The 279,027-nt window shown below is 33.0% G+C and overlaps 112 protein-coding genes, 1 non-coding gene and 2 pseudogenes across 113 annotated transcripts in view, besides 5 other annotated features; 53 read left to right on the top strand and 62 right to left on the bottom strand. All coding sequences in view use genetic code 12, as the record gives it.

Annotated features, from left to right (window-relative positions):
- CD36_09920 (1,4-alpha-d-glucan glucohydrolase, putative) overlaps positions 1-482 on the top strand; it is a gene marked incomplete at both ends in the record, with an annotated part of 2,847 nt that extends 2,365 nt beyond the window's left edge. Inside the window, one exon of the mRNA XM_002417590.1 lies at positions 1-482. This exon is cut by the window's left edge and continues 2,365 nt beyond it. Within this exon, the coding sequence (XP_002417635.1) occupies positions 1-482 (482 nt within the window).
- A 379-nt stretch (positions 483-861) lies between these two features.
- On the top strand, positions 862-2,430 carry CD36_09910 (conserved hypothetical protein; the record flags this gene model as incomplete). Its single annotated transcript, XM_002417589.1, has 1 exon — positions 862-2,430. The coding sequence occupies one exon, from the start codon at positions 862-864 to the stop codon at positions 2,428-2,430; it is 1,569 nt and encodes a 522-aa protein (XP_002417634.1).
- Positions 2,431-2,521: 91 nt separating this feature from the next.
- On the bottom strand, positions 2,522-3,121 carry CD36_09900 (conserved hypothetical protein; the record flags this gene model as incomplete). The annotated part of the gene is made up of 1 exon (XM_002417588.1): positions 2,522-3,121. The coding sequence occupies one exon, from the start codon at positions 3,119-3,121 to the stop codon at positions 2,522-2,524; it is 600 nt and encodes a 199-aa protein (XP_002417633.1).
- Positions 3,122-4,035: 914 nt separating this feature from the next.
- CD36_09890 (DOPA-dioxygenase, putative) lies at positions 4,036-4,560 on the bottom strand (the record flags this gene model as incomplete). Its single annotated transcript, XM_002417587.1, has 1 exon — positions 4,036-4,560. The coding sequence occupies one exon, from the start codon at positions 4,558-4,560 to the stop codon at positions 4,036-4,038; it is 525 nt and encodes a 174-aa protein (XP_002417632.1).
- Positions 4,561-5,140: 580 nt separating this feature from the next.
- On the bottom strand, positions 5,141-7,012 carry CD36_09880 (leukotriene A(4) hydrolase, putative; the record flags this gene model as incomplete). The annotated part of the gene is made up of 1 exon (XM_002417586.1): positions 5,141-7,012. The coding sequence occupies one exon, from the start codon at positions 7,010-7,012 to the stop codon at positions 5,141-5,143; it is 1,872 nt and encodes a 623-aa protein (XP_002417631.1).
- Positions 7,013-7,316: 304 nt separating this feature from the next.
- Positions 7,317-8,819, bottom strand: CD36_09870 (conserved hypothetical protein; the record flags this gene model as incomplete). The annotated part of the gene is made up of 1 exon (XM_002417585.1): positions 7,317-8,819. One exon carries the CDS (start codon positions 8,817-8,819, stop codon positions 7,317-7,319), a length of 1,503 nt encoding a protein of 500 aa, XP_002417630.1.
- A 483-nt stretch (positions 8,820-9,302) lies between these two features.
- Positions 9,303-10,313, bottom strand: CD36_09860 (mitochondrial 37S ribosomal protein MRPS5; the record flags this gene model as incomplete). The annotated part of the gene is made up of 1 exon (XM_002417584.1): positions 9,303-10,313. The coding sequence occupies one exon, from the start codon at positions 10,311-10,313 to the stop codon at positions 9,303-9,305; it is 1,011 nt and encodes a 336-aa protein (XP_002417629.1).
- Positions 10,314-10,692: 379 nt separating this feature from the next.
- On the bottom strand, positions 10,693-11,925 carry CD36_09850 (conserved hypothetical protein; the record flags this gene model as incomplete). The annotated part of the gene is made up of 1 exon (XM_002417583.1): positions 10,693-11,925. The coding sequence occupies one exon, from the start codon at positions 11,923-11,925 to the stop codon at positions 10,693-10,695; it is 1,233 nt and encodes a 410-aa protein (XP_002417628.1).
- A 322-nt stretch (positions 11,926-12,247) lies between these two features.
- On the bottom strand, positions 12,248-13,369 carry CD36_09840 (threonine aldolase, GLY family memebr, putative; the record flags this gene model as incomplete). Its single annotated transcript, XM_002417582.1, has 1 exon — positions 12,248-13,369. One exon carries the CDS (start codon positions 13,367-13,369, stop codon positions 12,248-12,250), a length of 1,122 nt encoding a protein of 373 aa, XP_002417627.1.
- A 1,478-nt stretch (positions 13,370-14,847) lies between these two features.
- Positions 14,848-17,304, bottom strand: CD36_09830 (conserved hypothetical protein; the record flags this gene model as incomplete). Its single annotated transcript, XM_002417581.1, has 1 exon — positions 14,848-17,304. The coding sequence occupies one exon, from the start codon at positions 17,302-17,304 to the stop codon at positions 14,848-14,850; it is 2,457 nt and encodes an 818-aa protein (XP_002417626.1).
- Positions 17,305-17,912: 608 nt separating this feature from the next.
- Positions 17,913-19,421, bottom strand: CD36_09820 (repressible alkaline phosphatase precursor, putative; the record flags this gene model as incomplete). The annotated part of the gene is made up of 1 exon (XM_002417580.1): positions 17,913-19,421. The coding sequence occupies one exon, from the start codon at positions 19,419-19,421 to the stop codon at positions 17,913-17,915; it is 1,509 nt and encodes a 502-aa protein (XP_002417625.1).
- A 1,858-nt stretch (positions 19,422-21,279) lies between these two features.
- On the top strand, positions 21,280-23,217 carry CD36_09810 (conserved hypothetical protein; the record flags this gene model as incomplete). Its single annotated transcript, XM_002417579.1, has 1 exon — positions 21,280-23,217. One exon carries the CDS (start codon positions 21,280-21,282, stop codon positions 23,215-23,217), a length of 1,938 nt encoding a protein of 645 aa, XP_002417624.1.
- Positions 23,218-23,338: 121 nt separating this feature from the next.
- Positions 23,339-24,331, bottom strand: CD36_09800 (conserved hypothetical protein; the record flags this gene model as incomplete). The annotated part of the gene is made up of 1 exon (XM_002417578.1): positions 23,339-24,331. The coding sequence occupies one exon, from the start codon at positions 24,329-24,331 to the stop codon at positions 23,339-23,341; it is 993 nt and encodes a 330-aa protein (XP_002417623.1).
- A 2,131-nt stretch (positions 24,332-26,462) lies between these two features.
- Positions 26,463-27,224, top strand: CD36_09790 (conserved hypothetical protein; the record flags this gene model as incomplete). The annotated part of the gene is made up of 1 exon (XM_002417577.1): positions 26,463-27,224. One exon carries the CDS (start codon positions 26,463-26,465, stop codon positions 27,222-27,224), a length of 762 nt encoding a protein of 253 aa, XP_002417622.1.
- Positions 27,225-27,777: 553 nt separating this feature from the next.
- Positions 27,778-28,456, top strand: CD36_09780 (60S ribosomal protein L42; the record flags this gene model as incomplete). The annotated part of the gene is made up of 2 exons (XM_002417576.1): positions 27,778-27,780; positions 28,139-28,456. 2 exons carry the CDS (start codon positions 27,778-27,780, stop codon positions 28,454-28,456), a joined length of 321 nt encoding a protein of 106 aa, XP_002417621.1.
- An 888-nt stretch (positions 28,457-29,344) lies between these two features.
- CD36_09770 (cell wall biosynthesis protein kinase, putative) lies at positions 29,345-31,543 on the top strand (the record flags this gene model as incomplete). Its single annotated transcript, XM_002417575.1, has 1 exon — positions 29,345-31,543. One exon carries the CDS (start codon positions 29,345-29,347, stop codon positions 31,541-31,543), a length of 2,199 nt encoding a protein of 732 aa, XP_002417620.1.
- A 233-nt stretch (positions 31,544-31,776) lies between these two features.
- Positions 31,777-31,819: a mobile genetic element (truncated).
- Positions 31,820-32,582: 763 nt separating this feature from the next.
- On the bottom strand, positions 32,583-32,799 carry CD36_09765 (annotated as a pseudogene).
- Positions 32,583-32,799: a sequence feature.
- Positions 32,800-33,593: 794 nt separating this feature from the next.
- On the top strand, positions 33,594-35,396 carry CD36_09760 (conserved hypothetical protein; the record flags this gene model as incomplete). The annotated part of the gene is made up of 1 exon (XM_002417574.1): positions 33,594-35,396. One exon carries the CDS (start codon positions 33,594-33,596, stop codon positions 35,394-35,396), a length of 1,803 nt encoding a protein of 600 aa, XP_002417619.1.
- A 3,148-nt stretch (positions 35,397-38,544) lies between these two features.
- CD36_09750 (conserved hypothetical protein) lies at positions 38,545-40,707 on the top strand (the record flags this gene model as incomplete). The annotated part of the gene is made up of 1 exon (XM_002417573.1): positions 38,545-40,707. The coding sequence occupies one exon, from the start codon at positions 38,545-38,547 to the stop codon at positions 40,705-40,707; it is 2,163 nt and encodes a 720-aa protein (XP_002417618.1).
- Positions 40,708-40,791: 84 nt separating this feature from the next.
- On the bottom strand, positions 40,792-42,348 carry CD36_09740 (conserved hypothetical protein; the record flags this gene model as incomplete). Its single annotated transcript, XM_002417572.1, has 1 exon — positions 40,792-42,348. The coding sequence occupies one exon, from the start codon at positions 42,346-42,348 to the stop codon at positions 40,792-40,794; it is 1,557 nt and encodes a 518-aa protein (XP_002417617.1).
- A 690-nt stretch (positions 42,349-43,038) lies between these two features.
- CD36_09730 (actin-related protein, putative) lies at positions 43,039-44,352 on the top strand (the record flags this gene model as incomplete). The annotated part of the gene is made up of 1 exon (XM_002417571.1): positions 43,039-44,352. The coding sequence occupies one exon, from the start codon at positions 43,039-43,041 to the stop codon at positions 44,350-44,352; it is 1,314 nt and encodes a 437-aa protein (XP_002417616.1).
- An 18-nt stretch (positions 44,353-44,370) lies between these two features.
- CD36_09720 (N-acetylglucosaminyl-phosphatidylinositol de-N-acetylase, putative) lies at positions 44,371-45,402 on the bottom strand (the record flags this gene model as incomplete). The annotated part of the gene is made up of 1 exon (XM_002417570.1): positions 44,371-45,402. The coding sequence occupies one exon, from the start codon at positions 45,400-45,402 to the stop codon at positions 44,371-44,373; it is 1,032 nt and encodes a 343-aa protein (XP_002417615.1).
- A 1,088-nt stretch (positions 45,403-46,490) lies between these two features.
- CD36_09710 (conserved hypothetical protein) lies at positions 46,491-47,501 on the bottom strand (the record flags this gene model as incomplete). The annotated part of the gene is made up of 1 exon (XM_002417569.1): positions 46,491-47,501. The coding sequence occupies one exon, from the start codon at positions 47,499-47,501 to the stop codon at positions 46,491-46,493; it is 1,011 nt and encodes a 336-aa protein (XP_002417614.1).
- Positions 47,502-48,498: 997 nt separating this feature from the next.
- Positions 48,499-51,033, bottom strand: CD36_09700 (MNN family member protein, putative; the record flags this gene model as incomplete). Its single annotated transcript, XM_002417568.1, has 1 exon — positions 48,499-51,033. One exon carries the CDS (start codon positions 51,031-51,033, stop codon positions 48,499-48,501), a length of 2,535 nt encoding a protein of 844 aa, XP_002417613.1.
- A 1,620-nt stretch (positions 51,034-52,653) lies between these two features.
- CD36_09690 (1,4-alpha-d-glucan glucohydrolase, putative) lies at positions 52,654-55,494 on the bottom strand (the record flags this gene model as incomplete). Its single annotated transcript, XM_002417567.1, has 1 exon — positions 52,654-55,494. One exon carries the CDS (start codon positions 55,492-55,494, stop codon positions 52,654-52,656), a length of 2,841 nt encoding a protein of 946 aa, XP_002417612.1.
- A 2,223-nt stretch (positions 55,495-57,717) lies between these two features.
- CD36_09680 (conserved hypothetical protein) lies at positions 57,718-58,407 on the top strand (the record flags this gene model as incomplete). Its single annotated transcript, XM_002417566.1, has 1 exon — positions 57,718-58,407. The coding sequence occupies one exon, from the start codon at positions 57,718-57,720 to the stop codon at positions 58,405-58,407; it is 690 nt and encodes a 229-aa protein (XP_002417611.1).
- A 295-nt stretch (positions 58,408-58,702) lies between these two features.
- On the top strand, positions 58,703-59,665 carry CD36_09670 (conserved hypothetical protein; the record flags this gene model as incomplete). Its single annotated transcript, XM_002417565.1, has 1 exon — positions 58,703-59,665. The coding sequence occupies one exon, from the start codon at positions 58,703-58,705 to the stop codon at positions 59,663-59,665; it is 963 nt and encodes a 320-aa protein (XP_002417610.1).
- Positions 59,666-60,017: 352 nt separating this feature from the next.
- Positions 60,018-60,725, top strand: CD36_09660 (conserved hypothetical protein; the record flags this gene model as incomplete). The annotated part of the gene is made up of 1 exon (XM_002417564.1): positions 60,018-60,725. The coding sequence occupies one exon, from the start codon at positions 60,018-60,020 to the stop codon at positions 60,723-60,725; it is 708 nt and encodes a 235-aa protein (XP_002417609.1).
- A 494-nt stretch (positions 60,726-61,219) lies between these two features.
- Positions 61,220-62,056, top strand: CD36_09650 (conserved hypothetical protein; the record flags this gene model as incomplete). The annotated part of the gene is made up of 1 exon (XM_002417563.1): positions 61,220-62,056. One exon carries the CDS (start codon positions 61,220-61,222, stop codon positions 62,054-62,056), a length of 837 nt encoding a protein of 278 aa, XP_002417608.1.
- Positions 62,057-62,353: 297 nt separating this feature from the next.
- CD36_09640 (conserved hypothetical protein) lies at positions 62,354-63,088 on the top strand (the record flags this gene model as incomplete). Its single annotated transcript, XM_002417562.1, has 1 exon — positions 62,354-63,088. One exon carries the CDS (start codon positions 62,354-62,356, stop codon positions 63,086-63,088), a length of 735 nt encoding a protein of 244 aa, XP_002417607.1.
- A 379-nt stretch (positions 63,089-63,467) lies between these two features.
- On the top strand, positions 63,468-67,775 carry CD36_09630 (conserved hypothetical protein; the record flags this gene model as incomplete). The annotated part of the gene is made up of 1 exon (XM_002417561.1): positions 63,468-67,775. The coding sequence occupies one exon, from the start codon at positions 63,468-63,470 to the stop codon at positions 67,773-67,775; it is 4,308 nt and encodes a 1,435-aa protein (XP_002417606.1).
- Positions 67,776-70,499: 2,724 nt separating this feature from the next.
- On the top strand, positions 70,500-71,729 carry CD36_09610 (cAMP-dependent protei kinase catalytic subunit, putative; the record flags this gene model as incomplete). The annotated part of the gene is made up of 1 exon (XM_002417560.1): positions 70,500-71,729. One exon carries the CDS (start codon positions 70,500-70,502, stop codon positions 71,727-71,729), a length of 1,230 nt encoding a protein of 409 aa, XP_002417605.1.
- A 3,384-nt stretch (positions 71,730-75,113) lies between these two features.
- On the top strand, positions 75,114-78,062 carry CD36_09600 (STE20-like serine/threonine protein kinase, putative; the record flags this gene model as incomplete). The annotated part of the gene is made up of 1 exon (XM_002417559.1): positions 75,114-78,062. One exon carries the CDS (start codon positions 75,114-75,116, stop codon positions 78,060-78,062), a length of 2,949 nt encoding a protein of 982 aa, XP_002417604.1.
- A 1,167-nt stretch (positions 78,063-79,229) lies between these two features.
- On the top strand, positions 79,230-80,987 carry CD36_09590 (ion transporter, putative; the record flags this gene model as incomplete). The annotated part of the gene is made up of 1 exon (XM_002417558.1): positions 79,230-80,987. One exon carries the CDS (start codon positions 79,230-79,232, stop codon positions 80,985-80,987), a length of 1,758 nt encoding a protein of 585 aa, XP_002417603.1.
- Positions 80,988-81,196: 209 nt separating this feature from the next.
- On the bottom strand, positions 81,197-81,979 carry CD36_09580 (RNA-binding protein, putative; the record flags this gene model as incomplete). Its single annotated transcript, XM_002417557.1, has 1 exon — positions 81,197-81,979. One exon carries the CDS (start codon positions 81,977-81,979, stop codon positions 81,197-81,199), a length of 783 nt encoding a protein of 260 aa, XP_002417602.1.
- A 2,840-nt stretch (positions 81,980-84,819) lies between these two features.
- CD36_09570 (conserved hypothetical protein) lies at positions 84,820-87,141 on the top strand (the record flags this gene model as incomplete). Its single annotated transcript, XM_002417556.1, has 1 exon — positions 84,820-87,141. One exon carries the CDS (start codon positions 84,820-84,822, stop codon positions 87,139-87,141), a length of 2,322 nt encoding a protein of 773 aa, XP_002417601.1.
- A 363-nt stretch (positions 87,142-87,504) lies between these two features.
- CD36_09560 (conserved hypothetical protein) lies at positions 87,505-88,281 on the bottom strand (the record flags this gene model as incomplete). The annotated part of the gene is made up of 1 exon (XM_002417555.1): positions 87,505-88,281. The coding sequence occupies one exon, from the start codon at positions 88,279-88,281 to the stop codon at positions 87,505-87,507; it is 777 nt and encodes a 258-aa protein (XP_002417600.1).
- A 1,908-nt stretch (positions 88,282-90,189) lies between these two features.
- CD36_09550 (mitochondrial import receptor, putative) lies at positions 90,190-91,113 on the bottom strand (the record flags this gene model as incomplete). The annotated part of the gene is made up of 1 exon (XM_002417554.1): positions 90,190-91,113. The coding sequence occupies one exon, from the start codon at positions 91,111-91,113 to the stop codon at positions 90,190-90,192; it is 924 nt and encodes a 307-aa protein (XP_002417599.1).
- Positions 91,114-95,540: 4,427 nt separating this feature from the next.
- On the bottom strand, positions 95,541-98,381 carry CD36_09540 (conserved hypothetical protein; the record flags this gene model as incomplete). The annotated part of the gene is made up of 1 exon (XM_002417553.1): positions 95,541-98,381. One exon carries the CDS (start codon positions 98,379-98,381, stop codon positions 95,541-95,543), a length of 2,841 nt encoding a protein of 946 aa, XP_002417598.1.
- Positions 98,382-111,526: 13,145 nt separating this feature from the next.
- On the top strand, positions 111,527-113,827 carry CD36_09530 (conserved hypothetical protein; the record flags this gene model as incomplete). Its single annotated transcript, XM_002417552.1, has 1 exon — positions 111,527-113,827. The coding sequence occupies one exon, from the start codon at positions 111,527-111,529 to the stop codon at positions 113,825-113,827; it is 2,301 nt and encodes a 766-aa protein (XP_002417597.1).
- A 732-nt stretch (positions 113,828-114,559) lies between these two features.
- On the top strand, positions 114,560-115,429 carry CD36_09520 (CaTFA2; ScTFA2; the record flags this gene model as incomplete). The annotated part of the gene is made up of 1 exon (XM_002417551.1): positions 114,560-115,429. The coding sequence occupies one exon, from the start codon at positions 114,560-114,562 to the stop codon at positions 115,427-115,429; it is 870 nt and encodes a 289-aa protein (XP_002417596.1).
- A 132-nt stretch (positions 115,430-115,561) lies between these two features.
- On the bottom strand, positions 115,562-117,790 carry CD36_09510 (YFW family protein, putative; the record flags this gene model as incomplete). Its single annotated transcript, XM_002417550.1, has 1 exon — positions 115,562-117,790. The coding sequence occupies one exon, from the start codon at positions 117,788-117,790 to the stop codon at positions 115,562-115,564; it is 2,229 nt and encodes a 742-aa protein (XP_002417595.1).
- Positions 117,791-118,916: 1,126 nt separating this feature from the next.
- Positions 118,917-119,408, top strand: CD36_09500 (nuclear transport factor 2, putative; the record flags this gene model as incomplete). Its single annotated transcript, XM_002417549.1, has 2 exons — positions 118,917-118,923; positions 119,041-119,408. The coding sequence occupies 2 exons, from the start codon at positions 118,917-118,919 to the stop codon at positions 119,406-119,408; spliced, it is 375 nt and encodes a 124-aa protein (XP_002417594.1).
- Positions 119,409-119,744: 336 nt separating this feature from the next.
- Positions 119,745-122,288, top strand: CD36_09490 (conserved hypothetical protein; the record flags this gene model as incomplete). The annotated part of the gene is made up of 1 exon (XM_002417548.1): positions 119,745-122,288. One exon carries the CDS (start codon positions 119,745-119,747, stop codon positions 122,286-122,288), a length of 2,544 nt encoding a protein of 847 aa, XP_002417593.1.
- A 416-nt stretch (positions 122,289-122,704) lies between these two features.
- CD36_09480 (conserved hypothetical protein) lies at positions 122,705-123,175 on the bottom strand (the record flags this gene model as incomplete). The annotated part of the gene is made up of 1 exon (XM_002417547.1): positions 122,705-123,175. The coding sequence occupies one exon, from the start codon at positions 123,173-123,175 to the stop codon at positions 122,705-122,707; it is 471 nt and encodes a 156-aa protein (XP_002417592.1).
- A 1,302-nt stretch (positions 123,176-124,477) lies between these two features.
- Positions 124,478-126,322, top strand: CD36_09470 (MNN family member mannan synthesis protein, putative; the record flags this gene model as incomplete). Its single annotated transcript, XM_002417546.1, has 1 exon — positions 124,478-126,322. One exon carries the CDS (start codon positions 124,478-124,480, stop codon positions 126,320-126,322), a length of 1,845 nt encoding a protein of 614 aa, XP_002417591.1.
- A 1,616-nt stretch (positions 126,323-127,938) lies between these two features.
- Positions 127,939-128,466, top strand: CD36_09460 (conserved hypothetical protein; the record flags this gene model as incomplete). The annotated part of the gene is made up of 1 exon (XM_002417545.1): positions 127,939-128,466. One exon carries the CDS (start codon positions 127,939-127,941, stop codon positions 128,464-128,466), a length of 528 nt encoding a protein of 175 aa, XP_002417590.1.
- A 478-nt stretch (positions 128,467-128,944) lies between these two features.
- Positions 128,945-129,808, bottom strand: CD36_09450 (conserved hypothetical protein; the record flags this gene model as incomplete). Its single annotated transcript, XM_002417544.1, has 1 exon — positions 128,945-129,808. The coding sequence occupies one exon, from the start codon at positions 129,806-129,808 to the stop codon at positions 128,945-128,947; it is 864 nt and encodes a 287-aa protein (XP_002417589.1).
- A 766-nt stretch (positions 129,809-130,574) lies between these two features.
- CD36_09440 (endoplasmic oxidoreductase protein 1, putative) lies at positions 130,575-132,302 on the bottom strand (the record flags this gene model as incomplete). Its single annotated transcript, XM_002417543.1, has 1 exon — positions 130,575-132,302. The coding sequence occupies one exon, from the start codon at positions 132,300-132,302 to the stop codon at positions 130,575-130,577; it is 1,728 nt and encodes a 575-aa protein (XP_002417588.1).
- Positions 132,303-133,563: 1,261 nt separating this feature from the next.
- CD36_09430 (ATP-dependent, RNA helicase, putative) lies at positions 133,564-135,180 on the bottom strand (the record flags this gene model as incomplete). Its single annotated transcript, XM_002417542.1, has 1 exon — positions 133,564-135,180. The coding sequence occupies one exon, from the start codon at positions 135,178-135,180 to the stop codon at positions 133,564-133,566; it is 1,617 nt and encodes a 538-aa protein (XP_002417587.1).
- Positions 135,181-135,448: 268 nt separating this feature from the next.
- On the bottom strand, positions 135,449-137,020 carry CD36_09420 (negative regulator of iron uptake genes, putative; the record flags this gene model as incomplete). The annotated part of the gene is made up of 1 exon (XM_002417541.1): positions 135,449-137,020. One exon carries the CDS (start codon positions 137,018-137,020, stop codon positions 135,449-135,451), a length of 1,572 nt encoding a protein of 523 aa, XP_002417586.1.
- A 2,820-nt stretch (positions 137,021-139,840) lies between these two features.
- Positions 139,841-143,377, top strand: CD36_09410 (protein kinase, putative; the record flags this gene model as incomplete). The annotated part of the gene is made up of 1 exon (XM_002417540.1): positions 139,841-143,377. The coding sequence occupies one exon, from the start codon at positions 139,841-139,843 to the stop codon at positions 143,375-143,377; it is 3,537 nt and encodes a 1,178-aa protein (XP_002417585.1).
- Positions 143,378-147,289: 3,912 nt separating this feature from the next.
- CD36_09400 (dual-specificity protein phosphatase required (cell integrity and pheromone response pathways), putative) lies at positions 147,290-149,062 on the top strand (the record flags this gene model as incomplete). The annotated part of the gene is made up of 1 exon (XM_002417539.1): positions 147,290-149,062. The coding sequence occupies one exon, from the start codon at positions 147,290-147,292 to the stop codon at positions 149,060-149,062; it is 1,773 nt and encodes a 590-aa protein (XP_002417584.1).
- Positions 149,063-149,536: 474 nt separating this feature from the next.
- CD36_09390 (endoplasmic reticulum and Golgi lipid phosphoinositide phosphatase, putative) lies at positions 149,537-151,399 on the bottom strand (the record flags this gene model as incomplete). The annotated part of the gene is made up of 1 exon (XM_002417538.1): positions 149,537-151,399. One exon carries the CDS (start codon positions 151,397-151,399, stop codon positions 149,537-149,539), a length of 1,863 nt encoding a protein of 620 aa, XP_002417583.1.
- A 1,136-nt stretch (positions 151,400-152,535) lies between these two features.
- On the top strand, positions 152,536-153,450 carry CD36_09380 ((monoglyceride) lipase, putative; the record flags this gene model as incomplete). Its single annotated transcript, XM_002417537.1, has 1 exon — positions 152,536-153,450. One exon carries the CDS (start codon positions 152,536-152,538, stop codon positions 153,448-153,450), a length of 915 nt encoding a protein of 304 aa, XP_002417582.1.
- A 1,113-nt stretch (positions 153,451-154,563) lies between these two features.
- Positions 154,564-157,026, top strand: CD36_09370 (pyruvate decarboxylate genes regulator, putative; the record flags this gene model as incomplete). The annotated part of the gene is made up of 1 exon (XM_002417536.1): positions 154,564-157,026. The coding sequence occupies one exon, from the start codon at positions 154,564-154,566 to the stop codon at positions 157,024-157,026; it is 2,463 nt and encodes an 820-aa protein (XP_002417581.1).
- A 150-nt stretch (positions 157,027-157,176) lies between these two features.
- On the bottom strand, positions 157,177-157,608 carry CD36_09360 (cytochrome c assembly mitochondrial chaperone, putative; the record flags this gene model as incomplete). The annotated part of the gene is made up of 2 exons (XM_002417535.1): positions 157,177-157,440; positions 157,549-157,608. The coding sequence occupies 2 exons, from the start codon at positions 157,606-157,608 to the stop codon at positions 157,177-157,179; spliced, it is 324 nt and encodes a 107-aa protein (XP_002417580.1).
- A 255-nt stretch (positions 157,609-157,863) lies between these two features.
- CD36_09350 (conserved hypothetical protein) lies at positions 157,864-158,739 on the top strand (the record flags this gene model as incomplete). The annotated part of the gene is made up of 1 exon (XM_002417534.1): positions 157,864-158,739. The coding sequence occupies one exon, from the start codon at positions 157,864-157,866 to the stop codon at positions 158,737-158,739; it is 876 nt and encodes a 291-aa protein (XP_002417579.1).
- A 117-nt stretch (positions 158,740-158,856) lies between these two features.
- Positions 158,857-159,663, bottom strand: CD36_09340 (conserved hypothetical protein; the record flags this gene model as incomplete). The annotated part of the gene is made up of 1 exon (XM_002417533.1): positions 158,857-159,663. The coding sequence occupies one exon, from the start codon at positions 159,661-159,663 to the stop codon at positions 158,857-158,859; it is 807 nt and encodes a 268-aa protein (XP_002417578.1).
- A 327-nt stretch (positions 159,664-159,990) lies between these two features.
- Positions 159,991-162,882, bottom strand: CD36_09330 (vacuolar protein sorting protein, putative; the record flags this gene model as incomplete). The annotated part of the gene is made up of 1 exon (XM_002417532.1): positions 159,991-162,882. The coding sequence occupies one exon, from the start codon at positions 162,880-162,882 to the stop codon at positions 159,991-159,993; it is 2,892 nt and encodes a 963-aa protein (XP_002417577.1).
- Positions 162,883-164,150: 1,268 nt separating this feature from the next.
- Positions 164,151-164,969, top strand: CD36_09320 (conserved hypothetical protein; the record flags this gene model as incomplete). Its single annotated transcript, XM_002417531.1, has 1 exon — positions 164,151-164,969. The coding sequence occupies one exon, from the start codon at positions 164,151-164,153 to the stop codon at positions 164,967-164,969; it is 819 nt and encodes a 272-aa protein (XP_002417576.1).
- Positions 164,970-165,129: 160 nt separating this feature from the next.
- CD36_09310 (secretory lipase 3 precursor, putative) lies at positions 165,130-166,539 on the bottom strand (the record flags this gene model as incomplete). Its single annotated transcript, XM_002417530.1, has 1 exon — positions 165,130-166,539. The coding sequence occupies one exon, from the start codon at positions 166,537-166,539 to the stop codon at positions 165,130-165,132; it is 1,410 nt and encodes a 469-aa protein (XP_002417575.1).
- A 758-nt stretch (positions 166,540-167,297) lies between these two features.
- Positions 167,298-167,411: a mobile genetic element (truncated).
- Positions 167,412-168,334: 923 nt separating this feature from the next.
- On the top strand, positions 168,335-168,432 carry tRNA-Ser (CGA). The gene has a single exon. It is a non-coding gene; the product is annotated as a tRNA-Ser (tRNA).
- A 303-nt stretch (positions 168,433-168,735) lies between these two features.
- Positions 168,736-169,188, top strand: CD36_09300 (bud site/cell polarity selection protein, putative; the record flags this gene model as incomplete). Its single annotated transcript, XM_002417529.1, has 1 exon — positions 168,736-169,188. The coding sequence occupies one exon, from the start codon at positions 168,736-168,738 to the stop codon at positions 169,186-169,188; it is 453 nt and encodes a 150-aa protein (XP_002417574.1).
- A 349-nt stretch (positions 169,189-169,537) lies between these two features.
- Positions 169,538-171,253, bottom strand: CD36_09290 (forkhead transcription factor, putative; the record flags this gene model as incomplete). Its single annotated transcript, XM_002417528.1, has 1 exon — positions 169,538-171,253. The coding sequence occupies one exon, from the start codon at positions 171,251-171,253 to the stop codon at positions 169,538-169,540; it is 1,716 nt and encodes a 571-aa protein (XP_002417573.1).
- Positions 171,254-172,778: 1,525 nt separating this feature from the next.
- Positions 172,779-173,963, top strand: CD36_09280 (transcription factor a large subunit, putative; the record flags this gene model as incomplete). Its single annotated transcript, XM_002417527.1, has 1 exon — positions 172,779-173,963. One exon carries the CDS (start codon positions 172,779-172,781, stop codon positions 173,961-173,963), a length of 1,185 nt encoding a protein of 394 aa, XP_002417572.1.
- An 845-nt stretch (positions 173,964-174,808) lies between these two features.
- On the top strand, positions 174,809-176,656 carry CD36_09270 (conserved hypothetical protein; the record flags this gene model as incomplete). Its single annotated transcript, XM_002417526.1, has 1 exon — positions 174,809-176,656. The coding sequence occupies one exon, from the start codon at positions 174,809-174,811 to the stop codon at positions 176,654-176,656; it is 1,848 nt and encodes a 615-aa protein (XP_002417571.1).
- An 844-nt stretch (positions 176,657-177,500) lies between these two features.
- CD36_09260 (karyopherin-interacting protein, putative) lies at positions 177,501-178,502 on the top strand (the record flags this gene model as incomplete). The annotated part of the gene is made up of 1 exon (XM_002417525.1): positions 177,501-178,502. The coding sequence occupies one exon, from the start codon at positions 177,501-177,503 to the stop codon at positions 178,500-178,502; it is 1,002 nt and encodes a 333-aa protein (XP_002417570.1).
- Positions 178,503-178,594: 92 nt separating this feature from the next.
- Positions 178,595-182,794, bottom strand: CD36_09250 (mediator of protection against dsRNA viruses, putative; the record flags this gene model as incomplete). Its single annotated transcript, XM_002417524.1, has 1 exon — positions 178,595-182,794. The coding sequence occupies one exon, from the start codon at positions 182,792-182,794 to the stop codon at positions 178,595-178,597; it is 4,200 nt and encodes a 1,399-aa protein (XP_002417569.1).
- Positions 182,795-183,104: 310 nt separating this feature from the next.
- Positions 183,105-184,346, bottom strand: CD36_09240 (conserved hypothetical protein; the record flags this gene model as incomplete). The annotated part of the gene is made up of 1 exon (XM_002417523.1): positions 183,105-184,346. The coding sequence occupies one exon, from the start codon at positions 184,344-184,346 to the stop codon at positions 183,105-183,107; it is 1,242 nt and encodes a 413-aa protein (XP_002417568.1).
- Positions 184,347-184,997: 651 nt separating this feature from the next.
- CD36_09230 (conserved hypothetical protein) lies at positions 184,998-185,519 on the top strand (the record flags this gene model as incomplete). The annotated part of the gene is made up of 1 exon (XM_002417522.1): positions 184,998-185,519. One exon carries the CDS (start codon positions 184,998-185,000, stop codon positions 185,517-185,519), a length of 522 nt encoding a protein of 173 aa, XP_002417567.1.
- Positions 185,520-185,941: 422 nt separating this feature from the next.
- On the top strand, positions 185,942-187,084 carry CD36_09220 (mRNA processing and export modulator, putative; the record flags this gene model as incomplete). Its single annotated transcript, XM_002417521.1, has 1 exon — positions 185,942-187,084. One exon carries the CDS (start codon positions 185,942-185,944, stop codon positions 187,082-187,084), a length of 1,143 nt encoding a protein of 380 aa, XP_002417566.1.
- A 570-nt stretch (positions 187,085-187,654) lies between these two features.
- Positions 187,655-189,850, top strand: CD36_09210 (iron homeostasis modulator, putative; the record flags this gene model as incomplete). The annotated part of the gene is made up of 1 exon (XM_002417520.1): positions 187,655-189,850. One exon carries the CDS (start codon positions 187,655-187,657, stop codon positions 189,848-189,850), a length of 2,196 nt encoding a protein of 731 aa, XP_002417565.1.
- Positions 189,851-189,940: 90 nt separating this feature from the next.
- On the bottom strand, positions 189,941-190,282 carry CD36_09200 (conserved hypothetical protein; the record flags this gene model as incomplete). Its single annotated transcript, XM_002417519.1, has 1 exon — positions 189,941-190,282. The coding sequence occupies one exon, from the start codon at positions 190,280-190,282 to the stop codon at positions 189,941-189,943; it is 342 nt and encodes a 113-aa protein (XP_002417564.1).
- A 531-nt stretch (positions 190,283-190,813) lies between these two features.
- Positions 190,814-191,893, top strand: CD36_09190 (chaperone involved in assembly of cytochrome c oxidase, putative; the record flags this gene model as incomplete). The annotated part of the gene is made up of 1 exon (XM_002417518.1): positions 190,814-191,893. The coding sequence occupies one exon, from the start codon at positions 190,814-190,816 to the stop codon at positions 191,891-191,893; it is 1,080 nt and encodes a 359-aa protein (XP_002417563.1).
- Positions 191,894-191,977: 84 nt separating this feature from the next.
- Positions 191,978-192,883, bottom strand: CD36_09180 (multifunctional protein, putative; the record flags this gene model as incomplete). Its single annotated transcript, XM_002417517.1, has 1 exon — positions 191,978-192,883. The coding sequence occupies one exon, from the start codon at positions 192,881-192,883 to the stop codon at positions 191,978-191,980; it is 906 nt and encodes a 301-aa protein (XP_002417562.1).
- Positions 192,884-193,334: 451 nt separating this feature from the next.
- CD36_09170 (conserved hypothetical protein) lies at positions 193,335-194,168 on the bottom strand (the record flags this gene model as incomplete). The annotated part of the gene is made up of 1 exon (XM_002417516.1): positions 193,335-194,168. The coding sequence occupies one exon, from the start codon at positions 194,166-194,168 to the stop codon at positions 193,335-193,337; it is 834 nt and encodes a 277-aa protein (XP_002417561.1).
- A 201-nt stretch (positions 194,169-194,369) lies between these two features.
- Positions 194,370-195,704, bottom strand: CD36_09160 (dhodase, putative; the record flags this gene model as incomplete). The annotated part of the gene is made up of 1 exon (XM_002417515.1): positions 194,370-195,704. The coding sequence occupies one exon, from the start codon at positions 195,702-195,704 to the stop codon at positions 194,370-194,372; it is 1,335 nt and encodes a 444-aa protein (XP_002417560.1).
- Positions 195,705-196,172: 468 nt separating this feature from the next.
- On the top strand, positions 196,173-197,756 carry CD36_09150 (U3 small nucleolar RNA-associated protein, putative; the record flags this gene model as incomplete). Its single annotated transcript, XM_002417514.1, has 1 exon — positions 196,173-197,756. One exon carries the CDS (start codon positions 196,173-196,175, stop codon positions 197,754-197,756), a length of 1,584 nt encoding a protein of 527 aa, XP_002417559.1.
- A 12-nt stretch (positions 197,757-197,768) lies between these two features.
- On the bottom strand, positions 197,769-198,548 carry CD36_09140 (conserved hypothetical protein; the record flags this gene model as incomplete). The annotated part of the gene is made up of 1 exon (XM_002417513.1): positions 197,769-198,548. One exon carries the CDS (start codon positions 198,546-198,548, stop codon positions 197,769-197,771), a length of 780 nt encoding a protein of 259 aa, XP_002417558.1.
- Positions 198,549-198,701: 153 nt separating this feature from the next.
- CD36_09130 (malate synthase, putative) lies at positions 198,702-200,357 on the bottom strand (the record flags this gene model as incomplete). Its single annotated transcript, XM_002417512.1, has 1 exon — positions 198,702-200,357. The coding sequence occupies one exon, from the start codon at positions 200,355-200,357 to the stop codon at positions 198,702-198,704; it is 1,656 nt and encodes a 551-aa protein (XP_002417557.1).
- A 1,002-nt stretch (positions 200,358-201,359) lies between these two features.
- CD36_09120 (cyclopropane-fatty-acyl-phospholipid synthase, putative) lies at positions 201,360-202,901 on the bottom strand (the record flags this gene model as incomplete). Its single annotated transcript, XM_002417511.1, has 1 exon — positions 201,360-202,901. One exon carries the CDS (start codon positions 202,899-202,901, stop codon positions 201,360-201,362), a length of 1,542 nt encoding a protein of 513 aa, XP_002417556.1.
- Positions 202,902-203,652: 751 nt separating this feature from the next.
- CD36_09110 (conserved hypothetical protein) lies at positions 203,653-203,985 on the top strand (the record flags this gene model as incomplete). Its single annotated transcript, XM_002417510.1, has 1 exon — positions 203,653-203,985. The coding sequence occupies one exon, from the start codon at positions 203,653-203,655 to the stop codon at positions 203,983-203,985; it is 333 nt and encodes a 110-aa protein (XP_002417555.1).
- Positions 203,986-204,019: 34 nt separating this feature from the next.
- CD36_09100 (polyubiquitin binding protein, putative) lies at positions 204,020-206,317 on the bottom strand (the record flags this gene model as incomplete). Its single annotated transcript, XM_002417509.1, has 1 exon — positions 204,020-206,317. One exon carries the CDS (start codon positions 206,315-206,317, stop codon positions 204,020-204,022), a length of 2,298 nt encoding a protein of 765 aa, XP_002417554.1.
- A 426-nt stretch (positions 206,318-206,743) lies between these two features.
- Positions 206,744-208,350, bottom strand: CD36_09090 (conserved hypothetical protein; the record flags this gene model as incomplete). Its single annotated transcript, XM_002417508.1, has 2 exons — positions 206,744-208,233; positions 208,308-208,350. The coding sequence occupies 2 exons, from the start codon at positions 208,348-208,350 to the stop codon at positions 206,744-206,746; spliced, it is 1,533 nt and encodes a 510-aa protein (XP_002417553.1).
- A 743-nt stretch (positions 208,351-209,093) lies between these two features.
- Positions 209,094-210,380, bottom strand: CD36_09080 (IMP-aspartate ligase, putative; the record flags this gene model as incomplete). Its single annotated transcript, XM_002417507.1, has 1 exon — positions 209,094-210,380. One exon carries the CDS (start codon positions 210,378-210,380, stop codon positions 209,094-209,096), a length of 1,287 nt encoding a protein of 428 aa, XP_002417552.1.
- A 540-nt stretch (positions 210,381-210,920) lies between these two features.
- Positions 210,921-212,232, bottom strand: CD36_09070 (NAD+-specific isocitric dehydrogenase, putative; the record flags this gene model as incomplete). The annotated part of the gene is made up of 2 exons (XM_002417506.1): positions 210,921-211,988; positions 212,206-212,232. 2 exons carry the CDS (start codon positions 212,230-212,232, stop codon positions 210,921-210,923), a joined length of 1,095 nt encoding a protein of 364 aa, XP_002417551.1.
- A 1,085-nt stretch (positions 212,233-213,317) lies between these two features.
- On the top strand, positions 213,318-213,782 carry CD36_09060 (conserved hypothetical protein; the record flags this gene model as incomplete). Its single annotated transcript, XM_002417505.1, has 1 exon — positions 213,318-213,782. The coding sequence occupies one exon, from the start codon at positions 213,318-213,320 to the stop codon at positions 213,780-213,782; it is 465 nt and encodes a 154-aa protein (XP_002417550.1).
- Positions 213,783-213,854: 72 nt separating this feature from the next.
- CD36_09050 (conserved hypothetical protein) lies at positions 213,855-214,673 on the bottom strand (the record flags this gene model as incomplete). Its single annotated transcript, XM_002417504.1, has 1 exon — positions 213,855-214,673. The coding sequence occupies one exon, from the start codon at positions 214,671-214,673 to the stop codon at positions 213,855-213,857; it is 819 nt and encodes a 272-aa protein (XP_002417549.1).
- A 2,281-nt stretch (positions 214,674-216,954) lies between these two features.
- On the top strand, positions 216,955-218,346 carry CD36_09040 (secretory lipase 6 precursor, putative; the record flags this gene model as incomplete). Its single annotated transcript, XM_002417503.1, has 1 exon — positions 216,955-218,346. One exon carries the CDS (start codon positions 216,955-216,957, stop codon positions 218,344-218,346), a length of 1,392 nt encoding a protein of 463 aa, XP_002417548.1.
- Positions 218,347-219,546: 1,200 nt separating this feature from the next.
- On the top strand, positions 219,547-220,944 carry CD36_09030 (secretory lipase 10 precursor, putative; the record flags this gene model as incomplete). The annotated part of the gene is made up of 1 exon (XM_002417502.1): positions 219,547-220,944. The coding sequence occupies one exon, from the start codon at positions 219,547-219,549 to the stop codon at positions 220,942-220,944; it is 1,398 nt and encodes a 465-aa protein (XP_002417547.1).
- Positions 220,945-222,445: 1,501 nt separating this feature from the next.
- Positions 222,446-223,852, top strand: CD36_09020 (secretory lipase 1 precursor, putative; the record flags this gene model as incomplete). Its single annotated transcript, XM_002417501.1, has 1 exon — positions 222,446-223,852. One exon carries the CDS (start codon positions 222,446-222,448, stop codon positions 223,850-223,852), a length of 1,407 nt encoding a protein of 468 aa, XP_002417546.1.
- Positions 223,853-224,045: 193 nt separating this feature from the next.
- CD36_09010 (conserved hypothetical protein) lies at positions 224,046-225,668 on the bottom strand (the record flags this gene model as incomplete). The annotated part of the gene is made up of 1 exon (XM_002417500.1): positions 224,046-225,668. One exon carries the CDS (start codon positions 225,666-225,668, stop codon positions 224,046-224,048), a length of 1,623 nt encoding a protein of 540 aa, XP_002417545.1.
- Positions 225,669-228,221: 2,553 nt separating this feature from the next.
- On the bottom strand, positions 228,222-229,784 carry CD36_09000 (conserved hypothetical protein; the record flags this gene model as incomplete). The annotated part of the gene is made up of 1 exon (XM_002417499.1): positions 228,222-229,784. The coding sequence occupies one exon, from the start codon at positions 229,782-229,784 to the stop codon at positions 228,222-228,224; it is 1,563 nt and encodes a 520-aa protein (XP_002417544.1).
- Positions 229,785-232,570: 2,786 nt separating this feature from the next.
- Positions 232,571-232,862: a mobile genetic element.
- A 2,309-nt stretch (positions 232,863-235,171) lies between these two features.
- Positions 235,172-236,092, bottom strand: CD36_08990 (CAAX farnesyltransferase alpha subunit, putative; the record flags this gene model as incomplete). The annotated part of the gene is made up of 1 exon (XM_002417498.1): positions 235,172-236,092. The coding sequence occupies one exon, from the start codon at positions 236,090-236,092 to the stop codon at positions 235,172-235,174; it is 921 nt and encodes a 306-aa protein (XP_002417543.1).
- Positions 236,093-236,724: 632 nt separating this feature from the next.
- On the top strand, positions 236,725-238,074 carry CD36_08980 (conserved hypothetical protein; the record flags this gene model as incomplete). The annotated part of the gene is made up of 1 exon (XM_002417497.1): positions 236,725-238,074. One exon carries the CDS (start codon positions 236,725-236,727, stop codon positions 238,072-238,074), a length of 1,350 nt encoding a protein of 449 aa, XP_002417542.1.
- Positions 238,075-238,129: 55 nt separating this feature from the next.
- Positions 238,130-239,533, bottom strand: CD36_08970 (microtubule-associated protein, putative; the record flags this gene model as incomplete). The annotated part of the gene is made up of 1 exon (XM_002417496.1): positions 238,130-239,533. The coding sequence occupies one exon, from the start codon at positions 239,531-239,533 to the stop codon at positions 238,130-238,132; it is 1,404 nt and encodes a 467-aa protein (XP_002417541.1).
- A 192-nt stretch (positions 239,534-239,725) lies between these two features.
- CD36_08960 (conserved hypothetical protein) lies at positions 239,726-240,061 on the bottom strand (the record flags this gene model as incomplete). Its single annotated transcript, XM_002417495.1, has 1 exon — positions 239,726-240,061. The coding sequence occupies one exon, from the start codon at positions 240,059-240,061 to the stop codon at positions 239,726-239,728; it is 336 nt and encodes a 111-aa protein (XP_002417540.1).
- Positions 240,062-240,683: 622 nt separating this feature from the next.
- CD36_08950 (GMP synthetase, putative) lies at positions 240,684-242,276 on the top strand (the record flags this gene model as incomplete). The annotated part of the gene is made up of 1 exon (XM_002417494.1): positions 240,684-242,276. The coding sequence occupies one exon, from the start codon at positions 240,684-240,686 to the stop codon at positions 242,274-242,276; it is 1,593 nt and encodes a 530-aa protein (XP_002417539.1).
- A 51-nt stretch (positions 242,277-242,327) lies between these two features.
- Positions 242,328-242,735, bottom strand: CD36_08940 (conserved hypothetical protein; the record flags this gene model as incomplete). The annotated part of the gene is made up of 1 exon (XM_002417493.1): positions 242,328-242,735. The coding sequence occupies one exon, from the start codon at positions 242,733-242,735 to the stop codon at positions 242,328-242,330; it is 408 nt and encodes a 135-aa protein (XP_002417538.1).
- Positions 242,736-242,928: 193 nt separating this feature from the next.
- On the top strand, positions 242,929-243,915 carry CD36_08930 (conserved hypothetical protein; the record flags this gene model as incomplete). The annotated part of the gene is made up of 1 exon (XM_002417492.1): positions 242,929-243,915. The coding sequence occupies one exon, from the start codon at positions 242,929-242,931 to the stop codon at positions 243,913-243,915; it is 987 nt and encodes a 328-aa protein (XP_002417537.1).
- Positions 243,916-244,043: 128 nt separating this feature from the next.
- CD36_08920 (mevalonate kinase, putative) lies at positions 244,044-245,339 on the bottom strand (the record flags this gene model as incomplete). Its single annotated transcript, XM_002417491.1, has 1 exon — positions 244,044-245,339. The coding sequence occupies one exon, from the start codon at positions 245,337-245,339 to the stop codon at positions 244,044-244,046; it is 1,296 nt and encodes a 431-aa protein (XP_002417536.1).
- Positions 245,340-245,670: 331 nt separating this feature from the next.
- Positions 245,671-250,599, top strand: CD36_08910 (nuclear pore protein, putative; the record flags this gene model as incomplete). Its single annotated transcript, XM_002417490.1, has 1 exon — positions 245,671-250,599. The coding sequence occupies one exon, from the start codon at positions 245,671-245,673 to the stop codon at positions 250,597-250,599; it is 4,929 nt and encodes a 1,642-aa protein (XP_002417535.1).
- Positions 250,600-250,854: 255 nt separating this feature from the next.
- On the bottom strand, positions 250,855-251,829 carry CD36_08900 (inorganic pyrophosphatase, mitochondrial precursor, putative; the record flags this gene model as incomplete). Its single annotated transcript, XM_002417489.1, has 1 exon — positions 250,855-251,829. One exon carries the CDS (start codon positions 251,827-251,829, stop codon positions 250,855-250,857), a length of 975 nt encoding a protein of 324 aa, XP_002417534.1.
- Positions 251,830-252,502: 673 nt separating this feature from the next.
- Positions 252,503-255,103, bottom strand: CD36_08890 (conserved hypothetical protein; the record flags this gene model as incomplete). Its single annotated transcript, XM_002417488.1, has 1 exon — positions 252,503-255,103. One exon carries the CDS (start codon positions 255,101-255,103, stop codon positions 252,503-252,505), a length of 2,601 nt encoding a protein of 866 aa, XP_002417533.1.
- Positions 255,104-255,988: 885 nt separating this feature from the next.
- Positions 255,989-257,389, bottom strand: CD36_08880 (secretory lipase 2 precursor, putative; the record flags this gene model as incomplete). The annotated part of the gene is made up of 1 exon (XM_002417487.1): positions 255,989-257,389. One exon carries the CDS (start codon positions 257,387-257,389, stop codon positions 255,989-255,991), a length of 1,401 nt encoding a protein of 466 aa, XP_002417532.1.
- Positions 257,390-257,527: 138 nt separating this feature from the next.
- CD36_08875 lies at positions 257,528-257,859 on the bottom strand (annotated as a pseudogene).
- Positions 257,528-257,859: a sequence feature (rearranged pseudogene).
- Positions 257,860-259,442: 1,583 nt separating this feature from the next.
- CD36_08870 (iron transporter, putative) lies at positions 259,443-260,717 on the top strand (the record flags this gene model as incomplete). The annotated part of the gene is made up of 1 exon (XM_002417486.1): positions 259,443-260,717. The coding sequence occupies one exon, from the start codon at positions 259,443-259,445 to the stop codon at positions 260,715-260,717; it is 1,275 nt and encodes a 424-aa protein (XP_002417531.1).
- Positions 260,718-260,934: 217 nt separating this feature from the next.
- On the bottom strand, positions 260,935-262,347 carry CD36_08860 (isopentenyl-diphosphate: tRNA isopentenyltransferase, putative; the record flags this gene model as incomplete). The annotated part of the gene is made up of 1 exon (XM_002417485.1): positions 260,935-262,347. The coding sequence occupies one exon, from the start codon at positions 262,345-262,347 to the stop codon at positions 260,935-260,937; it is 1,413 nt and encodes a 470-aa protein (XP_002417530.1).
- A 183-nt stretch (positions 262,348-262,530) lies between these two features.
- CD36_08850 (pH-response regulator protein, putative) lies at positions 262,531-264,882 on the bottom strand (the record flags this gene model as incomplete). Its single annotated transcript, XM_002417484.1, has 1 exon — positions 262,531-264,882. The coding sequence occupies one exon, from the start codon at positions 264,880-264,882 to the stop codon at positions 262,531-262,533; it is 2,352 nt and encodes a 783-aa protein (XP_002417529.1).
- Positions 264,883-265,094: 212 nt separating this feature from the next.
- CD36_08840 (polo-like inase, putative) lies at positions 265,095-266,936 on the bottom strand (the record flags this gene model as incomplete). The annotated part of the gene is made up of 1 exon (XM_002417483.1): positions 265,095-266,936. The coding sequence occupies one exon, from the start codon at positions 266,934-266,936 to the stop codon at positions 265,095-265,097; it is 1,842 nt and encodes a 613-aa protein (XP_002417528.1).
- A 1,201-nt stretch (positions 266,937-268,137) lies between these two features.
- On the top strand, positions 268,138-271,014 carry CD36_08830 (conserved hypothetical protein; the record flags this gene model as incomplete). The annotated part of the gene is made up of 1 exon (XM_002417482.1): positions 268,138-271,014. The coding sequence occupies one exon, from the start codon at positions 268,138-268,140 to the stop codon at positions 271,012-271,014; it is 2,877 nt and encodes a 958-aa protein (XP_002417527.1).
- A 338-nt stretch (positions 271,015-271,352) lies between these two features.
- Positions 271,353-271,880, bottom strand: CD36_08820 (conserved hypothetical protein; the record flags this gene model as incomplete). The annotated part of the gene is made up of 1 exon (XM_002417481.1): positions 271,353-271,880. The coding sequence occupies one exon, from the start codon at positions 271,878-271,880 to the stop codon at positions 271,353-271,355; it is 528 nt and encodes a 175-aa protein (XP_002417526.1).
- Positions 271,881-273,140: 1,260 nt separating this feature from the next.
- On the top strand, positions 273,141-276,635 carry CD36_08810 (conserved hypothetical protein; the record flags this gene model as incomplete). Its single annotated transcript, XM_002417480.1, has 1 exon — positions 273,141-276,635. The coding sequence occupies one exon, from the start codon at positions 273,141-273,143 to the stop codon at positions 276,633-276,635; it is 3,495 nt and encodes a 1,164-aa protein (XP_002417525.1).
- Positions 276,636-277,041: 406 nt separating this feature from the next.
- Positions 277,042-277,620, bottom strand: CD36_08800 (conserved hypothetical protein; the record flags this gene model as incomplete). Its single annotated transcript, XM_002417479.1, has 1 exon — positions 277,042-277,620. One exon carries the CDS (start codon positions 277,618-277,620, stop codon positions 277,042-277,044), a length of 579 nt encoding a protein of 192 aa, XP_002417524.1.
- Between the last annotated feature and the right edge of the window lie 1,407 nt (positions 277,621-279,027).

The following is a 279,027-nucleotide window of genomic DNA, read 5'->3' as shown; positions in this document are numbered from 1 at the left end:
ATTTCTACACTCACAAGAAACAAGAGTTTACTGTTGGTAAGAATGAAACTTTGAATGCTCCTTTGGGTCACATTCCATTACACATCAAAGGTGGAAACATCATTCCAACTCAAGAACCAGGTTACACCACCACTGAATCAAGAAAGAATCCATTTGGATTATTGGTTGCCTTGGATGCTGATGGTGCAGCTTCTGGTAAATTGTATCTCGATGACGGTGAATCCGTAGATGTTGAAGAAGCATTGTACGTTGACTTTGTTGCATCCAAGAACAAATTGGTTGCTTCTGTTTTTGGTGAATATGAAGCTTCCCAACCTTTAGCCAATGTTACAATTTTGGGTGTTGATGCTGAACCTAAGAAGGTTTCGTTTAACAACGAAACTATAACCCACAAGTACGAAAATGGTGCTGTACACCTTACTGATTTGGAAAAATTCACCAAAAACGGTGCCTTTGCCAATGAATTTACCATCCAATGGTAAGCAAAATGCACCTAAAAAGTTCTCCCGTTATTTTATAGTTCTAGTATCCATATCATTGTATTTTCTGTACTTTGAGATTTCTATTTTTCAATGTTTTCATAAAATATAAAATTCGATTTATTTTAAATATTCATTTTACGTTAAATTTAAAGTGTTCAATTGTAAAAAATACAGAGAACCCTTGAAACAAGTTGATCTATCTATTGTTCTTAAAAATCCAAGTGGAGCTTCTTCTTTGTTTACATTTTGATCCTTTCCGTCTCATTTTTCATTGCTAACTAATTTTTCTCTTCGATAATTCTCATATTTGTCGATAATATCACCGAGGAAATCCCACATACAAAGTTCACCACTTTCACTCGATCATATAGTTGACAAAATGACACAAGTATCCCCTTCAAACAAAAAGGTCAATGATTTTCTTTCTAGTTTATCTCAACTATCTCAAGAGAGATTACGAGAAGATCAACAACGACAAAGAAACTTGCAAAGAAATATTGATGAATTACAACTGAGACTGGCCAGTACATCACCTAGCAAATCTTCAATATCAAATACAAATACTACATTGACGACATCATATTACGGCTATTCTGTTCCTGATTTAAAGTTCAACAGAAGTAGGTCCACTGTGGAGAACGTCAAAGAGAAAACAAAACAGAACGATAATGTTTATGAAGAGGAAGACGAAGAAGAAGCACCAAAATTACCACAACGACCTCTTAACGATGCAACAAGCACAAAGAGCCCACCACCTTTACCAAAAAGAAAATACAAAGAAGAAACGGAAGAAAAACCACCTGCATTACCAGCTAGAAAACCAGATCTTGAGAAGATTAATTTGTTGAAACCAGTTGCAAGAAAGTCGTCCTTTCCAATGCCACCAAAACCTGCTCGACCCAATTCAAGTGTTGATTTCAAGTTTTCCAATGAGTCATCAGGTAAACATCGATCATTTAAAGATATCGAAGAATTAATAAAATCCGGGAACACTGTAAAGAAAACGGCCCCAAGACCGCCTGAAAAATTGACAACAGATAAACCCACAGTTACTTCACCAAAGACACCAGTAAAGCCAACTAAAGCAGATTGGCTCACATCATTGTCAACGGCGAAAACGACTACATCAACCCCACAAGCGGTTTCACCTGATTCAAAAAGACCAGTACCGTCTGTTATTTCACATAAAAACTGGATAGATAGTGCAGTTAGTAAAACTGACACCAAACCTCCAGTGGAAAAACCTAGTAAACCATTGTTTTTGAAAAAAACCACCAAACCAGAAATACCCAAGAAACCAACTTTGTCAAAGGAAAACTTGTTTGAAACCAAAGAGGAAGCTGAATTTAAATTGAAATTTAAAGAATTCAAATCAGCATCATCATCGTCATCACCGGAAAAAGTCGAGAAAAAGATTACTGGTGTTCCACAAACCAAGGTTATAGTAGAATTTGAGGCCAAATTGGCACAACTTAGATCTCAATCCCCCACCAGGAAACCAATTGAAAGAACTAAGGATGAAGAAGAATATCTTTCCAAATTTGAAAAAGTTAAAGCTGGTCCCATTCCATCACTAAGGCCCAAAAGTATGGCTTTTAATAATCCACCACCAGAGTTTCAAAAACGATTTGAAAAAATTGTAACTAAAGCTCCACCCAAACCAATCAAACCATCCAAAGTTTCATTGAGTACGTATCAGGAAAAAGATACGAAAGAATTGATGTCCCAATTAAAGAGACTTGGTTCACCGAAAAAAGAGGATCAGGATCAAGCGAAACCGAAAATGGAGCAAAAGGTAGAGGATACGAAAGATACTGTCAACAATAGTAGTGGTGACAATGAACAATCTAAACGAAGAACAAGGGGACCAAAAAGAAGATTGCCAAAGTTAAAGGAAATTGGTGATATAAAACCTACAAGGGTAATCAGTGGAGAATTGTTTATATAGGGATTTGAACTGCTTTGTCAATTTTTTTTTTTTTTGAAAATATTCATTTAATGGAACAAACACATGTTACTACACAAATTATATTTAGGTACTAGTTACTAATTTCCTTTTTAAATTTATCTAACCTCTTTTGATGATCTTGGATAAATTTAATGACTTTTCTTCTATTATCTCTCAAGATTTCATTAGAACTAACATCGATGGCATCCAATTTCATCAATTCTTTCAATAACATTTCGTCGAAATAATTGAATTTATACTCAACGTCTTCAGATGACAATTCTTTATAGGTTTCTATAAATTTATCAATTTCAGGAACATATGTCAGTTCAACATAATCCAAAATCTCTTGGATTTGTCTGTTTGCCTTTTGGGCTTTAGTTAACTTCTTTCTTGGTTTCTTTTTTGGGGTTTCTTCAGCACGACCCCCACCAATCAATTTCCCAAACAAGTATAATGTGGTAAAAGCTACCAAAGTCAATGACACTGTAATTGGAGATACTTTCAAGTTTTTAAAGTCATTAACAACATCTTCACCTTTAATTGACTTCACATATTCAATCTGCGGTTTGAAATCATCATATGAAGTGGGGATTTTTTCCTTGAGATAATCAAGATAGTCTTGTAATTCCTCCACACTGTTTGGTATTTTAGATTTGAATTCATTCAAATGTTCAGTAACCTTTTCCATTTTTAAAATTATATATTAGTTTGCCCGTTTATCCCCTGTTAAAAGTTATATCAATTACGAAGATTGGTTATATGCAATTGATATGGAGTCAATAATTATGCAATTGGTGTTTGGTATGTCGTTCAAAATTTTTTTTTTTTTTCTTTTTTTTTTTTTTGTTTTTTTGCTTCTGCTGTTGTTATTATTCTGTTGCTCTTTGTGAAATTCAACTCGCATTCTTAGCTTCCTCTTCTGGGTTGTTGTAATTGCTTGTGCTTGCTATCAATTTCATTTAATACTTTAAGTTAATGTTACTAATTTTTAAAATTTGATTGTGAAATTTCTATTGTGGAGTTTCAATTTGTTGTTAGAAACTTTATCAGTTAATTAAACAAAGAAACAAGTAAACGAGGGTTCACAGGTGTATTAATTGTTAACAGAATCAGAGGATACTACTGCAGACAGTATACAGTTAATGTTAAAAAAATCACGTGGACAATAATATTGACAGTCTACCACACTAATCTAATCAAAATTTGTACATCTTTTTCAGGTCTGTCACACTAACAGAGGATTAGCATTAACTGTATGCGAGTTTTGTGAGGAACAGACTTATCATTCTCTCGAGATCTAGATCACTGCGGTTCATCAGTACATAATAATCTAGCTAGCACAAGACATAAGTAGTGATTATTTTTCATAGAGAGATCGATCTGATTCTGACATACTTTAGTAGCAACTACAAACTTATTTTATAGTCATAATTGTAAATTATATAAACAAGAAAATTTCCAGTCGTTTTTGTTCTAACACAATCGCAATGTTATTCATCATATGACTTATTTTAATGCATCCGTAGTATAACAATTCACCTTATCCAATTATCACACTAAAAATGAGCATTAGTACTAGTCACAGCACTTACAATAGCATCCTTAAAAGGTTGTCTTGTGGCTATCAAAGTTTTCAGGTGAAATCCTTTTCCCTCGAGGAACACCAAATTCAGGTATCTTGCCGTCTGGTTCACCAAAAACGTCAAGCAACAATGGGAGTTTCTCACCTAACCATAAAGCACTCGATGTGTGATCTTTCACATCATCACCTGTTTGAGGATGGATTAAAACCGACAAGTTTCCGTGATTCAATTGAAACCAACTTAAAACTTTGATGAATACTTCGGGTCTCAAAACGTCAGCTTCCCAAAATTGAGTAGCATGTGGTCCAATAACTTTTGTATCAGGTAATCTTTTCACAATTATGGAGCCATTGGCAGAGTCTTCTGGGAAATCGTTTAGCAATTTGTTCAACAATGCCCTGGCTTCTTTGTCTGATTTATCGTTGTGTGCATAATAGTAAACATGGAAATCATAATATTTCACTGGGTATGTAAACTGTAAGCCATATGTAGATGTAGTTGCAATTGAAGGGTCTTCTTTTGGTAAATGTGTGACGTATTCCATTTTAGCAAGCACTTTTAAAGTTCAAAAAAAGTAGAAAGGAGGATATTGATTTACTGCAGAAATTGATTACATGATTGAAAATTTGTAGATATTTTTATTAAATTGCCACAGTTCTTTGTCATTTGAGTGGTACATTTTCACCAAATATGTGAAATCTAAATCTTACAAGAAAATTTTGGGAAAACGCACGGCACCATTGTTCTATTCACCAACAGTTTTTATCTTCACTTTGATTATGTTGCTAATAAAGAGAAAACATACCTTATGATATGTGCTCATTATTATTCCAAGACCTCCAATTTGAGTTATACATTTAATAAACTCTTTCCGTAGTGGTGTTTTTGAACCTACTTATATCTCTTGTTTCTAAAACCAATTTAAACTACACTCAAAGCAAGATTCTGTTTCTTTAAAATTCCATGAAGAATCACTTCTAAGCAGCGAGTCATTTACAGAATGTTGATCTGATTATAGGATGACTGTGTCATAAAAACATAACATATTTTCTTGTTGAAAACTAAATTCCTATAAACCATGCAAAACCAGAAAACTATAAAGCTCTAACTTCTTAAAATTGTAATTAACTTAAATCTTTTTTAACCATGGTTCTACAAATTGGATGGTAGACATGTTCGTATTTCTTAAAGACCTCTAAAGCAAACTCATGACTGATACCTTTCTTCAACAACAAATACCCAGGTCTAACATATTTCATACGACCAATTGTACCCAACCAGCTTGCAAACGATTGTACCAATGTATCTTGAGACGAATATTTACCGTAAGTAATCAACAATTCGTTCCAACGAGAAATAATTTCCCCATTTCTGCTTGCACCATATTTGGGGTATATTTCCGGGAACAATCTAATAGTTTCAGGTTTAACGTCAAGAGTCTTGAATTTCTCAGTTAACGTTTCCAAAAACAACATATCTTGTTCACCTTCAAAATCGCCAGTTTCGTCACCAGGAAGTTCACCTCCATTCTTGACGTAAGTTACCCATTTATCTACCAAAGCATACACTTGATTAGCTAAAGTAACATCAAATTCTGGTTTTTCTGGAAGTCCGGGAACAAATAACCAAGTTTCCCAATCTATGTTGTCCAAAATTTCAGCTTTACCCTTTGGCTCATAAAATTCGTACAATGTATCGACAAATTGAGCAGTATTCAAAGATTGGTATTTGAATTTGTTAAAGTAATATTTAATAAATGGGTCAAATTCTTTTATACCTCCCAATTTAGTTTCTAAATGATACAAGAAGAAAAACCCTTTTTCATAAGGAATTCTGGAAAATGAATCATCTGGGTCACCATTCTTCAAATCTAATACCAATTTGGTATATCTCTTATCAAATGTTTCACAAGTATCAGTTAATTCATTCCATCCATTAATCATATTGAAATGTCTCACTTGTTCACCATATTTCTCTGCATCTTCTCTGCCTTCTTCCTTGGCTTCAGCTGCTGCAATTGCACCAATAATTCTTCTCTCTAAATATACGGTCCAGCCTTCATTAAGCCAGAAATGTTCCCAGGAACTATTGGTAACTAAATTACCGGACCATGAATGTGCCAACTCATGGGCCATGACTTTGGTTTGGGTACGATCTCCACTGATCAATGTTGGTGTCAATTGCGTCATATTGGGGATTTCCATACCTCCGTATGGGAAACTAGAAGGCAACACCAATGAATCGAATCGAGACCATTCATATTCGAAAACTATTTTTTCAGCAATTTGAATGAAATTTTCCATATCTTTTTCAAATTCCCATTGACATTTTTTCAAACTTGGCTCTTCGCTATATACATCTGATCTTGGACCAATTGGCGCCTTAAGCAAGTTACCAGAAGTGATCGATACCAAATAAGAAGGAATTGGGATTGGCTGATCAAAATAATATGTATTGGGCTTGTCAGTTGGTTGAGCTCTCCCAGACATGGTTACAACAGCTGGTGAATGACCTATAAATTTGTAAGGGGACTTAACCGCTGGTGTATCAAAGCATGGGAATAAGCTTCTTGCATGAATGGCTTCACATTGAGAAAAAACATATGGACCAGTATCACCTTGTATGAATTGAATAGCAGTGCATTTATCTGTTGTGGCGAAAGATATTTCCACTTGAATCTCATTTTCGTTGGAGGCAATAGGAATACTCAATGGTGCCCCGTAAATTGGTGTAACCGGCTTCAATTCAAATGACACTTCTTGCCCATTGACTTTTGCATGTTTTATGTTTAATGCAGATGTATCCAATATAACCTCACTCGCATTATCCAAGTTTTTCAAATCATAAACTACAGTCCCTTCCAATGTTTTGGATTCAAATGAAACAGTCAAAGTCAAATCAGTGTGAATAACTTTGAACTTGGAATAATTCGAATTGGTACATGGATCCAATTCGTGGAAACGCTTCTTGATGCTTTCGACAACTGCTCTCGTCATATTAAATTTTTGATATTGATAGAAGAATAGAAAAGAATCAATGAATAATAAAAGTAAAAATCAATGGAGATGGCACAGGTCTCTAGGCTTTTTTTTTTGTGAGTACCGTTGTATGAATTGTCCAACGGCGTTCGTGATACCCAAAACGACATTGAGTGGTTTCTTCTTTGATTTTTTTTTTTTTTTCGTGCCATGAGCGGCAATGGCAGCAGGTTAGATTGCCGCAAATAAAATAAAAATAACAATTGTGTAAGTACATAATATATTAGTAACACGAAACAACCTACTTAAAGCAAGAAGAACACTAAGATTGTTGTTGTTGCTGTTCTACATCAGTTGGTGGATTTTTCTTTTCTCTTTTCTTACTTGCTTCTGCAACCAATTCTTCAAAAACCCGGGCTTCTTCAGCCTCAGCTTCTGTCCGAGTCATAGAAACAAAAACATCACCTATTAGCCTTAATGCTTTGGCGCGAGCAACTCTAGTTTCAAGAGACACATCTTGATCCTCCAATATGTTATCACAAACAGCACGAACAGTACCTTGTATTTCAAATTTTGATCCATTCCATGCTGCTGCCAACACTTTACCCATAAGATATTTTTCCATTTCAGCCAATTCTTCAGTAGTATGCTTCACAGGCTCTTTCGTTTCAGATTTACTGGAGCTTCCTTCGTCTTTGATCTGTGCTTCACTAGTTGAATTACTTTCAGGTTCGGCAGTAGATGTGCCCTGGGACTTTTGTTGTTCTTGTTCCTTTTTCACCTCCTCCAACTCTTTCTCCAATTTCGAAACTTCTTCATTGGCTTTTTTCTTAGCTTCTTCCTCTTCTGCTTCCTTCTTAGCGTGATATTCATTGTCCTGTTGCATTTGTGTATACTCTTCCATTGTTCTTTGTGCATCCAATGCCGCGGAAACTGTCTTAAACGTGTCTTTCACAACACCGCCTTTTTCTTTCATTGACCACCAAAATCCACCCCACCCAAAAAATGTTTGGTTCTTCAAAAATATCTTTGACTTGGTTTTATAAATATGCCCAATAGTATGCAAAATTTCCAACCCAAAGCTTTCCATTTTCAAAGATTCAGCTTCGTATTTGATTTTAGTTTGAAAAGATTCAATAACATCGTCTTTCATATCAGTTTCAGTGAATAACGACAATTTATTAATCAATTTTTTACTCAATTCATTTCTAGTTTCAATTTTTTTCACTCGACACTCTTCTTCAAATTTTTCCAATTCCTCTTTACGTTTCTTCTCTTCGAGTTCCTTTTCAGTCAACTCGTTTCCTGGTGTATTTTCACCATTTGCTAGTAAGCGAGGTTCAGTAGAGGATTTATGGCCACTCTCTGTAGGGTTATATTTCTGTTTTTTAGTGTCATTGGATTCATTTGACTCCTCAGTCTCGGTTCCAGTTGCCTTGGTATCCTTTTTCTTATCTGCATCATCAGAATATCCAGATAATTCGGCTGATTTTGATAATTCCAGCAACAAACTCAACTCTCCAATCCAATCTTTGAATGCTTCACCACCAAAAATCATAGAAAAAAACTCAGCGGGATCTTCAAATCCTTCTTGAGGAATCGATTCTTGTTTACCATATTTATCGTATTTCGCTCTTAATGATTCATCACTCAATACTTGATACGCTTCACCTACTTCTTGGAATCTAGCGGCAGCATCAGGATCGTTGGGATTCTTATCTGGATGTAACTTAATGGCAGCTTTACGATATGCCTTCTTGATTTCTAATGATGTGGCACTGGTTTCAATGTTCAAAAGATCGTAATATGTAGTGTCGACTACCATGTTGCTTGTTGGTGATATAGTTTATGAAATGAAATAGATTGTCTGCCAATAAAAAGAAAACTCAAAAAAAAAAGAAAAACAAAATCTCCCAATCTAATAATTTATGAAATTAAAATACCAAAAAAGTAAATAAATAAATAGATATAATACGTTTAAAAAAAAATAAAGAAAGCACCAATTCTCGAACCGTGTAATGATTTCAAACTATATGTACACCTCTTAGATAATCAGATACTTCAATGTTTGTAGTCGTGGTTGTTAATTAAAAAGTAGTGAACCAAATACAAATAGTTTGTTTGATGACTTGCGATTTTCTTTTTGAAACATTCATTTTCGTCTTTTTAAAGTTTGTGGCAAAAACAAAATAAAATAAAAATACAAGGTGCACCAGAAGAAAGCACTACCAGGACCTAACAACATAATACTAAAGAGATATATACATTTAAATATTAAACATCTATTTACAACTTCAATGCAATCAAACTATTGAGAGTAATATACTTTTCTCAATTCGACAATCTTTTTACCTCTATTAGCAGCCAATTCTTCGAGCGATCGTTGTTGTGTCAATGCCTTGAAGAAACCATACGCTACAGTCAATGGGTTTCTCGACTTGTAAATTTTACCTTTCAAATCTTTGATACCAGCTGCTTGACAGATTTCAAAAACATTCTTGTTACATCTTAATCCAAAACCAATTGGTGCTGGGGAAAACTTCAATTTGGTTGCATGATATTTGTATTCAAAACTTCCAAGAATGGTTCGATCTTCATAACGGTAAACAGGAGTCAAATTCTTTACAGCGTTCCAATGGGCTTTGGTGGCAGCGGTACGAATACCATCTCTTGATTTCCCTATACCTAAACCAACCATACCATTCTTGTCACCTGCCACGGATAAAACAAAGAAATTTGCAATATTACCTTTTGCTGTTTTTAACGAAACTCTCTTCATAATCAATGGACGCACATATAATCTTCTGATGTATCTTTCATCCAACCCAGTTAAATCTGATAATTCTTGGGCAATTTGCTGTGGAGTTTTTATACCGGTAGGTTCATCTTTTTGAGTAGCAACTGGCGCATCAGAAAATCTTATCTTCAAAGCACTTCTATCAGGAGAACTTACTTGAGGAATTTCAGGATATGGAGCTCTTCCCAACCCTTGGTTAGGGTATATTATAGGTTGTTCCCATTCGGGATCATTAAGTGAATAATCAAATTCTTCATCTGTTGGTCCCACTTTAGACTTAGCGTCAGCTCCTTTCAATTGTAAATTCAAATATTGTTCAGGTGTAATGAGCGATTCGGCTGCTTGAATACTTTGTAATATCTCTGGGTTATAGTATTTACTTAAAAATTCAGTGTGTTTATCAATTTTCTTGTTTGATGATTGATTAGAACTCTTACTTCCAGTTTCTGATGCAAATACTGTTCTTGATGTGGTTAAGCATCTTCTCAATACAGATATTGGTTGTAATGTCCGTTTCAACATTATGTAGTTACTACTATATGATGCAGTTGACTTGACTCTTCTATTACTATGTTTTTTTTTTCTTACAGTATTAAAAATTTTTTCTCTCTCAATTAATTCTGTCTGATCAACAAAATATATTGGCCACAAAAAAAGAGGAACCACCTGCATATAGCCCACATATTATCACCAAACACATCAAAGGTCTTGTATTCTTCTATTCAACAAATAACTAAAAACATAAACACAGATTATGTAAAAACAAACCAGTTAGATAAATAAATAAATAAATAAGTAAATGAATGAATGAATAAATGACTTCGCTTGGAAAACGAAAAAAAAAAAAAAAAAAAATTTCACGCTCTCAAACTAATGTTCTCGTACAATAACATTTCACAACTCAAGGTGTCACACCTTTGTCAACAGTTTTCTCACTTTGTTCCTTCTCTTTTAGTTCTGAATTCAAATCTTCGTCCAACGTACCAACATCATCAACACTTCCATTCACTGGTCTCTGAATTGGTGAATTTTTTATTTTTTCATTTTCTTGTTGCAAATTGATGACTTCCTTCTTCAATTTATCAACTTCCTTCTCAAGACGTTTACCAAACACATCAATATAATAGGTAGCACCATTATATGAAGCCCATAAGAATATAAACACAACGAATGCTCCACAGGCGTGTTTATATTTAAACCAAATGGGGCATGGGGTCATGGTGAGTAATTGATAGAAAAATTGAATCAACGTGAATGCCAATGTTTGCATCCACAAGTAAGGCAACCCATTGACAAACTTCCCCAATGGTGTGCTTTTGTTTTTATTCTTCAAATACAGGAACGACGTGACTTTCCCCTTTTCAATTTGATCCTTCTTTCTAATCGATATGAAATAATGATATGAAACCTGCCAAATCGTGTAATATACCGAGGTGGTAATTATACTAGCAACAAAGTTCCAGTTATCGATGGCGGCAATCCCAGGGTAACGTAGCTTGATATATTCCTCGGGTAATTCATGCACCATCACAAACATCGTGACCGGTGGCATCACATGGATAAACGAAGATGTAGTCTTTTCGATCGAATGTAAAACTAATGAGTTTCTCCATGTGATCACTGCCCACGATAATGTACCCAACGACAAAGAAAACACAGAAACAAACAAGGTAGGCGATTCTGGGAATACCCAAATGAACAACATAAGTAACAAGTTGACATAATAACACAAATCAGCTAAATAATATTGGAACGACAGTTTAAAATAAGTGTAAAACCGAATTGGCATCAAAACCACAAACAAGGCAGTATGGAAGTAAGGAAAATAAATAGGATACTTCCCAATGATAAACCCAGCACAGAAAATCAAAAAGACAGAAGTGGCATAGAACGCCTTTTCAGTTGCTGAACTTTCTAATTGTTTGTGAACTCTTTTGTCAAAATTCTGGAGCCTTTGATTGATTATCTCCTGTAATTTGTCCAACTCCAAGTTTTTGGAATGAAGTTTTTGCTTTGTTTTCGTTTTCATTTCATTGAGGTTCAAACCAAAATCAAAATCATTGGCAAACATCAATTTTGACATGTCAAGATATGGCACTGAACCTGTTGAGTTACTTCTTGATAATGAAGACATGGTGTGTGAGTTCTTCTTTGAGGTTTTTTTTTGGTAGGTATATGTACTGGTGTTTGGTTGGCCGGAGAAAGAAAAAGTGAAACCAAAATAAACGATTGCTACTTAATCGATGATGATAATAGTGATTATATTTGCCAAAACAAAAACACACACAAAAAAGACGTCACCCAAAATTTAAAGTTAATTTGCCCAAAAAAAAAAAAAAATAAAAAGCATAAATTTGACACGTGCAATTGTAACCAAGCAACAAGAAACAGTTTTACACTACTACGACAACAACAATATTAATGTCACAAGAATAGACTCATTACAGTTTATTTATTTATTTTTTAATGGCATCAAAACTATACATCTTCTTATTATTCCTACCATCATCTTTATGAGGGTGTTTTTGATGGTACTCAAAGCACTCTAAAATGCATTGCTTCACATTATCCACACTTTCTTGACTCAATTGGAAATGGCATGCTATTCTTTGTCCCATAAGCTTAACGTTATACTTTGTTTTTCCCAACTCGACTAATCTATTTGGATCCATTCTATTAGCTTTCAAATCGAGGAATACAAGACTTGTATCTACTGGCGATTCTAATTTGATTCCGTGTTCATGACAAAAATCACCAATCTGTTTAGCATAATTGTGCGATAATTCAAGTTTTGAAAGATTATAATCAATAGCATGTATAGCCATAGCAGACATTAGACCGCCCTGCCTTATCCCCCCACCACTTTGCTTTTTAAAATGATTAGCTTTACGAATGAACTTTTCATCTCCAACCAACACAGAACCAATTGGTGCTCCCAATGACTTGGATAAACACAATGATACACTATCAAAGTATGAACAGTATTCCTTGATACTAATTCCAGTTGCCACACTAGCATTCCATAATCTGGCTCCGTCTAAATGTAATCTGATATCATTTTCACGACAAAATTCACTAATTTTACGGATTTCTTCTATTGGAATTATAATCCCATGTAATGTATTTTCCAATGAGATTACCTTAGTTGGAGCAGCATGAATATCTCCATCGTCATAAGTTACATTTTCCAAAACATCTTCAAAGGTCAAGTAGTTCCCATTTGCTGGTCTAACTGGATGTACCATAGCTTGACTCAATGTAGCCAACCCACCCGCTTCGTGTAAAAACACATGGGCACGATAGTCACATAATATACTGTATGGAGGCTGAACAAGGTTAGCTCTTAATCCAATTTGATTCGACATAGTTCCACTAACACAAAATAAAGCTGCTGGCTTCCCAGTTATCTCACACATTTTACTTTCCAAACGTAATGTGGACTCATCCTCTTGGTACACAGCGTCACCGAATGTGGCATTCATAAATCCATCTTCAACCATGGCTCTGGTTGGAACAGTAAACGTATCACTTCTGAATTCATTAAAAGTGGTAAAGGTTTCTTCTTCGTCAGCTGTCATATTGGTATATTATGCTAATTGATATGTGTCCTATAGATGCAAAAAAAAAAGGGGGGAGGGAGTATTAAAATTTTAAGAACGATAATAAATCAAAGTAGCAAATCGAAAGGTTTTAACAAATAATACTAAACCTAAATTAATATAAAATGAAAATACAGTAGAAAGAAAAGGGATAAAACAAAATGCTGAAAATAAATTATGAAGCAAAAGATCCTACTTATATAAATATAATAAAAGCCATAGGTGTTACTTGTCGTTTTGAAAAAGATGAGTAATTCTAATTTTGCTTTCTTTTTTTTTCTTTTTCACCTGATGAAATCAAAAACAGAAAACATGCATTAGTAAAACTTATTGTTTGTTACTCTTTCCTTTCTTTCGCTTCTCCTCCCTTTCTCCCCTCCTTGTCCTGCCTCTGTCTATCGCCTGTAAATTCTACCGTTGGGCTACAATTGCCGAGAATTTTTTTTATACTGCATTGTAGTTTTTCCGCGATGTTTTTTTTATTTTTTGTCCACTCAAAGAAAGAAAGAAAAAGAAATTTTTTTTTTGCCTCAAGGTTTGCTTAGTGTATGCAGAAAATCCTTACATCTCTAAATCGCCACAAATTGTCCCAAAAGGAAATTTGCATCTAGAATGCCGCATAAACCTCGTTCACTGCCTGGAAATTTACGCTTCCTAAATCTAGGTTTATTCCGTCAAACTATGAAATTGTCAAGCAAATGGACCTATGTACGATATTGGGTGTAAGAGATCAAACTGTTTGCCAACATCCACCCACCTCGACCACTTTATTAATTGTTATATCGATGTCATTTCAATTAATACACATATACACACCTAGCAAGCCTCTTTTCTCTGTGGTTAGAAAATCAAAAACCCCAAAGCTTGAGAAAACTCGGCTATGAACGGTAATAAAATGTGGTATAAAAAAAAGAGAATTATAGGATCAAAATACAAACCATTGGTCTTTGTTTATTCAAAAATTAGTTACTCCCCATTCAAGAGTATCATTTTCTTGTTTATTTTACGGCCCCCTCATATGGCAAGCTCCAAATGAAACCAATAATGAATGTTGCAATGATAAATAAAAAGAAATTTCTATCATTACAAAATTTGAATGAAAAACCCTAAACGAGAGAAAAGCACCCGCATAAAAAAAAGAAAAGATTGTCTAATAACGTGATGCAATTATTATTACACTATACACTGTTGTTGTTGCTTCCACAAATCTCATAAACCACCAAACCACCAAATCAATTATCACCTATATACTCTTAGAATAATAAAATAAAGGCATCTGTACTGGCTACTTTGCTTATCACACATCTGTAATATAAGATTGTTCTTGCTTTGTGTGTGTGTTTGCTCTCTCTACCTCTTTTCATTTTTTTTTTTAAAAAAAAAGTTCAATTTACTGTGGGATCTGTATGTTTGTAACTTCTTAGTATGTAATATATGCTTTCAAGATGTCAACCCCGCTATTTGAAAAAATTCTCTTGTCCTCCAATAACCGACTCATTTTCATCATTGTTACCCCTGAAAGAAGTCAAATTTGGTTGTGGTTGTTGTGACTGCGGCTGCTGCTGCTGGTGCTCGTTCACTTGCGTATTGGACAGATTGACTCCGTAAAAGTTATCGGTGGGGGCGTGTATACTAATGTTGTTACCAAATGGTGAAAAATCACCATTGCTCTGAGTAGATACTCCACCAAAATCAAAACCACGAATCGAATTACTACCTCCTCCATTAATACTTGCGGTGTCATTTCTCCAAATCTGTGAATTACTGGAAACAGCTCTTGTATGTGTCGTACCGTTTGTTGGATTCAACAATGAGCTTTGACTCTTATCATCTAACCAAATGTTTGTAGATTGTGACGGAGAAATCAAAAATCCAGATTGTTGTGTTGCGTTTAATAAATCGTTGGCACTTAAATTGTTGCCATTATTTGTAGTGCTGTTCCAAACTCCTTCAGGTAAGTTACTGTTACTTTGAGTTAAAGAAGGTGAACTGTATCTGTACAATAACGAATTATAATCACCATAATTCAAAGCAGCATCGTTGTGCAATGGAAGTGGCGAATTGATTCCTCTAGTGTAAATATTGTCGTCATACGGAAATCCATTAAGATGACTAGATGTAAGGTTGTTTGTCGATATAGACGTATCTATCGGCATCATTGTATTGCCACTATTCAAATCTAAATTATGGGCGGCATTAATCTGATCCAAACTGATATACGGTTGCTCTTGCTGACCAAAAGAATTGTTTGATAAATAATCGCTGTTGGACAATACTTGAGCAGCAATTGGTGGTGGCAGAGGTTGTTGTTGTAAGAGCACTTGCTGTTGAGAATGTAGGGGTCCCAATTCACCATCTGGTTCCTCTTTTGAATACACATTGCCATAGTAATTATAGAAATTGTTATTTTGTTTCAAATGATCTTCAGTCGGTGATAAGTTTCTTTTCCCATTGAACTTTGGTTTTGGTAGAGCATTGCTAAAACCTCCAAATTCTATTGATGCCTGATATTCTGTCATTTTCACTGGTTGATAATTTTGATCTAAGTTCATTCTTGCAACCTCTAAAGCTTGATGTATGGCAACGAATTTCTTGATTTCTGCTCTAAATGCTTCCTTCCAATTCTGTTCAAATTCTTGGTATTGATTGATTTCATGCATAATCTCATCTTGCCATGATGGTACAATTTGAATTATCTTTACAATGGCATCAAATGCACTTTTGGATAAAGACCCATCTCTGTTAAAAACTGATGTAGCACTGTTATTTGCTGTTGTTGTTGTCGCTGTCGTAGAAGAGTTGGAGCCAGACGTGTTATTGGACGCTGTTGATGAAGGTGGTAATTGGGACACACTATTGATATCTGATGGTGTACTGGAATTCCCTGATTGGTTGAATGCATCTATAAGTGGTTTTAACTGGTTTAAGATAGAAATTAATTCTTTTCTCTCTAATGCAATAAGTTTTATATTTTCTTCAGTTTTTTCCATACCCGATTTGGTATGATTAATTTTCTGTTTTATAGAATCAATTTCTTCTTTAATCTTTGTCTTTTCTTGATCTTCCGTATTTAATGCATGTGTATTTTTTTCACGTAATTTTTTGATTTTATTTTCATTTTCTTCAAATTTTGTATTAAATAATGAAAGGGTGTTTTTCAATGCATTTAATTGGGTTGTTAATTTTGATTTTTGAAATGAAAGATTATCTTTCTTCCTTTCCAATGATTTTAAATCGTGTTCTTTTTTCAACTTGTTATCTGATTCTTCTTCAAATTCTTGTTTGTAATGACTTAAATCTCGCTGCAAAGTCTCTTGTTCTTGTGAAATACTCGATTGAAATTGTTTATATTCAGTATTGGTCTTGGCCAATTCATTTTGAAATTTGACAATATAATCATTCAACAAATTTGAATCTTTGATATTCCTAATTTGGTCTATGGTTATGGTTTCTAATGATTGATCTGAGTTCCCTGTAGGTTCTATTTCTTTGACCTCGGTTTCCAAATGATCGACATTGACAATCCCATCAAGTCCTTTCTCACTGGAGGTGTGAACAAACACTGGCTTGGATTGTGATTTGAAATTGGTTATTGAATTCACTGCAATAATTTCAATCTGATATAGTTGATGCGGTGTCAAATTATTCAATTTACAAGATGTAGAAGTCAATGTTGCTGCTTCTTGTTCATTCACGACAATCACATAATACAAATTTTCATCGAATTTGATTTCAATATCCCAATGAATCACAATAGATCTTTCACAAATGGAATCGATACATAATATTGGGGTATGAGGAATCTCGATATTCAAATCCTCAATCAATTTTTCCGCTGGTGTTTGTAGAACCAGAAGAAATCTGTATAAAAGCCATAAAACTGCAGGTACTACAGTTATTAACACCTCTATCATAGGGATTATATAGGTTGTACCTTAGTGGAATGAATGACTGGTTTCCAGTTTGCACTTGTTGAAGTATCCAAAGTAACAAATTTTTTTGGTGCAATACTAAAAGAAAATTTTTTAAAAGGCCTAGTAGTGTCCGGGTGCACCAAAAGAAAAATAGAACTTGAATTTTAATGCAGAAACCAACAAGAAGAAGAAAAAGAAGCGCAAAAAACACAAATAACCAATACCAGTACCCAACACATACAATATTTTTGACACATTGTAATATTGATCGCGTGAATACAATTTATCTAAACACAAAACAAGCTGAAATTTACTACTAGTTCTACAACGCAAACAAAGGTCATTTACAAACTACTTTAAAAGTAAATAATTGGGATATCTGATTGATAAAGACAAAATAAAAAAAAAAAAAAATAACTAAAATTTTGTAAAACAATAAAATGGATATATAAAAAGAATCAAAAAGGGCAACGGAAGCAAACAGAATATAATTTGTATGTGAATGCTTTTTTAAAATTGTATTTGCTTTCAATGGCAATCAGTGCAGGAGGGAGTCCCACAGTGGGAAGTTATGTGATTGCTCCAATAAAACAATACATTGACTTTATCTAATATTTGGTTCTGACATTAGCAACCAATTCGGTCACTTTATCTAAATCAATGTCTTCAATTGACTTGATAAAGACACTGAAATCAGTGTTTTCGTGGAAACCAGCCAACCCTTCTCTAACATTGGTAACTTTTTGTTGAAGATAATCAGCATTTGAAAAAGCGTATAAATCAACGTCAACTGAAGTGTGGTCTTGAGATCCCCAGTAAGCTTTGGCTCTTGAGGAAGTCAAGTTGGCAATAGCAACACCAAGAGTGGTGGCGGTGGTGGTAGAGTTCTTTTGAGCAATATTAACGAGTCTGGTAACTTCTTCGTCAGTGTAGTTGGTCAATCCCAAACCTTGTTCAATGACAGTTCCTTTGACAAAATCAGCTAATTTGTCTTGTTCTTTATAAGTCAAGATTTGTTTAGCTAAATATTCACCAGAATGGGTAGCGTTAAAAACAACCTTAAAATCATTTGGTGTTTTTTCGTTAAGAACAAGACCACCAGTTTCGTGATCAGCAGTGGCGATAACAACGGTATCGACGTCGGCATTTTTAGTATAATTGTGAACCAAATTGATAACTTGATCGTATTCAAGTGCTTCTTGAGCATGGGCTTGAACACAGTTTTCGTGACCTGAATGATCAATTCTGGAACTTTCAACCATCAAAAAGAACCCCTTATCGTTATCCTTGGTGTGTTCGGTTAAAGCATTTAAGGCAACTTGAGTTTGTTCAACTAAGTTAGGATATTCAGAATCTTTACGGTCAATTCTGTATGGGTAGTTGTCTTTGGCAAATAAACCCAATAATGGTAAAGAAACGTTCTTACCCTTGTCTAAACTGTCAAAGCCAGCTCTGTCACCAACATAGGTCCAAGTACCATTCTTTTGAACTTCTTCAATCAAACTTCTGTTGTCTCTTCTCTTACCACCTTGATCGAGACCAATAAACCAATCTCTACCACCACCAATAATCAAATCAGCAACTGGGCCCATTGGGTGAGTTTGACCTACCATTTGTTCAACAATAAGATCTTGGTCGGATCTTGACTCAGCATGACTGACCCAAACACATGGAGTAGCATCACCAACTGAAGTGGTAACAACAAGACCAACAGTATAACCCAATAATTTAAGAGCTTCACCAATGGCACCCACTGGTTTTTTATTGACATCAACTGAGATTTGACCATTGATGGTTTTATGACCAGTAGCCAATGCGGTACCAGCAGCAGCAGAATCGGTAATAAAAGACGAATTGGATGATGTTCTTTGGGTACCAATTAAGAATGAGTCCATAAATAAAAGATCTCTTGGGGACAAGTTATTCTTAACCTGTTTATAGTGACGAGCCAAAGTAACACCACTTGGACCAAACCCATCACCTACTAAGAAGATAATGTTTTTCTTTTTAGGTTTGGAGTTGTCAACAGGAACAGCATCAACAGTGGTGAACAAGTATAAGTACACAGCCAAAGCCAATGTGGTAAGGTTTAATAATTTTGGAAAGATAAAAGCCATTTTTGAAATAGGATAAAGTTTGATGAATTGATGAGGATTGGAAAAAGAGAGTTTGCAGAAAAGAAACTACGCAGTTGATGACTTTTAGTCACTATTTATACAATTACTTGTCCAAATACAATGAAAATTATGAATGAATATATTGGTTGCGAAATTGTTCATCTCTCGAACCACATGGGTAGTTAGAAAGGGGGAAAAAAACAGTCTCCCCAAATAATGCTGCACCAATTATTACCACCAAGTGGTTATTTTCGTTGTGCTTTTTTTTTTGGACAAGAAATTTTTCAGATAAATGCCGTCTTGTTGTCATTTGGTATTACTTAATTAGATTTTAATTTGATTAAATTAAGTTGTAACTTTAATTCTCGAAAGAATTAGGAAATCGGTACCGGTTATGTTTTCTATTGATAAAACCAAGTATAACAAAATATAGTCAGATACTTAGTAATGCTGAAACAGGGATGAACATCGAGTAAATGCACTGAAGCTGTATTTCAATTTTGTTTTTGGTAATATTCTTTGGGGATTTCAATTGAAATTTGATTGGATTCTAATAAATGTTTGTCATCTTGATGAAGTAATCCTAATTTACAAGACAGTTAATTTCAGTTAATATTCGGATTTGCTTTTTTCTATTTTTTTTTCTTGTTTTCTTGGTAAAAAAAAGGGCAATGAAGAGGAGCCATATATCTGGTAGTATAATTGAGGGACACATGGGCCATGTTACTAGAAAAATAAAGGATACTTAATTACAAATTATAAATGTCTTGGCGTCGAGATTGGTGGTGATTCCAAACAGTTTGAGGTTTGAGAAGGATGTTGGAACAAGAAAATACAATTCAATACTGACTAAGCTCATAGTTTCTTTTCGATTTCTAAATTTGATACATAATTGGTTTAGTCAAGGATAAGTTACTAACGGAAAACTTTTCCCATTTTATCTCTTCAATGATCGACGTACAGCCTATCCTGCAAATTATTGGTTTTCGCTGTTTGACATTCATTCAATAAACTGATATGGACTACAAAGCCAGCTAAATTGAAAGAGCATCACTTATTCGAGAGAGGAGCAGATTTGCAATACGACAATTATAAATGAGTGTTGATGAGCATCAAGCGTTCAGCGGATAACAATATCAAACAATTGAACCATTCCTTTGATCAATATATGTTCAACAAATGAATGATACACTGAGTCTAGTGCTTCTTTTTTAGGAAAATGGGGAATGGGAGAGGCGGAACAAATAACTAATGGAATAAAACCAAATCGTCCTTGTTAGATGTATGAACCCCCGTTAAAAGATGTTGTTTCAGTGATTAAGCCGGCCACATGATATAACTTATTTTATACTCGATGCCATATTGTAATCCGTGAAAGCATAAAAGCAATGCTTAATGAGATTTTTCAATCGGTCTAAATTGCCTAGTTCAGGTGTTAAATGCAAAACAGTGGCTCACACACTGTAAATTTCATACACTAAATAATTACATGTCACGTGAATGTTTTCTTTAGTAGTTGGAATTAATGAAAGACAGAACTGGTTTATAATCGTGATAATAGGCCGTACCAGCTTTGAACCCCATCCTCCATCACAATCCTAATTTGAAAGCAGCACCAATGTAAAGAGCTAAAATAATAAATCAGAAATAGTACAATTTTGGACAATTATAATCTAGGGGGAAATTAATTCAACTCTATAAAAAAAAGAAGGCTTTTTTTTTTTTTTTTCTGGCTGTTGTTGTCGCACCACACTTATTGCTTTTGATAACGTTTCACACAATACATCAAACTTTTCTAATCTTGTATTTTTTTTTTATCGTCATCATACAAACATAACTGCTGCCAACAAAACCTAACATGTCTTTACTTGCGAGAGTGTTGCAGATATCTTCTGAAAAACATCTGTCCAAAAAGTCATCAGCAGCACTGACACCAATAACTCCGGTGAGTTCCAGAGCCTCTCAAACCTCCAAAAGCTCATCCTCTCCACCACCACAGTCGGTGCAACAATCATCTCATTCTGCATACACATTATCCATCAACATTGAATCTCCACCGATAGTTTTATATGGAACTCCTGGTGAATGTACTGGGTCGATAATATCAGGAATATTGAAACTCACCAATGAAGATACTATTGAGTTGGAAAATGTCACATTGTCACTCGTTCAAACTATGAAATATACAAAACCATTCATTTTACCAAACTCTGCGTCAGTATCCAGTTGTAAAAAGTGTAATACTCGTGTTATTGATTTGGCAAGGTGGGATATATTGACAGCAGCAACGAGTTTCCCTCCCGGTGAACATGCATATCCCTTTTCTCATTTATTACCTGGATCATTACCACCAACGTCAAAGTTAGGGTCCTTGCATTCACAATCATTTATAAAGTATGAGCTTGTGGCAGTTGCTACGGATATTAATGGTAAAGTGAAGAAGTTAGTGATACCGGTGAACATTGCTCGGCTGATTATTAGAGGCCCAGATAGAAATTCTGTGAGGATTTTCCCACCTACAGAAGTGACAACAAATGCTGTGTTACCTAACGTGATCTATCCGAAGGCAGCATTTCCCATAGAACTCAAGATTGATAACATAGTAAGCAATTCACAACAAAGGCGTTGGCGGATGAGAAAGTTGAGTTGGAGAATTGAAGAGAATACGAAAGTGAGAGCATACACTTGTGACAAACATATCCCAAAACTACAAGTTGTTGAAAAAGCATATAGTAAATCTTCAAAGTCAAATATGCCGGCAACTACTGGTACCAAAACCTCCAGCATGCACCATAGCACGGTGTTAACCAATATCTCATTGATGACCAGTCCATCGAATTTGGAGTCACAGCCACAAGATTTACATGATGGTATCCCCGAGAGTGAACCACTAAACGATGCCGAGCATGACATCGAAGAGACTATTAGAAGCGGGCCTTCGCGTGCACATGAGAATTTTATCGAAGATTTTATTAATCCAAATCAAAGAAATAACACTACCCATGAGCCTGATTTATCAGCTCAACCTTCGATCCAAACCCCACAACCTAAAGACACAGAGAAACATTTGTATTTAGAAGAAACAAGAACAGTTAGTTATGGAGATATCAAATCAGGTTGGAAATCTGACTTTTCAGGTCGAGGAAAAATTGAGTTAGTGGCCAATATCAATACAACCAATTGCTCCACGGGGATGATCAATCATATAAATACATTAAGTACTGAAGACGCACCCATTGTTATGGATACTAAAAAAGGGGCAAATTTTGCTTGCGACATTGATGACCCAACTTTAGGTGTATTTGTGAACCATACAATGATTGTCGAAGTAGTAATTGCCGAAGAATTGGTCCACAACTTGGAGAGGAAAAGAGCGGGTTCAGGAACATCCAAGGATTTAGCTCCAGTACAATCCAGAGCAAGTGTTGTATCTAATGATGGCGGTAAATCTTCATCTGGTGGTCCTGTCCAAATGGGGGTGCCTACTGGGTCTGCAAGAGTATTGCGTATGCAGTTCAAATTACCAGTTACTGAAAGATCAGGATTAGGTATTGCCTGGGATGATGAAGTACCCCCAACTTATGAAGACGTGAGCACTTTAAGTCCTCCTACATACAATGATCATACATCGTCGCCATCTACGATAACACCCGTTGTGTCAGCTAGTGAGAGACCAACTCCAAATATTCTTTATGGTAGAGGGGAAACTCCTGTAATGGGGAATTTTGGACTGGATCTATCACAAGTAAACAGCATTGATGCTATGGTTGACAACATTCAAGAATTTTCGTTATAATGCATAATATACATTTATATACTACAATAATTTGAGGACATAATCCATATAGCTATGAACTTAGAAAATGTTAGGCATATATTCTGTGACTAGTTTTTGGTATATCGTCGAACTTTGATTCTCATGTATCGCTTCCGCTAACTTGTGAATTAGTTTCAACATTCCCAGAATGACCAGGACTGTATCGAGTGCATTCGAGGAATGCATCATACATACTAGTTAATTCCAGGATATCATTAACAGATTCTGGTCTCAAATCATAAACCAATTGTCTGAAAGAGTTTGATTTCAAGACATCAATAGATAATTTGTTATCTGTAAGAAATTTAAGCATGTTCATACGAAATCTTGATGCGTTGAATGGCTGATTGGTGTCAAGATTTTTATTCGTGTTTGCTTTGTTATTGATATTACCATTGTTCGCCAATTTTAATGACAGTTCAGCAAATTGAGAAGAGTGATTTTGATTATTGTCATCGTCTTTTTTCACGCCAACATTTGGAGCCTGTGATGAAGACTCGCTTGAGCTAGAATTAGTCAACCCACCTGCATCAATCGGTACTGGGCGAGCAAGATTTATTGAGTTCATATTCAATTTATGAGTTTTCAAATGCTCCAGTAGTTTCTTGGGTGATCCTTTATCTGATGGGAATCTTATAATTATCTTATCACAATAGGTACATTTGGCAATGTTGGGATTTTGTGGATCTTGATCGAACCATCTCCATACCCAAGACCTTTTCTTCGCACCAAGTTTTTTCTTTCGTAGTTTCAGTTTAAATTCAAGTATGGTGTTTTCTGATAATGAAGACAGTGACGATGATTCTAAAAATGAATACTGCTGTAGGTTTGGGTTGAGATTTTGTTGTCTCAATATTGTATTACTTTGCCCTTGGTCCGAAAGTAATGGCTTGGGGGTGCCCTGTTTAAGTTGTTGTAATTGTGCTGCAGTAGCGACTGTATCTAGTTCATTTTGAAGATTATGATGTCGCTGTTGCTGCTCATGTTCTTGTGAATGTAGTGGTGACCTTGATCCAGGTTGTAGATGTCTCCTTGATAATGCTGTACCAGAATTGTGCTCGGGATTTGGTTCCAGTATAGATGAGTTTTTCATATTGCACTTACTAGTTGCCAATTGATCAGAAATCCGAGGGTTAGAAGAATTCATAAAGATGGTTCGATCGTTTATCTTTTAGATTAACAAATCCAGCAGTACCATACAGATAAAGAAAAAGTTCTTTCGTTTTTCCGGAGTAACCGGAAATGCTTTTTTTTTCGGTGTTGATGATTTTACTGAAGAAATGGATTTAAGATGATGAGGGTTTGAAAGACAAATGTGGCGCCTTACAAAACAGCGTGAAACAGAATTCACAATTCTGGAATATCAATAACGTCCAGCCAAAAGTGCTGGGTATAGGCAAACTCTTGAATAAGAGGTAAATGTGATTGAAGTTTTGTAGAGGCTATGTTTATTCGTTTCGAAATCACGATTGCTCAGAATTTTTTACATTATCAAAGTGTGTTTTGTTATCGACTTCCATGCATCTTTGCTTTATCAATTTGGTGATTATGTAGAGTTTTATGTTCGATAACCATAATATGCTCTGCAATTCAGTTAGTATACATTACGAACAAGCTACATTCCGAATCACGATTTCCGGCGAGCAAGAAAAAGAAACCGCACCAAAAAAAAAAGAAAGTTAGACATTATCTTTACAGTTTCCGATCAGAATGTTCAAGATTTAGTAGTATTACCTCACATCAGATCAGAATAGCTGATACTTTTCGGTGTTGCAACGGTAGAACAACTAATCATTTGTAAATCATAATTTACGTTACACTGTTACTGAACTTTATTCAATGATTCATCTCTTTGTTAGTAAGCTCATTTGATTCTGTTAACTATCGATAAGTATAATTGACTCCAAATTTCGGTAAAATTTACCCCCAAAAAAAAATCAACAGGCGCACATTCCAGAAGTATATACAACCAGAACGTTCACTTTTCAAACCAAATCGATATATTACAAACATTACTCGATAGTTTCGTCAAAATCTATTTATAGCAACCGCCTTTTCTGTTCGAGAATATACGTTTACCAATGCACAATAAATATACATAACTAGGATTTGCTGACGTCAAGTCAACACCACAAACTTGCTCTCTAAGAACTGAATTTCAGAGTTGGGATCTTGTCTCCGCCATGTTTTTCTTACAAAGTAAACAATATCCTCATAGAAAGCCACTAAAATTGGGCTGGTTATTGATAGCAAACTAATTTAGAGGTGACTAATTTACTTTAGTTTTCTACATCCATGTCTATTTGTGGTTTTTGAATATTTGTAGTATTTCATGTGTTGTAGACGACTGTTTGCAAATCTTGCGATTGGCATTGCTATAGCTCCAATTAGCCTCGATAATGTCCATCGATCAAAAGACGACAATCATTTATATGATGTGCAGATATATGTAATGTGTAAAGCTCCCCGACACTTTTTCCTTTCATTCATTCATTCATTCATTGTTAGTTTGCATAAAATTTCTCCGAAGACATTGGGAATTATTCAACCGCCATCAGTTGTAGCTTATTTTTTTTTTCTTCTCAAATAAGGTTTCGCAACCAGCAATTGCGTTCATATTATTTATCTGTTTCTTTTTGTGTCAAACTTTCAAACACAAAAACGAGAAAACAAACAAAATAAAATATAACGTATTATCTTAACATTAAGAAAAATAATAATGGTAGAAGAAGTATTATTTCATTTCTAGAGTCATCAACAAAATGCAACATTATATCAACTTGGCTCGTTTTAGTTTTTTTTTTTTTTTTTTTTTTTCCAACAATAAGATTAAAATGAAAATGGAATATCGACCAGCAAAAGCATAATGCAATCGTGAGATTGTTGAAGAACCGAATACTCGTTGTTCAACATCATGTCCGTTGCAAAAACGGTACAGAAAAGTATATATATATCTACCTACAAGACATGTACCAGAACCAATTCTTTGCTTTCTCAATTTCTTCTTAAATATAGACCAAGTCAGTTCATTTATTATAGCCTTTCATTCATTCCTTTTACCTTTTTGCAGTTTTCTTTTACCACGTTCCTTGACACCCAAAGCTTAGTTTAGCTATTTATAATACCCACAATTCTTTCATTTCAATTTATTCAGATTCATTTGATATTATTCTCACTTTAGCCGTTCATTATTTAACTCAAGTCGTTCCTTTAACAATATCAACATGAAGATTTCTAACTTAATACCTACTTATTTGTTACCATTTTCCTTATTTTGTCAAGTCTTAGGTGCTCCCACCAATGGTAAACGTGGTGACGTTGTTGTTGTCAAAGTGAAGACAACTGTGCAACAAACCCAAACTGATATTCATACCATCAGTGAAGCAACGGGTACAACAACAAACTATTTAATTAATACCAGTACCGAAACATTTACCAGATATACTGCTACGGTCACTTCCACTGTCTATGGAGTCCCTCACACATATACCACAGTTGCTAATACACCTGTTTCTGCCGCTGATGTTGTCCCTAATAGCGAAAATGAAGTTAAGTCATCCCCTACAGAAAATCCTGTGGAACAGGAAACAACAACTTCTTCTTCTTCTGTTGCTGCTACTACTACTACTCCTGTTGCCAAGATCCCAGTTTCATCCCAACAAACCTCTACCCCAACCCCAGTTCCAGCTGAAACCACTTCGACTTCTAGTGCATCGTCGTCATCATCATCTTCAAAACAAACTACAACTTTGGCCGAAGCTTCAGAAACTGCTATTAACGATACTACTGAAACTAGTGGCCCTACAATTACTGGTTCGGTCAGTTCACAAACAACCGATTCATGGATAATTGAAAACATATCTACTGTCACTTCTGATGGTACTTGCTACGTCAATTATGATTACTACTATGCTACTGAAACTGATGATGCTGAAGAAACAACCACTTTAACTTCAACCATCACTACAACTGTCACTCTTAATTGATATGAAGTGATGATTGAAAACAGACAACACACCTTTTAGTTTCAATTACGTTTATGCCAGAATTCATTTTATTGTTCTTTCGTTTCTATGTATAGTAATTATTTAATTTGATGTATATTATTCATGTAATAGTGATGTATTTTCTTTTTGGACCTTCTTTGTGTCTTTGCATTTTGCAGCTGGTTGATTCATACAAATTTGGAAGGAGCTACCAATGCAAAAATGAGAACAAAAACAGGAGACTTTTGTACATAGCAAATTTCTTGGCTTAGGGCTTTAGCCCTAATACCTGTATATAATTAATTGAAGATTGTGGAATGAGAAACAGCAGAAAAAATAACTGGTCAGTGTGAACAACAATAATGAGAGGGGAAAAAAAAAATTCTCAATTATGTGAGAGAAAATCCATGTGTGGGCGTGTACATACACAATTGTAATTCTCACGCACTAACAAAATCAATCTTCATTGTGAGAAAAGAGATTTTTCTTTGAAAAAAAAAATTTACATACATATCTTAGTTCACTAGTAACTTTCGAAGATAGCATAGACAAGATGGGTATGTTTCAGCATAGCAACATTCAACAATAAGATATAAGATATTACTTCAATGAGAAGAGATTAATGGTATTATTGAGAGAGTGTGACGCCATATGTTTGACAAGAATGATTTTTCAAGGGATAAGATGAAAAGTGGAATTTGTCCAAACATAATAAAACTTTTGGAGGGACAGAGATTATACGTTTAAAGCTTTCCAACATCATGATGGCAATAAAGAATACAAATCATCATTTTTGAAGATAGAAGTTAATTGGGGGGAGATATTGAAGTATCAAATTGTTGAAAGTAATAGCCAACATTTGGCATAGTCTTTTTCCAGGATCATAAATACTAACAACCCTTTTTTTTGTTATAGTTAACGTTCCAAAAACTAGAAAGACCTACTGTAAAGGTAAAGAATGTCGTAAACACACCCAACACAAAGTTACCCAATACAAAGCTGGTAAAGCTTCTTTGTTTGCTCAAGGTAAAAGAAGATATGACAGAAAACAATCCGGTTATGGTGGTCAAACCAAACAAATTTTTCACAAGAAAGCCAAGACTACCAAGAAAGTTGTTTTGAGATTGGAATGTGTTGTCTGTAAAACCAAGGCTCAATTACCATTGAAAAGATGTAAACATTTCGAATTGGGTGGTGACAAAAAACAAAAAGGTCAAGCTTTACAATTTTAATAGTGTTATTTTTAATGAATTGATATCTTTTACAGTGAAAATACATATTTTATATTAATATTGAAGACTTGCCAGGCAGACACTCAAAAGAAAGCCACCAAGTACTTTTCATTTCAGGAAGTATCAGGAATGTAATTATTTTTGTAGTATAATTCAATGAAATCACCAATAAAGAAAACGGCAAAATACCTACTTCAACTGTAGAGAATGGGGCTGGAAGTTGTTGAAGGAATGTCTTATTATAGAGGCCTACTTTCTACATATGCCTAATGGTTAATGTAGTTTGAAAAGAGTGTAAAGACGTAACGGTAATAAAACTTATGAAACCAATCAACTGTTAAAAAAGACACTCTATCGGCAAAAAAAAAAAGGAACCCCATTTAACACTAGTAAATCTGGCAATGTCTCAAAACGGACAAAAGAAAAAAAAAATTCAACAAAAATACACGTAATTTAAAGCGAACGAAAATAAAAAGTACAACCTTTCAACACTCAAATCAACACGACAAAATCCTAAATCCAAAAAAAAAAAAAAAATCGGTTAATTTATTGAAACCTCTGTTATAAATCACTGCATTTCATTTCATTCATTCATTCATTCTGTTTATTTATTTATTTATTTGTTTTTCTTTTTCTTCCAAGATATTATATATTGTTCATACCCGTTTGTCATTCATTATTATTTCATTTCAATTCATAGGTTTGGACTTCTGTATAAATTAGAAAGGAAAGAAATTAATCTCTGACATCTGAATACAGAAAGTTATATTATTAGTTTTGAAGATAATAAAAACTTGAGAATAATAAATACCAACAGCTTTTAACAACTGGTTTTATCGATATAACTTATAAAGTCAAGAGGTTCCAAAAGAAAGTTTTAGATTACTTATGAATTTCGATCAACTTACAGACGAGCAGAAGCAGCAGCTTTATTTGCAACATTTGCAACAACAACAGCAGTTACAACAACAGCAACAGTTACAACAACAGCAGCAACAAGGATATCACCTACAGCAGCAGCAACAAGCAGCATATCAACAACAAAACCAAGCACAATCGCAACAAGGATTGCAGCATGATGATAGTTACATGGATGAAGATACATCGGATTTTATTAATCAGCCACCAGTTCAATTAGACCATGGATCACCTATTAGACAGCAACCGCAAATGTCGGCATTTATGCCATCGCCACGATTTGCTCAACTGGAAAATTTTGATAATCATCTCAATGTTGGCAGCAATGACACTGAACGATTTACATCGATGGATTCTATGAATTTTCAACCACCAGCATCGACTTTTACTCAGTTGGGAAATGGTAGTAGTACTAATCTTTCTGAAATAAGTAGTGGACAGAACTCGTTGTTGTCGAACCATTCTGTGAATAACTTACCAACCGCATTGACTAGTGATACACCACCTCCAGTTCAACAACAACCACAATTTCAATCACAGCAGCATCAACCACCACCACCACCACAACAACAACAACAACAACAACAACAAATATTCCAACAAGCTCAAGCTCAACAGCCAGAACAACAGCAGAGTCGGGCAGTTGCAAACCAACTGGTGTCGACTGAGACAGCAAATTCAGAAATGCCTGGATCAAATAACAAATATGTTTATTTTGAAAGAAAGCCAAATTTGTTATCAAAGACTACTCAAGATAAAGCAGCTTCAATTAAATTAACTTTAGAGAATTATTACACTCTGTCAGTGAGTCATGCCATCGAAAGAAACCAAAGACGATTAGAGTTAGAAAATAAAATTGCCAATGAAGATATTGGATCCTCGGAGGAACGTAAAAATCGTCAATTACAAAATCTAGGGAAGAAAGAGTCACAATTTTTACGTTTGAAAAGAACAAAACTAGCTTTGGAAGATTTTCATACTGTCAAAGTCATTGGTAAAGGTGCTTTTGGTGAAGTTAGATTAGTGCAAAAGAAAGACACTGGGAAAATATATGCTATGAAAACATTATTAAAATCAGAAATGTTTAACAAGGATCAATTGGCGCATGTTAAGGCAGAAAGAGATGTTTTGGCAGGAAGCGATTCCCCTTGGATTGTTGCATTATACTATTCTTTTCAAGATTCGCAATATTTGTATTTGATTATGGAATTTTTACCAGGTGGTGATTTAATGACCATGTTAATACGTTGGGAAGTGTTTACTGAAGATATCACCAGATTCTATATAGCTGAGTGCGTTTTAGCCATTGAGGCCATTCATAAATTAGGATTCATTCATCGTGATATCAAGCCAGATAACATCTTGATCGATAATCGTGGACATGTCAAATTGAGTGATTTTGGATTATCTACTGGATTCCATAAAACTCATGATTCAAATTACTATAATAAATTGTTAGAGAAGGAACCTTCAAATACTCATTTGCAACCTAACCAATTGACAAGTGGAAGAAACTCAGTGATGGTGGATGCTATTCATTTGACAATGTCCAATAGACAAACCATGCAAACATGGAGAAAATCGCGTAGATTGATGGCATATTCTACTGTGGGTACTCCTGATTATATTGCCCCCGAAATTTTCATTCACCAAGGTTATGGACAAGAATGTGATTGGTGGTCGTTGGGAGCCATTATGTTCGAATGTTTGATTGGTTGGCCACCATTTTGTTCAGAAAATCCTCATGATACTTATAGAAAAATCTTGAATTGGCAAGAGCATTTCCAGATCCCTGAAGATGTTCATTTATCACCAGAAGCTGAGGATTTAATCAAAAGGTTTTTAACATCTGCCGAGAATAGAATCGGTAGATATGGTGGTGCTGAAGAAATCAAACAACATCCATTTTTCAGAGGTGTCGATTGGGATAGTATAAGGGGTGTACAAGCACCATTTGTACCTCGATTGAGTTCGATGACTGATACCAGACATTTCCCCACTGACGATTTGGCCAGTGTTCCGGATAATCCAGCTATGAGTAAAGCCATGGAACAGCGTGAATTGGATGCTAAGAATGGAGGTGGTAGAAAGAATCCAAAGGAAGATTTACCATTTATTGGATACACTTATTCCAGATTTGATTATTTGACAAGAAAGAATGCGTTATAGGGAGTGGTGTGAAAGAAGGTGGGAGTTAAAGCTGTTACTAGTGTCAAACCTTTATTATTAAAAAAAAAAAAAAATTGTTAAATATAGAGAGTATTGGGACAAACAACTATACATAGTTATTATTTTACATATATATATACAAATTAGAGACTAAAGCAGACAATAGAGAAGAATTTATTAACAAAACATGTAGATCTTATCATTTATGTATGTGGTCATGTATTAACCAAGTCTGTGTTGTTAGGGCAACGCTAATGGCTTGTATTTGCTCTAGTTGTTTGCGATAACAGTACGGCCGGATGTTGTGAGGGATATTGTTTGTGTATTAGTCTGATAGTTGGCAATTAGTCACTGTAATGTAAGAATCGGAATTGCCACAAAATAATGGCCACATAAACTAAAATAGGGCTGGAGTTGTTAGGTAATTGTTATATCTCGGTTCTTCCATGTGAAAGATATAAGATGTATTCAGATATTCCGGATATGGAAGACAATTAAGTGGAGGGTGAATCAAAGAACCACCTAGACTATTGATTATCAAATTGCTTGCGGCTCACAGAAATAGTTTACAATTCCATTAGCAACAAGTTGATCCAAATAAGATAGCAAAATGGTAATTGGTTGTCAATAATTGATTCAGTAAAGACGAAGGTCGGATATTTAAACCGGAATCAAGAAACGCAAATCGAAATAGCCAGCGTAACTACTTCTTTCCGAGACTACCGATGAGTGTTTTTTTTAGTTACGCTACTGTAATCATTTTACCAAGTTTGTCTTTTGTGGAGTAAAAAAAAGATCATCTAAAACGGTATTAAAATGTAACGAGCTTGTCTATTTATACAACTACCACATCAACTACCGACTAGTTAAAAGTAATGTATAGAATTGGAAATACAAGGTCAATTGTGACCTTTAAAATCTATTTAACTTTGATTTCACAACCCAATTATTCAATTTATTTACAACTGCAAAGAAATAACAATAGGATTTTCAACCGATTAGAAAATTTATGGTTCCCACACAATGCCATTACTAATCATAGGATAAAGGTTGCGTTATTACTAATATTGCTTATTCTATTTGCTGTATAAAAACTCCCACTCTCATTATTGAGAAACCTGTGCCGATCAAGTGGTTTACTGAGCGCAACTCAAATCGTAGTGGTTGTCTTCATCACCTTTAGTAAACATTTCATTTCCCCCCTGTTCCACTACATCCGAATCAATTGAATTGCCTAAAAAGGTTAAACCTGAACAATAATTGATTTCAACTTTTCATTTAGTTGGCTATTTTTCTATGCTTGGTTTGAAGGGAATGCCCAGTTGATGATGTATGTATTTTAGTCTTATAGTTTCTGCAATTGACAACAGCTACTTATCCGGAATAGATTACCGAAACCTTTGACTGAATATGACTAACTAAGTACTAATACACAATTTATTCGCTCAGGGGGGTAAAAGGGATCCCTCAATCTAGTCTTACTTCTCCTTAAGCAAAACTTTTAAATAAAAATCATTCGACTTTTTCTATTAATGGATATGAGTCAGTTGTCATTGTTAATGTATGTGTGCAAGTGTTGCCATCGGAAGTAAGAGAGTTTTTTCTATGTGGCCGGTTGTTATTTTTTTTTCCGTTTTCAAATATGCGCAATCTAAATGTTATCTTATTTTATTTTTTTCTTAGTATATTTAGGTGTGAGCATCACGGAAATAATTCTGTTCTTAGTCATCCCGCGAATTATTATTTCATTAGTATGATTTTTTTTTTTTTGACACAATAGGTTAATTGTTATACAAATGTATATATATTCCAATCATTCTGGCAACACCTGATTTTTTTTTTTTTTTGCCTTCATTTATTTCTCTCAATTTGGTTCTTCTTGATTCACTTGAACATTAATCAATCATCTATATCAATTGGTGAAAGATTTAGCCACCCTTCTATCCATCTATACACCTAACAAATTGATTGACATAGAAAACCCTGTACTTTATTAAACCGGTATACCCGAAATATACATATATACACTTAACCAAGTAACGTATCAACCATGAAACCAATTGCCTTACTACTAGTACTATTTGCAGGATTATCCGTAGCTGATATGAATATGGATTCTCATATGATGCAAGGTAATCACCACGATGATGATGACGATTTTGATTCACTGGAAAAATTGTCGACTACTGGTGTAGATAGTATCAATTCGACCGAATCATTAGTGCCAATTCCTCACGTAATGAAACATATGCATGGAGTTCCTATTTTGCAGACCAAATTGTTACCCCAAGAAAGATTGTTTTGGGAAAATTACAACACTACGACATATTTTACTGTTGAAAGCGCCCATCGTCCTGCTTTATATTTACACATTGTTGTTGGATTGTTTTCCGTGTTTGTATTTTATCCAATAAGTTTGATATTCAACAATTTAAATATGGCTAAAAGCTATATGACAATGTTGTTAATACATTCAAGTTGTATTGTTTTTTCGTTGTTGAACTATTCAATTTTTATCAATTCTATCCCTGATCTATATCCAGGCAATGCCTATAATAGTATGATAATTATTTTATTTGTTACAACGATTTTGCAATTGATTTTCGCCTTTATCAAAAACATTGAACCAGGAGAATCAGATGGTAATAAATATTTTCAATTGAATCATGAACATATGAGAGCTTCTTCTGATGAAGAATCATTACAATCAATGATGAGTCCTCAATCGGGTGACGATGTGATTCCCTCAGAAAAGCCACCATCATCTTCCAAGATGTCAAAGTTTTTTGATAAAGTTATGAAATTTAGAACTTGGGTTTCTCAAACAAAATTCCACAAGCTTTCCAAAATTGGGTTCAACTTACTCAATTGGGGTCACTTTTTCTATTTTATGATTTTGGTTCCTACTGGTGTTGCAACATTCTGTTGTTATGGTCAAGGTAATACTGTTTTCAACTTGTTGGCACATTTCATTAAAGGTGGAGTATTCTTTGCGTACGGATTATTGACATTATCAAGATATTGTGGCGGGTTCACCAATAAAGGTTGGGCATGGAATCATAAGTTCATTGATAGAACTAAAAAGCAAAGCTTTTGGTTTTCATTGCAAAATAAGGGATTATGGACAATGGAAATGATTGAAAGCTCCTTGATTTTATTTTATGGCTCAACGAATATTTTTTTGGAACATTTAGCCAATGCTGGAGGCGAATGGTCACCAAAAGATTTGCAGCATGTTTCAATTGCATTTATTTTCATTGGATGTGGATTATGTGGTGTTATCACCGAATTGAAATTGCAAGATTGGCGTTATGAACAAGCAGTGGCTGACATGGAGAAATACCAATACCAAAATGAAGAACAAAACCAACTGGCAACACAAACTGATGTCAACAATACCATTATTAAAGCCAGTCCTGGTTTTAGTCCTAACCCCTTCCCAATTGTGACTATATACTGGACGGGTATATTGATGTCAAAGCATCAACAAGCATCTGCGTTATCTACTGAAGTTCATGTTCAATGGGGTAATATGTTTGTTTTAGGGTGTGCATTCAGATTTATTACCTATTTGATGTTAATGTTGAATGCGAAAGTACCAAAAGATTTGCTGAGACCAAGTAGACCATTTACAGAATTAGTTGTCAGCTTTAGTTTGTTATGTGGTGGGTTGATTTTTATGGAACTGACTGACCCCGTGATTTTGTCATTTGAATATTATGGGTTGACAAGTATGTTTACTTTGAATCTCAGTTTAGGGTTTACTACTTTATTAATGGGATGGCAAATGTTATTATTTGCTTTCAAGGATTGGTTAAAGAATAAATATATTAAGCAGCAAGATATGGTATGAAGCAAGGATTTTATTTTTTTTGGTTCGTGTTTCTTTAGATATGAAGAGGAGGAGGTGGTAACTAGTTTACTGTTGTTGATATGATTATGATTTAGTGTTTTTGTTGTCTTGGTTTTTACAGATATCACTCCTTTCTATCTCGATTTTAATTTTTAATTTTTAATTTTTAATTTTTCTTTCTAATTCTATATATAGTTAGAGATCTGTAGAGGAGTGTAAATAATGAAAGATAAGTGATATTACTTATATATAGTATTTTGCAGCTTGTCAAGAGTATTGCATGTGGTTCGGGGACTTGGAGGAAGCATAATCTAATTGATGTTCAACTAAGATTTTGATGAAATTCTTGTACATAAGTCTTATTATAAACTCAAATGACAGTTTGAATGGTCTAAATTGTTGTTTGAATTTTTTTTTTTGTTATTTTAGCTTAAAGTACTAGCCAAAAAAAAAAGGAGAGACTTAACATACATTCATATTCAATCTGAATATAATCTAGAGCCATATGATGTTGTTCATTTTCTCTGAATTGCAAACACATTGACTGGGAAATATTTTCAAATGCATTTCACTACAATATAAAGCTTCAAAAAATTTCAGTTTGTTTTTGCAGCTATTATAGAAATAATTGGCATCGGAAAAACCAACAAAAGATGCGGAAATACATTTCGGAAAAACTGTACCAATTCTTTAACCACTATGAAATAAAACTTTCTAAACGAAATACCACCAGAAGTTTGACCCGCTTCAAGAAAAGGAAGCAAATGAAGAGGTGGAAAATGGTGAATAATACAGAAACCCTAACTTTATTGTGTACTTCTCGTCTCTTTAAGAACGACGACGATAGAAGAAATCATTGCCTGCAATTTATTTGATTGGTGGAGATGCACTGAAAACTTTTCAAAAATTCTCTTGTTAGATTTACTGTCATTTTCCTTATAACCACAATAATCTAATTCTTTTTTAGTTATTTTTGTGCGTTTATTTTAGAATTTCATTTGGGTGAATTAGTGGACCCGGAGATTAAGTATTGACATCAATAGAAAATATGAGAGATACCTACAACAATCAACAATAACAACCTGTTCTGTTTATTATTTGCGTTTGCAGAGTTTTATTTCTACGATATTTTTTCGAGTAATAATTAGAAACTTAACAATAACAGCTATCTTAGTCGAAGCCCTCTTGGATTGTGGTTTTAAACTTCTTCCTTTCGAAGACAAGGTTTCATGTATGGTCGGTTATATAAAAAGCTTTCGATTTATTAAACAATATCCTAAAATTGCTCTCGATAGTTAAGGAGGAAAAACCTGTTTATTATTTTTTTAGTCTAAAAAACTTTGCATGGGAAAGAATCCTTACTTTTAAGCCATTTAACTCTCCCCCTTTCGCAAAGTATTCCAGGTTCTATGTGTTATTCATCACTTGGATACATCGTACACAGTTCATTTTTTTTTTAAACTTCTTTATTTTGTAAATCTTTTCAACTTCTATTTATATATATATATATGGATGTTATTCTTTTACTACTATTGGTAATTATTCTTTGAATTGTATTAAGACTGCTTCTAATGTTGATCATTCCGTCAATAGCTGTATCATGCATTACAGATTTACTCTACATTAGGTTTGGTATGAGATAAGCAAACAAAAAAAAACCAGTATCCCTTCTTCCATCCCTGAAATAGCAACGTTCATTTTTTCTTAAGAATTATTTGTTTCTATCAATGCTAGTGAAGTAGAATGTCTCTATTCTATAGTGGTTACACTACGTGTTTGGTTTTGAGCAATAATAATAAATTGCTTATTTCATATTTAAACAGAATTATTTGAAAATTTCATTTCCTGTTCGTGTATCATTTACAAATCAATAGAGATTAACTTCGATAAAGTATTTTGTGTATGTTTGTTTATGACTTTTCAAGGAGGTTTCACAGTGATCCAGTTGGTTATACTGCCATTTTTTTTTTTTTTAATTTCTTTTTCACTTGATTCCTATACAAAAGCCAAAACATGTCTCATCGGTTGTACAATTTTGCCATCACTTTGTTACTCGGTTGACTGATACCATTAAAGCCAACATTGAGTGTGTGATCACTTTACATAAATATTCAGCCCTTGCTCTATTTCTACATTTATATATATTAAGTTGAATATCTTCTCAAAACAACTTTCTTCTTGTAAAGTTTGCAAATAAAAGTCGATTTCTTAAATCACTCTACTTTCCACCAGTGAAGATATAGACACACAAGATCTACCATATATAACAAGGTGTTAACTTGTATTTCTCATATTCGTGTTCGATTGTCCCACGTTTTAATTAGCGTCGACTTGTTCATAAAAATCCCCCGTTTAATCAAGCGATAACACGTTCCTTGCAAGTAGACATTCGTTCACAGTTCATTCAATTTCTACACTTACATAATTGCCACAAAGAGAACCCATAAACACATTTTACTCCTCAGAACATTCAACATCGACTAACCACACATTCTTGTATTAATAATCGAGAAGATCATCACCAATTAATTGGAAAGAGACGAAGAACAATATTTTCTGCACATTTAGGGATTTTCGCAACTAGGCAATTACGTCAGCACAACCACCACACCACGAGGACAAATATAGGGAAAGAAGGTACGAGGAAAGAACAATCAACTCTATCGAACAATACCCAAACTTTAAAACAAACATACCCTTGATAAGAATTACAGATCCTTTAATCTACAACCAAAGAGTATCAATAGACCAATCCAGTTGCACACTTGAGTATTAGCTTTTCGTTTGTTTTGTTTTCATCCCTTGCGCATACAAAATTTTTCTAAATTAAGAACATTTCACACTTTCACACCAAGAAATTTCTTATTTAAATTATTAATTAATTTAGTTACACAAAAGCAATCAAAAATTTTCTTTCTTTTTTTCCTTTTAATTTATTTATTGTTTACCTTTTAGTCATTGTGTACACCTCCTCAACACTCATCCGATCTCACAGATTTACTGCCACCACAGATTTACACCAAAGTTTATACCTCGCTCGCCCACCGTGTCCGCGCCCCTCTTCCCTTCTCCGCCTACTGTGGTAGTACTAGCAACAATTCTAATTATAAAACACAATTTCAGGTTCATTTAAATATATAAGCCAAAGATGATGCTGAATTTTTTTAATCATCCCAAAAAGATTTTACAATTAAAGATTCGAGAAAACTCAACTGATTTATTATCAACATCTACTTCTTTTTCATCACAGACGACACAAGTATCAACAACTTCACCTTCTTCGTCAACGGTTCAACAACAAACTTCATCTTTAATGAGCCAAACGACAACCTCACAATTTACTTCAAGCCCGAATTCCGCACAAACTTTTTCATCCGCACCAGAAAATTCAGATATGTCGAATAATTTATCCCCTACAAGCAATACTATCCCAAATAGCTCCCAACAGACATCACGATCACTGCAGTTACCACAATCAACACAATCAACACAATCAACACAATCAACACAATCAACACAATCAACACAATCAACACAATCACAACAATCACAACAATCACAGCAGTCTCAGCAGTCACAACAGTCCCAGCAGTCCCAGCAGTCTCAGCGTTCATCAAGTCAAACACAACTGTCTTCAATGTCTGATAATAATACCTCATTCGTAAGTCCAAGCGATACAAGCTTGCTGACCTCTACAACAATCCCTTCTACATCTTCCTCAGTAACATCTTCTTCAGCTACGTTCACTTCATCAAGTTCGACGCTCCTGACTCCAAGCAGCAGTGACACAACAACAAGCAGTAGCTCTAGTACAAATTTTTCTAGTACCAGTACCAGCTCGAGTTCATCGACAGATGCATCCAGTTCCACTACAGAAACTTCATCGTCTTTACTGTCTTCGAGTTTAACTGCAACTTCATCACTGCTGAGCTCATTTCCCTCGTCATCAACTACATCCAGTACAAGCTTTAGTTCCAGCACTAGTTCCAGCTCCAGTTCCAGCTCCAGTTCCAGCTCCAGTTCCAGCTCCATCTCTAGTTCCAGTTCCAGTTCTGGAACCACTACTAGTCTGAGCACCAGTTCCAGTTCCAGTTCCAGTTCGAGCTCAATTTCTTCTTCTAGCTCTAACTCCAGTTCCAGTTCAAGTTCTGCTTCTAGTTCTAGGTCCACCAATTCAAGTTCTTCGTCATCTTCATTCTTTTCTCCAACTAGTGAATCATCAAGTGAAACCACAAATTCTAGCTCGTCTACAGAATCCAGCTCGACCCCCAGTTCCACAACACCTTCAAGCACATCCAGAGCAAGTTCAAGCACCACCTCTAAATCGTCTTCTATCACAACTCCTCCAACCACCAGTAGTCAACATTCAATGACTTCATTTACTTCGTCCTACACTTCTATTATCAAAAACCCCGACACAACTATCACAACCGTTATAGCCGTACCGACATCGGCTGAAGTATCGACCAATTCAGGTCAAAGTACAGCTGAACGAAATTCCAAATTAATTGGAGGTTTGGTAGGTTCAATTGGTGGATCTATTGTTCTCGGTATTTTGGTGGTGTTTTTCTTGTACTTGAAAAAACGTAGACGTAACAATTTGACCAACCAACAACCTGATTTCAATAAAGTCATAGCTGGTCGCGATGGTGGTGATTTAGATGATGATGACGATGAAAGTCCTTTGGAAGAAGAAGAAAATAAACACATTTATCATGATAATGCTGGTGATAATATGGTACAAAACTCTAAGATGGGATGGTTTAAATCGATATTCAAGTCTGGGTCTGGTACAGCTAATGCATCAAATTCGAAATTATTAGGCACTGTTGGTGGCGGTGCTGCAGGTGCAGCCGGTGCTGGTGCTGGTGCTGGTGCTGGTATTTTCAGAAGATTAGATCGAAACGACAATGATTTAGAAAGACAAGCAGGTGGTTATGGAAGCACTGGACGTAATGATGACGATATGGATGATTTCTACTACAGAGGAGTATCAAGTGCGAATAATCTTGACCCGATATTTAGAAGTAATAATAATACATCAAGTGCAGCTAGAAATTCAACAATTGCTAGTGGGTCTGCTGGTGTTACTTCTGGTACTAATTCAGCTAAGCATACTAGAATGAATTCATATGGTCATCCATTAGCAAATCCTGATGAAGTTGTAAGAGAGGATGATGAAAGTAGCATTGATTTTGATTCTTTTGAAAGTCCTCCACATTTTCAACACAGACCAGGAAATATATTTAGTGATGGACGACAGAATTCAACTAATTCATTATCGAGATTCCATGAAGATGATATATTTTAGTTATTTATTTATATACGTAATACAAATTAATTTAATAAGTATTGTTTTAAAAAGAAAACAGAAGCGTGAACAAACATTGTATCGCTATACTTCAAGGTTGGTCAATTTCTGTTGTCGAGAGTAAGAATAATATACCACCAACAAGGCAACATTGAACAATCCTAATATAAAGAACGGTCCCAATATCCAATGATCACTTAAGTAACCACCTAAAGAACTGATAATCATTATGCCAATGCCACCACAGAAACTGTAAAGTCCACTTAATGAACCCATGATACTATGGGCATTGGAAATACCACTCAATACACTCATACTACTAATGATCAAACCAATTTGTGACAATCCAATAATACTAATCATTACGAAACAAGTGAAAGTTTTAGGATTATAAGCATTTGAAGAGTATGAATGAATCAAGCTCAACCCAAAATTCCCAATCATACCAAAAATAGCAGCCAATGCCAATGTGCTTGATTTCCCAATTCTTCTGGCATCGACCAAATACCCCCATACAGGTGCAGATATTAATGCCACGGTTTGAGCTACTCCTGACAAAATTGCTGCAAATACATAACCTTCATGACAGGTCAATTTACCAGCCCATTCTTCGTTATTCGATTTACATTGTCCAATGTTATAATACCATTCATAAACCATCAATGGAATAAACATAGCAGTGGCTACCGTAGTTGATCTAGCAACAAATGATCCAGCATATGCTAATTGTGCTTGCTTGTTGTGTTTAGAAAACTCATATCCATGGATCAATAATTGAAAATATGATTCATTTTTTGTAGAGATGTTGCTGTGGTCATCATCATCATCAGTGGTATCTTCGGTGCTGTCTATGTTGTCATTCACATTATATAAGCATGATAATAATATTCCAAAAGTGAATAATGCAAACGCCATTACTACCAAATAAGCGGTTTTCATGCCCAACTTGATTGGCAATGTAACAAAAACAGAAACTGAGAATATAGCACCTAACCCAGTACAAACACCCATTAAGCCAGCAAATTTTCCATTCTTCTTTGAAGCATTTGGACTAACAAGTTGTTGTTCATCGTCTTGATTAAGTTGGGTATATCGAGGATTGAGTTGTTTATTTGATCTCCAAAATGGTAAACAAGTGATTAGTTTATGAAATTCAAAATCAGATATTGTTAATTCATTAAGTATAACAGTGACCATGCTCATACATCCAGTGACCCCAATGGCAAATATACTTCGAAATAGAAACATATCGGGAACAAGATTTTTACACCACATGGCATATCCAAATAATGACACGGCAATAATAATAAAACTAAAACTTTGAATTAATTTCGATCCATTATATTGCTTTGAATTCAAATTATCATTCAATGCTCCTAATAATGGCGCCACTATCATGGCAGTTAATTCATCAATAAATCCTAATCCTCCAATTATATGTCCGATTTTCCCATCTTGTGACTTTTCGTTAGTCGTGGTGGTGGTGGTGGTGGGATCAATACCGATGATTTCTTTGATATAGAATGGTTGAGTAGAAGAAAGGAAAACTATTATTGCAATACATGCAAATCCAGCATAGTTAAAGGCAAGGTAATTAATTGCAGAATAGTTTTTGTATTTGCAATTACTAGGTGATGTCATTTTATAGCCAAAACAAAAGGAAGCAAATACCGTGATAGCAAGACGGAGTTAAACAAACACTGATGGGAAATATTTTGGTCTTCATATGTATGTTTTTCTTTTACATATGGAGAATGTATTTGTGGAAATCTGACACAGATATTAATCAAGAGTTAAGACACAGAAGTGAAGATCTAAACAAAGAGAGAAAAGAAAAAAAAATAGCTCCAAATAGGAATAGGTTGCGATCTCGGAATTAAAAGTGATTGTACCAGATCTGTCTGATTCCATCAAGTATGGCTCATTTAACTTAGCGAGTTAAGTGAAATTGAATAGCTTTTATTACAAGGCAGATACATCTTATATATGGAAGATAATCTTGAAGTTAATTTGAGTGAAATTCATCAACATGGAAAACCAAAACAGTTCTTAAATACAAGTTCAATAGATTGGAAACCTAGACTTGTTAGAACTATCTAAAATACATCTAACCATGCATTGACAACTTAATTCATATCAAAAGATATAATTCAATTTGTTGGATTGATTATGAGATTAAATATGGTTGTCAAAAATTAAAAGCCAACTCAAATGCGACCATTCTGGATGTGTCTTGGTAAGATCAAAAAAAAAAGAAAAAACGCACACACACAACAAATCATATTTCCAACTTGGTGTGGTTCCCTACATCAATCTTCTTACCTTTCTTTCATGTCAGAACAACTTCAAAAACTAGTAATAGATAATGGATCCTATACTATCAAAGCTGGATTTAATACTGGTGATGATGATAATGATACATCTACACCAATCAAAGTCGCCAATGCAATAACGAAAACTAAGGATGGGATAATCCATGTTGGTAATCAATATCAATCACATACGAATAATTTTTCAGGAATTCAATTTAAACGACCATTTGAGCAAAATAATTTAACTTCTTGGGAAACTGAAAAACCAATATGGGATTATGCTTTAGATAATTTATTATTACAACCTGATCAAAATTCAACACCACTGCAGAAACATACAAAGGGGAAAATTATTGATCCTAATGATATTCATTTAGTTTTAACAGAACAACCATACCAATTGCCACAATTATCCACTAATACTGATCAAATAATATTTGAAGAGTATGGATTTAATAAATATTATCGATGTATTGCCCCCAGTTTAGTTCCATTTACAGTTGATACCAACCATATTAATGATGATTTTGTATTGGTGGTTGATTCCGGGTTCAATTCAACTTGGATTGTGCCGATGATTTATCAACAAATTCATTGGCCAGCAGTGAAGAAATTACCTATTGGGGGCAACTTATTGAATGGGTTATTACGAGAGATTATTCTGTTTCGTCATTATGATATATCACAAGATCCAATATTGATTAATACTATTAAAGAATCGACTTGTTTTATATCACCTGTAAATTATCAACAAGATTTACAACGTAAACAAGATTTAATGTGTGAATTTGTTTTACCCGATTTCAAATTAACAACTACAGGGTTTGTCAAGACTAAAAGTTCATTATCACTGCAAAAATTACCTAATGATACCCAAATTTTAAAACTTTATGATGAAAGATTCACAGTTCCAGAAACTTATTTCCATCCAGAAATCATATTTGATAATAATCGAACTACAGCATCAAGTACCATACTTAATAATTCTCCATTCAAAAATCTTACTGATTTAATAGTGGAAAGTATTATGGCGTGTCCTCAAATCACTCAACCTTTATTACTGGCAAATATTTGTTTATCAGGGGGTTCAACCAATATACCTAATTTTAAAACTCGATTAATTGGTGAATTAAGAAAAGAATTACCGTCAAATTGGAAAGTAAATATATTTGATAAACAATACGATATAAATCGTGATGAACTAAGTTGGTATGGAGGAATCAATTTATCTAAGGAACTGGAGTTATTACAAGAAATCAGTATTTCTAAAAAAGACTACTTTGAACATGGTGGTAATTGGTGTCAACAACAATTTGGATTTAAAAATGTATAACCTGTATGTATATATATATTATTGTTCTATGAGGTGATTATATGTAAGATATCTACTTAATAATAACCAAGCGTATCTAAACCAAACCATTTGACTGAAATGTCCATAAGCCATGGCAGCATAACTTAAACTAAGCATGTTTAAATCAGAATAAAATCTAATATCATTAAGATTTTGTAATTGTAAATTGTTAGTATCAAGTTTTGATTTAATTTGATTACTGAAAAAACTAACATTAATATTAATATTTATAAATTTTTTAATCAATAATGAAATATAATTGAATAAAATTTCAATATTACCAAGTAATGTAAAACTATATTTCTCGAAAAAATTCAAACTTTTAAGAACATAAAATTTAGTTGAAATTGAACTATCAATGTCATTTTGATTAGTAATAGTTTTTATTCTGGTTTTATTCTTGTTTTCCAGTTTCCGTAAATCTTGAATATATTTTTTAGTACCATGAAATAATGAAATATGATTAGGATGATTTGAAACTCCTTGATCATCAAATGTAATCAATACTGATTGTTTTTGATTGTTGTTGTTGTTGATTGGAGGAGATAAATTTTCATGTAAACTTTGAACGATGTCATTTAATTGCCAAGTTTCATTCATTCCATCTTGATAATCAAATATCGAAACTTGATCAATTCCTAAAATTCGACTAGATTGAATCAATTCCGATTGACGAATTTCATCCATTGATTTAATATAATTCCCTTTAGAAAAACAAATTAAATTGATTTGATTATTATATTTTGCCTTCTTTAGTTCAATTATTGATGGAGCGAAAAACATCACTTCATCATCAGGATGAGCTATAATATATGTTATATTTGAATTAGTTATAGTATTAATAGAATTGGAATTTTTAGGAGTAGTTACTATTGAAGTATATGGATAATGATGGTGGAAGTTTTGAGTTTTGATGGATACATTAGTTAACTTAGTTAATGTTTGTGGAAGAATAGTGGTTTGGAAAATCCAAATTATAAATGATATAATATATAATTTCAAAAGAATCAACGGTAGTTTAAAAATCATTCTGATTGTATAGATTTAAAAGAAAGAATAAAAAGCAAAGAGGATATTTTTTTTTTTGGTTTATTTGTTGTTGAAAATTGTGTTTATACTACCACCACTTCACGTAGTAAGATTTCGTCCAAAGGAGGGGAAGGAACTGGAAGAAACGTTACAGGCGGGGACATGAAACAAGGGTTTGTGGCTACAAAGATTCACAGCGCGAAGTCGACGGAAACAACACGAGGCCAACAAAAAAATAATATATGTCAACGAAATCGTTGAGTGCTGTTTGTTGAGAGAGCTGATTCAATTTTGTGGTTTCCCCCAATTTCAACAAACTCTACACTGTTAAGGGCTGACATAAACTATACTTGAAAATATACTATTACTATAACTTATACAATAATGAAGAATATACCATTGTTTGTACAGTATACTCTAAATCCTATAATTTGTAAGTTCATCGTTAGTTGTAATAATTCCTCGTATATTTAAACTCTCAGAAGAACCATGTACGATTAAACACTACAAAACAATCTTGCTCTCAACCAATAATCAAAACAAAATATCATGCTCCAGAAAGTTCATCCACTCGGTGCCATTGGCCATGTTATCACAAAGGAATGAGTCTTGTATGGCTGGCGATATAGGCCTTGGGAAATAAGAAGTTCCTCCAAGAAGCAATCAATTAATTAAGACAATGATGAGTTAAGATTGGTTCGGTTAATCAGTTGTAGAGTTAGATAACCAAGGAAGAATCACGGTCATCTATCACATATCGCTACTATTCATTATTTTTAATCTGTATTTTATAGTCAATAAGCAGAAGAAATAATTGCCAGAACGATAATAACAATTAAACAATAAAACCAAAAACAATAAAACCTAAAAAACAATAAAACCTAAAAAACAATAAAAAGAACCATATGATAAAAAGAAGTAAAAAGAAGAAGATATGGGAAAAAGAAGAATTAAATATGTGCTGTGTATAAGTTTTATATCTACCAAATGAGGATGATTTGATGATTTGTACACGACGGAGACAAAACTTACATTTTGTAATTGAGAGAAGTGAAAAGTAAACAAACAATAAACACCACCTAACTAACTCAAGTATTCTTTTTCTTTCTAATAAAAGTATAACCAGTATTCCATACTAAATCAATTTTAGTGTTTTCTAAATCCCAGCCAGTAATTTCAATCAACTCTTTCACAAATTCATTAGTTAATAAACCATCATTACCTGTAGCTTCTATATAATTATGGAACCCGCTATAAGTTGAAATATAATCAATATAATCTTGAACTGAGATTCCAATTTTCTTCAAATCCAAATCCACCTCTTCATTAGCTATAGAAGTACCACCATTATTTTCAATTGACGGTTTAAACGTATTGATAACAATATCGGTGTACAAGTCACGTGGGATCTTTTCATTGACTTGTTGACAAAAATGTTTTAAAATATTACGACCTGGTTGTTCCCAATATTTTCCCATATAATTATCATCATCATAGACGTATTTGTTATATATGCTATAACTTAACTTGAGTATCTCTTCTTTAGTGATATCGTCCCTTGATGGTCCCAGAAATCCAACGATTTTAGGATCATTATAAAAGAAATATGCTAAAACTCCAGTATCATTTTTCAATAATTGATGACAATTTTGGAAAAATAAATCATAATCTTGAAACCAATGAATGCATTGAGCAGCAGTAATCAAATCAATTGAATTAAGTTCAATGGAATCAACACTATTATTGTGTTGTTGTTTAACAAATTCCTCAACTGATCCAGTAATAAATTTAATTCTCAGTGTCAATAAAGAGTTATTAATACCTAATGTTTGTAAATTCTTATCAATTAATGAATTGGCAGTTTCAATCATTTTCAGGGATAAATCAACACCAAGAACATTAGTTGAGATATTTAATAATGGATAAGTTGCAACACCAGTTCCACATCCCAAATCAATGGTTTTATCAATTGGTAAATTGATTGGAGGTTCCGCTTTGGTCACATAGTCAGCCAATATTTTATAAAATGATGGTGGATAATGAGGACGGAATGAATTATAGTTTAAAGATTTGAAATTGGTTTTCGAAAATGTTGTCATAATGGTAGGTTGGTTTGTTTAATGTTGTTGTAGGTTGGAATGAAAAAAAGTAAAAAAGTGAAAATAAAAACAACTCCATCAATATGCGTTATAACATGGGCTATTTATATTCTTCAAATATATATCCAGGTCTGTTGAATCCCCCATTCAGTAGAATAAAGTTCATATTCTCATTCCTCCGTCAACTAAACCAAATTAGGAATTAATCAACGGGGTTTCAAATTGGTTTGAAGTGATCCAAGGAGGAGGAGTTGGAGGTTTAAGTTAATAAGAATATGGATTGTGTGGGTGAGGAGCTATTATAACGGAGTTAATTCTTTCACAAGGTGGAGAGAAACGAGAGTTTGGTAATTTTTTCGGCTCCATAAATCGCAGAACAACTAAAAACCCTGAAATACCTTTCCAATTAGTGCAGTAATTACTTTATATAATTGTTGTGATATAGATTAAAGTCAATTACTATATCCAATAATATTACAAAGAGTAGCATATCATTCTATTAAAAAGAAGCATAATAATCAATTAATAGGTTGAGATAATACTATGAATGTAATAAATATATTATTCGCTTTCCGTTTGTATGTGTCCCTTTTTTTTTTTTTGGTTTTTCTTTCTTCTTTCTTCTTTTGCTATGAGCTTATTAAGGTCCGATTGGCCCTTTCAATTCGTCCATTAGTTTTGGGATGGTATGGTGTATGAAGCGTATTTTTGGTGCCTAAATATTATTTGCATTCAATAGGTGAATGTTTCCGTTGTTGTAGTTTTATCAAACTATAGCAATTCAATTGAGGAAGCATTTATCTATTTGTGCTAACCATTTATTAACCAACAATAGGAATATCAATTTCTTTCTTATTTTTGTAATTAGAAATTGATAATTATTTTATAGAATAGATTTACAAGTTAATATATGAGTTTTAGTATATCAACAATTATCAAGTGTTTCTATTAAAATCTATTTATCACAAATGTTGTACTATAATGCAACAAAGAATTATTATTCCATTCCTACCCATACATCACCGTAATAATTAAACAAGTCTTGAGCTTGTTCATCAAAATTAATGATTTTACCTTCAACACGATTATATTTACCTGACTTAGTATTGCCACCAATTTTATCATAAGCACACCACATATAACCAGTACAATATCTTGGATCTCCAAACCAACCTTTAGCTGGCTCATCTTCATTATTGGCAGCCCAAATATCCAAATCCATTGGTGGGATAATGGCATTCTCAATTCTTAAAGGTGAATAATAAAAAGTTTTAAATGCTTCTAAATTATTAATATGTTTCAATCGAGATTTATGTTTAAATTCTTCAGCAAATTTAACTTTATCATTTTGTCCACAATAGAAAAACCCAGAATTCAACCAAACTAATGAATTATCATCATGACTAATATGACCAGGATGAGGTGAACATAATTCTTTAGATTCATGAAGAGTTTTATCTGGTTTAGTACGTTCTAAATCGGGAGTAATTATCCCTACGGCAGCAGCATAATTTTCATCAAAATAATAATTTTCTTGTCCATTAATGGCCATTGCTAACCAAAAAATCTCTTTATCACCATGTATTCTTCCATTTATGGGTTCAAAGAAATTCATTTGAACCATCATTAAAAATGACGAATAATGGATTTCTCGATTAAGAACTACTAATCCTGATTCCATATAATGAAATAATCCTTTGAAAAATGATCGATTTAAAGTATAAGATGTCATTATTGGGATATTGAACATTACTGAATCAATCACTGAAGGTCCTAATTTTTCGAAAAAAATAGAATCTGATTTAGGACGAGTTTCAAAAGTTGTACGATCCTTATAAAAAAAAGTCCCTGTTTGTAAATATTGAGGTAATTTGAAAAAATAACTTGGTGATTGAGTTAAAACTGTATCAGCATCAAGTAATATGAATTCATCAAATGAATTAAATAAAGTGGCTAAGAATTTATTGGCAAATCCTTTGAATTTTAATTTATAATCAGCATGAATGACATTATAAGTGTTAATGAACCAAACTTCTTGTTTAGGTAATCCACCTTGATCATTATCAAGATAATCATCAGGGAAATATTTGGCCACTCGAGTAAAAGATTTAGGTACGTGAGACATTACTTCTCTAGCAGCAGTGACAATTTTTTCTTTAGTTTGTTTCGATAAATTATCATAATAAACAATTTGTATAGGATATTTATTATTTAAAGCTCGTAATAAATGAATCAATCTAACCGTAGCATCAACATGAGAATCACTGATTGATAAAACAAGTCCTCGACCATTACATTTTTGTTTCAATCGATTCAAGAAAAATGATGATAAATAGTCATCATCATTAAGATTATTTGTTTTTGTAGTCTTTTGACTTCCATCTTTGATATAATTAGTCATTTTGGGAGGTTGATATTGTATTTTCCCTGTCCATCGTTCATAAACTGGATATTCAAATGATAGCCAAGGATAAATTCGATGTTCCAAAATTGATGGACTCAAATTATCATTATCAAAATTAACCATTTGTTCTTGTTGAGTTGGTTTAAATTTAGGTAAGATTGAATTTTTCTTCAGAGCTCTCCTAATCCCGTCAACTAATTTAAATTGATCTTTAATGAAATCTTGTTTATTAGTATTAGTGGCAGATGCATCTTCAGTAAGATAACATTTATTGAATATTCTTAGTATTGATATTGAATCAATAATACTTTGTTCATATGTCATGGTTCGATTCCAAAATTGTTCATATTGACTTTTAACAAAATCTTGAAATTCAAGTGAGTTTTCAAATTCTTTATCATCAACAAATTTCTTATTAGGTTCAATCAATTTTTTCAATTCTTTAAATTTATTTTTAAATTCATTCAAATGCCATTTTTTATAATCATTAAATTTAAATTCATTTTTATTTTCTAATTTTATTTTCGTATCTTTAACATTTAAAATCCAATTATTATCTTTGATAAATAAATTTTGGAAAAATAATTGACATCGTTGATTGAAATTTAAATTACCGAAAATTGTATCGATTTCAGGATGATTCTCAAATATTTGATTATAAATGTCAGCATGGCTATCAATATTTCGAACACCTTTTGTATTAGATTGTTGCTGTTGGAGATGTTTTTGTAATATTTTAATGGTGATATCATCTTTAAAAGGATTTTTAGTAGATAATGATGGTTTTATTTTGGAGTCCTTACTGCCCTTTTCATTACTCTCACCTTTAGTTTTGGATGTAGAAGACCCACCATCTGTTGATTGTGAATCAGGTACATTTTCCTGCTGTTGTTGTGGAGCTAAATAATTTTCTGTATCTAGTTCATTATAAATAGAGTAATCTGATGACAAGGACAGATCGTCATCTTCATCAATCAAAGTATTACCATCAATGTGTCGGTTTAGTGTTGATGGGATTAGATGATAATTATTTAGTAACCAAATATTAACTATCATTAGCCATATTATTATCACTGAATAAGCAATAACCCTTTGACGGGATCGCTTACTAGTTAGTTTTTCAATCATAAAGATATAGAAATGTGTGTGTGTGGAGGCTGTATAGTAAATCTATGATATTGAGGGATGTACGTATAATAGTCAGCAGGATGTAAATAACAGAAAGAAAGAAAGAAGAAAGGAAGAGAAACAAATAAGAAACTAAAATTTTATATACCTAAGAGAGGCTTAATTTATGTTGATGAGTTAGATATGTCATCAGCCATCTTTAGAAGTATTACGTATTGGCTAATCAATGTAAACATCCAACAGCAACAACCACAACCCAGGAACAATGAAAAAAAAAGAACCCACAAAAACAACAAAAGAACAAAAGAAAAAATACTCCTTACAAAGCCCTGTTACTTGAAAGATAAAAATAGCACATAACCAATAATATCAACCAGCAAATCAAAACAACGCATATGAAAAATGAAAGCATTGGTAATAATAAGTAGTGGTGGTACTATGTATATATTTTGCACTAAAAATTTTATATGCTAATCGAATCTGTATGGTCTAAATGAAGATTAATGATTTTATTTTTCCGGAATTTCCCAAATCAAAAACAAACAAAATAGTAACTACTGCAATTGGTTGACTTTCAATGATGTAACAAGAATTCATTCTCATTCATAAAAGTTGTATTATTGGTATTTGAAATTACATACCAATTGTAGATATCTTAGAATTTTGTCATAAATCTATCCACTTTGTTTTCCTTGGTTGAATGCTATGCTTTTCGTATGCGACAACACTATTGAGCAATAAAGACTATATTTTTTTGTTATCTTTATCTGACAATTCTTGGTATTGAACTTGACTGTATTATAATTACACAAAATCTTCATGCATTGCAACTACTACTAGAGTTATTAATTAATTGTTGGGGATTAAAACTAGTAAAGCAGTGACTTACTGGTTCTTTTCAATGTTTTGATCATTTCATAATTGTCAATATTAGAATACGTAGCTCGATTCGAAAAGCTAACGAAAGTACACCTTTTTGCAATCAACATGTCTGTCTGTATGCTGTTTTGTGTTGCGGTTGGAGACGTCTCGGACCAGTTGTGTGCAGTGAATCACTTGTGAAAGGGTTTTTCATTCATCAGGTGATAGAATAGATTTAACAAGAAAATAAAAAGACAACATATGCATTTTGATTGCTCTTAAGCTTTCTTCAACTGAAGTTTTCCATAACATTGGGTGTAGTCGTCAGCTTCCGCTTGTTATCAATTTCACCCAATTCAAATAGTTAAAGCCAACTAGAAGATAAATGAAACAAAAATAGAAAATAGAAAATAGAAAAAAAGAAATTTGATATTGAGTCTTACACGAACTAACTTTGATTTTGTGTTGATTCTGGTGCAAGCGGCGATTTATTCATGTTTCTTTTTGTTCAATAATCCTTCTCCCACGTTCATCTATTCCTAGTCTGTATTATTCCATTAGTACTTTTACAATTTCTTGAAAGAACCGTATCTGCGAATACAAATCTAATCTCTTTGAAACTACATTTTCAACTCAAAACTTTGATTTAATGCCAACTACACTTGTAAAACAATTTTATTTTCATATATTTTGAAAACACCGAAAAATCGAGAACATAGATAACACTAGAAAACTATAAAATCACACCCGAGGCTTCTTTTACCATTCAATAGTAAACTCTTCCGAGAATGCACCATCCTTTGTAAACTCTTGCAAATCTGAAACGTAGACAGCACCATTTTCATACTTGTGGGTAACGGTTTCACCATTGAACAATACTTCATTTGGTTCACAAGCAACACCCAAAATTGTAACATTGGCTAAAGGTTGAGAAGCTTCATATTCACCAAAAACAGAAGCAACCAATTTGTTCTTGGATGCAACAAAGTCAACGTACAATGCTTCTTCAACATCTACGGATTCACCGTCATCGAGATACAATTTACCAGAAGCTGCACCATCAGCATCCAAGGCAACCAATAATCCAAATGGATTCTTTCTTGATTCAGTGGTGGTGTAACCTGGTTCTTGAGTTGGAATGATGTTTCCACCTTTGATGTGTAATGGAATGTGACCCAAAGGAGCATTCAAAGTTTCATTCTTACCAACAGTAAACTCTTGTTTCTTGTGAGTGTAGAAATCGTAGTACACAGCATTTTCACCTGGGAAAACACCTTTAGTATGGTTGACACCTGGTTCCAATACTGGTGTAACCAACAATGCATCACCAACGAAAAATTGAGTATCAACACCTGCCAATTCTTTGTTGTAAGGGAATTGCCAGTTGAAAGCACGCATAATTGGAATACCAGTAACATGTGATTCGTGCAACAAAGTGTAATAGTATGGCAACAAAGAGTACCTGACGTTAATGGATGTCTTGGTTGCATTCATAACACCTTCCCAGACATAAGGTTCTTGTGGAATAGCACCCAAAACATTGTGGTTTCTGTAGAATGGGAAGAATGAGGCTAATTGCATCCATCTAGAACATAATTCCATATCGGTATTACCATTGAAACCACATGTATCAACACCAAAGAATGGGATGCCAGAAAGTCCCATTGACAAAGCTTGAGGAATGGAAAAGTACATCATGTAGTAATCAGCATAGTTGTCACCTCCCCAGTGGCCCATATATTGACCAGATCCAGCAAATGATGAACGTCCAATCATAAATGGTCTCTTGTCAGGATTGATTTCCAATAATGCCTCATAAATGGCTCTTTCTTGAATGAGACCATAAATATTGTGAATATCGTATTCAACTGTTCCATCGGCATGGGTGGCATTAGATGAAATTGCATGGGTAGCTAAATCGTGATCACCTTGATCGTTGTTAATTGCATATGGTGGATAGTTGATATTACCTTTACCTGGCGCTAAAGTGTTTTTGCCATCAATTGATGTTGAAGCTGAAGATGTTGTTGTTGTGGTGGTTGCAGTGGCTGCTGCTGCTTCAGAAATAGATTTCCATTCAGATGCGTTAGATTTATCAAAACCTAATGGATAATCAGAACCAGAATACCCAACTTCGAAAGGTGGATGAACAGGGTTGTCGTAGTATCTATCAGTACCACAGGAACCAACACAGAATGAACTGACTTCATTCATATCTGTCCAAATACCATCAAAAGGAATTCTTTCATACCAATCTTTGAACAATTTGTTCCAATATTCTTGAGTGTTATTATTCAAAAAGTCTGGGAATACAGTGTATCCTGGCCAAACAGCACCAATGTATAATGATCCATCAGGATTTTTCAAAAAGATATCGGATTCATTACCCAAGTGGAATGGCTCATAGTCATTATCAGTTGCATTATTTGGGTTAGGAACATAAATTGCAGCATCAAATATAGGAACATAATGTTGGTTCTTTTCATGAAGATCATCCAAGAATTTTCTGAATTTATCAGTTGGAAATCTATGTGGATCGTTGGTGAAATCTTTGTATCCATCCATATAATCTATATCTGACCAAATGGTTTCCAAAGGAATATCAAATTTTTTGAAATTTTCAACAACAGTTTCAAGTGATTCAACAGTGTCATAACCCCATCTACATTGATGGTAACCTAATGCCCAGTATGGTTGCATGGCTGGTAACCCAATTTCAGAGACATATTGTTGGATAACATCCTTTGGATCTGGACCACTAAAGAAATAAAGATCAATAACACCTGAAAGAGCACGCCAAGTAAGAGAAGTCTCACCAACAACAACTTCTTGAATAGCTGAAGTTCTCCAATAAACACCATGGGTTGTGTTTGTGTTATATCTTTGATCGTAGTATACTGGATGAACACCGTAAATGTTACCATCAATTGGGTCAGCAATATCATTAGCAAATAATGTCTTGACAACACCTGGTTCATTCAAAGATCCATGAATGGATTCACCTAACCCAGTAATCGAATGACCTTTAGGCAAAGTGGTATTGAATTGAATGAATTGATTAGAAAAAACCAATGGATTACCTTTAGTGGAGAACAAAACTTCACGAGTCGAGCTTCTCAAAACTTCAAATCCAAAATCTTCTTCATCATATTCAAAAACCAAATCGGAACTCTCAAAATTAAAAGTGTTAGCATCACCTTCAAGTTTTGGTTTAACAACAAGTTCTTCTGGTAAAACAAAAACATCAGTTAAATCAGTAGGTTCAATATGAACGTTCAATCTCTTATCACTTTGGTATTCAACGGACAAGTTCAAATATTCAAAATCATAACCATAAATGTTGGTAGCTTCTTTAAGTTTCAAAATACCAGTCAATCCTCTACCAGTTAAAGTAACATTCACCAACGAATAACCTTTAGCAGCAGCATTAGCATCAACAGCTGAATCATTGTGAACGTTTGGAAGTTGTTTGACACCGATACTAAGCTCAAGGGGAACAGTTTTTTGAGCATCTTCGGCACTGCTACTACTTGTTGGAGCAGCACTGACAATTGAAGAGAGACCCAAAGTTGCAAGAATGAGTTTTGATAACAATTTCATATTTTTTTTGGTTTTGGTTTGTCTGGACTTAGAAGCTTTGAAAGTAAAAACAATTTTGCAATTACTTTTGGGGGGCTTTTATAATGTTTGCTTTTGCCAGAAATATTTACAACTCTTCGTATATGGAAGTAACATGTTAGGTTCGGAATCAAGTTCCTTTCGGGATTGGATACACTAGCCCAGTGCTTTCCGGACTGAATATAAATAAACTAATCAGGTGCTACGTACATACTAAATGCTTGCAACATAAATTTAACAATTGAGAGTACTAAGAGAAGAAAAAAGGGGGTATTTTTGCATTTTGTGTAATATCCGGAGAAATCTCCATACCGTTAACGATCATGCTCAAATAATAAACCAAATCAGTAGTACCATCACTGTTAGTTTTCAAGTCAACTAAACTTAAGAGAGCTCAAACCAGTATTTGGTATTTGATTATGATAAACAATTCCACTGATGGTGGGGTTGGTTAAAACTTATTAGGGGGCTTTTCAGTCAGTCCAACTTTTGCGGCATAACTCAGGTTAGAGAAATACGGCATTTTGGGAGGGAATATATCGACATGTACCTGTATAATGTTTGTAAAAAGTGGTAAGATTTGGGCGTAACAGAGATATTTTCTACCGAACTCGATGAAGCAATTATACAGGTATGTTTTGTATTTTAGGGGTAATTATAATTCTATAGTTCTACCACCATATTGTTAATTTCACTTTTGTACCAGGCTCTCCAAAAATTGCTTTCTTAAAAATAAAGGTATCGGATGCTAGTGAACCGACTGAAATGTAACCTATGGATCTCACTTTTGACTTTATTGATTGACTTGACAATTAATAAAATCAAGTTGTGAGTGTTGTCATGGAAAGAGAACCTGTCAAAAACACGGGGAAAGCAAATTTCAAGCCTAATAATATTATAATTGAATAAACCGATCAAACTGTTTCTTTTTGAATAAGTAATTGTACTTTCCCATGGGGCTAGGAGTTTGAATTCTCCCCGGGAATTAACCAGTTTTTCCGTGAAATTTCAACACCACAAAAAACAGAATTTTCTGGCCACTATCCATCAGGTGGTTATAGCTGGAATAGGAGAGAATAATTCAAGTTGTTGAAGCAAATCTGATACAAATTGACAAATCGTACGAGTTTCATTGGGAAAAAACTAAAATTTACAAGAGAACTACGGAAGTAAGGAAATTTAAAGCTCCTACTAGCCAAAAAAAGAATAGAAATACAAGTGCAAACGATGCCTGTTATGGATTGACGAAGATTCTTCACACTAAAAATAATGAAGTATACATTGACTCTAACTGCATTATGAGATTTTCGTGTACCTCTCTAACGTTAGGTTCCAGACCATGTGATGAGGCAATGTACCTAGCTGTCTCATTACTCTTTTTTTCATATTTTGTCATTACACATCGCTTATGAATGGGAGTTGTTGTCGACTATTAAATTGGAAAAGCTCAGCGAGTAGGAAAACCGCGTTGTTTAAGCATCGATGTCTGATGTATTGAAATGAGCAATGTCAGCGAAGGATTTTTTGAGTGTTGATTATGTGGATTTATTGTCAAGGTGGCAACAATGGTTGTATCTGAAGATCTAATGCAATTACACTCTGCCTTATTGTTTTAATTTAGCGAAAATTGTATAGCTCAAAGGTCTAAAGTTACAATGGCTCTATTTGAAAAGTCAAATCATGTTCTGATAATCTCTAACTTTGGTCAATGTTACGCCACCCAATTTTTTTTTTTCATTCAATTTTACATCGAACGTTATTCAAAAATGTACTTAGATTTGTTTCTCAAATTGTGTAACATTGTGTCTGTAAGTTAGTAGTAGACATAGTATCAATGGAGCTGCTATATAATGAACCACTCTCAATCTCCTTTTTCTAGATTTGATGTTACCACACTTTGTCCTCAATTGACTATTTGTCAGCAATCTAATAATTACTGTGCGGAAATTTGCCCCTTGTTGTTGCACGGGTGGCGGATAACAAAAGAATATTCTAGGGGATGGAAATGGAATGCTAAAGCATACTTTTTTTTTTTTTCCCTCCCCACTGAATAACTTGGTTATTACCCGTTCATCTCTTTAGCACACGATACTATTTATTTCAAATCTATATAAACTAGAAAGAAGTAGCTATTCAATTTCCACATTCAAATATAAATCTATTGTTTATTATCATTTACAAACTGAACAACTAGTCAAATTCGTTATGAGTACTTTTATTTTAGGAGCAACTGGGTTAGTTGGGTCACAAATTGTCAAGGCTGCAGAATCATCCCCAGCAATCAAATCAATCACCACATTAACAAGAAGAACCCCTGACTTTGCTAATTCTTCCCCAAAGTTGAAAATTTTGGAAGACACTGATTCTTCAAAGTGGTCAGAAATAATCAAATCTCAACCTGTCACCAGTGATGTATATCTTTCTGCATTTGGTACCACCCGTGCTAAAGCAGGATCCGCAGAGAATTTCAAGAAAATTGACTATGGTATTAACTACCTGTCAGCTAAAGCTGCTAAAGAGAACGGATCCAAAGTATGTGTTTTAGTCAGCTCTATGGGTGCCAGTGCTTCATCACCATTTCTTTATATGAAAACAAAAGGTGAATTAGAGGACGATATAATTAAATTAGGGTTTGACCACACCGTGATTTTGCGACCAGGAGCATTACTTGGAGAACGTAAAGAATCTCATGGTCTTGGGAACTCTATTGCTCAGACCATCGGTAATTGGACCAAGGGGACATGGTTCCAAGGATTATTGAAGCCAATTGACGCCAGCGATCTTGGTAAAGTTGCTGTTGATTTTGCTCAAAAAGGTATTAAGGGGGAATTAAAAGATAAAGTTATCATTGTTAGTGGTGATGATTTGATTAAATTGGCCAACAGTTTGAATTGAGTGTATAGGAGTGTTAATGTATGTTTTTTGTTATTGTGATTCACTGATCATATAGATTAGTTTCCGAACAGGAAGTTTTCCGAAACGGAGTTTCGATTGCACTTACGAGCTCTCTTTCATATCTGTTTTTTTTTTTTTTTTTTTTTTTTTCCCTCTTACTCAAGTTATCGTTTATCACTGTAGGTATAAATTAACGAACAAACCAACAACCCACCACAGTTTTTATTTTACTTTCTTTTTTTTTTTTTTCATACTATAGAAAGAAGAGAACCCCATAGAAAGCCATTCAACAACGATGTCATCTTCGATTGAGGAAGTCAAAGCAACAATCAAGTCAGTTAAACTAGAAGACAGTCAAGCTGAAAAGCTTTTGACTTTGATTGATTCTCTCCCTAAGATTTTAGCAGGTTTAGACAACCCTGAATATGACGAGATTTTTGGGTATCGAATTAATACGAAGGATAAGCCATATGTAAATGAATCTATACGTAATGAAATATTATTGAAGTTTTTAGCGGCCGATGATTATAATTTGGAATTACTGGAAAAACGACTTATTGATTCGTTGAATTGGAGAAATGAATTTCAACCTTTGAGTGCTGCATTCGAAGAAACTTTTGACAAAGAGTTGAATGAGCTAGGTGTTGTAACAGATTTTCCAAAATCAAATTTAAAAGTCACCACATGGAATTTGTATGGTAATTTAAAGAACCCAAAAAAGATTTTCGAAAAATTCGGGGCTAACAACAAAGTATCAAAGTTACCAGGAAGTCAATTTTTAAGATGGAGAGTAGGACTAATGGAAAAGTCTTTACAATTAATTGACTTTACATCGACAAAGGATAACCGAATTGCTCAAGTTCATGATTATAACAATGTATCGTTGTTTAGAATTGATCCCGGTATGAAGAAAGCAACCAAGGAAATTATCACCATCTTTGGAGCAAATTACCCTGAACTATTATCAACCAAGTTTTTTATTAATGTGCCCTTGATTATGGGTTGGGTATTTGCTTTTTTCAAAACAATTAGAGTCATAACTGAAGCAACATTGAAAAAGTTTCAAGTGTTGAACCATGGAGACTTGCTGGAATCATTTAACCCAGATGAATTGCCTAAAGTTTATGGTGGCAAAGTTGAAAAGAGTTTGTTTGATATTGATGTGTCAAATGGTATAAAATTGAGTGAATATGGGGAAGTGATATTAAAGAAAGTTGGTGATGAAGAAATTAATCATATTAATGATGACGTAGAGTGAGTGTTTCTGTTTAGTCGTCGAGTTATAATAATTTAGAGAATACATAATTTTTGTATTGCAAATAGATTTTACACAGATTTACTTGCCTTATTTAGTAGAAAGAGTAAACTTTATCATTAGGCTCGGTGATAAACCACGCTTAAAACAATTAAATATCAGTAAACGGTGATAAAGTCCACTTGATAACTTTTTACACATGGTAGCAATTTTTTTTTTCCAAGATGCATCTCTTCTCATGTCTCACAATCAAGCGAAGAGTAAGAAAAAAAAAAATGGGAAAAAAAAAAAAAATACCATACAACGAGCTTTGGCCTGTTGTTCCATACCCATTGCATTGACCCTTATAAACACTATGGCACCTTCATATAAATCCAGTGAATATATTGATGATTCAGATTCCGAATTATCTATCGAAGAAAGAGAATATGAACCTCCAAAGAATTTTCAAAAACTTACTCCTGAATCAAAAGAGTTTTCATCAAATTTAAAAGGAAAAGAAGTTTGGTTGATAAAAACCCCTAAAGGTTTCCCATTGACAGAGTTGAAGAAATTGCCAATATCATTTAGTGGCAAAAATACAGAAACTTTCAAAGTCAGCAACTTATCATACCAAGTCACTGAAGATCTTGGGGCATCTGTCGCCGACACCAATAACAAACATACCATATTTTCGCTGAAGAAAAGAAGTTTTAGACCTCTAGGAAACAAGATCTCACGATTCTATAGTATCCATGAAGTTGTTGATATTCCTGAAATCCAACTTGACAAAGTAGTGGTACCTAGACAAAATGTTCCACAAATAAAGAAACTAAGAATGAGACATTTCCCTACTGGTTATGGGGCGGACGATTATCAATTCGATAAAGAAGAAGATGAGGAGGAAACATCAGAAAATGATGATGTTGAAGCAGGCAAAGTTTTGAAGAAGGCAAAGGTAGAAGAGAAGGAGGTCAAACACAAGAAAGACAAAAAGGAAAAGAAAGACAAGAAAGAAAAGAAAGAAAAGAAGGATAAAAAGGATAAGAAGGATAAAAAGAAGTCTAAGAAGGAAAAAGAATAGCTTTTCTGTACTGTTCCATAAAATATATAAACTAGCATTCTATTGTAATCTACTTCAAGCAGGTTTATATTTCAAAGTTGACTATATACGTAAAGTCCATTGAGAGCATGCAAATACACCTCAATATCCAATCACTGGATTAGTAGATTTGCTATATCTTGTAAGTCGAAATGCGTACTTTGCAGAGTTCCACCCATTTTCCAAAAATCTTTAAAGAATTTACTCTCCTACGTGAGCTTTCAATAAATGATTGAGGTTACTTATAGAAGCCGGAAAAGTCTTAAACTTACTTTCTTCACAGGCATGATATAGTACTAACCGCTTGTTTCCAATACTTGGAATACCCTATTTAATCGTAGAAGCAAAAATCAGTACAGCATAATTCTCGCCATAAATACACGACCCCAAAGCATCACATAACATTTCTTGCGGAAAAAAGTAGAAATCTGATCTTTTGGTGATGCATAGCTTCAAACAAGTGACATAATACCAATATGGGAGCTTCGGCATCTAAACAAGGGGGCAGGAAACTAGCCAAGTCAGTTTCAGAAAGGACAGCAAAAACCATCAATAGAACGTCTAATGTGAATCAATTACCACCACAAGATTTGCGAGATAAATTTGAACAACAACAACAACAACAAAAACATAAAGATAATCTGGTTTCTCAAGGCGACGAAAAGGTTCATCAAGATCAAATAAGTCAGCACTCGTTCCGATCAGACTCAACTACCAAATTTGATCCCAAATTTTTGCGGAAAAAGTTAAATAACGATACGACGTCAGCCTTTGAAGGTAAAGATGGTGGAGACCCACATGAGCAAGGAACATCTACATATGATAAGAGCTTTATAGACTCCGTGTCTAAATTAGGAACTCAAATCAAAACCATCGAATTCGATCCTTTCAAGGATAAGAATGCATTGCCCTTAAGACAGTTGCGTTCCCGAAAGAAATTGTACGATCTAGGAGAGCAAGAATTAAAGGATTTAATGGAACCAGCGAACCTGGGAAATAATGTTGAAAAGACTATGGTTCATCCTCAGACGTTGAGTGCTATATTGCGAGATTTAGAGGACCCACGTGTGGATAACAAGGAAATTCCTAAAGATTATCAATTGGAACCGGATTTCTTGAAAAAATTAGGTACTAGTATAAAACTTCCGAAAACGACAGTGGTAATAGAAGATGTTGTGAAAAAGGATGAAGTTGGTCATAAAAAAGTGGTTCCCCGGAAACGTCACGAAGAAGCTGAAATAATTGACGACGATCATGGAATGGAAAAGGATCAATACAACAAATTAAAGAAAAGATTGAGTTTGGATGATTAATTTATATTATTGTTTGCACTTGTATATAGAATTGATATGTGATTAAGGTATATTTATAATGCATTTATTTATTTATTTATTTATTTATTCGGCAGCATATTTATGATGCGATTGGTTCTTGGTTCCCTTCGTCCCCACAAATTAGATTTTGTAGGCGATTAATGCGAATTTCGACTTTTGGTTTCCCTATTTTTCTGTGTTGCTCCACAGTATCTTATCCAACCTTTGACAACTTTAGAGTCAAAACATAGATTTCTCTACTCACTTTTTCATTCAATTGCAAACCATTATTTGACTATGTCAATTACGAAATCATTATCATCCAAGGAAGTTATTTCAATTTTATCCAAGTTCACTCCGTGTGATGTTTCTGATTCATTAAATAAACACGGAATTGCTAATGGAGGATTCATTCCAAACTTAACTAACCAATCACCGGTATTAAACACAGCATCTTCTGTCGGGAAAGCCTACACAGTATTGTATGCTCCTAAATCTGACCCTAGACCCGCAGTAAAACAAGCTTACATAGATCAGGTCCCAGAAGATTCAATTGTTGTAATTGGCTTGCCATTGGAATTACAAACAGTGAACGCTCCTTATGTCAAGGTCAATAATGCCTTGTATGGAGGGTTAATGTCAACCAGAGCACAATACCGTAAAGCAAATGGATCGGTCATTTTGGGCAGAATTAGAGATTTAGATGAACACAATGACTTGGGATACCCTGTTTGGTCATATGGTGTTGGGACCAGTGCTCCTGGTCCATTGGTCAAAGTAGTTGGCATAAATGTTCCATTGGAAGTGAAAGTTGCAAGTTTGGACAAAGATAGTGAGGTTTTAACTATAAATGCTGGTGATTATATTATTGCTGACAAGAATGGGGTAGTTAAATTAGAAGATAATGAGCAATTGCATAGTGTATTAGATTATATCCCCAAGAGAGTTGATGCTGATACCAAGGTCAGTCAAGATATCAAAGATGGGAAACCTGCAGCCGAGTCTCAAAAGTTGTGGCGAAGCAAAATATAAGACAATCAATAGATATATAGTTTTAGTTTATAGTTCTTATTTTTCCCATAGTACAATAAAGATAAGAGCTGTTATTCTTATTTGTCGTTATGGACGCACTCTAGATGTAATTGCTACTTACAAATAGCATATTTCATGATTGTGAGTAATACAGTGATTGCTATTATTGTTAGTAGTGTTCTCACTTTTTTGTTGTCCTTAGCGTCGCCAACTACTCTCGATCCAACTTTGAAACCCAAACTTTTCCTTGCCCAAACAATTTTGTTCCCTTATTCCTTCACCTTCTTTAGCTTCCCGTTTGTTAAAACCATTTCCATATACCCACCTTTCGAAAAAACAAATAATCCATCTCAATATTATTAAGACAACTTCCTCAACTATGCCCCTTAATCTCCTTTTGCACGAAGACAATCATCAGAAACGATCAATGATAGTTTTGGATAGCGCCTACGACGAACTACGTTTCAGTATCATTGGCAACAAAGACTTGAAATACAAATTAGTCGGTAATGTCCAGTTTATAAAACAGCTCACCACAGATTTTGAACATCTTATCAATCAACTTACTGAAGCAGCCAATCTTTCATTAGAGGACACTAGTTATTTACTCGAGAATTTAGAGAAACTTTCTGTAATCACCAACATTTTATGTTTATTTAGTATTGAAGTCGACAACAAAAAAGACCAAAACATCACTGAATGCCTTTTGTCAATGCAATCAGTATTGAATCCCATGATTGGGTTATTGAATTATTTCATCCAGTCTTTTGTTCCTGTTTTATATAAACACAAGGAAGACCCATTATATTTGAATATTCAAAGAAAATTTGAAAGTGTCATAGGCTATACTTTGGAAATCTTAATGGGATTAGCAAATATCAAAGATCACAATTTAGATGCAAAGATGTTATGGAGATTTATAATTTCATTATTGATAGTGACTGATGATAAGCATGAACAGTTATGTTTTATTAGCTCGACATTATTGATTAAGCTGTTGAAATTAGTACCGTTATTATTAGGATCAACATGTAGAGTCACCAATGACTCGCTTATTACATTGTTAACGGCATTATTGAATCGTTTGTCGAGAAAATGTGATACAATTATCAACACCCATATAACCGTCCTATTCCCGTCTTCAAGTAATCAAATATTGCACCAAATGGCATTTGAGGATTCCTGTTTACCTAATATCGATTTAAATAGAACCATTCTTGAGAAAACAGTTAACTCACAACTATTACTAGAGCTTATAACCTGCACGGCTCAAATTTTCAGTTTTATGAAAACCAATGACTATGATATTTTAATGGCACTCCCCAGTGATTCTGTTTATTCTATGAAAGAGGACAAATCTAGTAAAAAGAAAAGGAAGGCTTCATTTTCTAAAACCTCCACGGATTTTTCACTGAATATATCTTCATTACCGGTTGTAGAGTTATCTGTCAATGTGTATTTAGCTTTATTACTTTTAGTAAAGTATGACAACTGGGCATTGAATCTAGCATCATTAAACTTGATTGCATCCTATTTGAAGAATTTGAAACCTTTGGAAGATGGTGAAAAAGCTTTAATTTTCAGAAGTTATAAGAAATTGTTCCCTCGAATTATTTCAATGTTAGAATTGAAAAATGATTACACAGGATGTATGAACAAAAAATCGAAAAATCCAACCTCATCTGCTTCTGCCTTGACATCGATAGCCTCCTTTTCCAACAAAATCAAATCATTAAATCAGACAGAATTCAGATTGCACGATTACAAGATACCAATGTTCTTGCTCTCACCAGCTCGAATATTATCAGACTTGTGCCTTCAATATCCTCGATTAAATGATGATATCCATGACACTAATATAGATTATAAATTGGTTGAAAAACTACAAATTTGTTATCAATCCAGCAAATTACTTAAAATATTAAAGTCTTTGAAATCGAGTAGTAACAATGGGAAAACCTTGGTAGACTTTACCGTAATGTTGACTATCGATAAAGATGAAACTGAGGTGTCTGACTTGTTGTTGCTTTTGAGTGTTTATACTTCGAATCGAGAGGAATATCGGAGTAGAGTAGTAAGTGTCCCACAAGAATACAGTGTTAACGTCACGGAAATTATATTTGAAATTGTCGACAATTATTATTTTTTACTCAATCAGTTGCATTTAGCATATCGTTTATTAAATCCAAAGAAAAGAAGAAACCTAAATGGAATTACAAGGGCAACTAAAGGGATTTCTGATATCGATTTGCCATGGTTTGGTAGAAATTTAGGAATTATAAGCACGTTGCACGATGATTCTATCTTTACAAACTGTTTTTACTTTATCCGTTCTGTTTCTCGATCAGTGGCTACATTAAGAACTTTTTTTGTTGAATGCAATTCTTTTAAAAGTTTTTCAGCTAGTGATGAAGTAACTGATAATGAACAAGCAAGTGGTGGTCAGGTTAGTTTACGAAGTGGTAATGGTGGTGATAATCTGGCTAACAATGCTGGTTCTTCAACAATAAGGACAACAGTAAGTGCACCTAGAGTTGTATCTGGAACTAACAGTAACTCCAATTCCAATGCGGCAGTTACTTCATCGTCTGCAGGATCCAATTCAGTCACCAATGGACCACCCGGAGGGTTTATTTTTGACATTTTGCAAATCATTCACGAGTATGAGGTTTTGATGAAGATTTTTGAGTTTTTTTATGGTGTGAATAATACCAGTGACAACTATGATCGCAACGAAATGAATATTGGAAAATGCAAAAAAATAGTTATGACCAACAAGTCTATCTGTATTGGATCTCTTGCTAATTTCATATTAGATTTCAGTTCGTTTAGATATAAAATTATTGGTAATGAAAGTTTCCTATCAAGCTTGTTAACTATTTATCAAAATTCATCTACCGATAATATTGATGAATCTATTCCTATTACTAGTTCCAAGGGACAATCAATTTTAGAAGAAATATATCAAAAGAACGATATTCAATTGAAGATTTTACAAGTTATTAAGAATTTTATGTACAATGAAGCTACCGAAAACAAAAAAGAAGTTTTGGATTGTTTTTCGTTGAATTTTATTTTGCAAAAGGCAAGTTATGGATTAGGCAGTAATGAAACTAACAGTCATCACAAGTCTCGATTGATAGATAATGCACATGTAAGACAAATAAAATTACAACAAAAAATAACTGCCTTTGAAATTTTAAGGAACTTTATTGCTGGATCGCCTCATTTCAACTCATTATTAATTGATGCCTATGAAAAGGATTTTGTTCAATTTGAACATGCAAATGGTAATACAGGGATTCCCAATACATGGTTTCAATTCTTGATTCAAAATGTGAGTAACGTCAATATATTCTTACCTGATTTCAATTATAAACATAATAATAATAACAAAAGTGGTCCTTTCAGAGATACAGAAGCTCAACTCAAACTTTTTTATGAAAATGATGAAGTTTTAAGCAAACTAATCCAAGATGAAAAGTATGTGAGATTGATTCGAGCAATTAATCATACTGAAGATCATAAATATAGTGTCATTGATAAAAGCAAACGTAACTGGTTCCCCAATGATGGCTTGTTGGAGATTTGGCTTAGATTATTGTCGTTCAAAATACCCGAGTCTGTTCTTGATGAATTGGAAAATGACAGTGATAGAGTTAATTTATTTAATAATTTGTACAGTATCCAATCATCGATCATTTGGATAATTGTAAATTTGACATGGAAATATTCACGATTTGGGTACAATATTCATGATTATAGTAAATATGATGTTTATCAAAATGTTGATGGCTCAAGGTTCCCAACAAGTACTAATCATAGAATTTACATTGATGAAGATGAAGACCAAGGTGAGGATGTTATAATGGATGATCCTAGTGAAATACAAGAGCAACAACAACAACAACAACAAGACAAATCATCATCAGTATCGGCAAGAACTCCCAGTAGCAGAGGGACTGAAAAGAGAAAATTAGAAGGTCTATCTAACACTCATGAATCATCTGTTTATGAGAGAGCGAAACATTTAGATGAAATGGGATTCACTCAGGTTATCAAGCAATTAATTAAATATTATACTGATCAAGCAAATGATAACTTATTCAATAAGAGCTCTCCAGATGAATCAAGAATGGATAATGTGTCAGTGTTATCCACAGTTCTTTTTGGCAAGGGACACGATATATTAGAGAAATTGGATACTGCCTTGAGACAAATAACTGTATTATTAAATACAAACACTAACAGTAATAAAAGAGGCAGAGATAATAGTGTTGGTGGTACATATGGTCGTTCCAATGATGGCAATGATAGTTCTGGGTATAAGAATCTGTATAATAGAGAATTAAGATTACAAGTTGATGGTGACAACGTTACTATCACAAAGAAGTATCCAGATGACGTTTTAGAAGGAACTGCAAATCGAATATCTGAACAACAGAGACAACAAGAAAGAGAAAGACGAGATAATGTCAGATATCAGATATCTCAAAGACGAGAAGCCATTGATTCAGAAGACAATGATGATGATGAAGAAATGGAAGTAGATCAAGGTCAACAAGCCACAGGTGGTGATGATGATGGGGATTTTGAATATTCAGTTCAAGCAGATTATCAAGATCGAGGTGATGATTCCGAGAGTGAAGCTAGTGATGAAATACCAGATGAATATTGGATAATGTAAAACGATTACATAAAAAAGTTCATTTAGCTCGAAAAGAATTTGACATGGTATTTTAATAATAGGTATCAGGATATTGAAATCAAACAAGCGATTGAATTAATTATTTCTATTATTGATGTGATATATATTAGTTCAGAATATGTTTAATTTTTTCTTTTTTTTGATGTTTTAAGTTTTTGTGTAGGTGGAATGTATCTTGACGTTTTTCATAACAATAGGGATGTAGATTATCAATGGTTCAGGAGTTTTTTTTTTGTATTATTGACATTTTCATTTTAAGGTCAAGTTGAAACATTAGATTCAAATACTAGTCGATCTTACAATTTCAACAAATTTCAAAGAATTTTCTCCTGAAGCATTTCTTATTTTTTTTTGGAGAAGAAAACTCTCATTAATACTACATATCTATACGATAACCATTGTTGTTGTTGTTGTTGTTGTTGTTGTTGTTGTTGTTGTTGTTGTTGTTTTTAGGAATGAAATTTCAATATATTGTTTAAGCCATATTTCCGGGAAGCTCATCGGTAGAAATTGTCTTTGTTCTGTGAAAAAAAAAATCTTTTGAGGCGATATCGTGCCTTAAATAATATCAATAACATCTCGAAATGAATTAGAGTTTGTACATGTTGGAGACCAAAAAAACAACTATGCAAGTGAATATTTCAAAAATGCCATCAAAGATGAAAGTACAATAGTTTTCCTACATCAAGTGCTATTCAATAATTCTAATAACTAATATTGACAATTTTTTTTTCCAACGGTCTTTTCAATAAGATGAAAACATATTTCAACTTTAAAAAAAAAATAAAAGAAAGATAAAATAATGCAAGACCAGACGATAATAGAGGCACATAAATTGCATAAATTATTCAAGCTAATTCTTGCCCAATAATTTGTTCAAATCACAAAATCTTGACAAAAATGAATCTTGTTCAACATAATATTTTGTTTTTATTTTTTAAGTATTTTTGCGGATGGATTACAATATAGTGGAAAATGAAAGAAAATGTTTAGGATAGAAGTTCAAACCTGCCATCATCTCCATCATCACGATGCAGATGATTAGATTTTATACATTTACAAATAATAGTTGAAGTTACACTTAAACAAACAAATAACAAACGTTTGATATCAAGATACTTAGTTTTCTCGTAACTGTATGCTTCCTAGATACGTTGAGGAAATTAATATCACACTCATTTTTACTAGATTAGGAGTAAAAGACGAATGATGATTGAAGCGATTTATTGTTATCATTCCATTTACCTTTTGGTAGTGATATTTGCTACTATAATTAAAACTCTCATGTTTAAATGTAAATAATAAAGAAGTTGAATTTTTTAGTAGTGGTGGCGGAGTTAATATTTGTTTCATTTCTTTTGCGCCAAGAGATATATGGGTAAGAAAAAATTGCGTTTTTGCTAACTGATCTAAAATGACTACCTACTTCTAGGCTAGTTTGGTGGCAAATACAGCTCAAGCAAAGCGTCTCCTTGTAGTAAGAAATACTACAAAATTACTCAGTAGTGTACTACTAATGACCTGTTCAGAACTAAAGACTTTGAATGCCTCGGCTGGAACTACTCCGGTTCATAATAATGTTTCCTTAAAAATTCTAGAAGTATTTGCCACCTCAATTAGTAGTTCCTATCTAGCTAGTTCTAGTCATTCGAGCAACTTTGGTAACTTTGAAAGATCCGAGGTGGTGATGAATGATGATGATAAGTGGTTGGGAATGAGGACAAAAAAGAAACGACTTACACAATACATACGCCGCTATTTAACTCATGCAGATTTATTGATGTCAGTGTGTTGGCGATTGTGTTGAGTTTGTGCGATTCATTTTTGATTCACAATCAAATAATTGTTTAGGAAACAGAATTAAAACAGGAAAATTCTATTCTCAACCATGTAATTCTAATATCCAGCAGCTGTTGTTGCTAATATCAGTTGATCATTATGAGATACATAGATTATATTCCTCCCCCCAGCTTCTTTTTACTTGTTAACTTGACGAAGCGAGTTTTTGGTCTTGGGGTGGAAGCAAGCATGTACACTTCAGTTTGTTTTTCTTACTGTCACGCAAAGTTGTAACTAATTAATAGACCGTTCCCTTAATAACGACTAAAGAAAAAGAACTATTTCAAGTATAGTACTCATTCAATAATAAAACACTAAGCGGCACCAGTCGTGTTTAAGCAATAATTTCTTTTTTTATTTTGTCACATTTTTTTTATTTTATCCGTTTTTTGACAGACTAAAAAAAAAATAAATAAATATAACAGAATTCTTTTTTTTTGAACATCAGGGAACGACTAATAATTAATTTATAAATTGTGAGAGTCAAGAGACAAAAGCCCAGAAGCCCAAAAAGCCCAAAAGTCAGAAGCCAAAACGCAGAAGAAGAAGAACAAGACCAAGAACAAGAAGAAAGAAAAAAAAAATTCTACCAGGAGTGAACAAAAGACCAAGAAACAGTTATATTAAAAGAAATTAAAATATAAAACAGAAGCAGAAACAGAAACAGAAACAGAAACAGAAGCAGAAGCAGAAGAATCTTTTTATTTATATATTCTAATTATTATTATTTGAAATCAAAATATCCAATCGTTATTCCAAATTTGCTTTTCTTTCCTTTCTTTTTATATACTTTTCTATTTTGAAAAAGTGATATTATAAGAACAGTTTATCAGGCACACACACATACACACACAGACACACAGGATGACATCTATGGAACCAGCAGATACCAGTATTAGGTCGTTAAACGATATCAATTTACAAGAACTTGCCAACAAACAACATCAACGAAATATATATGCTCAAGGGTCACCTACACTAGAAGATTCCCTAACATCAAATGGCAATGATATTAATAACCCAAACAACAATATAAACAAATCCACCACCAACACCAATAATAATAGTAGTTCAAGTCTTTCATTGACTAAAAAGACATCGAGACATATTAACAAAGACACTACAACCAAAGGCAAATATACATTAAATGATTTTCAAATATTACGAACTTTGGGAACAGGTTCCTTTGGTAGAGTTCATTTAACTCGATCGATTCATAATGGTAGATTTTATGCTATGAAAGTATTAAAGAAACAAAGAGTAGTACAAATGAAACAAATAGAACATACTAATGATGAAAGAAGAATGTTAAAATTAGCTCAACATCCATTTATAATTCGAATGTGGGGGACATTTCAAGATTGTCATAACTTATTTATGATTATGGATTATATAGAAGGAGGAGAACTATTTTCATTATTAAGAAAATCACAACGATTTCCTACTCCAGTAGCTAAATTTTATGCTGCAGAAGTATTTTTAGCTATTGAATATTTACACAGTTTAGACATCATTTATCGAGATTTAAAACCAGAAAATATATTATTAGATAAAAATGGTCATATCAAATTAACTGATTTTGGTTTTGCTAAAGAAGTTCAAGATGTAACTTATACTTTATGTGGAACTCCTGATTATATAGCTCCAGAAGTGGTGGCAACAAAACCTTATAATAAATCAGTTGATTGGTGGTCATTTGGAATATTAATATTTGAAATGTTAACTGGTTATACTCCCTTCTATGATCCAACTCCAATGAAAACTTATGAAAACATTTTAAATGGTTCAATTACTTATCCAGATTATTTGCCTCCAGATATATTGGATCTTCTACAAAAATTAATTGTTAAAGATTTGACTCAAAGATTAGGTAATTTACAAGGTGGATCCGATGATGTGAAAAATCATCCCTGGTTTAAAGAAGTCATTTGGGAAAGATTATTGTCACGTGATATAGAAACTCCATATGAACCTCCTATAACCTCTGGAGTTGGAGATACTTCACAATTTGATCGATATCCTGAAGATAAAGATTTGGATTATGGTATAAGTGGAGTTGAAGACCCATATCGTGATCAATTCCTGGACTTTTAAAAGAAAAGAAAAAACAGAAAAAAAAAAAAAAAAATTGTATTTATGGCATCCAATGTTAATTATGATAACTAGTTTTTTATAGATGTATAACTATATTGAGAAAAGAACATAAAGATTTAACTAGTGACTCTGAAAAGCAAGGATTAACTTGTTATGGATTAGGAGAAGCATTTGCAAATATTCGTGACAGTTATACGATAGTAGTGTCTTCTTCCAAAACCACAATAATCAAGAATCCACTTAGCTAGCTACCTGTTTATTTATACTGTATTTCAAGTATTGTTATTGTTGCCTTCTGTTAGTAATTGGCAAAGTTGAATAATGGCATTATCTTACTTGTTCTTCTTTTGTTAATTTCTCCCTTTTTGATACTTGTATGGATCTCATTTGTTATTTTCAAATACTGCAAAAGATGAATGTAATGCCTGTCATAATTATCTTTAAGTATTTTAAGTCGTTTACACTCATTTAAGTGGTTTTCATATTCTTTTCGTAAACGTTCCCGTTTTTATACCATGTTGATATATTGAGTCACCAAGTCATTTATCTTCCAAGTTAGTATTATCTTCTTCATCAATACTTTGAGGGTTGATACATTCAGTCTCGAATCCCTTAGTTTGTTTACTTTTCATTTTCCTAAAATATGTAATATTGTTCTTATGACTAGGTACCTGTTGTCATTATTTCAAACTAGTGATAACATTAACATCTAAATAAGCTGTGTTTTTTTGAGCAATGTTTATTTTTCAAATGTTACTTGTGATTTTATCACCATTATTGGAATCATCATGATTATTTAACAGATTGGTATTTCATAATTCAGATTGTAATGCTGGCCAATCAACAACATTTTCAATAAGTTCCCATGCCTTCTTTCCCTAGCTGTTTTAGTTGGTTTTATGGGATCAAAAGGATGAATATGTACTAAATCTGATTTAATTTCAAAATGGCCATTTGGTAGTTAAGTCATTATGATTTTATGTTAACAATTTGGTTTTTATGGTAGTTTTCTTATATAATCCCATTCCAATATAATTTGTTTGTGGGATTAGTTGTTTAAATACTAGCATGTAGGGAATCTTTTGTTTTATCAAACTTCAATACTAAAGATGTATGTGTAGTATCACTATCAGGTATTTTCTTCTAACTACAAATGGTTGTGTTTCTACACCATATATATAATATATCTTTATAAATAACATATCATGTTAATGATAAACTAAAGATATTCACGGGGCAAACATTTTCCGTTTTTTCTTAATGAGGAAAAATTCATCCACAATTATTTTAAATGTTTTTTGGTGGTTTACATACAACTATAAACTAGTTTCAATCTAAAACTAAATCTTATAGGATGTTTGGATAGACGAAATGAAAGAAAAAAAAAAAAAGGAAAAAGAGCTTAGTTTATGAAGAAAGTGGTAGAACCATAAAATAGACGATCTGAAATACTATATGAAAATAGAAGAAATGTAAATATTAAAGTGAAAAAATAATCCTATCCATCCAATCAAAAAATGCAACCACAATAAACAAAAGAACAAACAATGGTATAACCAAAAAAAACTAGATGCGCTCTTGTATGGTATTGTGTTCTTGTTTTCGTGCTAAATGGCGTGGTCAAGTTTTGTGTCAGGACCCCTTTGTTTGTTCGTAAGGTTTAACTTATCAACGCCTTCTTGTTTTAATTGTCATTATAGACATAATTTTTTATTATTTGATTTGATTTGATTTGATTCGTATTGTATTAAGCTGGAGGGGGTCTTCGTCTAGACAAAACTGTAAGTTACACAACAATAACTATTATTGGATCAAACATCATTGAGTTTGACTTGCTTGTATGTACCTCATATGAAAATGATCGGATAACGTGGGAAAATTGGATTCAACTTACAATTACATACCACACTAGATTTGATCGTCTAGGACAACAAAACCCAACGTGATTAACTCATGAAGCTCAATCTTCTTGATCTTATTCTATTCCAAGTTCTGGCCAGTTATTACCCATGTGGGTCGAGATGCACATTCTCAAACAATTTCAGACATATTCAGGCAACATTACACCTCTATTTCTTGTTCTATCTGCAACTAGAGCACACAAATTGTTAACATTCTCGATATTACATAAACCCATCACAAATAGACTTGATTTTTCTTTGTATATAAATTGCCGAGAACAATTGCAAAACCCAAAAAAAAAAAAAATCAAAAAATCAAAAATGATCTATCACATCTGAGATAGTAAATAAACTGCAACATAATCCTCTCTTCCATCAATTATCAAAAGCTATCTCGATTTTACTTTAACAAAAAGGAACGGAACATTAGTGGGTTTTGATAAATTCTGTATTCTGGTTGATTTCTCTAAATGGACAAATTAGACGACTTATATGCAGGACCTCTAAATAAAAAACGCGTGTAGAGTAGATCAAAAAATTTCTAGAACAACTTTAGTCTCTTATTTTATTGATGTCAAATTGTTGGACCATAACCAATAAATAGATGGATAAGGATTGGGTTTTGATTAGTTGATGTTAATGTTGATAGATTAATATTTGTAAGTGGATGTTCTTAGTAGAATGAAATTTAGTGAAGAGTATGAACTATCAAGAATTTTATAACGCTATTTTTGTTTTTCTTTTTCTTTTCCTCCTTTATCCCTTAAACTTCATTTTGACAACACGAACTAAAAGAAACAAAATTACAAAATTACAAAAAATTAATTTTTTTTTTTAAACAAAGATTTAAACAAATTACTTCCTTCTCCCTTTTTTCTTCTTCCTTTGACAATCAACAAAAAAAACTTTTAATACAAACCACATTCTTTACTTTGCTTTGCTTTGCTTTTCTTTTCCTTCGTTTGAAGTTATCATTTTATTCAATTTTTTATTGTCCCTTTTTGTTTCAATAACATTTTCTAGTTCAAGTCTTAATTTCGTTTGGTTTGTATTTTTTTTTTTTGGTTTTCCTGCGCTATTTGTTTGTATTATTAGGAAAAAGGAAACAAAGAACAGAAAGAAAAAAAAAAAAAAAAATTCCCAAAAAGATTTCCAAATCTTCCAAGAAACCGATTACAACACGTCAACAGTTTCCTTTTATATTCAAATCAAATAATTCATTTTCACTTTCTTTTTCTGAAGAATTTTATTTTCATATTAATAGTTTACTACTGTCAGGGATAGTCTAGTAAAGTATTTTACATTCCAATTTTTTTTGCTTGAAAAGGAAGGAAAAAAAGAAAAATAGGGGAAGAAGTTTTTCTATTCATTTAATTTGTTTTGATTCTTCATATTGTATATTTGTCTTTTGAGTTATACTGTGAACCATTTAGGTTTCTTGTTATTTAATTATTAATCTTGCTATATTATTGAATCCCTAGGAATGACAAGTATTTATACATCAGATTTGAAAAACCATAGACGTGCGCCACCTCCACCAAATGGATCGACTGGTTCTGGATCAAGTTCTGGTTCTGGTGCAGGCTCTGGTCCTGGTCCTGGTTCTGGCGGTTTGGCTAATATTATTACAAGTTCCAATAGTCTTGGTGTAACTGCAAATCAAACCAAACCTATTCAATTGAATATAAATTCTAGTAAACGTCAATCTGGTTGGGTCCATGTTAAAGACGATGGTATTTTCACATCATTCAGATGGAACAAACGGTTTATGGTTATCAACGACAAAACTTTGAATTTTTATAAACAAGAACCATATTCTAGTGATGCTAATTCTAGTACTAATACCCCTGATTTATCATTCCCACTATATTTAATTAGTAATATTAATTTGAAACCAAATTCTGGTTACACTAAAACTTCCCAATCATTTGAAATTGTTCCTAAAAATAATAATAAATCAATTTTGATATCTGTTAAAACTAATAATGATTATTTGGATTGGCTAGATGCATTCACCACAAAATGTCCTTTGGTACAAATTGGTGAAAATAATAGTGGTGTAGCCACTTCTCATCCTCATTTACAAATTCAACATTTGACCAATAGTTCTTTAAATGGTAATTCATCTTCATCACCAACATCTGGGTTGTCTCCATCGTCGGTGCTAACTGGAGGTAATTCTGGGGTTTCTGGTCCTATTAATTTTACTCATAAAGTACACGTGGGATTTGATCCTGCCAGTGGTAATTTCACTGGATTGCCGGATACTTGGAAAAGTTTATTACAACATTCCAAAATCACTAATGAGGATTGGAAGAAGGACCCTGTTGCTGTCATTGAAGTTTTAGAATTTTATTCTGATATAAATGGAGGTAATTCTGCTGCTGGAACACCAATTGGGTCACCAATGATTAATTCAAAAACTAATAACGATCCTAACAATTATCTGTCAAATAAAAACAATGTTCAAGAAGCAAATTTACAAGAATGGGTAAAACCTCCTGCGAAATCTACAGTTTCACAATTCAAACCTAGTCGAGCTGCACCAAAACCCCCGACTCCATATCATTTAACACAATTAAATGGTTCATCCAATCTACCTGCATCAACGTCTACTTCATACCTTGGTTCTGGGAATAATAATAGTAACAACAATAACAATAAAAGTGTTTCACCTTTGAATAATTTGATGAATAAATCAGAACTTGTTCCTGCTAGAAGAGCACCACCACCTCCAACAAGTGCCACTTCTTCAGATCCATATTCTAATAAAACCCATCAAGATAGATCTGGATATGAACAACAACGTCTGCATCGTAATGACCCATCACAACAACAGCAACAACAGCAACAGCAACAACAGCAACAACAAAAGCAGCATCATTATCAACAGAAATCCCAACAACAACAAAAGCAACCATTATCTCTGCATCAAGGTGGACCATCACATATTCCGAAACAAGTACCTCCCACATTACCATCAGCCGGACCACCCACTCTGGCTTCTTCTTCTTCATCTTCAGGAAAATCCATGCCTTCTAAAATTCATCCTGATCTTAAGATTCAACAAGGCACAAATAATTATATTAAGAGTAGCGGTGCTAATACTAGCCAAGTTGATGCTGAAGCTAAGCAATTTATCAAACCATTTAATTTACAACTGAAAAAGAGTCAGCAACAATTGGCATCAAAACAACCTTCACCACCTTCATCTCAACAGCAACAACAACAGCAACAACAAAAACCAATGGGAATGCATGGATTAATGGGCACTTCACATTCAGTTACTAAACCATTGAATCCAGTTAATGATGCAATCAAACCATTAAATTTGAAATCATCCAAATCTAAAGAAGCATTGAATGAAGCTCTGCTGGTGCTGAAAACGCCATCACCAACAGATAAATCAAATAAACCAACAGCTCCTACCACGGGTCCAGCAGTGACCAAGACGGCTAAACAACTTAAGAAAGAACGTGAAAGATTGAATGATTTACAAATCATTGCTAAATTGAAAACAGTGGTTAATAATCAAGATCCTAAACCTTTATTTAGAATTGTTGAAAAAGCTGGTCAAGGAGCTAGTGGTAATGTTTATTTAGCGGAAATGATAAAAGATAATAATCGTAAGATTGCCATAAAACAAATGGATCTTGATGCTCAACCACGTAAGGAATTAATTATTAATGAAATTTTGGTTATGAAAGATAGTCAACATAAAAATATTGTTAATTTTTTGGATTCATATTTAATTGGTGATAATGAATTATGGGTAATTATGGAATATATGCAAGGTGGATCATTAACAGAAATCATTGAAAATAATGATTTTAAATTGAATGAAAAACAAATTGCCACCATTTGTTTTGAAACCTTAAAGGGGTTACAACATTTACATAAGAAACATATTATTCATCGTGATATTAAATCCGATAATGTTTTATTAGATGCTTATGGTAATGTCAAGATTACTGATTTTGGATTTTGTGCCAAATTAACTGATCAAAGAAATAAACGTGCCACTATGGTGGGGACGCCATATTGGATGGCCCCTGAAGTGGTTAAACAAAAAGAATATGATGAAAAAGTTGATGTTTGGTCATTAGGTATTATGACTATTGAAATGATTGAAGGAGAACCACCATATTTAAATGAAGAACCATTAAAAGCATTATATCTTATAGCTACTAATGGTACACCAAAATTGAAAAAACCAGAATTATTATCTAATTCAATTAAGAAATTTTTATCAATTTGTCTTTGTGTTGATGTTAGATATCGAGCTAGTACTGATGAATTATTAGAACATTCATTTATTCAACATAAATCAGGGAAAATTGAAGAATTGGCTCCATTATTAGAATGGAAAAAGCAACAACAACAAAAACATCAACATCATAAACCAGAGACACTGGATACAGGATTTGCATAGAGATTACATGAAAAAAAAAAAAAAGAAGTAATATTTCAATTCCATTGTTTAAAGTAAGTCTATATGGGTGTGTTGTGTTGTGCATGGTTAGTTTTTCTTTTTTTTTTTTTTTTTTTTCTTTTTATTAGTTTAGAGACAATATTCTAGAAGTATTTAACTGTTGATTAATAATAAATAATAATAAATAATATCAATAATAATATTAATGTAATTTAAAAGTTGGCTAAATAATACTTCAATGAAAAGAAAAGGGTTTCCGAAGGGGGAAGGTTGGGTCGTGTGAAATGAAAAATGGGGGGGCCAAAACAGAAATTTTCCCTGTAATCTTCATTAAGTTAATTCGTATTAATGAATGAGGCGTGTGGTGTGTGGAATAGAAATGGGTGAGGCTAAAAATTCAATTGAGAAGAGAAGAGAAGAGATGACATGAGGACGGAACAATACCATACACAGATAGATCATTAGCCAATCAATTTCTTTTAAAAATAAAGATTAGATGTTTGTTTGTTTCTCTGTGTTCTAAAATTGCTTATCTTTTTTTTAAATTGCTTTTTGACAATTAATTAATTTTATTTCATTTGGTAGTGCTATATTTAGGTGTTCGGCACAAGTATTATTATAATATGTCAAAAGATCAATGAGAGTGAAGTGAGTGAAAAAAAAAAAAAAAATTTTTTTCAAATTCCTTCTCCCAAATAAACTTTCTAAACTTCTTCTTTTCTTCCCTTTCTTTCTTATTTTAATCAATTCTATATTGACTACAATAATAATAACTTAAAGATTAACAGGGGTGGGTTCCAGAAACTAACTTAAGATTATTACAATAAGGGCTACTAATCAATTTTTGCATACACTATTTACTTACTATTTATTTGGCATCTTCATATAATAGATATTTACCCTTTATAGTCACACGATGATGGCTTGCTGACATAACTTAATAATAGCTTTATTTTTCATACTAAGATTTTTCATTTACAATTATAATCATAAATCTAGTGGAATATATATATATATATATAATCAGTACTTGTTTGTTTGTTTGTTTTTGTTTGCCCTTTTTTACCCATCCCAACTAGAATACCAACAGTTAATTCATTTTTTTTAAAAAAATAAACCCCCCAAAATCAAAAAACATCATTTTTACTAGGTTTCTATTTTTTCGAAATGACTTTTGATACTACTGCTCCTCAAGAATATTATGATGAAAATTTTATTCCTGGTACTACCAATATTTTAACTGGTAAAGCCACTACTGATGAATCATCTTCAATAACTACCAATAAATCATTAAAACGTGACCCGAAAACTGGGTTAGTATTAATGCCTCAACCAACATCATCACCTAATGATCCATTAAATTGGTCACCAATACGTAAATTTGCTCAATTGATATTATTATCATTTATAACGGCATTAACTGCGGCAACTTCAAATGATGCTGGTGCTACTCAAGATTCATTGAATGAAATATATGGGATTTCCTATGATTCTATGAATACTGGTGCTGGAGTATTATTTATATTTATTGGATGGTCATGTATGTTTTTCGCTCCAGCATCTTCATTATATGGTCGAAGAATAACTTATATTATTTGTTTATTAGCCGGGACTTTAGGTTGTATATGGTTTGCTCTTTCTAAAAGAACTGCTGATACTATTTGGTCACAAGCATTTGTGGGGATGAGTGAAGCTTGTGCTGAAGCTCAAGTACAACAATCATTAACCGATCTATATTTTTCTCATCAATTAGGTACCGTATTGACAATTTATATTTCTGCTACTTCCATTGGTACATTTTTGGGTCCATTGATTGCTCAATATATTGCTCAAGCACAAACTTTCCGATGGGTTGGTTGGTGGGGTGCCATTATATGTGGTGCCACTTTAATAGTAATCATTTTCGGTTGTGAAGAAACAGTATTTGATCGTCAATTATATACTAAAATATTAGAATCAGAAAATTTCACCCAAATTTCTGATCCATCATCATCAGATAAAAACCTAGATAATACTACTCCTCAGGAAAAGAAAAATTCAATGGAACAAGAATTATCTCATGAAATTATCACCAATAACAATAATGACCATCAAGATAATGTTGCTGTTGTCGTCCCTATTGATCCAGAAACTTTAATTGAAAAGAAAAAATCTTATTGGCAAAGAATTGCTATTATTACTCCAGCACCTTATTTACAAGGATTAGGTTTAAAACAATATTTAGAAAGATTTATTATTTATTTCAAAATTTTTACATTACCAGCAGTTTGGTTTTCAGGATTATTATGGGGGTTACAAGATACTTATATGACATTTTTTTTAACTACTCAAGATACTTATTTTTATAATCCTCCATGGAATAAATCTACTGCTGGAGTAGCAATTATGAATGTAGCTACATTAATTGGTGCCGTAATTGGATGTATTGTATCAGGATTATTTTCTGATTATCATGTCATATGGTTAGCTAAACGGAATAATGGAGTTATGGAAGCTGAATATAGACTATATTTATTGGTGATTACATTAATCATTTCACCAGTGGGATTAATTATGTTTGGTGTTGGAGCTGCCAGAGAATGGCCTTGGCAAGTCATTTATGTTGGATTAGGTTTTATTGGTTTTGGGTGGGGTTCAATTGGTGATACTTCAATGTCTTATTTAATGGATGCTTATCCTGATATTGTCATTCAAGGTATGGTTGGTGTAAGTATTATTAATAATACTTTGGCTTGTGTTTTCACGTTTGCTTGTTCTTATTGGTTAGATGGATCAGGAACACAAAATACTTATATTGCCTTATCAATTATTGATTTTGCTACAATTGCCTTGGTTTTCCCATTCTTATATTATGGTAAAACATTTAGAAAGAAAACCAGAAGACTTTATGTTTCAATGGTTGAATTGACTCAAGGAATGGGATAAATCAAAGAAATAAATATAATGATACATTTATTATTAGTGTTACTACTAATACTATATTTGTTTTTTTTTTTTTTTACAAGTATAATTTAGACATATTTTTAGAGTCTGTTTGTTTGTATAATTATTTAGCATTTTATAATATATTAATTCAATTGCATTAACAAAAATAACTAAATTCATTTATACAAATCAATGAATAGTTATGTCTTTTAATCAAGAGTCATTTCATCATTTGTGGATGTAACAACTTGTTCAGTGGTATGTTCCAGTGATGGTTCTGTTGTTGTTGTTGTTTCATGCATATAATTTTCCAATTCTTTATCTAAATCTTCTGCTGTCTTTTTAGCGGGTCTAGCAGACCTACCACCAATTTTTCTTTCTCTTGGAGGACGTCTACCTGAACTAATTCCTCTAGGATGAGAATAAGAACTATTAGACAACGACGATCCAATTTTTATTCTATTATTCAAATTTCGAGTATCAATTCTATCTAATAAACTGGTGGTATTTTCAACAACAAGTAATTTACCCATAGCTTTTTTCCCATCAAATTTTTCAATTGCTTCCAGATTACTTCTTTCACAATCATTTTGGAAACAAATATATGCAATAGTATCATTATCATCATCAAATTTAACAAAATCAACTGGTGATATACTTGAAAATAAATTTGATAAATCTTCACCATTTAATTCAGGATGAATGTTTTTAATCCGTAATGTTGGGCGACCATTAGCTAATATTAATACTTGTTTTGGTACTGATGATGATGATGAAAAAGAGCTAGGTCTAGGAATATATGAATCAGTGTCTCTTCTATTTGAAGGATTTGATCGATAAGGATGATGACGATTACCTCTACTGGATGCACCACCACGACGGAAATTTGGATTTCCTCTTCTACGACTAGGAATAAATTTCCTTTGATGTTGGTGTTGTTGTTTTTCACCAATTATATCGTCTAATGACTGTTCTAAAATATTCGATGACATGATAAGTAGTATAGATTGTTGATGAGTGAATTATATTTTGGATATACTTGTTGTTGATAAATTTTTGTCATCAGAACTTTTTTTTTTTTTCCTTTTCTTAAGAGTATTTTTTTCTTCTTGTCTAGCAAAGTCGTGGTAGTGGTAGTAGTTGCTGCCAAATGTTGTTTTCTTTACATCAATCTTTGCAATTGAGCACCATACTTATATTTAATTCAATATATCATCTTCCTAACGATATATATATGGGAACTATACTGAATATGATGTTACTACTTCGGTCTGAAGGGGGGGGGGGGGGGGTACAAAGTAATTACTATTTTTGGTTTCCACAATTATTTGTTGAGCATTATTACACGACCATCTTATTCCATAAACTGTAGAAATCTTGTTGAGATGTAATTTGGTTGCAAGAACCAACAACTATAATTTTCCATTCAATTCAAATATTACTTCAGAATAACTATTATACATCTAGTTGATCAAAAAGAATAATCCCAGATTCCAAATATTTTACATAATCAGAATAAATTTTCATAAAATATCATTTCACACATTGAGTCAATGGTATAAATCTATCTCCATAGATATTAAAATCAAAACACAAATCCTAAAGGATTTGAATTTTATGTGAATTGACTTTAAAGGGGTTACTGTAATTCACATTACATTGAAAGCAGCTACCTGGGATTACTTAATAATTTCGTAAACTTGTTGCTACCAGTTGCATATACTAGAAATCATAATGATAATTTAAATCTCAAATCTATGGGGGAATAATTGTTTTTTAAACTGCAAATATCGATATGTGGGCTAAACTGCTAGTGACTAATGAGAGCTCATAATGGGAAAGTGCACAATTTAGCATTCGTAAATATTTACTACGAAGTAGACGCAAAATGTTACCAAAAAAACTAAAAAAAGAGTCATGAATAGATATTTAAAAACTTTCGAATCATGACTTGGCCCATTTAATAATCAACTATTATTATAAGTCATTAATTTACATTTTTATTTTTCTTGTCTTGTTATATTATAGTGGTTGTTTTTATTTTTTCTTGTTTCGCTTATTTGATTGGATTTCTTGACTTTAGGTTGCTACCCAAACCAGTTTTATTAATGAAAGGACTTGGAAAACAAGAAAAACATATCAACTAGTAATGTAAGTGTGTATATGTGAGGGGAGGGAAATTAAGATAACCACCAAAATTGAAAACTTTTAGCTCAGCCTTGTTGTATATTGTTATCTTTTGATAAGAGGAAAAGGTCTACCAACAGAGTCCAATCCAACTGGTGTAAAGATAGATTAGTAAATTTTGTTTCTGATATGGGAAATAAAAACCCTGTTTCAATTACAAGGCTTCAACATTGGGTGTTACGCTGTTACGTCTATTATTACATTTCCTTTCTTTTTCATTTGTTGTTATTTGGTGTATTCGTAATTAGTTGTATCTAAGGAACCGGGGATAGATTGTGGGGGGAGAGGGGAGGGGGGAAGGAAACATCGAGAAACAAGAAAAAAACCAGAATCTAATTTAAGAGAGCGAGCATTTCCTACGCGAAACCAATGCACCAGTTGTGCATGTTCGTGGCGTGGTTATCAATCATCTTTTATTACATCATAGGCCTAATACTTTCAATTTGAAACTACTTTCATTTAATCATAGTTTTTAGTTGTTCATTTAGTTTCACTTGATGCAATCTTAAAGAGTATAACCATGTGTCAAGAAAGCAAAGCTTTTGTTTCGTGTCATAAATCGAAATCATTTTGCCGATTCTGCACCAACTCTCTTGATTACTCGGTGACAAGAGCACACCTCAAGATACGCTACTTTGCAGTTATCGGAAACAACCTCTTCCACCACCACTTTGGGATAGTAGTAGTGAAGGAGAGGTATAGCTACACAATACATCAGTTCATTTCTGTTATCGTAGATGTTTTGACTATTTTTGGGGCGGGTCATCATCATATATCTTAAAAAAAAAATTTAGACTCAATACTAAAAATAAACATATGCTTTATTTTTGCACCTTATTGTAGGCTTGGGGAATTTTTGTATGCGATATTTTTCTTGGTTTGGTGTTTTTCGTTATCAATATCCTATCCTATGGGGTTCTCATGTAAACAATCAAACTTGCTTAAACTTGAGGGGGAAAAGTGGAATGATATATATATAAGAGCCATATTGTCGATTTAGAAATCTCTATACCTAAAAAGTTACGTAGTTGTCACTTCTGCCAACAATATTTTAATCATCAATTTGACAACGACTGATTCTTTCTTTCTTTCTTTCAAAATTTAAAATTGAATAAGGAGAAAAAGAAACAAACCAATACCCACACAACCTTACACATACGACGAGTCATTCAAATTAGTTTTTTTTTTTATTCCCTCATTGGCCCGCCCCTCCTTTGACGCACCACGACCACCACGACCACCACTGTTAACTATCGCCACGGAAAGAAAGAGAAAAAAAAAAAAAAGAAAAGATCAACAGGATAATACACATAAATTAAAATAAATTAAACTTCTAAAAAAGTAAAAACAAAACATATTCAAAAGGAAAGTTAACAACTCAAAGTATTGTTTTCAATCATTCGACTAATTTTATTTCAAAAAAAGTTCCTTCTGTTTACTTTGTTTGGAAGAGTTTATACACCCCAACACATATATATCTTTCTTTCTTTTTTTGTTTTTTTGTCTCTTATCGAACTAAAATTTTCCCAATCCAAAAAGTTTCAACCTATATCCTGGTGGATGTCCATAATATTTTGATTAACTAATATCCCTTATTTCTTCCTCCTTGAATAATACTAGCAAACCAATACTATTCAAATACACTATGACATTTGGGTTTGATAAATTCATAAGCAAGGTTAGCACTCATAGACGTCAATCTGAACCATCAATCTTGGAAATTGCTGCCACTAATTCTCAAAATAAATCGAGAAGGCTAAGTATGGATAATGGTCATTGTTATGTTCGAGAATCAACTAATCATCATCATTTAAATAATGTTGTTGATAATTTACGACAGCGTGCTGGGTCATTTTCATTTATTTCCCACCAACATCATCAAAATAATTACGATAATTATACTGTTGATCCCCTCACATCTAATGGGGCAAGAGTATCCCGATCCCGTTCACGTTCTAAATCAGTTGGACATGGAGAAGCAATATCACCAGCTTATTTTTCCAAAAATAAAACTAAAGATTTAGTGAAACAAGAAACAGCACATATCATTCTGAAGAAATTACTCAACATGTTACAAGATTTGGATTTACAAAACCCTATTGCGTTGAAGACAATATCACAAGGATCAGAAACGAAATTTTGTAAAGTTTATGTGTCCAACACTAATAATTGTATTTATTTACCAGCAGCAAGCTCAACAAGTTTTACTTATGAAGACGATGAAAATGGGGGTGTAATAATCGCCGAGGATAGGAATGACGACCAAATACCAATGTCTACTAATACCATACTGCCAGTTGACAGTACAAATCATTCACAAACTGATTTCCTGGATTCTCCACCACCACCAGATTTATTTTCTAAAATGAAATCATTCCATTCACCAAATTACTTGACTTCAAAGATAGATTCAGAATGTCCAATTCCCCATACATTTGCTGTGATTATTGAATTAACTAAAGATTCCTTGATTATCAAAGATCTTCATTTCCAATTTCAATCTTTAACCACTATATTATGGCCAACAGGGGATACATATAATCGTACTCATGCCAAAGAGAAATTTCCTATTGGAAACATGGAATGGCGCACTTCTTTGAGTGATGCTGATTATTATATTAATAGTTCTAATTCTAATGATGTTAAACTGAAAAATTTAGGACCAGAAGACCTTATTAATCGGACTAGAGAATATAAATTAATTAATATTGATGAACCCAAAAGTTCATCAAATAGTTTACTGGATGATGATTTGGATATAAATAATATTACATCACCTTTATCAACTTCACCAACATCAAGTTCAACATCAACAAATTCAACATCTAATTCTTCTACCCCTGATTCATATAAAGCTGGTCTTTATGTATTTTTGTTACCCATTTTATTACCAGAACATATACCTGCTTCAATTGTTTCTATTAATGGTACATTAGCCCATACATTACTGGTTGAATTCAATAAATATACTGATAAGTTCAATCGGAAATCAAAAGTGTCAGCATCTTATAATTTACCTATGGTTCGTACTCCACCAAATATTGGTAATTCAATTGCTGATAAACCAATATATGTCAATAGGGTTTGGAATGATGCCGTACATTATATTATAACTTTCCCAAGAAAATATGTCACTTTAGGTTGTGAACATATGATAAATGTGAAATTACTGCCAATGGTGAAAGATGTGGTTATTAAACGTATTAAATTTAATGTATTGGAGAGAATAACTTATGTTTCGAGGAACTTATCACGAGAATATGATTATGATAGTGAAGATCCATTTTGTATTCATCCTGCTTGTAAAGAGAATAAAGTTCGTGAAAGAGTTGTATCATTGTATGAATTGAAAACGAAAAGCAAACAATCTTCTGGTGGATATCTTGAGGCATATAAACAAGAAGTTATAAAATGTCCAGAAAACAATCTTTTATTTTCTTGTTATGAAATTGAGAATGATAATAATTGTAACCACCACCCCAAAAATGTCAAACAAAAGAATAATAAAGATCAACCAATGATTGCTACACCTTTAGAGATTAATGCTTCTTTACCATTTTTAACTACCATGTCTGATAGTTTAATCATGACATCAGCCATAGAAGAAGAAGGTTCAGATCTGCCTCATACATCAAGAAGGGGATCAACCATCAGTATGAATGATAATAATAGTACCAACAACAACAACAACAACAACAACAACAACAACAACAACCCTTTATCTCCACGTTTAGGAGCCGTGGAAACTAGTGGTGCTAGTTTAAATGAAATTGGTGATCATACATTATTCCCTGATTCTAATTTTCGACATATTGAAATAAAACATCGATTACAAGTTACTTTCCGAATTTCTAAACCTGATATTGATAATAAAATGCATCATTATGAAGTGGTTATTGATACACCCATTGTTTTACTTAGTTCAAAATGTCAAGAAGATTCTCCTCCTCCTTATAGTTCTGTATAATATTTATATTGTATTTTTAGTTAAAAAAAAAAAAAAAAACAGCAACAACTAAAAAATTCAACAAACATTGTAATAGATATTTGCCTAGTGATGTAAATATTGAATATATATATTAGAAGATTAGAAAAAAAAAAAAAAAAAAAAAAAAAAAAAACCAGAAATAAGAAAAATACATATATATATATATATAACGGATATAGAATATTAATAAAAAAAAAAGGGAGGGCAGGGACAGGGGCAGGGGTAAAAAAACTAAACCTAATAATAGTGAAGAAATTAAAGAAACAAGTTAATAAATGGTGGCCATAAACCAAATAAACCATACTTTTTCTTAGAATTTATTGTACATTTCAAAAAAAAAAATTATTCTAAATTTTTTGTAATTTGTCTTTTGAAAAATCCATTAGAATTGAATTTTTCCGAATATGAATAAGTTACAATCAATTCTGTTAATAATTTAATATCATAACCTTGAATATTTTTTGGACAAACAGTTTTACCTTTTGGATTAGCATAAATTTCAAATGCAATTGCTCCATTACTATTATTATTATTATTATTATTGCCATTACTACTGGTAGAATTATTTCCATTCCCATTACCATTGGTAGTTGTAGAATTAGTGATTGATGTAGTTATTGGACATGCTAAAAAATTGGTTGAATTTTCAAATGATAAATAACCATCTTCAATAGCAAATCCATTACTTTCAACAATTATTGATTCATTATTTTTATGAGTTGTTTCAGCAATAGCAGCAGCACCAGCAGCAGCAGCAGCAGCACTTAATAAATTACTAGATCTATCAATATATGCATTGATTGACCAAATTGTAGAGTTTCTAGTATTAGTACTGGTGGTGAGGTTATTAAATGAAGCAATATTTAAAGTATAATTATTTTTACCATCAATTCTACCAAATAATGGAGATCCTCGATTCCCAATAGTAATTGATGATTTATTAAATGTAACAATATCAGCTTGAGTTAAATTCCCTTTATGAACAGCAAGTAAAGTGAAAACTGGTGATGTTGGAGTTAATAATAATGATTTTTTCGATAATATTGGATACGCTTCAATTTGAAGATATTGATTGAAAATTAATAAAATTGATAATAAAAATGTTGCAAAAAAATTCATAACGTGTGTAGTTGTAAAAAAAAAAAAAAAAATCGGATTTTGTACTTCACTTTTTTTTTTTTTTAAAAAAAAGAAAAAGAAAAACAAGAAGAGAATTTCAATTACGCAAATATAAGATAACTTGAAATATATATATATATATATATATATATGTATGTATAGGGGATGACTAGGGGAATTAATAGTAATGACCTTAATGGGAGGGAGGAAGGGGGGTGTAAATATACAATAGCAATTCATATATTGTTAGACAATAACTTGGTTTTGGTTGGGTACATATATCAATTAATTAATACTGTTCCGTTTTTGCCGCCATTCTTTATGTCTCTATTTTTCGGGTAGTCAGGGCAATTGGTTTCCGGAGGAAAGAACCCACCCCCCTCCCCCTGCCAAAGAGAAGTTGAACATATAAAAACTAGAACCGTTATTTGATATATATATATATATATATATTTGTTTATAATTGCTTTCATAACAAAAATCGAGACGAAAGTAAAATTATGTGAATTGAAGTAAGAAAAGGGTGATTTTTTTTTTTTTGTCTTTCGTCTGTTGGTTTTTTGTGTTTGTTAATAAATCATAGTATGGCATACCATAGCATGGCATAGCCCATAAGCATACAATAACCGAAGAGAGAGAAAAAAAAAAAAAAAAAAAAAAAAGGGAATATCGTCTTAAACAGGAAATCCAATTGCCATTAATATTCTTTAAAAGTCAATTAAGGATGTATTATAGGTTATTGTTAAGCCTATAACGTGGGTATCAATACTATAAAGAGGTAAAAACTGGGATAACCTGGCGGGATATAAGCCATATATAAAGCCGATAATTTGCCTACATAACCAAGGCGATAGTAACTAGTATATAAAAACCATGCTTTATCTCTAAATATGTCAATTCCAGTGATTGCTTTGTGATTTTTGGTTTATTCCCAATTGATCTCTATTAGACGATAAACATATTATGATCCGTTTTTTTTTTTTTTGTCCATACATCATCGTTCAAATGGCCAAATAAACAAACCAGGAAATCCATTTGAAAAGATCCTTATGTGACGAAAGAAAAGGTTTTGGGGAAACCTTTACTTGTTGGTAATCTACAGTTGTTAATATTAAATGAAAACTCAAACAGTAGTTGTAGAATATTTTTTAAAAAAACCTTGGCAGATTCCATTGCACGTGCTCCAAACATTTGGTTAGAAATTACACCAGAATTTCATATACCAACAATAGAAAGTATTAATTTAGAGTATCTATTGGAAAAATCATTTGGAGGATTAACCAATTTATACAAAGAAGTTTTGTAGTTACAACTTTCAACTTTCATAATGGTTGCAGGACTAAAAAATAAAAGAACAGATAAGATGTGCAAAACAATCCATTTTCAATTTTTTTTTACATCAACTTTTTGTATAATTAACTTTATTAAACAAGGTTAAATAAACTAGAATGAATAAAACAAAGGACTATACAAACATCAATAAGAATGAAATAGAATGAATAAAAATAAATAATTGATCTAAATGTTCTTCTTTTGCAATTGATTAACAGCCACAACTACATATATACATAATTCAAAATTATTTGGAAGGGTGGAATCGTTCTTCTTCTTCTTTCTTTCTAATAATGTCTCTCTATCAAATCAAATAATAATAAGAATAATAAAAACAATAAAAAATAAAATAAAATAAATAATAATAGTAAAAATAAATAATTATTCACAGTAAGATTGTAACAAAAATATCTTCCAATTGACAAAACATACAAAATCTTTATACTTTTCTTCACTTTCCTCATATTTCTAAACGTTTTTCCATTATATTCTTCTTCTTCTTCCTCCTCCTACTCCCCCTCTCCCTAAATCCCGCTTATTCATTCATGGTAAACTAAATCCTTATCACAAACCTGCTTACAAAGCAACGGCTGGTGGACAGTCCAAAGCTTTCTTCAATGAACCGTAGATGGTGAATTGTAAGGAAGTCAAAGTACCAACCATAACCAATCTTGTTGGTAAACCGGCGAATGAACCAGTGACACCCAATTGTTTAGCTAATTGGACCAACAAACCAACAGTGGATTGACCTGGAGCTTTCTTGGTTTTGTTGACTTTAGACAATAAAGTATCAGCAGGTTGAGAAACAATGGCAGCAGCACAACCAGCAATGATACCGGCACCCAAGTTAACAGCAGTATGAGCAGCATTGGATAAATCGACTTTTGGAGTTGGAATAGCATTATAAATGGCTTCATTAGCTCTTTCGAAAACCAAGAATTTAGCAATATTATATGGAATTTGTTTGAATAAGATTGGAGTGAATCCATTATAGAATGAACCAACACCTTCTTCTTTCAAAATTCTTGAGAATCCACCAATTAATCCATTGGCAAAAGTTGGTTGAGAAACCAATCTAATTCTAGTAGCTTCCAATGGACATAAAGCAATATCAGCAAAAAATTCAGCTAAAGCAGATGAACCAATATAAATTGAATCTTTATATTGTTTAGCAGTGTCATAACCCAAATATTCAATAAAAGTTTTCTTGAATAATTCGTAACCACCAAATTTGAAAGCACCTTGTAAAGAATAACCCAAAACAGTTGGACCCAACCCAGTTAAAAGAGCACCAGCACCTTCAGTTTGAACAACTTGTTTAAAAGAACCCAACATACCTTTGTTATAAACGGTTGGTTCTAATTGGATTCTAGTTTTGACGACATCAATTGGAGTCATGGCACCATGAGTAGCACCACAACCAATAGCACCAGCTAAAGCAAATGAAGCGTAATCTTTGACAGTATATTGAGGGAGTTTATATTCACTTGGAGTGGACATTATTGAATAGTTATTAATGATCTATTAAATCTTGATGAATTTGAAAAAAAAAAAAAAAAAAAGAAGAGGAGGGATTTTTTTGATGGAAATTTTTTTTTTGCTTTTCTTTTCTTTTTTTTGTATTGTATTGTTCTTTGTTTTCTTAGAGAGAGAGAGTGTGTGTGTGTTTTTGTTGAAAATGATGAAATGAAAACCAATCAAATAATATTAAATAGATTGAGTGAGAGAGTATGAAACAGTGACAACGTTGATCCAAAAAAATAAAAAATATATATATAGATCACACACGCACGCACGCACGCGCACACACACATCTTCTTCTTCTTCTTCTTTTTCATTTACAACCAATTATTTTTGGGTCATACACGCACACATGCACACACACAGACTTTGCATTGGAATTTCCATAACCATCTTTATTTTTTTTTTTTTTTTAAAAAAAAAAAGACTGTGGCAAATCTAGTTGATGATAATCAATAAAGGTGTGACCCTTTTGAAAAATATTGTTGATTAAGATGGTACCTACATCACAAAAGAAACATTTAGATCCGACCGGAATATTCAGGAAAAAACTAAACATTAAAGAATTTTTTTTTTCTGTGATTCTGATTGGTCAAATTATTTATATTGACAACCGATTATGTGTAACAAAAAATGATCAATCTATTAATCACAAACGTACGCAAAACTTTTTATAAGCTGTGTTGCAAAGAAACATTTTTCTCTCTCCTTTTTTTTTTTAGACAGTTTTTGCAATCATTGAAAAAATGGGGTTCTCTTAATTTACTGGTCATTTGTGATTTTCAATGACTAGAAAAACCCCCCCTATTTGGTTGTATGTTTAGTAAGCTATTAATAAGAGACAAGTTGTATTTTTGACAAAAATTTATGGTACTTCATGATACAGGGAATTTAGGTGGACAAAAACTGTAGCATGTCATTTAATTAGAGTAGTCTCTTTGAAATAAATCTGTAGTTAAGCTAGAATTAATAATTTCCTAGCATATATATATATATATATATATATATATATCAAAGCTTTTTGGACATATGAGAAATAAACCTCAAATGTTGATCAACTATAAATTTCTAATATTTAGAAGTAGCATATTACAAAAACTTTCTTCAGAAGTAAGTAATAACCTGAAATTCATCCAGTTTAGAAATTTTTTGGTTCAGAGAAAGCTCAGTTGATAACTTCTTGATTAAATCCTATTCACATTAATATGCCAGGTTCAATATGTTTCTAGTTTACTTTATTAACTGAGGTTCCAATACTCGTTCATTCTTCAATTTAAACCATCAATTGAGAATTAACCTGTCTCAAATAATAATAAACGTTTTGTATTGAATCAGTACTAATTATCTAGTTCTTGCTTTTCCTTTTTTTTTTTTTTTTTTAATTAGCCATTGTTGCAAAAAAATATGTTTTGGTTGTTGGTTGTTTGGGTTTTTTTTTTTTTTTGTTTTTTGGTAATAGACCAATAACAATAATGTATAGAAGTATCAAAGTTTTTAATTAAAAACTTAATTTTTAAACTTAATTGTTGATCTTAATAGTTTTATTAAAACCAATTGTATCCCCAACACACAGTTTAATTATCATAAAAAGAAAAAGAAAAAAAAAATTGAATTCGGTTAAACAAACCAAAAGAATGAAAACTGTATTTTTACCCAAAAAAAGGGATGACAGAAAAAATAGCCGAATCATGCTAATAATAATAATAATAATAATAAAGTTAACTTTGTTTGATTTGTATGTTAAAAAATAAATCAAAAAACCTTTGCCTTTTTGTAAGTAGTAGTAGTACTAGTATTGTTAAATAAAATAATGAAGATTAATTTTAAGGGGGTAATGGAAATATTTTGAATTGTGTGTGTGTCCAGAAAAAATGATTAAATTGGAACTTTGAACACCCTCTAGTTATTAATTTAATTATAATATTATTAGATTCAAAATTTATAGATATGTATTTGAAGTGATATTGTTTTGTCTTCCTATATATTGTCAATACTATAGTCAAACAAGATTTCAATCAAAATCAGGATTTATTGAATTTGGGAATGGAGTAATTTGTTTGTAATCTTGTAATTCACAACAAGACATTTCCCATTCTTAATAATAATACACTTAATAGATTTTTACAAACAATATCTGTGAATCTATAATCTAGTGAAAACAATAATGAAATAAATCCTTTGTCATTTTTTTTATTCAAAGAAATTCATGAACATTTATCCTCCCCCTCTCACCACTTATCTATTTCAAGTCAATTTCAAAAATATATTAAACAAACTCTTAGCAGTATTGTTAGAATAAACTAGTAAATCTTTTCCAAAACAGAATATATACCTTTATATTAATAGTGTTGTAAGAAATATAATATATCGTAAGGAATATAAGAATGAAGAGAATTGATCTCACCATATAAAAGTGGCAAAACAACAACTACAACAACAACAACAACAACAACAACAACAACAACAACAACAACAACAACAACAACAACCAAATTTCATTTACCACCAGAAGTTGACTTTGAGGCATTTTTTTTTTGTTTTTTTTTATTATTATTTAGGAAATTAAATCAATGATGAATAATTGAAAAGGGGGGGGCGGGGGGAATAGCCCATACTACCATAATGGAACTATTTGAGGAGGCGATAGTGTGTATAATCTTTGAACTTTCAATCCGTAAATATATCCAAATTCAATCAACACCAACACCTAAACCCCAATTTTTTTGGCGGTACTGCATATTGTCAAAGCTGCAAAATTACTTAAACTGCAATATACCGCCTTAATGCTGCAACTTTTTTTTTGGTTCTTTTGCTACTACTACTACTACTAGTACTACTACTACTACTACTACTACTACTACTACTACTACTACTACTACTACTACTACTTCTTGCCCCTAAAGGAATAAATAAATAAATCTTATTATTATTATTATTATTATTATTATTATTCCCAAGGATTTTATCTTCTTTCTTCTTTCTTCTTTCTTCATTGCATTAAAATTGGTTTATTTTTTTTGTCACACACACACACACACAAACTCTATCTATTTATTTTTTCATTATTGGTCAAAAATTAATGTTAAAAGTAATGAAAAAATTATTATACATAACCTATTAACTATAACTTATAACTTATAAAACTCTAAATTTTGATTCTTCTTATTATTATTATCATTATTATTATTATTAGTGGTAGCGATAGTTTTTTAAAAAATATTGTATAAAAAAAAACGAGAGATCTTCAATTAAATAAAATTTCTTTTTTTTTTTTCATTTTTTTTTTTTAAAAAATATTTACTTCAAATTTTTGTTTGTAAGTTTGTTTGTTAGTTTGTTAGTTTGTTTCTTAGTTTGTTAGTTTCTTAGTTTGTTAGTTTATAAGTTTGTTTGTAAGTTTGTTAGTTTGTTTGTTCGATACTTAAAATTCTGAATTTGGAATTAAAGTTTTCATGGATTTAAATAAATAAATTTATTTTATTATTATTATTTTTTTTTTTTTTGGCTTTACGTATAATAAAAGTATGTTAATCATGAAATAGGGTTATGAATTGATATGGATATGGATATGGATATGGATATGGATTTGATATTATCTTTATGATTTTTGTGTACTTTTTTCTTTTTTTTTTTTTCGAATATTTTTAAATCAAACCTTTTGTTCAAAAAGAAAAAAAATATATATATATATAAATATATATATACAAAACATCCACCATTTCTCTATTTCCTTTTTTTTGTTGTTTTGACTTCATATATATCAAAGTTGATTTTTGCAATGACAAATGGTTAATACATAATCATTATCATTATTATTCATTTATATATCTCTCTCTCTCTCTCTTATTCAATATCACCCCCCACAAAGAATACTCTTTCTCCAGCACCTTTTTTTTTTTTTTTTTTTTTTTTTAACTTCACCTGATTGCAAATGAATTTACAAATAATAATAATAATAATAATATTACGTACCAAAAAAAAAAAAGCACAGTAAATATATTAATCATGTAAAACCTATATTAGTATATTAGTATATTAGTATATTAGTATATATATATATATATATCAAAACATACACACATACAATAAGACTGTAAATACTATAAGAGTGATAATTCAGAAATCCACAATATATATATCTATTTATATAAACACAAAAATATTGAAAATAAGATATCATAATAATAATAATAATAATTAGAACTTTAATCAAATCAAATCAAATCACAACACACATTACCTTTGTACACTTGGACATATGTAAGAATCAAACAAATCAATCAAACAAGCAAGCAAACAAGCGGCGGCGGCGGCGGAGAGGGGTGGCTTTACAATCAAAATCTCTAAAAAAAAAAAAAAAACACCCAACCCAAACCCAAACCCAACCCCACTAAGCATTTTTTTTTTTAATTAGTACTAGTATAATATGAACCTGAAGAATTACCACCTACTGATTCTTCTTGTGCTGTTGTTGTTGTTATTGCTGTTGATGCTGTTGTTGCTGATGTTGTTGCTGATGCTGTTGTTGTTGTTGCTGTTGTTGTTCCAGTAGATATTAAAGTTCTATCACCACTAGTATTATTATTATTATTAGAAGAAGAAGAACTTGTGATACCTGAAGAACTAGTAATTATATTATTATTATTATTACTTGATCTACCACCATTATTATTGTTGCCACTAAGAATTGAATTATCACCAGAATTAGAATTATTAGATCCTTGTCCATATGTTTGATGATGAAGATAAGGATGATTATGAATAATATGTGATGTTGTCACTCCACTAACTACTTGTTGTTGTTGTTGTTGAGTAATAGAACCAACATGAGAAGGAATATGTTGTTGTTGTTGCTGTTGATAGTAACCAGGAATATTAGCAGCACCAGCACCAGCAGTAGTAGTAGTATTACTATTAGTTAAAGGCATTGGTTCATATTCATTATTTCCAATTCCAATTCCACCACCACCACCATGATTACCACCACTAGTACTATTATTATTTGAACTTGTAATATAATTTGAATTTAATCCCATATTTGTAGCACTATTAAACCAAGGATTATTCATTAATGAATTTGTAGTTATATTATTACTAGATCCACTAAAACTAGAATTTCCAGTAGTTGTACTATTTGTTGTTGTTGTTGTATTAGTACTAATTATCAGTGGTCGAGTAGTTGAAATAGAACTATTTGAACTATAACTATAATTATTGTTATTGTTATTATTACCACCACCACTAGTACTATTACTATTACTATTACTAATAACACTTGATTTACGTTTAGATCCTACTCCTGTTGTACGAGAAAAACTATTATTATTATTATTGTTGTTGTTGTTGTTGTTGGTAGTAGAAGTGTTAGTGTTAGTGTTAATGGTTGAGTGATATTGATGATGATTAATTGAATTTGTATTATATTGATCAATTGAATTATTTGTAGTCATATGATATTGAGGATAAATTTGTTGGGGATAATGAGGTTGAGTAAAACTTGTATAATGACCAGAATAAACATCTTGAGGAATATTATGCGCCACAGTACCACCACCACCAATAGTATTATTATTATTATTGGAATTATTATTGGAGTTGGAGTTGGAGTTGGAGTTGGAATTGGAGTTGGAATTGGAATTAGAATTGGTACCACTTATGGTACTTGGAGCCACCCCATATTGAACATATTGACCATATTGATTTTGTTGTTGCAAAGGTGTAGTGATGTTTGTATTTGTAGTTGTTTGTGAATAATTATTATATGCTGGTGTTGCCATACCAGTACCAGTACCAGTACCAGTACCAGTAGTAGTAGTATCAGTTGTATATCCTTGACCACCATATGACAAAGTATGCAGATGACCAAGGGCATTTATATATTGATTCTCATTTCCACTAGATGAATTAATATTATTGTTATGTGAATCATCTTCACGTTTCACATTTGTAGATGTTGTTCCAATTGAATTTGTTGTAATCAATGAATCTGATTGAGAAGGTGGTAACAGATACAGTAATTGAGAAACTTGGGAATTGGAATATTTATTGTATGAACGTGACATATTTTTCGAATAACTATTACCATAACTTCCATTGGATATTGATGAATTATTATTGACAATACTGGTTGTACTTCCTATTACCGATGGAGAATGATGAAGAAGTGGTTGATGTTGATGTTGATGTTGAAGTTGCTGATGTTGTTGTTGTTGAAGTTGTTGTTGATGTTGTTGTTGTTGTTGTTGTTGATGTTGTTGTGGAACATAAGTAACATTTGTATATTGATTATGAATATCGATTCCATAACTTTCTTCATCTTCAATTGGACCTTTACCTCCTAATGAATTTTCTTGAACCAGGGTCCATAATGTTGGAGAAATTTGAACATGTTTTAAATCAGATTCTGAAGGACGTTGTAATTTCCCTGAATCAACATCTTCTTTATTATAATAACTTACAAGATGAATTGTTTGAGTTTCATTTTTACCTTCCATATTTAATTCTTTGGTTGTAGTTGTCACAGTGATGGTTTTTTTCACTAATCCATTTTGCAGTATAGCAGTTGATACCATAGGTCCATTACCTAGACTGGTTTTATAATCACATAAAAATGAACTTGATGCAGGGATAACATTGTGAGAAAGCATTGAATTATTGTTATGATTTGAAGAAGTAATCATTCCTGTTGTTGTTGTTGCTGCTGTTGTTGCTGATGTTGTAGTTGATAATGATTTATTATCTAGTATATTATGAGTGATACTACCAGTACCAGACCCAAGTAACATTGAACTTAATCGAGCATTTCTATTGAGATGATTTGTATTGTCGTTATGAAGGTGGTTATTATATCCTCCTCCACCACCACCACCAACACCAACACCACCGCCATAATCTGAATCATTAACACTATTATCGTATTCATCATTAGGACCAAACTTACGTTTCTTTTTCTTTTTCTTATCTTTATCAATCAAATTTTTTTTATCCAATTCACCATAAACTAAAAATCGTCCTTGAATTCTTGAAGGTGACCATGAAATTCCATCAGTCCATCTTTTTATTCCTGACATTTGTTCAATAAATACAAATACATTTCCTGATACTATAAGCAGATTTCGTTCACGTTCATGAGGTCTTCGAGAAACTGGTTCTAATTGTTTATCAATAACTTGTTGAATCACAGCTAATGCATCTCTTGTGTTATGGATATATCCATTATATGTGGGGACTAAACTGGAATTAGACATTATTTTAGTATTACTATTTTGTTTTTTTAAAAAATTCAAAATTAATATTAAAATTTTCAAACCCCCTTAAAAAGAAAAAAAAAAACAAAAAAACCCACAATTGGAAAACACAGATATTGAAACTTGGATCCTTTCTTTTTTTTGTCCCTTTTCCTTTTCCTTTGTTTTTCCTTTGTTTTTTGATAATTAAGTAACTTATTTGATTAGTCACTTAAGAGATTGGTAGGATTGGTAGGGAAGGAGAGTGGTTCCACGTTTTTTTGCGGGCGTAGTAAAACAGGTTTTTTTTTTTTTTTATTCTTTTGAGGAATGGTTGTTATTGATTGAATTAATTGAGTTAATAAGTTGTTTTAATACCTTGTAATGCAAATATTGTGAAGATTTATATTCTTTAAATAATTTATTGAATGAATAAATGAATGAATGAATTCTTCTTCTTGTTCAAAACAAAAAAAAAAAAAAGAATATAATATAATATAATAAATAATTATCACCAAAATAAATGTCAATAAACAAAGGAACGGCAAGGGTTTCAAAAAACAAAGAAAAAAATTTTTTGGTGAAAAAAAAAAATTAAAAAAAATAAAAAAATAAAAATTGAACAAATGGGAATTTGAATTAATTATAATATTAATAATAATATTAATATTAATAATAATTGGTTTCTTTTTTTATTTGGTTTTCTTTCTCTTCTTCTTCTTCTTCCTTTATTGTTATTGTTATTATATATATATATTCCAATTGTGAAATATTTTTGATTTAGATGGTTTAATTAAAAAGAAAGAAAAATCTGTAAGGTCTAAGATGCTTTGTTCCTTTATATGTATGTATGTATGTGTAAACGGTTTTTTTTTTATGTGGGAAAATAAAAACCGTTGCTGCAATGAAGTTTAGTAAATTAGTTGTATGTTGTTGTTGCGTTGTTGTGTTGTGTGTTGTGTGTTGTGTGTTTGGAATTGTTTTCTAATTAAGGGAAGATTGTATTTACTTAATTGAGTATAATTAATCCCTGATAAAAAAAAAAAAAAGTTATTGTTGTGTTATATAATTAAAGAACACACAAACAGTAACAAATAAACCCCCTTCAAAAAAAAAAAAAAAAAAACTCGGAAAACGGAAACAAGAAACAAGAAACCACGGAAACTGAGAAAACCGAGAAAACCAAGAATACCACGGAAAACCGAGAAAAACTTGGAAAAACTTGGAAAAACTTGGAAAAGTTGGAAACTGGAAAAAAAAAAAACAAATCTTGCAGATACCGCTTTAGAATATAAGGACACCCGACCCCTGAAAACGGATAGTTAAAAGCGCAAACTAATAAAGAAAGACAAAGACAAAAACAAAAACAGAAACAAAAAAATTAAATTAAATTAAATTAAATTCAATAAACTGTTTATGCTTGTTGAACAATAATCTTTCTAAATTTTAAACTCAGAATAAAGTTGATCTGTTGGAAGTTAATCTAGATTGTTGTTGTTTTTCTTCTTCTTTTTTGTTAATTTGATGGTTTGGTTTGGTTTGGTTTGGTTTGGTTTGGTGTGGTTGGAATTGAATTGAATTGAATTGAATTGAATTGAATTCTTATGCAGGGTATGAATTTGTTTTATTTTTTTTTTTTCTCTGTCCAATTAAATAATAAACGGGCTTAACCTTTTGTAATAAATATATATAAAACAATAGGGTGGCGGTATCAATAGACAATAGGTGAAATATATATATTATTTTGAAAAAAAAAAAAAAAAAAAAAAAAACCCAAATTCCACAAAGATGATGTCAGGGTTCAATTTTTATCTTTTCCCAAAAAAAAAGGGGGTTTTTTGTTAAGGAATGTCAGATGTTTTTTTTTAAAAAAAAAAATTGAATATGAATATGAATATCAATATGAATATGAATATATCTGTATTGTATAATATATCTGACTAAAATTGAAATTCGAAATTAACCAGTTAACCGAGATTTCTTTAGATCTTTTTTTTAAACAATTATTATGATTATTTAAGGAAAGACCCAACCAAAAAAAAAAAACAAAAAAAGGAATGATCAAACTTCAAATCTCAAAACAAAACTAAGATAATCGATATAGATATAATTAGTAGAAAAAAAAGGGAAATTTTTTCTTTTCTAGGAGGTAGTGGGAGTGGAAGGGGGGAGTATTATCTTGTTTATGTGTGTATCTCCTACTTTATTGTACACACAATTACTTGATAATACAGATATATTTGCCACAAGAAAATAAAATGTATTTAAATTTTCAAAAATATCCTTAGTTGTAATTGTTTTGAAACTAACAATAAATGATGATTATGATGATGATGATGGGAGATCTATTGGTTAATCTAAAGTATATCCAAAAGACAAATTGAGGGGTGGGGGTGGAGTGGTGGGGGGATGGTAATTTATTTAATTTATTTAATTTGATATTAATAATTGTAGCTAGTACAGGGCTGAATTAGTAGTAGGTAGTACCAGAAGTAGTAGTAGTAGTAGTAGTAATAATACTAATGATGATAGTTGTTGATAGTTGTTGGTGATAGTTGTTGATGATCTAATTGATAGTAGATTGACTTGAAGAGTTAAAATTATAAGGAATAAATTCAAAACCTAAAAAAAAAAAAAGTTTTGAGATTTAAAATATTGGTTATTCAAAGTTGTGTTAAACATTTCAATATTTATATTAAAAAAAAAAAAAAAGAAAATAGAAAAAAAGAAAAAAAGAAAAAAAGAAAAAAAAAAGATTTTTGTTAGTGCATGCCTTCCTATATAATGACTATTGTATATATATGTATGTATATATGTATATATGTATATGTATATGTATGGGTGTGTGATTAAATGAAATGTCTATCTGACATTGAGTGTGACAGATTCACACACAAACCCCCCATTGAGAAGAGGGAGGGAGAAGAGGGTTTGTGTTACTTGGTAGTCGTGAATGTCGTGGTGGTTGTTGTTGTTGTGGTTGTCTTTTTTGTCTTAAAAAAAATAAAACTTTCAAAAAATAAAAACCCAAAACTGTAAATCCAACAATTATTAACCTTTTTTTTCTCTCATTTCATTTCATTTAATTTTGTTCCTTGTTTTTTTTTCCATTATTTAAAGTTTAGTTTGTTTAGTTTGTTTAGTTGGTTGGTTTAGTTGGTTGGTTGGGTATTTTTAAAGTTAATAAGTATAAGTATTCTCTTTTTAAGTTGATGTTGTAGTTGTTGTTGTAGTTGTAATTTGTCTATGCATAGTTATGCAGCCCGTGTTTTAGAACTGCACCGACTATACACAAACACAAACATAGACATATAGACATATAGACATATAGACATATATATTTGTGTAATAATTCCCTTTAACCTTTAATTTTCTTTTTTCGGCTCTCTTTCTCTTTCTGTCTCTTTCTCTTTCTGTCTTTCTGTCTCTGTCTTTATATTTTAACTAAACTTCCGAAAATAATTATCTCTTGTTTTTGCTTACTCTTACTCTTAATGTTAATCTTGAACCCTACCTAGTACATTTGGTAGTCCCCATTAATAATTTGAATTGTGTACAAACTGATATTATTATTTACTACCAATATCAATATCAATATCAATATCAATACATCACCAATTTAGATTCCCATATGACAAAAAAAGAAGAAGAAGAAGAAGAAATGATTAATACAAACAATAAAAGTTACTAAACAAAACTAAACTAAACAAAACAAAACGAAACAAAAATGGAAAATAAACTTCAAACCAAAGTTAAGAAAAAAAAAAAAAAAACTTTCTTTTTTTGTTTTTTTCTCCGTATATGTTTCCAGATTTGTGATATACGATGACAGTTATATTCTTATTTTTCAATGTTACAAGACAATTTTACCTTTTAAAATAATTAATTGCAATTAACTTTTGATTACGATACTAGAATATAGAATATAGAATAGCATATAGAATATAGAATATATATGGAGTATAGATATAGACTGATACTACTCACCCTGTCAAAGTTTTTTTTTTTTTTTTGGTTTTAAAGAAAGTGGCAAAATTAGAATTTAAACCCATTTCAAACTGAATCTAAATCTTGAACTCTCTTTTTTTTATTTGGAATCAAGCATCATAATCATCATCATTAAAGTATATTATATTGAAGGAATAGAATAATAAAACAAGTTACTTATTACTTATTATTTATTACTTATTTCTTTTTTTTTTTTTTTTTTTTGGTTTCATCAGGGTTAAGATAAGGTAGAAGAGACGGATGGGGAGAAGGGTAGGGCGGATATTCGGGGGTGGTAACATGAACAAAAGTATAGAAATTTCTTGACAGGAATAATATTAATAATAATAATAATATTTATTGTAACATAGAAACATAGAAACAAACAAGGATACAAAGATACAAAGAATGGATGGATGGATGGAAAAATAATTACGGAATAATAATGGAAATAATAATGGAAATAATAAATCCAAATATAAATCCAAATATCAATAATTGTGGACTCTTAGTTTTAGTTAGTTAGTTAGTTAATCAATCAATTTACTTTCTTACCTTCTTGTGTGAACTTTCTTTTACAATATAATAGAATAGAACAATATTATTTGTTTGTTTCTTTGTTTGTTTTCTTTCTTTCTTTCTTCCCGTTCCCTACCACCATCCCTCGTCGTTGTTAGTGAAACCAATACAGAAATTATTATTCTTCTTCTTCTTTTTTAGAGGATTGAAATTTATCACAGAAATATAAAATTTTTCTTTTTCTTTTCCGTTTTGAAACTGAAGTAAAGAATATTATTATTATTATTATTATAAAATATATTATAATTTATTTCGGGAACTTTTCTTCCTTCCTCCGCGTAAATAAATAATAAATTCACTGGGGTGCAAGAGGCGTAATTCACACTCAAATATTGCAAATATTGCAAAAAAAAAAAAAAAGAACTGGTATAGGTTTTCATTTCTTACTTCTCTATTTTTCTTTTTTTTTTTTTTGATAATCATGTCAAGGATGTTTTATGTCATTTGATAATATTCTCATTACTTACGTAATCGCGGATCTAGCGATAGAGAGGGGTATAGAGGTAGAGAGGTAGAGAGGTAGAAAGGTAGAGGGAGGTATATTAACCATGGTTGTGAATCTACAGGGAATGATGGTTTAAAAAAAAAAAAGAAGAAGAAGAAGAAGGGGGGGGGTTACAAAAGAGGAATTTATTAAATAATTTTCTTTATTTAAAGTTTGTTAAAACTCATCATGGGATATGTATGTGTGTGTGTGATATATATATATATATATATTAATTGATTAAATCACAAATCACAAATCTATTGAAGTTAACTCCATCTCTATTTTCAAGTCACTTATCTTTTTTTTTCTTTTCTTTTCTTTTCTTTTCTTCGTATTTTCTTGGTGACTATAGGAATTTGTTTTAATGGAGATAATTATTATTTATTTACTTGTTTACTTGTTTACTCGTCATCGTGTATTTCTTTCCTTTCTTCGTAATATATTACTGTTTCAAATCAATTCTTAACATAAAAACAAAAAAAAAAAAAAAATCAAGAAAATTCGAGAAAATTCGAGAATTTGCAACTTTGGAACTTTGGAATTTTGAAACTTTGGATATTAGCTATACTATCCTATTGATATCACTATTATACTACTGTATGTTTCATATATTATATAAATATAAAGTTTGAATTTTGTACATAATGAATGCAAAATCTATTATAACTTTATATTTATTTCTATATTTATTTATTCATCATAACCATAACCATAACCATAACCATAACCATAACCAATAACCATAACAATAACCAATAACCAATAAAATTTGTTTTAGAATAAGGCCACATAAACTTTATATAAAAAATTGTTTGATTTGTAACATTGAATTTTTTTTTTTTTAGAACATACATAACTAACAACCAAAAACTTAAAAGATAACTTTAATTCCCTTTTTTTCTTTTTCTTTTTCTTTTTTCTTTTTCTTTCTGCTTTGGTTTTTGGTTTTGTCTAACTTCTGGTTTTTTTTTTTTTTTTTTTTTTCCGTTACGGATATTCATTAATTAAAACCCTAACCTCCCTCCCCCCATTTGAATCTTTGAATCTTTGAATCTTTTCTTTTTCTTTTTCTTTAATGGTGATGGTGATGGTGGTCTCTATTTGTTCTATTTGTTCTATTTCCGATGGTATTAGTTGCAACTTGAATTGTTCCAAAAAAAAAAAGAAAAAAAATGAAATGTGAAATGAAATGTGAAATTTTCTACGTTCTTTCTCATTTTGTGTAACATATGGGGTTATTTGTTTGTTTGTTTGTTTGTTTGTTTGTTTCTTGGTGTAGTGTAGTGTAGTGTAGTGTAGAGTAGTGTATCAAATCCTGTTAAGTCCTAAAAACCTTGGGAATTATCACCTTGGGTGTTTTACAACACACAACTATACTGGTTGAGTTGATCTTTAATATTATTATTAGTATTGTTGAATTTGTTGTTGTTGTTGTTGTTGTTGTCGTTGTTGACATCTCAAAATGATTTATATATTGGACCTTGGACCTTGGTTCCACCACCATCAATGGGGTATAGTTTTTGAAATTGGAACTAAATAACTTAACTGAAAACTGAAACAAAAATGCAAGAGAAATGTACCCAATTCTTTCTAAGTCATTACAAGATTATTTCAAATCCCACCCCCGCAGGAGTAAAAGTAAAAATAAATAAAGCATGTAGTTTCGAAATCAAAAAAAATATGATTTGTATTCATGTATATGAGATAAGAAATTAGACAATAATCATAATAAAACTTGATTTCGATACGTACCAAATAGATTTATTTTTTTTTCCCAAAATGATCAAATTCGTAAAATGCATCAATAGTATAGATTATGGTTTTTTTCTTTTTTTTTTTTGTTTTGTTTTTGGCGTCATTTATAAAAATTTGTTATGAAACAAGAAACAAAAAGAAACCCCCACCCCCCAAAAAAAAACAAAAAAGAGGATTATTGTGTCTTAACAACAACTATAAAAGTTACAAATTGTTTTTTAATATTTGCAGTTAATGTTAATGTTAATGTTAATGTTGCGTGGGTCAATTAGTTAGTTAGTTAGTTAGTTAGTTAGTTAGATATACTTCTCTCCTGTATATATATAATAGATGCATCGAATATTAAAAAACAATTTTGTAATTTTTATTTGGATTGCAAATATATATATATATATATGTATATGTTGTTGGTATATCCCGGACTCCATCCAATGATAATGTGGACCCTTTCCCCCCCCCCCCTCCTTTTTTTTCTTTTCTTTTCTTTTTGTTAACAACAGCAACAACAACAATTTATTTGACTATTTGAAACCAAACTTTAGTAAACACCCTAATCACAATAATATTAAAAAAAACAAAAAAAAGAGTTTATGATTTGACTTTAATTCCCCCCCTTCCCCTTTCTCATGAATTAATTAATGGAACACTAAATAGTGATGAAAATATGAAACTCATTTCATTAATATTTGCACCCCCCCCCCCTTACTCCTCTTCCGTCGAGCGTGCGCGCGCGCACACACACATACACGCACCCTTAGTTTCTTTCTCTAACATCTAACAATTCTTGTCGCTTTCCTTTTTTGTTTTAGTTCGTACATAATGTAATGCACACACCACAAACAAAATAGATTTCTTATTGTTGTTGTTGTAATAATTAGGGAGGAGAAGAAAAAATACAGGTAAAAGCATTCTTACAGAACGTGTTAAAAATCACATCAAAATCTATTAATTAAACAAGTATTAGCCGTCATAAATAATAACTATACAGCAGTTGTTTTTCTTTTTTTTGCTTCTGTCATATCATATCATATCATATCATATCTTAGGTTGTTTTTTTTTTTTTTAGATTGTATGAATATAATAATAATTTATTAATCAGCTATTGATTTGATGGGTTGTGTCATTTATTTCTATTTCTATTTTTATACTTTATAGTTTATAGTTTTTTAAGTTTAAACTTTTGTTATTGTTGTTTCTTTCTTTCTTTCTTTCCCACCCGTCTTTTTTTTTTTGTTTTCTTCTTTGTCTTTCTTTTTGGATACGGTTTGATATTATCATTATCACAACCATAAACTTTAAAAAAAAAACAAAAACAAAACATTTTTTTTTTCAATAGTATGTAGTTACAAAGAGTTTTAACTTGAAGTTGTTGTTTTTTTTTTAACATTTTCCTCCTCCACCACCACCACCACCACAACAACAACTAAAACAAATCATTAGTCTTTTTCTTACCGTTTTAGCTTTTTGCTTTTTGGGTTAATGGTTAGGGTATAGGTATAGGTATAGGTATAAGTATAGGTTAGTATCATTCATATTTTTTTTTTGTCCTTCTTCATTTATAGTTTCATCTGATCAATGCAGGATTTGTTGTTTTATGTATTACAACTTGAAACGATATAGTTACGTTTTGGGGTTATTTTTTTCTATACACCCTCCATACACATAGTTGTTGATGATGATGATGATCGGTATATTTTGGTGGTTCTTAATATTCTTAGTATTCTTAATATTTCTTTAATTCTATTAAAAAAAAAAAAAACTCATCGTGGATATTTTCTTATCTCCTGTAGTGGTGGTAGTATAGTGGAATTTCTTTCTCAAATGGTCATTTCTATTAGTTGTTTCTGTTTCAGGAACCACTGACAAGACAACAACAACAACAATAACAACAACAATAACAAATTCAAAGTACACATACGTATATGGTTGTTTTTTCTTTTAAAAAAAAAAATTACTACTATTGAAATAAAGTTATAGTTATAATAATATATAAAACAAGAAATGAAAAAATGAAAACTCAAAATAAAAAAAAAAAGAAGTTAAACTATTGGGATTAAAATTGTGGCATTCATCGTCGTCAATAATAACATTAATGTGAAAAAACTTAAAAAAAAAAACTTTACAACTTTAAAACTTTACAATTTCCCAAAATCCCAATCAATTACTTATGTGTATATGTGTATATTTATATAACCTCACTCTCTATTGTTCTTTAAAGAAATACAACCAGTTGACCAATAGAATACATATATCTGTTGTTTTTGTTGTTGTTGTTGTTGGTTATTGATAATAATAGTGATTTATTACTTTGAACATATACGGTTGTTAAAGTTTGTATTATTCAAAAGAACCCCCATTATCTAATTTGTTGTTTTTTATCATTATCATTATCATTATCATTATTATTATTATTATTATTATGTGAATATCCAATAGTGTTGTGAAGAATTCAATAATTCAGTAATTCAGTAATTCAGTATTTTATTTTCATTCTCTTTTGGTATTAAAATTTAGACAAATTTAAAATTCATGATATTTCATTAATTTGTAATATAGATATCAAATACATAATCAGAATTCAACTCTACCACCAAAACAAAAGAATAACAAGAATAAAAATATATGTATATATATAAGTCAGAGTAATAATAGTAATTGCATTATCTGATCTAAAAAAAAAAAAAAAATTTCCTCTTAAGTGTGTTAAAATTAATTCTTTCTAATAATACTATAGTTATTATCTATATTATCTTTGTTTTTTTTTGATCATGATCAGTTTATTAGTTTATTAGTTTGTTGTTTTCGTTAAAAAAAAAACAAAAAACAGCGTATTTGATATTTATTACAAATCTATTTTGTCATAAATCCTAAAATATTCATTCATTCATATTCACTCACTCATAATTCTCATAATTCTCATCATTCTCATCATTCATTCATAATCATCATCATGATAGATAATTAAAGTACTACTACAAAACTCAAAATTTTATTATTCCATAATCTTATCTTAGGTTTAGTGGTTTTTGGTTTTTGGTTTTTGGTTTTTTTACTTTTACTTTTACTTTTGGGGGGGGGGGGATTTTGAAGATAAACTTTAGTAAGAAGTTAATCTCAATATATTTTTTATCTAACCTTTTTTTGCTTTTATAGTAATGATATAATCTAATAAAGTAGTAATTATAGGGGCAGGGCGGGGCGGGAGGGTGAGTGGCAAAGGTAGTAGTAGTGGTGGTGGTGGGGGTGGTGAGGGGTGATGAGGACCCCAGAAGTCAAAGTCAAAGTCAAAGTCAAAAAGGGGAAACACCTTATTTCACATTTAAGGCTTCTTTTTATTTTTTTTTTTTAAAAAAAAAACTCTAGTTATATCACGATCACCATGGAGTTTATTATATAAGTCTATTAACGTTGGAATTCTGGATTCTCTGGATTCTGGGCTTGTTTGTATCAACTACTGAGATCCGTAGGTATTTCCTTGACAAGTACATAGTAAATAGGAGTTAGTTAGTTAATTGTATATGGCAGTATTACTCATGCAGAATTGTATAAAATATTTTGTTGATCAGTGTCTTTATTAAGAAACTCAGCATATATCATCATCATCATCATCTTCTTCTTCTTCTTCATCTTCTTCTTTGTTCGTAAATGCATCAAGTATTGGGAATTATATTTCAGGTTCAATTTGTAAAAAAAATAAAAAAAAAATAAAAAAAAGAGAAAACCATCCCAATAGGAAGTTTTAAGAGATCTCATTTGCCACTTATAGTACTGGGGGTTAATGTAACATTTTTATTCTTATTTCTATCTATTCTAAAATAAAATAAAATTAAAACCTTTTAATCTTTGGAAAAAAAAAATTTATCCTTTTCTGGTTATGTCTATTATAGTAATAGTATTAAACTTTTAGCAATAATTATCATAATAATTTTTAAACTTTCTTTGGGATTTTTTTTTTTTGTAGCTTCTTCTTTTTTGGTTGGTCATTGATTAAATCAACAAATAATGAACAAATAATGAACAAATTCACAAATTATTATTCTATTATTAATATTCATTCATATTCAGTTATTATTTGTAATATTCAAATGATGATATTACAGAGTTGATTTTATAATCATAAAGATATTTTGGCCATGTAAAACAGAAAACTCCTTTTGATTTTACTCCTTTTGTAGAATGTGACAATTAAATATCTCGAGATTTTTTATTAGGTTCCTCTAGTGGTGGAAAACTAGAATTCCAAAAATTAAAATGTTATCTCATTAGTTTTTAATTACAAGTAACTCTTGGGGTTCTGTTATAATAATTAACTATATGGAGGAAGTATATCTCATTCTATAATTACAGATCTTACTTGGCGTAATTGGTTGGTTGGTTATTTGGTTATTTGGTTGCTAATAGCGAGTGAGTGAGTAGTAGTAATTAAATCTTGCATTCTGTGATGGTGGTGGTGTTAAAGCACAAAACTAATTATTGGTGGTTTTCTGCATTACCTATAATAGGCGAGCAGTCATTCTCTATTTTTAGAAAAGGCAATTCCAACAACAACAACTAAGCCTACTTGATATGAAATACAAAAAAAAAAAAAGAATTCTCTCATTTGGCATGGCTTTTGTTGAATTTGGAACATGAAACTGCAAAATAATCTTGAGACTATCTTTATATCCTACAAGTATATTGGTCTAGAAAAACCAATAGATCTTGTGATGATGATGATTTTTTTTTTTTTTTTAGCTTTTATGTGCCCCGCCCTTATTCTGCAAACAATTCTAGATGTCTAATTGTTGATGCAGTAAGTGGTCAAAAGAGTTTACAATAACCCGAGCTTGAAAGTACACCGGTGTCTATAATCCTTATATATCAATATTGAAGAGAAAAAGAAAGAAAGAAAGAAATACAAACAAACAAACAAAGAAAATAATTGAAAAAAAAAAAAAAAAAAAAAATAACGCAATATTGTTAACATTAATACTTTCTCCTATCTTTATCATTAGAGAATTCCAATTCCAATTTCAAGTCTTGTGTTGTTGCTAAAAAGTAAAATAGCAAAAGTAATGAATTTGTGTTTATCAATATGTAAGGCAATGTTGAATTATATAGAGATATGAATTTTGGAAAATTTTTCTTGATTTACAACAAGAATTATGGAAAAATTGATGATTGCTGTGGAGACAATTGTGTTTGAGTTTGTCTGTGTGTATGTGTGAGTGTGTATATTTCAATATCAAAACCAAATCCCGCCTTCATCAAAGAAAGAAAAACAAATTTCTTTTTTTTTTTCCCGCACCTCCCCACATACACACACATTGCCCCACTTGGCAATAGATAGAAATATTAGGGGCTTACTTTATTTCTTTTTTTTTTTTTCTTGGTTTCAACCTTCAATCTTGATCAATATTTCAAAGACTGTCAAAATCACCAACCAGGGCTTATAGTATAGATAAAGAAGTAAAAAAATGACTAGTTTGATTAATCACCAATTAAACTAAAAAAAGAATTTGACAGTTCTTAATAAAGATAAACATTGATAGTATTTTGTTGCTTCTCGGTTTTTAATTCATTGTTGTCTAGACTATATTTGTAGCATTTACGATCAGCGCAAACTTTAACAGTACACAACAATATCAACTACTACTACTACTACAATCAGTGTCTACATTCAATGTTTGCTATCTCTCTTTCTTTCTTTCTTTCTTATTTGCTGCTTCTAGTTGAAACAGTTTCAGTTTTGATCCCATATAATATATGGGCAAGTATAACCATGGAAAAAGTATTAACACCACTTTTCCCCATAATTAATAACACTACTACAACATTCAACCATCAACCATCACGTTAGAAATAATAATATATATTGTAATTGTTTCCTTTGTTGACTCGAGACCTCGATATTTATTCTGCATTGTCAAGTTAAACAACAAAGACAAAACCAAAACCAAAAGCCCAAAAAAAAAAAAAAAAAGAACAAGGGCCACAAAAATTTGAATTGTTTCTTTCTTTCTTTCTATTACTCCAACCCCCCCTATTTAAGTTTTTTCTTTTTTTTTTTTTATCTGCACCTATATATAAATATTTACTGATAGCACAAGATTTTTTAAATCCACACTTTTATTCTATCTCCTTTTTTTTTTGTTTTGATTTGGTTTTGGTTTGTTATCTCAACTTTACAACCCTTACAGTAGTAACAACTCTTACATCTTTTGGGCCATCCTTTGATTCAATCAATTGATCAAATTAAATCAAATCAAATACAAGTTTTGTTTAGTTCAGCTAAAGAATTAAAAAAATTTTTTTTTTTTTTTTTTTCATTCCTGTTTTGTTCTGTTCTGTTTGGTTCTGTTTTATAAATCCACTTTAAATGTTAAAAACCGATTCACTTGATTTCCACAGTTATCTACCTCCTTATCGGTCTTTAATAAATCCTAATGCTAGATATGATTATCGGACTCATACCCTTATTCCATTGACTCAAAATGATTTGAATTTATTACGAATTGCTTTCCAAAAGAAGAAGGAAACTCCACCATCTGCTTTCAAAATGAAATATAAATCTTTATTGAGTGATGTCAGTCGAACAATTACAATGAGATTAAGTAACTCAAATCTATTATCATCGTCTTCCAACACCAACACCAACACCAACACCAATAACAACAACAACAACAACAATAATAGTGTACTACTATCTCCTCCTCCACCACCACCACCATCATCTAGTTCTACTTTATCAACTCCCTGTGGTAATTTATTGAATCGTGCAGGTACAACATCATCCAGTATCAGCAAAATAAATAATTCACTGCAGAATCAAATTCAAAATCAATTGCCCTTATTTCCTGCTGAATTACATATTAAAAATCTCCCCATTGAGATTTTAGATTATATTTTTTATTTGATTGATGACATTATGGATTACAAAAGTTGTATGTATACATGTAAATTATTTTATTTTTTAGCAAAACCTTATTATTATGAAAATTTGGTGTTTACATCAACTTATCGATTTGCTCAATTTGTTACATATTTGAGAGTGAACTCAGAAGTGGGACAATATGTCCAATCAATCGATTTGTCTGGTATCAAACCAGGTTATGATGAAGATGAACAAGAAGAAGGTCAAGATGAAAATGTTGAAAATGGGGAAGATGAAAATGGAGGAGGAATTGTAGGTGGAGCTCGAGATCATCATTATTTATTGGGAGAAATTGTTGATAATCCTCATCATGAAAAAGTGGATCAATTCCCTCGAGGAAAAATCTTGGCTGGTTGGCGAGATTGGAAATTCAAAAATAATCCATTGTATACTATTCATCCATCACCTTCATTGACAAAAGTTGCATCAAATTCCCAATTTCTGAATGTTTCTAGTAAATCATCTCGATCAAATAATTCTAAATCATCTTTATCAACAACCAAAAAATTTGTTAAACCATTTAAATATTTTAAATCAAAAAAGAGAAGAATGTCTTATAGTGGAACAACAAAACTTGAAAGGAAATCACCAAGATTGGAACAACTTCAATTGGATCAGAATTCATCAAATTGGAATAAGAGAATTAACCTGCATCCATTAATTAACAAGTTTTTACTTCATTATTCAACTTCCAAAGATTTACCCATAGGTTATATTTTACATATGATTAATTTATGTCCAAATATTGTGAATCTTAATTTAGGAAATTTGTCCCTTTCTACTGATTACGAAATTTCCCGTTCCACTATTCACAAGTATCAGAATTTTGATTTGATTAATAATTATCCCAAAGATTTGATTTACAAAATTGATAACATTATGAGATTAAATGATGTTGATGATGTTTATTCGATTAATGGGAGTGTATTACGTTTTGATAATCTTAATAACAATAACCGAATCTTGTTTAAATCAAATCAATCAATTGCTTCAACTGCATCTTCAGTGTATTCGGTAACAACATTTTCAAAACCAATAAGGAAATACAATAGTTTGTTACCTCCATTACCTCAAACTGTTGCTGATATATCATATTTAAATAAAGGAGATGGTAAAGTGTATCTTTCCGATTTGAATTTGAAAGAAATTAATAGTGCTTATTTGAAAAAGATCAATGAAGATGAAATTTTGTCAGCCATTATAAATGTTCATGGTAAAAAATTAATTGAATATGATACCCTGCTTTATCAAATTCCAACACCATTGAATGTTGATATTGCCGGCACATTAAAATATATTAATTTATCGTCAATGATTTGGTTGAATCGTAAATTGATTGAAAAGTTTTTGACTAGATTACTTACGAAAAGGTCACCAGATTTGAATATATATGGTATTTATTATAACGATGAGTTCTCTAATAATGACGAACAAGATTCTGATGACGACTATGACTATGAAGACTCAAACTCAAACTCAAACTCAAACTCAGACTCGGACTCAGACTCAGATGATGAAGAGGAAAGACAATGTCCAATTATTTACAAGCAGAATTTGGTTATTGATTTCACTGATTCTGGAATGTATAAGAGCTTACCATGGGCTAAAAAAATAGATCTTAATAGTTTTGAAGGGTGTCAATTGGCCAACAAGATTATCAACAACGATTTAATGACACCACAAGAGCAAGCTCTAAGACGTGAACGAAGAAGAAGAGGCGCTATTGCAGCAAACTATTTAGCTTAAACAGATGCAAAGAAGAAAAAACAAACAAAAAATATGGCATTATAGGATAAGTGTAACTTTGTATAGTTTTTTATAATTATCATTTATTATTATGGGTTCATAGTTAAATTTGTTTCTTGTAAGCTAAAAAAATGTAAAAAAAAAAAATGTACCAGACATCAGGTCATCACCATTTCATGGATCAGCCTGACCTAATTAAAAAAAAAAAAAAGAAATAATTAGCGGCGACCTCCAATAGCGATGGTTTTAAAGCTGGGATCTTATAAAAAGGACTGCTCCTAAAAATAAGATACTAATAATTTATCTAAGATAAATTCAAACAATACTTTTCAAAACCCTTATTGTCATTAACTAAAAAAGAAAAAAAGTTAATACAAACTACCTTAAAAATATAAGAAATTGGTTAGATCAAAAAGTTGTTTGAAAAAATCCATGAAGAAGGAAGAAAAGGAAAAAGAGAAGAAGAAGTTGAAAAAAAAAAAAATTTTTTCTGTGGTGATTCTTTTTTTTTTTTTATAGCTAATTGAACAAAGTATCATCTACTACTAACAACAACAGTACGTTTTATACCAACTTTACACTACCTTTCAAGGACCATTTCTAAACAAAATGCGATAACAAAACATGAAGTAGAAGAACAAAAAAAAAAAACCAAGAACAAAACCAACTGTGTTGTTGTATAATTTCCTTTTTCTTTTCCGACTCTTATTCCTTGTCCATAATTCCATAAAAATGTCCGACTTATCAGCTCAACTTTCAGCTTTTAAGAATAAGATCAAAAGTGGACCATCGGTAATTGTTCCTAGAAAGGCAACTTTTACCCAATCTCCATCATCACCATTATCAACATCATCTACCACCACCACAACAACAACAACAACATTGAAGAATGATGTCAATGTGAAAAAAAGATCAACTACAGATTCAGTAACTCAAGTTTTGAAGAAACAAAAGGCAAATATGGGAGAAATGACCGGATCACATTTATCAACCCAATTACATCTTGCGGTTGAATATATTAAAGAACATGATCAACCAATATCAGTAGAGAAATTACAAAATTATTTATCATTTGATATATCTCATACTTTATTACCATTATTAAATGAAATTGATCGAGTCAAATATGATGAATCTAAAGGAACTTTAGAATATGTTTCATTACATAATATTCGTAGTAGTGATGATTTATTAGAATTTTTAAGACGTCAAACTACTTTTAAAGGAACTTCAGTAAAAGAATTAAAAGATGGTTGGACCGGTTGTATTATTGCTATAGATGAATTAGAATCACAAGGTAAAATCTTGGTGTTACGTAATAAAAAAGAAAATGCTCCAAGATTAGTATGGGCCAATAATGGTGGTGAATTGGGTTATATTGATAATGAATTTAAAATTATGTGGGATCAAGTGAAATTACCAGAATCAGATATATTATATCAAAAATTATTAGATCAAGGATTAAAACCAACTGGAGCTGATCCTAATTTAATTAAAAAACAACCACAACAAAAGGAAAAGAAACAAAAGAAAGCTAGAAGAGGGAAAATTACAAATACTCATATGAAAGGTATTTTAAAGGATTATTCTCAATTGGTTTAACCAAAAACAAACACACTTATAGTACAGAATATACAAATATATTAAACTAAAAGTACAATTATCGAGTTTTCTAAAGTTTGTTTTTTTTTGTTTGTTTTGTTTTTTTATTTATTTATTTATATATATATAAAATCAAAACCCACTTACTCCACCACCACCACCACCACTGCAGTTTCCACTTGCTCCTCCACCACATCCACTGGCACCAGCACAACCTGCAGTAGTGGAATTATTATCGGCACCACATACACCACCTATTTCAGCAACACTACCACCAATTCTGGCATGGCCATAAGTACCAGGGTTGAGTCCAGTACCAAAACATGCGGCACCACTGTTACCTGAACAAGGTGCTATGGTACAACATGTACCACCAATACTAGAACACAGGGTTGTTGCTGATGTACACAATCCATTACCATAAAAATCACATTGATCTTCATTTATGGGAGCAATTGGAGGAATAACAAAAAGTAAAGGGGTAGTATAAAGTAAATAAGTATTATCAGCCCATGGAGCGGGATTTTTTTCTCTTCTTGAACTTGCTAAATTTGTTGGTAATCTTACCGAATTATGGGCACTAATATGTGAAAACCCTTCACCTCTACTAAATAATGGATGTGATTGTCGAAGATATTCTTGCTTTTTGGTTTGCTTTTTCGTTTTGAAAAAATTACTGAATTTACGAAGACTATCAGACCGTTTTGAAGTACAATATAAACAAAAACAAACTGAATATTCTTCTTTATACAATTGTTTATATTTTTTCGCTGTGAATGCAAATCCATCATCTAATCTACCTTCATCTACTTTATCATCATGATCAATCACCGTATGTATTGGTGATCCTCGACAATCTCGGAAATAACCATACATGGTCAATTGATGGGTATGCCATATCAAATCAATATCTAAAGTCGGTACCAACATTTGTCGTAAATTTGCATCAGTTAACATTTCAAAAAATCGTGAATATCGTAATACTGCTTCTTGTAGACTTTTAAATACTAAAGGTGAATGTAACCAATCAAATTTGTTCATTTTTTCAACAAATCGTTCTTGACGTAATACACACCCCACCAAATCTTCTCCCACTTCAACACTTCCTCCTCCTCTTTCTCTTTCTCTTTCTCCACGTACTGTTAAACTAATCAAATTAAATTGTAAATAATTTCTCAACAATACTCTTTGTCTTACTAATTCACGTCTATGCTTTGCATTTAAAGATTTCAAAATTTCATCCAATGATTTATTGACATCCCAATGTTTATTTAATGTTTTACAAACATCATCACTAATAAGAAATGGATTTCTTTTAGTAAATTTTGGTGGACATATAACTTTGGAAAAATATTTATGAGTTCCTTGTAATGATTTCAGATTAGTCATATCACAATATAATTGTAATTTTCTTAATTCATCATGATTAAAATTAAAAGGTGTACCATGATAACATTTCAGTTTTTTATGACCTATATTAATTGTCAGAAAATTTGTATCGGAAAATCCAGTATTTTCATCATTGGTAATTGGTATTGGTTTAGTCATTGGTTCATGACATTTAGGACAATAAAGTGTTATCAAATGTTCATTCATGGAGATTTTACTATTATCATATAATAAATCAATGGGATTATTTGTAAATGATCTTAATAAATTTAAATAATTCTCTTTATATGATTGAGGAATATGAAATTCAAAAGTATAATCATCAATAAATTGATCAATAATATATAATGGTAAAGGATAATTGGCAAATTGATAAATTTTATTTCTAATACATACATCATACATTGATTTAGGGTTTAATAAAAATGCATGCCATACCATTATTACATCCAATGGTGGCATTAATTCTTTCATAATTGAAATGAACTTTTCATTTTTGGTATTCCCATCATTATAAATTTCTTTTTCATCATCACTTTTAATAATACCAAATTTTGATCTTATTGAAGATATAAATATTATAAATCTTCTAGATGCATCAGTTATATAAATTTGCCATTTTTTAATATCATATTCATTAGGAATTAAATTATTATTACCAATGATTTTAGTTTTCAAAACAGAAAAAGCTTTCAATAATTTAAGATGAACAATGGCTTCAGCCACACTAGGAAGAAAATTAGGGGGAGTTATCTCCAAAGAAGTATTAATGTCTGGTTGTTGTTGTTGTTGTGATGGATAATAAGCATTGTATTGGAAACTCAGAAAATCAGATAATTTACTATTGTAAAGAATATCAATAAAATTAGGTTCTTCGTTTGACTCCAGAGTATCGGATCCAGTTGTCAACGTTAACCCAGAAAAATTGAGTTTAGTGTCAATGTCGGTTTTTCCATTCTTGTTGATACCCATTATTACTATTCTTCTTATTATTATTCTTATTATTATTATTATTATTGTTATTGTTGTTTTGTAAACAAAACTCTTTGGGAATGTGTCAAGAAATATTATTTTATTCTTTAAAACAAGAAAATCTGACAAAATTTTACAGAAAAAAAAAAACTGCCATCAACTTAGTCGAATAAAGTAATTTAATTAACGACATGTTTAAAAATTTACAGGGTATCTACTAAGAATATTGCTCTTTTAGTAATACATTACGGTAATGGCCAATAAAAATTTCTAAATTATCCTGTACAAGTTTATAAATTAGACGACGAATTTCATGTTTGCGTTTTTGAAAGAGGTGAGGCTCTCTCTCTTTTTTTTTTTTTGCTGCTTCTTGATTTTGTGATTATGGTAGTTTGGTAGCGTTGAGTAAATATTTTGTTACAAATTGGTTCATTAGAACATTGCTGGACCTTTCTTAATCCTATTTAGAAATTAATCTTGAAGAAAAGTCATTTGGCTTGTTATTTTAAATTTGCTCTGAATTTGTTGTATTTTGTAAGTTGTAAAATTTCAGAATCCTTTTTTTTTGTTGAAATTTTATACCAAAACATCTAACATTGTTGAGAAACATAGTTTGCAAAAAGATATCAAATATGTTAATGTAACAATGCCTACTATGATTAGTAACATATAATAACTTTATTACTCTAGGTATATCAAGTAGAGCAAAGATGAAAACGAATATAGCTCCACTCACCAAACCTTTCCTGTAATGTGTGACCATTTTTCTTCCAGAGTAAAATCAAACCAAAGCTTTAATTATTACTATATGTCCACTATTTACGTCCTTGGTTGCACCTAGTGGCAGCATGAAGTCATGCTGATGTTTGAATCATTCTTTTTTTGCTTGCTTTCTTGTTGGTGGTAAATAAATAAGAGATTAATGTGAGATCAGGTGTATTTCGTGCAATAATAACAAATCTCGATTTAGGTTAACAAAAAAAAAAAAAAAAAAAATACATAAACCTCAGAAGAACAACACCAGAAGGGGGAGGAGAGGGAAAAAAAAAAAAAAAATTTGTCTTTCCAATATCCAGTCACTTAATCTCATCAACCTTTAACTTTATCAATCAATCCATTTTGTATCATGTCTGGTATGTGAATCAATTCATATAATGTCATTTTGGCAAGAAGTTTGGCACTTGCTTTGTTTTTTTTTTTTTTTTTTTTTGAGAACAGTTATATTTACTAACAACATTATGATGGTATAGTTGATTTTAACGCTGTGGCCACTGAATTCTGTAACTTTTATTACAACCAATTTGATTCTGACAGATCACAATTAGGTAACTTGTACAGAAATGAGTCAATGTTGACTTTTGAAACTTCTCAATTACAAGGTGCTAGAGATATTGTTGAAAAATTGGCATCATTACCATTTCAAAAAGTTGCTCACAGAATTTCTACTTTGGATGCCCAACCAGCTTCTGCAAATGGTGATATTTTAGTCATGGTCACTGGGGAATTATTGATTGACGAAGAACAAAACGCCCAACGTTATTCACAAGTTTTCCACTTGATCCCAGATAATGGTTCTTATTATGTGTTCAATGATATCTTTAGATTGAATTATTCTTAGAGAAGTTGGAGAAGAGATTCAAGGTAATGTAGTTAATTGAAAATTTTTGAATAAATAAATAAATAATTAAATAATTAATTATAATTCATGGTTTTTACGGTACGCTTTTGGCCGGATGTTTAACTTCTGGTGTAAACTCTCTCGTTCAGTTTAGTGTGAAAGTTCGGCAAAACACCAACAAACGTTCCCTGGATTTTGCTATTTTCTACCCACACGACAACCGAACAAAAAAAAAAAAAAAATAGAATAGAATACTAAAAAACAAACTTACTTGTCTATTTTTCTACTTGTTGTTAAAAACATACACACATACTCGATATTAGTTATTGATCGATCATGTCAGACTTAGAACCGTCGGAATCATTGAATCACGAAAGCGACTCACATTTAGAGCAATTGAAACCATCTACCACTCCTAGTATTCCCGCCCGTCCCCAATCAAGACCACAGAAACAAACAACAACAACAACAACAAAGGTACCTACTGATCAAGACTCAAATGACAAGACACCATTAGAAAAACCTCAAGATGAGTTGGACCAATTGGCTCATGAAATTGAGAAAGTTTTAACCGATCCTGTGATTCCACCTCGTCCTCAACATGGATCGTCGGCAAAGCCGAATGAAACACAAACAGAACACAAAGAACAGGATTTTGGGTCAGCACACCCAGTTATTCCACTGCGTCCAACGAATAAAAAGGAAACAATTGAAACAGAAATGGTCGACCAAAACAATGGTCTTGAATCGAAATCTGATCTGACTGCCAATAAGGAAAGCTTGGAAAATCAGGTGCCCATTGACGAGGATAGTACACATGTCAAACCTTCTATCCCCAATGTTCCTTCCCGTCCTCAAAACAGAGATTTGGATTCTTCTGAAGTTGACAATACAAAAGCGTCAACCACCCCTAGTATTCCCGCTCGTCCTCAAAGACAAACTGCACCAACACAGAATGAACACAAGCCACAAGTTTCAAATACACCTGTGATTCCAACTCGTCCACAGACCAAAACAGAAAAGTTGCATTTGAATGAAGAATTAGATAAATTGGATGGTGAATCCCTGTCTAAAAACCAAGAGAATAAAAGACACACTGATGATAACAACACCTCGAAACCAATTTATGAAGCTGAAAGTATTGTACCACCAGAAGAAAAGGAAGGTGAAACTGCAAATAAACAAGCATTACCAACTACCAGCACAGACCCCCCAGCCGAACCGACAGCATCAACAAGGGGTTTCAGATTACCTTTACATATGCAACAAAGTAGTGGACCAATATCAACAAGTACACCAGTTACTGGATCTGAGGCGGAATTGAATTCCTTGGACAATTCAAATACTTTTGGTGATGGAGAAATCACCCCAGGGAATTCTGATACCAAAGCAACATTTAAGAGCGATGAAGATGTAGAAAATAACAACAGAACTGACTCATCAAGTTTTGACGATGACATGGAGACAATTTCACAAGATCAAGAGGATCGTGAAGAAGATCGCCGTCATCGTCAAGAAACAACAACAGGAGAAAATGTCCAAGAAAGTGAAGATCCACAATTTGAAACCACAATCATTGAATCTGGTGAAATTGAAGAGAGAGACGGTGATGATACAGACTCTGGTGAGTTATACTCGGAGCAGCAGCAAAACAAGGAGAAAGAGGATGTTGTTCCAGCTACTAGCACACCAAAAATACCTCAACGTCCACCAAAGAAACAGTCTTTATCAAGAGCAACAACTGATGACTCGTTAACGTCATTGGACAACACCTCCAAACCACCAAAACCAGTTGTACCCAAAAGACCAACTTCTGAGGAATCTCTGTCTAATCTTGAACCTACAATACCAACTAGACCATCAATCAAGAAAGCTCCATCAATTGGTGAATCCGACCCTGAGCCAATCGTTCCAAACAGACCAGGAAATAAAGAGTTAGAATCAATTCCAAGAGATACTCAAACATCTATAAAGCTGAAACCACCACCACCAAAACCTAAAAAATTATCTTCCAAGATTGCTGCTTTTCAACAGCAATTGTTCAACCCAATGAATGCTTCATCTGAGGAAGATGTTGGTTCAACCGGGTCAAAACAACCGGAACCTGGTATTAGAAAGAGATCTACTGAAAATAGTATATTGCTGAGATTTGGTGGGAAGGCAATCCCTTTACCAGGTATGTTTAATCCTAATCAAATGCCCAAACCTTCTATATCTCATGGGGAAGAAACTTCTGATGATAAAGAGGAAAAAGAGGAAAAAGAGGAAAATGTAACAGCAAATGTACCAGTTAGAAGAACTAGAGGTCCAAGAGGTAAGAAATTACCGAAAGCTGTTGCTGATGCCGAGATTAAAACGGAAAGTAGATTTACCATTGAACTGGGCAAATTATGGAGTCTTGAGTTTAAAAGGGAAATAAAAGAAGAAAAAGAAATTGGTCATTCAGATTTAGAAAAGTCAAAGATTCTTGTTGATGATGTCGAGGCTGATGGAGATGGTGAAGAAAAAGCAGCTGAGAATGAAGTGATTGAATCCCAAGAAAACACAATTGGGGATAAATTAGAACATAATGATGTAGTGAATATCGCTTCTGCTGCTGCTGACATAGATAATGACGGTGATGTTGACGATGATGATGATGATGATGTACCACCTGAGGTAAATGAAAGATTTATTAAAGATGAAGAGATTTCAAATGTTGGTATTGAAAGAACTATTGCACTGGAAACTACCACTGAGAAACATTCAACAGATGAAGAAGTAGAAGAAGAAGAAGAAGAACTTGAAGTGGATTCTGTTGATATTCCAATTCGTCGAGTTACTGTAAATACAGTTGATACAATCGAGGATCAAAAAGATGTTGATGATGAACCTTTATGAACAAAGCAATGGAAGTACGAATAGTGTTTAAGGGGGGATACAAAGTAGAAGTTATTTTATCACCAAAAGTGGTCTATTATTGGTGTTTGTAGTTATTTACCAAAAACATATATTTTACTTGATATTCACATTATATTTACAATTTTGCTACTTTAGTGTAGGTTATTGTTCTCTTGTTTTCTTTGTTTATATATTTACGTATTGGAGATGTTTGTTTACTGTATCAGTTTCTATTCTTCGCAAGATCCATTGTACAACTAGTCATTCCAACATTTTCCATGTGTCATTAACGTTCTATGCATAATTACGATGGACGATGGAATAGCAAAGTAGATAAGATTGGATAAACCATCACCAGGCCAACTCTATCTTCTATTATTATTATTATTATTATTATTATTATTATTATGTTTCCATTAGTTTCTTTTGTCAGAATATCGTCTTTTATACTCAAACACTTCATCCTTGTTGTTGTTGTTTTTGTTTTCAACATCTTGTTTTGAATGTTTATTTTTTGGTTGTTGTGGTGATTTTGCGTCATTCTCTTTAGACTCTTTGTTTTTCAATTTCTTTCTTAATTCATCAACTTTCAATTTTATCTCATCTGGTTCGATTCCTTGTTCTTCCAATTCATCCTGTAAATCCATACATTTGACTTCAATTCTTCGTAGTTGTTCATGTTTAATCAATTCAGATTTGATTTGTTTATGGGATTCTTGATTATTTAGGTTAAAATTATTATTGGATTTGTTTGCCATTAATGATTTTTGGTTTTTTCTTGATTCATAATACCCTGGTTTCGATACTTTATTAGCAATATTTTTTTGAATATGACCAGAAGTCGCTGAACCTCTAACAGATTGTAATCCTATACCATTATATGACATGATGATAATAAGACGATGATGAAGATGAAGATGAAGAGTAGTGTATTGTCAATTAAAGATTTCTTTTTTTTTTTTTTTTTCGTGTTCTATTTTTTTCTTCCTCTGGGGCGCAACTTTTTTTAGATTTTTGAAAATTGTAAATCTAATCAAATATATATTTGTAGTTTAAGTCTACAAAGGATATCACAGTTCAAAATAGTGATATTGATATTTCTACACTGTTGCTATATTAAATTTTTTAATTTTGATTGGGATTTTAAAAAAGCAGAACTGAAAAGAAACTACACTTACATGAGAGGAGACACCATACACCAGCAGTTGTTGTACAATCTTCTTATTGGTGTGGAGGATACACAACACAGCCAGGTTAACCGGAAGTATAGATCTGAACAAAAGGAGTACCATCTATCAATAGCTCTTAACAAGTTTTGTGAGACTTGTTACTAACCAAGAGAAATCTCATTACAATGGCTCGAATAAGAACAATAGCACATTCTTGTATAGTAGTTTTGTGGTGGAGACTTGGTATTATCACAAACAATGAAAGCTGACGCGGAATTCAACCAACAACAATAAAGAAAGTGGGTAGTGTAATCTTGTCAAATAGAACTAAATCCGGAAAATCACGCGATGAGATTCAAATCGAGAAAGATCGTGGTCTACTACAAATTACGGGAAACCAAAATATCGCCTCATCAAATTGAAGAAGTCCAAATCACAACTGTTTTTCAGTTTAACAAACATTGAAACAATGAAAGGGGGGGAGGTAATGGAATGGTTTATTACTCAATCTATTATGGTTGTTGATATAAACGAAATTAACAAAAAAGAACACACAAATTCAATGGATTGTAGAAATATAAACAAAATAAAAACATTTACGTATTTGGTCTTACTCTCCGCCAAAAAAAATTTTCTTTATTTTTTTCTGGCCATGTTTGTTTATATAAAAACTCTAATGATTGACACACCTCCCCCCACAGCAGAACTAGCAACAAAAAAAATTTTTTGAAATCTTTCTACTTACGAGGAGGAATTGTTCTTCTTTATTCATTATTTTTTTTTCAAATATATATTTGCCCATTTCCTATTGATCATTTATTGATACTTGGTTAAAGTGAAATACATGTGTTTAATATAAAAACAAAGTCCCCTAAAAATACCCAACTGATAGAGAATCACATTTAGGAGGTTTGACTGTTTTATTTTATTTTTTTTTTATTCCCACCCACTTATAGCTTGCAGCCCCACTATCCTTTCCCCTTTCAATTGATATAAACAATATAGAGAGATATTTTTGCAATGCCAATCAACTTTATATCAATCCCTAGAAACAGATTTAAAATAATCGGTGTGGTATCGGTTACTTGTGTGCTTATATATGTTATCTTATATTCTTCAATCATCACTACTGATATTGATATTTCTGATTATGGCAATAAATTATCTCCTTCAATAATATTTGACGATAATGATAATGATAATGATAATATTGATAATGTCAAAGATCCTCATTCTGTATTTAATAATCAAGGAGATGATGAAACTGACACTACAGCTTCAAATTCCATGACAGCTGCACACACATTTTGGAAGAGTATTTTTGATACTTTTGATCAATACAAATTGGATTTAGGAAAAGATCCAGGAAGTGCCGTATCATACGTTGATAAATCACAACAAAAACAGGGGCCTCTTAATAAAGAAGTATTACTTTCCAAAGCAGTTGTTTCCAGTGAATTGATGAAACATTTAAAAGAAAAACATTCTGGCGTAGTTGAAGATTTACCATCAGTCATGCCAGGTTCCGTATATAATAAAGGTTCCAAAGGAGTAGTTATAATTGGTGGTGGTAAATTCTCTTGGTTAGCTTATTTAGCATTAGTTCAATTAAGAAATGTGGGATCAAAATTACCCGTTGAAATTATTATGCCTACACGAGAAGATTATGAAAAAGAATTGGAATTTTGTGAAAATACATTACCAGAATTACAAGCTTCATGTGTTATTTTACCAGATGTATTGGGTGAAGCGGTTATGAAAGATAGAAAATTTGCAAGTTATCAATTTAAAGCATTAGCGTTAATTGTTACATCATTTGAACATATTTTATTATTAGATTCTGATAATATGATTGTATCTAATCCTGATGAAATATTTGAGAGTAAATTATATCATCAATATGGTATGATCACTTGGCCAGATTATTGGAAAAGAACCATATCTCCACTTTTTTACGATGTGGCTGAAATTGAAGTCAATGAAAACAAAAGAAGTAGATATAATAGATTCCCATTATATAATGCACCAAATGTTCATGGTAATATTTTTACAGAACAAGATCGTCAAGAGGTTCCTTTCCATGATTTAGAAGGATCAATTTCTGAATTATCTACCGAGTCAGGTCAATTGATTATTAATAAACATACTCATGGTCAAACCATATTATTAGCATTATACTACAATTTTTATGGACCTAATTTATTTTATAAATTATTTTCATTAGGTGAACAAGGTGAAGGAGATAAAGATACATTTGTTGCTGCTGCAGTTGTAACTAGACAAGATTATTATCAAGTTAAATCATTTATCAAGACTTTTGGATATAGTGATTCTAATAACAATTTTCAAGGTGTTTCTATGGGACAAAGGAATCCTTTAATTGATCGTAAACATTATGAAGATCATGTTCTTGCCTTACTTGAAAAAGATTCATTCAAATTATTGTCAATTAGCGATCAAATTGAACAAATGAAAAAATTTGAAAATAAAGATTTTGATCAACATAATTCTATTCCATTATTTACCGTTCATTGTAATTATCCTAAATTGGATCCAAAGTTATACATGACAAGAGAAGATCTTTATGATTCAAAAAATAAGCAATTGAAGTATAGATTATATGGTAATTTGAAATATACCAAAGAAGTAGTTAAAGATGGTGAATCAGATACTGAAGCATCATCATCAACAACAACAACAACAAATAAAGTACAAATTGATTTTGAATTACAACAATGGCAACATATGCAAGATATATTATGTTTGAAAAAGATTTATTTCACTCATTTTGTTGATAATGATATGAATGAATTATGTCAATTTATAGAAAACCAAGTAACTTGGCTTAGCAAATCTCAAAATTAATATAATAATAATAATAATAATAATAATAGATATCCAATAAATAAATAGAGACACGTCCAGATGGTATAATTTAATAAAATAATATTGTAACTTATTAGGAAACAGTTATATTTGTTGTTCTACGGGACAGAATGGTTTGCAATACTTACTTGACTGTATCAAACTTACTTTTACAAGATCAACTTATAATATGGTACCATATCTGAGATCAACTCTCTGTTAAACTTTTACTGTTTATAGTTGAATTCGCTATCACCAGGCTGTACAGGACATATATACATGTCAAAGTCTGTTTATTTCTAATTAAAGTTATGACTAAATTAGTACTTGTTTGTTTTTATTGGTGATGTCATAACTCTTTTTTTTAGTCATTATATTGTACATATATACACGATTATATTTTAGAAAAAAAAGAAACCAACTTGGGGAAATCAAGAAGAAGAAATAGAAGTCATTCGTGACTCAACATCATCCTCATCCTCGGACATTTTAGTATGGCTTCATATATACAAAGAGAATTATTGGAATGAGATGATCAACAAACTTAATTAGCAAATTTTACTAGATTTTTTTTTTTTTTTTTTATTGTATTTACATTATCATGTAAAACCAAAAGCGTGACTAAACTATTATTCTATTACTACTACATAGAATATTCTTCTTGTTTGATTATCTTTTCGTAATTTCATTTTTTTAACCAATTGATTAACAGGTATTGTTCTTACAGCTTTCTCTTATATTCTCTTATAAAAATTTAAATGAGTTTACACATTGTTTTAAATAGGAGTAAATGTGGGGGGCGGACACGGATAGTTAAGGAAAAACATCCAGAGAAAGAGAATGTGAAAGAAAAAGCAACAATGGGTGTGTGTATGTTAATACATATATACAATCCATAACCACTTTCATTTAAACATTCACGTTTAAAAATTCTAAAATTCTAAAAAGAAATTTATGAGTAATTTATAAGGTTGGCAGTTTTCTCCCCCCCCGTTATTAGTGGTTGTTAGTGGTTACAATGTGGGTGACTGTTTTCTAGGGGGGTAAGGTTGTGAGTTTGTGAGTTTGTGAAGTTGTGTACGGGTGTGTGTTGGGGGGTCATAAATTTTACAAAACACGTTGATAAGAGGAATCCACAAACTAAAAAAAAAAAAATGTATATATTATCAGATGTCTATATGCAGTACCACACTTACTCATACTTAAAATTCGAAATGATAAACAAACAAACAAAATACAAATTGAGATAAAACAAAACTCACCACCACATGTGTAAAATTGATTTAACAAAAAAACATATAAATAAACCACAATTATTCCTTGATTTTTGATTTTGCTTTTTTTTTTCTTTTTGGGTATATTTCTTTATTTATTTTACTTTTGCTGTTTTCAATTCTTTAGATTGTTTTTTTTTTTTTTTTCTTTTTTACCTTTTCTCTTTGCTAGTTTACACACATTGACAAAGAGTAATTTTTAAAATCCACATACTCACTTACTCAACAAAATAAGAAAACCATATAGAAGGGTATTTAACTATATCTTTCGTTTTTTATTGCATACACTTATACTACTACTACTACCGTTTTCCTTTTTATTGGAACATCAATCTATCTTAAATGTTTAAATCATCTTTCATTTCCAACAATTTCATTCCCTCATGGTTCAAGAAATCATCAACATCCACACAATCAAATGTTGTTGTTGTTGATCCAAGTACTATTCCTAAGAACTTTACTATATCAAACACTGATAATAAATTGATTAATGTATCAATGAATAATGTTCAACATGATGATGATGAATTTATTGATATTGAAACCAAACCTTTGAGTTATGCTGAAGTTGCTTCATTAGGTAAAAATAAGAAACAAACCAATATGGCCAAACCTAGTAAAGGCGTGATCAATAAGAATCAATTCAATGTATTAAATGATAAAGATATTAATGATAATGAAGATGGTGAAAAAAATGGTCATGGTGGAGTTATGGATATTGAAATTAATTATCAATATGATGAACCAATAAAATCTGGTGATGAATATAATAAAAGTAAAAGTTATAAATTAAAACAACAAAAATCTATTCATAAGAAAAAACAATTACATCGTGAATTTAAAGCTCAAAAATTAAAAGCAAGCAGTTAATTGGAAGGAAGTTAATGATTTATATTATTGCTACGTTTTGATTCATATTTCTTACAATTTTTGCTAGTAATTTGATTTTTGATTTGATTTTTATCTTGATTTTATCTATTCTTTATAAATGTAATAAAAATAAAAAAGTTAATTCAATGAAAAACTTGTAGTTGCTGCCTATTATTATTATCATGAGATAATATTAATATACATTGGTCTGTTAATTTGATACTCATTTCGTTATCTTTGAGAAGTAAAGTAAAGTAAAGCAAAAATCAAGAACCCGGAACAACGGACCTGGGACCTTATCTTACAATGAAGCGCGCTTATCATTTATTTATATATGTGGGTCCCTCATTTTTACCCCACACAAAATTACCATGGCTAAGAAAAACTTCTTAATCATGTGACCATGGCACAAAAAGAAAGATATACTCATATGTATATATATAATGTATATTTTATCATGTATTTTCATTTACTATATTCAAAATATTTTAAATTCTTTAAGTTTTAATAATGATTTACCTTCACAATCCAATTGTTTATTTTTATTATCATTATTATCATTATTAGTTGTTGTTATACAACGAATAATTGGCAGTTTTTTCCCATTTAATAAAAATATTTTACTAATTTTTTTCCATTTGCCAAATTTCAATTTCAATTTCTTTTTCTTCTTCCACTTGTTTTCATTTAATTTAATTTTATTATTTGATGAATTTTCTAATAATAATCGATATTTAATATTTTTAAATTCATGATATTGTAAATCAATCCAAATTTGTCCAATTTCTCCTGGAGAAACATTACAATAATATATATCTCTTAATGTTAATACTTTACTGAATTCCCAAGTATGAGTTAATTTCTCATAATAAAATATTATACTTAATGTCAATGCTAAATCAAATGTATTAATCATAGTATAGATTGTTGTGGTTTGGAAATCAATTGCTCCTCCATCACCCCATTTTTGATTTAAACAATGAGAAATTGGAATAAATTTAGAATGAGTGATGGGTGTTGATGTGGTTTGAACATGTATCCATTGATTATTTTCATATATTAATGCTTGATCGTTATTTATTTTGTATACGGTGTTGGTGGTGATTGATGATAAATCAAAATAAGTTAATTCATTTATATCATTTTTAATATGTATATTTGGTAAAGTTGAAGTCAGCAGAGAGGAAATCAAAATGGAAGTAGAATGTGAATGTGAATTTGAATGGGAATGGGAATGCGAAGGAGAAGCAGAAGAAGAAGAACATGAAGTTATTGAAACGAATATTGATAATATCATAGTAATTAAATGGATGGAATCACTTGTTGTTTTCCTTATTTTCATACAACAAGCTTATATATAAAAAAAAAATTTAAACAAAATGAATAAATAAATTGTAATATCAATGTTAAATGACTAATAATAATAATATGAAATTTAGGACAAGATTGTTGATAATCAAATGATTATAAAGTTGGTTTACCATAATACTTGGGATACAAATTGAACCACTTCCAAAAAATAATGTATAGAATTATACTTGTAGTTGTTAAGTATTCTAATGCAATTGTCAATTCCACGTTCAGATGGCAAGTTGAGGGATGATGATGATGATGATGATGATGATGATGATATGATTCAAGAAAAAACTAACAATGGTGGCAAAAAAGTTGATGATACGGGTGCAAAACTTCTGGTGTAGAGAAGAAAGCAAAAAAAAAAAAAAAAAAAAAAAAAAAAGACTAAATCGGATCCGCCCCCCCCCCCCCCCGCCCGCTCTACCTGCCCCTGTAAGAAACAAATTGTATTGGGCATTACAATAAATATTACATGGTTTTTTGCATAACACTTTGACTGTATTGAAATTATCAAGTTGACGTAAATTAAATCGAGAGGAAGATGATCTCGTACGGAAAAAAAAGAAAAAAAAAAATTAAAGCAATATAACATAGTCTCTATAAACTCCTAATTCAATAACATGATGATATTAACAAGAAAAACTCAAAACAAAACAAGAAAATAAATTCAAACGTTCATGTTATAGTAATTTTAAAACTTTTACCAGATATTTTTTTTTCTTTTTCTTTGAGGTTGTGGTTTTTGTTTTAATTTATCCAATTACTTGAGTGTATTGTTGGGCATCAACATCTATAGCACTTTCATACTCATAAACTGTTGGTTTACCAAGTAATTTATTCCACCATTCATTCAATTGCACTAAAGTGAATCTACCCAATACCTCTGGAAATCTTTGATAACTAGTTAAAACAAATTTTAATGCTTGCCAAACTTCATTAAATGATAATCTAAAGTCTTCAATAAAAGTTCGATCTTCTGGTTTTGTATGAGCAATTTCTTCTAATGTAAGTCTTTTCTTGTCAGTTGATTGAGGTTGATTTTTTTGTGAATTAGTTGGATCAATTTTCTTCTGAGGTAATGGACTAACAAATGGGAAGGCAAATCCATTACCTGGTTTTTTATTTTGTATATTGTCGTAAACCCCAGGTTGAGTCAATCCTTCAGCAACATCTTTAAGATGTTGTAAATACATTTCTTTAAACATATTAATACTTTCAATTGATTTAGATAAACGATCAAAAGTATTAATCAAAGCAACAATTTCAATTCTTCTAAATTTCAAATTATGATTATCATAATTATCATCTTCAAATAAAATCTTAAGAGCAGTACCATAACCAATAGTTTGGATTTTCCCCCACATTCTGCATCTATCACAACCAACACAATCCATAATAGCAGAAATATTTCTAAATCTTGATCTAAATTCATCTTTCAAATTGGTATTATCAAATAAATTAGTAGTATTAAATACAACATTTGATTCTAAACTGGGAATAATATCATCCAACAATAAACGATCATAAACTTCAACTGATTCGACATCATTATTAGCCAATAAATGTTGCTTTTGTGCTGGGGTAATGTCATCATAACCCAGTTGGATGAATTCTCTTAATGGTAAAATTTCACTCAATTTAACTATAGCTTGAGACACTAAGGCATAATTGAAATAAATATTAGATAATCTGTCATTATGCATACCTACTCTTTCCATAAATACTTTTAAATTAGGATAAAATTCACCAGTTTCAGAATTCAAATATTCTCTTGATAAATGTACTGCAATTGAAGCATGCATACCACTAACTAAACGATAAAACAAATTTTTTTCAATACATTGTTCACCACCATCATCATTATTGGTCATTGACATTGGATTAGTATTGGGGAAACAATTTTCCAGATAAATTGCCTTCCAAACATCAAAACTTTGATTCCCACCATATCCAGTAAATCTTTCTGGATTATTTACTAAATTGACATAAACACAATGATGATCATCATCTATTTCACTATAATCTAAATCTTCACAAGTTTGAACTTCTTCAGTTTCAATAGGATTATCAATTGATGATTTATCAGGTAAAGATATCTTACCTAAACCTGAAGGTTTCAAATTATCATTAGTAACTTGACTCCAATTAAAATCTTCCAATATTTCTACTGCACAATTTTCACTAGCACAAAAATGTTGAGCATTCCAAAACCGACATTGCTTATCTAAATTAACTTTGAAATAACGGAAATACAGAGTCTTGACTAATTCCGACAAATAAGGACGAATCTCTTTATTCAATTCATCAATATATGTGAAAGTTGTATTACAAGTAGAAGTTATGATTTGTGAACAAAATTCTGGTGAATCAAATGGAGTGAAACTCAGTTTTGGTAAAATTGCCGATACAGGAGATACTGCAATAGTAGTATTTATGATAAATTGTGCGATTAGTAGGGAAATTAATCTGAAAAACTTCATAAGGCAAAAAAAAATGGATAATTTACAATGGAGTTCTTTTTTTTTTTTGTGGTTTATGTTCTAAATGGGGCAGTGAGTCTATTGGTATTACTTTTCAAATAAAAAAAAACCAAAAAGATAAGATCTCTAATATGGATATTAATTAAACTGAGGACTGAGGCAAAAACTGTTAAACAAAAAAAATGGATGCCAAACTAAGTAAAAGAAAGTAAAGATATTTTTTTTTTTTTTTTGGGGGGGGGGAGGTGGTTGTATTTATTTGAAATTTGTTGATAGGTGGAAAAGAAAGTAGAAAAGAAATCAAATCAGATTGTTGTGCTGGTGATATAACTTATTTATATTATTTATACAATTTGAAATTTTTTTTTGTCAATTGTTTTACTGTTTGTTTGTTTGTTTCTTTTTTTTTTTTTTTGTTACTTCCCTTCTTCTTCCGGAAATTGATTTTTTTTTTTTTTTGATTCTCCTACTAATCATTGCGAAGGCGGCGGCGGTGGTGGGATTTGCATTCAAATCTGTCCTACTGTACAAATGGCGGCAAAAACTTTAATCTTGACACGTTATCTGAAAAGTGAAACAGATCACCTGTATTCTCCCTACATTATAACTTAACTCAAGTGGCAAAAAGGCTGAAGAATATTCTAGATTGTAATTTGATTCGGTTTTTTTTTTTTTTTTTTTTTTCGATGGCATCTGGCACCATCGTGGTACACTGACAAAAGCAAGTTAGTTTCCGATTTATACGATCACTAAAATCGGAATGATATCTATACTCTTACACCGTCTATACACTTCAATTACTAGACAATCAAACCAACTATACTCTTTTCAAAACCCCAATTCATATAGTTTCCTTCAGATATTCTTCTTCAATTCGGTGATTCTATATTTGTCAGCATCTCCGAAATTATTAATAACCCAAGTGAACACGTAAGCAAAACTTTTATTTGTAGCCGTATGCAGGATGGTCATAAATCAGATGATTTTGATTTTGTTTACAATTGTTTCTTCTGGTTTTTTTTTTTTTTTGCCACCAATATGTTTGCATGAATGAATGAGATTGTCAAATTGATGAACAGATTACAAACAAGTCCACGCCTAGATACGTGTCATTTTGTTAACTAAGAGAGAGAGGTAAAGTTAACTCCTTTTTTTTGAGTACATACTTCAGAGATAATTTCAATTAAGTATATTTGTACATTTTGGTCTATATGTAATGTTATTTGTGTTGGAATCTCTTTTGTACAACCCTCCCCCTGGTTTAGTCAAATTTGATCTTTTTGGCAGTTTTGGTCATATCAACATCCTTATAAAAGGCACCATAAACACTATGAGCCTTCTTTTTGGTATGTCCACCGAATTTTAATAATTCATCGGGTACAGGTTGATTAGCACCTCTCAAGATATTACACAAAGCCCCACTCAAATGTTTTTCATCTTCAGTGAATAAAGTATGAGCAGTACCTTTAGCACCAGCTCTTCCTGTTCTACCAATTCTATGAACGTAATCTTCTATAGTCAATGGGAAAGTTAAATTGATGACAACCTTAACATTGGGTATATCTAATCCTCTAGCAGCAACATCAGTGGCTAATAATAAATTGCTCTGACCTGATTTGAATGCACTTAAAGCTGCTGTTCTTTGTTGTTGAGATAAATCTCCATGAATAGCAGCCACTGAAAATCTATTTCTTTTCAAAAAATTTTCAATTCTTGATGCTTCCTTTTTATATAAAGCAAAGATTAATATTTTGTTATCGGAAGATTCATTGGCATTATATTTACGTAACAATTGAATCAATTTCTTTTCTTTATCGAATTTATTAATCACTTCAACAATTTGAGTGATTCTTTTGTTAGCACTTAATTCATCACGATCTCCAACGGTTACTTTAACTGGAGAATTCATAAAATTATTGGCCAATTCTCTTACTTCTTTAGGCCAAGTAGCAGTAAACATTAATGTTTGTCTTTTAGCATTATTAGTATTCGAAATAATGGTTTTAATATCTTCTTCAAACCCTTTTTCAAGCATTCTATCGGCTTCATCTAAAACCAAATAATTCACATTACCCAAATTTATGGCACCATCATTAATCAAGTCAACCAATCTACCTGGTGTAGCAACGACAACATTAGCAGTTTTAAGTTTTCTGATTTGATCATCTTTGGAAACCCCTCCATAAACAGCAACACAATTAACACCACTATCAGCTGTCAATTCAATCAAATTATCATAGATTTGTAATGCTAATTCTCTAGTTGGTGAAATACATAATACTGATAATGTATTTGTGTTCCCCGTAGTAATGATATTATTGATTGCCGGTACACCAAAGGCAAATGTTTTACCAGATCCAGTTTCAGCAACTCCAATCACATCTTTATTTGATAATAAAAATGGCCACGAAACTGATTGAATTGGGGTTGGTTTATCAAATTTGGATAATTTTGATGTAATAACTGAAGTTAATTGAATTTGATCAAATGATAAAATAGGACGTAATGAAGATGATGAAGGATCTTCAACCGTTATTTCATTATCAGTAAGGAATTTATCGATATCTGATTGCGAAACAGATGATAATTTCGAAGATTGAGTATAGTTGGTAGAAATTGATGAATCGTTAGAGACTGTTTCAACTGAGCTTGATTCAGAATCTTTATCTTTCTTTTCCTTTTTGTCTTTCTTATCTTTCTTGTCCTTCTTGTCCTTCTTATCCTTCTTATCCTTCTTGTCCTTCTTGTCCTTCTTTTCTTTTTTGTCTTTCTTTTCTTTCTTTTCTAACTTTCTTTGTTTCTTAGAGTCTGTTATTTCAACATCCTCATTATCATGCTTTCTCTTCTTATCCTTGTGTTCCTTTTTATCTTTACTCATAATTTATTGTTTTGTTTTATACTTTTGTTAAATTAACTGCAAAGAGAATATTTTTCAAAAGAATAAAATTTTTCCAATGCTAAAACTCATCTCATTTTCTCTTTCCAATTTCATTACACAAAATTAAACCAAGCTCATAACAAACACAAATTATAAACGAGTTGTTGTTGTTGATGTTGGCATACTCTATATTAAGTCTGTCTTGCTATATATACATAATGAACTTCATAATACCTATATACATACACAAAACCTTAACCACCAATTTTCATCCATTCAACAATTTCCCAATAGAAAGGGCACTTCGATGTTCTTCTTGGTTTATTGGTTTATTTCCATCTCTTATATCATTATCACGTGACGCCCCTTCACTATCATTTTGATCTTCTTTAGTTAATTTAATTTGTGGTGAATTATTATTATCATTATTATTATTATTGAATCTATAACTGGCTGTGAAATCAATTGCCATTGGTGCTAATGTTTTCGGTCCAGCACAATTAGAACAACATTTCTCAGTACGATTAGTTATTGGGGGTAATTTTGTTTGGTTGTTGGATGAAGTTGAAGATGAAGATGAAGATGTCAATTGAATAGATGGTAATCTTATATTTTCTGATGTATAATTCCTCTTTGTTATTTGTATTGGAGCATTCAAAGAAGCAAATGATTGTGATTGAGGGGAAGTAGTAGTTTGTTGTTGTTGTGGTGGCGGTGGTGGCGGTGGGCCAGGGACAGGTCCGGGTCCATTAGGTATTCTTCCTGATCCGCTATAAGGTGGATAATATGATGAAGAGATCACCGACGAAACTCTTGGAGAATAGGAATATGACGATGATGATTGCATTGGTGATTGAGACAGTGATCTTGTTTGGAATGGCAAGTGATATGGGATAGGAGGGAGTCGATTAATGACTGATGAAGTAGTCGAATATACTGTACTCTGTTGATATGGATATTGTTGTTGTGGTGGTGGTACTGTTGGTTGATAATAGTGAGGTGATCTTGTCGGAGTTTTCTTTGTTATAGCATTACTAACATCAATATTGTTTTCATTATTTTGTGGAGTCGGAGATATCGGGTCTGCTGCAACAATGGGGCTTTGATCAGATAAATGCAATTGAACCTCATCTTTTGATTTTTTGTCTGAGACATTTCTTTTTCTTCGTTTAATAGTGGGTCGTTTCATTTTGATGGGACGATGAGATCCATGCAATCTGTAAAATAGACCACAGGCATTACAAATCGTATTACCTGCGTCATCTCTTCTCCATAATGGAGTTATTGTTGTTCCACAATTAAAACATGCAATAGCTAAAGAACTTTCATCTTCAGTAGCACCATCACTACTTGTACTTCGTTTCAAGCTCCTATCAATAGGAGCTCTTGAATCGTTTTTCGGTGATTTTTCCAACGTTTTTTTCGCCACTATACGATTATTGTAAGCAGGACATCCTTTACAGGCAGCAGATCCTCCAGTACCATTACATCTCCCATCACCTTTGCACGAACCTTCTTCCTCTTTGACAACTGCTATTGTGTTTGGTGGCCTTTTAAGATTTACAGGACGATGAGTATTATTTGATCGATAGTATAAGCCACACGCATTACATATTAGCGTGCCATCGGGTGCTCTTCTCCATAAAGGAGTTTTGGTGGTTCCACAATTAGAACACTGTTGACCATCTGTTGGTTGTTGCTGGTGGTGGTGGTGGTTGGAATCCTGAGGCAGCTGCGATGGTGTTGTGTGCGGTGATTTTGCCGTAGGCAACATCTTCGGTAGAATTGGCTGTTCTTTAGTTGAAGAATTCTGTATTGATTCTGTAGGTGAGGTGGACATCGAAATATAAAGATATTACTATAGTGTTAAATTCATAAACGGTAGTTGACTTTGTAGAAAACCAAAGTCAAAGTTGTAAGTGTTGATTTGTAATGAGAAAAGTGGGTAAAATTATATTTGTTCCAAGGACTTTGAAATTTTGATGATCTTCTTTGTATATGTGAATAGGCAGCCTATGGGAGGGTAAATGATTTATAAAGTGTTGGAATGAAAAAAGAAGTTATAATGTGAATGATCTAAAAATGAAAGTTTTCTATCGTAAATAATCTGGGATTTGAAAAATATATGTATTTATATTCGGACCTTTTTTTTTTTTCCTTTGGTTTGTTTCTTTCAGAATGGAATACAAAATACACTATGAATGAGGTGATTCTGATAAAAATGTGTGGGTGTGAAAACAAAAAAAAATATAAATCAACTGGGACTTCTAAAGAACTAAAATGAAACCAACAAGTTGAATAAATAAAGTGATATATATATTCTCAAATAGATGTAACTAATACTTGAATTAATAGGAGACGTAACAATAATGATAGCAAATACAACAACGAAAGAAAATGAAAAAAAAAAAAAAACCCAAAAAGTGACTTAGGGTGTGAGCAAATATTTTTGAAATACACAGATATTAAGCACTTATATATATATATATATATATATCGGCAATGTAATACATGTAAATGCATGCATGCAAACCTAATGACAAAAAAAAATAAAAGAAAGGGGACAAAATCTATGATAAGTAAGAGCAAATTCTGACAAATCAAACTGTGGAAGAATAATATTAACTATGTTCAAACAGGAAATATAGAAAACTAAATTGACTAAACGCCATTGTGGGTGGCTTTATTTGCTCAATTAGAATTTGTTATTGGTTTGTTTTACATCAAACTTTACCTTCAGTATTGCCTCTCGTCTCCTTTTGTGTATTGTCACAATGGTAAAAAGTATGCCAATCCATTAATACCGTTTGACGTAAGAATATGAAAATTCTAACTAAAAAAGAGTGTCCTACTTCCGATCTAAACTGTTTACTCCAATTTAACACAATACCCAAGAAGAGCAAATTTCCGAACTATATTGCATGGATCATATCAAATTGATACATCTAATTAATATTCAACTGTTGTGCTAAAGTGTCCCCATATATGAAGAGACAATCACTTTATCTCTTACAAAGTGTTTCAATCAATACTTAATCAGATAAATCAAAGCACCTATTGTTTAGCACTGATGGGGAAAGTCGTTTTTTCTTTTTTTTTTCTTCTCTCGGTTATTCCAGACTTTATTATTTCAATCTGCCCAACCTGCATAATTCTAATTTATTCAGCTTAATTTCTCTTTTAGTTCTTAATTTTTCAGCCAATAGAATTGATTGGATTACTAATAAGGTACTTTTATTTTTTTGCTGTTGTTGGCACGTGATTAGGTGGGTCTTACATAATTATGCTTTTAATAGAAACAGTATATTACCTAATTGGGAAGTCAACACGGGCCAAGGGAATAAGACTTTACTGGTTACAAAAACACGCTTTATTTTTTTTTGACAAGTATACATCACGGGTCATTAATATTTTATCAATTGAAATGTTTGAATGATCATGCAGATAACCCAACAACCACAACTTCTTTTGTAAAGGTAATACGATTGCACCCCCTTATATTTTTACTCTCACTCTACTTTAGAACTTGGTTTACACGACGATGTTAGATTTCGACTCAGTTCTTCTTTCGCTTGTTGATTCAGTTCACTTTTTTTTTGATGGTTTTTGTATTGCTCTGATTCTTCAACCATCATTGCCTTACAGATAAAATTTCTCAATTGGTGTTGTTACAGTCTGGACACAATCTCTAATTGTCCTTTAAAATTGAAAGTTTCAAACTTTTTTTGGATTTGAATCTTTATCACGTTGTTGTGTCTTTATATCTGATACGGTGGTACCAAAAAGAATCAAAATTGATAAATGCAGCACCTGAATTTTGATTTTGCAGAGAAAGTCACGTCCAAAAAAAAAACACCAGATTTTCCTATTTTTTTTTATCGCGCGCGTTTGTTTGTTTGTTTATGTTTTGGTTTTGGTTTTGCTCACAAGCTTTGGGTTTTTTTTTTTTGGAGGGGAGGAGGGAGAAGGGGGTGGCGGCTGTACTTCCACAAAGGTGGTAATTTATTTCCATTTGGCAGTAAAGGTCGCTGTATTATTCCTGACCACCTCCTTCCTTAGTTCCCATGCGAGTTCTTCTTTTTATGTAGTAACTCCTTCGAAGGACATATAAATTATAGATATAGAGATATTGTATCTATATATATTCTAACAGTAAATACTCTTTATGAACTGTCAGCTTAACGTCGTTCATTATTAAAAAAAAAAAGAATATGGTAATTGCCGATTAGTCAATAGTTGGGTATCTATTTGTATTGAAACACTGTTCTTAAACAGCTGTTTTATTGTAAGCATTGTTTTCGTCTTTTCTCATACCCATTATTTGTAACTGTTTCTATAACCACTACTCGATTGTTGAGCTGACACTGTAGAGCATTGTGGTCTTTTTTTATGAGTGATTATAATTGTTCTTCTTTGTGAGAAACGCTAGCAAAAAAACACAAAGGAACACAATAATGATTAATTATATATTAAAAAACTAAAGGGTGAAGCCCAGATGACACTGAGAGTGCGAGCAAAAAAAAAAAAAAATAATCATCATCCAAAGTATAAACAAAGAACTCTCTCTTTTTTTTTTCAATTTTACAACCAAAGATAGACAACTACACAACTAACAACATTACAGCCAAAACCACATCTCTGTGCCAAAAATTAAGCTCCAATGGATTTAAACCCGTGTCAAGACGTATCGGGTGATACCAATAGCACACCAATGGTCAACAGCAATCCCATAAATGACAGCATAAATTCGGCCCATAACCAGTCCAATACTGGTTTGAGGAAACAACAACACCAGCACCAGCAATTGCATTCTCATTCTCATTCTCATTCACAACAATCTCCTTACATTAATCAATTGGAGTACTTTACCAATAACCAGTTTTCACGTTCCTTTAATAGTTTAATTTTAGAAGACACCAATGATAGCAACACCAACAATAGCTCAACAACGACCTTAAATAAAAAAACCATAAACAAGTCACCACCATTCAATATTAAGCAGGATTTGTTAAATGACAGTATTGACACGTTTCTTGATAACTCCAATACGGAAACGATAGAAGATGGAGATGTTACAACGACAGACGACGATAACGATTTTGATGATGAGGATATTGAAGACCCTGACGCAGTACAGTACACACCAACTTTAGATATCTTGAAATCCAAAAAGGTTGACAATTTCAATGTTTCTTCTAGCAACCATAGAAAGAGTAATAGTCAAAGTACTTACAATCTGCACATACGGAAGCCTTCAGAAGAAGATACGTCTTCATCAATGGCTACAATTAGATTATCCAACAACTCACAAAGCTCGATTAAAAGATCTTCCAAGTATTTGAACTTATCTATTGATTCGAATTTGAAAACAGTTGATGGAGGCAAAATTCCCGATGAAATAGATGATATTAGTTTGAATGAAATAGATGTTACAGTTGCACCTAATGATTTCTTATCACCACTATCAGCAAGAAAACCAGATATTTTTGCTGCTATAACTGCAGCAAATAGCAGTTCCAATAATCAATTCAAAAGACCTCACAAATTGGTTAGTCAATCACCATCCCCGTCATCAAAGAATAAGTTCCGCATATCATCATCAGCCACATCATCACCACAGTATAACTTGCATTCACCTTCGAAGTTGGGACTGAAGGGATTCAAAATGTTTAAAAATGCAAATAGAGACGCAGTGATGTCATCAAGCAGAGTCATGACTCCAGAAAAACCGAAAATGGTATCTAAAATATTTGGTAAATCAACAAAAATAAGGCGAGCTTATACCCCAACCCATACATCAACCCCAATGGTTGTGTCATCACTCAACCCACCTTCGTCATCTACACTGAATTCAACAACAGCAGCAATAGCATCTACGAGTCCAATAGCAAATGAGCATTTTGATATTGACCATGACTTTGATAGTCCGTCAAAAAATAGAAAGCTGTCCAACATATCTGCATCTTCAATTATCATATATCAAGATGAAAATAATATTAAGTCAAACCATGCCAGAAAATCAAGTAATCCAATACCATACCCTCCTACCGAACCAATACCGACTAATATTCCTGTTGCTGCCGCTGAGACAGGAAATGATTTGGCTGCAACTGAGAGTAATACATCTAAAGGCTGTCCACTTTTTGATGATAAAGAGAATAAAGCTTCCTATCAATTTGTGAAGCCATTGCAAACTGCGTTCAATTCCTCAGGGTTAGTAAAAAAGAACAGTATAAGTGGTCTGCTGGACCGAAAACTACCCCCTGAAACCCCAATCAAAAGAAACCCATTAATGTTGCTAAATACCAATAAAGCCTTACCGCCATATAGTAGTGGACTTGCTGAAGGTAAAGATGTAACCTGTGGCCCACAAGATTTGCATTCTCAAAGCTCTTGTCAAAATCAACGTTTTCCTGGTAGTATAAATACCAACACTAACAACAACAGCAACATTCAACACAATCATGACAGTGATCTTTCAATCGAAGTTGGAAGGAATAATTCTTACGATGCTAGTAGCAGCACTATCAATAACACAAGTTACATCAAAATATTTCCTTCATCAGAGTTAAAAAAGGAACAGATGATTCAGCGTTCGTCAGAGGATTTGGGGTTAGTCTTTAATTCGGATATTGAACTAGATGATAACATAATACCCGAGACACCAACAAAGAAACTGTTGCTACCGAATCAACATCATCAACAACACCATCTACCACTTTATATACAATCAAAAAGTCCATTGTTGAGGTTCGACAATGATAAAGACGGGAGGAAAAATTTGTCGATTGTTTTAGATAAATCAAATGCAACTAAACGAGAAATCAATGATCCACCTTCAACGCCAATTAATATGTCATTTGCCAAGAATAATCTCAAAAAACCCATGAATAATAATGTTGACAGAGGAGATGATGATGATGACCCTGACAACATAATTGCTCAACGACTAAATATTATGCCACCATTAGATGAAAGTGACTCGGGTGCTATTTATCCTTCAAAGATAGATGAACATTTAGTTGAGAAATTTGGAATGAAGAACATTAAATATATTGGATCAGGGGCATTTTCTATTGCTTTTGAATGTTTATTTAATAACGAAAAATTTGCCATCAAAAGAACTAAGAAACCACTTATTGGTAAATTAGAGAAACAGACTATTAAACGTGAAATTGAAGCATTAAGAGTATTGACAAGCATTAAAGAGGATGAAGCAACCAATATGCAAGAACAAGAAGAAGGGAAAGAATATTTAGTTTATTTTATTGAAGCATGGGATTTTAACAATTATTATTACATAATGACAGAATTTTGTGAAGGTGGTACATTATTTGATTTCTTAGAAGAAAATAAACATTATAAAATAGATGAATTTAGAATTTGGAAGATTTTAATTGAAATTTTAAATGGATTAAAATTTATTCATCTGAAAAATTATTTACATTTGGATTTAAAACCAGCAAATATTTTCATTACTTTTGAAGGATCATTGAAAATTGGTGATTTTGGATTGGCTACTAAATTACCTATATTAGAGAAAGATTTTGATCTTGAAGGTGATCGCAATTATATTGCTCCAGAATTAATTAATGATAAAATTTATACTCCATTTGCTGATATTTTCAGTCTTGGATTGATTATATTGGAAATTGCTGCTAATATTATTTTACCAGATAATGGAACCCCATGGCGTAAATTGAGAAGTGGAGATTTGAGTGATGCTGGACGATTGTCAAGTGATAATATTTCAATGTTTTTACAACACAATCCAAATACCAATAGTAATATCAGTGGTAGCGGAAGTGGTAGTGGTAGTGGTAGTGGCAACGGTAGTGCTGGAGAGGGATCCACCAATTCGACTAATTTTAGTTATAATAGTATCCTGGGCAATTCATTAACTTTAAATCCACCAGTCAAAGCAATACACGCCACAAGTAATACTGACAATACATTGGCTACAGAATTAAGTAAAAACATTGAAGATTTAATTCCTACTTGGGCCCCAGATTTTTTGGTTCATGGAGATCTGATGAATTTGGACAAGTTGGTGAATAAAATGTTACGACCAAATCCATTTGATAGACCAAGTGCTTGTAATATATTAGAAATGCCTGAATGTTTAATTATTGAAAATCGAAGGAAATGTGGTGCTACTATTTTTGAAGGAGAATTCGGTAGTCCACCTGATGAATAAAAGAGTTTGATAATTCCTTTAGCAAGAAACAAAAAAGAATTGGTTTTGAAAAATCTCAAGACCATGTATTATTATGATTCATTTATGTATATGTTGAGAATGTTGTTAGTTATTATGTTATAATTTACAGTTAGAAATAATATAAATTACGTTTTTTTTTTTTTTGGATAGTTTCTTGTCAATACTATTGGGTTGAATCTCTTTAAATTGTTTGAATAATGAAATGCTTGGAAATCAATAATCAAGTTGAGGTTTGACAAATAAATGTGTATATATATGTATGTGGTAATTTCTATGGCTAAAACAAATGTGTTTTTTTTTGGTTGCAAAATTCAACAAAATTTGTGTGTAAAAAATTATATGAATTGCTTCCAAAAAAAAAAAAAACTACTGTTCACGTTTGCTTTATGATATTCAAAACTGATCTCATCGACAACCAGTAGAACTTGTTAACACAATGAAAACCGGAAAAAGGTAGAGACTGTTGCAAAGTTCTATTATTCAACCCTTATTTTTGTTGTTACAGAAGATGTTAAACTAAAGTTACTAAAAAATGACTTTGATTATGTATTTTGCCGTTTCATTGTTGGAATAAATGACTATAATAAAGACAGGAAATTGTTTTAAAAGTATATTGATTATTGATTAACAATAGACTACTATCATGCCTCATTATCAACTAGATAAATATCTATATAAAAGTTGATCAGATAAATTCAGCCTAGAATTTGTAAGTTGCACATAACGAGAAATGCGATTATCATTATTATTATGGAACCATTGATAATTAATCTGAGTTCCTGAATTATGGAAAAAAGCACAAAACTTGGAATGAAACACAATGTAGCTTTACAGTCCACAATGTGAAAACGAAAGTGCTTGGTGAACATCAGGTGGTATTCAATCCAATTATGGCAAAACAAAAAAAAGTATGTGTCTTTAGGTTGGTCAAAAAAAAACCCGCCAAATATTATTCTCTTATAAAATATCTAATGCAAGACGACAACAACAGCAACAACAACTAACTGAAGAATCGGAATAATAGAAAATAATACCTAAAAGCTAAATAAAGCAATAGACTCAAGATAAAAAGCCTCCAAACATATACAATTGCTATTGTTTTGCTGTTTCAGATTCAATGAACTAGTTTGGGGGAGGCAAAACATGATTGATTTTATTAGATAAACCTGATCATATTCCCATTGAAACCACTAAAGATTTTGAAGAAAACAAGTTTTGCCAGTGTGTGGATTGTGATAGTCAACAGGCCGACACACATAATTAAACGCAATGTGTGAGACTGAAATTTTGTTTCATATTTGGTTCCTCCTTTTTCTATTTTGTACGTGTTTCATAATTCACTGTATTGATTATCGTTACCACCACAACCACCACAGCCACTACCGTTATCACATTTAACCTCTACAACGAACATAGAAACAAAAGAACAAGAGTACTAAATTTTTTTTTGAAAAAAATGATACCATACAAAGGGTTCAACAACAACAACAGATTTTTAATTTATCTCATTTCTAAACTAATTACAACTAAAGGTTGATTTACTAGTTCAATTTTGCTTATTATGTGGATACCCACTTTCTTATTGTTATTTTGGGTTTATTAGTTTCAACGTGCTGTAGTGTATCGCCTTGTTTTAAATTAGAATTTCGATCAACACGTAAAAAAAAGGTGCATATGCATAAAGGCTGGGACAATCAAATTATAAACTGTTACTATCTTTCTCTCTACACAGTCTTATTTACTTGAAGATTTTGAAAAACATGGTTGACCTCTTACCTGGGTTATTGATTTGTAATTGGATGAACCAGTCATTGGTGATCATTAATTCACTTTCGATTTGGTGTAATCTATATGTCAAGAGTTTGTAAGGGGTTCTGGTATTGTCTCGTTGTCTTTTTTCTTCCCCTCCCCTGAAAACTAAAAACTAAAAGAAGAAGAAGAAGCCACAAAACAATTTCTGAAACCAAACTCATAATAAACAAGATTACACAAACACCCCCAAGTTGCTAAGAAAACACACGGCCCTTGTCAATCAATCATCATTCGAAACAACAACAACAATTACTAGCAAATCAAGAGAACCACCAACCAAGAAATGATGTGCCCAACTCTGTAGTACTAATAATAATATTCGTATATACACACAGGATTGAAAGTGGAAATAATGTAAACACTCTCAATTGGAGATAGAAAGATTCACATATTGTTCTGCCTCAAGTCGTTTCCAGTCGCCCTGTTTTCTCTCTCTTTTTTTTTTTGGGTTGTCAAAAAATCTATTTCTCTTTTTTTATTTTTACAACCAGTTATTGGATTCTAACATTATTTGAAGAATAATCATTTCTGGTACAGTTAGAACAGGTTGGGGGGGGGGAGGAAACACCACATGACACGGCTCTAAACAAAAACCAACTTGTTGTTGACCTAGGAAAAGGATTTCTACAGCTTACACAAATTAAATAAAAGGCACACAAAATCAGAGCATTTTTGGTTGATTTTTATTTCTTTCTTTCTTTCCACTTTACCAACCGCCGACCGAACAAAACCTCAACTTCAAACGACGAGAAGAAAAGACGCACAAGAGGATATTCAAATTTTTACATCATAGATTCTTATTGAAATCTCCACGGATTCAATGATTGTTTTATTTGCCACTTGAATTGGGGATTTAGGATTTCTTACATCAAGCAGAATCTAATTGTCACTCATAGTTTTGGTTTCACAGTAAGTCAAGTGTATCCTCAAAATTGTGTATATATATATGTATGTGTGTGCACAAAGTGATAAAATTTGTTTTAAAAGATAATTTTGTCACTAAATCACCCATCAACAATAATTTATTTTTTTCTTTCTTTTTTTTTTACAACACCAAAACGAAATTGAAAGAAAATACAAAACTGACACAACACTATACAACACTATACAACACCTACAGATAATGTAATATATATATATACACATGCAAAATATATCCAAAAAAAAAAAAAACCAACAACGTATGAAAGCAAGCAAAATTATAAATATAAACTTAGGTCAGATTGTCTAAATCAAATTTTTCATAAAATTTTATATTTTCATATTTTTATTTACTTTTTTTTTAAAGAGAAAAAAAAAAAATTGATTATCGTTTTTTTTTATAAGGATTAAAATTCCTACCAAGAAATCCTACAACTTTACTTTATTTGTGGCATCCTCAATACTATCAATCTATAGAATACCACCACTTCTATCATCCTAAAGATAAACCACAACCTTTATTAGTCATTTGATCTTCACGAAAATCAGACAATTAAAAGGAAACCTCCAAAATAATATCCCAAAAATAAATTACAATAAAAGAAAAGAAAAGAGAGGTCAGGAGTTTCATTCATTTTGCCCCTTCATTTATTTATATATCTTTGCACCTCCTCCAAGTAAATTGTTATTTTTCATTTTTTTGGGCGATTGATTTTTTAAGGCTTTACTCATTTAAATTTGTTTAACGAGTCTTTACCTGTTGATTACTTTAACATCTCATCAACTCACAACACGTCCGAACACGTCTGTGATTGTTACACAATTAAATTTTTACAATCTCAACAATAGGAGTGAAGGGAAAAAAACAGAAAAAAAAAAATTAATTTTTACCCCTGCGAAGTTTTCGAGATTTTGAATTTTTTTTTTTTTTTTATAATATTTTTTGGAAAGACTGGTTTATATTTTATAATCAAATTACTTTCCTTAGTCGTCGTCGTCCTAGCTTTTTGTTACCAAATATCTATACTAGGACAATTCATTCCCAACCAATTTAATTTGTTACCCCCCCCTTTTTTTTTTTTCCAAAGAAAAACTGTCTTGTTGTAACTTGTTTCAGTTTTATTTTTTTCTGTCAAGAGTATCGTTTGATTGCCTTATATGACTACACCACTATCGAGTTATTCAACTACTGTTACAAATCACCATCCCACATTTAGTTTTGAAAGTTTAAACTCAATAACTAGTAACAATTCAGCGAAGAATAATCAGTCGAACAGTGTGAACAATTTATTGTATTTTAATTCCAGTGGTTCAAGTATGGTGTCATCATCTTCAGATGCTGCACCCACAAGTGTAACCACTGCTACAACATCAACGACTTCAATGACAGATACAGGTACCAATGCTGATGATCAGCAGGTGTACACTATCACAGAAGAAAACAGCGTCAACGAAATTAATCGAAAGGAGGAAAATTCGTACAGTATACAACAGAATGAAACCCCAACAATGTTGCCGACCTCATCTTATACCTTACAACGACCACCAGGTTTGCATGAGTATACTTCATCGATATCATCAATTTCATCAACAAGCTCCAACTCCACATCAGCGCCAGTATCCCCCGGGTTAATAAATTATTCGCCGAAGCATTCTCGAAAACCCAATTCTTTAAACTTGAACCGAAACATGAAAAACCTATCCTTAAACTTGCATGACTCAACAAACGGATACACTAGTCCTTTACCAAAACCGACAGGCTCAAGTCAACCAAGAAATAATTCTACCAATGATTCACCAAGCAAGCGAAGTACCCCTGTTAATCGCATCGACAGTAACAATGCCAATGATTACATAAATGTTTCCTTATTGCATACACCATCGATAACTGAAACACCAACCATACCTCCTCCAATATCACATATTCAGGGTCCACCCAGTAGTGTAGGATCCGAATCACTATATAAGTTTCCACCAATAAGCAATCCTTGTTTGAACTATTCTGCTAGTGATTCTGTTGGTGAAATTGAATCAGTGTCCATGAAACAGGTTAAACAGAACAGAATTATACCGCCAATGGCTCCACCATTCGCTTTACAATCGAAATCATCTCCACTTTCCACTCCTCCTAGATTACACAGTCCACTAGGTGTAGATAGAGGCTTATCAATATCCATGTCTCCTATACAATCATCACTCAATCAAAAATTCAATAATATAGCATTGCAAACACCTTTGGAATCTTCATTCCTGATAAATAATGAAGAAACGATAAATTTTAACAACAATAATGGCACTGCAACTACCACTATCACCAATACCATCTTATCAACACCACAAAATGTGAGATACAATTCCAAGAGATTTCATGCCCCTGAAGAATTACAAGAACTGACATCAATAAATGCATATCCAAATGGACCGAAAAATGTGTTGAACAATTTGATTTATTTGTATTCAGATCCAGTTCAAGGGAAAATAGATATCAATAAGTTTGATTTGGTAATCAATGTGGCGAAAGAATGTGAGAACTTGTCTCGAGTGTATATTAACCAAGTTCCTGATCAACGAGAATATGTGTATATTCCCTGGTCACATAATTCAAATATATCAAAAGATTTATTTCAAATAACCAATAAGATTGATCAATTTTTCACTACTGGACGGAAAATATTGATTCATTGTCAATGTGGAGTGTCACGATCTGCCTGTGTAGTTGTGGCATATTATATGAAGAAATTCCAATTGGGAGTTAATGAAGCTTATGAATTATTAAAGAATGGTGATCAAAAATATATTGATGCCTGTGATCGAATATGTCCTAATATGAGTTTAATTTTTGAATTGATGGAATTTGGGGATAAATTAAATAACAATGAAATAAGCACTCAACAATTATTAATGAATAGTCCACCCACCATTAATTTATAATATATGTTAAACAAATTGTCGTATGAGTCGGGTTCGATAACATTGTATTATTTCATGTGTATAATAATGTGGAGGTATAAAAGAAGGGAAAGGTTTATTTTGGGAAAAGGTTTTTTTACTTTTTTTTTTTTTTTTCAGTTAGGAAGGATATAAATTTTATTTATTTATTTATTTATTTATTTATTAATTAATTAATTCATAGGCATAAAGATTAGTTTCTATATAAACACATATTGTTATTCTTGTATTAGTATAGATTCTGATTCAGTGATCAATAATATACACTATTTATTGATTTATTGATATTGAATATGAAAGAAAAAGGAGAGAACATTTACAGTGAGCAAAGTTTTGTAAAGCAGAAAGAATGTATAAATCATCTATTATATAAAATAAACAACAACGGCAACCACAACCACAACGACGACGACAATCTAAATAATAATAATAAAAGAAACTAATCCCTATAATTAATCAATTCTTTTTCTTATTATTAACAGTAAAATTTTCTGCTTCTTCATATTTAATACCAACAATTTTCCCAGTAGTACCATTAGTATAAATTTCATTTTTCTTCAAGAAATCCAAATTAATCAATTTAGGCCAATCAACAAATTGATAACCATGACTATTGATATAAGCTAAATTTTTAAAATTAAATAAAATACAAAAAGCCATAATGAATAAATTTTTCCAATCCCAAATTGAACCTTTTGGGAAATAAATTATTGCTAATAGAATCAAAAATGATGTACCCATTAAATAAGGTAATAATTGATTATAAGGAGATCTTCTATCAATAAATGGAGATCTAATTGAATCTTGGAATGGTTTATATTTACCCAAGAATAAATCATAAGAATCTTGTCTACTACCATCAGTTAAATTATTTTTATAATATCTTGTAATGGAATTGATTAAATCATTTAATCCTCCTTTATAAGTACGTTTACCTAATCGAGTGAAATCAGTTTTCAAAGCTCCAGTTCCAGAATAAGCACAAGATACAGCATCAGCATTATCAGCCCAAAAATTTTGGAAAAATAAATTGAATTGAGGATTCAATTTTTCAAAAGGAATGATATTATTTGATGATGAAAAATAATTAGTTTCTGTCAATTGATTTTGTAATACCCAACGTCCAATAGTACTTTGAACAACATTTGTACGATCTAAACAATCCATACAATTGGTTCTAATGATTTTATCTTGTAATCTAATGATTTTGTTGGTATTTAAATCATATTCAAAATAATTATTCAGAGTATATCCTAAAGAAATCAATTTATCCAATAATAAATTAATTTTATGATATTTCATCCCTTTACATTCATGATGGAAATCAAAATAAATATAATTCACATGTTGACCCAATTTTTCTGATAAATTATTTACTGCTGATTCATAAGCTTGTTTCACAGGTTTTTCATAACCTTTTTGATTGACTAAATTAACTAAATAATTATCTCCATATAATGAAACTTGTTGTTGGAAATGTTTTTCAGTAGCATCTAATGAAGATTGAGAACTAATGACCAAATTTGGTTTATATTTTAAATTATTAATTTCTGCCCAATAAACTGGAACTGAACCTCTAGTTTGTAAAAGCGAAAAAAGATGATTGTCATCAGATATAAAAATTTGCTCAGTTTCATTAAAATTGGCCACATTACCATCAACATCAATCCCACGACGGAAATATCTTGTTCCAGCTCTTAAAGTTGAACGTCTGGTCAACAAAGCAAATTGTAATGATTTCCCATTGAAAATAGTTGAATGGGATTTAAAATATCCATAAATTATTGGATGAACAAAATCATTACCAACTTGTTGATTTACTAAATCTTGGGTCAAATATTTATTCCACCAAAATCTATCATCGACAGGTACTACCTCACCAATAGTACTACTTTTATTGTATTGTCTTTGTAATGAATTAGTAACGTCATATTTATTATCAATTGAATAATATAATGTAGCATTATTCAAATGAGTAGTTAATAATTTCAAATAACTCAATTCTTCTAAATTTTTTTTTGCCAAATCATTGATTCCAATAGGTAAAATTTGAAACGATTCAATAAATCCAATATCATGACCTAAAATCGATCCTGTGACAGAATGTTTATCAGCAATTATGACGTAAGAATTGAATTTTAATCTAATTACCCCAATAATACAAGAAATGGGTTTAGCATTAGCAAGGTTTTGATAAACAAATGGTATTGTTTTAGAAACTTCAACACCACCTCCCAGAGTTAAAATAAGATAGTTCCCAGAAACTTTATTATGGAAAATATGAGTTCCATCTGTTGCTATGGAATGTGTTAACACCATTATTTGTTATCCAATTAAGTAGTTGTTGTGTATAAGAATTTGAACAAATATAGTGGAAAATAATGTTTATATTGTGTGTGTGTTTTTTTTTGGAAGGTGGGTAGATTATTGTTGTTATTTTTCAAATGGTTATCTTAAACGAGAGTGTGTATGTACCAAGGTTGAAAGAAAAAAGGAAAATTTGATTAAATATTTGATCTTGTTTCTCTGAAGAGTTTATAATTTATATTCTCTTAAATATTATCAACCAATTAAAGAAGAAGAAGAAGAAGAAGAAGGACTACTTATTAACATTTTGATTTTGATTTAGTATGTGTTCTTATTTCCATTGGTGGTCTCTGTGATTTCCTTAATTAGGGCAAGATGAAAAAAGAAACAAACTTATATTCTTGTCATGTGATATATACTCAAACTTCCCTCCTCCTCGTCCTCCCCCTCCTAATAAAGTTTAATAGATCCTCTTGTACTTCACTTACAACAACACACGTACTACATACTACTATTATCGTCTGCTACTTGATTACTTGTTTGTTGGGCGGGCTTAAGTTTCTTACTCCGCCTTTTTTATACATTTTGATTTCATAAGTGGTTGTTTATTTGGTTTATCTTTTGCACGTGTCGCACACAACTATCTTACGGATATCTGTAATGTATAATCCTCGGATATTACAAGTATCCTTCTTCTAATTGCTATACACCAAATGTTATTAACGTATAACCAAACTCATGGCAAAACCTGACTCATTGAATATCAAGAGAATCGGTAGAATTAAAGTCAAAAAATTGTAACATCTTATTTACGTCGTCATTAATACCATTATATCCATAATTCTACCAAGTTTATTGATCCAATTAACCTTCTTCTTTGTTATTGATATATTCTCTAAATTGTAGATTGTTGTTTGGTTTACTGTGGCGGAGGGGTAAAGTAAATACATATTATAACATTAGAAAGGTGGAGGTGGTGGCAGGACCGCAAAAAAAAAAAAACGCACACAGAAGGAAATATTTATTTCCTAGTCAAAGATCTCTCATACTTTTCTTCATATCTTGTTTATTCCTCTTTCTTTTTTATATATTTATACCCTCTCCCTTAATTAAACTTAATCTCAATCATTTCCTCCTTTTTTAAAAGAATGGCTACTGTTGAAATCCCATATAAACCTAAAGGCACGCCAGAAATCGAATTTGTTGAACATAATGGTGCCAATTTTAAAACTGTCACTTGGAAAGTCCCACCATCAGTTTCTTACAAAGGTAAAATAATCTTTGTTCATGGATTTGCTGAAGAATCAAATATTTATACTGAATTTTTCGATAATTTATCTCAAAATGGTTACGAGGTTTTCTTTTTCGATCAAAGAGGTGCAGGTGAAACTTCTCCAGGTAATTTAGTTGGATTAACTAATGAATTTCATGTTTTTAATGATTTAGATTTCTTTATTAAACGTAATTTGGATGCTAGACCGGTTAGTAATAGCAATGAGAAATTCTTCTTACTTGGTCATTCTATGGGTGGTGCAATCATCTTAAATTATGGTATTAGAGGGAAATATTTAAATGATATTAGAGCCATTGTTGCTTGTGGTCCATTGATTCAATTACATCCAAACACTCAACCCAACATTGTTTTGAGAACTTTACAACCAGTTATTAGTAGATTATTGCCAAACTTCAAAATTGATTCCAAATTGAACTTTGATTATATTACTTCCAACGAGAGATGGAAGAATTATATTATAGAACATGATAAAAAATTGATTGGGTCAGTGAGACAATTCAATGATATGTTTGTTAGAGGTGATGCATTATTGAAACCAGAAAATGTTGCTAAATTTAAAGATGATTTACCTTTGTTAATCCTTCATGGTACTAATGATAATATTAATGATATTAAAGGCAGTGAACAATTTTTCAAATTGGTTCCTAATGAGCTGGGCAATAAACATTTGGAGAAGATTGAGAAAGGTAGACATTCGTTATTTATCGAAAATGATGAATTGTTTAAATTGATTTTTAAAAGAGTAGTAGATTTTTTAAATGAAAATTAGAACCTATAATTGCTAACAGAATTGAATTCAATATGGTATTTGGTTAGTTGATATAATTCCCAAGTAGCTATTATATATATATATATAATCTTATTATAAAAATCAAAAATACCGACAAACAGAGTTATTGATTTCTCTTTTGGTTTAACCAGATTGAAGTTAAAAACTTTGCAACCAACATAGTAACTACTACAAAAAAAAAATTGTATCTGAAATGTTGATAATCTATCAATTTAATTCTCTTTGATTCAATTAGTTTGAAGATGGTAATAACAATAGAGTGGATCTTTTAAGCATTGAATCGAATCAAATATGGCTTCTTCTTCTGGTCTCCGATTGTTCTCTTTATAATCGATATATTGAATAAACTTATAACAGAAGCAAATGTGAAGACCCTTCTCAAATATGTGTTGCTCATGACAAGATGTGGAGTCTCTATGTTCCCTGAATGTAACAACGGTAACTACCCAACTATGCCGTTGATGAAGAGCAAAGAGCCCTAATGATAACTTAATAACTTGGATAAAACTATTTCATTTCAAACTTAATCAAGTGTGACATCATTTACTAGCTCGAAATCCAATCACATAGCATTGATGATTAATCCCTGTTAACCATGGGAAAGACAAAGGTTAGTCTGGGTATTCTGTGACTCGTTGATAAGTTTTGACAAAGTATCCAGTTCTAAGGTAAAACGACGAAGATTAAAGAGTAAATAATCAATTGACGAAGTCGTATATTCTACCTTGCGGGTACTCGCATCCATTATACTTCATCAATCAATCAAATTTCAATCAAATCCCTCCGAGAAAAGAAATCCAAGGATGACAAAAAAAAAATTTTTAATTCGTAAAGCCGAAATTTTATTTCTGACTAAAATGTACTAATATTACATCTTTATTTACTGATTGCCACTTTCTTAATAAAAAAATAATCGGATATACAAAGATAAAATAAAATACTTTTAACTTCAGTCAATTTACATCGGTTAGGGTACTATAATCGATCATTAACAAGACATAGGCCATTTGTCAAACCATTTTTATTTTTATTTTTTTCTTTTTGGATTCTCCTGGAAATTGGCCACACACTAATGGCAGAACTCAACGAGTAATGGGTTACACTATAAAGCAAAAGATAGGAATCTGTTTAAAAGCAGAAGCAAATCCTGAAATGACACAATCTGATTTGGCACTTTGGGCTATGAAAGAATATAATTCCGAAAAGCCGCCATCACAGACAACAATATCACGGATATTGAATTCGAAAAATGATATAATCTCGAGGAAAGAATCTGAATTTGAACTCATAAGAAGACGTAAACGGGCAAACCCATTATTACGACGAATATTAACTGAATGGATCACCCAAGCAAATTGGGAAGGAATACCCATCACCACACCAATTATTCAACTGACAGCCAATGCCATATGGACTCGATTACCTAAAGAGGGACAAGAAGGTAATGGTATATTCAATCAAAAATGGTGTTCTCATTTTGTGAAAAAATTGAACATCAACATAACAGGATCACCACAGGACATTTTAAACAATCGTGGATACAATTTAAACAAAGTTTGGAAATTGGATGAAATACTAGAATTGAAACGATATTTGCGAGACATTGTTGCTCAAGAAGGCTATGCCCCTCAAGATGTGTTTGTTATTGATGATTTTCAATTGTTCTATTCCTTGCCATTGGATCAAATATTCGATGTTTCCTCTATAGACAAGGGCATTAAACAATCAAACTCATCGGCTGAACATTCATTAACAATCATGCTAGGTTGTAACATTGATGGATCAGAAAAATTGACACCAATAATTGTCGGGAAATATGATAAATTTGATGTTTCTAAAAGTACTCATGTTAGTTTAAATTCAATGCAATTTGATTCGGTGTCCTATCAAACTTTGATGAATAAACTTACGGAAGTTTACAATATTTTTTATAAATCAAATACCAATAAATGGATCACTTCATCCATGTTTCAAAATTATTTGACTAGATTGGATCATAAACTATCGAATTCAAGACCAAATGGACGGAAAATTTTAATTATTTTGGATGATTGTTCGTCTCATCGTATCATAAATTTGAAATTCAATAATATAAGACTTTGTTATTTGAAAAATGAAGCTAATCATAAAAATCCTTACAATACAACCTATTCTGGAATCAAATTTGATTATTTACCGATGAATTTTGGAATTGTTGAAGAATTCAAAATATTGTACCGATTACAACAATATTTGGAAATGATCAATTTACAAAGAAGTAAATCACAACTTGGATCTGATCCAATGATTGAAGATAACTTAACTAGAACTCCAGTGGCAACCGCGGCTACTGCTTTAGAAGTTTTATCAGAATCAGACTATCACATATCTTTGATTCGAGCAATTGAGTGGATCATAAGATCTTGGCATTCGGTATCGTCTGAACGGATTTTTTCCTCATGGAAAAAGACACATTTATTTAATTTACTTGATTGGCCTAGTGGTGATTCTGGACAACTAGTCTATTTAAATCAGCAATTGAGTACTTTAGATGAAAATAAGAGTTTGAAAAAATTGAAAGAGGTTATGGGTTATTTGAATGTGGTTATTCCTTGGGAAATTGATGAATTAGTGGGGTTAGTTAATGAGAGAGGTAAAGTTACCTTGAGTTATGCTTCTATTGAAGAAATCATTGATAGTTGTTTGCTGGAACCCGCTGACGATTATGATGAAATAGTGGATGATGATGGTCGATTTGAAAATAAAAAGAATGAACTTGGTGATATGTCTGTTCAAGTTGATAATAGCAATGATCCCTGGTTTACTGTGAATGAAATGAATGAATTTCAAAATAGTCCATTCTATAATAACAAATCCATTGATGTAACAGAACCTTTAGGGCTGATATCGCCAGGTAATGATAACTCAACTATTCCAGGATTGGAAGGCAAACCCCTTTCGGCCTTATCAGCCTTGGAAACAAATTCAACAAGCGTTGTAAGTGATTCTTCACTGGTAACTACGCAAAAGTACAACAATATTAACTCATATCTAAGCGGTTCATTGAAGCACAAGTTGGGGGTGTTGGAAAATTGGAATCGGAAGAGAGGTCCTGGACAAGTACAAGTACAAGAGCTACGGAACCCACAGGATCAACCACAACCACAACCACAACCACAACAGCAACAGCAAATGTCAGGGTATAATTTCTCTCCTATATCGAATATTGAATCTCCAATTGCCGGTGGTGGTTTGACTAACCCCAATGTTCAGTTTGGTAATGGTGCAGGATCTTTTGACAACCAAACCCCGTTGTTTATGAATAATTTGACTTCACCACCACCGGTGCCACCAGTACCATCACAAGTACCGGCTACTTCATTCTCTCAAGATGCATCTGCATCACGAGCAGTGAGAGCTCCTATTAGTACACCTGCTATTGATGTTGATATGGCTGCTGCTATTACGAAAATTCTTGAATATTCCGCAACAAACACATTGAAACTTTCACAAAGTACAATAGATGATTTGGATTACAATTTACGAGTCATTCGAGCTAGACTTGATCAAAGATGATAATGCATTAACATCCACAAAAATAGTCATATTATAGGGTTTGTATTTTTATACAGTTGTATTTACACGAAGCCGACGAAATAATTTCGAAGAATATAAAATAAGCATATCATATTTGGTATTGTACTTGAAAAGTTGAACCCACGAAAATTAAGCCAGTATTTCTTGTTGTTGTTCTTCTTCAAAATCTTCTTCGGATATACCTAATTCTCTTGCTTTTTCTTCTAATCGTTGTCTTTTCTCTAATCTGGCCCGTTTAATACGAGCGATTTCGGCTTGAATTTCATGAGGTTCTTTGGGAATTTGATTTAATGTTGAAGGATCAGGCCAAAACCCTGGTAAATTAAACTTCTTATCAGTATCTAACCCTACATAATACATCACACATATAGGAGATAATAAATAGAAACCAAACTAAAGCGGTTGTGTTAGTATTTGATAATCATGATAGAGTCGTACGATTTGGATATTCGAGTAAGTTGTTCAAATCGAAATCTTGGAGAGGTATTATTGGATACATACTTTAGCCGTTTCTAGTTGTGTTCTTGTTATCCTTGTTATAAATGCACGTATGAAGCCCATGGTTATTGAATGACTGTTGTCTTTATGTTCCAAACTAAGAAAGAAAGTAAGAGAAGGGGAGTAAATTAAGTTTAGTTTTGCAAGACTGGTGCATTTTTTTTTTTCCTTCTCTTTCCTTCGTACAATTTTCAAATAAAAGGAGTTTGAAATTGAATTAGGACAACCAAAAAAAAAAAATATACAGACGCAGACACAGATATACACAATAAGCTACCTCAATAAATTGGGCTTCTAAAAACTATCTACTTTATCAAAATGAATTCATCATATACGGCAATTGAACCAGATGAACCGTTAGATTCACCGCCTTCATACTCTACTACGGATCATAACACCACCACCAAGCCTACTACCACTACCACTACCACCACCACCAAGCCTACTACCACTACCACTACCACCACCACCACCACCACCACCACCACCAACAACAACAACAACAATTCGCTGACACCACAATATTTTAATCAACTGCAAGCCGATCAGCCACAACAACCTGTACCTTCTTCCCTGTCGGAACCTCGAACTTTATTACAAAGATTAAAAGAATCATCGCACCCAATAGCATTACTATTTTATATATTTTTCCGAGTATCACCAATTGTCACTTATATATTTGGAACCGTAGTGATTCATCAATTCACTTCGAAAAATACATTTATATTACATTTTATTGTTTTGATTTTGTTAGTAGCTGGTGATTTTTGGAATTTAAAAAATATATCAGGTCGATTATTAGTTGGATTACGATGGTGGAATGAAACCACTTTAATTGAAGATGAAAATCAAAATCAAAATGGACAAGTTGTTGAATCAACAAAAGATTTTGAAAATGTTTGGGTGTTTGAAACTGCTGATCCTAATAGATATATTAATCCAATTGATTCCAAAGTGTTTTGGCTTTTATTATATGGACAACCAGTAGCTTGGGTGGTGTTGGGAGTTTTAGCAATTTTAAAATTCCAATTTTTGTATCTTTTATTTATTATTGTTGCTACTTCATTATCAATGACAAATGCTATGGCATTTACAAAATGTGACAAATTTGGTAAAGCAAACAATTTTGCTAATGATGTGTTTACAAGAGCTGCTGGATCAATGTTTAATAGTTTTAATCCATTTGGAAGGTAAAGTAGACTTTGGTACTGATTTATGAATAAGAGAACTTTCTATATATGGACTAAATCCTAAATATATGTATATACGTCCAGACTATATTCTTTTCTATAGTAGTTTTATTCCTCCTTTCTAGATGTTGCATCTTTTAAATGAACTCAATTTGCGAGTAATATTTCTTCTAAACCTGGCTGGTGATTTACGTTCATAATAGTTGGGAAAAATAATCTCTTCCTTTTCTTGAATAGTCACTCTTCGTTTAGGTCGATGTTCAGCAAATTCCTTTAAATTGTTCTCTTCTATGGTTGTCTCACTAAACAAACTTTTCAATTGTTCATCTACAGTTTCACCAACTTTATAATTTGTAGTACTTGTAGCAGTGGTGGTGGATTTATGGCCAAAACATTTTAGTTTATTGAAGAATCCAGCTGATTTGTTCTTGAACCACACATTAATGCTTTGTGTTTCATTACTATCGTCATGATAAATTGTTGTGTTTGTGTCATTCATATTCATACCCATATCCATATCCAATACCACTCGCGTGTTTTCATCATTGATTGAATTACAAGTACTTGGTAAATAATCATTCCCAAAGAAATAATGATATCCCTTATGTAACGAGGCAAATAATGCTGGTTGAACATTGTGTTTATCATTCGCCGATAGGGGTTTTTTATCCAATTCATCAGGGGCAGTGTCAGGTAAAAAATATAAATCAATTATGTCATAAATTAGGGAATTTGAATTGTAATTAACAGCCAGAGAATACTTGGGTGCACCATTAATAAATTTGTTTACTGACCTGGGATTGGCTGGTGTTGAAATCGATGTAGAGTTTTGATTGTAAGAATTGACACTAATGAAATTACTATTAAGTTGTGATATTTCATCAGCAAAATGTAATGTCTTTGGAATTCTTAATTGATTTGCATTCATTTTCGATTTAACTCGGAAATAATAAGAATACTAATTGATAAGGATAAAAATACTAGCTATTATTATTATTGACGTTTGTGCAAATATTTGACTTAAATAGCTTTTCCTGTTGTTGGGTCCCTACTTGGAGTATAACTTTTAGTTTGTTTGATTTTTATTTATTTATATATTTGCAGCTATGACCCTCATTAATACCATTACTTACTTTACTGTTCATTACAAAATAACCCTTTGCCCAAAAAAAGAAGAGAAAAAAATTGTAGTTTTTGAAATGCCAACCAAACCATCATTTATGATATACTCCCACTATTGCGTGATCGACTTTTTTCAAAAATAGTTCTCTTCTATTTCTCGTAAATGATCTAATTTATGTGCCAAATCTTTGTAAGGTACCATTGAATAATCACTTGTGAGCTCAGACTCTAATTTTATGTCAACCACTTTCGGTCCACCTTTCACGTTATCATCACGTACAAAGGCCACAATTGTTTGAAATTGTTGTATCATCTTTTTGATTTTCTTATCTATTTCGACCTCAACCCCTCTCAACTTTTGTGATTTAAACTCTTCTGATGTCTCTTGAGATTGTTTATATATAATCTTCAAAATTATTTGATTCAATAACATGTTTAAATCGTTGTTTTTAGAAAATTCAATAACAGATTCATTCAACCCTTCGATTTTAAAATCTTGGGGCATTCTCTGTAATATGGTTATTGGATCATAAAATGTATTTGATGATTCGTCCGAACTTTCAATAAGTGCCTTGATGAATTTTGGTTTTGACATTGATTGATCAAGTAATATATCCCAAGCTTCTTTATCATTTTGATGCTTAGCAAACTCTATCGCCATAATAGGATCCTCGAGTTTATTTATCACTAATGTCAAAGCTTGTTTGTTTTCACCAATCTTACCCAATAAATAAACCAACTCTTTAATATAATCGTTGGTCTCACAGATTGTAATTGCTGTATCTATATCATAATCATCGTTCTTTGTCAAATACGGTAACAATTTTTCTCGTTTGTAATCAGCATATAGTTTAACACGTTCATTGCCAAAACCTTCAACCAAGAAACTATCAATTTCAGCCAACTTTTCCAAATAGAAAAAACTGACAAAGGACAATCCCGACTCATAAAATAAATTTACAATTTGTTTAGCAGGTATTTCTAATCTGTGATCGGCAAGAATAGAAATTACACCCTTCAACCTCTTTTCAATTTTTGATATTGGTAATGTCTCTAAATCTCCTTTTTGGAACATTAAATTTATCATCACGGGTAAGTCGGACACAAAAGATACCAAAGTATGATTATTGGACAAATATTCAATTATATTAGGATCCCTCAAATGTATCAAATGGGGTACTGCCTTTGACGGGTTCTGCGATTTGTCGTATAATGTAACAAGTGAACGTTCAAGAACTTGATTTTCTTTAGCTTCTAATTCTAATTCTGGCGTAATTTTAGAAATATTGTATAGCACGGGATCCCATGATTCAATCAAAGTTTTAAATTGATTGACATCTTTCTTTAACCAAAACCTTAGAATTGTGTCATATATACTTGCTGGTAACATCCCTGGAACATTTGGTATTATATCCGTTAGTTCTTGTACGTGGTTACTATTGATGAATATAGTAGACCAAGTTTCCCAATAATCCAAAATATCTTTGTTCAAATCTTCTTCATTTGATTCTGTACTGGTTTGCGTTATGCTTTTGATTTCATTCGTGGGGTTTTGGATCACTAACAAACGTTTCAAAAATGTCGCTGCTTCCTCCCAGTTATCTTCTTCAATTAGCAGATCTACGTAAAGTATCCCATAGCTCAATCTTTTTGTGGGAGTCACTAAATGCTGGCTAATTTCCCATGCTTGCAAATAATCTTTTTTATCCAAATACCATGAAAGACGATCGCTAATTTGAAATTCTTCAGCTATAACTCCATCTTTGGCACTAATAATATAGTATTTGGGTATTGTGCCAATGTGTGTCCCCAACATAAAATCATTTAATCCAAGATTAGCAATTTCCTTCAATCCTAATTCTTCTTCGAGTTCTACTTCGCCAGTGGTAGAATTAATCAACTTCAAGTCGGGGTTGAAAAATGTTTTCTTGCCTGTTTCAGTATCCACTTCTGGGGGTGTATATGCCAATACCATCCACAAATCATCTTTGAAACTTGCAATTCCTGATATCAAACTGTCCAACTTGAAAACATGTTCAACCTCCACTTTTTTCTCTTGAACAGCTCTAAATGAAATACTTGCAGTCGAGGGTAAAATCTTACTCATTCCAGATGAGATTGTTGTTCCTTCTTTTTCATCCAGAGCCGTTTTCAAAGACACTCTAAGAGACCACACGTAATTGCTCCATCCAATAATCAATCTATCTGGGTCAGGAAACGCCACGCGTGGCCAATATAGGTCGCTTCGAGGGGAGTCCTCTGGTTTTTCCAATACGGATATAATCTGCCTTGTGGCTAAATAAAATACGCTAATTCCCTTATCGTTCATCCATAAAACTAGATCATCAATCAATTGGATTGACACAATGGGGCCATGACCCTGCTCCAAAACAATGTCTGATCGTTTCCCCAACCAACCCTTACTAGAATAAACCACCTGTCCAGCCATCCCTCCGCTGATAAAACTTCTTGTTTTATTGTAGTTGCTATCCAATACAACAGCATGCACAGGTCGTTGAAAATCGTAGGCCACAATATCCTTCTCGTCTAATATTGACCCAATTACAACTGTTCCATCCATTGATGCAGTGGCAAAGTACGTACCATCTGTAAAAACTGATAAGACAGACGCTCTATGGGCTTTGAATGTTCTTATTGCTTCAAAGTTGGGTTTGCAAATATGAATAATACCTGAATGTGTGGCAAATATAAATACTGTTTCATGAAATGTACAGGTGGAGACTGGGTCTTTAACAAAAAAATTAGCCGGTAATTTATTCAACCTAGTATATTTTAACGTAGGTGGTTCCTCGTCTTCTTCCTCTTCCTCGGCCTCAGCCTCAACCTCAACCTCTTCTATTGAAGTATGATCTTCTTCATGGTGTTGTTCGTCGTCATTCTCTGGTTGCACTATTGGTATTGTCTCATTGACCGATACACCATCCAGATCCTTGGCAATTGTCTCTTCTTGTTCATTTTCTATGGCAATTTCATTCGATTTTTCGGAGTTATTATGATCTGTCATTAGCTTGGAAAGGTGATTGCTTTTACGAATAGTGTTTATGTAACTGTCCTTTCAAAAAAATTGTGAAGTACAATCAATTGGCAAAAGTGCACTACTTTAGTTTTAACTGTAAGATCAATACATAGAAACTACATAAATGAACTTTCTTTTGTAGAGACCAGTACGACATCAATTCTCAAGATATATGTGTCTACTGAAATCGTAATTTGGTCTAGTGAACAAGCTTCTTCAAAGTACACATAGAGTCATTGCGTTATCAAAAATGTTAAAATCAAACTGGCCAAATGGTTACAACAAGAATTTAGACATGCGTTATTTATGATCAGCGGATATCATATCGTTGTGAATTGTAACCTTTTATATTCTTTTCTGGTTGTTGTTGTTCTTGTTATTGCTGTAATAACAGGAATTGTATTATTATTGGGCATGAAATGAAATTCTGTCTTGTGCAGTACTTGTTCAGCTGGTAATTATTTCCAAATGTAGAAGAATTGTAAAACGCCTAACAAGTATTTTAGAAAGCTCAATTGTGCATGTAACATGTGAGAAATTGTGTCTTTTTTCTGCACTTTGTTGCTTTTGCCTCATCGAGAATATTAACGAGAGAAGGGAGGAGAAAGGCATAAGATATAAAAATGTTCAATATACACTACCTTCAGTTATAATAGTAGTGTATAAGGATTTTCTACACTATTGTTCTCTTTCAACAAAAATTCTCTCACTGTTAAAGTTTTCGCGGTTTCCACTTTTTCTCTTAAGTATCCGCTTTTTCAAAGAGATTGTTTTTTTTTCTCTCCCATTCCTAATTCCCAAACTTTTCAAACTTCTTCTTTCCCCAATTAAACAAAAAGTAACCTAACCCTTTTGGCTTTTTGTTTCTTTGTTTGTCTTCTTCTTTTTTATTTTAAGGTATATGAATATTTAGGAAGCTATTATACTTTTTTTCATCCATTGGCTCAACCCATATAAAGAATAAGTATAAAATACCCAAGATATTTCCCACAATTGCTGCACCATTTTTTTTTTTACAGCCAAAAAGCATCGAACAAGAAAGTTAAAATTACCAGCAAATAACAAAACAAAAAAATAGCACAACGTCGAAGCTATAACTGTATCGTATAAGTATCTGAATTGCCGTATAACTTGAAATATCCTTTTATTCACACACCCAGAATCTCAAATCTTTTTTGTTTTACAAGAACTAAACGTACCAGCATCAAAGCCCAGCAACGACAATAAATCTCAACCAAATTTTCAACTTTTTACATATGTATTCTCAAAGCAGAAACTTTCACAACCACAATACACACTTCAATGAGTGCATGTTCTTTAATCCGGATACGCCTCAGCAGATTTGCCCAAGAGTGTGGTTGGGACCATATAACGCGTTGTTGAATAAAACAGATAATTATGGTGCCAACTTCTTAGTTGAACACAACATCAAGATAATCATCAATTGCGGGACAACATTACCATTCCTTGACTTGATTGAAAATAACAGAGATGTGACAATATCGTCTGATGTATTAATTTTGAGTTTGGATCCATTTTTTCAGAGTCATGATGAGCTTGCTGTTAACTTTACCCGCAAGTATAGTCGGATATTAACAAACTATTTGAACTACTTTTATAAAAGTAATCCAAATGCTTCCAAATTGATTCATCAATTACCAAACTCAACAGACCGAATCCAGATATCTTCACCTATATTGTGTGGCACAAACTTGATGTTGCAATTTTTCAGTCTAATTAGGTTAATTAATTTATTTAAGCTGATTAATCAAGAGATGGAGGTTTTGATTATATCACAAGATGGCAACGATAATTTGCTGACTGGTCTTATGATTGCGTACTTGATGGATACTTATCGCTACAATTTATTGAACTCATTCAACATGATCAAAAGTAGAAGACCATCGATTTACGATTGGTCGAGCGTTGAATATGACGCTTTGTTAAAACAGTTTTATGCTCAGAATTGTGAAATTAAATGCACACCTTTAATGGATACAATTAAAAGGTCATCGCAGGAAGATGACAATGAGTTATTGGCTGGCGGTGATAGAAAAAGAAGATTCTTACATTAAGCTTTTACTTGCAATGTAAAAAAAAAAAAAGTGTTTTTTTATGTATCATATATCATATGTGTCATATATTGTATTATTATAAAATATAAAGCTGGCTAGAAAATCTCTCGAGCGTTGTCGTTGTGCAGAATAAAAAGAACTGCAACAGGGTTGTTGTAAATTAATTCTTTGAGCCCAGAAAGCTACCCAAAAATTTGGTTAATCCATCCAATGTTATGTCATCAGATGTTATGCCAGGACCCAATGGTGAAGCAGTAAGTGAATCAAGAATACCTGAAAAGAACTCTTTAGTTGAATCAGCAATGTTTGGATAAGAAAAATTGGTAATTCTGGAAGTTTTCTTACAACCCTTTACAACTGGCTTACCGTCAAACCTGGCATCTAACCATGTTAGAGCTGCTGGAGCTCCGACAATCATCTCTGTAAGATGACCATTTAATGAATCTTCAGCAAACTCAAATGAGTTGATTCCCCAGTCACACCAATTTTTGTAAACTCCATGCGCGCCAGCGATTGGAACAATGCCATCCAACGAACCGTGATACACAAATATTGGAATGTCTGGTACATACTCTTGATCCAAGTATAGCAAACTGTTTTCCACAATAGTTTGGTTGAATATTTTGTCTTTAAGCACCCCATAACCTTGTTCGACGTATCTATTGTCACCAGTGAAAACTTGATCAAATGCAAAATATAGGGTAGCTCCTACTAAACAATGTTGAGCACCCTGGTTTAAAACGCCTTCATATTTTTTCTCTACAACTTCATATATTCTCTTCTTGAAGTCGGGGAATTCATTGGCCAATCCCATTAATGCGTTGGGAATTAATCCAGCAAATGGCCCGCCATCAGTTGCTACAGCAGTAGCAGTAATATTGGTGACAAACCCACCAAGAGCTGTACCAATCAAATTTTTCTTTAATTCTGGTGCATATTTAGGTTGTAATGCAGCAGCCCAACCAGATGCTATTGTACCTCCAGAATACCCCCACATGGCAACTTGGGCATCATTCTCAATCCCGGTAAGTTGTTTCGACTGTAAAATCGCTTTAATGGAATCTAAAGTGGCCTTTCCAGATTGAGTGCCCGCTGTAAACGAAGATTTTGGCCCCTCATAATCAGGACTGACAATAAAATAACCTTTATTCAACAATGGAACCATGAAAATCATATCTACTTGGGTTTGTGCTGATGACAATGGAGCACCGAATTGCATACCGTAAGAAGGTGAACATTTAATATTAGCAGCATCTTCCCAACTTTGATAGGATACAACTTTGGAAGGGTTGGCATTGAAAGGCTCAATAACAGTGGTAACAATTGCTGTTGCATTCCCAAATGAGTCTTCAGATCTAACCAAAAGTTGCCAGGAGTTTTTGACTTCAACGGGAATAAACAAACTGCTTATTTGGCTTGGTGTTTTTCTCAGCTTTAAGATTTCTCCTAATTTGGCCGACTCATAACCGTCAGGAGCTTTGTAAAAATCATCCACAAGAGGTGATTTTAAATCTAATATGGAAGCAAGTACTATTGACAATAAAGTAAATAAAACAACTAGGGATTTCATTTTTGTTATGAAATTGTTGATAATTAAAATTTATGGTGACTGAAATTCTAACTGATCTAGTTCTATATCTATTTATATACTCAAACTTTTTCCTTCAGGGATAAACATGCAAGTATTAGCTGTTTTTACAAAAATGGTATAACAAGAGACGGAGACAACGGAAATCTCCTTATATTGGGTTAATGTTCAAGTGGGTTAGAAAGAGCATATATATTTACAAGAATGGCGAGATTGCTTTTACTGATAATAAGTAGTAAATTTGACATTTGAACAGACAATGATTGTTAAACAATTCCAAAGACATGGGAGGAAAAGCGGTCCATTGTAATCAAGAGAGGAGAAATCAATCTTATAGATTTATAATTAGACCATGACATTTCTCAAGATTTACTGTAATTGAAAAATGTTGCAAAAAAAAAGGGGAAAAAAAGTAATACAGGAGAGACAAATAATACTCCATATTTGCTTTCGAAAGACTAAAACATCTATATATATTTTGCCTATATTTTTATGCTTTTTACCTGTATTTATCTTGTGTTGACCAACACTGATAGTTAGCTAATAATAGTTATTATAAAAGTATGTTTTAATAATGGCATTTATGGTGATACTTGGTATAACGACTGCCAGTAGTTGACTAGACAACTACAAAACAATAATTGCAAATAACATTCCTGATATCCCTGAAGAGGCTATCTATTAGTTTTTGTAATTATATAGTAGCTTTTGGCTTCTTCCTCTTAGTCTACTTTTATTTTTATTGAAAAGTCGAGAACGATCCTGCGTAGGCGAAAGGTGTCTTATAGTATTAAACTTACTTATAAAGAAATTATATAATCTAATTACTGATAATTACATGGTATATCTAATAGTGTCCCTCCAACGTTGGTGGAATAATCGGACTACAGCTTCCTTAGTATATTGTTTTCTTTATTGTATAACATTGGACAATACATTATTTTTGATGATTTTACCCATCCTTATTTTGAATATATGATTCTATTTAGTCTACATACAATTCATTCATAGTAATTCACAATCCTGTTTCATTGTCCTGGCTTCACGTGGCAACTGTATTTGCGTCAGTCATGTCTTATGTTCACCCCAATTCACGTTACAAGTTTTTTATTCATAAGATGGAATGAAGTAAATATTAAGTATCATTAGACTCTATTATGCAGAAAGATTCAGAGGTTGTATAATTCTTCTATGCCAACAAACAACATTGTTTTGAATTTCAACACTTTAATACATCTATTGTTTATTAAAAAAACAAATTAAATGCCAATTAAGATTTTTTTTTTTCAGAATCTGATTAATTTTCGAGATCCCCGAACAAAGCAAAAGCTGGAGGAGAAAATGGGCCCATAGAAATTAGATTAAATTAGCTGCAACAATATGTAGTTGATATGCAACAAATGGGTGATTCGTGCAACCTGTTGGTTTATGCATGATTTCTTTAATTTAGGTCTTAAAGCAGTTCTAGAACAATTTTGGGTCTGATTTGGGTATTGGGGCCCAAGTTGTGATGTTTTTAGATTTAATTAAAATTATTCAACGTTAATTTGTTTTTGCAATGATTTTTACACCAAATCTAACTTAAACTTATAACAAAAAAGAAAAAAAAGAAAACCACACCGAAAAGTACACTCTAACTACTTAAAAATCTTTTGACAATATTAGTTCTTACTAATTATTTTGAAGCTATACCCTTAAATAAGATTTCTGTCATTTATTATTTGTAAAACAAAATCTTACAATATAACCTTCTGAGCCAATTAAAATCAAAAAATTTGACAGTGTGGCCGAGCGGTTAAGGCGTCTGACTCGAATCTTATTCGCGTTATCAGTTGGGCTTTGCCCGCGCAGGTTCGAATCCTGCTGCTGTCGTCATTAGTTATTTTTTGGTTTCAGGTTTTTTTTTTTCTGTTTTTTAAATCAATTGAGCTATCTATTAAATGTGTTCTTTTTTGAATCACATCAAGCTTTTGGTTTGATTTTGAAATATTATCTTGCTTGTATGAGTTTTTTTTGAAGCTTGTTGAAATGGCGAACTTACTGTTTATTTAACAAAAGTGATTAACAAAAAAGAATGAGAATGTCTCCAAAAAAAAAAAACTGTCAAAAAAAAAAATGTTTTGCTGCTTTACTCTTGAATTACCTACATAACAACTCCTTTTCATACTCTTACATGACATGCCAAAGATAAAAAAACCGAAAAAGAATGGTCCACCCCCAGAAGGGTACTCTAAAGTTGAACCTACTTTGACAAAGTATCGTAGCAAGTTGAAGTCAGCACAAACTAATCCCGACCCAACCAAATCTAAACAATCATCATTATGGATAATATATCAATTAAATTATAAAATCACTCGTTATGTTTATGATACATATGTGGCGAAACGAATATCTAAAGAATTGTATGATTGGTTATTACTTCAGAATGATATAAACAACGACCTTATTGCTAAATGGAAAAAACCTGGTTATGAAAAGTTATGTTGTATTAATTGTATATCTACCAATACTAATGGTGGAGGAACTTGTGTCTGTAGAGTTCCTAAAGCCAAATTATTAGAAAAGGATCCTGAAAAAGTGAATATTGAATGTATTACTTGTGGGTGCCGAGGATGTGCTTCTAGTGATTAAACTAATAATTGTATATATATATGTATGTATGTATTGATTAAAGAGGAAATTTATATATAAAGAAAAAAAAAAAAAAACAATTGATAATAATACAAAACTAATCTACTCATCAAACAAATAAAAAATACTAACCTTAAAAACTCCCTATAGTAGATTGTAAAATTAAAGACAATAATGACCATAAAATATCTTAATCCAAGAAATGAAACAAATATAGAAAAAAATAAAAAAACAAAAAAATGAAAAATAAAAAGAACACTAATTAAAAGTGATTTGCCCATTCCTAAATTAAACCAAAATAAAAACCAATACTAACCAAAAATATAAAACCATGCAAAAAAAAAGACAATCAACTCTTTGATTTGCTACTATTCTCCACATTCTTTAAATCCTGGAGCAAATTCTTTCTTTCTTCTTTATCATCAACAACAATAACACGATCTGATGAAACACCTAATATTGGCGATGAGTGGACATGAGGGTTTTCGAAGTTTCTTGAAACCATATCATCATCATCATACGACAGAAAACTTCCTTGAATAGTCGATAGTTTTGAATTAGATGAAACCGCTAATAGATTAATCAGATTATTAATCAACGGGCTATAATAAAAATCATCTAAGTATGAAGGAGAATTCCAAAGCTTCCTAACAATAGAACTAGTTTGGGGAGTACGAATGTTTCTAATTGGTGTTTTGACAATAGTTGATTTGGGTGTACGTGACCGGAGTATCACATGCAGCAGCAGCAACAGTTGCTGTTGTTGAGTTTGGAAAGTCCGATAAATGTTATTTGCAGGTGTTAAGGGTTCCAAAAGAGGACCAGTTTCAAGTGGTCTTACTGGAGAAAGTTCAAAATTTGAGCTGCAACTGAATGAAGAAGTGTATGTAAGGTTTTTTCCTGCAAGAATTGGCCTATTTGGTGAATCAATGACAAATCTTGGTGTTGAAGTTGTTTTCGGTGTTGTAGTAATCACAGCATTGACTTTACTTTCACTACTGGATGCAGCCACATTAACAGTGTCACTTGTGTCATTTGAACTGGTTGATTTGATAGGGGGACTTGACTGCCAAGGTTCACCCAATGTAGCTACTTTCTGTTTTTTCATTGGCGGATCAATCACAGTGACATCTTCTTCATCATACTCAAAGTCATCATCTTCGTCATCACATTCTAATTTCCTTTTCAGCTTGGGGTAGTTAGGAGATGATGCAAGGTTTGTACGACCATAATTGCTGTTCAACTTTGACTCAGTTGCTTCTTTAGCAGCTTTTTCTTCTGCCGCTCTTGCAGCAGCTTCAGCATTTATTTTGGAAGCATGATTGATCTGGTCCATGACTTCTTGATAGGAGCTTTTCTTCACACTCCTGCTTTTCAAAAATTGCTCCTCACATCCTGGCTTGATACACCAGAAATGTCCTTTTCCATCCTTAGATTTCTCACCCTTGATAAATGCTTTGTTCAACGACAAGTTGTGTCTTATAGAATTCTGCCACCCAACGTCTCCTTTCTTATAGTATTTAAAAGTATCCGATATCCATTGATATATATGAGATAAGGTCAACTTTTTTTCAGGGTGAGATAATATTGAAATACCGATCAAAGTTGCATATGAGTAAGGGGGTTTGTCCTCTGATTGCAAGTTAAAGGACCTACCAGTATTAGCAGGAGAAGTATTTGACTTTGCTTTTGATTTCAGCTTCTTGGTTTCCAAAGACTTTCTTATAGGAGAACTAGTTAATTTCTCTGAATTTTGTTCTTGAGTATGCTTTTGGGTTGGCGACGAAAAAGCCGGAGATAAATAGGATGACTGCATTATTAAATGTTGAGACTCGCCCACCAATGAAGTAGTATCTATATTATAAAGTCTTGTAGGGGTCTCGAATAGGTTTGTCTCAGGTCTTCTGATGGCTGATATGCTTTCAGGTGGCGTGTTCTGAGTAATTGGAAGTGCTACCGATAATTGTGACCGCGATTTGGAAGGCGTCATTTCTGAATTATTCTTATAATTAGAAGAATCCTTTAATGGTTGTCTTGATGTAAGTTTATCCATCACAGTAGACATCTTGATGCAAAAGTAGATTTATTTCTTTTTCTCTAGGTAGCTCCGATGACTATGACTTATCTCTTGAGATGTAAGGTAGAAACTCTATCTAATACTTGGTAAAGTGCAACGATTCTAGGATATCTTGTTATAAGATTAAAAGGTACTAAAAGTAAAATTAAAAAAAAAAAAAAATTATAACAAAAGGATAAAAAAATCTGTAATAGAACGGATAAAAAGAAAAAAAAAAAAAGATAAGAAAAATCATCAAAAATTGAATTTATGACATGTTCATCCACTTTGGCGAATATATATATATATATGTACGAAATCATTGACAAGATGAAACCATTCCTGATAGAGAGAATTTTTTCTTTAAAAAAAAAATAAAGAAAATGGGAAGACGCGTAATGTGCAATGAAAAGAAAACAGTAAACTAAAACGACTGCATATAAACAAAACACGAAATGTTTTTTTTTTTTTTCTGTCACGTTTTGTACTACTTTATATTAATACACTTTTCGTGTTTAGTTATATCTTTGTAGAAAGAAGAATGAATGAATGAATGAGAATTCCAGCGTTTCCGCTTATTTCAGATTATGAGATTGCTGTTCCTTAATAGTTTTTAGGAATTGTTTAATATTCGTTTCAGTAGATAGCAGTCATATCTGTCTGCACCAGTGATATATTGATTCAATAGAACGACATTTTCCGTCAAAGTTGACCATGTTCGTGTTGTCAAGAGGAAGTAGAGAATCCATTATTGATTGAATCATCAAAATGACAGCTGCTGATACAGTTTGTAGCCACCTCAATTTTTTTTTTTTTGTGGGCTTAGGTGCAAATGGCAGCAAAACCTATATTTTTCTAGAAAATAACAATAAGTATGTTATACGAAACCACAAAAGTGAGAAAGACTTGTAATGCTGGTTTCTTGTTGGGAATAATCTTATCATCACAAAATCTTGTGGTGTCACTATTGTTCCAGTTTGGAATATAATAGATTGTTCAAAAATACTTTCGCTGCAAATAATAAAATAGTTATGTCAATTCGTGGCTTTATATTTCAGTGTCGTTATTATCCAGAAGCAAGAATATAGATCACTTTAATGCAACAGAAGAAGTTTAATCAGCTCATTCTCTTGGCTTCAATTTGCATTACCACAAACTCATAATTTGCAACAAAGAACTGGAAATACAATTCAGATTAACTGGTATTTCGTTCTGACGTCGAGGTTTCCAGATTTTTCCTTGTATAACCTCTTTTCAATACCAGTGTTTACACAGTAACTAACATTGCCATCATAAAGTCACCTAATCTTGTATTCTACATGTAAAGATCCAATGCTGCAGCAGTTTGCCAGCATTACGAGTCGAATATGCAAGCGAGTTTGTTGCTTTATCAAAACAACACTACCTTTCTGAATTTATCTCTGAGCGAACACCAAAAAAAAGACATTGTCAAAAAAAAAAAAAAAAAAAAAAAAAAAAGCAAAAAAAAAAACCAAGAGATATCGGTCTTTTTCACTCCATCATAACCATCTTCATGGACGATTCAGTCAGATCACTTATCAGGTTTGTTAGCAGAGGATTTTACAGTACTCCCTATGTATTAATTCTTGATGCAGTCCTTCGTCATTCAGTATTATCAGAAGATGATTTAATTCACTTATTGGGAATCAAGAGAAAAGAACTACGTTCGCTTTGTAATCGATTAGTCGAGGACAGGTTGCTAACCAATCATATTCAAAGAGAAGACAATGGCCAACAGAAATATGTTACTCGTACATATTTTTTCATTCATATAACCGAAGCCATTGATTCCATCAAGTGGAAAGTTCATTCGATTGTCAATGTATTAAAACAGGAAATGTCAAGCTTTGGTAATCCACAGGGTTATGTGTGTCCAAGATGTGGCAACAAAGTAAGTCAATTGGATGCGATATCTATGTTGAGCGAAGATAAAACTGAATTCATATGTGATGTGTGTCAAGGAGTTTTAATTGAAGACGATTCTTCACAACAAGCAACTTTAAAACAAGAAAGACTTGAAAAGTTAATGAAACAACTTGATCCCATCATTAAATTTTTGAAGATTATAGACGAAACTCAAATACGAGACAACGATTTCGAATCAGCTTTATTACAAGCTATCCCAGCACAATCAGCAGCAACGGCGTCATACACATTATCTAATCGTGTTAGTTCGAAATCAAGATCTAATGCTCAAGCAATGCAAAATGCCGCAGCCAGATCACAAGCCACTTTGCATGTCTCCATCACAGCTAACGATGAAAACTATGAACGAGAACAGATGGAAAAGGAAAACAGAAGACAAAAATTGGAACAAAATGCATTGCCTTCCTGGCACTCAAACAGTACTGTTGGTCAATCCAATACTTTTGGTAAACTTGAAGACGATGAAGACGATCACATGGGCACTCCATCATCTATCAAGGAAGAAGGAGAACAAGAAGAAACAAATACTGATAGTAAAGAAATATATGGCAGCGACAGCAAGGAAGAAACTACTGAGCAATCCTCAGTTATGGCTACACCTGAACCTCGGAATACAGTCAACAATGCTTCCAGACTTAATAACGTATCTGCAGAATTGAAAGAGAGAGAGGCACAGGATGCATTAGCAGCATATTATGCACAATTGGCTGAACAGGACGCAGATGAAGATGACGACGATGACGATGATGAAGAATTTGATGATATAATTTAAGAAAAGAGAAATTGAAACGAAGCAAACTGCAATCGGTACTACGTATTGTACATAGTAAACAATTTCGAGAAAATGTATACGTAATAAGCATTAAAGACCACACTACAGCCATTCCCTAGGTTTTTTTTGGAAAGAATAGAATCACGTGGTTTCGTAAATTGTAAGTAAACATTTTGCTTAGAACTATCCTGAAAGTAATCTCTTTGAAAAAAAGTAAAAGTGGATTGCTCATCTTAAGAATACTTCCACTTCCACATAAAATAGTGCTAGATTGTACTTGCTGATATCCTCCCTCAGAGTTAAAATGTACATTCTTCATTACAGCTTAACTATAGAAGAAAAAAACAAGAAATTGATAAAGGTAGTCATAATACCTTCACAGGATGGGTTTAATGATGCACCAGCAATTCATTTTAGTTTGCTTCGATTTGACTTGGTTTAGTTCAAAATTGCCCCTGAATTCCCCGAGCTTTGACTGAGCGGGAAAAAGGAGGGATAAATGAGAAGCGTAACGACGAAGGCAAGGAAAAAAAGTTAGAACCACTTACACTACTAAGGAAAAAAAAAAAGCCCTCAAAGCTCTCAAAATTGAACAAACAAGAAAAAAAAAAAAAAGAAGAATGAGTTGCCATTTTCTTTTGGTTCAATTCTCTTGTGTTATTAATTCAAATCGTTGGTTATTTCTATCGATATTTAAACTTATAGACTAAGAAATAATATCAATTCCCATAATCTAGGATATAGGAAAAACAGTCTAAAAAAAAGAAATAGAAAATAAAAAGAAAAAGATTCCGAAAACTGAGGCATTTATCACACCACCTTTTTTTTTTTACTTTTTATCAATTATGACATACTCAGGGTTAGTTACTCCTCATTCAAGACCAAGCACTCCTTCTTTTGCAACAAATTCTAATGCTGCAACTGCAACTACAGCTACAACTACGGGACCTTTAAACTCTGGTTCTGGATCCACTCACAAAGTAATTGTTCCATCGTATGAAAAGCCTATATATGAATCCTTATCACAAATTTATAAAGCGTTATTGGAGTTGAAGAACAATAGAAACAAATATATTAATTCAAAACAAATATACAAGATTTATCATGAGTTTCTTGATATTTTGAATGAATTGAAATTGACGAGAAAGGATGAAGAATTGAAAGGTATTACATTGAATTTACCCAATACTAATGATTTAATTACAGATGATATTTTTCAATTATTGTCTTTATGTTTTGTGACTTGTGGGTTGACCAAATTTGCACCAGCTACATATAGTTCTTTAAGCACAGTTATGAAATTATTGAATCATTTGAAAGAATGCAAAGTGTACACCGTTGAGGACTTGGCTCCTATTGGAATTAGATTAGCTGAAATTAGAGACATTGTTATTTCTACCAGTAATTATGAAGAGGATGATGATGATGAAGATGATGAAGAAGATGCTACTCGTCACTCAAACCATCAAATTGAAGAAACATTGTTGAGAAACAAATTAATCAAATGTGAAACATTATACCAAGAGTTGGAGAATAATTTCAAAAATGTTCCAAAAGATTTAGAACCAACTTATAATAAATTAATCGAACTAAGAAAAAATATTTTGAATTACATGATTAGTTATAAAGATGAAAAATCTAATGCCGGGAAAAATTTAATCAAACATGAAAAGTTAACAGTGAAAATAAATCAGTTTAAAGCAGAGTTGAAAAAAATTGAACAATACAGAGATGAAACAGATATGAAGTTTCATAGCAATGATGTTTCTGATTTGGATGAACAAAAACTTGAATCATTACAAGCTATAATGAATGGATTAATAGATGAATGTAATAACTTATTAGGTGATTTACTAGTACAAGATGATAGTGAAGAGATTTCCTCCTCGTTGTCTTCATTAAATTTGAGTGAAGAAAGTCTGGAATTGAAAGCTAAATATGATTCCATTTATCACCAATTACAAGATTTGAAATTAACTTTAGAGAATTTGTTGATCACTAGAAGATGGACATTAAGAGAAACTGATTTATACTCATATCAAAAACAGTTGAAGACTTTTGATGAACAGAGGTTGAATTTGGTTAACCAAACAAACAAGGATGACACGAAGGCATTCAAAAAGTCGCAATTATTGATTTTATTTCTTTTGAGACGATGTTATGGATTGGTTTATAAATTATTGGAGAGTAGTGAACCGGTCAGTGAAAGTTTGACTCCTATTCATAATCAATTACAAACAGTAAAGAGATGTCTTTTGGAATTGAAGCGTGTGGATGGATTAAACAATTTAAAAGAATTATATCCGTTCCAGTTTAAATTGGCATCGTTAGATAATCTTCGTCAAGATGGCAAGTTTATTGTCGATGGCAGCATACCCGAGGGTCAAGGAACACTAAATGCTTTGCTTGCCGAATGCTTTGATATTGTACAAGAATTGAAGATTGAATTAGAGGAAAAAGAATTCGAGAATGGCGATGAAGGTGAAGATGACTTAACCGGTGGTAGTTTTACCAACTCCAAAACAATCGGTAACGGTAACAATGAGTTGACTGATGATGATGTTGAAATCAAAAGAAATAGATTTCATGATTTTAATGAAGCTGATTATGACTTAGATAGTGAACCAGATTATGATGATGACAATGACTATAGTATAAGTGGATCAGAATACGAAGGAAATGATTACTACTAAGTTTGATTATTGATGTTAATGTTTCTACTACCCTTTTGTTTGCTTATTTGCTTGTATTCGAGGTTACTTTGAAGGTAATTCACATTTTATATAGCTTTGTATATATACATATATAAATTTAACAATGGAAAAGGAAAAGAAAAAACAAAAACAAAAAACGAAAGCGAAATATAGAAACGGCGACAACCATTATTTGGTGAATAAGTGACGATAATTATGGAGAGTACTTTTGGTCAATGAACGACCACTGAACTTTCGTGAAGCAAAAATGTGTATGAAGTGATAAAATAAAAAGAGGAGAAGAAGAATTGCCACTTAACTTGTTTAACCAAGTACAAACTCAAAGTGAGGAACGTCAGCAGAAGTTAAATTTAGTTAGATACTGACCAAGAAAAAGAATAGTAGTAAGTGTAAGTAAGTAGTGGTAGTGGTAGAGGTGGCGGTGGCGGTAGTGGTAGTAAATGGCAGGGAAAACAAAAGCAATCTACAACGACGATGACAACGATGACGAGAAAAAAGAGATAATAAATATTAACAATAATAATAACATTACTTACTTGCAATTTCTTTTTAAACTGTTTGCGAGAAGAGAAAGAGATTTTTGCTTCTCCTTTATTTCCTCTCTTTTTTTTTTTTTAACGATATATATTCACCCATATTTATATACCTCATTTGGGCTCTACTTTTGAAAATATATCCATCAATCATCAACTTACTTACAAATTAGATATTTGTTCATAATCAAATAGTTTTTCTTTTTTATTTTTTATTTTTTTACTTCAACATATTTCACTTTTTACATATTATAAAGACAGTTTTCCCAGCATACATTTCCTGACAGAAAATGATGTCCACAAATTTTCACTGGCCAACGACCAACAAGAATGATAATAGAGAGGTCTCTATTGAAACACCAACTAGTACCGATCCTCATGTTCCTCGCGATTCACTTGCCTCGATGCCACATGCAACAGCAAGCACAACTATAAAAAAGAGAAAGCGAGACGACGAATTGGATGGCGACAAATCAACAACGACTACCACGACCACCACGACAGTTTCATCATCGTCAACACGTAAATACTTACAATCGTCTTTGGGATCTTCCAAGTTCAAGAAGGCTAAAACACCGAAAATCAGTGGTCAACCATTGCCACTACCTAGATTGATTGAATCATTAGATAGATCCAATTTACAAAAACTTGTTCAAGGTTTAATAGCTGTTCATCCTGAATTACAATCCACATTAATTAAAATCTCTCCTAGACCTTCCATTCAAGATTCCATTCAATTATTACAGGATAAATTTGATATGATTATATCTCATTTGCCTTACAAATGTGACGTTGAAAGTGATTATTCATATTTAAGAATCAAGCCTCATTTACAAGAATTTTTATCATCAGTGTCTGATTTTATCTTGAATTATTTACCTCCATTAGAAACAAATATGACCCGTTCTTTGCAATTTTTACATGAAGCCACTAAATTAGTGTATAACTTACCTAATTTCACTAATCAGGAATTCCAATACACCAAATCCACAGCATTAGAACAGATTGCTAATTGTTGGTTGATTGTGTTAAGTCAAGATGAAGAAAAAGACGGAAACACCGATGTAGTGAAAGTTATACACGAATTGGAATTATTGGAAAAATTACATGAACATAATGAAATATCGTTCAATAAATTTGAAAAAGTTGTTGATTATTGTAAAGACAAATTAGAGCAACATGAATTAATCATGAATAATAATGAAGCCGGCTCAGGTGTTCCGTCGTCAATAAGTGACTTGATCACTGTGGATTATTCTAAATACTCTATAGCCAATACAACTTCTATATAGCGAGGAGAATACACAATGCTTATTATTATTATTTCGACATTCAGTAACAACTATTATAGTTCTCTTGGATTATAAGTTTAAGGATCCCCCTTTCATAAACACCCATTTAATGCCTTTATAGCTTCATTATTACCAGGATTAAATAATAAGCTACGCTGAATATCTCTCAATTGACCCGTCTGTAATAACGCATCGGAATATTGCACCCCATTAACCTTAACATCATGCAAATTAATCACTTCTTTAGCCATTGTATGATTAATGTTCTTCCAAATATTATAATCAAAAGGGAACAAAAACGCATATCTAAGCCAAGCATTTTCATTATCACCATTATCAAGTCTAGCATTTATTTCATTCAATAATCTAGGAACCTCTCTGTGGGTATCACAAACAATTTCATTTAGTCCAAGAGACGATAACTCTTCCTTTATTGCAGGTAAATACTCATCCAATTGATCCACAAGAGAAATAGCACCCAAAGTGAGAACGACTAATAAAGACGATCCATATTCTTCTATAAAGGCAAACAATTGATCAACAGCAGCTTGCTTAGTCTCCTCAGTGCCATGTGCATGCAAGACTTGAGCAATTAAACTAATAATTCTGGAAGAGTCACTATACTCCCCAAGAACAGCCTTCAATTCCTCTAAAGCGTTCAGAAAATCATTTAGGAAAAAATAAGCAAGTCCCATAGTAATCTTCGATGATAGTAATATCTCTGAAGTTTCATTCAATTGTAATGCCATTTGTGCATTATCTAAAGCTTGTTCATAATCACCCAAACCCAAATGTACTCTAGCTAATTGAGATTTCACTGTTGCAAATTTTTGTAAAATAATTTCACTTTCATTTGCCTCATATTGTTTCTCGTAAAGATCACTTAGTTTCGTGCCCAAATCAACTGCCAGCTCAAAATCTTTACATCGTTCAGCAATTGACAACGCAATACTTAATCCAGCCTCATCATCAGGATAATACTTGAGATATTGTTGCATTGCTTGATTACTAATACTAAATTCCTGAGCAGTTTCAATATCTCTAGGATCACGACCTTGACTTTTATTTACCACTGATAATCCATAAAGAAATTGTGCCAAGGCCAAACGACCTTTAGACAACGTGAATGCATGAACATAATAACCCGATGCCTTGTTTTCCTCACCCAATATATCTGCAGCAACTGCATGCCCTAACCAGGATTGAGCGTCTTGAGGGGCCACCGATTGAGCTCTTAAAAATGTATCCTTAGACAATTCAGTGTCTCCATATCTTAAAAATAATGACGCCAAGTTTACCCAAATTTCGGCATCTTTCACTTCCAAAGTAGTAGCCTTGATATAACAATGTTGTGATATTTGTGGATTAGAAGTGAAATAAGCATTACCTAAAGCAATCCAATAATTGGCATTATTTTGTTCAAGTTGAATAGATTTTTTAAAAAACAAGATCGAGGTATCCCTGTAAACCACCATTTGGTCATCATTCTGGAAAGCCTCTAATAATGCCAAACCCAAATTATAGTATGCAGTTGCACGCAACAACTTGTTAGCTTTCAATGATAAAGATTTTACTCCGGCCACAGCAGCAATAATTATCAATACAAACAAAGACTGAACCTTTTCACCTCGGGTATACCATTCTTGAGCATTTTTCAAATTAATGGAATCATCAAGACCGATATCAGCAACCGCAGATACAGCTTCATTATATCCTGAACTTTTGAAAATATCAAAAACTTCGGTAAATGGAACTTGATCGATGTTCTGTTGAATTTTAGTAAACACTTTCAACACCTCACCTAACGACTTCCATGCCTTTTGTGAGGTTGAATTCCGAGAGAGAGATTGCTTTATAAAAGACAATGCTTTTAAATTCGCATTAATTGCTCTTCCGAAAAATCCAGATTGAATAAAGCGTTGACAATTTTGTATGTTAGCTTCATAAATTGCACTAAGAATACATTCTTCATTGGGCTGCATCTCTAAGGCCTCGTATAAACTGCTCAACCCTTCATTATATTCTTTCATTTCGCATGTGACAACTCCTAACATATATTTGACTATCCAATCATTATTTTTCAAAGTCAATGCATGACGGAAAACTTTAGCCGCAGCATCGAACCGTCCGCAATGGTAGTAGGCTTCGCCTAATCCGACCCAACAGTCAAAATCATTAGAATCCAAACGAAGGGCGTTTTGAAACCATTCGACAGCTTTTGCATCATCTTGCGTATTTAAGGCACCACTACCTAGTACACGATATGGCCATGCTTTATCTGTATCCACATCACCGCGCATTATCAATCTTCTTGAACTTTCGTTGCTTACAACTCTTTTGGCTAATACTTGTGCAACTTCCCACTCGTTCTTCAGAGACGCCTGTTGGACCAAGTACCTTGCTGCAACAATCTCATTTGCGTCTAGATCAAACGCTTTGTAAAAACACTTCTGTGCTCTTTCAGTATCGCCATAATAGTCTTGAAATAAAATACCTAACAAGGTGTAAGAAGGAGCATACAAATCGGAATCTTTAAGTGATTTAATTAAATTATTGTAACATTCTTTGATATTGTCGTCATTTTTAGCATTCTCCAAAAAATAACTTTTTGCAATTCTCCAATGAGCAACAGCTCTAGTTTCACGACCGTGTAAATCACCACCAGTAATTTTACTCAAAAAGCTCTCCAACCCTTTTCTTCCTTGAGAGTATTCTCCCAATTTGACTAGACACCAATAATACTCTGACTGAGCCTCAATATTCGTAGGATATTTCTTTACAACGGCACCCAAAATACTTCTGGCTTCCTCTAATTCCCCTCTCTCGACATATATCAATCCTTTACCCACTTGTGCTTTAACATTATCTGGGTTTGACTCTAAAATTTTCTCATAAAGTTGAACTGCACGGTTATAATTTTTGGGAGCTTCATAATAAGTGTACACAATTGCAAGTGAACACAAAAAATCCTCCTTTGTATTCGCTAAATCTATTCCAAAAGTTCGTTGAATGTCAGCTAAAGCTTTGATACCATCACGACATTTCTCCGAGGCCAAATTGTATTCTCTTAAATAAATGTAGTAATTAACAATGATTCTACTCGCCAACACAGAATTCTTTGCTTTGCTATGACCTTCTAAAATCAAACCCAAAACTTCATCTTGAGGTAAGTAATATTGGGATGTAGTATCATTTTCCAAATTGACATCATCTGCAAGCTCTTCTAAGAGTTCTGCATCCTTATCATCTTCAGGATTTAATTGTGATGAATCGGACTTCCGTTTGTTAATGTCGCATGCAGATAGACTTTTCACCACTTTTTCTTTATTGAATGGCGAAATATCACTCATAACATAAGCAAACAAAATCAACCCCAAACCTTCATTTTGGAAAGTTTGCAAGTAAGAGATTACTTTATTTTCATCAAGATCATTGATTGTCTTTGCATCGCACCAATCGAAATACAAATTCCAACAAAACAAACTTTTAGTATTGATAAGAATCATATCTTCCATTTGATTTTTAATATCTTGATGCATTGCCTGTTTATCAGGGCATATTTTCAAGAGTTCGTATTTGAACTTTAACAATTTCTCTTCGTATTTATGTCTCAACTCTTCATCGTCACAGACATTGAGAAACATTTCATACAACTGGAGGATATCGCCGTTCTGATAATAAGACCAAGCAATATTATCAAGTTTTGCCTTCTGATCAGTAGTTATAGTTCTACCAAATTTCACTCTTTCTTTCGAAACTCTGTTTACAACAGCTTTTTCTGTTTGACTAATTTTAAAATCCAACAATTTTTTGACAGTGACATCAGTGGCTTCAATGGCTGTTCCAATCAAACCCCCTAATTCAGATCCTGGTAATATCGACCTCAAATAAAATTCATATAAATTATCGTTACTCTTGTATTTCTGGTGATCCAAATAGTTTCTCATATCCTTCAATTGTTCGGCTATCGAAACCCCTTGATCTGTTAAAAGTCTCACCAAGTTGGTCAAAACTTGAAAAAACAACTTGTAGTCTTCAGACACTTTAAGAACTTGGAAATATCCTTTCCAGGCCAATAGATTATTTGGTTCAATTTCCGTTGCTTTCTGAAATGCTTTGACTGCATTGGGAATATCTCGTAGCAATTGATACGCTTTTCCTTGAAATACATATGCAAAATAACAATTTGGATCTTCTTCCAAAGCGTCGTTGGCAAAATTTAGAGCCGACTCGGGATCATTTGATTCTATAGATGCCTTGGCAGATTTAAGGTACTTTTTGATCGACGACATGACTGGGAAAATAGTGGTTCAATAAAAATAATATCCACCAATATTGTTTTGTGATGTCAATCCAATATATATCTTGAGTCTCAATACACTTCTTTAATAATACAAATATATATACAGACAAGTGATTGAAAGGTTGAATGGACCTGGAACTTATAAAGTCGAACGTATTTTTTTTTTTTCCCTTCTCTAGTGTTGCGCCGAAAACTTTTTTTCTATTATTACACACACATGCCATAAACAGAAGGATGCAACTCCTTGATTCTAGGAAATTCTAATAACAGTATATACATATATAGAAATCCATCCATTTCTAGTTATGACTTCCTGGAACTATCTTAAAGGATAGAATGTCATTCTTCCCTTTGTCGATAGTATCATCTTCACTTATCTTAATACCACCAACACCTTCTACCGCTGCAATTGTTACATCTCCCATAATTTTTCTTGCTACAGCAGTCACAGGTGTGCCTCTTTTCACTAATAAACAATCACGGAAAACATAGTCACCTGAATTTCCTGAAAAATTGTGGATATTTCGGACGGGATAAACGGGAACCAAGTTTAAAAGATCGGCGGCAGCTTGGAGCAACTGAACCACACCGGTGGATCCAAATCTGTACAAAACCAAATCACGGATATTTTCTATCCTATTACGTAACTTGTCATCCAACGGTTTCAAATCCGGGTCATCTGGTAGATCATCAATTGTATCAATAAATTCTGTTCCCAGATCGTACTTGATGTAATTCTGAGCAGCTAGTTTTCGAAGAAAGACTTCAGTAATCGATGATGTTAGCACTGCTTTCAGTTTTGGGTATTTCAATATTATCTTGGAAACGTTCTTATCTGCATCAGGGTGATCCATTTTATTTAAAGACAATACTGTAGGGAATTTGACTTCCATGAATGCTCGAACGACTTTACCAAGCATTTCGTCGTCCCAGTCTTGTAATGGTGGCAAATCAGGTATCAAATCTAAGGCATCTCCAATTAATTTTTTGTTAGCCACATACCCACCTAGTTGTTGTCTCATAGTTTCCAATGTTGACGATTTTGTACCAACATGTCTTCTGACCACGGACCCCCATCTCTCCTTCAAGTTTCCCAATATCCATTGGAAAATCTCATCTTGCAACCACTCAATATCCTGCAATGGATCATATCCCCTTGTTGCTTTCCCCTCCGCATCAGTGGTTCCACTGGCATCAACGATATGTATCAAACAATCTGCTTCGGTCAAATCACTTAAAAATTTATTACCTAACCCTCTGCCCAAGTGAGCATTAGGTACCAATCCAGCAACATCTAACAACATTATAGGCACACCTCTCTTACCGTCTCGACAATATCCATAATTGGGTTTACATTTATCCTGTTTATTGAATCTGGCACAGACACAATCTATTTCAAGGTAACCAGTGGCTTTATTAGGATCAATAGTAGTGAATGGGAATGCTCCACATTTAGCATTAGCATCTGTCAATGCATTCAAGGTAGTTGATTTTCCACTAGAGGGTTTACCTACTAATCCAATAACAATCTCCCTACCCATTATGTTTGCTACTACTGTAGTCTTTGGCAAAAACTTGAAGTGAAAAAAAAAAAAAAAGAGGCTAAAAAAAAATTTGTTTTATATGACATCAACTTAGTGCGAAAGTAAGGTTTATCAATGATTTAATGGACTATATTATGGCCACGATTATTTCAAATAACCCCAGAAATATGACAATTGCCAATATAGAGTAGAGATTGTATGTTTGATATTTGTTCTTGCCAGTTTTTATAGGCCGTATAGTTTCATGTAGTCGAATACTGCAGGTGTAATTGTATTCTAGTATTTAGAGTTTGGTAGCATTCTTGCAATCAGATCCAACAAACCACTTCAAGAAATTTCTTGCATCCAAAAGGTATCTCTGTTGTCGGCTTCTTCCCTAGTTTTTTATCAAATCGACAGTTAAACTTTTCAGTCATCTTTAATTATTCTGTCATTGGTATCTCCTCCTCCTAGTCAATTTCCTGTATATAAGTTATACAGCCTTGATTAAAAGAAAGAGCGAAAAAAACGAGGAAATAAACAACACATCAAAAGTCTCAGAACTTTCAAAACCTTCATTTAGCAATATAGTATTCAATTGTTCACTGATTTCAATTTTAATTGTTTTGAAACTAGACTTTTTTTGCATTATACTTTCAAATTAAAAAGATGGCACTTGCAGATTTTGCATTGAGTAATATTTGGGGTGGTCTTTCCAGTGATTTCAAAAAGAAGAATTTCTCTCTTTATGGTCAATGGATAAGTATACTTACAATTTTTTTATGTTTGGCTCTTGGTGTAGCCAACATTTTCCATATTGGACCAATTATTGTATTTTCCATAATATGCATTGTTCAGGGATTGATCGTATTGTTTGTTGAGATTCCATTTTTGTTGAAAATCTGTCCATTGACTGATACATTTGTTAATTTTGTTAGAAATTTTGATGGCAATTTACCTCGTTGCGGATTTTATTTATTAAATGCCGTCATTCAATATTTGTCTTTGACATTACAAGTAACTAGTTTATTGGTAGTGGCCATATTATTTACTTTTTCAAGCGCCTGTTATGCATTGGCAGCGTTGAAACACCAAGAGTATTTGAAATCATCGCTTGATGTTACTGGAACTGGTTCGGGTGGTGCATTAGAAGCACAAGTTGGAGAACATGTTGTTAGAAACGTGTTGTAGAGAAAAAAATGGCAATGGCGATATTTAATGGTCTATATGTATAGGAGAGTTTAGTTAAACAAATATTATCTGTTTGCTTTTTTTATTCCTTCTTTTCCCTGATCGATTAATCGAGTTTTCATTATTTCGAAAAGCCTAGACTGGTCAATTTCTGTTTGTAAAGAGAAAATTAGCTATAATACATTATTCTGATTTAGGTACTTTTCGAGAATGATATCTTCAGTGACAGGGAATATTTTAGAGAGTAAAAGAAAAAAAAAAAACAAAGTATCACTAGTATTCATCTCATCATGTTATCTAAACTGAACGAAAAAGAAGAAAAAAAAAAAACTTTCCTCTATTTGTTTAACTTTTTAGAATTTTTGTTGCCAAGTTGGAAAACAAAACAAAAAAACACCACTTACTGATACAGTGAACCCAAAATGTCCGACACGCTACCTTTTATAGAAGATTCAACAGGGGAGAAATTTAAAAGACAGAAATATAAAGAGCAAAGCTCACTTGAACTGGAAGAACGTGGTAGCAGAGATCCAAAAGAGCACACACCTACAACCGCTTTATCCTATGACGAGGTCAACGATGACCTCGACGAGTTAGTTGCATTGCGAGGAGAAGGCAGATACTTTGGTGTTACAGATCCAGATGATGAATCTGGACTATCGAGGCAATCATTGGGCCCACTATGTGCAAATTGCCACAAGAGAGGACACACAAGAGCCAAATGTACTGTAGTGATTTGTCATAAATGTGGAGCCGTCGATGATCATTATGAAAGCCAATGTCCCACTACTATAATATGTGGCAGGTGTGGCGAAAAGGGACACATTGTGCTGCAATGCAAAAGCAAAATCCGAAAGAGACAATACTGTCGCACTTGCGACTCCTTTAAGCATGGTGATGAGAACTGTCCTAGTATTTGGAGAAGTTATATAACGAAATCGCAAAGTCAGGATAGCAATGAGGAAAGTTCGGTATTACCGAGAATATACTGTTACAACTGTGCATCAAATGAACATTTTGGTGATGAATGTGATAAACCAAGATCCTCCAGAATACCTAATTTTGGCAGTGCATTTAGTGGCAACAATTTACCCAAAAAATACAGAAACCTCTATTTCAAAAGTCTCAGAGCAAGTAGCAGTCGGAAAGAATATGAAGAATACAGACCAACAACTCAGAAAAGGGATTACACGAGCAACCTCACACCGTCAAACAGGTACGAAGGGTTTGGCAGTCAAGGGTTCTCACGTAACGGTGCCGATCATCCATCGAGGTCTGGCTTCATCCCGAAGAGACTGCCTAGTGGATTTGGGTCTAGTAATGGATTTCCGAGAACACCAAAAGGCCCAAATCAAGATAACAGAACTAAAGGTAGATTTAGTCTGAATGCGTACGGCTCCAAGTCGGGTTTTAATCAACCGACAAGAACAGGTGTAATCAACAAAAATGGTTCTCAAGATCAAGCAGGAAGTTATAGAAATAGTACGAGAGGCGGGCCACAACCTACTAGATCGGGATTAATTGCCAATAGGAAATCCAAGAATTTCAAGAAAATGAAGTATTGACAACCGTCTCTATTGTTATATAAAATTCATTGTAGAAATAGAATTAATCTTGCATTTTAAATGACTCTCTTGTTTTTTTTTTTGTATTATGTAAACCTAGTTTTATAGAAATTTCGGGCCGTGGGTCTAATTTATCTATTTAATCAATCGCATTAATAATATTATTAATTTCTTCCGTTTTTTTTTTTTTTTTTCTTATTTCTTTTTTTAAAATTACCCACATACATAAAGGAAGAGAAAACATTTTCCAGGTCACATTTCTGATTTTGAGTATCATTAGCCCTTTTTTTTTGTCCGTGATTTTTTTAGATATTGCGTATATTGCCATAGCTACGGACGGCAACTAGTAATTGTCGACGATATCCCTTTTAATCAAGGAAAGATATAATAAATAGACATCGTTGTCATTTTCTGATCTGAAATCTTCACATTCCTTTCACCACCAAAGAAAACATACACACATACACACGAATCAATAAACTAGATTCAGCCACAACCCAGTGCCAATTATAACAGTAGATAGTACTTTTTATTTTCTCAACTTCAAATACAATTGTGTTGCTTTAACCAATGAATACCACTATACTAGATTATTTCCACTATCCAAATGGGAAAACAAAAGAATATAGTAGACTACGAAATTATATCACCTCAAAATACGGAAACATTACCACTTTTCTATTATTGCTATTCATAATATCCATACCTATTTACAAGTACTGCATTATCCACAATTATCATCATAGATTTAAATCCAATATAATACGTTCCTTCAACCGGAAGTTGGATCATTATATTCTGCATGAACACCATCCAGACTGCCAAACTGCCACATTTAAGGATAGGTTCTTTACTTACGTAGCTCAGTTGCTCAAATCCATCGTGTTCAGCATAACACTACGTTCATCTACTATCATACAATTATTATTCTGGATAACATTTTTAACCTCATTGTCATTGATTGACCTTTATAATGGAGATTTGATATTTTTGGCCAAAAGACTAGGTCGAATTCCTGCTAATTGTTTACCAACAATATTGTTCTTAACATTACGTCCAAGTCCATTGCCTCACACCTTATATTTGACATTGATCCCAATACATAAATGGCTATCCCGACTAATAATTATTCAAAGTGTTATGCACACCGTTTTATACCTTGGATATTTTAAGAAAACCGACACGATGAAAAAAACTTTCAAACTTGAAAATAATTACGGTTGGGTAGCTTTGCTAGGATTCCTAATTATTATGGTCACCTCATTGTCCTCGATGAGAAAACGCTGGTACAAGGTATTCTATTGCATGCACTACGTATGGACATGGACAATAGTTATCTGCCTTCAGTTTCATATCAGACCAAGTCCATTTACATTTTATACACTTGTAAATGTTTCCATTTTGGTTGGACAAATTGCATATCGTGTATATTTAACTAGAGTGTCAACTAAAGGCGAAGTTAAGGTGTTTGATGTCTCGCCAAATTTAGCAATGATAGAGTTTCCAAACCTGTTGATTGCAAAAACTGCCACTGCACCTGGGGCCCATATCAGACTAACTAACTACAGTTCAAGTTTCATAGTGAGAGCATTCAAACAGTTAATTCCCAATTACCATCCATACACATTAGTCTCCTTCCCCACTGACAAATATCAGCGATTAATTATCCGTAAAAGTAATTTCAAGTTATATAATATGAGAAGATATATGATAACAGGAAGTTACGACTCACATTTATTGTTTATTGGTTCAAAATCAAGTCAGATGTTTTCCTTGAGTAAATTACTGGTCAACGCTAAGCGTCTATTGATTGTTATTGGTGGATCTGCTATCTCATTTGCGTTGCCGATTTTAAGGGTAATGAATTACCATGGTATTCCCACTAAGATTGTTTGGGTTATCAAAGACTTTAGGGACGTGCTAGTGCTTAGATATTTTGATGGATTCATTCATGGTGACGATTTTGAAATATTTATAACCGGTGATAGCACAATTCAGGAACAAACAAAAACTCTTCGAAACGTAATAAGCTGTGCTTCTAATTTCAGCAAGAAATCTAGATTATCCAGTCATTTTGATATAGAACACGATGAAACCTCTCCTTTATTGGGTGACAACAACGAGCCACAAATTCCTTTGAATCTCGAAAACCAGATAGAAAATGTCGACATAAGTATGAATAGTGATGACGAAGAAGAAGAGGACAGCGATTCAGACTGTACCCACAATGGGATAAATCAACCCCGATATGAGGACTTTAACGAGGTTGATGATGTATTACTCGACACTAGTGATAATGAAGATGGAGGATCTATAAACGAGTTTGAAATTACAGCTGATAATTTGAGTCCACAAAACAGCACTCTGAGAAACATCTCTCGCAAGTCGAGTGTAAATGAACCGTTCATTCCCTATTTTGAACAGTCATCATCTGAACAAACTAAATCTTGGGTCCAGCAATTTAAGCTGCTAACGAGAAGACTAAATTTAGAGAATAAGATTTATAAAGGTCGTCCTAAATTGAATCATAGGTATTACAATTGGTGTATCAATGAAGGATTCACACAGTGTTCAGGTCCTACAGAAGACGAAAATCACAATTTAATTTGCTGCCGTGACTTACCACGCAATAAAGTTGTCCAAGAGGATTTGAATGCAGAAAAGATATGGGTGATTTCTGCAGGACCCAAACCACTTGTTGAAAATGTTAAATTATGGGCCGCTGAATACGGGTTAAAGTTTCACGAGGAAGCATTCTATTCATAACTTCATTTCAAGTAAATAGAAGTACATAAAAGGTTCTATTTTTGTTATTATTTAATATATATGTTTTTTTTTTTTTTATTTCATTAACCTCTATTTGAAATTCTTACTCAATTCCTGTTCAATATATCTGTTTCGTTTGAGTTCATCTTCCATAGCTGCTTGTTTGCTGATTTTCATTTTGGCAGTATCTGTGGCAAAAGTTATACCAACAACATTCCACCCAACAAACCACCATACTTTGTAAGTCGTTTTGAAATATGCTTTATTTACTCCATGATTATATTTGTATGATAATGCATACCCTGTCATTAGGGCAATTAATGTACCTTGTATTACCCCTTTTGCTGCTGCTTGATATAGCTGGTTTTTGAATCTTTCATTTCTTTCTCTTTTGGTTTCATTTAGCAAGGCATCTGCTGAAATTGTACTCATTTTAATGAATTTTATAAAAAGGAAGAACTGAAGTATAACTGGATTTTTAGCTTTGTAAAGAAGGTTTATACTGTTTTATGTTTTTCTTTTCCTTGCACGTCGCGGGAATTGTGGAACAAGATTGATTTAGCGGGGTTTGGGGTTAGATGGAGAGACTCTTCGCGCTGTGAATGAGTTGGCAATGTTAGTAAATGGCACTGAACTTGATTGGACCATTGCTCACAAGTTGAATGGAATATCAGAGATATTTGGGGCTATTCAAATTTCACTACTTTTCATTTGAGGAATTGGAGACTATCTGCACTTAGCTTCCTATGGTAAACAGCTCTTGTAGATTTACGCAAGAGCCAAATTTACAGTTCTTTAGTACTAAAAAAATGGTTCTGCAATATTATAGTGTACACAGGGGATATCCCTACTTCTTTCTCACCGAAAAAAAAAAAGGAAGATAGAAAAAAAAAAGGAATACAGTGAATACTTGAGATTACCAGATTAAACCATACTACCAAAAGACATTGAAAATATCCAACCATGTTTGGAATTAATACGATCAGACTTGTCAAGGTCAAACCAATAAGACTACTACAATTCAATCGTTCTGTCAAGACTTTAACTATGGACTGGAAACCAATGAAGGCGGTGCCAGGGAATTTGCGTACTTTGGAGCATCAATCGAAAATGCCAACAATACGTCGTGTACTTTTAGGACTAATGTACGCCATGCCCATAATCTCCTTTGCATTGGGATGTTGGCAAGTGCACAGACTACAATGGAAGACTGATTTAATTGCAAAGTGTGAAAACAATCTTGCTGCTCCAGTGATTCCGGAATTACCACCAAATTTGGATCCGTCAGTTATAACAGACTTTGAATATCGAAGATTTAAATGCAAAGGCCATTTTGATTATGACAGGGAAATGTTTTTAGGTCCACGATTGAGAGATGGGGAATTAGGGTATCTTGTTATAACACCATTTATCCGAAAGAGTGGAGGAGACCCAATTTTAATTGAAAGAGGATGGATTCTGAAAAATAAAGTTGTCCCCAGTAGTAGATCATCGGGATATTTGTCACATTTGGCCAGACCACAAGGTGAAATAGAAATAGAAGCATTGTTCCGAGTCATGCCAAAGAAGTCGTTTTTGCAGTTGGAACACGAACAAGGCTCGAGAGTATTCCATGTCCCTGATGTTCCTGCTATGGCCAAACAAAGTGGATCTTTACCAATTTATTGTCAAATGATATATGACTTACACGATCACATTGATTGGAGGAAAGATGAAAATGGCCAACAGCAAAGGTCGTCGGTTATTGGCAGTTTATTTTTTTCAAAAAAGAAAGATTCAGATGCATCTTTTATTGCAACAAATGCCGACAAGGATGAGACATTGCAGTTTCAAGAATTTGAGTTTGTAAACGAAGGTGTTCCAATCGCCCCCAAACCTTTCATTAAGTTTTCCAATAACCACTTACAATATTTGATTACTTGGTTTGGTTTATCAATTGGTAGTACTGCTTTGTTACTTTTTTCGATTTACAGGACTAAACAGTTTGCCACTGCCGAACAATTATTAGCAGCCAAAAGAAAAGACATGCAAAAGAAAGCCTAAATTCTTTTTTATTTTTTTCTTTTGATTTATGATTATGTAAAATACTTCAGATGTATATAGCTCAATTAACACATCCACATGTTTTTAATTCGCAAAACTGAGCAAACCAAACAATACTATGACTAATGACAAGCCCCCCAAGACTATACCAAGTAGTTCATAATACCCCAAAAATCTAGCAACTAATGGCTTATAAGATTCCAATTGCGGTAATATCATTGATCCCATTGACATAACTTTCAATATAATGCTGTTTTGATTGGCTGCATGGAATAACCCTAATGAATGAAATACCGAATAGTAAGCTGCCACAAGAACAACTTCGGAAGTGGCAAACCAGGTGAAAAAGTCTCGAACAGGATATTCTTCAGATGACAAGTCTCTAACATAAGCGTAATTCGATGCATGAAAATCCGAGATACTTGTATAATGATAAAAAAAGTTAAATAAAGTCACTAAAACACGAACCAATAAAAATCTAAACTTCCATAATTTTTGATTATATGTGTTATATTCTAGTAACTCTTGGTGATATTTAATTTCTGTTGGATCTTGAGTCGAAGCTGAACCTTCATTGATTAGTGAATCAGGACCTTCAGTTTGATTAAACATTTTCATTATTTGAGCAAAAGGATCATCTGCAGTATTTGCTCCCTGTCCTCGTTGCTGCTGTTGTTGAAGCATAGTTTGGAAAATCTTATCTATATCCTGAGGAGCATCTTCACCAATCGGTGGTGTTCTTGGAGGGGGCGTAGTTATCTCGGTGATATCTTGTATCTCTGGATCATCATCGTGACTAGATGTGGCCTCTTTCTCTTGGTCCAAGACTGATTTTACTCCTGATGTCTTCACTGACGAACCCTGTGACAAAATATTGTTCAATCTGGCCGTTGCTTTGCCCTTCGACATCTTTGCTTGTCTTCTTTCTCTAAGTAATCGCTTTTTTTCTTCGGCTGATAGTTCAGCTGTATCAACTACTGGTTCAGACATGTTGTAAAGGATAGTATTTGTCAATGACAGTAAAACAATATAATGAACACTTTATAGAAAAACTTGAAAAAAAAAAAAAGAATGAGGGATGTATTATAAAAGAAATTCCTGAGGGTGAGAAAATTGAGACAGACAAAACATCATACAAAATTCAAAAATAAAGAACAGACAGAGGAATAGACTACATTTTGTTTTATTTTTCTTATCTTGCACAATACATGAATAATTCAAGACAAGCCAATAATCCTTCAATGTCTCCTCTTCCTACTTCCTTGACAACCTCCGAGCCCATCAACTATCAAGAGCAAAATCGAAGACAATTAATTATGAACTCAATGGAGAACATGGACTATCTTCTAATGATTGCCTCACAGCAAAACAAATCTGTTGAACAAGTAAAATACGAATTAAAACTAAAGCTCATTTATAGAGGATAAGTATATATATATAACTATCTAAAGGGTGGTCTATTCTGCAAACTATTAACTGATCTGCTATGCGTAGGTTTTTTGATTCGACTATAATTAGAGGTATTCAAAGTGTTATTGCCGTCAAATAATCCACGCATATATCTTGGTGGTTGATTAAGATTAGGTCCTGATTTGGAGGATGCTTTAAATCTCGAAGAGGGGGGGATCGATCTAGATGGCTGTGGTATCCTTGATACTCGACTATTGGAGTTGAAGTCTCCTGAGGTGTGGCTGTTTGTTGTAATGCTATCTGGAAGGTGTGTATTGAAATTCACAGACCGTGTTTGCTGATAAACTTGTTTAGTGGGCCCGCGTGCTAATCTTTCGTGGGAGGGTAGTTGCTGTGGTTTTTGTTTAGCTTCATCAGACAATCTCAATTTTAGTCTATCATTTAGTTTCTGGGCATCTTCCAAACGTTTTTTTAAAACTTCAATTCTTTCTTTTCTTTCTCTTTTGGATATTAGTGCTTCCCATTGTTCTCTACTTGGACATCCTGGAAAGTCCACGCACCACATCGTCATTGACAACCCATATAAAAAACTTGCAAACGATTCGTTAAATTGATTTGATATGTGGTCGTGAATATGACGCAAATCGTGCATGTGTAAGTCCAATGTCTCCATAGATTCCGCAAGTGATGCAAATTTTTCAACGATTTCTGGTGAATCCATAGGTAGGTTTTCGGCATCTATTGGGTAATGGTGTACTTTTGGCGACATACTAGGTAATTGAATACCAGAAGATCTATGCAGATGCCGTCTTCCATTATTCTGTTTCCTATCATTTCTAGGCGTGGCGGGTTTAGATGAAGACATTCTTGTGACACGTTGTTAATATATATGTTCAGAAAAAGAAATCATAAAAAATAAGAGATCTCAGTAATCTTTATTATTTTGTTTGTTTATACTTCAATAGAAAGAAAATTAGTTTTTTTTTTTTCTTCTTCGCGGACAGTGTTTTGTGGAATTTTTAGCAAAAATACACGTAGAGACAATATCATATCATAACAGTATTATTCATTTATCGTCGGAACCAATTATTTGCTCCCAAGTTTTTCCTTCTTTTCTCAATTCTTCGGCCAACTCATCTCTTATCTTACCTACTAAACCTGGACCTTTATAAGCAAAAGCAGTATACAATTCAATAAATGTAGCCCCGGCCTTACCAAATTCTAAGGCATCCTTACCATTTGAAATACCACCACAACCAATCAACACCAAATCAGAGTCTTTGGTGTATTTTCTCAAGGTTCGCAATGCCTTTAAGGACAATGGTTTTAATGGCTTCCCAGATAAGCCTCCAGCTTGGTTGATCAATTGCTTGTCAGTTGTCAACAATCTATCAACAGGTCTTTGAATTGTGGTATTGGAAATAATGATACCATCAACCTTGGCTTCCTTGGCAGAATTAGCAATAGATTCAATTTCCGGTTCAGTCAAATCTGGAGCAACTTTCACCAAAATAGGAGGTTTGTTTCCTAACAAGTTTTTGCCTAACACGTCTCTTTCTTTGACGACAGTTGTCAATAAATTAGTTAATTTGGCTTCGTTTTGCAAATCTCTTAATCCTGGGGTGTTTGGAGATGATACGTTGATAACCAAAACATCGGCATAAGGACCCAATCTTTCGACACCTTTCACGTAATCATTGATTTCATCGCCAAATTTGTTTTTCCCCAAATTGATACCTAACAATTTGCCCTGTTGAAATGCATTCGAAAATGGATGTTGCTCAGAAGAATGAGAAGTTCCAAATTTATTCAATAATTTATTAAACCTCAATTTCAATGTTGCCAAAACATTGAAATGGCCACTTGAATTGAAACCGTACCTGTTAATAACAGCATCATCTTTTGGTAATCTAAAAAATCTAGGTTGGGGATTCCCTGGTTGAGGTTCAGGAGTTATAGAACCGATTTCAACGTAAGAAAACCCACAATTAAATAAAGATTCAATGGCTTCACCATCTTTGTCTAAACCAGCAGCTAAACCTATTGGATTCTTCAACTTATGGCCGAATACCTGAACACCTAGAACATCACTTTGGTCATTTTTACCATCGTCCAATAATCTTGGAGATAATCCATACTTCATAAAAAAAATTCCCAATTTATGCCCCAGTTCAGCATCTGTGAAAGTTCGGATTAATGGGCACAAAACATATTCATGAATAGCTGATCTTGAGTCTAGACAGTAATATCCACCAACTGCAGCCACTGCCAATCCAGCAACAAAGACAATTGGTGAAGGAACAAAACTAGACTTCAAAGGCTGATGATGTCCTGAAGACTTTAACCTTCTTGCTATTAAAGACAAGGTCAGCTGTTTGAATTTGATACCTGGACGAAACATTGAGATGCTGTTTTTAAAAAAAATGATCCGAGATTACCACACAAGTCACAAAAAAATAAAACCAGATCAAATTTAATGGTTTTCAACAAAAACAAAGAAGAAGAAGAAGAAGAAGAAGAAAAAAAAATGGGGAAAAAGAAAATGGAAGCAATAGCCCTTTAGTTTATAGTTGTTGATGTAAACTATCAACTGACGTTATGCAAACGCACTGACACCACGCAAAATGAAAAATATTCTAAATCTAATTGACTCTTGCACTAAGAAAGATTTTGAACTTTGCCAATAATATGCAGGCAACGGAAATTCTTCGACGCTCTTGTCTTTTTTTTTTTTTCAACTGTGCAGTTTTTCTCTCCTCTAAGATTAATTTTGAGATGATCTTCTAATCTAACAAAAAAAAAAATTTGAAATTAAAACTAGTGCTGGGCATTATACTTAACAAAATCAACAAAGAGATATTCATCAGAGATGGCTCTTACAGGTAAAATGGGATCCCATGAAAGAGCTGGTACTGCTCAATATGAAAGAGCGGGGTCATACAAGAAATCCAAAAGGCACACTAAAGACAAAAAGTTGAATTCGAAATTACAAAGAATTGACAGACAGTATAAAGAGGCCATTCAGTCAGCAGCAGGAACTGACTTATTATTACAAGAAGAACAAGGGTTTTTAGAAACAGAAAATGATATGGAAAAAACATTTAAATTTAAGCAGGACGAAATCGCCGATGCTGTTGATAGCAGTACTGCCAATAAAAAGTTTGAGCTAAAGTTGCCAGAATTTGGACCATACACAATCGATTATTCTCGTAATGGACGTGATTTGTTATTAGGAGGTAAAAAAGGGCACGTTGCCTCCATTGATTGGAGGAAAGGGAAATTAGGCTGCGAATTACATCTCAATGAAACAGTGCATGCAGTGAAGTTTTTACACAATGATCAGTACTTTGCTGTAGCACAAAAGAAATATACTTTCATTTATGACAATCAAGGTACAGAATTGCATAGACTTAAACAACACATAGAGGCAACACTATTAGATTTTTTACCCTATCATTTTCTTTTGGTTACTGCTGGTCACACAGGGTTCTTGAAATACCATGATGTATCAACTGGTCAATTAGTAAGTGAACTCAGAACGAAATTGGGTCCGACTCAGGCGATGAAACACAATCCATGGAATGCAGTTACGTGTTTGGGACACGGTAACGGAACTGTAAGCATGTGGGCCCCAAACATGCCCGAACCATTGGTCAAGTTACAAGTTGCAAGGGGACCTATCCGAGATTTGGCGATTGACAGAGAAGGGAAGTATATGGCAGTTGCAGCAGCAGACAAAACATTGAAGATTTGGGATATAAGAAAATTCAAAGAGGTTGATAACTATTACACACAAACACCGGCATCAAGCTTAGACATATCTGACACGGGCTTACTCTCAGTTGGGTGGGGTCCTCATGTTACCATCTGGAAAGATATTTTAAAAGGAAAACACCAATCCGAGCCATACATGAATCATTTGATACCCGGTTCAAAAATTGAAAAGACAAAATTTGTGCCATTTGAAGATATATTAGGTGTTGGTCATGAAGAAGGGTTCAATTCTATTATAGTTCCAGGATCGGGTGAAGCCAATTACGATGCTCTTGAATTGAATCCTTACGAATCAGTGAAACAAAGACAACAACAAGAAGTCAGATCATTACTTGATAAATTGCCAGCAGACGCAATTGCTCTTGATCCAAATGTTATCGGTACTGTTGACAAACGTGCTAGTACTGTGAGATTGAAACCGGGTGAAATCACCGAATTAACAGATACGGCACAGCAATCTAAAGACAAGATGGAGATTAAAGCAGAAGTAAAAGGAAAAAATTCTGCATTGAGAAGACATATGAGAAAAAAGACTCAAAACGTGATAGATCAAAGGAAGCTAAGAATCGAAAAGAATTTAAAGATGGAAAAGGAAGCTAGACAGAGAAGGCGTAACTTGGAACAAGGAATACCCGAGGAGAAAGATCTCTTGGGTCCGGCTTTAGCTAGATTCAAATAGAAGCTGTGGTTGCTAGTTTTCCATTTCTTTAGCTAACTTATATATCAAATTTTCAAATATAGAGATCTCCCAATTCAAAGCCTCTAATTCTTCTTCTTGCATTAAATAACAACTCTCACTCTTTGGATCTGTGGATTCATAATCAGAGTTTGTTTCTGTTTGAGGCATTGATTTTTCTCGTAACCCTGGATATTTGTTCTTTTTTGTCTTGATTATTGGTTCTTTGAATTGGTTGATTACTTGCTTGTCGTTGTCAGTCAAAAATTCAAAATAAGCAAGTCCCTTTGCAGACAATATTGATGTAAAAGTACCGATTTTGAATACGATTTGACACAACTTTTTCAACTCCGCGTAGTCGTTGAATATAATAAGCTTGTAAAAGTTTAGATATGGAAAGGTATTCAACGTTACTCGAAATCGTAAATGACGATCCAAAATCTCAGTTAGAATTTCAATTTGTTTCAAAGTGGTTTGTGAAATGTGTACAGATTCTATTTCAGTGTGAATTTCCTTGTTTTCAATAAACAAATTTGTCAAATAACCGCTCAATTCTTCTTTTGGAAATAGTAGTTGAAATAATTGAAATAATTTAGCAGGTTGAATGAACTCGTGTAAAGAGCTTTCGGGCGTTATTGGAGAATTGGAAAATTCAGATAGCCAATGCATAACTGCAATAGCATACGCTTCAATTTCAAAATTGCAGTCATCACTTTGAAATGACATTTTTTTGAATTCGCTTAGGATTATGTGTGAGAGAAGGTTTGAATGTCCACGTTTGTTTTTTATAAACATTCTTTCTAGAAAACAATTCTTGCAACCAAAATACTCGTGAGAGTTTTATAATTTCCTATATTTCATGAATAAATATAAACAAAAACAATAAAAAAACAACTACTTTCATACTATTTTAAATACAACTTGAAAACGTTTCCCGAACATTTTTCTTTACAATCTTTCACCTGGTAAAGATCTGCCAATAGTAGTGACATCGTCGTAAATCAAAGTTGTTACAAAGTCAGAGTACTTTTCACCAAGAGCTTCTGGAGCAAAGTATTCGAAAGCTCTCTTGAACTTGTTACCTGGTTTAGCACTCTTGACCAATTTAGCATATTCTTCATCCAATAATTGCTTAACGTATTGCTTGTCAATAACTTTACCAGTGTCAGTCTTAGCACCATGTGTAACCCATTGCCAAATTTGAGTTCTGGAAACCTCAGCGGTAGCGGCATCTTCCATCAAATAGTTGATTGGAACACAACCGACATTTCTTAACCAAGCCTCAATGTAGGAGATACCAATAATGATATTTGCTCTAATACCTTGTTCAGTAATTTTAGCATTTGGAACAAATGGACTCAACAAGTCTCTTTGGGTGATTGGCTTGAATGGTTCCTTTGGTGGCAATGAGATTTGGTTTGGACCCTTCATGTTTTCGTTGAAAACTTTCAACACAACTGGAACCAAAGCTGGGTGGGCAACCCAACATGAATCACATCCAAGAGTAACTTCTCTTAATTTATCTTTAGTGACATTGGCCAAAGCAGCTCTGTTTCTTTCTTCATCGTCCTTGATTGGAATTTGAGCAGCCATACCACCAAGAGCGTGGACTTTTCTCTTATGGGTAGTGTGGACCAATAACTTAACATAGGAGGACATGAATGGAGCTGCCATTGTGACTTGTGATCTATCTGGCAAAATAAAGTCTGGGTGGTTTCTTAAACACTTGATGTAGGAGAAAATATAATCCCATCTACCACAGTTCAAACCAGCACTGTGTTCTCTTAATTGATAGATGATTTCATCCATTTGGAAAACAGCTGGAATGGTTTCGATCAAAACTGAAGCTCTGATGGTACCTCTTCTCAACCCAATGTAGTCTTGGGCGTAGTTGAAAATATCGTTCCATAATTTTGCTTCCAAGTGGTGTTCCATCTTTGGCAAATAGAAGTATGGACCAAAGCCTCTAGCTAAAGTTTCTTGAGCATTGTTGTAGAAGTAGACAGCAAAATCAAAAATACCACCGGAAACTGGCTTACCATCAACCAAAACGTGTTTTTCATCCAAGTGCCATCCTCTTGGTCTCACAATCAAGGTTGGAATGTGTCTGCCTTTTTCCAAGTTCAAGGCATATTTCTTACCATTGATGCTGGCAGTCAAGTTTCTTCTGACACCATCGTAAAGATTGACTTGACCTTCAACCAAGTTTTTCCAAGCTGGGGTCAACGAATCTTCAAAATCAGCCATGTATGTAGCAACGTTGGAGTTCAAGGCGTTGATGACCATCTTTCTGTCGGTTGGACCAGTGATTTCACATCTTCTGTCAACCAAACCTGGAGCCAATGATGGACCAGTCCAGGTAGGATCATTTCTAATATATTCAGTTTCTGGTAAGAAGTCTGGTAAGAAACCTTGGTCTCTTAACTTTTGTTGTTCTTTTCTGTTGTTCAACAATTCTTGTCTTCTGGCTTCAAAACCACGGTGTAAAGTGGCAACGAATGCTAAAGTTTCCTGGTTGAAAATGTGTTTAGCACTTTCTGGAACTGGACCTAATATTTGGACACCTTTGACCTTATCAGCTGTTTTTGGGAATGGGGAAGACATTATGTAACTTGGTTTATTTATATATATACAAAGTTGTGTGAATATTTATATATATAAAGATAAAAATAAAAGAATAGCAAAAGGGAGAAAAAGAGAGTTCAAACTTATAATTTACAAAAGGGGGAAAGGCAATTAAATTTATACTTTTTTTTTTTTGTTGGTTTCCCTTTTGTTGAAAAGTTTCTAAATCGAAGAGATAGTCTTTTTTTGTAGTGTGAAATTTTCTGTGATTGTTATGAAAGAAGGAGTGGACTTTGTTCTCTTTTTGCTTTTACCCCAGATTTAATTTGTCGTCGTAGTTAGATATCTGAAATGTCGGACTCTCGCCTGAACGGAAGTCACCAGAAAAATGACTCTGTGAGGCAAATACTCACTCAAGACATATGCGCGACTTTGGATCGGCCACCCACTCCGACAGAATTTTGCAATATAGGAGCAAAAAAAAAAAAAAAAAGACTCCAATCCGAGGTTCTACTGGGTTTTGTGTCAGAGTCAGAATGTCGTGATAGTATGACTACTAAATCATATTCGTGCGTCAACGATATATCTACTCGCTGAATTGATTTGTTTGAAAGATATGGTGGCAATTGTTTAAATGGGGTGACAATATTATGCAATAGTATCTTAGCAAACACTGATTTCTGAAAACAAACAGGTTTATACCAGAAAAAAAGGAGTCAAAAATTTGACAACTCAAAAGCTCGAGTCGTTTCTATTGGCTGGTTGGCGGACCCGATAAAAATAATAATTGTTTTTTCCCCACGACCATGGAAATCTCCGAAAAAATTTCCTAATTTGATCTCACTACGGTTAATGATTCCTCATAGCCGGGCCTGACTCAGTTTGATAGACGGGACATAAGAACAGATGCTATCCTAAAACCTAATCTAAAAAGGACATATTTGAAAAAAAAAAAAAAAAAATAAAGGAAAAGTCCGGTACGTTTATTCAGATCAGAAGAAATAAAAATCTATACAAATACACCATCGAAGCTCAACCAACTCAATTGTAGAAATTGGTAAACTCCTTTGCCCATTTGGTTCCTTCTTGAACAGGACCTTGCAAACCTTTTTGTTGTGGAACATAGTCAATTCTTCTGTATGAATTAATATTCTTTCTGCAAACGAATTGATAACAGGTGGCAGTACCGTTTCTACTGGCAACAACCGAACTACCCAAGAAAAATTCCCAAATTCTGTACCATTTGACGCCGTATTTGTTAACAACTTTATCTTTGTTCCCAATCCAGTTTCTGTACCATCTCCATAAAGTTGCGGAATAGTGTACACCAATGTTATCAACACTAACAATCTCGAACCCAACTGATTCCATACAACTAGCAAAGAAACTTAATGGAGTTGAGGCATCAGCACCTGGGAAAATGTATTTGTTCATGAACAATCCCCATTCCAAATCTTCATATTGCCAATTCTTTCTTAAACCAGAGTATTGTAAGAAAAGCAAACCATCGTCTTCCAAAGCATCTCTACATTGTTCCAAGTATGCAGTCAATCTTCTGATACCAACGTGCTCAGCCATTTCAACTGAGGTGATTTTATCATATTTACCACTTGGTTTAGAAGATTTTGGTGCATCACGATAATCACAACAAACAATTCTGGATTGGTCAGATGGAATGCCATATTCCTTCAACAAAGTGTTACCCCATTTGGTTTGGTTTCTACCTAAAGTAATACCAGTAACGTTAGCACCGTATTTGGAGGAAGCGAAAGTGGTCCAAGTTCCCCAACCACAACCAATATCCAAAACATGATCTCCTTTCTTCAAGTCGATCTTATCTGCCATAACAGTCAATTTATTATCCTGTAATTCTTCCAAAGTTTCTTCTCTAGTAATGTCACCGATAACACCGGAAGTGTAGATCATTCTTGGACCCAAGAACCAGGTGTAAAAATCGTCACCACGGTCGTAATGGTCTCTAACTTGCTCTTCATCTTGCGATTGAGAATGGAAGATGACCTCTGGAATCATACCCAATAAGAAGAATCTAAACAAGCCTAATGTAAATCTGAAGCTGGCCCAATCGTGCTTGTATTCCAAAACATCCAAACAATCACCTTTGAAGGACACTTTTCCATCAAAGTACAATTCCTGGAAAGTTTCAATTGGGATTTTAGAACCTTTACCACCGTTTGAAGTTTCATATTTAGCCTTCAATTCTGGAGTGTGGAATTCCAAATAGTAAGAAATTGGTCTGTTCGGATACTTGACTTTTTCATTGATACGTGGAGAGAAAGTGGACATAATACTCCAATACGCCATTAAGATAGGAATTGCTAAAACCAAAAAGAAAAACACCCAGGTCTTGAAACCTAAACCTAATTTGTAGGTGATGTAACCTGGAACTAATGCCAAAATACTCAACAAAATTGTATTTGAAAAAGAAGTTGAGCCAGGTCCATCAGCAGGTAATGGTGCATTATGAATAGCTGGAGAATCAGAAGTCCAAACACCACACTCGTTGGAAGCTGGTGGTTGCTTTTTAGCAGCAGGCGTCTTGATGAATGCAACGTCGTCTAACATTGTTACAAAAACTAAAATTGATATTCAATTGAATTGTTAAACTCGACAAAAAGTGAAAACTAATAAGAAAAATATATGGACCTGTTACATATATAAAAAAAAAAATTTTCATTTTTTTATTGTTGGACGTGGTCTTTGTCTTGATCCCGCCCCCCTAGCTGTTAGAAAAAGTGCAAAAACTCGCGAACCACCACGAATAACGACAATAATGGATATTTTCCACTCTAATTCATTGGCTCTCTTTTTCTTTTCTTAAAAAATGAAGTCTGTTTGTGCACTCAAAATGAAAATTAAGTTTTGCAAATGAAGAGGCTTTCAAAATATATGTATTTTAGGGCTGTTTAAGGAATAAACTGTAGTTCTAGGCGCAAGGAACACTTGCAATAAAACTAAGTACAATAAACGGTTTCATGGTAGAGTAAATTCTTAACTACTAGGGTATAGCTGGCAATAATTGCAAAACTAAATCGCTTCCCTTACACTCAATGATGTGTAGGCCAGAAGCGAATGATTGGTCTTGGGTACAGTTCCTGGTCAGGAGTTGTTCCCACGAACATCTTCCTTTATTTGGTTTGATTCGTTTTTTTTTTTTCAATGCACGTGAATAGAACGAGATCGAAGAGCAAAACGAAATTTACCAACCACCACTCTAAAAACTGAGGACGCGTTTGTATTTTTAAACAGACTTCTCATTCCTTTTGTTTCTATTACCAACCAAGTATATCAATCTTACTATCTTACTCACTACACAATGGAGGCTTCAAATATCAGAATAGATGCGACTTTATTACAAGCCAATAAAAACAAAATAGTGAGGGTGATGGGCAAGTGTGAATCGTTTGATCACGGTTCGAGTCAAGCAATTCTAGTGAGCAACGGAACCATCAAATTGGATTTATCACAAGTTACAGATTCACCATTAGAAATTAATAAGAATTATGAAATTATTGGCAAGGTCAATGGTAATGAACTAAAGATCTATGTTTACTCTGTCATAGAGTTGAGCGATAATTTGGATATAAATGCTGCTTCAAAGTTGGCTCAATATGCTCAGAAAGTACCTGAATTATACATATATGACTAAATACTACACCTACATAGTAATCTATATTCAATGCCTATATGTTTTTTAAATCTTCTGCAATGTCAAGGAATCTTTGTTCGCCATTGATTGCGTAAAGAATTCCAACTTCTGCTAACCAAGAGGGAGTTTCTTTAGTGTATAATTCTCCATATTTAAAATTGCCATACGCAACAGCTAATCTATAAGCCGCCTCGCTTGAGGATGCAACAATTTGATGACCTAAATTGTCCATAAATTCGATAACTGGTTTGGAAGATTCAATGTTATTCTTTAATGCGCTGGTTTGTAATTGATATGCTGATAAGTTATACACCAAGGTTGTTAATGCAGTTATGGTAGATGTATATAATTTTGCCAGCTGTGTCAATTTTACAGTGTTATTCTGTAATTTCTTTAACAAATTTTTGAAAAAAGTATTGTATTCGTATAATTTATTGTCTGTGCCGCAGGGATCGATGTACAACTGAACGAACAATGTGGTTCCAACCAAATTGTTCAAAACTTTGAGAATCATCATCAAAAGTGCCGGATTTTCCACGTTTATGTTCTCGAATCCTAAATTCACAACATCTAAAATTACTTCAGCGGCGTCTGTAGATGTCAATATATCCACAGTTGTTACTTTGGGAATACTCACTCTCAATAAATCAAAACCAATCAATTTTGCAGACGCTGTCCATTTTCTAATAATATGGCTGCAATATCTAGTTATCAAGTCTAAGGCTTCTTTAGACTTTAAATCCAACAAAGAAGACTCAACAACAGACAAGTCTTGGTCGGACAACTGTACCTCGGTATCCTGGGACAGGTTTAATTTTTTTAGTCCATTCACCAACAGTCCTGTCTTGTAATCAGTGAAGTAAATATAAGACTTGGAAGGAATTACTTTTAAAGCCGACTTCAATTGTTGTTGTTGTTGTTGTTGTTGTTGTCTATTGTAAGCATCAGAATAGGGATCAATAACTCTTTCATCACTTATGTTGTTCGAATTGTTGGAGCTTTCTTGTAAGCTCACTCCTTCAGTATTTTTCTGCAAAAATCTTACAACTTCATCAGTGTACGAAGCAGGCAAATTATTGTCGCCTAAGAATTTTTCAGCTGCAGTATATGGATTGTCATTGACATTATATGGTAGCTTCAATGGTGGCTCACCATCCTTTATATCTACATCAAAAACAAAGTCATATTCTTTTCCTTGGTAAGTTTGCTTTTTGCCGCTACTCGAAGATCCAACCACATCGCCAATTTTGTGCCATTCACCACCAGACCATTGATGTGCTTCAATTGTTCCACTATTAGGATTTTTGACCATAATGGTGGACCCCTCCTGTTTGCCAGGCTGTGACAAAGCTTCGTACCCAGGAATATCAGTCTTTTTCAAATCATCGAGCGACTGTTCTGCAATTGAAGATGACTGAACTGCCTCTTTAAACTTCAACAACTCTTCCTCCGGAGCAACTCTTTCGGGATCAGCTGTGAATACCCGGATTAAGTTATCAGAACCACCAACCGCAAAATCACCATTTGGCAACGCGGCCACACACCATATCGATATGCATGGCAAAGTAATAACTTGCAACACGTTCCCGGTTGCTAAATCCCACACTCTGGCTGTTCTATCTTCACCTGTAGATACAAACCTGTCATTAGCTATCCATGCTAAATCGTAAACAAACGAGTCATGACCATAAAATGTTTGCAAGTTTTTGCCTGTTTGGAGATCCCATAATTTGATAGATCCATCATTTGAACATGATAAAAATTGTTTCCCACCTTCTAATATCAACAATTTTCTAATCACATCAAGGTGGCCAATGAATTGTTTAACCTCAGATTTTCCCTGCCATAATCTGATGGTTTTATCAGCACCACAAGTTAAATATTGATCTTCTCCCAATACTTGACAATCCCAGACTGAAGATTCGTGTCCTGATAATATATATTTGGGAATGAACTCTTCCAAATTCCACACGATTGCAGTACAATCCCAAGAACTAGAAATTAATTGCCCATGAGAATACGACATTGAGCACACGTTTCCTTCGTGTCCGATCAATTGATACTTATCATCACCGTGTTCATCACTTAAATAAATCATGGCGTCTTGACCTCCACTAGCAATCAAATCATTGAAGCTTGCTACTGAATTAATGAATGAGTTAGTCGGTGATTGGAAAAGAATTGTTGCCTCAGATTGAGTTGTATAAATATCTGACCAGATTCTCGTTGTACCATCTCTCAGTACAGAAACTAAACCGCCATTTTCAGTAATGGCAACATCTTTGACATCCTGTTCGTGACCAAATAAGGTAGAGCTAAGTTTGTAAGACATGTTGATCACTAATGTTTGGAAAAAAAAACAAGTGAATAGAACGTTAATTTGTCAGAACGAAGAAAAAAGAATAGACTGGTGGTACGTCAGAAAACAGTGGCAACTCTCAACAATCCTCGTTGTAGGATTGCGACCACCACCGAAAAAAAAAAAAACTCTGGTAATTATTAGAGAAAACAAGCAAATTATGTGAAGATAGAAGTGACTCAGTTAATAACAGCACAGGTAATAGCTTAATATTTACAGATTAAAAAAAAAAAAACGTAATTGAACTGCAAAAAAAAACTTTTTATCTCATTGAACAACCAAAGTTTTAAATCCATTCCTAGTTTCTGAAGTTTTAGGGACATCACGTACATTACATACTATACACAAACACAGGCAAACAAACTAAGTCAATAGATTTGCCCAATAAAGGTAACTTCATCACTTAGTTGCTTCTTTGTGTTTCTCCACATTCACATAATCAAAACTCTCAGTATTGTCATCCTCCGATTCAGTCTGAGAAGACGATGAGCTTGTGTGTAGCAGTGTATTATCCTGCATTTCTTCAAGGGATATCTTATTCTTGGGACTATGTTCTTGGCCACTGATATTTGTCATCAAAGCAAACGAGTTTGATGAAAGTTTTCTCTTTTTTATAATGGCAGGAACACATTGCCTTTCGTCATCACAACCAAACATATTCCTGAATTGATCATACTCAGAAACCGACTGCAACAATGTTGCTGAAAAGATCATACCATTCAATATCTTGGCTGATAGCAATAGTTCACTGGAACCACTATCTGTCAATTTATAAATAACTAACAGTTGATCCATCTTTGTACTTAACACATAGATATCATCAAAAGTAACCACCTGATCGTTAGTTTTTCTTCTAAAAGCATTTGGCAAAATGTACTTCAAATGGAGAAAAGGGCCAAAATCCAAGTGCAGAAACTGTAATACAATCTTTCGTTTACTTATCAGAAAAATGACAATTCTACTCATGGAGTCACTAAAAATAATCAAATCATTGTCTATTTGTTCAATATTTTGAATAGAAAACTGTGAAATACGTTTTTTAAACACCGGTGAAATATCCTCCACGGGATTGTAAATTACTAGTTCTCCCATCTGACTCCCACAGACTATGTAGTCATTTCCTTTAATAAAACATACACCAGACATCCATTGTGAAATACGGTCTGTGGGATCCAGATTGTAAACATAATCCTCTAATGGTGTCAGCGATTGCCAATATGGCATCAATACTCCTGAACTTCGCCTCTCAGGTATTGGCGGTGGTGGTGGTGATCGTATGACACTTGCTAAAAGCGGATTGTTGAAACTGAAGGTCATGAAAGATCTTCTGAGTGGCGAGACTCTAAAATTCTGTACATATGTCAAGTCCACTTGATCTTTTGAAGATCCCTTATTGGTACCGTCGAGTTCCAAGTCGATGGTATACAATTTAAGGTTGTTATTCTTCCCACATGTGGCAACCGATATTGTGTTTGTGAATTTATCCAACTTTAAATCAATCTTTCCGATATTATCCATGAGCATATACACTTCATAGCTTTTATCGGCATCGTCATTTATTAAGTCCCTTATAATCAATTTCCCATCCCGTGAACAGCTATAAAGATACTGGTTGTTCAACACATCAAGCGCGACAATCGTGTCTGTATGACTGCTCATTAGGTTATTCTTCCAGTCCTTGAATAAAGTGTAAAATTTCGAGTTTGCATTTTTGGTGTACAATTGAATTGATCCATTGCTTCTCAATATGACCAAATGGAAAATGTTTTGGAACTTAAATGTAAGTATTTTGGTTACGTAGTTATTCGGCAAAGTTGTAGTGGGTCTACATATTTCCCCCTTTATGCCAATGTCCAATGTATCGGAGGACCTTTTCGATATTCTGACAACTAAAAAAAAAAATTTGTTAATATCAACTCTAGTACATTGGCAAGAGATTTAATATCTATCATCGAGTACATACCTCTTATACTTCTTCTTTGATGATCTGCGAGAAGAATATTCATTTTGGTGTTAGCGAGATTATTTTATAGTTTAAATTGCTTTTGCATTCATGAAGGAATATTAAATTCACAAATATTCTTGAGTTCAGATGACAAGTCTTATCAAATGTGCCTCCCCTTTAAAATAGTCAATCTTTTAGTATGCAATTCGAAATTCTTTCAATTGGGAAGCTTATCACAAATGGAACTGACAGTGAAACAGTCGCAACAAACTAACAATAGTGTCTCGTCCCCTCTTGCCTTCTTTATTTTAATTTTGGTTCCTGAAACAATAAACTAAAATCGATTACAAGAGAGTTCCAAACTGCTGTTAGCCTATCGAAAAATGATTTTGTTTTCCTTACTGGTGTGTGTTGTTATTTATAAGATTTCTGTTAAAAAAAAAAAGTAGTAGGTGTTCCACAAATATTTTTTATAGTTATATATGTGTTCTTTTTTTTTTTTCTATTAATATAAGGTGATTTGGGAATATTGTTGGTAATGTAGTGGTGTGGGGCGAGGAAGAATAATACCACCGCACTTTGAATCCAAAAACTGTTCTACACAATCCAGTACAATTTACCACCATAAACCAAGCTTTCAAGAATTGGTAAATACAAATACTAAATTCATTCTATTATATTCAGCATGATTCTACAATTTTGAAATATACTTTATAATTTTTTTTTTTTTTTTTTTTTTTTGGATTTTGTAAGGTTTTTAATCTAATAAAACAAATCTAAACGTACTCAATTACATGTATATAACTAAATCTTCTTCTCTAACATGGAATCTCTAGCTGGACCGGTCCCGACCCATTGGATTGGAACTTGCAAATAATCCTCAATGAATTTAAGATAGTTCTTAGCATTTTCTGGTAAGTCATCATACTTTTTGATGCCTGTGATATCTTGCTCCCAACCTGGGAATTTCTTGTACACAACCTCGACTTTAGCCAAATCGATCAAATCTTCAGGAAAACTAGGCAATTCCTTTCCATTCAATTTGTAAGCAACACCAACTTCAATTTCCTTGAACTTATCCAAAACATCCAATTTAGTGATGTTCAAAGAAGTGTATCCATTGATCAGATTGGAGTATTTCAACACAACCAAGTCCAACCAACCACATCTTCTTTTTCTTCCAGTAGTAACACCATATTCTGCACCAACATCTTGCAATGTTTCACCTACTTTGTTCAATTGTTCTGTTGGAAAGGGACCTTCGCCAACTCTGGTGGTGTACGCTTTGACAACACCATAAACATTTCTAATTGTTCTTGGAGGAATACCTAACCCGGTCAAAACACCACCAATACCTGTCGATGAAGAGGTGACATATGGATAAGTACCGAAATCAATATCCAACATTAATGCGTTGGCACCTTCAACCAAGATCTTTTTATTGGCAGCAATGGCTTCGTGCATGAAGTTGACTGAGTCGACTACGAACGGTCTCAAAGCCTCACGGTATTTTTCAAATCTTGCCAATTCTTCTTTAGGATCGTATTCAAATTCCCCGTATCTTTTTTGTCTGCTCTCAACTAATCTCATGTATCTAGTCTTAAAATCCTCCCAAGCTTCTGGGTCAGGGTTGACTAAATGGTGGACTCTGATACCTGATCTACTTGCCTTTGTTGAGTAGGTTGGACCAATACCTTTACCAGTAGTACCTATTGACTTTTTATTTGTTGATAATTCAGCCTCTTTCAATTTATCAGTACGCTGATGGAAATCAAAGACCAAATGAGCTCTAGATGAAACAAACAATCTATCACGACAATCCAAACCTTTTGCTTCCAAGTTTTCTAACTCGGCAAAGAAGGAGGGAACATGAATAACAACCCCAGATCCAACCAAGTTCTGACATTTAGGATTGACTAAACCAGAAGGTAACATATGGAAGTCATACTTGACTTTACCAACTACGATAGTGTGACCTGCATTGTTACCACCTTGACATCTGGCACAAACATCGATATCATCACACAATAAATCGACTAATTTACCTTTACCTTCATCACCCCATTGAGATCCTAACACGACGTCACACATGATTCTTGAATTGGAATTTTTTGTCTAATAGCAATATATACTAGTTTTTGGTTGAACGATTGAAACCGTTAGAAAAGAAACCAAAAGAGAAAAAAAAAAAACGAAAAAAAAAAAATATTTTGAGAATAATCTACATCTATATAGCAATTGATAAAATTTTTGAAAATGTGGGTTGGTGTGTGCGTGCGTGCGTGGACGTCATTTGTAGAATTATTTTTTGCAATTTATAAAGTTGGTTCGTTCGCGGTTGGTGGTGTAGAGATTACTTTTCTCTCTTTTTCTTGCTTCTTAGTATGGCAGACGGAGATGGGAAGGAAAAAAATTTTTTTGTGGTGGTGGTGGTGACTCTTCATAATATAATATACAGGTTCAATTATTTGTAAATTGACTCTGAAGGTTCAAATACAGAGAATACAACAATTATAAACATAGTGTAGTTGATTTATTGTAACAACAAAAATCGAGTTTATATAAATATTTAATGTATGTCCTTCCTCTTTCCCGACATCTCTCAGATTATAATGTACTTCATTACTTCGCTTAAGCCAATTTATTGATGATGGCTTCAGTGAACTCAGTAGTGGTGGCATTACCACCAATATCAGCAGTTCTGACATTACCTTCGGCAATGACATCGTAGGTAGCCTTAGAAATCTTGTCAGCATGATCGTTTAATCCCAAATGTCTCAACATCATAGCACTAGACAAGATCATAGCAGTTGGGTTAGCAGAGTTTTTACCTTTAATATCTAAACCAACGTGACGACATCCTGGTTCGAAAACAGCATATTCTCTACCAAAGTTAGCACCTGGAACCAAACCTGGACCACCAATCAATGCAGCACCAATGTTGGATAAGATGGAACCGTACAAGTTAGGAGTGACCAAAACATCGAATTGCTGTGGTTTAGCAACAGCTTGCATAGAAGCATTATCGACAATCAAATCACTTACTCCGATACCTGGGTAGTCTTGACCAACATCTTTGACAGTTTGTCTGAACAAACCATCACCTAATTTCATAATGTTAGCTTTGTGGATAGCAGTAACCAATTTTCTGTTGTTCTTCAAAGCAAAATCAAAAGCAAATTTGGCAATTCTTTCGGACTTGAATCTTGTCATAATTTTCAAGGATTCAACAACACCTGGGTATGATTGGTGTTCCAAACCACTATATTCACCTTCAGTGTTTTCTCTGACCAAAGCGAAATCAATACCATCGTAAATACCTTTAACTCCTGGAATGTTTTTGATTAAAACTAATGAAGCGTAAATGTCTAACTCCTTTCTCAATGCAACATTCAATGATTTGGCGGATTTTCCAGTAGATGTGTACAAGATACCTTTCAAACCAACTTTATTTCTCTTTAAAGATTCGACAGCTTCGTCAACACCGTGGCTTTTACCAGTTTCACTTTCAACACCACTGACCTCAACGACTTCCCAATCAATTGGAACATTTTGAGATTTGAAAATTTGCTTGACAGAATCAGTGATTTCTTGACCAGCACCATCACCTGGAATCAAAGTAACAGTGTATCTGCCACCGTATTTTTTTGGTAAAACGGCTTCTGGTGATGCAAAAGTAGCCAACGAACGAATGGAGTTCTAATATTGTAACAGTTAGTATGATTACAATTCTTTTTTTGTTTTGTTTTCATTATCAATAAGCTGGAACCTATGATGAAATTGGTTCCTGATTTACCTGTTTTCGGTTGTCGTTCAGAGAAGAGATCCATAATTCAATGGACTTTATTTCTCCGAGCGACAACGATAAACTTGCATAAACCATTGATAATAGCTGCAGGTCACAAATTGAACATACCTTTTGAGCAATAACGGTTCTTAACATTATGGAATATATATCAGATTTAGTTAATAGATGCTGTGAATAAGCTCTTAGTATCCAGGGAGAAGAATATGTAGACAAAAAAAAAAAAAAAATTGTTGTGATGTTCTCAATATTTGATTGTTCATTGCATTTCTTCAAGGCAGAGAGCGCCATAAGAAAAAAAAAATAGGTTTGGGGTACAAAAACAAAGAAAAGAAAAAAACTCCACTAACAGTGCTGTCGTTGAAATCCATTGATGCTTTGATTTCGTTTACTCTCCGAATAACATAGTTTATTGAACAGAACAATATATTGCTTAGTTATATTCAAGTTAAAGCTGAATAAAATATTGTAGAATAATGTGGTTATGTAGATAACTAAACTTGATGTATATTATCGTTGTTGGTGTTTCCATAAAGTATTGGTAGGTTCGGTTATATACTTTCACTTAAAAGTACCCGGTCGATGCTGCTATGTCGGTACCGAGAGAATTGCTGCAATTTAATTGGTCCAACAACTCCGTCTGTTTTCGGATTAAATTTGTGAGAGAAATCAAAAAAAAAAAAAAAAATGAAAGCAGGGATATTTCGGAACTTGATGAGGTAAAACAACGACCATAGATTTTTGCAACTCAATTGAGAGGAGTCTATTTACGTTTCGTTGTTGTTGGAGAATCTATTGGGTTTATATTATTGATTTTGTCAAGCAAAATCGTTAATTCCAAGGATAATTTTCTCCTTGAAGAAAGTATCAATTTTGAATTTCAGTTACTTTTTTCTATTGAAAAATATGTAGAAATTGAACAAAATTTGTAAATCAAACAATGAAACATGATCCAAGTTCCAATTACTACAAACCTTTTTATAGCAGACACCACTATGACCAGAACCTTTGCTTTCACTTTTGCTTAACACACTCACCTGACAACAAATAATGATATTTGCTCTTTGTTTTGAACAGGAAAGTGATTCAGAGAAAATAGGGTCGTGCAGACGTGCTCAGTATCTACACACACCAAGAAGATTTTTAGATCAGTTTTTTTTTTGTTAGTAATATAATGATCTCCAGAAGACATACGAAGTAACTGACGCCATTTCCCTACCATCATGTCAATCTTTACAAAACAATTTCCAAATTTAAAACAGTTACAAAAAAATATAGCCCAGGAATTGCTAAAGTATGAAAATAGCACAGCAAAATCTCTTTCGAAAGCTGAGTTGGAAAAGACAAAGACATACTACAACTATTTGAAGAAAGTGAAACTAAGCAAAGGCGAGATTCTGGCAATAAAAGATATTGATACTAAATTGGCTGATTTATCGAAAAGCAAGTTCCAACATCAGACTGAATTGCAAAATAAAAATAGCTTAAATGGAATCACCGAAAATACTGCCAATGAGGAATTACCTCATGAGTACAAGTTAAACAACTTGAATAATGTCCACCAATATCTAAAGAATCAAAGAGAATATTTTGAATTGTTGACAAGATACAATCCAGGTTTGCTTATGAGTCAAGCTGACAACGTCTCCAAAACTGCAAATAAGGTCGGATTAGAAGTTCCTAACTGATTTTTTATATTTTATAATAATACAATACTGTGTACATACCAGATTCTTCTTCTCTACAATGAAACCAAAAGGCTAATTTAGAAATCTTCTCTTTCTATCACCACCGGCCAACACTTCATTGTCATCTTCCTGCGATGACCTCTTTACTGTTTCTACTGAAGTTGGGCAATTCATTTCACAAATTTGAACAAAAAGTTGTTTTAGTATAGCATCATACTCAGCGTTTGACCAATCGTAAATCGACGGTCTTCTACTTTTAATCATGTTGAATGAGTTCAATAAATTATAGCGATAAGTATCCATCATGTACGCAATCATGAGACCAGTCAGTAAATTATCATTGCCATCTTGCGATATTATCATAACTTCCATCTCTTGATCAATCAGCTTAAATAGATCAATAAACCTAATTAGACTGAACAATTGCAACATCAAGTTTGTGCCACACAATATAGGTGAAGATATCTGGATTCGGTCTGTTGAGTTTGGTAATTGATGAATCAATTTGGCAGCATTTGGATTACTTTTATAAAAGTAGTTCAAATAGTTTGTTAATATCCGACAATACTTGCGGGTAAAGTTAACAGCAAGCTCATCATGACTCTGAAAATATGGATCCAAACTCAAAATTAATACATCAGACGATATTGTCACATCTCTGTTATTTTCAATCAAGTCAAGAAATGGTAATGTTGTCCCGCAATTGATGATTATCTTGATGTTGTGTTCAACTAAGAAGTTGGCACCATAATTATCTGTTTTATTCAACAACGCGTTATATGGTCCCAACCACACTCTTGGGCAAATCTGCTGAGGCGTATCCGGGTTAAAGAACATGCACTCATTGAAGTGTGTATTGTGGTTGTGAAAGTTTCTGCTTTGAGAATACATATGTAAAAGTTTAATTTCTAGGTCAAATTTATTGATACTTTTCAGCCTTCCGGTTGATATTTAGTTCTTGTAAAATAAAAAAAACTCAAGATATCCAATTAGCAATATAATTGATGTAGTAATTAAATCAAAATCTTATATTCCACAGCGTATTAAGCTACTTTATTACTGACCAATTAATGGAAATTTAAATGGTTGTTCGATACTTTTGGCTGTAAAAGGGGAAAAAAGTGCAACAATTCTGGGAAGTACTTTTGAGATTTTTTATACTATTGAAAATGGGTTGACCCAGTAAATCAAAAGAATAATGTCTCTCTAGATAATCATATACTTTAAAATGAGGAAAAAAGTATAATAAAATGGAATATTCTTGCTCAATTGGAGGAAGAAAGAAGTTCCCGAAAAACTTTAGGAATGGGAAAGGACTAGGTCAAATGATACAAAGGAAAAGCAAAGATGGACAATTTAACACAATGAGAAAAAAGGAAGAAAGTTTGAAGTTTTTTTTTTTTTTTTTTTTTTTTCAATAGAATTTCAAATTCTGTTACGAAATTTGTTAAGCTATTAGGGGGCGGAATTAGTAAATGCGACAGTACTACTATACATATATGGAGGTGGTGTGAGTCAAACTCATTGAAACAATAAGCCACTTTAAATCGATAATGTGACTTACAAGTACAAAAGAACAGTTGCCTACCTTTTTAACTAGACGGAGCTTTTTGTCCACAGAAATACTGAATTAATTAGACACTCCTGGTTATGGACTCTATTATTGAAAAAAACAACCAAACGACTCTCCTTTGACAGTCAAGATACCTAATTTCTACTGGTAAAACTATTGCAAAAAATGTCAAAGTACGTCATCGGAACCTATCAAAATACGGCACATGCACGTCAATGGTAACTTTATTTTGAGATGCGGTACCATGTTTGCCTGTATTCTTTTCATTTAAGCTCATTCTCTCAATGTAACCCTTGTTAAAGGAAGAAACCCCATTGATTGTGCATTTTCCACTAAATATCCGACTGTAACTTTGGAAAATTGTTTGCTACAGAAGAAAACAATATAATGCCAATTAGAATTATGGTTACTTCAACTGTTGTGACTTTAATCAAAACTAAAGTGCAATCTTGATTGACTTTTCGTATTTTCCGAACCTCCAATATGGTGAACATTAAGAAAAGTGAAAACTCCGAAAGTATCTAGAACTGAGAATAAAGATTGCGCTACATACACAATGTGGTAAGCAGTAAACCAAACACATTTATGAGAACGTTTTATAAACGGATACGCAGTATCCCACAGGTACTCAACTTTAAAAATGAATGATTATCTACTATTTCAAGAACTAAAAAAGAAACCGTGATTCCAGGTTAGCCTTGAAAAAGTTCCATTACAAAAACCACGGTGCTCAGCAAATGTCAAGAAATCGTACCATCAGTATACATGACCCCAGTGTTTAAACCCCTGAACTAAATGAAATAGTCAATCTAGGTAAACAGACATCTAATTTTCACTTCTTGCTTTTTATATTAGCAACAGAGTATTATTGAACCTTGTCTTATCAGTATATTCAAGTACAAGGAAGTAAAGGTAACTTTAATTTTATATTTTGTTCCAGTCGGTAGTAGGAACATACATCAATTCAACCTCCCCATCCTTCTGCATTATAATATTCGTTCCACTTGATCCAGACAAATCCATCTATTACAAACCATATTGAATAAGGTTTTGTGAATATTGCTTTCAATGACAACGTAATGCTAATGAATGGCCTGTTTTAGTTTTTTTGTGAGTAAAAGAAATCAATTGCAAAATGTTTTTTTTTTTTTTTTTGCGAGCCGGTTTTCCTTTTTTCGTTTATCTTTTTCTCTCCGTCTTTCTTTTCACCATATGTCCAACAATGTCAATAAATGCCAAATCTTAAAAATGAATGATACTTGAGAAAGCAAGAATGCCTTAACAATTACAGATACAATTGATAACTTTGAATCCATAATGGTTCCTTTTTATTTTCCTTCTCCTATTTATTTAAAGAGGGAGGGTTCTTTTGAAGAATCACCAGTTCAAATTTATCTTTGATGATCAGCTACTTTTAATAAGAAACAACCAATCAGCCAATGGAATCTTTTCTTTTAATCTACAAATATTGAATGTTATTTCCCAGTCCAAGAACAAAGACATTAAATGAGGATACCTGTAACAAGTATATATAAATAGAGTCAGTTTCCCAATACCAACCATGTATTTCTATATTTGCATCATTGAATAGTTTTACCAATGAGAGACCTAATTTTATTTTTAAGTTTATTGCAAACGATATTTGCATCACTTTTCAGTTTAAAGCCACCCAGTGAAGATGATTTCTACAAAGCACCTGCTGGTTTTGAAGCTGCCAAGCCAGGGGATATTTTGAAATCGAGAAAATCACCTAATAAGCCAAGTAGCTTATACTCCCCTGTTGATGTTCAAAATTCATGGCAACTTTTGGTCAGATCGGAAGATTCGTTTGGTAATCCAAATGCTTTTGTCACAACAATCATTCAACCCAAAAATGCCGATCCATCAAAGATTGTGTCTTATCAGAATTGGGAAGATGCTTCCAACATTAATTGCTCTCCTTCATATGGTCTGCAACTTGGAGCTCCATTAACCACAATACTTACCCAATTGGATATGACTTTCATAGTTCCTCCATTGAAAAGTGGCTACTATGTTGTTCTTCCAGATTATGAGGGACCCAAATCAACATTTGGTGTGGGAAGACAATCAGGAAAAGCTACATTGGATTCCATCAAGGCTGTATTGAAAACTAAAGATCTTTCCGGTATTAATAGTGATGCCAAAGTTGTATTATGGGGGTATTCTGGAGGATCCTTTGCCAGTGGTTGGGCTGCAGTCTTGCAACCAGAATACGCGCCAGAATTGAAGGATAATTTACTTGGTGCTGCTTTAGGTGGATTTGCTGCTAACCTTACTGGTATTGCTGAGTCCGTGGATGGAGAGGTATTTTCTGGATTTATACCACTTGCATTGAACGGGATAGCAAACGAATATCCTGATTTTAAAAAGAGGTTATACGAGGAAGTTAAACCCAGTGCCAAGGCAGACTTACAAAAAGGAGCACAGAATTGTTTAGCTGCATCGCTTATCAGTTATCCAATGTATCAATATTTCACAGGTCCAAGAAGGGTTTTTGAAAAGGGATGGTCGTTGTTGGAAGATGAAGCAATCGGCAAAACATTACAAGACAACTTGCTTATCGCTTTAAGTAAAGATCACATGCCTGAGATCCCCATTTTTGTGTATCATGGAACAATTGATAAAATCATTCCTATCAAGGATTCACTTAAGATATATCAGAATTGGTGTGATTGGGGAATTGGATCATTTGAGTTTTCCGAAGATAAGCTGAATGGTCACACCACAGAAACAGTAGTTGGAGCACCAGCAGCATTAACATGGATAGATGCAAGATTTGCAGGAAAGCCTGTTGTTAAAGGGTGCCTGTTTACATCCAGGGCATCAAATTTCTTGTACCCTAACATTTCCGAATCAGCTGCTCTGTACTTCAAAGGAATATATCAAACGATTTTGAGATCGAAATTGGGCGCAGGTGTTACTTCTGATAATGTTTCTGTAAGCGGGTTACGTAGCATGTATCATGCCTAGTTTAGTCGTTGGGGTCTCTAGGTGTTTTAGGTATATAGGTATCATTGAAAAATCTTAATGTATAGGAAATTGTTGAGTGAACTACTTATTATAGAGAATCAGATTATTGCTTCTATACTACTTTTGTTCCAAACAGAACAAAAAATGCAACTACAAAGTTAGTTTTAAAATCATCAGAAGTTCTTAAGATACTATCATTAGTTAAGTAAGACTAGAATAGGAAGAACTAATTAAAAGAGAACTTTCTCGTTATAAACAATAGCTGTTAACGCTGAAAGCATACAAAGATTGGAACAAGTGCTTGTTATTATCTTTGTCAGCATACACATGACAGCCTAAATTGTGTCATCTAGTTTCACCTCCTAAAGAAAGATTTCCTGTAACAGGTATACACCAGAAGATGGTTTTAACTTTTAAAGTTTTGGAGAAATCACAACAGATATGTCATTGAAAATTGATTATATTTCTCAAAGCAATAAATAAGACAGTTCTTTATATTTTCTCAATATACCACTTTAGGTAATGCCAAGACTTGATAAAGCTTAAAATGGGCATTTTGTATGTATGGCATGTATCGATAAGAAAAGCTATAGATTATATGAGCAGTTTAATTAGTGTTATATTTTTTCCTATGAAACTCTCAGTGTTTTGATTAGTGTCACCATCATAAGAATGCAGATTGTTTGTTTTAAGATTCATTATGTCATTTTACCAGGATAGCCAATTTTGTATATAATATCTTTTTCGGAATCGATATCATAAGCATGACCTAATGGGGCATTGAAGCTCTAATTTTTAACTGATTATTTAACTTATCACACATTTTTATTTTCGTATCTTTATTTTTTTTTTTTTTTGCAACATGCCCCAAGGCAGAAACTTTCCAAAGATACCATTTCCTACGAATGTAGAAATGCCATCAAATAAATGATTTAGAGTAGAAAATTACAGGTCTTATTGTTTTTGACATTCTGCCATTGTCATGTTCATTTGGGGTTTTGATTTACCCCAAAATTCCACTTCTTTAATAATAGAACTATAAACAGTACCATACTATTGCACACTCCTCTTGGCTTGGCCAGCTCTAGCCATTCATTCCTCTTCATACCCTGTATAAAAACATAGAAAACTCTTTAAAATAGCTTTCATTCTTTTTTACTTTTGGCTGTTTTCTTTCTATACCTTGAAATGTTCCAATTCATGAAAACCTTGATATTATTCCTTTTTTTTTTACCAAATATTTTTGCTTCCTTATTGGGATTAACACCAGCCAGCAAAGATTCATTTTATGTACCCCCAGTTGGGTTTGAAGCAGCTAAGCCAGGAGATATTTTAAAAACTCGAAACACACCAAGTGTTCCAAGTAGTTTATATTTACCTATCCTTATCAAGAGTGCTTGGCAACTTTTAATCAGATCAGAAGATTCTTTTGGAAATCCAAATGCTTTTGTCGCTACTCTTATTCAACCATTGAATGCAAACCTGTCAAAACTAGTTTCTTATCAAAGTTGGGAGGATGCCTCTAATATCGATTGCTCACCTTCCTACGGCATGCAATTCAGGTCTCCAGTTACAACAGTAACCACTCAAATTGATATGACACTAATTGTTCCTTTATTACAAAACGGCTATTATGTTATTATTCCTGATTACGAGGGCCCCAAATCTGCATTCACAGTAGGTAGACAGTCTGGGAAAGCTACTTTAGACTCAATAAGAGCAGCGTTGCAAACCGGAACCTTTTCAGAGATTAAAAGAACTGCCAAGGTTGCTTTGTGGGGTTACTCTGGTGGGTCTTTGGCCACTGGTTGGGCAATAAGTTTACAGTCAAAATATGCTCCAGAGTTGAAAGATAATTTAATCGGAGCTGCTGTTGGTGGATTTGCTGCCAACATTACTGCTGTGGCAGAATCTGTTGATGGAACAGTGTTTTCAGGTTTTATTCCGCTTGCGTTAAATGGATTGGCAAACGAATACCCTGATTTCAAGAAGAAATTATATGAAGAGGTCAAGCTTAGTGCAAGATCTGGCATGGAAAAAGGATCACAGAATTGTTTGGCTGCTTCTCTTGTTGGCTATCCGATGAGTCAATACTTTACGGGACAAAAGAGGGCTTTTGAAAAAGGGTGGGGGCTTTTACAAGATGAAGTTTTTAACAAAACTATCCACGACAACTTGTTGTTAAAATTGGACAATACCTATTTACCTCAAATTCCTGTTTTAATTTATCATGGAACCATAGATGAGATTATTCCTATTAAAGATGCTCATACTCAATATCAGATTTGGTGCGACTGGGGGATCAAATCACTCGAATTTGCTGAAGATTTGCTGGCAGGTCATTTAGCAGAGACATTCACTGGAGCTCCTGCCGCTTTGTCATGGATTGATGCAAGATTTTCTGGCAAACCTGCAGTTAATGGATGCCAACGTACAATTAGGTCCTCAAACTTACTATATCCAGGTATTTCGATCTCAAGTCGTATTTACTTTGAAGGAATTTCTAAAACAGTTTTTGGGTTCAACTTAGGAGCTGGAGTTAACACCGACAAATCTATCAGCAGTAGTTTTTTTGGATACATTAAAAAGTATATTTAAGAAGTTTCTACGCCGAGGTCAAGCAAATTGTTTGATAAAAAGTTCTTTAATATTTTTGTTTCTAAGATAGTTTTGTATTTGGTTGAAATATCTAGTTTTGGTATTAAAAATCTCATAAAATTAAAAATTCAGTTACAACGAACCTAATTGAAACCCCGCATTGCATGAAATAGCGATTACTTGTTTTGGATTCTAGTTATGAAAAACAAGAATATAAACATTTAGGTTCGTCATTTTACTCTTACAGTAATATTTCATTTGGAGGAAAACTGCTACTTCATGAAATGCTCTATACATGGAAAAGATTGCTGAGGGATAATCAGTTTTCAATTTCTGAGAAAAAAAAAAACTTCAATCACAATTTTGGGCTCATAGTTTACTTTTGTGTTTTGGTACCTCTGTCAAATTGTTCGATTTTTTTTTTTCCAAACTCATTTATTGATTTCGAAAGGGTCTGATTGATGAGTAAAACCACTCGAGCAGATCCAACACAAGGTATTCACATCCCAATAGTTTAGCAATTGATAAACTACTTCACTATAACCGAGTATATCACACACAGCAACTTACAGTACAAGCATTTCCAATACATATAGTACATCAAAATTTTTTGAAAACAACTTGCCTTAGGTGACAAAAACCAATATTAGAGGTACAAAATTAATTGTAGTATTTATTTTTTGCTCGTGTATTTTCATTTAACAGAATATTATATGTGATTCTTCTGGGTACCCCTTTGACCAATGAATGTAGCATATAATGCAACTTTCACTCAAACTAGCATGTATCTGTCATAGGGAATACTGGCACCTTGACAATACATGTTCACTGAATCTTAACAATTGTTCGGAATTATTTTAAAACCAAAACAGGAAACATTTTCCAAATTCCTTTTCAGAATTAACTAATGGTCCTACTTCAAAACTAACTCGGCTCATTATCACTAAGTACATCTCTGGCCTAGAAATAGGATAAAATGTAAATAAAAATCACATTCATTTTTAGGATTGATCAATATTTTAGAAGTTCTGAAATATGGTAAGATTTTTTTTTTTTTTTTTTTTTTTTGGTCTAATTTTTCTCTTTTGCAACATTTCCCAAAACGGCAAACTTTTGGACCTAACATTTGAGTGAACTAAAGATTGACAATAGTGAATATCTCCTCACATGTACTCTTTAGCGATTAGGTTTATGTTATTTTCTGTAAAACCAAAAAAAAAATAGTCTCATTTAGTTTCGAGCACTCTTCTAATATTAACTAGCCAAAGCTTACAAACCAAATGTCTTCCAATTCCGCCTCTTCATTAACCTAAAAAGGAAAATTCCTGTCACCTCCTCCTCTGGATGCTGTACCTTTTCTTTAAAAAACCCAAGCTCGGTTCTGACAAGATGTGTGGAATAAAAATAAACTTTACCATATAAATAGACATAAGATTGGACATTGTTTTAAAACCTAGATTTATAAAGTTTAATCAGACAATCAGTTCCCACCGACTTCATAATGAGAGGCATCGCTGTTTTCCTTGCTTTCATATCAATAATATTTGCCTCCCCATTGACTGTAAAGTCACCTCTTGCGGACGACTTTTATAATGCCCCTGATGGTTACGAGTCTGCAAAATTAGGAGAAATTTTAAAGCTTAGAAAGACCCCTAATAAGCTCAGCAGTATGTTCTTTGAAATTGATATTAAAAATTCATGGCAACTTTTGGTTAGATCTGAAGATTCATTTGGAAATGCAACAGCAATTGTTACCACAGTTATTGAACCTTACAACGCTGACCCATCGAAGGTCCTTTCTTATCAGACTTTTGAGGATTCCTCCAATATTGAATGTTCACCTTCTTATGGTATGCAGTATGGTGCTCCATGGTCAACTGTAGCTACTCAAGTCGACATGACATTAATGGTCCCCATGTTGAAACAAGGTTATTACATTGTCAGTCCTGACTATGAAGGGCCAAAATCCACATTTACTGTTGGTAGGCAATCTGGAAAAGCCACCTTGGATTCCATTAGAGCAATCTTAAAATCCAACAAATATACTGGAATTAACAGCGATGCAAAAGTTGCCATGTGGGGATATTCTGGTGGTTCATTAGCTTCTGGTTGGGCTGCAGCATTGCAACCTAAATATGCACCAGAATTAAAGAAAAATTTGATTGGTGCAGCTCTTGGTGGGTTTGTCACTAATATTACCGCTACTGCTGAAGCCACTGATGGTGGGTTATTTGCTGGATTGGTTCCAAATGCTTTAAGTGGATTAGCTAATGAGTATCCTGATTTCAAGGAAGCTCTTTTTGAAAAAGTCTCCAAAGCTGCTACTGACAATTTACGTCAAGGTACTGAACACTGTATGGGTGGGGCTATTCTTTTTTTCGCTAATGATCAGTATTTCACTGGAGAAGATAGAGCTTTTCCTGGAGGTTATGGATTACTTAAGGATGAAGTGGTGAACAGAACTATTCTGGAAAATAATTTGATGGAAATGGACAAAGATTATCTACCAGACATTCCAATCTTTGTGTATCATGGCTCGTTGGATTCCATTGTTCCAATCACCAATGTCCATGCCACTTATGAAAACTGGTGTGATTGGGGGATTGAATCATTTGAATTTTCTGAGGATTTATTAAATGGTCATATCACTGAAACCCTTGTTGGGGCTCCGGCAGCCATCACATGGTTAGAAGCAAGATTTGACGGTTTACCAGTTGTCAAGGGATGTAAGAAAACTTCCAGAATTACCAATTTTTCTTATCCAAACGTTTCCGACTCAACGAATTCTTACTTCGAAGGGATTCTTAATTCAATTACTGGGTCTGAATTGGGTCCTGGTGTCACATCTGATAACATTACATTGGACGGATTAACTGGGTTTTTGGGCAACTTTATCGACTTAAATTAGATTGGAAACTGAAAAAAAAAAAAAAAAAAAACAAATACAAACCAGTTACCCAATACCTTACAACTACACATTATAATAACCACCACCACCACCAACACATTTATTTATTTTCGTAGCCTTTTTAATTTATTTACATACCATAATTTTAAGTTTAAATGTGATCTAAATTTATTTCTCTATATACATATACAAGTTAACTTACCATAAAACTAACATTTCGATAAAAATCCAACATTGGATTCTCTCCTGTTTTTGTAGTCGTTATATCAGTGTCAGCCCACTGTTCAAGAAAGTCATGATGTGACTCCACTCGAGGAACTCTTGATGTGACTTGCTTGTACATCTCACTTGCTATGTTGAAATCAGTAGCAAACATGATATCAAAATACCCTTGGTGTACCATATATGTTGACACATCGACCATTCGATTTTGCAAAACCGTCTGTACCACAGGACCATTGAAACAGCCAGGAATGGTCTTTGGCAAATAATTGAAATCTGACGATATTAAGGAATGGTTAGGAAACCGGTGCTTTAAAATTTGAAAGAATTGTAGTAATCTAGTGGGGATGAATTCTCCTGGTGTCAAATTACTATCAAATGGCAATATGGTATTTTTCAATTTCAATTTTGCTGATGAATGTAATAGTGGATGAACATCATCACTATAGAAACTCTTCAACGCTGACAAGTAACCACCAACGGTTGAAGATTGTTGCAAGATTGAGTATTTACTATTCTCTCTCAAATTCAAATAAGCATTTGTATAATAACTTAATTCAGGAGTGAAAAATTCGAAAAAATCACCGTTTTCATCAATAACCACTTTCCCTTCATACGGTTTGCCAGTATCATTATCGTACCGTACTAAATCATGAGAAAAATTGTCAAACACCTCCAATGCTATAAAAAAACAAGGGTCATCAACAACTTTTTTCCATTGAAATATCGATTTATTGAAAATTTCCAATTTAGAAGAATCCAACCCTTGAGAAGTTAATTTATTATCCAATGCATTCTTCATTTGCTTACTGGCCAACTGACTGGAAATCTCGATAATTTTATACTGAGTTCTTTCGTAAATTTCAGGTTGATGCTCACGTATGTAATTCAATATATCACACATCAAAGTCCCGTTACCACCACCCATTTCATAGATTATTAAATCGTTATAGGGATAGACATTCAATTTATAATTGACAAGTATATATCTTGCCAAAGCTTCTCCATAATAAGGATGAAATAATTCAGTGGGCGTGTGCCATAATTGTAAGGATTTTCTATATTTAGGAGCAACTTGACTATCTTGTTGTTGGATTGCATGAGCCATGGAAGCAAATTTGGAAGAAGAATTAGGTGCCGGCAATGCAGGAGGCGTTATCACATCATACCGTTCATATGATTTATGCCAAGTATCCATAAATTCATCGATATCTTCGATATTATTGTAATCAAATGGTTTTTCTGGTTGGAAGATTTCCACTTGTTGTGAAAAATACCCATATCTCGGATGATATAATGAATCCTCAATGAAATCCCCCGTGGTCATTTTCACTCGTGAAGGTCGATGGCTGAGTCTAGCTAGCTTTGTTGAGTTTGTCATGGGATACGAGTTATAAACTGTGTCTGGAGTCAGATCAAACGGAAAATTTGTTGCATAACGGTAAATCGACTGTATAGGATTTAGTTTCTTGGTAGTTGTTGGTACTCGAAATGCAAATGTATCTGGTCTTATGGAATACTCATGATGGAATTCAGTTTTTTCTATAAATTTTGGTTTTGGTTTACCTTTGAATAAGTATCGTTTAAAGATCATTTATAGGTAAATGGATTCCACCTCATTGGTCATTCATTTGTAGTTTTGGTAGCTGGTATAAAGATTTTTTTTTTTTTACTTGTCCTCCCTAGTAACATAAATGTTAGACAAATCCTGTATATAGGTCAGGAGTAAACACTACGAATCTTGTTGACTAAGGTGTGGTGCTCTACCAAATTATCATTCACATTTACACAAGTGGGAGATATTTGTTCAAAGAGTCTAACTTCTGGTGAAGCCTGCCAAGTTCTTTAACCCCTAGTATCTCATAAGTCCGATTTAACTGGCTGTTCAGTGTATAAAAACAAGTAATGTGTATACTATCTCCTGTCGCCATGCATAATGTTAAACAAGTTTCAATTACCATACATATATAGCAACCAACAATCGAGAAACAATGCAGTAATCACAATACCATCACAACTACTTAGCTATCGAAAGTGAAACTTAAACCGCCGAGCAATAGCACATGTTATTGCCACTTGCATATCCTAAACTTCATAGGAGGTGATTATTCTACATTGTTTATGAACGAGCAATCAATACATGCTTCGGACAGGAGAGAGTTCTGGATTAAAGTCTAAAATCTATTACTAATTGTTTAAATTGTTAGCTAGTTCTTTTCATCTATCCCTGAATTTCAATTTATTCAATTGCTACTTGTTTTTTTTTTTTGGGATTCAACAATGGCCAGATCTAGTCATTGCAAAGTGTAAGCTAAAAGCTGCAGGAATGAGAACAAAGAGAATATTAACCAATTGCGTGAGTATTATTCCTCTAAAGAGAGTATAGATATGTGGTGGTAGTGGTGTGCTTGCTTGTGTATTAGATAACGGAGAGATTTGTGACAATTATTTTAGTTAATTAGGGTTATAGCTTTCGATACGCCTAGAATTGATTTGGCCCCCCTCACACGCACGCACACACCCACAGAGCCAGCAACTGTTAAGTATAAATAGTTTTCTTCACTATGAAATTTTTTTTTTTTTTCCTTTGTTTTTCCCTTCTTTTCTTTCTTTCTTTGATACGAAATTGCATTCTATTCACTGCACCATTTAAACCAATGAATGAAGTGGAGGGGAAAAGAATGCTAGATCAAAGAAACAATCGAAAAACTCCTCATACTAAGTCTACTCTTTTTATATATAGCATTCTTGGATTCTGGTTTTTCGATATATTATTTTTATTATTATATGAACAGAAAGTATAAAAAAATGGATGAAAATTTACAAATAGGTGCGATGACCTTGTGTAAAAATTTTCTTTTCAATTTAGTTTGGAGCCATTTATCGCAACGGGTCAAAAATGAACACAACGAAAAACAATTTGAAAACCCACCACCACACTTTTATTTTGTTAAAAAAGTGTAATCAGTTTATATTTATTGCATCTAATTTGTATATGAATTCGACTTATATGGTAATTGAATGAAACTGGAAAATGACTCCGCTAATACTCTAAAAATCCAATTTAAGATTGAGGAAAAGCAACCTCTTGATATTGATTGGTTGTTGTAATTTAGCTAGAGTTTTTTCAAGACTAAATACAATACCACGCACACATAAGCTTTCCAAGTTGATTATTAATTCCAAGAATCTACATACTACGGATTCTCGATATACACTCAAAGAAAAAAGAGTGGGTCAATATGTTATTTAGTGTGTGTAAGACTACCGGGCATGTAATGAAGACAAATATCAAAGTTTCTATCTATCCATTATTGCAATTCTCTTACAATGTCTTCGGAATCTCCTAATTATAAGGGGGTGGACATTGGGACCAACCATTTTAAATAATTTAGTCAAATATTTTTGAAATTTCATTAGCAAAATTTATCAAATTTTCACTATTTAATCCATGCAGATTGGCTATCTGAGATGATGAGAAAGAATAGTTCATTGAAAGCAGATTAGATTAAACGTATAGTCAATGTTGCATAATCAGGCGGACAGAACAAATAAATCTAGTAAATTCAATCGCAGGTTATCTAAAGCAAAAATTGGCCCACCTAAATGTAAAATAACCACCACACACAAAAGTGAGGCGAGGTTCCAGGCGGTCTAGGTTTCTCAAACTAATAAAACATCCGCCCCCCATACTTCATCCACTTGAAGAGATTTGGGAATCTCAGTGTTCCTCCACCTCGTCATTTACAAAAACTTGTCATAAAATTATGATCAATATGAAAATGATGGATATATTTTAAATATGTAATAAAAAAAAAAAAAAACTCTATAAACCTTACATAATAAAAAAGTCAAATGAATGTGGAAAAGTAAATGAATGAATGAATGGAAACCGATACCCCCTTGTAATATAATAATAACAATAATAACTAACACCAAGTTTGATAAAAAAAAAACCATAAAACAAAATGAAAAACAATAATAACAAAAATAAGCAATACAAAAAATAACTTTGGAACAATTTCATCAAAATAAATATTTAGGTGGAATCCACCTTGAAAATCATCAAAATAAAGGGCAATCATAAACATAAAAAAATAAAAAAATATCTGTCATTAATGTGTAAGAATTCCATTCTTATTGAACTTTAGAATTCTGTGAATGAAACACATCTACTTTCTAAAACTTTTAAACTTGGACTAACAATTGGTTCTCTAATATCGTCACCTGCTAATGACCTTGTAATTGAGTTGTGTTTAGAATGAGTAGTAGTGTTAGCACCACTCTTTATTGGGTTAGTCGGAGTACTATTTCCCAATACTGAGCACGAAAACTCACGATTTAATCGTTCTTCAATTTTCAATAATGAGGTATCAATTTGACAACGAGATGAATCTTGTTGCAATTGCAAATTGTTTAAATCGTGATTGGAACACCATCCACTTGCCTGTAACCTTTCCTTGGTTTTTTGGAACACATCATCTAATGCTGTTCTTTGTTGAATCAAAAATTGCAGATAATTCAATAAATCTTCAACCGTAATCAATTCTTCAATCGAATTAACTGTTTGTGAAGTCAAGGAATCAAAATAAGATTGCTCAATCTTGGATAATGTCCGTTTGGTACAATCTAAATCGTCACCAATAGTTATAACAGGGGAAGTAGTAATTGGAGGAGTGACAGGAGTAAATATTGTTGTTCCTTGACTTGACGCACGAGCTCGTTCAAATTTAGAAGAAAAAGATGAATCGGCTGATGTCGACGATGATACTGAATGCAGTGGCTGAGGTGGCTTAACAACTTGAATTGGACTCAAAATTGGACGCATCGGAATTGGATTGGCTGGACTAGTGGTAGTAGTGTTGGCAAAAAATTTGGCACCAGTAGGGGTGGAACAACTACTGCTGTTATTGCTACTAGTGATTGAAGTGAGTGATAACTTTCTAATCCCATTTTTCAATCTTTTTAAGGGACTTGTTTTCTCGTTGCCTGTGGATGTTGTGGTTGTACTAGTTGTTGGAAGTGGTAGTGGTACTTGAGAAATAGTTGTTACATTACTTGTGTTCCCATTAGAATTGGTTGGCACTTCACTAATACCATTTTTAGAAACACTTGGAAACACTTGTAAATTGGTTTGGTTCAATTGCAAATTCGGAGAATTCAAAGCCGAGTTGGAAAATGTAGATTTTGAATGTTGATAAATTTGGTTAAACTCACCCAAATTGAAACTTTCATGTGAGGCATTGTCTGATCCAGTGGAAACGCTGTCATCACAACCATTGGCCGTAAATGAGTTGACAGCAACTGGTGTGGTGGTAATTAGATCTTCAAGTGCGCCTGGTAGTGGCGGCAATAGTATTTCCGTCGTAATTTTGGAGGCTGAATTTTTTCGCGAACCTCTGGTGATTCTCTCATTGTCCTCATCGTTGTCGTTATCACTTTCACCTTCAAGTTCATGTTGCTGTGACTGCGTCTCAGGATGTGGTAGTCTTTCATTATCGGTGGTAATAGAAGCTGGGGTTTGAGTTAGTGATGCTGATGATGTCTTTCGGGAAATAGATTTGGATAAACTAACGATACTTGATTGTCGTGATGATATACTGGTATGCTTTTGTTGGACCTGTTGTTTCAATTGCTGACTTAGATTTGATAGATTATTTTCATTCTCTGCTTCCTCAAGAACTATACCTAGTCCTCCATAATCATTCATTGTATTGGCGATCTTTTATTAGATATCAAAGAGTCTGTAATAATTATGGATCTAATATGTGAATGTTCTGTATCAAATGTTTTTATAAAGAACCAACCAAAATATATAAATCTTGATTGACTATGTGAATCTTGTAGATTTTTCCTTTTATTTTTAGTTGTTTCTTTTTTTTTTTTTTGCTTCAATTTAGTATTATGTCAGTAGATTGGCAATTCAACGTCTTTTTTTTTTTTTTGAAGCAGGAGGAAGAATAGTTGACTGATATATGATAAGTAATCCAAATATAAAATATAGAAAAAGAAAAGAAGGTCAAGTAATGAATAATATAAATTTGAAGATAATTTCTGTGAGATTAAGTTGGCTTTCCTTTTCCAAATTTTTTTTTTTTTGTAATTTTTGGTTTCTTATATATTATATATATTCAAACTTCTTAAATGTAGGTAATATAATATAATATAGTATTGGGATATTGTGTTGCCATTATTTTCTTTTTTTTTTTTTAGCTTTTTGGGAAAACTAAAAAATTGAAAATCTTTAATTATTTTTTTCGTCTGAAATATTCTCCTGTATATAATGAACAACAACCATTTTTTTTTTTTGTTCTATTATTTTTCACAATATTTGCCACTTGGATGCTAAACTTCTATTCTTTCAAGTTCCGGCTGGACACTAAATAATACCCAACCAATCTGCCCATTGGAATGTTTATATATACGTGTACTGGGAATATGTATAAAGAATAGTTGAACAATATATTACGATATTTAGAACTCTTGACTTTAACGATTTCCGTAATTGAAGCCATCGACTACACAAATTTGACTTACTCCAGAAATAGGGGGAGAGAACGAAGAATCTGGGTTTGAAACAAGAGTGTAAGGTTGCCGAGGGGGGGGGGGGGGGGAAGTGAAGGAAAAATGCATAATTGTGGTTGTAGTGTTTGTTATTATAACTTATTCTGGTTGGGGAAACAAGAAACAAATAAAAACTTTATTGTCTTGTTCCATAAGTTATTGATTACTTACTTGATTGAGAACAATTGATAATAATAATAACTACTACTACCTTCCCCAACTCAGTAAATGTGTGGTATCAATTAATCAAAATAATAAATTAAAATTTTTTAATAAATTGACTGGTCGTGTAGGATACTAGGTTTACACAGTGAAGCCCACAATTATCCAATCGACACACCACAACAACAACTACAGCGACTCAAAAACATCAAACCACATTATAATAACCTTTGCATCGCACTTAATTCTGCTCTCTCTTTTTTTTTTTTTGATGTAGAGGGAACGACCCTTTGTCCTTTAGTAATACAACAATTTTGTTTAAGCCACGGTGCATGACAATTAACTGTCAAAAACACTTTCTTACCAGGAATTTTGGTTAAGTGACTAACTATTGGTAAGTTTAATCACTGTTTCTTACCAAACTGATTGGTTGGTTTAAATACACAAATACATATAACTAGCTGTTCAAAATTTTGCTTTTTTTGTTGACTCTCCAAGGTAAACCAAACTTTTAGTCCATTCGAGATTGAAGTTTGGTAACAGTTGCTATTAGTATTAGTTTAAACCAAACCATTTGGTGGTCTCTAATCCCGATACAATTCTTGTCGTCTTCTAATTGGTTCAGATTTTTGAATGATGCATGTTTTGAAGGGAATATGTTTCAAATTGTCTGCCGATTTTTACTGGCAGGATAGACGGTGATGATTTTTATACAACCCTGTGATAGCTTTCCTAGTAGTTGTTACTTCCACCAGTGGGACCAGCTCTTATCTTTTATTTTCTTTTAAATAATAGGGGTTAAGTTGGACCAAAATAGGAAAAGTTTAAAAAAAAGATTTGGTTGGGTTTGTTGCTAGTTGCGAAAATGGAAATACCTCTAGAAAGATACAGGGCTATTAATCAGTGTAAATAGTTAGAAGAATATACTATTCAGAACCTTGTATATATACAAAGAAAGCCATTTCATGCTATGGCTTTAGAATTAGTTCTGTTTGAATTGAAATTGGAGGCTTTTACAACGATTATATAATTACTTTTGACTAAAATTAATATGGAGAGAAAGAACGTATCTTAACCAGATAAAACATTAAGAGAAAAGTTCAACCAAATAGGTTTTCTATACTAACCAATTTTGTCACTACTGAACAACTTTATAAATCTAAATCGGACAAATAATGAAATTTCGAATCAGCATAAAACCGAGTAAAAATAATAGGAGAACACGACTATTGTAATATTTGCCTTAGCTTGTCACCACAGTTACATTTCCACAATATCTTTGTGCTCCTCATAGTATGTAAACAGATTTCTAGTAGGTTGGTAGGCAACACTTGGAGGATGAGATAAAAAAAGCGAATCTGCGAGATATGTAGAAAATTTGATGAAATTATAAAATCGAGGCAGCCTTCATACATAAAGATCTTGCGCCTAGCCTCAACTAAAATACTGGAACAGATTTTTCACTTTACGACGAAGGCTTGTTGTTAGTAATTCTTTTTTATCTAAACAAAGGTAAAGAACTGTTCCACTGGGGCTCAATTAAAACATGTTGTCAACAGATAAACCAGCTAACCATGCCAAAAAAATCAATAATCTGCTGATTATACTAATCAAGCACCCTTTTTATAACGTAAAATTGCCAATTTACGGGGATGATTCTAGATTTGCTATTGCTACACTAACTTTGCTCGGTTTTGTTCAATTCTGTTTTGCAATGTTTGTGACACATTGACAACAATAAAGGGGAATCAAGTGGTGTGCACATGATACTGTTGGAATATGGAAGTGTAACCCAAGTCGTGTAATTCAAGTCTAGTACAAAAACGATGAGCAAACTGAGAGAAACACTTTGTGTCATTGTAATATGAACAGACAGGCAGAATGATAGCTTTAGACGAGAAAGCTGAATATATATAAAAGGAGACTAAAGGCCTTCTAATCTAAGTAAAGTAGTATAATAATAGAAAATAACGAGAATATATATATAATATGTGCGGTATGTATACATAAACTATGTCATGATTTCTTGAGTTAACTCTGTGACACTGCACTAAATCTAACAGATACACCGTTTTATTGTACGTATATATGCCAGTGAAAAATAAAGACAAAAAAAAAAAAACAACTTTGGTATAAATGTATAACCTCTACACTATATAATCACAGGTAGTTGATGACACTGTGTATGTTATTCAATGAATCAAAGATTCATTATTTAAATTTGTAAAGTAAAAAGGACTATAAACAAACAAAAAAAAAAACTTTTTTAAACTCAAAGGTCAAACGACCATTAGCCTAATTGAGCAAATACAAAACTAATATCTCAATAATTTAGTATTTGTCTGGTTTACTACCATTCCCATATCTCTCTCTTATTTTTTTTTTTTTTTTTTGGCTTTTGTTCAATTAAATTAGATTTTAGTTGTATAGACAATCTGATGTGATAGGAATTACGTTTGTGCTTTTTTGAATTCATTTTGTCCTCCTTTAAGAACAAAAAACTAACTATCATCAATACCACTACTAAAAAGATCAAAACAATAAAACGGGTATGTTCCGAATTGTTGTTTTGACAATTTTAATCATTACCAACAACACAAAGAACAAATCAACCAATGACATCTTTCTCTTTGTAAAACCAATACTATTATTATTTAGTTTTCATTCAAGGCAAATAATGATGTTGCAATTATCCATAAACAATGATACAACACTTTATTCAATGCAACACCAATTGAAATCAAGAACTGAACTCTCTCTTTATTTTACATTTTTCTTGCTTTCAGATTTCATCAAAATGCAGTCAATAAAGCTTAGCAATTTAGTAAAACCAAGTGAAAAACCTAACTTTTAGGTTAGAATTACGTGAGTTTTGGTTTCATTAATCCACCTCCAAATACAAATTCAAAAAAAGCTTAGCATGTTGAATATTTTTGAAACCATAACATTGGCAATTGGTATCAGAATAACTATTGCAAATATTTTGCTGTCCACAGCATAAACAAGCAATTAGTAAATGAGGTTACAGAATAGTTTTTGTTTTATTTCATAACCAATTCAACTAGTTTTTAATTCTATTTTATTTTTCATTATAACCTCGGATAACACAAAAAAACCACCAATTAGTGTTTAGTAGATTTTACACAAACTTGACATTGAGTGATTTTTTTCCTAAGCCATTCTGATTTCAGCCGACTTATCTAGTAACGAGACACAACAATAGTCAATACTATTTAATAAAAGTCCATACTACTATTTTTCATTCAAATTAATTTTTGAGACTTAAGCGTTAGTTATGGAATGAATTCCTGAATTTATTAAAATAAATGGTTGATTATTCAAACAAAAAAAAGTGAAATCTTTGCAAAAGCTAAGCTTTGCCCCGAAAGGAGAGAAAAGCTCAGACTTTATCGGCAGTCGTGCAAAAAGTATTTATTTCGTGTACAGTATCCAATTTGGGTTTTCAAAACCAGGTCTAGACTTCAGTAACAAAGTCCTATTAAAAGAGGTGTTTAAAACAAATTTAAATTAGTAAAAACCCAACCTGCATTTCGCATTTTATGGCCAAATTCAGTTAGTTAATTATCCGGTATCATCAACAAGAACAATAGCATCCAGCCTCACACACAAATCAGAAACACTTATAAAACAAATCTAACGAGATAGTAAACTTCAATTTCAGATATGAGCACTCAAACCAATACAACACAACAACAGCAACAACAAAAAAAAAAAATGCAGTGTTATATACTTTTAGTCTCTGAACCATAATCCTCACGAATTTAGTAGTAGTGTTTCAGTTCATTTTCAGCTCAGACCAGCGAGTAAATCCAATCAGTAATTGCAAAAAAGAAAACAGTTGACGTTTTTGCAATTATTGGGCTGTGTTAATTAGAACAAATTGGATTTCTCACACATTTTATAAGCTCCAGGTTTTCAGCATTGTTGATATAGAACACTACATTGTGGTTTTGAATGAAGCAACACACCGAGAAGAAGTGTCAGAATTTTGGAATTATTGCGTATAATTCAACTTATACAAGAAATGTGGGGAAAGTAGATACACATACCAAGAGCTTAATGTGTCAACAACTACAACTTAGTATAATTCATACACAACTACTTTATTGATTTGAAATCATTCCTAAAAAGATTTCTTTTGTATTTTTGTTTACTGGTAGTACCTGAGGTATACGCTGGTGTACACTGAATTACATAGTGTCAATAATGTTAAGTATGCATAATGTTGGGGTTAAAAGAATACCTTTTTCTCAACTAAATGATGGTAAACAATAGAAACCAAGTAAGTAACAAAAGGTTTTATGTTTCCATCATTCTTTTTGTTAACCTTGTTAAAAGCAACTGTAGCAATTACACTGATGTAAGTTGGGAAATCTGATAATCCCAGAAATTTGATCTGATTGGATCATATTTTGATTTCAACAATCCATAAAGAGTTTTCGACTCATTATATTTCTTCTGTTGCTTATATATTTTCGCCAATGTTTCCAATGCAAATGAACTCGTTACTTGATCTTTCTCCAAGTCAACAAATTGTAAACTGAATTCTTCTAATTGAGTAATTGGTCGATTAAACTTTTCGCAAGTACCCAATAAATAGTTCCAAGTACTTGGATTTTGAGGACACTTAATAATTCTTTCTTTAACATAATTTAGTTCCCCATCAATTATAGTATCGGTGGTCAAATGTTTCCTACTAAACAACAAAAAGAATCGATGAGACCAAGCACTGTTATTTTTCAAATCAGTATCAATGACTTTCCCAACAAACGATAATTCTTTTGTATCATTATGCAATTCAAAAGTATCAACTAACCATTTACGATATGACCAAACATGATGGTTTTTTGGATCTGAACTTAACATTGCTTCCAATATGGGGAATTCTCGATAAGGGTCAAACTCATTATTATTTAATTCCATAATTCGACCAATTATTAATTGTCGATAATTCCAAATCTGATAGTTTTTTTCATTGTCCAAAGCAATTTCTTCACACCAATCTAATTCATCATAAAGGTTTCGATTAGGTAAATTTTTCAAAATATTAAATCGGTAGATCCATATGGTATAATGTGATGCTAATTCGTTAATACCCAATTCAGTAATATACAATGCACGTTCAGAATATTCTTCCGCTTTCATAAGTGCAAGCAACATCCCCATGATTTGTTTATAATCTTCGTCATACAAAATTTGACATATTTGAGGCTCTTCGGTATTTATATCAACAGGGGTAATGTCGGAATAGTCATAGTTGGAATTCTTCATAATAGCAATGGTGGTGTATTGGCTCTCTAACTTTTACAATCACAAAAAAATCTTTTTCCAGTAGAGTATATCTGATGAATGCAAATTCTGTAATATTTATACTATCAGACCGTATTGGTTTGTTTGTATGAAAAGTCCATGATAATTTCCGTTTATGTAACTGACAATCAGAAACAAAAAATAGTGCGGGTTGTATGAAATTTATCGTGTGCCCCAACAAAATTCTTATTTGCATCTTGTTTGAGCCATACCAAATAGGATGATGATTCAATGATATAAACGATAGAGTTTTCCAAGCAGATATATCATTTAAATTGACTTTCTGGAAATTCGAATTTATACAAAACTGAGTATAATGGAAGATACACTATATAAGCCCACAGGAAGCTTTTATTACTATTTGCAAGCAAATTAGCTTCACCGAAAAAAAAAAAAAAAAAACCGAACCATCTCCTTTCTTTCCTCTCCTCAAAATAGAAGGTGATGGAATGATTGTCAATTAAGTACATTTGCAATCTACTTATCACCCCCCCCCTTATTTTTACCATACAAACTCCCATACCGCAGCAATTACCGCTTTCTCCGTAATTTCGGTAATATTTAATTCCTGCCCTTTTTCTTTCTCTTGGATAATGTTACTGGATGTTCAACTCATATCAACAACAGTCCCTCTTTGCATAGTTGTCTACTACCTACTATCGCTTATCTATCATAAATCGCAAGTTCCTATATTAGTGTCGACGTTTATTTTCACAAACATGTTTTCTCGTACAAGCATGTTTAGATCAATCGTTGAGAATGCTCAGCAGACATTGAAGCAACCCGTCCCCAATATTCCTAAATATGCTGGCTCTAATTATCAAAATTTTATCAATTTAAATGAGGTTCAAAAACGTGAGCTTTTAACAGCAATTCAATCTTTGAAAAACTACGAAACCAGTTCCAAAGCTCAAAATGACCGAAGAAGAAAATTATTTCAACTCATGTCACACAAACAACAGAAGGTGTGTAAAGACATTGGATATTTGAAGAAGTTGAATCAAATAGACAATGCCATTAGTGCCAATTATAAGTTTGTCAATGATGTGGCTGACAATGCTATTGCCAAGTATGGCGTTTCATTAAAGGATTTTGATTTATTAAATTCCGATAAGAAAAATGCAAGCTCAACATCTGCTTCAAATTATCGGGTGATTGAAGCATTGGGTCATTATACTCGTGATTGGAATCCAGAGAATATTGGGTTGGAATTATTACCCATATACGAGTACGTGGCCCTGCAATTATCATCTTTGATCCCTTATGAGGCTAAAAAAGATACTTGTTTGGTTTTCCCTGGGTCCGGATTAGGTAGGTTAGCTCATGCATTTGCTAAATGGGATTTTGGTGCTGTTCATTCAATTGAATATTCCGGGTTGATGAATGCCTTTGTTGACTTCAACTATACCAAATCAGACAAAAATTATACATTGTATCCATACATTCATACTTGCTCTGATTTTTACAGCACAGAATCTCAATTAAGAACGTTTGAGTTTAAACCTTTAGGGGAAATTCCAGAAACCTTACATTTGCATAACCAAGATTTTAGACATTTCAAGATTCCCAAGAGAGATATGTATAAAAATGTTGTGGTAGTAACCGCATTTTTTATTGATACGGCTGAGAATTTATTGGATTATTTGGATGTTATAAAGGATTTGACACTACCATCTGGTAACGTGGAACGAGGATATTGGATAAATGTTGGTCCGTTGAAATATGGTACAGCGGCTCAAGTGGAATTAAATGCCGATGAATTGAAGGAACTTCGTAAGAATTTAGGATGGAAAGATTATAATTCAGTGTACACGATTTACGACAAATTGTCATTAGGTGACAAAACTGGACTTGTTGGGTATTTGACAGATAAAGAGAGCATGTGGCAAGGTTATTATGGACTTAACATGTTTGCTAGTGGCAGAGAAGAAAACAAGTTCTAGTTAGTATTATTACTCCATTTATGTAGGCACATATTAAAGGCCAGTTAGCTATATTCTATTTAGATATATCGGATCCTTTGTTGATTTGAATCTTTTTGTCTTCACCTCCACTTATGATACCAATACGATCATCCCAGCAAACATCAAATATTTTAGAATTGGTCGACCCGTCCTGTCTTGTTATTGTATACAAAGATTTTTCTGCTCTAATATCCCAAACTTTGACAGTACCATCATGTGAGGATGAAGCAAACATATTTTGATTATGAGGAGAAGCAGTTAAGCCTACTACAAAGTTTGTATGTCCCATTAATTTGTTAATTGTTTGATTACTGGTAGTTGTTACTCTTGGATCATGCAAATTTATATGACGGGCCGAAGAACCACTAGCAATGAGGTTAACTTGTGGCAATTGCAAAACTGATAGTAATGAATAACCAGTGGTTCTGGTGTCAACACATCTTGAAGTGACCAAATCCCAAGTTTTGATTGTATGATCTTGAGAAACAGAGTACCCCACTGTAGAATCATTGGCATCAAATATTACTCCTTCCACAGGTTCCAGATGACCTTGCAACAACGATAATGGAGCACGACGTCTAATTGTAGCATCTTGAACAGCCATTTTTCTTCTTTTCTTAGAGGACGAAGAAATAACATTAGAATCATACTCTAAGGGTTGAATTGATGTCATTTCTTTATAGTTTGTTGACCAGACCCCAATAGTATGATCATACCCCGCAGATAAAATTCTATGAGTTTCTGTATCCACAGCTAAATCCACAACCGGTGCCTTATGGCCCTCCAAGAGTGCCAAAGTTTTACCGTCTTCAACCTCTTCTTCGTCGTCTTCGTCTATTATCTCTTCATATGAAGTCTTCCATAATCTAACTTGTCTATCGTTACCCGCAGAAACGATTCTTGTTGGTGATATCCATTTTACAGCTTTAACGGGTGCAGAATGACCAACGTATTGTTTTTCAACTTTTCCTGACATGTTGTAAGTACGAACAATACCATCGTATGACCCAGACAAAATTTTAGGTTGCGATATAGATAATTGGGAGGATGTGACTATTTTGCTGGTAGGGTTAATTGAATCTATAGAAGATATCCAATCATCATTATTAAAAGAGGCCAAAAATGAGGGTGGTAAAATTGCTCTGGTGTATTCTAATGTAAGAAAAGCTTCATTAGATAACCCATTTTTCGTCAAATAATCTTCAATTGAAGTACGCAATAACACACCGTCGATAAGGAAATCAAATGGAATAGGTGCTTTGGTTTCATCTTCACCCTTGAAATTTCCCAAGAGATGATTTACCACTTCTGATAACCCAAATCTCTTAAGAGTGACAGGCACATAAAGAGGAGTATCAGCAACTTGTAATGATTCATCTTCCTCATTCGTGATGAACTTTATCTTTATTTGGTTTTTATTGTCCTCTGCTGATGACATTTTTAGTTGTGATTAATTGCTAAGCAGTGGATTATGAAGAGTTTTTTACTGAAAAAAAAAAAAAAAAAAAAAAAAAAAGAAAAATAGACCCGAAATATTTCGATGCCTGGTCTCATCGCGCTATAATTTTTTTTTCTTCGTTCTGAAAATCACAAATCAGTTTTATTTTTGTCACTCTTAACTATTTAAAAGCTAAAAATTGATTCTGAAATCCATTCTTGATTTTGGCGAACGTAACCCTCTTTTTAAACCAGGTACGGAAACTCTTCTACTAGCACGACTAATATAATTAGCTAGTTTGAAACCTCTGTTTGCTCGTTTTACAATATTCAAGTCGTTTCTAGATTTAACCAATCGAGTGGAAAACCTCAGACGACGAATTTTGGAGATTGAATAATGATTTGTTTGGATTCTGGAAAATACACCATAATCAGATATATATCCTTTGGAAAATAAGTTTTTTATTGCTCGTTTGATCCTTTTCCATTTTCTTGCTCGAGTGACTCGTGGGGGAGGTAAAGATCTCATGTAACAAATACTTTGATTAACAAGGTAACAATCCGGAAAATTACCAAAATTACAAATACTGTCTTCAAAAACAATTCGAATTGATACTAGTAGATTAGTGAAATAGATAAGCAATACTTTTTTTTTTGCCAGAATTGTCAAGACTTTAGAGAAATGCTATAAAGAACTGTGTTGGAATTATGAGGTACATCACAAAATAATCACAACACAGTAATTAATAAAAAATACTCAAAAAATGAACCTTAAGGACCACTTTTTATATCACCGTCTTACATAACATAAAACGAAACAATTAATATAATTCTGGCAGCTCCGACGGAATGCAAAAGATTTGTTGGAGGTAAGTCTACATCCTCGCTACCAAATACATCAGAGTCAGAAATATATTTGGTGTATTTACGAATCACATTTTCTTTTTTTTTTTTGAGAGAATGAGTAGATGATACTCATCGCTCTGAGATAAAGCACTTTCTGTTGGAAAAAAGAGAAAAAAAAAAAAAAAATTTTGGTAACCTCTTAGAGATGTAGTTTATCTTTTTCTTTTTTTCGGTGGTTTATTAATTAAACACCCTCTCCTTGCTTGAATTTGAGATAATTTTACAAGAAAGTATACTTCCCAATAATGAGTGCTAATATTGACGATGTTCCTGTTGAAGTTTCCAAAGTATTCGATACCATCTTGGTATTGGATTTTGGTTCTCAATACTCCCATTTAATTACTCGTCGTTTGAGAGAATTCAATGTTTACGCTGAAATGTTGCCATGTACTCAAAAGATTGCTGAATTGTCTTGGAAACCAAAGGGTATCATTTTATCTGGTGGTCCATACTCAGTCTACGCTGAAGATGCCCCTCATGTTGATCATGACATTTTCAAATTGGGTGTTCCAATTTTGGGTATCTGTTATGGTATGCAAGAATTGGCTTGGATTAATGGTAAAGGTGTTGCCAGAGGCGACAAAAGAGAATATGGCCCGGCTACTTTGAATGTTGAAGATCCTGAATGTGCTTTGTTCAACGGAGTTGATCACTCTCAAGTTTGGATGTCACACGGTGACAAATTGCATGCCTTGCCAACCGGTTTTAAAGTTGTTGCTACTTCAGACAACTCACCATTCTGTGGTATCTCCAATGAAAGTGAACACATTTACGGTATTCAATTCCACCCAGAAGTTACACACACTGTTCAAGGTAAGAAATTGTTGAAGAACTTTGCTGTAGACATCTGTCAAGCCAAAACCAACTGGAGCATGGAAAACTTTATTGACACTGAGATTGCTAGAATTAAGAAATTAGTTGGACCAACTGCTGAAGTTATTGGTGCTGTTTCTGGTGGTGTTGATTCTACTGTTGGTGCAAAAATTATGAAAGAAGCCATCGGTGATCGTTTCCATGCCATTTACGTTGACAATGGTGTTATGAGAAAAAATGAAACAGAAAGTGTCAAGAAAACTCTTGATGAAGGTTTAGGTATCAATTTAACCGTGGTTGATGCTGGCGATTTATTCTTGGGTAGATTGAAAGGTGTCACGGACCCAGAAAAGAAGAGAAAAATAATTGGTAATACATTTATCCATGTCTTCGAGGAAGAGGCTGCTAAAATTAAACCACGTGACGGTTCCGAAATTGAGTATCTTTTACAAGGTACTTTGTATCCCGATGTCATTGAATCGATCTCATTCAAAGGCCCATCTCAAACAATCAAGACTCACCACAATGTCGGTGGTTTATTAGAAGATATGAAATTGAAATTAATCGAACCATTGAGAGAATTGTTCAAAGATGAGGTTCGTCATTTAGGTGAATTATTGGGTGTCCCAGAAGATTTGGTCTGGAGACATCCTTTCCCAGGTCCAGGATTGGCCATCAGAGTTTTGGGGGAAGTTACCAAGGAACAAGTTAAAATTGCTCGTGAAGCCGATGCCATCTTTATTGAGGAAATCAAAAAAGCTGGATTGTACAGACAAATCTCGCAAGCTTTTGCTGCTTTGTTACCAGTCAAATCAGTTGGTGTTATGGGTGATCAAAGAACTTATGAACAAGTCATTGCATTGAGAGCAATCGAAACCCTTGACTTTATGACTGCTGATTGGTTTATTTTTGAAGCTGCCTTTTTGAAAAAAGTTGCTTCCAGAATTGTCAATGAGGTTGATGGTGTTGCTCGTGTCACTTATGATATCACCTCCAAACCCCCTGCTACAGTCGAATGGGAATAGACAAACCATTATTGTACCATATTTATTCTATAGTTTATTATACATTGTACTTTAGATTTGGTAAACCTTTTGACGAAGCACTGTAGCAACTACATGAGAGTCATCATGTGAGATACTGAGATGGAATTCTTCATCAGGTAATTTGTAGAAGTCGTTCCAAATAAACGGCTTCCCGTTCGAATCATGAAAGCGGTACCATTGGTTGAAGTTAAACTCTTTTTGTGCTTTGAAATCCAACGTCTTGAACAATGCTTCCTTTGCCGCCCAAGATCCGGTTAGATACTGAACCTGTCGTTGGGAATGCATCTGCTGAAACAATGGCAATTCGTGTTCTGGGTGAAGAATTCGTTTGGATAGCCTTGTCCCGAAAGACGTGCTTTTCGCGGTTAACAATCTTTCAAATCGGGTAGAATTCACAATATCAACACCGATACCTAATACAGTACCCACTTTTGGCATCACATGAAGTAGATATATTTAGATAGAGAATGCTTGGAACTAGAGAATCTAGAATTAAAAAATTTCACCGAGAAAACCTAATGGCTTTCGTCCCACACACACACAAAAAAAAAATAAAAATCGAAATCTTTTCTATTAGTCACACTGGTGGAACAGATTAAGAACCGAATCAGAATTCCATCTATAGACTACTATGGCATCATCAATACCAGGACCTGTTTCTTTACCTCAGTCGAAATATGACTTGACCACCTACTGGGGAAGAGTCAAACACTGTGCTGAAATTTCTGACCCCACGATGTTGTTGAACACATCTCATGACATTGAAACTGCTAAGAGAATGGTTTGGGATTATAAAAATGGAGTTACAGCCAAAATGAGTCCTGAGCTTTGGAGAGCTAAAAAAGTATTGGATTCTACTTTACATCCAGATACCGGTGAAACTGTTTTTTTGCCATTTAGAATGTCTTCTTGTGTTTTGTCAAACCTTGTTGTAACAGCAGGTATGTTGACACCAAACTTGGGAACAGCAGGCACTTTGTTTTGGCAAATTGCCAACCAATCCTTGAATGTTGCAATTAATACCGCCAATGCCAACAAGTCACATCCTTTAACGACTAAACAAATTATCACTAATTATACATTGGCAGTTTCAGCCTCCTGCTCCGTTGCATTAGGATTAAATTCGTTAGTACCCAGATTGAAGTCATTAAAGCCAAACACAAGAATGATTCTTGGCAGATTAGTTCCATTTGCAGCTGTTGTCTCAGCAGGTATTGTTAATGTATTTTTAATGAGAAGTGAAGAGTTGAAAAAGGGGATAACTGTGTTTGATAAAAGAGGAAATGAGGTTGGGACTTCCAAGCAAGCAGCCTGGTATGCTGTAGGAGAAACAGCGGCAAGTAGGGTGATTAATGCCACCCCTATCATGGTTATACCGCCTTTGATTTTAGTGAAATTGCAACAAACTAGATTTTTGAAGGGGAAATCCAAAGGTGTTGAAACTTTGGTAAATATCGGGTTAATCTTTGCCACATCATTAGTTGCTTTGCCTTTTGCATTAGCTGTTTTCCCACAAAGAAGGGTTTTAGGTGTGAGCAAATTAGAAAGCAAGTTTCATGAGTTAAAGGACAAGGATGGCAATGATATCGAAGAATTAGAATTCAACAGAGGTATATAGAACTAGAAAGAAAGTTGATTAGATCGTTAATAGAAAGGCATATTTTATTATTATTATTATTATTATTATTATTATTATTATTTATCTATTCATTTAACCAGTGACTGCACTCTATCAAATTATTAGCATCACCAAAACTTCCATTCTTTCACATTTGCCATTCCTAACGAACCTTCAATAGCGGCACGATCAACGTAATTGCAAAATTGAGATTCTGAGAACTTTGTGGTATCCCTGAAATCTTCATGGAACAAAATACCAACACCTTTCCCACCTAAAGAAGTTTCGAAACTCTCATACCCATTTTCTTCAAACTCTTTGATAGCATTGTGTATGACAGATTCTTCTACATCATCATTGACTAGAGTGATCGCACAGCCTCCGCCTCCAGCACCTGTCAATTTAGTAGATCCAATTCTATGTTTATCACCAATGATCTTTACTGTTTCCAAAGCTGGATGTGATACTCCTAGCGCTACCAATAACCCATGATTAATATTCACCAACTTTCTCAAAACGTTTGTTTCTTCTTTGCCAAACATTGGGTTCATCATAACTTTGTAAGCTTCTTGCGACAAGTGTTCTATAGCTGTCAATATCGAAGACGAGATCAGATTAAATTCTGCATTCAATCTGCCAACACCAGCAACTAAATCGGCAGTACTCTTGGGGACTTTAGTATTGGTTAAAAGTAGTTTTATCGCTGGGAAATTTCTCATATTCGTACGAATCGACGGTTGTTCAGGAGTCGATGTTCGCTGGAACATCACAGCTCCTCCAAAAGTAGCCACCGCGTTATCGATCCCAGATGGGTTACCATGGAAACATTTCTCCCCAATCAATGACCACTTATCAATAAACTCCAAATCAGGTATATCAGCGGTATCCAATTTATCATTTTCGTGCAACAGTGGCTTATTGATCCAACCACCCATAAGTGCCAAGGCAGATGATAAACACACAGACGTGGAAGCAGATGACCCTAACCCTGCACCAATAGGCAAAGTTGACCTAACAATAAAATTCATTCCCGGTACTTTTGAATCACATAAATTCATCAACAAATAAAGAAAACAAAAGCAAGCATAGTAATGCATTTTATTATCAAAACTGTTTAAAAAGTTGGACAACTTGTCGACGATTTCCGGCACCAATTCTGAAGGTATTTGTGGTTTGTTTTCCCTATCATAAATCAAATATGGTTTTATCTCTTCCCATGGTAAATCTTTGATATTCCATGAATGATCTAATTTAATATCAGGGAATTGCAACCTAATAGTATTAGAATCAATTGATGGAGAAACCAAAAGATAACATCTCAAACTCAAGGCAGCAGCAATAGCCGGTTTCCCATAGACTGCAGCATGTTCACCAAAAATGATTACTTTACCTGGTGCTCCAACAATGAATGGCAATTGTGACATTTGTTATTGACAAAAGAGTTTCCCTGTAACGGATGATTTATGATTGTTACGACGGAATATTTCATGAAAAAAAAAAAATTCCAGTATTATTCGCAACACGTCAGAAACATCAAAAATTAGAGAACATAAAATCAAAACAAGGAATTCATTTCAAACGAAAATTTTTCCTCACTAATTTCTCAAAGCAAATCTCGTTGCGAAAAAAGAAAAAGAGAGAAACAAATCAGTAAAGCTTAAAAAAAAACCCATCGAAAAAAACATACACACCCACATCTTAAACAATACTATTAATCAAAATATCAATTAAGGTGTGGATACCAGTAAAGGAAAAATGTCTTTATCAATATCTCCACAGGACAAATCATCTAGTAAAAGCAGTGTTGAATTGCCCTTGAAACCAATACAACCAACACAGTATTGGACGTTTGACAATGCATTGTCATTATTAAGAAATTGTCAAGACCCCTATTTGGCGGATGCATTGGATGAATTTTTGTTGTCCAGTAAAGAAATCCTATTGAATTCGTCCCCATTTACATCAAATAATGACAAACAGGTCCTAAACCTGCAAACCAAGGACATCTCATTGAGAGGTATCTTGTACACAAATATATCCGCACAAGATACAAGTGATGGGAAACTTTTATCCAATCTATTGAATATAGATGTTTTGGAAACGATTCGAGTAATATGTCAGACTAACAAGAAAATTCCCTGCAAAGCTGTTCCTCCACAATCGGAAGCGGTAAAGAGTAAATTACTTGATGAAAAATATTACGAAAACAAGCGATTACAATTGTATACCTCCAAGATATTAAGAGAGAGAAGAATAATTTTGAAGATCGTTGTTGAATTGCTAAACAACAAAAGTAACTCATATGCATCATCTACTATTCAGAACTTGGGTAAAGAGATATTTTTGTCGAAGCAGTACCTTGTATCATTGATTGAATCCATCAGCAAAGCATCACAAAGTTTAATGAAGAGACAGTATATTACAGGAATCAACAAAGAAATTGATGACACTATCCATAATGAGACTGTTTTATTTTGTATCGAAGCATGTAAGGTGTTAATTGAATTATCTGTTCAAAATACAAATGTTGATGTCCAAGCGGTTCGCCAGTGGTTCAAGTTGATGAGAGATACCAACTATTCTGTTGCCTTGGGACCATATGTGTCATATCACGAGGCATTTTCAATACTTCAGGGGTTGTTTACAGTTTTAACTATTCAGTATTTGGACTTGAATAACAGTTTTGATTCTGTACATGAGAGCCTGTCTGTTTCATATATGACCGATGTACAAGCCTTTAAGTACGTGAATGATACCATTGCCAACACAGCAAACAATAATTCTGTTGTATTATACAGTTGGTCCATTATTTTGTTGAGAAAATTCTATTTCTTGCAGGAATACGCCGAATTACCCAACTCACAGAAGTTCTTAAACCAATTCAGTTTGTCACATTTGGAACATACAATAAACTTGGTTAATCAGAAATGTGAAAATTTGGATGTATTTTCAAACTTAAAAAAGTTAAACGAGTTATTAAAGTTTGACAAACTTTACTCAGCAATATTATCTTCTTTGATCATTGCTTCATTGCCCTTGATCACCCTCACTTCAGAAGTTACTAGTTGTATTTTGAGTGTTATTAGTAACTGCCCTAATAGTGTTATTGAATCATTTTTCGATAACAGTGCCACCCAGAATGCTATAATTATTGCAAGGACAAAATTCCCCTTGATTTTGAGTCCATATATTCAAGTAGCTTCTATCAACGGGAACTTTGCATTGCATGAGTTTAATGACTTGAAGTCCTATATTCAAGTATTCAAGAAAGAGGAATTCAACAATATGTACCAGATAGATGACCAAAATACAGAATTAGTCAAAACTACCAAGTTCATTGACGTATATCCACCTTTTGAAGCAAATAAGAAGTTGTCAATGGTTTTGAGTCTAGGAACAAAAGCAAAGATTTTACCTTCGGCAAACCCAGATGAAGTATTGGTCACATTTCTTTACAATTACAATGGTTGGGCATTTTTGGGAAGAGTTTTGCAGAATGTATCTAAAATTTTCAATAATTCAGACTCCGAAACAATGGAATTGGTCATAAACATACTAAATTTATTGAACAACGTGGTTATTGATAATGGTGTTGATGATTCCAAAATGGTTTTAGAGGCAATGTCTGCTTATACAGACGATTCTGATATTTTGGAGGTGATTTTAAGGCTTTTGGAGCAAGGGTTACATTTAAGAAACGTAAAGCTTTTGGTATCAGTTGTGAATTTATTGACAAACTTGATGCCATTCCTTTCCTACAGAATTTGGCCTTACTTGTCCAAATCTGCTTTGCTTGCTCAAAATGGCAAAGAAGGGTTGGCTGCTGTAATATTTGGATCCATAGAAATGGTGAATGGCGATTATGATTTTACAGTTTCATTAATAAAACTTGTTGAGCTGTTGACTCAAAATTGCTTATCTTTGGACCAAGATTATCCAGAAAAATCCAAATCCGTGATTATGTTTAGATTTGCTGGTCATTTGGTAGACTTGTTTGAGACATTTATGTATTGTCGGTATAACCAACAGAGTCAGAAATTAGAAATTGGAGTTTTGTTGTTAGATACGTTTTCTACAATTTTGGCAAGTGTCTACGGTGTTGATGAAGGAGTCCCCGCCAGTACCAAGGTGACAAAAGTATTTGCAGACGCTGCTACTCGTATTTTAGATTCATTTTTAGTATCTGATGACGATAGTCCAAGGGCAGCAAGACTGATTATTACAATGATTGAGAATTTGTCACAAGACTTGGACTTATACGAATTGACCGATTCATCGTCATTCTGGCATGATAACTGGATTCATTGTGCGTTATCATTTTCCAGATTGATCATTACTATCAGAACTTCAGAGCATTTGAAGCCACTGGCTTTTGAAAAAAGCTTGTTTACTAAAACTCCAGATTTGGTGTTGTCATATTCCCGGTTTGAATCAGTACGGAAAGATATATTGGATTTGTTGACTGCCTTGACCAGTGGAGATTGGCCAGACAAAACAGCTCCATCTTTGCTTTCTCACTTGGGGAGTGAGAATGCTCAAGTATTGTTGCATTCATTGGCAGCAGATTTAGATAACTCGTTTGATGATTATAAAATGAAAATTTCATTATATGACTTTATTTGTGCTGTTATGGAAGGCAAACAAGAAGGTTTAGCCGTCTTATTTATAACTGGAAGAGATGTCTTTGGCGATTACACAAGTAAGGATGACACCGAAACCACCAACAAATTGTCATTATTACAAATATTAAAGAAAAACATAAGAGATATGAGGTACTATCCAAATTCTGTTAGCATTCATTTGGTAGATGCTATAGCTTTAGCATGCAATTCTTGGACTACTGCCAAAGAAAGTGAACACGATGATGAATTTATTCAAACATTAATTGGTCGTGTTAAATTACAAATTCTAGATCCACCTGACTCCTCTGAAAGTTTTATAAGTAGATGCTACGAATTGAAATTGGTTTCCAAGATTGCTGAAATTTTGGCCCTTTATCTTTTCACTGCCAAAAATGACAGCACTAGAAACAAGATTATAAGTTTTGTTAATTCTGATGAATTCAACGACTTGGCAAAAACTAAATTCACAATAACCAACTACCAGTCATCATTAGACACGAATTTGAAAATTTCTTTTGAGAATGCATTTCCAAAATTCAAACTATCACAGTTTACGAGCGGATTGACAAAAAGGAATCGTTTTGGAATTACATCAGTCTACAATTTAGCTTTGATGGACTCTCTTTTCAAGAATGAACTGGATTGGCAGCAAATTAGAGAACAAGTCATTGCATCGAGTATTAATTTACAGTATTTAAATTCACAGCTAGCAGGTGCCAAATCATTTGGAGCTTTAATTACAAGTTTTTGCAGAAAATATGAGCCCCCATTGCATTCAAGAGTTTTAGATTTCATTAATTATTTGCTAAAAGTTAATACTAACGAGGGCGTGCCTACAGAGAGTTTCCAATCAATTTATGACGAAAGAGTGGAATTGGCATTCTATTTGATTTATACTTATTTTTCGAGAACTAAATCACTGAATGTTGATGAAAAGAAAATATTTGAAATTGTGAAGAATGCTTCTACTTTGTTGTCATCAAGTAGTATGAATTTTTTTACCAACTTGGCTCAATCTCATGGGTGCTACAAGCCATTGTTAAAACTCATCTACTGCGCATTAAAAATGATTAAAGATGCTTCTACGGTGTTGACAGAGTACTTCAGTTTATTCCGTGACTTATTCAATGCAATTGTTATCAAGGGTACTCAGGTTTTGCTAATTGAAATTCAGAATGATGTATACCTTGCGCGTACTCGAAAGAATTTCAAGTCACCTAAAATGAATGATCGAATTGATGATTTAATGATAATTTTGTCTATATTAAAAGTTTTTGTCGGTGTACAATTTGGATCAATCTTGCACGAGGAAATTGCATTATCGATCAAGGAAAATGGAACGATTAACTCGTTATTGAACCTTTACTCCTTTGCCCACTCTATTGAAGTGAATGATGAATTTATATTTGCTAGATTGAGTTTAATGTATCTTTTGGAATTGATGTCTGTTAACATTATTGCTGAAAAGGTTATTGCTTCAGGGTTATTTCTTGTGTTGTTAGAAAGCCCCATATCACGTCCTATTAGAGCTGGAGGTGTATCAATTAGCCACGGTATACATTACCATAGATTGTGGACAAATGGAATTTTGCCTATAATTATAACCAGTTTATTTAAATTGGGAGCATCGGTTGTTCCAGAAGTATGTGTTGTGTTGCAATTATTTGGAAAACAAACTCAATATTGTATAGAAAGTTGGTCAAGGGATTCTTCAAGCAGTAAAGTCTCAACTGCTTTAGTGGCGGAGACTAGTCAGATTTTATTGATTTATGATTTATTGAAATCTATGAATGTTAATGAATACTTGAAAAGCATTGAAAATGTTGCGATAGATGATGCCATTGACATGAGAATTTTCCCAGGATTGGAATCAGAAACCAAAAGAGAAGATTTTGTTGATTGTATTGAGAATTTACTAAAACACCCAAAATTTTTAAGTTCAAGAATTATTCCAAGTTCCGTTGAAGAACAGCAAATTATTGAAAGGGGAGGTAAAGCCTTTGAACAGTTTGTACATGGTTTAATTGATGAGATAAGAGACTTCAAGGATTATTTCAGTTAGTCAACAGATTTTTATTTATAAATTTAGAAAAGAAACAATTTCAAATAAATAGTCAAGCATTTTACAAAAGGTTCGCTCTGGAGAACATTCAAAACGCATTAAATTGTGTAATCTGAAATGTAGCATCTTTGAGTATCAAATACAAACTTCATAAAATCTCTGTTCAAAACTCTATAAACTAGCTAAATATAATCCGAAATGGGAGTCACTCTCATTTTTTCTATCCTTAAAAACACTTTGTCAATGCCCCCATGATCAACTTGTCTTGATAAAATAATTAGCTTCAACATCAACTGGAATAGCAGCATTTGCTCTTGATGGATTATTCAACAGTACTGAAATAGTATCAGTAAATCCTGGCAGACTCTTAACCGTTGTGTTGGTGATATTTGGGGTTTTATCAGTTTTGGTTTCTCCATTGATTAGTTGTTGCCAACTCTTATGGCATTGTTCAATTATCTCGATTGTTTCACTTGCATTCTTATATTCTCCATTAAATGCAAAATCATTTTGTGGTTTGCCATCCGCTAATTTGTAGTCTCGAAACCATTGTCTAGTAGTATCTAATAATCCTGGACATTTTTCATCCAAATCATCTATATCGTTGACGTTTTTAAACAATGGATCGTTTACATTTATTACAATCACTTTCCAGTCCAATTCACCATCATCTATTAAAGCAATTGAGCCCAACACTTTAACTCTTTTGACATCACCAGTTGATAAAATTTTGGACCCGATTTCACAAACATCCAAAGGATCATTATCACCAAAAAGACCATGATGCTTTGTGGTTGGGTCTTCCCATGTTTGAGGGAAAGCACCATAATTGTGAATATACCCATGATGAGGAAACAAGTTTTTCACGAAACGAACTTTTCCATTTTTGATATCTTGAACTATAGGATTACCGGCAGTTTTAGTATTAATTTCAAACTTTGCATTGGTCCAACGAGGTATTTCTACAACCATATTTGCTTCTCTGGTGTCCTTGTTGAGATTCAATGCAATATCGTGGAAATACGACACTATTTTTCCGTTAGGGGTGGTAGCATAATTGGCATAATCAGCAGTATATTTGGTGCCTTGATTTATTGGAATGATATCTGGGGTAGTAGATGTTGATGAACATCTAGACAAGTGCAAATGTTGTGCTGTCAATGATAATCTTGCCAATGCAGAAGACTTGGTACTGGTTTGATTCTTCATTAGTTTGAAAAAATATGACATGATTAAAAGAAAGAAAAAGAAAAGAACGAAAATTAAAGCCGTTATATTTTATGGATTGATCTAAATTGTAAATGATTGGGGAGAAAGTGGAGTAAATTCTAGTTGATTAAAGATATCCTCGGCATATTCATTCACATAATTTTTTTCTTCTTCCTCTTTTCTTTCATGCAGACTTCGGAAATAATAATATTGTTACTTTCTTCTTGGTCTCGGTGGATACGCGAATTATTGTTTGTTGTATTGGCTACTTACTGGCTTCCACTCCACATTATCTGGAATTTATACTTTGCAACAATAGCAAATAGATACAAACAATTTGGATGCACAATAATAATCATTTAAGAAAGTATGGTATTTTATTATCGTGTGCTATATCAAACTGAGTGTCTGACCACAATTGAATAACATGATTTTCTAAAAAAAAAAACACATCAAATTTAAGAAATATTTCGTTCAAAATTTAGAGTTAAAATTAATGCAAAATATAAGAAAATGCTTATCAATTATTAGCGTCTTTAAATAAATAAATAAAAAAAAAATGCTGGGCATATTTTCATTTATCATAATCAAAGTTAAAAAACTGATAAATAAACTATCACGATCAATCGACCATGAATATGTATATAACAAAATCTATAGAAGTCCTTTTAAATATCTAAATATATAATCTAATCTAATTTGGTGGTTTCCCAAGAAATACAATCTTTCCCTTTTCATTGAAAGTTGCATTTTTGGTACTGATATCGACAATTGGGGACAATTGCTCAATTTCAATTTCACTCAATCCCATTGGGTCCGCTGGGAACCAAACACCAGGACATTTAGCCGAAATAGCAGGTGCATCGTAAGCATGTTTGTTGTCTACTATTTTTGGTTCAATATTATAAGTAGCTGGCAAAATTCCCTTCACGTAACGGAAGTTCAAAAATACATCTGGTCTAATAAATTTGACAATTAGATTGTTAGATTCAGTAGTCTTGAAATCCCTATCGGCTAAAAGTGGAACAACTGAAATGCTGTCAATTGCTTCCTCTTGATCGTAATCGGACTCCATCTGAGCTTTGACATCTGCTTTTAATTTTGTTTCTTCTTCTTGCTCCTTTAATAACTCTTTTTCAAAATTAGCACGACGTTTCTTTTTATTCAATACTTTGGATTGATACTCTGATGGCCCAGTAAAGGAAGCTGTACTGGAAACACCATCGACTGCCCTCATTGCATCGAGAGGGACAACACCAAGCAAATGATCGAATGCTAAATTGAGGTGAACATGAGCAAAGATTGTTGACAATAAAACAATGACTTGGATAACAATGGGACCCCAACCTTTACCAACAACCACAATACCCAAAAGTACAATCTCACCCAAATATAAACCACAAAATGTTTGGAAAAGTGCACGTGGATAATGACTTCCAAAAGCATCTGGACCTTCCACAAAACAATAAGTAATGTTATGAGCATATGCAACGTAAACTAAAAAGAACGAAGCAAATGCAAAAACAAGGATCAAAGGTGAAATAATTGAATAAGCCAAAGTAATAGAAGCCAACTGGGTAAATATTGGGAAAACTGTACCCCAGGCAACAGTACCCAACCCACTAAATCTATTCCACTTCTTTCTAACGGTATTGTCAAAAAGGGTTCCCAAAATGTAATACAAAAACAACCCAACTACTTGGAATAATGACCCCCCAGCTATGGAAAACCCTTGAAGGACCAAGTATGAAATATAAAAGTTGGAAGACAATGGCAATTTGTTGGCTAAAATGCTCATGGCTGAAGTTGGTTTATCTATAATCTCGGTAATAGTGGCGGTAGCAGATGAAGCTAATGCAGTAACCAAGAACCCATTAACCATCAAAAAGGCAAAATAGGCGTTTTGAGTCCATTTCTCAACACCAATAGCAGAAATTTCCCCAGAAATACGTGCAAATACTCTAATAATAATCGGCAACAAAAACATCAACAAGGAAAGCAATATAGTTGGTAACAAACCTGTAACCAAACCTAACAAAGCGTGTGGCATCTTCAAAATCCATCTTAACCAAGGCAATTTGTTAGTAAGGAAAGTAATATTGGAAATGGTACCAACTGCGGCAACCGGGATAGCCCAGAAAACTACCAAGGCTACAATGGCAGCAAATGCCAAGAAACGTCTAGTTATTCTCTCCCACCAAAACATTCTCAAATTGGCATGTATTATGTCCTTTGGTTCAAGACCAATAAATCTTGGAGACATTCTCATCGGATTATGATGAACGGTGGATTGATAAGCCAACTGGGCATAATACTGGTTTTCAAATTCAACAAATATGGAATTTAATGGCATTGAATGTCTAAATTTTTTCTGAAGCCTTTTCACCTCTTTATCCAAAATTGGAATCTGTTCTTGACAATGTCTAATTGTATCCACTTTGGAAGAGAAAAACCCACCTACCTTCATTTTTGGTCTTTTCTTCTCATTGACATAGGAGCTTATTTCATCAACTGGTTCCAATATAAATCCCTTTTTGTCAGCCTTAAGTTTACTCTTGACTGCCAATTTCATCAATTTGTTCTCGGCAACCTCCAATTTGTCGACCATGGCAGCTCGTTGCTCCACTTTATGCTCCAATTCTCTTGTTGTTCTAGCAACATACACCCGTTTTACTCCACTAAATATCTTGAATGCTTGTTTTTCATCCAATAATGAATCTGGGACACCTTGGAAAAGTACGGTTCTGCATGAGAGCTTCTTGGCATACTTTGGCGATGACAACACTGCGTTTTTAAGGGAGTTGTAAAAAAACAATTCACGATAAATAACAAAGATAACCACACCATTGAAAATAAGTCCCATTAATACATGGGCATAATAACGTCTAGGATGTTTGACATTGGCAATAGAAAGTTGATCGAATCCTTCGTTGTGATTACCATTGGTTGCATTAACAGGCAATAAAATAATATACATAAGTAAAGCACCAAAGAACAATGTGCCAAATGTCTTTATATATCTGAGAAACACAAGACCATCGAGACCTGCTTGTTGCAAAAAGAAAGAATCTGGTTTGGTAAGCAAAATAAATATCCATCTGAATGGATCTTTGGGCAATGGCTCGGGTTTCTTGTCCTCTGGAACCAAATCAAACGATGATTTAGGACTATAGATACGTTTGAACTTTAATCTCAACACAATGAAACAACCAACAAAAATACCAAACAATGCCAAATTGGCTAGTAAGGTTGAAATGATTGTTGATGTGGAAACACTACTAGGGGCCACGGCCATTCTTGATTCAGTTTACTTCAATGACACTAATAATATTGATATTGATAAAAAAAAAAAAGGCACTTCGAGATGACAAGTGAAAGAAAAAAAAGGCTAACACAGAATATATAGGGGACAAAAAAAAAAATTGGCTTTGGAATAAACGAATCAACTACAAAAAGAAAGAATATGAATATCAATGATACAAAAAACTCAACGTCAACGTCATCGAGCAAGAATAAGAGAGTTCAATAAATAACGAAACAAAACAACACAGAGGCAGAACTAAAAAAAATTTTTTCTAAGGAATTATTGGGAGGAAGAAACAACTCTGAAACGATGATACAAAATCAAATATTCTAAAATTGGAACCTTGTTGGTGGGAAATAGTAATAAAAAAAAAAAAAAAGAAACGCATTCTCATCAATCATCTTCAGGAACTTTATTTTGAGTGTGGTCGTGTTCTGCCGCATTATGACGTTTTACTTTGTATGTGCTTTGTGACGAATTGTTTTTCCTTTGTTAATATGAGACGCAGGCTGGGCTGTGAAATACTTTATCTTTGTGTAGAGACGATATCGTTTCATGTTATTGTTTATTGGTAGAGCTAGCCGTAAGGTCCATTTTACAATAGTTTTCAATTACACATATTCATTAGTGAGTGTTCAGTATAAACCTACGTAGAAGTTGAAGATTTGGAATTGTTCCATTATAAAAATTAGCATTAGCAATGGCTTTACTTTTTTCAAAGAAGACGTTATATTTGATTTATAGATATATTAAATTAGTTTTATCACCGAAACAGAACACAATTTGTAGATAAATAATTGGGGGGAAGTAAAAAAAAAAGTTGATGGATTGTAATAATAATAATAACAAATCAACTAGGTATCAGCAGTTTTGATCTTAAATGATACTACCTACAAGACCAAGTAATCCACTGCTGATAGAAATGTTATCACCATTGACACCTGGTCCTAATGGAGTACCGAAAACTGATTGGTAAATACCAAGGAAGTACAGGTGAGTAGAATCAGAAGTGTTTGGATACAAAAGATTTGTCAATCTGGTTGTGTGCAGACATCCTTGAATTGGAGTTTTACCATCAAATCTTGCATCAATCCAGGCTAAGGCAGCAGGTGCCCCAGTAAATGTTTCAGCCAAATGACCAGTCAGCAAATCTTCAGCAAACTCAAGAGATTCAATACCCCAGTCACACCAAAGTTTGTATTGGGCATGTGGATCCTTGATTGGAATAATCTCATCAACAGTACCATGATAAATCAAAACAGGAACTTGAGGCAAGTAGGTCTTATTCAAACCAATTAACAAATTGTCTTGGATACTTTTGTTGAAAACATCTTCTTTAAGTAACCCCCAACCTTTATCAAAGGCTCTCTTTGGACCAGTAAAGTATTGATGTAACGGATAATGGAAAATATTTTCAGCTAAACAGTTTTCAGCACCAGCTTTGAATTCTGGAACAGCAAAGTCGGAAATTTCTTCATAGAAAGCTTTCTTCAAGTCAGGGTATTCATTAGCTAAACCATTCAATGCAAGAGTGATCAAACCAGCGAAAATAGTACCATCAACAGATTCAGCAATAGCAGTGATATTAGCGGCAAATCCACCAACAGCAGCACCAACAATATTTTTTTGCAACTCTGGAGCATAGACTGGTTGCAAAGCAGCGGCCCAACCGGTGGCCAAAGAACCACCAGAGTATCCCCATAAGGCCACTTTAGCATCTTCTTTGATACCAGAGAAAGATCCCGATTGTAAAATAGCTCTAACTGAATCCAAAGTTGCTTGTCCAGATTGTCTTCCCACGGCAAATGTTGCCTTTGGACCTTCATAATCTGGAGTGACAACATAGTAACCACTTCTTAAAGGAGGAACAATCAAAGTCATGTCAATTTGGGTAGTAATGGTACTTAATGGAGAACCAAATTGGGCACCGTAAGATGGTGAACAGTTAATGTTGGAAGCATCTTCCCAGGTTTGATAAGACACAACTTTTGATGGATCAGCATTATAAGGTTCAATAAGCGTAGTAACAAAAGCATTTGGGTTACCAAAGGAATCTTCAGATTTGACCAAAAGTTGCCAAGCATTCTTGACATCAATAGGGAAATAGAAACTAGCAAGCTTGTTAGGGGAATTTCTCAATTTCAAAATATCCCCATTCTTGGCAGATTCAAAACCAGCAGGTGGATTATAAAAGTCATCATCACTAGCAGGAGTCAAGTGTACTAACGAAGCATAGATTGTTGGCAATAAACCAAATAAGAAAACCAAACCTTTCATTGGTGAAATATATTGCAGCAGTTGATGATTTGTTGATAATATTGAGGAATAAGAGTAATTTATGTTTTGACATGGACGGCCAATCTGATCTATTTATATATTCGTTTTTCACAAAGAACAAGCCTCTTATTAAAACCAAAAAAAAGGTACAAGGGGAAGAGAAATACATGAAAACTTCCTTCTTGGGTTAATGTGTATCTGATAATGGGCTTTGATACCGTCTAAAACAATCCATGAAACGTTTAAAAGTGGAGAGACGGATGGTAGGTTCTCCCCCTCTCCAATAATAACTTTAAAGAAACAAACCAAAATATATCAACATAGACTTTTAGAAACTTTAAGTACAAGGATGTTCCTCTTTTTGAAGGCTTGAGAAAGCAAAAGTTTACTATATTGGGAAATGTTGCAAAATAATACAGAAAGTAAGTTCATAGAAACTTTATTCTTAGTGAAAGCCGCGTTGACAACATTCTATTATGACGGTTGAAAGTCGTGTTTGCTTTATTTTATCATGTGTAAACAAACGTCAACAGCGGTTAATGGAAAGCCATTCTTTGTATATACCGTCAATGAGTATCAATTACACATTAAAATGGACGGTTGAGATGTTTATTTCATGTGAAGTCAAGGTGAGTAGTAGAAGTAGAAGGACAGAAAACAATCAAAATAGGCTTCTCTATTATCCCAATTCTACCAACCTTAAATCATCAAATTTACACGGAAATAATTCAATACTTGTCGCTACCTTCCATTAGATTTATGTACAATGATTTCATCAGCATGCTGGTTAAGTCAACATAATATTGCTTGTTGTATCATAAATATGGAGGAGCTAAACGTGTTCCACCAGTAAATCACTCCAGTTTTGATTTCCTTTTGCTTAACATAACTTTGATGTTAATTCAACTAGATATGGAAGAAAATTGCATGCCGGGGTAAAAAAAAAAAGTTAAAAGAAAACTTATTATATTTCGATCATTAATCTTCACCAATTATCATTATTGGTGATTTTCTTAGCACAGAATGCCGTGAAAAAATATATGTTGTTGTTCTCTTTCTCTGTAAGATTCAATTATTATTTAAGTATGCCTTAACCAAAGACTATCTTCTGGTTTTAAAAAAGTTTACACTGTTTTTGTTAGTAATTATAAATGCAAAATTAGTTTTTGAGTGTGTTTAGAATGCTATTTTAGTTTGAGTAGACGAAATAAAACATTAAAACAAAAAACATTGGCCTATGTATTTACTGCTTTCTTTCTAATGGGATGAAAAAGAAACACACAGACAAACATAAGCTTTTGTTATGACAAAATGATCTATAATCCTCGTCAAACTAATGGTACTATTTATGATTCCTGATGATTTTTAGATTTTTTAGTTGAAGCTCAAATCTGATCCAGGAATTTCGTTAAAGCAAAGTTTGCAACAATTTAGCACATAACCAAAACCACGTAATGGTATTAATCCTTACAACAAAAGGGGATTTAAATAGAAAAGTCAAACTAAAATGTTCTCTAGTAAACCACATAATACTACGAATAGAGATAACTTTGATAAAAAGAATTCAAATGATAAGTAATTTCCATTCATAGTGCAAGATTTTTGCTAAACATATTACAACAAATTTGATAAAAAATTGGTCTCATGTGAAAAGGTTTAACTTGTATCGGAAATGTATATACTGGCACAAATTTAGGGGAAAAAAGTCAATACATCCAGAATGAATGGGGATTCAACTTTCTAGTTATTTAGATGAACAGATTAGTTTGATGCTCTATCATCGGTTTTCCAATACTAGCAGAACAACATCTGACTCCTTCAAAGACTACCATGCCCATAAACAACGAATTGACCAATGCAATTCATTTCCATGCACGGCACGAATCTCTGAAATGCAGGAATACGGGAACGAGAATCCACACACCACTTTTTTTTTTTTCGGTCACAGTTCCGAACATTAAAAGTGGCACTGATCTTTTAGATAAAAAAAAAAAAAATTACTGCCTCCCACATATTGCTTTTGAATTTGATCTCTTCAGATTAAACAACCATTATGGCGAGTACTTCATTTGAGGAATACTTTTCAATTCAGACATTTTTAATTGTTTTCAGAGAAACACTTGAATCTGCTATAATCATATCAGTGTTGCTTTCGTTTGTGCATCAAACATTCAATGGCAACACCAAAAAATCAAACCGTGACACTCGCAACCAAACTTATGATAGTGTTGAAAGTTCAAGTTCATTGATTCCATCACAGTCTGACGACCTTGCATTTGAAAAAAATGATGCTAAACTTTGCAGATACTTGCAATTACAAATATGGATTGGTGGATTATTGGGACTTTTGGTATGCCTAATAATTGGTGCTATCATTCTTGGTATATTTTATATTATTGGTAGTGATTTGTGGACCGTTGCTGAACATTATTGGGAAGGTACATTTTCAATAATTGCCAGTATTATCATCTCAGTAATGGGGATTAAAATTCTTCGTGTTAATAAAATGCAAGAAAAGTGGAAATTGAAGCTTGGCAAAATATTGCAATCTTCTGGATACTTAAACAACTCAAGCAATCAACAATCTTTCGACAAGGCAGGTCGCACATGGGCAAATAGAATTGAATTATGGTCTGAAAAATACAATATGTTCATATTGCCATTTGTTACTACTTTAAGAGAAGGTTTAGAAGCAATAGCAGTTATCGGAGGTATCGGTATCAATGAAAATACTTCAGTGATGGCTCTAGTAAATGCTGCGATGTTGGCAATTATTCTGGGAATTTTAGTAGGAGTTCTATTGTATCGATATGGTAATACTTTGTCTTTAAAGATGTTTTTAATCACATCAACTTGTTTCTTATATTTAGTTGCAGCTGGTTTGTTTTCCAAAGGGGTCTGGAATTTTGAGTTGCAGAGGTTTATTGATAAATGTGGAGGGCTAGATGTGAGTGAGACTGGCCATGGTCCTGGATCATATGATATCGCAATATCTGTTTGGCATGTCAATTGCTGCAATGGAGAAATGCAAGAAGATGGAGTTTTCTGGATGGTTTTCACTGCTATTTTAGGATGGACAAACTCTGCTACAATTGGTAGTGTTGTGAGCTACAATGTTTATTGGATTGTTATTATATTGGTATTTGGGTCTTTGATTTACGAAGAAAAGAATGGATTTTTACCATTAATTCCTATTTCCTGGCAATTAAAAAGAATCCAAAAGAGGCAGAATTTGTACCAACCTTTGAATGCTCCCGAGATTGGTGTACATGAGGAAGTCAGAGAAAGCATCGACACATTAAATTCAGAAACCCCCTTACAAAGATGACAGTCAGGTTGTATTTTCTGGGAAGCATATAAAATCTTCACCCGATGTATATACTGCAAGAAAACGAGTCCCAATACCAGCAAAGGCATAGTGGGGTATAATTCTTTTGTATGAAATTTTAATGATACATAGCCATGTCTTCGCAACTTTAATCTGAATGAGCTTAGTTCCAGTAGTTGAATTTGCCGTTACTTCAATTAATAATCTGGAGCACCTATTAAAAAGTGCTTTGCTCCGTCAATCCCACTTCTTGATTTGATTTTATTTTCTTCAACCTAATCATCTCTTCGTTATGTTTTCTCTTTTTGATAGACTCTTCATGCTTCTTATGGCGTCTACTATTTATATGCACATTCCAGCTATCTTCACCCACTGCAACTAAAGGATTGCCTTGTTTGTCTTTACAAATGTTACAAACAAAATGCTTCCAGTTTTCTTGGGACTCAAGTTTTCGATTAGACTTTATTTCATTAGGTGCTTCAAAAAAATGCCTCAATTCTTCTGGAGCTTGTGGTAGTAAAACTCCATTTGCCCCCTTTGACAAAAAATCCTTAGCGATTTGGATTCCTATTTCATCCACATTTTCATGCCACTTGTCTAAATTTGTGGCATCTAATATATACAATTTCCCACCATTTACGAAATCAAATTTTGATTCCTTTTCTAATTCTGTCAATAACGATTTCTTGATCCATTTAACTTGGTATCTTGCATATTGTCTAGTTCGAATTTTCATTCGTTCGATACCATGTTCAAATAGCTTGGCATTCTGTTGATTACTTTCCAACCAAAGCAAAAACTCCTTAAATCCAATCACTTGCCAGATCCCCGAAGTACACGTGAGATTCTGCTCCTGTTTGGATTTATAAAAATCATACATTTCCTTGATTTCTTCTATGGCCCCATTTTCCATCATTTTATCAACTCGTTTATCTAATCGGTCATTAAGTATTTCTGGATCACAATATACCCAAAAAAACAATGTATTATACTTCATGGAACTAGAATCTAATTCATCAAGCTTTTGTTCATGATAAATTTCTGATGCCTTTTCACCTTTCGTGTAGTATATTTCCAAAGCTCGACGTAGTTTTCGATGATCTTGCGGGTGGAATTTTTTTGCTATTATTGGATCTACTTCTTGCAAAGTTCGAAATAGAATGTCAACAGGACCATCTAAGATTTCCAATTGTTTTCCCGTCAACTCTTTCAAATTGGATTTCGAGTCGTCGATTGTTTTATTGTTGAATAATAAAGTCTGTAAGTAGTAATGGGTTCCACCAACTACAATGGGGATTCTACCTCGGTTGTGTATCTCATCAATAATCAGTTGAGCATCTTGATTGAATTTATGTATATGATAATCTTCATCCCATGGTACGTAATCAATGACATGATGAGGAACTCCCATTCTTTCATCTAGTGGATGTTTATTGGTTATTTGATCTAGTTTTTGATAGACTTGCATTGAGTCAGCATTGATAATTTCACCACCTATGGCTCGTGCTAAATCGATGCTGAATTGAGATTTACCAACACCTGTGGTTCCAACAATACTGATTATTGCTTTTTTGGCTGACACATTCGACATTGTTGATTTTGCTAATAGTCGATATAACTGGGGGAACATATATTAATCTATATCATAGTCTATGTAGCTAAAAGAACAAAAGAAAAAAAAAAATGCACATCGCACAATTTCTTCAATTCTAGAAAACAAGTTGATGACAAGATCTAACATCTCATAACGATTCAAAAAAAGCCATTGCAAAGACTATAAATAATTTCTAAATGTTAAACTTCTTAAACTCTACTAACTAAATCGAATGTCAGAGTTGGGGTTCCATAAACCAGGTTTACTTGTTTTAGGTGATACCAACTTATCATTGTTATAGCTTTTAGGAACACTCATTTGTTCATTTTGTGTTTGTGCTTGCTGTTGCTGAAACGAGTTATTAATGGCCAATTCTAAGTCTCGACTCTCAACTCTTCGCCTATACAAATATTCTTCACACTCTTGCAAAACTGCACCTCCTTTCTCAATAAAATCAGTGTAAAATTTAGATCCCTCTGTTAAATTGTTGATGATTTCCAAAAATTTCTCATAAGCCGTTTCCAAATACTGAAGTACTTTCTGACGTTTATCATTAGAAGAATTCTGCAACAATTTAAATTCCTGGACAAAGTTTTGGTTAATTAAATCGATTTCATGTTCTATAGTCATCTGCAAGTTTCTTGTTGTTGCAATATACCTAATGTCCGAATCAAACAATTTCATATGTTTCTCATAGACATTTTCAAATGCATTCAAATTAAATTCACCATTTGCAGTTTGATATTTGGAACGATTCGAGTTGTACTCAGATATTAGTTTTGGTAATATGTTATTGTCCCTACCCTTGAGTTCCACATTTTGTAAAAACTCTTTTCTTTCAGATTCAAGAATATCTGCCTTGGCTAAACAATTTCTTAAATCACTAATCACTATCAGTAATCGATCGGGCAATTCAATATATTGAGAACTTGGGATATACTGCGACAAAGCCCTGTATCCACTGGAATAGACCTCCAATGCCGGTTTGATATCATGAAATTTTTCTAAAACAAAACTATCTCCGTTGTTGGCTTGTTGCAAATATTGTTTCATTTTATCTATTTTTTCAATTAACTCTTGTGCTGCATCGTTAGTCGATTCGCGGCTCCATCTTTCAGAACCTTGCTTTCTTCTAAGCATTTCATCTTCACTCCTGTCCAATTCGATTCGTGTTTGACACTCTTGCAACAAATGATTACATTCAATTTTTAATTTGTCCAACTCTTTGAAAGCTTTCTCAATAAAATCAATGCCACCAATCTTCAAGATCTCCTGGGAATGACGGACCACGGAATCAGGAATATTCTCGGGTTGTTGAATTGAATCGATCGAAGCAGGTAAATCGCGTTCTATTAGAAATTTGACAAGCATATTATTTAAACCCTGAATAGGGGTAACAATCTTTGTTTGTATATATTCATCCTGTCTTTCTCTCATTGCTTGGGCAACATGTATAATTACATATGGCAAAAGCTCTTTAAATATCTCAATATTTGATTCTGGCTTTTCAAACTCTTCTGGAACAATTGACTTTACCATTGAGACACCAATAATAGGTTTCAATTCCTTCTCTTGAGGCACTATTTTTAAATACACCAAATCATTATCTTTTTCAGCTGTCCTTAGTCTGACCTTTATGACGTCTGCTAGGCCCTGCAAGTCTTCCAATACTAAATTGCTAACATATTTTTTACTTTTCAATGCTTTATCGACAGCCTGAGATGCCACACGTAAATGAGCCACTTGTTCTCCATATTGAAATGCATCAGCTGCAATAGTGCTCGATCTTAAATGGGCTGCTGCCAAAAAATGAAATTTTTTCACTTTTATGTGATTGATCCATTCCAATTTAATGAGATCTGATGAGTTACCATAATCTAAAGCTTTTGAGTAATATTCAGAAGCTTGGATAGATAGTCTTGCAACAACAGAATCTTTCATGGAGTCGCTATTAATAGCCTTTTGCCAAATTGTTTCCTGTGCCTGTGCCAACATTAAATATTCTAGGCATTGCACAGTAGACGATTCCATACTAGGAGGGATCAGTAATATCAATGGATTGTTTGTATTTGCTGTCATCAGAATCAAAAACTTATTAATAGACATAAAACACCCTGCCGATAATTGAAAATAACGACAAGCTCTTTTGAGCCCTATATCAGTATGTCTCAGTTCTGAAATAGCTACTTGAGAATACAAGCACCCAATTTGAAAGATCACATTAAGTTTCTCAATTTTTAATGAACGGTATCGGTAAGGTCCACGGGGACCATAAGTCAAAGTGTCAAACCAAGCAAATTCAATACAATCGTCAGAAAACTTTTTTTGTAAATTGCCTAAAACTTGCAAATATTGTAATAAAATTGAATCATCTTGACTAGTTTTCCCAAGTTCATTATTAATGTTCTTGATTTGGGCAACTTGATTACGCAAATCAGTTATGTAAACTAAATCAGAATTGAAAGAAGATGCTGGTTGAAAATAGTGGTTGTTGATAACTTGTCTCAACTCTTCACCTAAATCCAATACACTAGATTGTTTTAATGGTATAAATAATAAGTTTGTATTCATTGGTATTATTTACCCAAAGTATACCATATCGGTGAACGTTGAGGGGGCAAGAGCTGAAATCTGTCACGTACTTTGTTGGGATTTTTGTTTTTCTATCGCTCAATTAAAAGGAGGCGGTTTTTGTGTAATGATCTACAAAAAAAAAGAGAAAACCACCAAACGGCAGCCATCATTAAAATAGTTTTCTTTTTTATACATAAACTAATACAAACCTATCCTTGTTTGAGAGTTTCAATCTTTTCATTTAATTTGTCGATTTCTTCACGCAAGCGAAGTTTTTCCTTGTCAGCAGCCAGACTTTCAAGTTCAAACAACTTCTTCTCTATCAGATAAGACAAATTAACATCAGCCAATTCGCGCCATAAATGAGTCAATTGTGTCAACTTCTGATCTCGTTGTTCTTCATAATTTGTGAAAGACAGTATTCTATTTGTCAACTGCTCGTTTTCATCATGGAGAGTGTGCAAATTTTCTATAATGGATTCTGCAACCTTGAAGTTCTTTGGAAGAGTATAGTCTTTAAATTCACGAACAGATGAAATATCCATTTGAGCAAACTCTTTATCAATGTCTTGGTTGATCTTATCAAGCAAACCAGGGTCATAATTAGCCGCAGAAGCTACACTGATAGTAGCATCATGATATTGTTTGTAGTCGGAACCTATCAATCGATGACATTCCTCAACAATCAATTTGTCTACCAATGAACCAAACTTTATGGTACTTGGATCTCGTAGACTATTTGGATGAGGTATTGGTAACTCCCGCTGCACAACACGAGATACTGTAGTATTGACATCTGCTCCAGTTTCATTAGGTATTTCTTTAGTCGAAACTTCAGATATATCGTTGACATCTGTCCCATTTCTGGATTCAAGAATGTTGGTAGAAACGAATGGTAGAACCTCCCCTGTTTCATGTTTTGGAGGGGGAAGTTTTTCAAAAGTTTCTTTTATCAATTGAGCTACCGCAGTTCTTTTTTTATTTTGATTTCGGGCAATGTCTTTTTGGGATACTTGGTTGTTCAGATGTTTAGCAAGGACCAAAGTATCACTCGCGGTCGTCTTAAACCCATCGGGTTCCGGTTCTGGTAAGCTCAACTTTCTTCTTTTAGCATCCTCGTGTTCTCTAATTAGGCTTCCTGCCGCACTTAATTCTCTTTTCTTTTCCAGCTGTTTCTTTTCAATCTCCTTCTTTCTTCTTGATTCCTCTTTGGCAATTCTATCATCTATATCTTTCATGCTAATACCCTTTGTAGATACTTGTTGACCAAACTGGCGCTTTTCATAATCATTCTGTTTCAATTCATCTGTGGTATCATAAGGCCCTGATTTTGGGATAATCTCATGGGGGATATCAGCATTATAGTCAAATTCTTTCCGCTTCTTTTTATTTCGTGTTGTTAATTTAACATTTATGCCAGCTGATTTCAATTCCCTCCTTTTCTGAAGCAATGCAATACGCTTACTCTCTTCTAACATTCTTTCACGAGCCTTTCGTTTGGCTTTTTTACCTTGAATATTCCCTAACCTTGCCTTTGCTTCAGCTAACATTTCACGTTCATCATCAGGTAGATCCTCATCGTCTGGTCTTGCAGGTTTGCTTTCTGGATTCAAATTCATTTCTCCAACCGCCAACCCGCTGCTAGAGGCACCTACAGCTGGTAACGTCTCTATACCTGGACCTGATAACCCCAAATGGTCTTCGTCGTCTCCAGGTTTAACTCCAGCGGCTTCATCAATTAGTTTTTGATAACGCTCCACACACTGGACCGCAGTTCGGTTAAGGATATTTGATATACTTCTCCATTGGTTGGGAAATATCCTGTGGAGATTTAATAATTTCTCATCTTCTTCTTTTGTCCAGTCGGTTTTATTTAGAAGTGGTGATAAATATTCAACCCATCTTGCTTTCACTTGTTTTGCAGATTTCTTTGGTAATAATGAAGAAATTCTCTCCCATTGATAAATACCATACTTTTGTATGGCAGCTTTCAATATTTCATCCTCTACATTTGTCCAAACACCCCCTTTGACATATAATGGTGGAGCCATGGTTTTGAAAGATCAGGGGCTATTAGATGGTTGCGTGTTTGATTACTCAATAAAATTGTGTTTCTTTCTGTTTTTGTTTCTACCTCCGATGATCAGAGTCTGCACAAACAAATGTCGTGGAAAATGGCAGCTTACAATACAATGTCGGAGGTAAAACCCGAGAGAGAATTTTCACGTGTCGAGTTGCGACTCACTTTATTTTCCATATGAACCTTAAATCAAACATTACTTTCTTCATGTGGAGTATAGATTCGGGATAACATTTGGTACATTCTTTTCTTCTCTTTCTTCTGCCCCACTCCCCCCAATAATTTTAATTTTCAATTTTATATTTTTACTTAATATGGGCAAAAGATTTTTGTTCGCTTGTTTGAATTTTCCTTTGGATTAAAAGCATCTTTCAATGATAAGAATAAAAGAGATTGAATTACGAAGAGTTGTAGTAAATAAGATCAACAGTGTAAACAATATATAACATTCTTGGTGGTACTGTTTAGAGTTTGTTAAAAGGAACGTTCTACCGCTATATTACCCCTATTGATTGTTTGTTTAGTTTAGATTGTCTAAATATCGCTCGTGTTCTTGGAAACTGGCTTTCAATTTGGTTGAATAGGTACAAGAATCAAGTAGTAAATTGACTACCAATTGCACGTTCTGGTTTGTAACTGGTTTATTCCTCTATTTGGAATATTATTGATACCATCACAGTCCTCCAATTTACAGTACAATTTGACCAGTGATCTTGTAATACAGTTAATTCATTTAGATATCCATTGGCCTTGTTTTTTGTTTTAGGGTCTCACCCGCAGACGTATTTTCTCACACTCGTGTTGAATGAATTTGTAAAGTACATAAATTAAATATTTCACACTATTTTTGTAGAAAGGGGGGAAAAATAGAAAATCCACTGGAAGGCTTTTTTTTTTTTTTCCTTTCTTTTTAATCAAATGAAAACTATCCAATATTAGATTTAGCTGACTTTCCCATTATTGTTTGCATTTAGTTTCTTCTTGTCATATTCACTTTTGACTTACCATTATTCATTCATTTGGTCAAAATTTTTTTTTTTGTTTCTATATTTCATTTTCAGTTTCCTCCCCCTTTTTTTTCCTTCAAGAATATCCCTTTAACTCAAGAGTTTCATCAATTGATTAATTAAATCCGGTTTACTCAATAGTTACTTCAACTTTCAGATCCAAGAATGAATTTGTTTCAGCATAAACATCAAAAGTTGATATTACAATGTTATCCTGCTGGGAAAGCGGTTGATAAAAAACCCAACTCGTCTGAGCTAAGTTATTTGTTGTACTATGCATCTACTCGTAGAGTCAAGTTGGAAAAGGTGATTAATTTTTTGAAAGACAAAACTCATCATGATGTTGGTAGAAGTCGTACAGGTAATTTACAAGTCACATTAGCCATTATTCAGGAGTTAATCAAAAAATGTAGCGAAAACTTGAATGTATTCGCCATTCAAGTGTGCTTTATCTTACAACTGATTGCAAATACCAAGGATCTTGCCTTGTGCAAAAATGTTGTGAAAGCATTTGGTGTCTTGTGTGAGAACTTGGATGGTGGCTTGTTTACAGGTGACAAGGAGTTTGTGAAGATATTTACTGAAGTTTTCCAAACCTTGGTTTCCTTTGGTAAAGACAGATCGGGTGTTACTCAATATGATTGGCAGATGATTTCTTTAATGGCTGTAAATGATATATCTAGTTGTTTGAGTTATAATGCAGCTGTTGGGAAAAAGTTTATCGCTTTGTCCATCCCCATTTTACTTCAGTTCATTATTGCAAATAACCCACAAAGCAGCATCTTGCAAAGATTGAAATCAAATCTTCACGTTGAAGATGATGGGAAAAGGTTATCACGTGTGCATCTGCAAAAATCACATAGCAAAATTGCCCAGCAAATCGATGACGATTTCACCAATGATTCACTAACCTTGACAGATATCACTGAAAAGGCCTTTGCATCGATGAAATCTTTTTTCAATACCAACGCTGCCGGTCAAATTTCAGAAGTGACAAGAGCTGTTGTCCAACATAATATAGTCAATGGAACTGATTTAGAATGGGGAGTTTCATTTTTGGAATTATGCATTACTTGGATTCCAGTTCAATTACGTTTTGTCAGTTTGTCTACATTATTGGCCACTTTAGGAAGAATTAATATTGAAGGCAATACCAAATCCAATTATAACATGGAATTCCAATATGCTCGTTATTTGTTAGGATTACTTTCTTCTCGTGTTAACATGATTGGTTTGTCTGTTTCGGATATTATTCAACAATTGTTGTCGTTGCAAGCTGATTTGATTTTAAAAGCAAGTGATTTGGACAAAAGCGACATTTCTATTTTAACAGACATATATTCTGACTGTATATGTAGTTTGACTACACACATATACTACTACGATCAAGTCCCAGATTCAATTCAGGAAATATTGATCAAAGTTGATTATATTTTGGAAAGCAGTTTTGTGGATGATAATAGTTCTACATCCACTGGAGAGCAAATCCAAGATTTGATTATCCAGTTGTTGGATAACATTTCTAAGATATTCTTGATTTTGAAAAATAAATCAAGTTCGATCAATCGTAACCATGTGAACTTGGAACATTGGGATATTAGTTTAGGATTGTTAGCACCACAAGGTGAATATGAAGATAACAGAAAAATGATTATCTCTACACCACAGCTTATCAACATTCAAGCCAAGTACTTGAAAGTGTTTGATGAGTTTTTGAATAACGAATTGGCTGTTGGCAATTCTAAAAAGAGTTACGATCTTCTCAACAAACAATCTCGATTGGATCCTGGAAGTACAGGAGTTGAAGGTTTGAATAAATCCGATGATCTGGATAATGGGAAAGACTTTAAAAAGCCTGATGCTAATCAATACATCACCAATCAACAGAATTTCATATCCCATTTCCTTATGTATATTGATAAATTTTTTGAAAATTACGATTCCCCAAACACGCAATCAGTGTTACTTTTGGTTACTGTTTTAAAAGATATGATGAATATTTTAGGATTGAATTTTTTGAGTAATTTCATTCCATTTTTCCACCACTGGGTTATGAAAGTAAACAGAACAAGCACATTTACGCAAAGACAGAAATTTAAAGATACTTTTGCTCATATTATTTTATACTACATGTTGAAGGACTTGGATGAGCAATACAGTCATGATTTACAAAATTATTGTAAAAATTCAAAATTATTTAAACAAATATTGGACGCTGTTGAATATAGAAAAATTCAAAAGTTTTGGGTCCATGGCATCGACTCTTCACCATCTGATTTAGAGACCGTTAAAAGCAACCGGATGATACCCACAGATTCAAATGGCAATTATATTCCCATCAGAATCAAACCTGAGAATATTGAGGAATTTGCTTGTGGTAACAACTTTTTGATTGTATGGTTACATCCTCAGAAACAATTACTTACTGAAATTGAAAAATCACAAGTCAGTACACATATGAGTACATTTAATAATGATTCTAGAAACACAAACATGACAGTGATAATGGATCAAGGGTCGCTTGCAGTAAGTGGAGGTCCAGAACATGGAGGCCAGTTTATTCCACCACCTGAGTTTGTTAACCACACAGGATTATCTTCTGAATCTGCGTCATCAAACTCAGAGAAAGGTTTGTATACTGGTTTAGGATTGGGTACTGCTGGAGATATTACCATGATTCATTCTGAAATATTGCAATACAGTCAACATTTCCAAGAAAGAGGTTTACCTCATGGTAATGGGTTTGCTACTATTTTGAGAACTGTCGATAGTGTTAACAGTACTAATGAAGGCTCAATCTATACTTATGATAGTAAATATTTACAGTCACCAAGAGTAAGCGATTTGAAAGATGCCATGTCAACCCACAGGGGTATAAGATTATCCAAACCAAATTTTGGTGGTGCCAATGGAACCGCGAATATTACGGATTCTGCTTCAACAACCAATGGGTCTGTGTTGAATAAAAACATGCAAACTACAGATGTTGATTCAATTTTAAGTGGCCTTGAAAGTGAAGACGAGGCAGCCTTTGTTGTTTAAACTAAAGGGAGTTGCAAAGATACCCAAGTCGAATTCCCTTTCAAGCAAAAAGGAACATTTACCGCATTTTTTGTTTTTCTTCTTTAGTTCGTTTAGTATTGTCTATCTAATAGCCTGGTGAATTATGTTTATGTAACTATTATTTTATTTTTTTTTAAAAAAAAAAGAAAAGAGAGAATATATGATTAATCTTTATTAGTAAGAGTTCATAATACCCAAACTTGGGAGAGTTGTGTAAGTTCGAAAATTACCCTTGACTTTTTTCATATTAACTAATCTTAAAATAATACAACAACCTTATCATTTTATATATGTTAAGAGTTCCCTATGTGCAGAAATTATTCATCATCATCTTCATCTCCTAAAGCAGCAAACGCATTAAAAGCTTTGGTTTGTTTATCGGAAGCAATTTCTCTTGGGTCCACTGCCTTTGAACTACCCAAATTCTTATTATTAGGTCTGGCCTTAATACCACCACTAGAGGATCCACTATTGTTAGCTTCTCTGAATTTAATTCTTTCGTCTATGGTATCACCTTCAGCAAAAGAACCTTTTTTAGGTTTGGATAAAGTGGCCCATCCATCTTCATCAACAACTGGTTCCGATTTCTTTCTCAAGTTTGGTCTTTGTACACCAGAGGCACCTTTAGATTGTCTTCTTCTATTAATGTGATGATATGATCTTTCATGACCGTGTTCGTCAATATAAGTATCCCCGTTATGCCATTTTCTTTGGTGTTGATGGTGTTGTTCAATTGATTCTTTAACCTCTTCAATTAACTTGTTAAAAGCATCCAAAATCTCAGGCTTTGGAGTATGTGCTTCAGTTTTCAATTCAAGTAATTGTTCTTCGGTGTATTTGGCCATATTTCAAAGGTAAAATTTTTCAAGAATAATACAGGTTTTGGGTGTTTTCCAGAATGTATTTACGTCTACGTATATATTTACCAAAAAAAAAAAAAAAAATTTTTTTTTTCTCCAAACTCTGTGTCAAACTTTCTGGTACAGGCACGCATTGTATTAGTATTGGATCATATGGAAGACTCAAATGGGTGATCATAGCCACTGGTGTCTAAATAGAGTGTACATCTGTGGAAAGGGTCTGGTTTGTAAGGAATAATAAACAATCATACAATTTTAATTTAAGTTGGCTGTGGCATGTCCTTATTGTTAAGTTGTTTGATAAGGGAGTGTGTATCCAGAAAATCTTCAAATTTATCTAAATGATTTTTCAATTCCTTCTAGAACTGCACTAAAGGATATCTAAATTCATTGCAAGGAATGTATTCCTTGAAAGTTGTTGCGTTTAACATTGGGCTTATTGATACAACATATATTAAAGGGTTGTCAAATTTGGTTTTAAAAAAAATTAAACATTTGTGTCACTTTGGCAAAAGTTTTGTTGCAAAAATTTCAATTTCATAAATGCATATAGTATACTCTAAATATACCATCTGAAGAGTGATTCTGTTTGTATGAGCTGTAACTTGCCAACCTGCTCTAAGTACCACTCAGATTGTAAAAGATGTATTTTGTTAGGTCTAAGAATTAACATTACATTCTGCTTAAAAAGTACGGTTAACAACGAAGCCGGTCGTGATATCTTCAAGCAACTGAATCTACATACACAGCGATCTTTATTGAATCCTATTTGGTGATTTGTCAAAGTAATCTTTCAGCGAGATGATGTCAGTGCATCTGCCAACTCCGTGAACGGAATAGCTTTAAAATCAATGTATTCTTCTTCTTTTTGATCCAGAATAGGTTTCAATGATTACTTTTCAGATATATACACTTGAAAACCGGCCAATTCAAATAACTACAACTTAAAATATATCAAAAGTACACTCAAAATAACATTGTTTGTACATGTCACAGTTTGTTCAATAATACTTGTCATTAACCGAGTACTGCACATTGAGGGTGACCCCCCCTTTTTTTTTTTTTTTTATCTTATCTAGTGTATAAAAACACCATATTCAATTCAATTCTTGATCCATTCTCTCCCCACCTGTTGTTTTCTTACAATCTATCAACTTTTCAATTTTTTTTTTGCTTCAACTTTATCCAATCATAAATACCTATTCACACAAACTCAAAGCCAGCCAAGGAAATTTGAAAATTAGAATGTTAGTCAGACGGGTTATTGTAAAACACACCGTTAAACCCAAATGCCACAATTTGGTCCCTGCTTTTCATGTTGCTTCTAATGTAATCTCTTTTGGTAATTCCAATGGTCCACCCAAAATATTTCAAAGATTGGATTCGCAATTATATATTCGAACTTTGTCCACTTCAAGCAATGACAATTTTGAGATTAATTTTGTCACCATGAAAAAGAAAAAGCCTCAAAAACTTTCTGGACTTGATAAACAACCATACGTTTCCATTCATAAACTGGAACTCCCTAAAGTCGATTTTGATAACATCCAATTCAAACATCGAGCTCTCGATGAGTGGTTGTTTCAATTGTTTAAAGAGAATCATTTCTCTGTGTCAGAAGATAGTTTATCCAATAAAAAATTGAAAGATGAACTTGGTATCATTCACGAAATTTATTCCGAGTTAAGAGAATTTGAGATATTTGTTCAATTCAAACGTAACAAGAAACACTTTAAATTTGCTGAATTGAGCAGCTCAGATATTTTAAAGTATTTGCAGGAATTTAGAAATGTTCATGGTGGTAGTTCCCATTCTTACCTCAAAATGTGCGATGAATTATCTGAATTATTGAAATCTAATGCACAATTTCCTGATATCTTATCCAATGAGTTGATCCCCGCCATTCAATTGTTTGAAAAGCTATTCCATTACTATTATAGTGGCTTATTCGTGTTTGAACAGGAATTACGGTCGTTGGACAAACAATATGATTTCAAAAAATTTAGATCTATTAAGGATTTGAGTCATCAAATTGAAAAAACTTTGACTAACTTTGATTATTCATTGTTGCACGATGTCGATGCTAATCATACTTTTTTTAAAATGTTTGTTCAATGCAGTCGTTATTCAGAATTGAACAAGATTTTGAAGAATATTTCCAATTTGAATTTGAAAGATATTAAAAGCATACTCAAAGATTCACATTACAATGACTATTTTGAAGTAGCAATTCAAAACTGCATTAAAATGGATGATAAAGACTTTGAAATGATAGACCAATGGAACGAAGGTGGTGGATTGTACTATTTCTTAACTCTGATGAAATTGATCCCTGCTACCCATGACTATTATAAATTGGCACCTTTATTGTTTGGATTAAGTAAAGATAAAGGCATTTTTGCAAGTGCTTCTGGTGAACTTTTACGAATTCTTACAAATGAAGAAGTCAGGGGTCCAATCAACGTTGCATCAATAATGGACGACAAGCAAAAGTTTCGTATCTACCCTATAACAAAGAATACTTTAACAAATTATGTTTTTAGTTTTTTGAAACTGATTGATTTCCCCTGGGAAACAGCAAGAAGCACCGAGAACTGGGATACTGAAAACTTGGGGATTGAGAATAACGTGTTTGGCAAAGGGACTATGTACAATTACTTGACAACAAACCAACAATTTATTCGCAAATTACTTTCAGATCCTAATGTTACAATAAAATATATGGAACTAAGAGCAAAACCTTCATTCTTTTGTTTGCCTAAAGATCACGAAATTTTAAAAGATATCGTTGAGTTGAAAAAAATCAAAGATTTGTCGCAAACCTCATTTGCATCATTTAAAACTATTGATAGATTAGTTGAAAGTATTGGTAAATTGGAGTCTTTGGAGACCGACAAGAATCTCATTTTATCACATTTGTTAGATGCTTCTCGTTATTTTGGTAACAACACGTTCGTTTTAGATGACATTATTGATGAAGAAGTTAGAAATGACAAATCAATGGCAAAACACAATAGTTATTCTCAAATGCCTGATTGGCTTCATCTTGAAAACCATGTTCCAGAAATTAACTTTTTGAAACTGAAACTAGGCAGTTTTGAAGACAAGAAAGCAGTAATGGATATTATTGAAAACTTGACAAACGAAATCATTGCTGATGAAAATGCTTATCCTGAAATCAATGCTAATAGCTTTTTGAAGTTAAGATCTAAGTTAATTGAATTTAGTATAAATAATACTAATAATTGTTTGGAGATTTTGGATACGGTTCTTGTTAATCAAGATGCGTTTGAGAAATTTGAACAAAAATTGGGAGATAAAAAGACACCATCAGTTTATGTTCAGATTCCAGATGATTTCCCATTGCACGAATTTGTAGAAGAATTGTCTGAATTAAGAGAAGTTTTGGGTAAACCTTTTGGTGAATCCAGTGTTGACGAGATATTAAATCAAGTACAAATGCAAGATTCGATTGCAATAGATAAGACAGTTGTTTGGAGAAAGTTGTACAGGAATTTGTCAATGTTATTCAAACATAACAATAATAACACGTTTGTTTTGGATAATGTTATATTCAGCACCCAAGAGTTTAAAAAGTTTGAAACTAATCACATAAAAGGTGATAAAAACCAAACTCTTATTGGAAGTCAAGGACAGTTGTTGGTTGGAACTGCATATGAAGTATTGGGTGACTTTTTAAGAGATAGTGGAATATTGTATAAGCCAGATGTCCATAATATTAGCGCTCGGGAATTTGAACAATTAATCGATAACTATACCGATAAGTTGGATAAATCGAGTCCTACGTACTTATTCCGCAAGAATATCTTAGATCAGTTGAAACAATGGAACTCACAAATTGAATTTTATCCACCATTTTTAGTTTGTATTTATGGTACAAACTACGCTAATGAGCTACCATTTGCATCAAATCAATTGGCATTGTTTTATGATGATTTAGTGAAAAGCTTGAAAGATATTGCTGAAGAACAAAGCGTTGTAGAAGTTGGAAATACAGCAGCTCCGGTCGATACAAAACTAGCCATTGGTCAATTTAAAAAAGATATAAATGACAAAATCAAGTATAATGATTCTGGGAAGATGTTTTCTGACTTGGATAAAAAGAATAGTGCAGCAGATTTTGAAGCTATTAAATTGGCAGTTCATTCTGCATTTGAGGGACCACATAAACATACTGTTGTATCTACCAAAGAAGAAGTCGACAAATATAAAAAGGATCTTCATCGTGTAACTGCAAAATCTTCCTCGAAAACTGAGCCACCACATACTGTTGATACGTCCAAATTGGAGAAGTATTTACAGGAAGCTAAAAAATTAGAAGAAAGCAAAATAAGAGAACGAGAAGCTTTTGAATGGAGTAAACAAGCTAAAGCACCTTCCAAGGTCTATAGTTTGGTGAGATCAATATTGGCTACGTCAGGATTGGTATTATTGAGTTTAATTGGGATTGATTTTTATATGAAAGAAAAGGATCAATCTGGTAAAACTATAGCAGATTATCAAAATGAAGAGAGTAATAAATTGTCGAAAGCTTTAACAACAAATGGTCCATTTACTGTTGGTACAACAACAAGTCGTACTACTGATGCACCTGTAATTTTTGGAAAGGAAAAAATTAAACTGGTTTTTAATGGGGATTCTACTGAAAATGGATCGGTCAATGATGAGGATAATAATAAACAATTGCCCTGGTGGCAAAAATTATTCTGGAGAAAGTAAGACCTTGGGAATTGAATTTTGATTTAGTTTTAGTTTATTTATGTAGATATTCTAGTTCCGGTAGTAAATGTGTATATTATTGGATTGTTTTATATATTAGTGACTTGTCAAGGAACTTGAAAATGAAATACATAAGCTTATGGAAATAATCCATTGCACGGTCACCACAAAGGTTACAAGGAACAGAAGAATGTAGCACAGTCAACAAAACCACTTTGCAACCTCAAATAATATATTGAACGATACGATATACATGTTTTAAAAACCAACCAGGCTTCCAACTAAGGCTGAATCAATAGAAGCTCCTCCTCCAACTTTTATCATTGATAATATAAAACGCAAACTTGATTACAACCAAAATTAATCCACTAGCCTATAACCACCAAAAACAAACAGCACAGAATTATTATTTCATTTCGATTTCAGTTGTAGTGGTGGGTAATTCAGTCATATCTTTAGAAACCCGTATAAATCTCATAGTAGTAGTAGCACCTGTAGTTCCATTCCATTCTTTTATTCTTTCTACTGTCAATTGATCAGTTAAATCAGGAATTTTGAAACCAGTTTTATATATTTCTAAATCATATTTCAATTTTTCTTCTAATATGGTTTGTCTATTAATTGGTGGTCGACCTTTTCTTCTTTCTGATTGTAATTTTTGTAATTCTTCATCATGTTGATGAATGAATTTTTCAATAATTTGTTTCATCTCATCTAATGAAAATTGTTTCTTATTAGTGAACTCCTCTAAATTTTCTTCATTATCACTAATGGTACTGTTTTCTTGTAGTAAACTTTGAATGAAAAACACAATACTTAATTCATTTGATTTACGTTCTAAACTTTGGGATTTTCTTTGTTGGAGTTTTTTATCTCTTAATGTGGCACGATTTAATTGTTTGAATTTACGACCTTTGATATGAAGGGATCCAGCTGATTTGGATATATTTTTCGTCACTTTATTTAAATTATGAGCTAACGGCATGGTAAATTAAAGCTGTGATAATACAACAGATAGTGTTTGTTTCTTTGGTTCTTTTGAGAAAAAAAAAAAAAAAACAAATGTATGTGTGTCGATGAGGTTCTGTATACAAGTAATTTTTTCTTCCCGATCTAGGCAAGTGCGTAAATCCGCTCAACCACCATATTAACATGATAAAACAAACACATTTCAAGAAACGCTAGGAAAAGAAATAACAAAACTCAGTACAAATCTCAATAGTTAATTTAATCAAGGTATTTTGAAGGTAGTGCAAGCACTGAAACATTTTAACACACTCTAGCCAAGTCAATGTACAAGTTCTTGGTATCTAGGTTTAATGAAAAGACATTTGCAACTTCAACAGTGATATGTTTATTTTATACGTTGTCAATTTAACACCTATACCCCACCCCCCCCTTGAAAACAACACTATTTTTTGAGGTTATGAAACCAAGTCAGGTATGATCTAAACTAGTTTTTACCAAATTGGTTGTTTATTGATTGCCTGGTAATTTAAAAAAAAAAAAAATGGCCGTGCACAAGTACACAAAGGTACAATTCAGTTGGAATAAAATTTATTATTCTGAAATAATAACTACCAATATGATAACGACGACATGGTTATAATAGTCCAATTCAAATTATAATCATAATTGAATTTAATTCTATTTTTTCAAAGCCTTGAATATGTGTATATCCGTGAGTTGAAACCTGGTTTAATTTTTGTAGTGGAAGGGAAATGAACTACCAAACACTACCGAAAGTAATTTAATGTAGGATTCAGTGTATTTTCTTTTACATTCTATTTTGTTTTAAAATAGACATAATTAATTGGTCTGAGTATAGATTTCAATAAAAAAAAAAAAACAGTTTAAATTAATTTCTTTTCTTTGTATCGGTTGAAAAAAGAATTTAAAACTATTCTTTTGGTACTTGTAAATCCGTGATCAATTTTGTCCTATTTGTTATTTAGTCGGGATTGAATTTACCCAAGGACTGGGTCGATTATAACCTGTTGATTGCCCAGACAAATTTAGTAATTGAGAAGTCTAGTGTCTACATGAATTGAATTAGAAGCTGTACAGATGGATAACAATTTCGACAATCTCAAAGTGAGCAAACATGGATAGAGATAAATCCGAAGTTCATTCTAAAATAATTAAAGTAAACAAGTGGAGAAAAATTGAACCAATAATAAAAATAAGAACGCAAACGTTTGATCAAGGCGGTCGTTCTTTTTGTTTTAATTTTGGTGTTCTTAATTATAATTTCATTGTTACTTTCATCATTGTTCTAATTTTATTCCTAGTAACACTTGCCAGAACTCACTGGTTGATATGGTCGAGATCCAGAAGAAAAAAAAAAAGCTAATGAACTGCTGACTTATTATAGTATAGATTTAAAAGCAAT

Source organism: Candida dubliniensis, chromosome 1 (assembly GCF_000026945.1).
Source record: "Candida dubliniensis CD36 chromosome 1, complete sequence".
Classification (NCBI taxonomy): Eukaryota; Fungi; Ascomycota; class Pichiomycetes; order Serinales; family Debaryomycetaceae; genus Candida; species Candida dubliniensis.
This window is presented reverse-complemented; position numbering and strand designations above follow the sequence as displayed.